General features: G+C 47.0%; 8 protein-coding genes across 19 annotated transcripts; 4 read left to right on the plus strand and 4 right to left on the minus strand.

The window, feature by feature from the left end:
• Positions 1-28,864: 28,864 nt before the first annotated feature.
• CDKN3 (cyclin dependent kinase inhibitor 3) lies at positions 28,865-34,446 on the plus strand. 2 transcript variants are annotated; one of them, XM_032112604.1, is made up of 7 exons: positions 28,865-29,087; positions 29,839-29,894; positions 30,525-30,569; positions 31,440-31,662; positions 32,751-32,782; positions 33,327-33,430; positions 34,152-34,446. In XM_032112604.1, exons 1-7 carry the CDS (start codon positions 28,918-28,920, stop codon positions 34,233-34,235), a joined length of 714 nt encoding a protein of 237 aa, XP_031968495.1. In that variant the 5' UTR covers positions 28,865-28,917; the 3' UTR covers positions 34,236-34,446. The 2 variants fall into 2 exon arrangements, with proteins under 2 accessions (XP_031968495.1, XP_031968494.1); XM_032112603.1 differs by having other exon boundaries at positions 28,867-29,087; positions 34,149-34,446.
• Positions 34,447-36,946: 2,500 nt separating this feature from the next.
• CNIH1 (cornichon family AMPA receptor auxiliary protein 1) lies at positions 36,947-44,514 on the minus strand. 2 transcript variants are annotated; one of them, XM_032112605.1, is made up of 6 exons: positions 44,372-44,500; positions 43,147-43,215; positions 42,834-42,881; positions 39,537-39,649; positions 38,972-39,115; positions 36,947-38,178 (listed from the first exon to the last, which is right to left on the minus strand). In XM_032112605.1, exons 1-6 carry the CDS (start codon positions 44,450-44,452, stop codon positions 38,151-38,153), a joined length of 483 nt encoding a protein of 160 aa, XP_031968496.1. In that variant the 5' UTR covers positions 44,453-44,500; the 3' UTR covers positions 36,947-38,150. The 2 variants fall into 2 exon arrangements, with proteins under 2 accessions (XP_031968496.1, XP_031968497.1); XM_032112606.1 differs by lacking the exon at positions 42,834-42,881 and having other exon boundaries at positions 44,372-44,514.
• A 10,391-nt stretch (positions 44,515-54,905) lies between these two features.
• On the minus strand, positions 54,906-67,630 carry GMFB (glia maturation factor beta). Its single transcript, XM_032112094.1, has 7 exons — positions 67,544-67,630; positions 64,928-65,024; positions 64,479-64,528; positions 63,491-63,540; positions 62,391-62,473; positions 61,072-61,145; positions 54,906-58,731 (listed from the first exon to the last, which is right to left on the minus strand). Exons 1-7 carry the CDS (start codon positions 67,544-67,546, stop codon positions 58,660-58,662), a joined length of 429 nt encoding a protein of 142 aa, XP_031967985.1. The 5' UTR covers positions 67,547-67,630; the 3' UTR covers positions 54,906-58,659.
• Positions 67,631-73,445: 5,815 nt separating this feature from the next.
• CGRRF1 (cell growth regulator with ring finger domain 1) lies at positions 73,446-84,339 on the plus strand. The gene is made up of 6 exons (XM_032112841.1): positions 73,446-73,646; positions 76,984-77,123; positions 78,798-78,975; positions 79,168-79,315; positions 82,020-82,127; positions 83,021-84,339. Exons 1-6 carry the CDS (start codon positions 73,543-73,545, stop codon positions 83,369-83,371), a joined length of 1,029 nt encoding a protein of 342 aa, XP_031968732.1. The 5' UTR covers positions 73,446-73,542; the 3' UTR covers positions 83,372-84,339.
• Positions 84,340-94,579: 10,240 nt separating this feature from the next.
• SAMD4A (sterile alpha motif domain containing 4A) lies at positions 94,580-194,352 on the plus strand. Of its 5 annotated transcripts, none has more exons than XR_004240616.1 (13): positions 94,583-94,725; positions 94,997-95,597; positions 156,676-157,194; positions 173,586-173,849; positions 178,511-178,620; positions 179,280-179,366; positions 181,777-182,071; positions 183,570-183,655; positions 185,102-185,220; positions 186,374-186,575; positions 187,186-187,312; positions 188,851-189,966; positions 190,956-194,352. XR_004240616.1 is itself a non-coding variant. In XM_032110961.1 (13 exons), exons 2-13 carry the CDS (start codon positions 95,402-95,404, stop codon positions 190,982-190,984), a joined length of 2,118 nt encoding a protein of 705 aa, XP_031966852.1. In that variant the 5' UTR covers positions 94,584-94,725; positions 94,997-95,401; the 3' UTR covers positions 190,985-194,352. The 5 variants fall into 5 exon arrangements, 4 of the variants coding, with proteins under 4 accessions (XP_031966853.1, XP_031966854.1, XP_031966852.1 ...); XM_032110961.1 differs by having other exon boundaries at positions 94,584-94,725; positions 188,851-188,934; XM_032110963.1 differs by lacking the exon at positions 173,586-173,849 and having other exon boundaries at positions 94,581-94,725; positions 188,851-188,934.
• Positions 194,353-196,777: 2,425 nt separating this feature from the next.
• On the minus strand, positions 196,778-228,944 carry GCH1 (GTP cyclohydrolase 1). Of its 5 annotated transcripts, XR_004240837.1 has the most exons (7): positions 228,591-228,944; positions 217,748-217,857; positions 215,519-215,574; positions 204,535-204,566; positions 203,516-203,614; positions 203,321-203,437; positions 202,581-203,281 (listed from the first exon to the last, which is right to left on the minus strand). XR_004240837.1 is itself a non-coding variant. In XM_032112446.1 (6 exons), the coding sequence occupies exons 1-6, from the start codon at positions 228,880-228,882 to the stop codon at positions 196,938-196,940; spliced, it is 627 nt and encodes a 208-aa protein (XP_031968337.1). In that variant the 5' UTR covers positions 228,883-228,944; the 3' UTR covers positions 196,778-196,937. The 5 variants fall into 5 exon arrangements, 4 of the variants coding, with proteins under 4 accessions (XP_031968337.1, XP_031968336.1, XP_031968339.1 ...); XM_032112446.1 differs by lacking the exons at positions 202,581-203,281; positions 203,321-203,437 and adding an exon at positions 196,778-196,989 and having other exon boundaries at positions 203,530-203,614; XM_032112445.1 differs by lacking the exons at positions 202,581-203,281; positions 203,321-203,437 and adding an exon at positions 200,225-202,422 and having other exon boundaries at positions 203,530-203,614; positions 228,591-228,943.
• Positions 228,945-237,187: 8,243 nt separating this feature from the next.
• Positions 237,188-264,034, minus strand: WDHD1 (WD repeat and HMG-box DNA binding protein 1). Its single transcript, XM_032112983.1, has 26 exons — positions 263,997-264,034; positions 263,000-263,092; positions 261,938-262,049; positions 259,820-259,971; positions 257,737-257,848; positions 257,147-257,197; positions 255,944-256,039; positions 254,439-254,531; positions 253,418-253,524; positions 252,301-252,436; positions 251,949-252,138; positions 251,583-251,773; positions 250,801-250,985; positions 249,484-249,725; positions 248,838-248,975; positions 247,765-247,921; positions 245,972-246,086; positions 244,504-244,635; positions 243,784-244,010; positions 242,170-242,300; positions 241,451-241,510; positions 240,587-240,630; positions 240,290-240,448; positions 239,775-239,914; positions 238,648-238,783; positions 237,188-238,083 (listed from the first exon to the last, which is right to left on the minus strand). The coding sequence occupies exons 2-26, from the start codon at positions 263,074-263,076 to the stop codon at positions 237,883-237,885; spliced, it is 3,384 nt and encodes a 1,127-aa protein (XP_031968874.1). The 5' UTR covers positions 263,077-263,092; positions 263,997-264,034; the 3' UTR covers positions 237,188-237,882.
• Positions 264,035-264,172: 138 nt separating this feature from the next.
• SOCS4 (suppressor of cytokine signaling 4) lies at positions 264,173-276,785 on the plus strand. Of its 2 annotated transcripts, none has more exons than XM_032112534.1 (2): positions 264,173-264,274; positions 270,638-276,785. In XM_032112534.1, the coding sequence occupies exon 2, from the start codon at positions 270,739-270,741 to the stop codon at positions 272,047-272,049; it is 1,311 nt and encodes a 436-aa protein (XP_031968425.1). In that variant the 5' UTR covers positions 264,173-264,274; positions 270,638-270,738; the 3' UTR covers positions 272,050-276,785. The 2 variants fall into 2 exon arrangements, with proteins under 2 accessions (XP_031968425.1, XP_031968426.1); XM_032112535.1 differs by lacking the exon at positions 264,173-264,274 and adding an exon at positions 268,159-268,283.
• Positions 276,786-283,966: the final 7,181 nt, after the last annotated feature.

Consider the following 283,966-nt stretch of genomic DNA (forward strand, 5'->3'; position numbering starts at 1 on the left):
GAACACACTTTCAGCCTCAGCAACATCTGAACAGGGCTGGGGGATACACCAGAGGACCTACAGGAGGCCCGGGCCTTTTCCAGAGTGACAGCTGGAGCCCAGGTGGGATTCCTCATGTGGAAATGGTGCGAGATGCCTGTGTTTAGGGAAATGACCTGTTCCCACCCAATGGAAGCATACAGGACTATACATCTGAACATAAAAAGAAATACATCTGAGCTGGTAGCAGCAGCAGTTCTGAGTAAGGGGTTAACTAGCAGCCATTACTACAGTGAGGAAATTACCCCAACAGAAGTATAATCCACATGGTAGAAGACAAGTGTTATTCACAAGTTATTAATACAAGAGACCAAACGAAGGCAATGCTATACTGCTCTGTTAATCTCATAAGCCCAGATGTTCGTGAAATGAAAAACAGCCCAAGTACATGACCTTTCATACTGATGTAAAGGAATGCTTAAGATATGATGGGATGTTATATATCACAGGATGTTAAAAACATCACAGAGAAAATTCAGTATGGATAGCAAAAATGTAAAGAATTGAATATTTACAAAAAGATGTATCTGATAAGATGCAAAAAAAAAAAAAAAGAAAAGCAGATTATACATTTTTATAATCACTATTTGACACACTTTTATAGACACCACTGGTCTTACAGTGCCAAAGTACAGTAATGGCAGGAATCACTATGGCATGGAATTGCTACAATTATTGTACACTTTCCCTTAGCGTGAAAGGAACTGTTCATTCTTGGGAAGACATGAAATGTTCTGGTTTTATGCACAATAAAATGTTATGCAGAAAGCACCCTACATGCAAGAAAAATTAAAAATCTATGGACTCAATTGCAGCCTGTTCTTGGAGTCAGTTCTTGAGGTAATCAATTCATTTGGAAGTAGATTAATTTGGGGAATTAGGAAATCTGAAGATTCTAAAATAAAATGTCTCTGGATGCTGGTCACTCTTTTCTGTTCCAGCTGTGGTGAATGAACACAAGTGAAGAGCCACAGGTACTGCGGAGAGAACAGAAGGAAAATCTGTGTGTGCAGACTGCAAAGAATTCAGACATAATCTTTCTGTCTTTCCCCTTGTTTCTTTTCTTTTCAGATGTTTTGGTGTAAAACATGTGGTTTACACTCATCTTTGTGTAAACTTCTCCAGGTTGATGATTTCAGACACAGGGCAGGTCCTCTGTAAACAGGTTGGACAAAGCCAGGCCTCAGAGCGTGTGGAACATGTGTCTATTGTAGCTCTTTATTCCTAACACCACCTGGCTGACAGGGATTCTGGATTCTCCAGCCACACACTGGCACAGACCTATTAGAAATGATGGAGTAAAGGTAAAGAAACCCAGCAAAAACGAAGCTCTTGTCCCCACTCTCCTCTCCCAGCATCCCCATCCTTGCTGACACTGGAACAATGTGGCCTCGGTGAGGGGAGCGTGGGGCAGCTTTGGGAGGTCAGTTTACACCCGGGTCAGCTTAGACGTGGTGTATACAGTATCGGGGTCTGTTTTCTATTTGCTTGTCAAATACCAACACCATAAAGAAAGGAATAGTACTAAATCCACCATTTTAACCTTACACATACCCACAATTACAGCTGAAATAACTCAGCAATTTTTGAGTTATATGAATGCAAAGAAAGCATCTGTAACCAATCACCTATTTCTTGTTGGTGCTTTTTTTTTTTCCTGGCAATTCTATATCTTAAAAATTGTGAATGCAGTTCTATTTTTTTTAAAAAAAAACTTGTTAAAAAAAAAAAACAACACATGTGCTCTCAGGCTGAAAACACACATGCCAAATTCAGCCTGGAGAGAATTTTTACGGCTGAGTTATAAAACCCTGAAAATAGGGATTTATAATGGAAATGCTGACAGACCATTAACTACAATAATAACATAAATGGAGCAATAGAATTTCCAAGTTATCTCCTTTTTGTTTGTGTCAGCATTCCTGCACCAAGAGCCTGTGTAACACACAGACACACACACACAGCATTAGCAGCACATCACTAAGGGTTCTCTCCTATGGCATTCACAGGATGCAGAGGAAGACACAGCAGAGGAAACAGAAAAGGGCAATATATGTGATGTATGTCTTCAGGTGCACCACATCTCCAATCAGCTCCAATTCGGTATAGAATCTAATTAACTCTTGCTGGATATAGGTTTTTGTGAGGAATCCTGCCACCAAGCAAAGGCAAGTAGCAGATACCAGTTCACCTGTTTGCTCCGTGCTGTATCCACAGTGAGAGCAAGGCACTGCATGCTGATCCCACACACTTCCAGTGCCCGGCATGAGGACTGCTTTGAGCTTTCTTTGTGACCCACAAAAGAAAGAGGTAGGTGCTAATTTGGCATTTAAAACAGGGCACACGAGGACTTGTTAAAGTGTACAACTACACTTTGCATGCTCTTGCCTTAAAAAGCTCAAGCTCTGTCTTCTCTGGGAAGATGAATATACTGAAAATATGCAAAGTGTCATGCTGCTCAAGATAATTTGTTCCCTGTTAGAGACAGGATGAGTTTGTTTAAAATAAGTGGCAGCTAAAGCCACAAAATCTGTGCATTCTTCACCCTTCCAAGAAAAAAACTCGTACTGGTGAAGCCGTGTCTAGCCCATCACTGGAAGTTTATAACAAAGTATGTATTCCTTATGAAAACAGAACTTCAGATTCATAGAATCCCAGAATGATTTGCATTGACAGAACCTTAAAGCTCATTACATTCCAACTCCCTGCCATGGGCAGGGTCACCTTTCACTGGACCAGGTTGCATCCAACCTGGCCTTGGACACTTCCACCGATCCAGGGGCAGCCGCAGCTTCTCTGGGCAACCTGTCCCAGGGCCTCACCATCCTCACAGCCCAGAACTTCTTCAAATTATTCTGCATGGGGTTGACACTGGGAGTGAAGGAAAATGACAGATCCATGTGCAGTTAGGATTTGTCAGATTCAGGGCTTTGAAAGATACTCCAATACAATCAGCATCTGGCTTGTTCCCTGGCTCATTTGTCCTCCACTTACTAAGACACCTGACATAACAGAGCCAGTATCACTCCCATTTTACAGATGGTTAAAGAAAGGCACAGCGGTGAAATAAATTCCTCAATATTACATATCAGATTTCTTTCAAAATCCAGGAAAAGACCCAAGTTTTCTCCTTGTTTTAGTAACCTCTGCTGTACAAAACCCAGATTTTAATCTTTCTCATTTTAAGGGTAAAAAGGCTCAATGTGACCCAGGAGTTGATACAATTCATCTGCTTCAGAAAAGCCCTGGCTCAGTCCAGAAGTGGACAGCAAACTCTGAGATCACAGAAATTATTTTTTTCACAAAAATCCTGAGTTTTACACAAAAAGAGCAAGTTTGAACAAAAGAACAGTCTTTTTCTGCTGACATCATCGATGACCCTGACAGCCCTTCCCTGCTATCACCCTTTTCTGGCATCTACCAGCTCCCTCAACAGGGAACCATTCTCCTAAAATTATTCTCTATTCTCTGCATCAAAAGAAGGAAAACTAGTGGCTGTAACAACTCAAGCTGCTTTACTGATCCTTCTGCCACTATTGCTCTGCTTTTGTCCAACACACGTGTCTGAGCCTCGTCTGTGCTTGGGATATTTGGCAGGCCAAGCACCCTTTGTCCCCCTCGCATGCCGAGCACTCCACAAAACTGCTCCCAACAGCGCACAGGCGCTCACGCCACTGTTTGGATTAGAGAGCCTGGAGATGACACGTGGCTCTGCCTGTTGTTTACAGCCCAGGATAACACAACAGACACTCAGTTGTCCCAGTGTCTCGCCAAGATTAGCACGTGGAAGAGCAGGAGCTGGCCAGGGCTAAGGCTCAGCAGGACAGAGGTTAGGCTTGCAGGCAGAGGGAAAGGCTCCAAGGAGTATTGCGGTTCCCTCGGAGTGAGGACACGTGCTCATGGATTATCAGGAGAATCTGGGTCCTGGAAGTTTTCTTTCTCTTTATTGATACTGAGCTCCCTCACAGCAACATCTGTGAGCAGCACTTTCTACCATCTCTGATACGCCAAAAGGCTGTGTTACATCCATGTGATGACCCAGCCTCTGGGATAAATGCTTTCCTCACTTCCCAGCTGGCTATGGCATTGTAGCCCATTTGGACTTGGAGTCTTGGCATCAAGGAAACTCTAGATGGTACCAAAGACTGTAGCACAACTTCTTTCCCACGGCAAATGTGGGCAGGTTGTTTACTTGTTATCACACTGGCTATCCATAAAATACAGTCCTAAACTCATGGAATCACAGACTGGTTTGGGTTGGAAAGGACCTTAAAGATCATCTTGTTCCGAACCCCTGAAATGGGCACAGTCACCTTCCACTATCCCAGGTTGCTCCAAGTGCTGTCTAACCTGGCCTTGGACACTTCCAGGGATCCAGGGGCACCCACAGCTTCTCTGGGCAACCTGTGCCAGGGCCTCACCATCCTCATAGGGAAGAATTTCTTCCCAATATCCCATCTAATCCTGTCCTCTATCAGTGTGAAGCCATTCCCTCTTATCCTGTCACTCCCTGCCCTTGTAAAAAGTCCCTCTCCAGCTCTCTTGTAAGCCTTCTTTATGTTCTGGAAGGGCAAAAATGGAGTTCTGGACTGGAAGGAAGTTCTCATCCTTATTTTCAAGGGACCAAATGGCCTAAAGAAAACTGGTCCAGAAGCCCACGGCCACCTCCAGAGTTCCCATCTCAAGGATACTGCCACAGCTGATATTAAAATGAGGATTATTGCCCTGGAAATAGAGCTGCCAGGCAGTAGAACATTTTCTGCTGTACCCAAGCCAACCACAAGCACTTCTGCCTTCCTATCAAAGCCCATTCTAAACCTTCCTTTCCATAGGAATAATGCATAGCTCAACCCATCCAATAAACAGAAACCAAAGGGAGTCCTCCCTCCATTAACTTTTCTCTCCACATTTACACAATCCATGCGCTGCCATGCTTTGAAACTGGAAAGAAGTGTGGGGTTTTTGCAAATAATCACCAGAACTGAAGCAGTGAAGCAGCCAACAGAGTGTTAACCTGGCAGCTGACTGCACTAGGGAATGGCAAAAGGATGACTATTCCCAGAATGAAAACTTAGCTCAGTAATCCCCAGCCTTGCTGGCACTGCCTGAAGAAGGTTGGCATCTCAGAGCTTGATAATATGGTATTAATCATGTTCTTGTCCTGTATAGTCATCATCAAAATCAAACTGCAAAACCAAGAGGAACAGGAAATGCTGAATTAAGGTAACACTTCCCCCACACAAACCACCACTCCGACCTAATCCTGTTCCTCAGCTATGCCAATCCCAGTAAATTAGACTTCTCAAGCTGTTTGAAGTCCTCAGCAGCCAGCTCCAAAGTGAGGAGTAAGTACATGGCTTCCAGCCACATTCGCAATGCCTCCCTGCCAATTTCATCCTCCCCAGATGCAGGTTCATGAGCCATGACAAAATTTGGGGGTGAAGTGGAACAGATGCAGGGAATTGTTTCTCCTGGTTTGAGGTTTCAACAGGAATGCTCCAGACAGCTTTGGTGAGGGTTGAAGGCAACAGAGAGAGCTCAGCACCTGCCCTCACCCCACTCCACACTCGGTGGTTTCACTGTGTCATGGTGAGAAGGACAAACTTTCACTATGTGCAGCCTTGGCTTTTAAAGTTACAGAACTCCTTCTAAGTGATTTGTAATATTATAAAGTGGTTTGAATTACTGAAAAATAGAGGGGATGGAATTTTTTTTTAGTTTTTATTTAGTACTTCAATTGGTTTGGTTATTTGTTTCATTACAGGAGATCAAAAATAATCTTGGTGTTCACAATGAACACTAAAGGCTATTCAAATATGTTGGAATAAGTTTAAAAGCAGGTGGTTACCTTATTAAGTGTTAAATATTCAGAGATGAAATATGAGTCTGTTTCCACCTAGGGCATGCAGTAAATGGCTTCCACATATGCATAACAGCCCATTAGCACAATAAAAAAAATTAGTTATCCAGCTGAAATTAGAACAAATATGTACTAATTTCAAGAATTTCAAAGGATCCATTTTATTTTAAGAGCCTTTGTTCCAGCTGGATAACCCTGGGTCCCCTAATCTAAAAAAATACAGCACAATAGAAATGTTCTTTTGAATTCTTTTATCCACAAAGTATTTGTGGGAGGGGAGGTGGGTGGACAGAAAGTGATTTGGACTCATCAGGTACATGATAAAGAACCTTCAGATTTTCATTTCCTAAAGAGTTTGGGGATTCCACAGGCAGAAAAGCAGCATTCCAGGACAAAGTACTTCCTTGAGTCTGCAACATCGATAAAATTCACTCCTGAAACTCAGCTTAGTGAAGCAAACTATGATTGCTCTCAACATTTTGACGGCATTTTAGCAGGTCTCATCTCTGCATGAGTTACCCACTGCAAAATTAACTTGTTGAACTTTACCTGACTCTTTTGGAGTGAAATATTCACTGGCAGGTGGGCTCTAAAGGGACAAGTATCCAAGCTTAATAAACATGCAGTCTATCAGCTTGTGTGTGTTTTAATAACAGTAATAATTTTGTAGGTATTCAAAAAACCCAAAATAATTTTATTTTTACAACAACCTGTGGCAAGTCAAATCGGGAATAGGGCAGACTAATGCTAAAGTAAATGCCCATAAACTTTTAGCCATATATGCAAAAAATAAAATTCTACAATAAAAGCAGTTTAGCAGTCCCCATGCCCACGTTTCAGCTGAAGGGAACTGTTTCAGTCACATGTGCTTTTTCTCTGGAGAGTTATGTTTGGTATTTTACACTCAACTCTGGCACTATTTTTCACTTGTTAATTGGAAACCACAATCACTTCTGCTGTGTTTTGCTCTGCTTTCTGTACTTGTGATCTGCACTCAACTGTCAAATATTTAAAGCCCAAAGCTGTCCTGACAAGGGAACAACATCTGTCCCAGCTCTCCTCAGAGCTGACCTTCCACAAAGGGAGTCCTGGCTTCCATCTGTAGCAAATGGGTTGTTACTTGAAAGACAAAACCCAATTCTACAACCTCCATGAGAACAAGACTCCAGCATCGTGTCTGCTCACATCAGGGTGGAGCTTAGCAGTCAGATTCATCAAAACGTGTACATTTTGTACTGAAACAGAGAAATTTTAGAAATAGATGCAAATCTCCTTCAACACTAGCTTTCTGCTTAATTAGGGGCTACTCCCAGCCATGTCACACAATAAAAAATCTGCTGTATGACGTAAAACTTTATTGTTGAGATTGTTATCGTGGACATTGTTAAAACAAACACCAGTCCCAACGATGGCAGGACTGTGAGATCTCTCAGATACATACACATACGCAAACATGCCTGTATATATATGTATGTGTATTGTAGTTATTCTCATGTCTTAGCAATTAAACTCCACTTTTAAATAGCACCTTCATAGTTACAGTAAAAACACTTTGTATTTTTTATCACTGGGGAGGAGATTGAGTCACCAAGGCTGTGCCAAACTAAGCTTGATTGCTTCATCTATTCCAATAAGTAGCTCCTCAAAAGTTTTCATTAACAAATCTGATTTTCATCTTGTATCTCTGGTAAAAGTACATTCCAGCACTACCTCTCCTACCATTTAAGTGCACACAAAGATCAAAAATATCCCTAAACAGGACAACTCCCTACATGGCACCTGGGGACATGAGTTAGTGGTGACCTTGGACGTGCTGGGTTAATAGCTGGACTCGATGATTTTAGAGGGCTTTTCCAGGCTAAATGATCCATGATTGCATGCCCGCAAGGACTCTGCCCAGCCTTGGTTTGAGCTTCACCTGTTGGTTTCCCAGGTACCTCACCCCTGGTTCCTCCCAGCAGGCAGGGACATCTAGCGACTAAAAAAGGGTATTGCAAATAAACAATCGCAACTATTTCCTGCACTGTTTTGTTAGAATCAAACCTATTTTGTTGCTGCGTGTTGAAGTGAAAGCTCCTCTGGACCCAGGCCCAGAGGGAAGCCAAAGCACAGGGGTTGAATTAAAACCTTTGGATAAGCTGAGATACATGAAGTCACACCAAAGTGAAATAGAAATATAGATTTTTAACTTTTAGTAGAAATATATGCTGTGGCTAATGAGATATTTTCTACCCATTAAATTAGCCAATACCATGTCCACTTACCCACCGTCTTTACTTGGTTTAACCCTTATCAGGGAAAATCAGTGTAAATACTTTATATTTAAATTTCACTCTAGAAAAATATTTGATTTTCTTGCAGTAATACCTCAAAAGGAAAAGCTGCCTAACAAAAATAATTTTCTTCTTTGAACTGACCACTAGAATTCTGAACTTCTTAAGAGGACATCCACAAGTTTTTTTTCATTACATGTATCTTATGCTTCACATAAGACAAAAAGCAACATTCTACATCACTATCATCTTTCTTTTTCCTCCACATCTATAAATGCTCTCATGGAAAAGGCCCTGGTAAGTAAACCCATATTTTTGACCTGCTGCATGTCTAACATTTCTTCTTTAATAACTCCATGAGCATGGCAGGCTCTTCCTATTAACTACATTACATCATCATTATCAAAGACGAAAGGAAATTAATTTTGTTTTCCAAAGACTTGGCAATAAGTTGGATCTTTACTTCATCAGACATCTGCTGTTTTTCTACGTATGTCATTTGTGAAGCAGAGTTTTCCTTATGACTTTATTCTCCTCACAGTTTATCATGCCACACTATTTACCAGGGGAAATAAAGTGGAGCAGGATTTTCTCATTTGCCCTCCGAACGTGTAAAGCTAACTTAAAGCCAATATTATAATCTTTATTCAGTTTCACATGCTTTTTCTGGTTTACAATAAAGCTCAGCAAAGACTGTCATGCAGATACAACCTCTCATGGTCTTTGCCTGAAATTTATTACTTGTGCTGCAGGACTTTGTTTTAACAGATGGGACTTTATCAGCAAATTATATGGGCAGGCCACCAACTTCCCTCAGGAATGGAGGAGTGCTGGTATTTACTTGGGCTCTTATCTATGCACTTAAAGCCATACTCTAACCACAAACTTCTATTTTCATTTATTGATAGAAAAGACAAAACACAGAGAATCTTCTGTTCTAATACACTGCATCTCCAACGCTTGTGTTCCCCATGTATGGGATCAGTAGCTGCTGTCAGATATTTCACATGAGGAAAACATCTCCTCTTTTCCTTTTTAAAGCTGAAGGGACTTGACAATGTGTTTTCACCTTCCCCAAGTAACTCCATTAATGCTGCACAAAAGGGGACAATTTAGAACACTTTTCCAAATACTTATTTTGCTAAATAATTTGTTGTGGTTTGCTTGGAGTTTTTCCCCACTTAACTACACTGTAATTTACCCTGCAAATAATACTGTGAAAGAGAATTTTGCTCACAGCAAGTCCTTCTAAACTACAGCCACCAGCACATCGGGAACAGTAAGGTTTAGTGAATGTATCCAGAGAGGAGTGACCCCAAATTTCATCTCTTATCCTATCTCAGCAGCACAGAAGGGCTCAAAAAGATAACCCTGTTCTGAGCAGGCAGGAGAGGAGCAGGACCACCACTGGGAGAGGGAGGGAATCTGAGCCCCCAAGCCAGCCTGGCTCCCACCTGCTCCGTGGTGTAACCTGTGTGGAACATTGTGGGCTGAGTAAGAGGCAGGTGAGGGAGCAAAACTAAATAAATAATAACTCAAGGGAGAGAAAGAAATAGTGATAAGCACTGAGTGTTCACACTAGCTGCCAGCTGCTATGTCCCATTACAGAACCTGATATTTATGCTTACTGCTAATCAAGATCTAAAGATGTAATTTATAATTTATCCCTGAATTGCACACATCATCCTCAAACAAACACTTTTTGAAAGAATGTTGAAAATGTGCATTCTATATCTAACAAAACTTCACTCAGCAGTGCACTCTGAAAGAGATGGAATTCTGAAAAATATGGCGCACTGCTGATTTAAGATTTTCCTACTGAAACACTGTTTCCCAGCAGTTTGAATTAATAGGAAGGACGCCAAGCAACTTCTTTCAAATGGGAAAGAAAATTTTAATAGAAAACCATGTAAAAACTTGCAAAAAACCCCACTGAAACATTTTTAAGTGTTTTTTGTTCCAAATCATTGAAAATATCATTAAAACTAAAACTATGCTTTCCTATTCAATGTAATTCATTCAATATAGTTTCATTTGTATGTGTGTTACAGGATCCACAATGCAGGACCCAATCCTGTAATGACCCCCATGGAATTTTCTCATGAAACTCACCTAGGAATATCTGAGCAATGGCATTTAAGAGTTGACATTTAGCAGATTAGATTCTTTGTTAGCAGAAGATTCCAAGTTAATTGACAACTGTAAAGTTCAGAATTCAGCACAGAAACAACCCTACATCATTGTGAGGCACAGTTAAACAAATGGCTTAACTACAGTTAAATGCAATTTGTCTTAGTTTTTACTCTTTATGACTTGATCATTCTGTTCTTCACCCACATACAAAGCCCTGCTAAGCAATGAGATACCTCCATTGTACTCCATGGGTCTTGAATGAGACTTGATGGCCAAAGTTGTCCTCTTTTATACCCAGAATGAACAGTTCCCAGTCCAAAAATGTGGTGTTACTGCAAGAAAATATATCAGAAACCAGACCTCAGAGGAAAACTTAGTAATACCCTTCTACAGAGAAAGTTTGAAAACTCACTACAAAAGTAAGAGGATTCATAAAGCAACACTGTGAAAATCTGGCCATGGTTCTGGCCCAACAATCCATATCTGGATTTCAAATACTCCAAAGTTTACAGATAAGATATAAACCAAATGGTGTGGTATGAGCCACCACAAGGATAAGGGTTATTGTCTAAACAATCACCAAAATCACACTTAGAGGCAATAAAAAAATTGCCAGAGCTGTAACTCATGTGAGAGCAGTTAAGCAAAGGCAAATTCCAATGTATTTTAGCTGAATATGTGTTCAAATTCTGACATACAAGGATAGGAACTCATGTGAAATGTGGACCTGGATTTCAATTTTAAAACTTCTTGCCATTAAAAGTCCAGGGTATGTTTGGGTCACACAGCTCAATATGGGTTTAGATCTCTACAGGATATCAGGGTTTTTAAAGATACTTTTCATTTTCAGATGTGACAGTTAAAAAATCCTGGGTACAATAAACCATTTGACTTGGGGAAAAAAAAGTTGAGCTATAACTGAAACCAAAAGTAGTTCAACTTGGGAGTGTCCCAGCTGCAGAAAACTCTTAATTTTAAAACATTTTGATTGATCCCCAATCTCTTCAAATTACACTGCAGTAAGGGCTGTGCACCCTTCTGAAATCGGGCTATGCCTCAATTACTTCATCTGCGGATAAATTTCATTGTTATTTGAAACATGTGCAAAAGGCAGATACCAGTATACCCTAAAATTGATTAAATATCTACCTCATTAAAATACAAACCCTACAGTATAAGAGGCCCTGCTATGAGGGTTCATTTTGCATTAAGAATGCTAAACCTTGCCAGGGAAATACCATTCTGGATCTGGATCAATCCAGTTTAGTTGGACAACATCTCTATTTTAGCAGCTGGACACTAACAGCACCACCAACCTCATTAGGATTTTCACCAAGTTTCTACTGACAGTAAACACAAACTGACTCACCTGGTTCTCTCCAGCAATCCAAAGGAGAAAGGTAAACAGGAATCCTCCTCCAATAAAACCTTGGAGTGAAAAGCTTCACCCCATATGAAGCTGACATTTTTGAGCACCAAATTTGGATCAGAGTATTTCAGACCATTTTATGAATTCGAAAGTGACTCAAGGAAGCATGAAACCTGACAGGCTATTAGTCCATTCTAGGGGACTATTACCTTCCAGACAATTATTTTCAACATAAAATTCTGAGGTTTGGAAAACCCTTGCGCCACTTCCTGTGAGGATTCACAGTCTGCTGGCCAAATGTGTCTCTGCCTCGTGATACAATCAACATACAGTAACACAATCCTTGCTACCCTTGAATCAACAGACAGGATAAAAATTTCATACCTTTGTTCTGAGACACTATTAAAAAAAGGGCAATCATTATTTTTAAATGATAGAAAAAACTTACATAAACACAAAACTGTCAGGAAAAATGTAGGTATAGCCAGTCCCATCTTGGCAAGGAAGCAAACTAGGTGAGTAGTATTCAGACATTCAGGCTGGATGGATCATTTTCTCTGACCTTCCCCTACAAGATTCGGGGTGCACAAATAGCAGGAATGGCACTTCCTGGAGTCTCTCAATTTTCCACACACGCAGAAAAGCCTCTAAGGATCCCAGCATACCCTTGGAAAAAACAAAGTCACAAATGTGTGCTGGATCTGTTTGATGAGGCTGTTCCCAGTTGTTGCCTTCTTTCTGGAGGGAGAGCTGGGAAGATGCAGAGTGCAAGCCACAGGAACTTCTCCAGAGGTGGCACCCTACACCTTGCTGATATTCTTCCCAGGAGCTCACATCTGGCAGCTTGCACCTCATGGAATGCAAGTCTGGCAACCCCACAAGGAAAACAGGAGTCACGATTTTTGGTTTCCACTATCCAAACAACTCCGGAAGCCAACACTGCACGCTTTCTGTGCTCCTGAGCTGCTACCTGAAAAGAAGGAGCAGGTTGCAAACTGGTTTAATCCTCTAGGTGAGCACTACTGCAGCTTGTGGATCACAGCTGAGTACCCTCAAGAACCTCTACAGGTGTTTTTCAGCCATATTTTGCTACTACAGCTCTGGGAGAAGCAGCTCAGCTCCACGCTTCTACTGCTCAAAGCCATGTCCACAAGGTGTACACCTGCCCTGTAGATAAGCAAGGAATGGGTACTCGGTGAACAGGATGAGTTACAGAGTTGTATCAGGTTTAAATCAATCCCTTTTCAGCAGAGCACTTATGTTATGTGATTACCTTTAAGGCTGTATGTTCCTCATTAAGTCGGTGGGGTTAAGTACACCCTTAATGATATAACAACGATCAGAATATGCTTAACTCTTTTACAGATGGCAGCCCTGAGCCAGGACCCTCATTAGAGCTCCCGCTACACTGACAAAGGACTGGGCCCTTTTACTACCAGGGAAATGGGATGTGGTTTTTCATAATATTTCAAGCATTAAATACAAATGCAGCTTCCAGAAGAAAGCCACTCAAATCCACACGGACATCCCAGCAACGTTACTGTACATCTCACGTCCTGAGTTCTGCATGGAAATGTCTTCTGAGTGTGGAAGTGACTGTCCCAAGCTCTTGGAGGATCGTTTGTAAACTTGGCATGAGGTTTGTTTTCTAAAATGCTGCTGTGAACAATTTGTCACTGACTGAAAGTCTGACAAACAAGCCCCTCTAGGCTAATTCAGACAAAGATTAGGAATGCTTCTCTGGAACTAAGGACAGAATACAGGCTTTGAAGGCATTGCTTTTATTTGCGACATCCAAACACTGCCTTAAAATAAAAATAACATTGACAATGCTATGCCAAGAATTCAAAAGTTAGGAAATCCCACAAATTTCATTCAGCCCTTTTTTGAGTCAGGTGTCCATTATGTGATCATGCACAATTCTTTTCCACCAACCCACCACCTCATTCATTGTGAGGAGAGAATTAGGGTTGTCCAGGAGAGTGCTCTCTGTAGAGATGCTCACTGATTTCAAAACCAAGCAGTTATTCAACTTCTTTCTATTCTTCCATTCTACATGCAGCCCCAGGCTTTATCCTGTACATGACCTTAAACGCCACATTTAATAAAGAATTATCCATTTCCTCACAGGCATTCCTATGGGCATAGCATCCAAGTATGTCACATGGGGTAAAAAGTTTGTCTTCACACAGATATGTGAGAACAGAATTAATAGCTTCCACTCAGATAATTTGCTATTTCCTGATACCTCTACTTCCTACTTCCCTCCCATTTTGTCCATTGGAATTCCCATCGAGTGCTTCTTCCTATTATTTATCCTGACCATGTATTTCAGAGACAGCACTAAAAGCAAAGAAAAAGAATTATGAGATGAAAACTACAGAGAATTTGGCTGCCAAACCCTAACAAGCCTCTGCTAAACATCTCTGACCTAAAATCTTTTGAGAACCATACAGCTTGGCCAGATTTGGAAAAAATTTTATAGGGATGCCAAAAGATCTCAATTTGATATCAGAACAACTTCCACATCAGATTTCAGGTGTTTGACCAAAGCCTGCTTGGGCTCACAATGAGAATGGACAAACCTTTGGTTTGCTTGTGGGTTATTTGTTTGTTTGATTTACACAGTGTCTCCTTTATTAAAGCATTTCTAGTAGAGTGAGTGTTGCTAATCAAAAACAGTTAAAAAGTTGTAACAGAGATCAGTGCAACACGCACTTAAAGCATCTGGGTTCTTCTGAGGATGCCAACTGAGATTTAAAATAAAAATTTAGGAATAGGGTTCCTTGATTTCAAGGAAAAGTAATATGGATTAGTAGGCAAAGGTTTGTTAGACCTTGCAGTGACTCCTGGTGGCCAGTTGTCCTGGAAAAGAAAGGGAGTATCAGTGTAAAGTCCATAACACAAGGGTGCTGTTCACAGGCTGGCAGGATCCTGTGAGCTGCAGGCACTGCCCATAAATGTTCTTCCCTCTGGGCACCTTCCAGGGCTGCAGTTCCTCTGGAGCACCAATGACATCCACAAACCACTTCCTGGCAGCTGGGATTCAGCTCCAGTCAGCAAGGGAAGCTTCCCAAAGGAAATCTCAATAATGCATCTTTTATTGTTCTCTTCCAGCTATTTGAGTATCTAGTTCTTCCCTCATCCCCCAAATTTTGGGTCGCAATGAAAATATAAAAGCCAAAAAGTACTGAATAGCAGGAAAATATTAGAAGGTTATTAAGGATGACAAAATACTGCTTTTCCCCTTGCTGAAAATATCAAGGAAAGGTAGACATTTCTGACAAACTTCCATTAGAAAATAATGAATTTCAATCAATAAAATCCTAAGAATATTAAAAAAAAAAAAAAAATTCAGCATAAAATGTCTTTCGGGATTTAGCCAAAAATTTCCAAGAAAGTAGATATTTTCAACATAAACCCCAAAAATGTACATGTTTTATCAGAAAAGAGTCAACAGCAAATTATGATCACGAATACTCTTTGATGCATTTTAAGTTTCCTTTTTGTTGTTTTTCTGAGTAAATCCTCGTGGGCCACAAAGAACAGCATTTTTGTGATTTCTTTCACAGAAACACGGAGTGATCCCAGAGGGCAGCCAGTGGGATCTAGGAATGATGTTGTAATTCCTTCAGGGTCTGTGGCTTTATTTGTGGGGATTGCTTTCCACTGGCCTCCAAAGGCTCTTCTTGAGCATAACTCCTCCACCCAGGATGTGAAAGCCTAATACTTTAGGACAGATGTATGCAAAGGAAAATAGGAACTCTGTTTCAAACGCAAAGGAAGACAAAGCAGATAAAGAAGTGATTTTAAGCTAATGAGAAGTGTACAATTCATTTTAAAATTAATATATTTATTTCTTCTAAATAAAATAGGAATGTGCTTTTTAGAAATGAGCATTTCTGCAGAGGACAATGGCTGAGACACACACTGACAGTGAAGGCAGATGCTGCTACCTAAACATGTAAACCACTAAGTTATACAAAGTGCCTTCCCACTTTTAAATGGACTAAAATTAAATCAAATTAATTTCGTTTTAATTTATAAGGTGGCTCAAGTAAGCATAAGATTCCTCAGGTCATTCCTGGCCACATGTGGGGCAGGATTTACAAAGGCCTCAGCAGTGATCTGTGCAAAAGAGTCTTTGAGCAGCAGGAACAGCATCCAGGCTCTTGGCTTGCTCCACACTCAGTTGTGCTGACAGGTCTGGAGCTGTCCTTCACACTGTCACAGTCAGGCTGCTCGTGCCATGTCCCTCCCCCCTTGTCCTCTCCACGTCATTTTACTTCTTTGACTCATATTTAGCGCTAACAAAGCTCCACACATCCATCCCTATAGACTGAGGGCCCCTATTCCCTCTCTACGCTTCACAGCAAGCTCAGCCAAACATCCACGCTGAGGCAGCTTCCCAGGCATTCCCATATGGGATTTCCTTGAGAGGGTTCTGGTGCTCGTCCAAAACCCAACCCAACAGAGCAATGGTTTCCCCCCACACCGTCCTATCAGAGGACTTCAACTCCAGCCCAGTGTCACTGCCACCTCATCAAGCAGACACAGAGGGGCCAAGAAAGTGGTGTCCCCCAACAGAACTCCAACTTGTCACCACCTCAGTGAGAGCCACTGACATTTCCTATTATTTCCACAGATCTCCTGGGTGTGAATCTGGGATATAGGCTGTAAGCATAATTCACAAAGCAAGCTGAGGCTGCACTGATAAATTGTATTTCTTACCCCTTTAAACACTCAACACACCAAATACATAAAACATCTTGTTTATGAACCTTTTCCTGTGTGGACAGACCCACTCCAGAGAATCAGCCCATTTTTTTCATGTCACATGAATGAAAATCAACATTGGATGACAATCTACAGTGGACCCATTTATGGTGATTTACTGAAGCTTAAGACACTACTTTCTAAACATTTTGTGTAACCCACCTGAGAGTTTGACCATCTGGTTAAATAGGATTTTTCTAACAGATTTCAAAATGTTGCTGCACTTGGCCTGTAGATACTAATGTTAAAACCTCAGCAGTAAGGAAAAAAGTCCAATTACACAAAGGCATAAAGAATTCCTGATCAAAACTCTGCAGCAAATCCTCAACTGCTGCAAATTGGCATGAAACAACTTACATGGGGCAGGAATCTGGTGAGCTAGTTAGACATGAATGGCTGTAATTCTGCAGGATCTGAAATTCTTTTTCTAGAAGAACTCAGGCAATCAGAGTTCACCAGATTGAAATGAGTATCTTACAGGCATGATGCTGTGAGATAAAAAGTACGCTGGCTGCTTTCCAGCAAGGAACTTGAGCATGTCCTTACCTTTAAGCTTACAAGCAGTCACACTGAAGTCCCGTGCTTCAGGCCTGAAATTAAACATTAACTCAAGGATTTGGCTGGGCCAGCGCCAACAAAATTTTAGAAGTGCCAACTCCAAAAAAAAAGGATTGTTTTGGGAACAGTTACTCAGGTGTACCTGGTCTGAGCTCAGCTAACAGTATCAGGGAGGGATGAAAGTTGCTGTTACCTTTCTGCTTTCCAATTATTTCAGGTCTGACCGTCTCCCATTTAAACATGGTAAATATTTTCAAGTTAGTAAACAGCTATTAAGATAATCGACAGAATTTAAAATAAACTCATATAATGCCTTGCAAAATGTAGCATACGTATACCTTCATCTCAGTCATCCAAAATACAAATAGAGGAAAATCTAAAAATCTGTCACAAAGCTTTAAATTAACTGTTTTGTCAATAGCTGAGTATTTTGCAGCATTAACCTGCAACTTCAGCTATTAAAGTAAGTCAAGGAGACAGGAAGTGAAGATGGAAATCAGAAAGAATAAAAGCTGCAAAATTAAGCTGTTCTCTTTCACATGTGAAATTCCATATAAAATACTTCCCTATAAATAGTTGTCAATAAACACAACTGCTGCAAATGTATTTGGTAAATGTTGAGGTCAAAGGCCTCAACTGTTTATTGCCTTGTAAACTCAAAGGCAAGTAAATTTATTGCCTGAACGAGTTTCAGAGTATTGGCCATCATAAAAACTCTGCATCCAAGGTACAAACCAGCCCACGGGCTGCACCACAACTATTCCACACACAGCTCAGGGCCACCACGTGTAGCATAATTCCAAGTATCAGAAATATATCAGAAATATATTGCTGCCATGCTGGATGTACACTGCACTTCACAGCTGGAAAAATAGCTCTCACAATTTATGTGATCTAGGTCTTGCAGGCAGAAGATTATTACTTTAAAGTACCTCTTTTCCCTAATTTTAAAAAGGTCAAATCGGTTCTATAGCTTTCTATAAACCCTCACTAGAACCAAGGTTAGTGTTTAGTGCCAAATCCTATCCTTAGATCCATTATTAATGACTATACTTCCAGGATTAATGTTTTGAGAACCTTGTTATCTTCCAGCTCCAAAACATAAAAGGGCCAGTTCAGGAAAGAAAGTGTATAGATATATAGATATATAGATATATAGATATAGATATGGGGGGGTGTGTGTGCAGGTATATGTACACACATATATAATGTATGTCAATATATGTTTTCTTGACCAGGGTTCTATTTAAGGAACATTATGTTTCTGTCCCCCAAAGTTACAGCTCTAGAACTGAAGGTGCTTGGTGCCGTTTTTCACGACTCTTTCTCAAGTACTGTATGATTATTAATTAATGTAAATTAGGAGAGAACAATCTGCACAAATTGGATCAAGAGAAAATTCTAGGCTCAAGCTAATATGGCATTTGCTATAAAATACTACACTTAGCAATCTAGCCTGTAAACTCCTCAGGAATGTTCCCTCTGATGTTTTTCTCTCTGTACCATGGAGCATGCAGCCAGTGCTGGGAACTTTGGGGTAATTCCAATTTTTAATCTCCTTCAGTTGTGTGGTCAAAAGGAAGCTGTCCGGCTGCCCAAACTGTGCTTTCCAATTTAACTGGAACTGCATCCTGCCTCCACTCCGTGAGTCCATTTGTGAGTAGCTGATGATATCTGCAGATAAAGCTTTGCAGGGTGTTATTTGAGAGTGAAACTGCTGCCAGAGGATGGAGCAACTGAGTGCATCTGCCAGTCAGCAGCCCCACCATCCCCACTTCAGCTGAGCACACACACATGTAGACAGGTACATGTCAGTACATTCACATATACAGTGCCCCATATGGACAGGAAACCCATCAAATAACAAACAGCACTTTAAAAATCTACTTCCACAGATCTGCAAGCTCAAGTAAGTCCAAGATCTAAATACAAAACACCCAGGAACAGGCATAGGTACATCTCATTTCCTAGACAACTATGTAGATTTTTGGTTTTACTCCAGACAGATCTAACTGTTTTCCAGTATTGTTCCCATCAAAGAAAACTCTCTCAAGTTCCTGCCAGCCCTTCCTCAGAAACGTTAAATAATAAACATTGCTCCATCTGAGAAATCTACCCCAGTAAATTCCATGCACAAACACCTCATCAGTGTCAACAAACCAACATTGAAACTGAAAGGTACTGTCATGCTGACCCTCCTTCTTCTATTTGCTGCTTTCAAAAAAACACGATTAATCCAAACCACACATAGCATGTGACAAGCATAATACCACAATATGGTTATGTATGAGTGAGCAAATCAGAAAATTTAACACTTTTTCATGTGTTTCCAGAACAGCTTTATCCCAGGACGTTAATATACAAATGCAGAACACTTATGACTGAAGATTTCATTGCAGCAATGGACAATATTTCCATCTCCAGGAAATTCAGCTCCTGCTTTTTTCCACACCAGAACCACTTAACATGCTCACTGATGAGGATTTATCACTTACAGGTACTGACTTCTTGGGGAAAAGGCTAAGAAAGCAGTACCTCCATCCTTAGCCAGTGTTACCTAACAGAGCATTACTCATGGTAGTAATTCCACTGAGGTTAATGGGACTAATCAGTAGAATGGTTAAGGTGAGGGAGAAATAGACTCCAAATTAACACAGGGAAAAAATAAGCCAAAGAACAATAATGCCCAATATTAAACACAAAACTGTTGCAGGTACTTCTGTCCTATAAGTCTGTTTAGCACAGTTAATGGAATAACAAATAAGTGTTATAACATTACCCACCCATTACACTGTCACTCGACAAACAATGCAGCCATGAACTATTCTTGGCATAACATGGGATACAAATGGGGTACTGTTGCTTAATCATTCTCCATGATGTTTATAGGAGGGAAATAAAAACTCAGTATAACTAGAGGCCACAGGAGGGACACTTTAAAGGCTACACTGCCATGTGTGTCAATACTAAGGGCTCAGCAACATCTGGCTTAATTCATTTTTTAGCTGTTCACTAACTGGAGACCAGGTGTTATTTCCTCTTTGAGATGGGAAATGCCTTTAATTGATGCCAGTGTATCACCCTCATGCCAAATGGGCACTCGGCAGATACTGAAAACCAGTCAAGGGGTTGTGAGAGAAGCTGGGCTGGGATTTGCCCATGGTGCCTCTGCAGAGCACAGGCCCTTGGAACAGAAGCTGTGTCTGACTGTGCTCTTAGTTTGACAGAGCTTGAGTTCGTGCAAGGCTTCGCAGTGTTTTTGAAACAGAAATGTAGGAGAAGACGGCTAATTCCAAAACCACTACCCTCCTTTGAACAAAGGAAATGTACCTCTTTAGCATTATGTCTTCCAAAATTTCTTCCAGAACAAGTTACAGCCTTTAAGGAACTCTACCCAGCAATCCTTTTTAGAAAGGCAGTTTTTAAAAACAATCACCTTTTGCTAGAGTCTTTTGGGGAGACCTTTGACCAGTTGGACTCAGCTTGTCTTTCAAAACTCAGTTAAACATTAGCAAAGCTGCTCATGAATAATTTTTCATAAGAAGCTTTTTTTTTCAAATCCATGTTTGGCAGAAAGCAGAAACAATCTGAGGCTGTTAGAGAAAAATCAAACTTGCCTCAGATGATCTGTATCCCCAAACAAGTTTAGAGCACAGCTGCAGATAGGTTATGGAGATATGAGCTTTGTGCACTCACACAAACATCAAAACACATTACTGGCCACAGGAACATGCCAGAAAAGTTCATTTGAAAATCATTATGTATTCATTTCTGTGAGTAACACCTTGTGGTTCCCGCTGTGAGTGTGGTGCTGCAGCTATTTCCTTTTTTGTCAGAAATGTTTTTTGGAAGCTTTGCATGAGAAACACACTAATACTTTTGTTAAGAAAAATTTCAGGTTCTGCAGCAGGTCTTTGAGAACAGCAGTGTAATGCAAGTATTCAGATTTTTATCATTTGTAACCCAACTTCAGCTTTGCCTTACATCAGAATAAAATTCCTTCAAAGCTAATTTCAGTCCTGTCCCAAGAGAGCATTTGTCCATATCATGAAAACTGGGATTTTATTTAACACGATTACATGCACATGCTGGTGCAGTCAGATGCCTGACTGGAATAGCAGAGTTAAGACAGGTCAGGATGAAGGTGCACTGGTGGAGCTTGGCAGGGAACCTGCTTTTAGTGTTTTTGGCTCTAGCTGAGAACATCAGTTTCTCGTTGGTGAGTTCTGAAAACAAAATTCTTTCCAAAGAAAAAAGAAAAGAAATAAATCCCTTCACAAATTCTACTCTGGGCAATTGTGTATTGGTGTCATAACTTAAAATCAACAAACCATACAAAGGAGGTGAATCAAAGTTAAACACATCTGTGGACATGACATTCTTTGATTCTGTTTCTTACACCCACTTTTGAAAACAGGCTTCTGATGCATCAGGCTCAGCTGGCAGAGGTATTTTATTCAAGTTCTCCCAGCCGGTGCTCCTCCACAGGTATTAAACCCCTCTGGGGAATGCAGGCACAGAGGTAATAAACATATTCGTTTCATTACAACATCTTAAAAAATGTAAAAATTCTAAAAAGCCAACTGTAAGCTGACCTGCAGCCAAAGTACACATTAATTATACAGCTTAAGTCAGGCGGATGCTCAAGGAAAAGAGATATAATGTTACACCCAGCTGGATACTTTGTAGTTAGCACAAATGTAATATAAAGCGTACCAGAGTTTGTCAAGTGTCTGTCTGGATTTTCAGTTTTCATTAGTACTATAATTAAAACCACATTTTCAGCTGTATTACCTATAACAAGAAAGGAATGAGAAATGAGGTTGTCAAGGTCAGTCTCTTTCTGCTCTTTATCCTGAGTATCTGCAGGCCACAAGCTGTTGAATTTGGTGTAAACCAGAGTAATAGGATGGAATGCCACGTTACAACCAAACCTTTGTGGTTGAAAAGACAAACTGATGAGGTCACTTCCTTTTAATCACCAACGGAGGGTATTTATCAACAGCCACATAAGTCAGGGGGACAGGGAGGCAGATGACAGACAGACTGACAGATATATGGAAATACAAACACCCCAAACGCAGATACCACAGAGCTGATGCACGGAACGTTCCTTTGCAGAGAGCTGCACTTGATCCTGTGCTGTCACAATCCTTCCCATCTATAACTGGCACAGAAATGCTTTTTATGCCCTTTCTATGGCTTGGCACAGAGGGCACAGCAAAGATTTGGAAAATATGGACAATGGATGACTTGCACGAGAACAAGCTCAGAAGATTTAGACCCAGATTCATATTTTTAAAACTTTCAGAGAATTCACAGTTTTGCTTAAAGCCTCTAAGGCAAAGTGAGCAGGTAGCAGAGAGCAGAATTCCCAGGAGAGCAACGTAGTGTTACAATCATTATAGTGGATGCCTTAATTAGAGATTGGTGGTGAAAAGCAGCACAGCTTCATCAAACTCAGCAGAGCTCAACATTTACTAAGGATCTGACCCATAAAGTCCAGTACCAAAAATGCAATTTTTTTTTCATATTCAAGTGCAAGTAAGTACTTGAGGCAACCAAGGCACCAGCGAATGCAAATAGGATTCCCTAGCTGCAATCTAGAAGGTAAATATGGGTTTAGCTTTCATGAAACTCAGAAAACAACAACAAAAAAAGAATTAGAAAAAGCAAAGCAGCTGATCAGTGAAGTTAAATATAAATGACAGTTTACTTGTGATACTAAAAGGGGATTTTAGCTTCATTAAAAAACAAAAACCAACTACTATGAAGGAGATGAGTGAACTATTACAACACTGAAAGACTTAAAAACGATACCCCAGGAGATAACATTCTGAGAATAAAGTGAAAGAGCTCATATAAAATACAAAAGGTGTGTTGTAAAGAAGGATCAGAAGGGCAGACTTTGAGCTTCATCCAGTCATAAATCAAAAGCTTGTTCTCCATCATTCTTGTCTATGAGGTCAGCTTTGATTCCCAAGCTACAATTCCCAAAGGATGGAGGTATTTCTATTGGCAAGTACGTGTCTTTCTTCCCCCAGGCTGGCTCTGCCAGCCCTGCTGTCACCATGGATTGTCATTATCTCAATCTCTTTACTGCCCAGGATTGTTCCATCCTGGAGCCATGGGGAACTATCACAGGGCTGCGAGAGGAAAACCCATTCAGAAGACTGAGGGCATTTGCAACAGATTAATTGACAAAGAAGTTTATCAAGCCAGGCCATCTGCAATAGTTCAGTCATTCTCCTTCACAAGGACCAAATGCTTTAGCACTCCAGGTGACATGTCAGGGAGACAAACTGTTATACAAAATAAAAGTGTTAAAAAAACAGCTTAAAAATTCTACCACCAAATAATATAATATTAACTCTCTACCTAGTCATGTGCTTCATATCTTTTGTGTCTGAGTAACTGAAGCAATAATATTTGAGCTTTTGCTCAGGCATAAGCACAGTCTGTGTAAATAGGGCTCCCCACCTGAGCACTGGAGACTGGTGTAGCACCTCAATTTGCAGTCAGGCATCTCCGTGTACACAGATGAAGGGCAGACACTTCCCATACTGAAATAAACACAAAATACATTTAGAATGCTGTTTCTTCAATCTTCATGTAACATACTAAACCAAATAATAACTTTTTTCCTAAGTAAAAAAAATTAATTTCTAAAGTCTTCTTGAATATTACTCAAACAAAGCAGACTTTTACAGTGTTCTTGCGCAGTGAGTTCTATTATTTGCTTCATTAAGTATCGTATTGGTTTTACTTCAGTAATTCTCACTTACTGCAGAGCAACGTTGCTGTGTGGTGTAAAACCTGATCGTTACCGCGAGTATCTCTAACAAAGATAACATTTACACAGAATAATACGGACATCTGATCCTATATGTTTCTAGAGATAAAAACCTTCATTCTTTTGACAACAATTCGTAAGGGAAAGGCTTCGATGGGGGTAAAGCCTAAATTTTTAATACAAGATCGCCCTCTACTGTTTAGGAGAGAGGAAAACTAGTGAGGATCGCAGAGACTGGTTTGGGTTGGAAGGGACATTAAAGCCCATCTCTTTTGAACCCCCTGCCATGGGCAGGGACACCTTCCACTGTCCCATTCTGTTCCAAGCCCCAATGTCCAACCTGGCCTGGGACACTTCCAGGGATCCAGGGGCAGCCACAGCTTCTCTGGGCACCCTGTGCCAGGGCCTGCCCACCCTCACAGCTGAGAATTCCTTCCCAATATCCCATCCATCCCTGCCCTCTGGCAGTGGGAAGCCCTTGCCCTTCGCCCTGTCACTCCAGGCTTTTGTGAAAAGCCCATCTTCATATTTCCTACAGGTTCTCTTCAGGTACTGGAATTACTGATTATTACTTGTATTCTGGTAGGGCTCACATAGACAAGTTATAATCAAACCAAACTGTACTAAAAACTAAGGTACAAATATTTTCCGGACTTTTTTTTTCTGACAGACAATTTCAGCCTGAAATACAAAAGGAATCATAGCATAGAGAAAATCTTGTTTTTAAAGAATCATTTTATTAAAACAGATTCTTCAAGGTCACATACAGACCACAGTAGAAGGAACAAGTCATGGAAACAGAACAAAGAGTACCATTACAGAGACTTTCTTAAACACTTGGTTTTTTGTATTTAACACAGACGGGGAAAAAAAATTTAAATATATATATATGTATATATAAAGAGGAAAATTGTGATAAAAAATGAGCAGACAAGAAACAACCATCTCATATCAGCTGCAGAGGATGGTACAATTCTTGACTCCAGAAAGCACAAGAGCTTCTTTTGTAGCTATAAAAAGCTTCATTTTGATTCAAAATAAACAGGGATTTATTGAACGCTACAAGTCAAAATATCCTGATACATCATCAGTCTCAATGCCAGCAGTGCTGCACCCTGCCTAGAAATGTAGAAGTGCATCTCCACTAAAAATTGCCTGCGACCATTATAAACTGGTCAATTAAAAATACTTCATTTACCTACAACACTGTTTTTCAACACCAGCTTTAGGGCCAAAACTCAGCTCTGGTTTTAATTCAAGAGATAAGGAGGATTTATAGGGCTGGACAGAGCTTCCATCCCTCTCTCTGTCTTGCAACTCCAACTGCATGGTGCTCTCCTGGCAAAACAATCCATAAATCCAGTGCCTGTAACTGCCACCGATGTAGTTGGGTAGTGATGGAAAGCAAGAGAAACCCACACGCGCATGAAGAATAAAAAGTTTCCTCAAACAATTCGGAGCGGGCGGGCAATTGCTTGTTATTCTGCAGTAACAAACCTTGCAAAGAACCTGCCTTCAGCAAATATTTTGGCTCAGAGCAATCACTATTCACAATATTTTCTATCAGTGGTTTTTTTTGGCACAGTTTTAAAAACCCCCAACAAACTTCAAGTGTGGGTGAAGAACCAACAATGAGGAAAATCTATAGAAACTCCTAAAAGCATGCTTGCCATTCTAGAAGTTTCTTTTCTGTCTCAAGTTACAACTGTTCCTCAAAACATTACACAATTTTATCTCACATAACAAGAACTTTCCATTCATATCTTCATTGTCAGGTAGTGACAATGTAGGGATTCCATTTTCTACAAAGATACAAGTGAAAGGGAAGGAGAGGAAAAAAAGAGAAGATGCTTGAAAATCTTGAAACTCTGTTCCACCTGTTACTGTTTTTCCTCCATAAACAACAACCTGGAAAAGTAAAATGATTCCTTGTGGGATGTTCTGGTGATAAGAGTGATGGAGTGCTCCCAAAGAGACCTGGGACACCACATGAATTAATTAGTCTTACTAAAAGTTCCAGAAACTGAGATATGAAATGAGAAGTGGCAAGTCTTTGGCATCACAGATGATTGTCTGGAGTTATCAGTTACCAATATTCTTCAAATTATTTTGATGATTGGGACGTTTCAGATCTGATTTGATCTCCTTGCAGGGAAAGAACATATCTATAGAGCTTGTTTGTTCGAGGTTTATCTTCACCTAAGAGGATGCACCATCAAGCTCCTCTACCCCTTGTTTCACACCACTCCCTGGCTGTCTCTGCCACACACATTCACGTTCATGCCGAGCTTTTACCTGACATAAATCAATTATTTATTTAGTCCATGCAACCTGAGTGCAGAATGGCAGATAGAAGATGCTTCATCTCTGCAGCACTCCACTGTCCCCAGGGATGAGGGCTCTTCCCATGACCCAGGGACAGCAAAACCAGGTTAGGCTTAGCTGTACTTGTCTGGCAATTGGAATTTTAATACTTTACTGGTATGAAAAGTTACGAACTTGGAATATAAAGCTCTTCACTTTCATCTTTGGTTGGTGCAGGCAGACAGACACAAGAGCCAGGTGTAGCCAGAGGAACATCTGACAGCAGGTCCTGGCCCAGCCAATGATCTAAAAGCCCAATTAAAATTCTGATTAAATCATGTCTTTCACCAATTAAATCTTCCAGATTACATATTTCACCCTATGCCTGTGACTATTTTTATTCACTTCACACAGGCCCCCAGTTCATAAACTGACAAAGACTTCCAGAATGTAAAGCCTTGATGTTGATGCTCTCCTTTTTATTTGTCAAAAGGAGACTTTTTGGCAGAAAACTAACTGTTGTTAGTCTTTCCTACAAAATGCACCACAGACAAGCTTTAGCACATCCCAATTTGATGTGCTGGGCAACAGCTCAATTCAGGAAATAAACAGAACACCCTGATAGGTAACCAGCCAATAAACATAACATTTGTCATTTAATTCTGGAAAATGCCAAGGATAATAATAAGGAAACTCACAGGACTTCCTCAAGCTCAGATTTGGGGTGCTTTTTCCCAATCTTTTTCCTATATCTAGTTCAAATTTCACACTTATTATCCCTATTTATTTCTGCCACAGCCGTTATCATCATTTTAGATTCCGTGCAATAACATTATGATTTCCACTACATGAAGGCACCCAAATTCCTGAGAATTCCTTTGATCTTTTCAAAGAACAATCAGGAGCATTACCATTGTTGCTCTTTCTATATTTATTTATCAGCCTCATGATGCTGCTTCCATAAAGGTGCAATCCCCAGAGTTCAAGTCTGCAATAACTTTCTCTTGAGTAGGCAAAAATCAATCACGGGGGGAAAAAATACAGCGAATTTCACATTTTTATCAGAGTACAAGTGTTGCACATAATATCTAATGGGAGCACAGCTAAAAACAAAAGGAAAAACAACATACCTGCTCCTTTGTGCCTTTCCTGAGGTATTAAAATCATGTTTGCAGCTACAGCGACTGGCTGTCCTCATGTTGCCTCAATGCTTTGGATGCATTTCTTCCCATAGTTCATCACAGTCTGCAACATCTGGATTGTTTTAATTCCCCATTATGCTCAGTAATGTAATTTTTGTACCTCCGCTATCATATTGTGCATTTTAATAAACTCGTCTTCTCCTTGATCCTCTCATCATCTGTTTCTTCGTTCCCTGAACCCATCCTAAATCCTGCTATTCCAAGCAATTTGCTCCTACAATCCTTCTCAGGCAGGTTTCAATAAAACTTCCAGCTGTAAAACTAAAGTTACTAATGTAGGACTAAAATTTAAAATCTCCACACCTGGAGATCTTGCACTGGTCCTACTGGGACTCCCACCAAACTCAAACCACTCGTGCCCAGCCATTCCTTTGACTTGGAACATCTTTGGAAGTCTCCATGGCATTATCCTCTAGATTGATGCCAAAACTCACTGTTTGTGTCTGGCTCCTTCACAACACAGCTCTATGTCTAAACACGGGCTGTAGAAATGCCTTAATATAACTTTAAAAAACAAAATCCCACACTGTTAATTTACTTATTTCTTCCTCTTAATTAACGGCCAGAGTTACTCACAGAATAGACCAGAAATTCTGCAAAAAGAGATTTATTGGAATGCCCTAAGCATAGACAACAGCTCAGCTCTTAAAAAGAGGGAGCCAAAAATATTTTTTCCTCCCTGGAGCCATCCTTCATGCTAGCTAACTTCAGATAAAAACTCCATGCAAGAGCCTTAAAAAACTATTTTTACAGTACAATTAAAAGCAGTACCATGACAAGAATATTTGACATTAAGTTCATGGTTTAAAAGAGCAGAAACAGCTCATTTTCCACTGTTAGAAAATCCTATGTTCTCTGCACATAGAACTGACCACCCAAAACCTCCACAAGGCACCCACTCAAGATCATCCCTGCTCTTGCGTGCGCTGTGAGTGAAGGCTCACATCCATCTCCCATGTTTTATCATGGAATTGCAGAATGGTTTGGGTTGAAAGGGAATTTAAAGCCCATCTAGTTCCACCCTATGCCATCAGCAGGCACCTTCCACTAAACCAGGTTGCTCCAAGCCCCATCCAAGCTGATCTTGGAGCATTGCCAGGGATGGGGCAGCCGCAGCTTCTCTGGGCAACCTGTGCCAGGGCCTCAGCACCCTCACAAGGAAGAGTTTGCTTGCCAATATCCCATTTAACCCTGCCTTCTATCTTTGCGAATTCATTCCCCCTTGCCCTGTCACTTTTAAGACGCAGCGGGACTATCAGGCACGGGATAGTTATGAACACACCCCCAAAGGGATTTAAAAGGGAATTAGGGGCGGGGGATCCGCCCGCGCCCCTCCCCGGAGCCCTCACGGAGCCCCGCCCCCGGCGCTCGAGACCGCCCCCTCCCGCCTCCCCGCCTCAGCCAATCAGCGCAGAGATCGCCGCAGCCGCCGCGTCGGTTTGCGCTTTAAATCCCGCCCCCTCGTTGTTCACCAATCAGAGCGCTTCTCTCATGAAGCCGTGGGGAAGGCCTGCTTGGCTTTCCGCGCACCCTCTGAGTCGCGGCTTCCCATTGGGCGCCGGGCAGAGGGGCGGGGCTAGTTCGAACGGTCGGCGGCGGAGAGCGGCGCCATGGTGAAACCGCTGAGGGGTCGGGATCCGGGTCCTGGTCCTGCCGAGGCTCCCGGCCCCACGGTGAGCCCCCTGCTCTCCCCGCAGCCCGCCGCGGCGCCAGACGACGGCTTCGCCTCCTCAGATGATGAGGCCGCCGAGGAGGAACCGAGTCCGCTCCACATTTCCTGGTGAGGGGACACTCGCGGGGACCTTTCCCTCAGGAAACTATTAAATTCCCCTCCTGAGCAACAAGAGGGTTTTCTCTTCGCGAGAGAAACCCGAGACGGGCTCTGGTGGCCTTCCAGAGTGGGGGTGGCCCGGTGGTGCCCATGAAAAGGGATTAAAGTTGTGCGGGGGAATCGTTAGTGGATGTGGCTGGGGGTGGAAGGGGCCTCTGGAGACCAGCTGGTCCCACGCCCCTGCCTCAGCAGGCTCACCCGCAGCAGAATGCCGAGGATCACATCCAGGTGGGTTTTGAATGTTTCCGGGGAAAGAAACTCCACGAGCTCGCTGGGCAGCCGGTTCCAGGCCTCGGCTCTGTACTCACAGGGTGGGCAGGCCCTGGCACAGGGTGCCCATGGAAGCTGTGGCTGCCCCTGGATCCCTGGAAGTGCCCAAGGCCAGGTTGGATGGGCCTCCGAGCAGCCTGGGCTAGTGGAAGGTGTCCCTGCCCATGGTAGGGGACTGGAATGAGATGATCTTTGAGGTCCCCTCCAACCCAAACCATTCTGTGATTTTGTCACCCTCAAAGTAACATTTTTCCTCATCTTCACTTCCCATATTTCAGTTTGTGCTTGTTGCTCCTCATCCTCCCACCAGACACTTGTGAAAGGGTCTGGCCCCATCCTTTTGACACCTCCTCTGAAGATATTTATATATTTAAATAATCAAAATCTTCCCTTCTGATTTTTATTTATTTTACTTTTTATTTTCTGATAGGTTGTCTTTGTCTCCTTTCTACTCTTCAGAGTTCCTGGGATTATGTTCCCTTCCAGGTAAGAAGCATTCACTGAAATTTGCAGGCATATTTGAAAGCTGAAGAGGAGGAATACTGTACCCCAAAATTCTGTGTTGTGGGTGACTTCTTTTGTAATCTACCACTGAAATATGTGTTTTGGAAACACCAAAGCTAATCTAGAAAATATCTTAATGCAAGATCACATTTTTTAATGTTATAAAAGTAAACATATCAGCTTTGACTGCATTTCTAACTACCAAAACTGCAGCCATGGTGATTCTCCACTCAACTCTTAAACGATCTTTATCCAACCCTTTTATTTGTAGGATGATTTTTGTGTTTTGTGGGACGATGGTTTATGCTGTATCCTGATTTAAAATATCCAAAACTTTTCATCTGGAAAACACAAAGCATCTTACAACCTTGGGCAGATTCCTTTCTTTAATCCTATTACGTTACAGTATTAAGCAGATAATGGTGTCTAAACTGTCTTCTGCACCAGGGATCTACTTGAAAAAACAAGAACTGTGTTTTATTCAGGGTGTGGCTTTGTTGCTTGCTTTGGTTTTGGGGGGAGGCTGCCTGTACTCTGTTCTTCAGCTGCAGCAGCCATCCCATAATTGTCAACTTACCTGGAGTGGTAATTGTTGTTCATAACTTGTTTCAGGTTGCAGGTTTAAGGATGTTAGAAGAAATCTTCAGAAAGATATAGGTGAGTCTTCTTTGTGTCAAGGGCAAGAACAACATGCAGCTGCAGGAAATATCCTGTCAGAGTCATCATCATGACTGGAGATCCCTTTTAAATGTGCAGTGCCACTTCCTCTGCAGCTTCTCTCTGAATATGGAATAAATAGTCAGGATGCTTCCAGGCTGGAGCTGTACAGTACTCATGAGGCATCTTCAGAGCAGCTGGGATCAAGATGAATTACAAACTCATAGTCTTCCTTCTTCCCAGAGAAAAGTGAAATTGGGATAGAAAAGATGGAATTACGTAAAGATTTGTGCTGAGTATTCGGCTGTAAGCACTAAAGAGCAGAGACTAATAGCAAATCCCCACGGTGTTTGGATAAGTCAAGCTTAGGAAGAAATTCCTGGCTGTGAGGGTGGGGAGTCCCTGGCACAGAGAAGCTGTGGCTGCCCCTGGATCCCTGGAAGTGTCCAAGGTCAGGCTGGACCGGGCTTGGAGCAACCTGGGATAGTGGAAGGTGTCCCTGCCCATGGCAGGGGGTGGAACTGGATGGCCTTTAAGGACCCTTCCAACCCAAACCATCCTGGGATTCTGTGATTTTAACTGGAGATGAGACAGAAACATACTTAGCAGGCTGTCTTGGCTGCTGGTATGTTCTCCAGTGAGACTTCTCTCAGGATTCTCTCTGGACTGAGAAAATTCCTCTCCTGGATTACCTGAATGGAAATGTGGGAGAGACTCAGGGGAAGGAAATAACGCTCAAACGAAAATTGCTCACTCCTGTTGTCTTAGCCCCAAAGATTAAACAAGAGACTCAGTACCAAGGTGCTTATCTGTTTATCCTTAAGCTTGATAGGCTTTTGTTTATTTGCAAGTGTCTTAATCTATTGGCAGGAGAACTACAGAACTGTGGGATCCAGAATATCTTTGTGCTTTGTACCAGAGGAGAACTCTCAAAATACCGAGTACCAAACCTGATCGACACCTACCAACAGCACGGCATCTGCGTGCACCACTATCCCATTCCTGATGGGAATGCTCCTGACATTGCCACCTGCTGCAAGATACTGGAAGAGCTCAGAAGCTGCCTGGAAAATAAGCAGAAAACAATGATACAGTAGGTTCTGGCTGCTTCCCCATCATCACCCCACATTCCTGTAAAGGATGCCAGCTTCTCTCCAGATCTATGAGCAGGGGAAACAGGACAGTGTGAAATGGCAGTTGCATTCTTTAGGGTTAGTTCATGCTGTGAAGTCTGCTTGTTCTTCTTCCTGCACCTGTTTGGAGAGAATTCTTCCTTTGAAATACCAGAATGTCCTGTTTCAAGATTAGAATGTCCCATTTCCCCTTGCTCTGTCCAGCAAGAGTTTTAAAGTGTGTTTTGAGTGGCACCACAGGGCTCCTTGCCCCCAGCCTACCTGGGTATCAGGTGTACAGAATGAGTTGGGAGCCTGTTGTCAGAGGCTGTGGCTGCCCCATCCCTGGAAGTGTTCCAGGCCAGGCTGGATGGGGCTTGGAACAACCTGATCCAGTGGAAGGTGTCCCTGCCCATGGCAGGGGGCGGAGTGAAGCGACTCTAAGGTCCCTTCCAACCCAAACTACTCTATGATTCTGTAATATGCCCCTGGACTATTTATCAGGGACTCAGTGGGTTCCAGCAGTGCAAAATTCTCTCCTAAATTCCATTAACGGGTTTAAAGGAATTTATTTAGCTGAGCTCAGAATAAAGGGGAAGAGCTTTCCAAATTCCACGTTCCCTGAGTGATGCCACTGACAGCTTCCTATACAGACATCTACTGAGTCCTTGGTCTTCCTGCTGACACAGAGCCCTGCTGCTCTCCTCACAACTATCCTCAAACCCTTAATCTGGAGTAGGATGTAAAGAAATCTGAGATTGTCCATCCTCATGCTCTTTCCTGTCCTCCTGTGCCTTTGGGACTATTACCAGGAATGAAGGGGAACTTTCAAATTGAAGTTTTCGTGGAAATACATAGAAGGTCCAAAGAATAAATAGGAGATATCCCTGTAGGTATCGAAATAGAATATAGAAAATATGGAGAAATTCTTGTTCTGAGTTTCTTGTACCACTGCTCCTCTTGATTATATTAAGGCAAGAACTGTGTCCATAAATTTATGTGCTGGGGAGTCCCTGGGTGCTGCAGTTTGCTACAGCTCGTTACAACCAGATGTTTTCTTCTCTCCCAGCTGTTATGGTGGCCTCGGACGCTCATGTGTCGGTAAGCACTTGTCTCCCTGCCTGACTAACCCATCCCACAAACCCATGGAGCCACATTCTGCTGGAAGGTTCACTGTGGATGCAATGCAAGCTGCCACTACCAAGAGCAGCCTGGTTAATAGAAAGGAGATGAACCAATTCCTCTGTATCTCTCTTCATCTCAGTGTTCCCCCTTAAAGCTTTCAGGAGCATTAGTTACTGTGTGTGCCCAGAAGGAAGGGGTGGTGATATTGCCAGAAGACACAAAGGGGAATTAACTGGGTGTACTGGCACTCATTCCTGAAAAGCCTAGGAATTGCATCCCAGATGCTGCTGGGAACACAGGGGGAAAACAGTGGGAGGGTTTTCACCTATTTCCAAAGCCCATAGGCTTAAGCAGGAGCAGCAGGCAGATGGGCCAGTGCTCAGAAATAGGATTCTGCAAGAGATCCAATAGATCTGGGACCCGGATAGTTTTGCCAGGGTGGTTTTCATGGGACAAACCTGGGGCTGTGCACAGTCAGAGGTGCTCAGCAGCATCCAGGTGTAAATACTTTCCCTTACAGTGGCTGCCTGTCTCCTGCTCCAGCTTTCGGACACCCTGGCACCTCAGCAGGTGATAGAGAGCCTCAGGAACCTGAGAGGATCAGGGGCCATACAGACCATCAAGGTAATGGGGCTGCAGCAGGTGATACACAGGTCCAAACACCAGCGAGAGCTTGGCCAATCCCCTCCTTCACTTCCCAGAGAGATCCCTCTGTCTTTCCAACAGCTGCTCTCTGGGGTTTGAGCTGTTTCCTGCTTTCAGGAACAACTCCTCCCAGGGAACTAGTGACAGAACGAGGGGAAAAGGCCTCAAGTTGCACCAGAAAAGGTTTAAGTTGGATAATAGGGAAAGTTTTTTTAATGAAAGTGTTGTCCAGCCCTGGCACAGCTGTCCAGGGCAGTGGTGGAGTCCCCATCCCTGGAGGGATTTAAAAACCATAGGGATGCACTTGGGGACATGGGGTAATGGTGGCCTTGGAGTGCTGGGGGAATGGTTGCACTCAAAGATCTTAAAAAGGATTTTCCAACCTAAATGATTCCATTATTCAAAATAAAGCAGCTTTGAATTCTGACAACTCCCACCTCTAAGGACCATGTTTTGCATTGCCTTGGGGAAATACATCACCCATGGCCGTTACAGGGAACCACAGGATCCAAGTCAAAATCCATGGAATCTGTGTCTGACAGTGAAAAATCCCAAAGGATGTACAGTTAGCACACGAAGAACAAATGCACCAGAGGGTGCAGTTTACATCCTGGGGTGTCAAACGACTTTTTAAGACAGGTGGTGCCTCTTCTGCGAGTACAGAGCACTCACTGCAGACCTGGTTGTGCTTTTCCAGCAGTACAATTTCCTCCATGACTTCCGGGAGAACCTGGCTGCACACCTGGCAACAAAGGACCCGGTGCTGAGATCAGCATCGCGGTAGCTGATCCTGCCACGGGCATCTTTGTGTCTCTGTGGAAAACTGGACAAGACACCTCTCTCCTGACCTTTCCTCAGTGCTACTGCCTGCGTGACACAGCTGCTCCCTTCCAAATCCACGTGTAAAGTATTGGGATGGGGAAGGCAATCCTAGAAGATATGCGGCATCTTCTTCTTTGGTGACTTTAATAATCACTGCCTGAAAAATATGTGTACAAGTGTGTTTATGTCCATTGCTGTTCTGCTGGTGCCCTGCACACCTGATGGGCTGGTTTTCCGTGTAATAACATAGAAGAGTCCTGCTGGGATAACGGAGCTGGATAAAACTTGTATCTCTGGAGCTGTTTAAAAACACCCTCACACCCTCAGAAAGTCAAGTCGAGCTGGAGCTCTCACCCCTGACGAGCTCATAACAACTCATTCTAAAATGTCACGGTTCTGCTCAATGTGTTGAGGGATCTTTAGGAAGGAGTCTCCTCATTCCAAAAGCAGGAGGTGTTGTACCAAGACTCTGTGACAAAGCCAGCAGGGGGGTTGTAGGTGACTGTGGCAGGAAGACACTGCTGCAGCTGCGTGGGTGAGCTGGCACAGCCCTTCTGCCTGCTGCCACCACTGAGAGTAAGCAATCAATCAGCTGTGCACTGGGAGGATCTCACAGGAACAGTCCTCTAACAGTCCCCAGCCCTCCTGTTTCACTGTATCCATTCACAAAAGGACGATGAAACAGCTCGTGGTTTTTTGATAAAGTTCAGGATTTTGATAAATTTTGGGACCTTCTCAAGTCAAAAGCTGGGACATGAGACTCCACACAGCACCAGGGGGGTGGAGTTGAACAAGTCCCTGCTTTGTGAACTTCAGAATTTATCTTTTAACGTGCTTGAACCCAGACACTTGAGCACAAGGTGATTTCTGCAGATTAATTAGTGCTTACTGCCATTCCCTTCCCTGCCCTTTGGCAGACAGCAGGGACTTTTCCAGTTTCCACAGCACAGAATCATTTACAGCAACTACCCTGCTCCAAATGTGCCTCAGTACTTAATCCTTGCAACTAATGGTTTTCAGATATTAAATATTTATCACATGACTCAGCAGGAAGCTTGCTGAGGGCAAGAGAAATGTTCTTTATTTTCTCCATAACTTTTTGCCTCCTGAAACTCCAAAAACAATGCTCCACACTTTGAATTCCAAAGGCCTGGTACTCCAGCAAGGCATCACACAAGGTTTACTCCAACATCAGTGGGCCATGAGGCTGACTCTGCTGGACATGGATGGTGTTATCCACACCACTGGGCAGCTGGGAATACTCATCTGCACCCCACGTTCAGCTAAAGCTCATCAGCAGGACAGTGCAAACACTTTGGTAAATCTTCCTGGGCAAAGCTGGAGGGGCTGCAGGAGCAGCTGTCAGTTGGGCTGCCAGGCCTGCGTTGTTTATTCCAGTGTGAAATTTGGCTCAAACCAGCCCAAATGCCAAGGGAATGAGAGATTTCTTTAGAAGTCAGGAGAGCCAGGGCTACAAGCAGCCAGTCTCGTTTCCGTAATAGATTAATAAATATACAAACATAAGAAAGGTTTAATGAGTTTTACTTCTACAGGCTGAAGTCATCTCTTATATCTCTGGAGGAGCCAAGCAGCAGAAAAATAAAAATGATCCAACAGGAACAATATTTGTGAGTTTCCAAAAAAGCCTTTCAAAATTCTTCTGTGAAAAGCTAAAAATTATGATTGCATGAGGAAAAAAATCATCATGGAATGCTGAAGGCTTGAGCAGTAAGGGCATGGGAAATGCTCAATAAATGCAAGGAAACATGAGAAAAAAAATTTATGTACAAAAGAATAAGCTGTCAGAACTATTACTACTTAGGAAAGAGAATTTTAAGTTATCACAGTCTGAATTCTCTTACCCCCAGTATATTTAAAAAAACTAGAAACTGCCACTCTACATCCCCTGGGAACCCAAACTTTGTGTCATAATAGCCTAGAAAAGGGAAAAGTTGTGGAGGAGAAAGGACAGTCCCAAAGCTAGGGAAGGATTTCCACCCACAGATCAAACAGACATCCACTTTGACAGATGCCATGAGTAAAGTCTCTTCATTCATACCCAGCACAGGTAAGGTGGAAAGGGGGACGTTTTCACCATGTCCTAAAAAATAAGAGTTGAGGATCACTAAGTGAAGTCTGGCAGAACTGTTAAAATAACTATTTTTTACACACAGCAATTCCATTGCAGAACTCATTGTCTCAGGATTGCCCAGAGCAGCTGTGGCTGCCCCTGGATCCCTGGCAGTGCCCAAGGCCAGGCTGGACAGGGCTTGGAGCAGCCTGGGACAGTGGAAGGTGTCCCTGCCATGGCAGGCGGTTCGAAAGAGATGGGCTTTAATGTCCCTTCCAACCCAAACCGTTCTGGGATTCTGTGATCTTTCCGACCAGGCTATAAAAGTGCTCAAAAAGGAACTGATGACAGAAAAGCCATTCAGAACTTTTTAAAATGCCAAAGCCCACTCAGGACATCTGTAACACACGAATTTCCAAATTTCTCACTCTTCAGGCAGATACTCAACACCTGCCCTGCTTCATATTCCTTTCCTCAGCCACTGCCACTTCCCAACACGCCAGTGTTGGAATATCTGAATTTCTGGTGGAACCCAGTGCAGCCATTCACACAACTTTTATTGCTTCTAGCACCCAAGAGACCCAAAGTGAACAAATACACAGTTTATGCAAAAAAAAAGTTTTACTAGAACAGGGAAACTCTGCATTGTTCTCCAGCACAGGTAAATGAAAAAGATTCCTAATTATTACTCGTAAATTAAGCAGCTGTTCACAGTCACAATTTACAATGCAATATTTATCTGAAACATCTTCCCCTGCCCCGTCTGCTATTTAACTTCATGAAAAAAAGCAGGAAATCAGAGCTTCCCTTTTCTAGAGGTAACTCAATTCCATGTTCTATTTTTAAAGGGAATGCAATTATCCACTGTAAAACGACTGATGAACACAGCAAGGATCTACTGAATTTAAAAAAACAAAAGGCACCAGATAAAAAGAAGTGTTGCTGAATTTGAGATTTGTTTTTTATTATCATTTATTGCACTAAGGAACAGCGGGGCAGTTTCACAATCTCACTTTCTGCTTTGAAAAATCTGTAGTATTTACTATTCTTAAACCCAAGAATGTTTTCATCATTGGACTCGATAAACGTTGGAGGTTTGTGCATTTGTTAATCAGACAGCACAGACATTTAAAAAAATCATTTAAAATTCATTCCTTCATGGACAATTCAGCTTCTCCTACCACAATGACACAGGCTCGAGATTAAAGCAGGGGTAATGTCTGGAGAAGATACAGAAGGCTCTGGACCATGCACATACAGGGAAAGATTAACCAGATAGAAAAAAAAAATAAACCAAAATAGAACTATTTTTGCATTTGTTTCCATGAATTAATATCCTAAGACCAACATCACCTACGGGCAAAACACAGAGCATTCCAGTCCTCAAGCTCTTGGAGCTAGGGCTGATGTAAAGAGTGGGATACACAAGTCCAAGTGAGCCACTACAAAGCCCATCCTACAGCAAATCCCTAGAGTACTAAGGCTAGTAGTAACCAACACCTACTCGAAGGTTATGGCTGTTCCTTAAGGAGTGCAAAGTCAAAACTTTTCAAACCCCAGTCATCTTTATATTAATTTACACATAATTCATTAATTTCAGCGTCCCAGTAAAATATAAGAAAACAGTCTTTCCACAAGTATAAAATGTGGAAATATTTTAAAAATAGGGGAGTCATTGTTTTCTAACTCAATTGCAAACATCAGGTTCTGGATTTAATCTTGGTCAGAGGTTCTTGCTGTAAAGAATCTGTGTTTTTTGTGGCTTTTGCATGCACTTAACTGGAACAAAGCTTGCTGAATGTCTTCTTAAGAGCTCACCAGAACATAAATCATGCTGCAAAAGAAAATAAAAATATTAAGATGCATCATTTTGATTAGCGTTACATATTTAACAGTGTATGTTATAAGGAACAAGTCCATTTGAGATATGTGGATTGTGACTGAAGATGTGACACAATGACTTCTACTTTTGACTTCAACAAAATCACATTTACATCAAATACTTTTCTCTGAAAACAATGTTTCAGCTTCTTAATAAAAACAAGAATTTATTTTATTTTATTGTATTATGCTTAACAGAAGAAAAGCTTGGAGCTTTTCTGTCTACAGTCATGGAACAAAGATTCGAAATAGTAATTCTGACCAAATTAGGATTTGTGTTTTAAAGCAGAATCAGTGGCGAATGTGGATTCTTTTTCAGGAAAGTTGGCACTGCAGATGATCATACAGACTCCCAGCACGTTTTGGGTTGGAAGGACCTTGTAGATCATCTCGTTCCAACCCCTGCAGTGGGCGGGGAGACCTTTGCCTAAGCCAGGTTGCTCCAAGCCCCCTCCAACCCAGCCTGGAACACTTCCAGGGATCCAGGGGCAGCCACAGCTTCTCTGGGCTTCCTGTGCCAGGGCCTTACCCCTCTCACAGGGAAGAATTCCTTCCCAATATCCCATCTGACCCTGCCCTCTGGCAGTAGGAAGCCATTCCCACGTGTCCTATCACTATACATTCTCGTCCAAAGTCCCTCTCCAGCTCTCCTAGGCTCCCTTCCAGCACTGGAAGGAACATATTCCTACGGACAGTATTTCTCTGCTGCACTGAGCCAAAAGTTCAGACTGAAGAGGAAAACTTACCCATATAAGTAGTAAAAAAAAGATAGAAGGTAGAATGCTAATTTGCACCATCCTTCTTTCTGGCAATAGGCTAAAATATCTGCATTCATGATGGTCGTAGGATCGTAGAGCCCTGGGCCACTCATCACAGGTCTGCTCATGTACCTGGAACAAGGCACAGGCAGGTGTGAGGTGACAGCCATGGGAAACGTGGGTCCTGCCCCCCACCCACCATGGAATACCAGAACTGAGACAAGGAGTAACACCCTTTACAGAGAAATGTAATGTCTTATACAGGAGAATGGAATCGCCACTTCCACTGGCATTCCACACTGGGAATTGTCTCAGTGCACCTCTGACACGTCAGCGACTTTAACGCACACAACACAACTCAATTCTTGCACAGCACAAGGGAATAAAAAATAGAAACACCCGAGAAAGCCAGGTGATGGTTCTTATTGTACAGCCATGACCTAAACTTTCCCAGAAAGCATCTGTGTTTTCCCAAGACACAGAACACTGGATAGAACACAGCAACAGAGAATGAGTAACAATTCACTGAGCATAACAGACTTGCCAAAATTACCTCCAAATATGATAAGCCAACAAGGGCATATTGAGACCCAGTGTGAGCCACTCAGCTGCACAGAGAAACATGACACAGAAGAATGCATGGATGAGGTACTCTGGAAGTACAAGCTGGAAAAGAAAAAGATGAGTTAGAAGTTTCAATTACACAGAGCAAAACGTGGCATTTCAGCTACTTTGGAGGTGAGCGATTGCTTAAAAATATTATTTAAAACCAACACTAACAAGAACAAGACTGTGGAATGTGAAAGCAGCAGCCAGCACTATGTGCCTTGCTGTTTTCACATGATATTCATGAACCAAGGAGAAAAACTTAAAAGATTAACTGCTCAGATCAGTATTTTTTTATTGCTTCTATTAAATTAACAGATTCCACGCTTTATGCGTGACACTCAGAAGAGATCACTGAGATATTTCTGCTCATGCAACAGAGAAATATCAGTAGAAAACATGCTCTGCAGAACAGTTTATAGGCAAAAAGATGTTTGTGTTTTCCTGTTTTACAGCTTTGTTTTGGTCTTCACAGATCCAGAACTTTTCAAAGTCGAATTATTCCCAAAATGTAACACCCCAGGCAGAGCTTTACCCAACCAAACCAACGGTGACGTGGTCACACACACAGGTCTGCACAGAGGAGCTGCTCTGCACGGACAGTTTGGGGGGAATCGGGCAGTTTTCCCTCACAGGTTCCCACTGTGCATGCTTTACAGCATCATGCTTCCAGCAGAAGCCCACAGAGCTCAGTATCAAGGTACTATGGATCACAGGAAGCATGGAATGCTGCGTGTATTAGTGTTGTTAATAGGAACAACATGGAGAGGTACAGAGAGTAAACACATGCAAAGAGCTGCAAAATCTCACACCCAACACAGGAGTTCAGTTTCTACAAGTCACCCCAAAGCATTGCTATTTGCTGTTTTATCACCAGGTTCAGAAAGCATCAAACAAATCAGACTGGTCTGAGTTGGGAGGGACCTTAAAGCCCATCCAGTTCCACACCTTCCACTACCCCAGGTTGCTCCAAGCCTCCTCCAACCTGGCCTGAACACTTCCAGGGATGGGGCAGCCACAGCTTCTCTGGGCACCCTGGGCCAGGGCCTCACCACCCTCATTATGAAGAATTTCTTCCCAATATCCCATCCATCCCTGCCCTCTGGCAGTGGGAAGCCATTCCCCCTTGTCCTGTCCCTCCATCCCTTGTCCCCAGTCCCTCTCCAGCTCTCCTGGAGCCCCTTCAGGCCCTGCAAGGGGCTCTGAGCTCTCCCTGGAGCCTTCTCCTCTCCAGGCTGAACACCCCCAGCTCTCCCAGCCTGGCTCCAGAGCAGAAGCAGCAGATCTGTAAAGGTTCTGCCTTCTAAACTCAGGCCCAGTAAAACTTCTCCTCATGGAAAACACCCCATTTTTACCCAGAGGTTTAAATTGTCTATGTGTGCGCGCATGTACACACACAACATACTCTGCCCTCTTTTTTTGTGCAATATGATTAACATTGCATTGGATCATTACATCAAAGTTTCAGTGGTTTCTAATTTTTTTCTTCTTAAAACCCCAAAATATCTTTCTAGAAATCTAAAGGCTACCAACAAACACACCACCTACTTTGCTACAATATTCTAATTCTCTAAATGAAGAATATCAAACAAAGCAAACTTGCACCAACACCACCAAAATTCAGCTGTTATACAGAAAATGTTTCAAGTAAATATTTTCATCCAGATCCTTCTTTGCATACTTACCATTTACACATGGCAATCATTTATAGCAGAACAACAACCACCCTGTCCACCATACAGTGCATTTGGCAGCCTGCTCAGACAGTTTCACCAGGCCTGAAAAATCTGTATTTATTTACCTACACATCTCAAAATACATTTTTCTTTTCTCTTGTTTATTATACCCTACTCCCACACCAGAATACCTGCCTCTTTCCAATCTCTCCCACTTGATCCTCCCTGCCTGTCCTAAAGAAAAATGAATTACATCAGACCCTACCATATTTATCACAGAAGTGAGGGAGGATGGATCTGGTTGCTGAGAAAAGACACGACTATAACAGGAGCAGAGAAGAGAAGGAATCAGCAGTGTACTAAGGAGTTACTATTTTAGGCTAATCTTTCCACTAAGGTGCCTCAATTCCTACCAGGATCTTTGGTTCTTTGTACAGGAAAACAGCACACCTGCCTGTTTGTCCAGCATCATGTACCAGATCCCCTCAAGAGCCTGAACTTCACTTGTGGGGACTAATCTGCTTCCACAGGAACAGCAAATATGAAGTTATTTCAGACTTTCAGATCACAAAGCTGCCATGTAAAGGACACTCCATGCACGTGGGCAGCAGGTTAATGTTTGGTTAAACATGCACATTTTTACACTACAAAGGTTGCAGTAAGGTCATAATGCATCGATGTAATGAGAGTTGGCCTCTCCCACACTGCAGCAGAGATGACTGGAACAGACCAAGCAAGGGAAACTGTTAGATGCACAGCTCTCCTAGCAGCAAACCTCCTCTCCTCCTCCCCACCCTCCTCACACTGAAATACTCACTTTCATTTGTGTGCTGTATATCTACACACTCCTTCCCCCCCACCCCCTTGCCAATTACAGTAAATTCTTTTTTTGTTGCATATTTTACTTAAAACACGCTAAAGCTACAGTTCAGGCCACGCCACTGTGCTGCCCCTGCATCCTCCCTCAGCCTGGGCACACACAAAGGAAAAGCCATAAGAAATGCACAAAATGCTGCAGGATCAACCTCTGTGCTCTTTAACAAGCCTCCCTGATGCTGCTGGCCTGAAAGAGATGCAGGCAAATAGTTTGCCTCAAATTCATTTCCTAAGCCAAGGAGTGTCCGAGTTGCATCAGAGAGAGGACACTGGGACACACCCCTGATCCTGGAACACAGAACAGAGAAGTGAGGATATCAGCTATCACCTTCCACTCACCTAAATCCTCAAAAAAGAATCAGAATTGACTTGGTCAATGCTTAAAAAAACCCCAGGTATTCTCCTCTAATCTGAATTCAGTAAATCTGTCCTGAAAAACACAATTTATTTCTGCCTGAAGTTATTTTTTGACACCTAACAGGCATGTAACAGTTTTCCCCATGTTGCTGGGTAAGCAAGCAGAATTGGTTTGGCACAAAATATGGAAATCCATGAGGTTGTCGTAAACCCCAACGAACAAATAACGAGCAGATGAACAGGCAGACTAAACAAAACAGCTAAATAGTATTACAAATGTTCCTAACAAAATGAAAGGGAAGTTCAAAAACATGAAACTGAAAAGCAGTACACACCTTTAATGCAATTTTGACTCTTTTAATCTTTTTGACCTTTTCAACTGTCTTTGTGCCGAAAATGTGGAAAGCAGATTGAAAGAATGTTAGTATGACAGCTGACAAGATCACCATCAGATTAATAACAGTCAGAATATTCAACTTGAAAGTAAAGAATCAGACAAAGAATTTCCCTAGAACCTCTACCAACAGCAAGGGCTTCTCAACCCAGATGCAATTCTATTGCCCAGGCTGATTGCATCAAGATACCACCAAAAATAAGCACTTTACACATATTTATTTAGCAAAACAAAACGTTCAGTGTGCTACTTACAGGATTGAGTGTATTACATTGGTCTATGGGGTTCTTGTAATCAGTCTTCAGTTCATCAAATGCTATAATCTAGAGGAAAAAAAATGAAAGTTTTGATTCCCCAGGAGCAATTGTGTATTTTATTCATGAAAAGTAGCATTTTGGCACAGAACTGCTACCTTTGTTCTCAGTAACATTTCAGCTAACTTCTGCCTTCGTAAACTCACAGGTAAGACAGATGTGAAACAGGTTTTACATATACAAAACAGAAGATTCTTCAGATATTCAAAAACCTCTGACTACTCTCCAATTTTTTATCTCCCCACCCACAATGAATTTCCTACATCCCTTCATCAGTTTTCAACCTCCCTCGCTGTGCAGACCCCAAACCTCACTCAGGACTCTCTTGGTGACCAGCAGGAACCCGGCATGGGGTTCCTTAATCCAGAAAAAGCAATAGCAAGCTTGAAAGCCGACAGATACTTTCCTCATTGTCAAAGTAAATGCTGAGCCCACAGAACTGTTAGGACTGGAAGGGACCTCTGGAGACCCTCCAGTCCAACCTCCCTGCCAAAGCAGGATCACCTAGAGCAGGGTATATCTCCAAAAGATCCATTAAAAAAACCCGAAATATGTACACCGGTCTTTATCTTGACATAAAAATAAAGACAAAGATGCAGCATGAAGTACAAAAGGCACTTGTACACAACAAATGTCCTGCCAAGCATCACATCCTCCCTCAGAGCACCTCGTCTCAGGCAGGGTCCTGTTGGCTGCTCTCCCTGTGCCAGGCTCGAGGAGCAAATCACAGAATCATGGAATGGCTTCGGCTGGAAGGGACCTTAAAGACCATCCAATTCCAACTCCCTGCCATGGGCAGGGATCCCTTCCACTCGACCAGGTTGCTCCAAGCCCCATCCAATCTGACCTGGAACACTTCCAGGGATGGGGCAGCCACAGCTTCTCTGGGCAATCTGTGCCAGGGTTCACCACCCTCACAAGGAAGAATTCCTTCCCAATATCCCATCTAACCCTGTCTTCTGTCAGCGGGAAGCCACTGCCCCTTGTCCTACCACTCCATGCCCGTATATAAAAACCCATTTTATCCGCAGAGAGGCCGATCCCCGCTCCGAGGGCGGTTCCGGATGCGGTTCCCCCGCTCCCTCGGCGGCTGTCCGGGGACGCCCTGGCGGCTCTCCGGGGCCCTTCCCCGGGCGGTCCTCTGCTCCGCGGTGCCCGTACTCACATGCCAGATGGCGAAGAAGATGAGGGCGGCCGTGAGCAGCAGCGCCAACATGTAGCAGAAGGCGGCGAACGTGAAGGCCATGGCGGCGGGGCCGCGCGGGGGCTGCCGGACGCCTCAGCAGCCGCCGCGCAGCCGCCATGGCCGCGCCCGCAGCGCCCCCTGCCGGCCCCGCCCGCCGCCGCCATTTCCTGACGGGGGTGTGAGGGGATGGGACAAAAACCCGGGTTTTTCACGTTGAAGGGTGGGAGGAGGAAGCGCGATCGCGCTAAACGGAGCGCGGTGTGAGAGGGGTTGGCATAGAATCGTGGAAGCACAGAATCACAGGATCATTCAGTTTGGAGAAGACCTCCAAGATCATCGACTCCAACCTGTGTCTGTCACCACGTTGTCAATAGACCAGAGCACTGAGTGTCACGTCCAGGCGTTCCTTGAACACCTCGGGGATGAGGACTCCACCCCCTCCCTGGGCAACCTTTTCCCAATGACTGACCACCATTTCCATGGACAAAATTTCCATAACACCAATCCAAACCTCCCCTGATGCAATCTGAGGCCGTTTCCCCTTGTCCTGTCCCTTGTTCCCTGGGAGCAGAGCCCGAGCCCCCTGGCTGACCCCAGGGAGTTGTGCAGAGCCAGAAGGTTCCCCCGAGCCTCCTTTTCTCCAGGCTGAGCCCCCCCCCCCAGCTCCCTCAGCCGCTCCTGGGGCTCCAGAGCCTTCCCCAGCTCCATTCCCTTCCCTGGACACGCTCCAGCCTCTCAATGTCCTTCCTGAACTGAGGAGCCCAGAACTGGACACAGCACTTGGTGGCCTCACCAGTGCCCAGCTCGGGGGAACAAGCACTACCCTGATCCTGCTGCCACACTATTGCTGACACAGGCCAAGTGCCAGTGGCCTCTTGCCCACCTGGGCACACCCCAGCTCATGTTCAGCTGCTGTCAACCAGCACCCCCTGGTCCTTTCCCACTTTCCAGACCCTCTGCCCCAGCCTGGAGTGCTCCATGGGGCTGTTGAGACCCAAGTGCAGGACCTGACACTTGTTCTTACTCAACTTTGAATAAGACTGTTGGTCTAAGCCCATCCTGTCCAGGTCCTTCTACATGGCCTTCATGCCCTGTAGCAGATCCATACTCCCACACAATGTGGCGTTGTCCACGCATTTGCTAATGGCAGACTCAATCCCCTCATCCAGATCATCAATAAAGACATTAAACACGACTGGGCCCAGCACTGATCCCTGGGGGACACCACCAGTGTGCAGCACCATTCCCCGCCACTGTTTGGGCCCAGCCATGCAGCCAGTTCTTAACCCAACCTAGAGTGAACCTGTCCAAGTCATGGACTGCCAGTTTTTCCAGGAGTTTGTGTTGAAAAGGAACTTAAAAACTATCAATTTTCAACCCAGTGCCATGGGCAGGTACACCTTCCACTAGACCTGTCCAACCTGGCCTTTAATACTTCCAGGGATGGGGCAGCCACAGCTTTTCTCTGCAACTCATGCCAGGGCCTCACCACCCTCAACAGGAAGAATTTCTTCTTAATACCTCATCTAAGTCTTCCCTCTTTTAGTTTACATCCATTCCCCCATGTCCTGTCCCTACCTGACCATGTGAGATTCCCTGGTCAGCGCAAGCTACATCTGTAGAAAAGGGAAATAGCAAATTTAGGAAGAAATGGCTGGAGAGGGCTGTGCTGTGTGTGCCCGGGGGAAGGGAGGGCTGGTCATACAATCCCAAATCGATACAACTTGGAGCCTGCCCAAAGGAAACAGCAAGATGAGAAAAGAGTTTGAGGAGAAGATCACCCCACTCTCCTTCCAAAGGGTCACATAAAAGTTGTTTCAGTTTAAGCAGTGACACCATGCAGTAAAGGCAAGCCAGGGTGACATTGCTGCAATCATTTCCTCTGGAGCAGAGTGAGGGATGATTTCCATAAAACCAACAGCTGCCAAATGAAATAATATTTTCCGGTGTTATCTGCTGGAAAGCTTTATACACAATTAATGGAGTGTCACAATGAGAGATGAACAGAAACTTTATTTCCTTCACCAAAATACAGGAAAAACTGTAGCAAAAGAGCAGTCTTTAGGAAATCAGCTGTTGCAAAGATAAAGTTGATGTTTCGGTGTAAAATCACTCATCTCGTCCACAAACTACTCTCAATAAAACCACAGTGGTGTCATTATACCCCATGAAACTTTGATGTGAAACCCAGAAAACAGATTTTAAAATAAATTTTAGTGAAGATGACCCCTGCACAACCTGTTCTAGTGGAGGCTGTCCCTGCCCATGGCAGGGTGTTGGAACAAGATGGGGTTTGAAGACTCTTCCAACCCAAACCAGTGTCTGATTCTGAGATTAATTAGAAGGTAAGACAACACAAGGCCAGGAGAGTGTGGGGTGGGTACTGCAGCCCAGGCAGCTGCTCTGAGCCATTCCCAACTCTGTCCCAGGAGCCTTCCCATCGCTTTGCAAGAGGGATAGACAAGATGACCACTGGGCAGTGAGAACATCAGTAAAGGCTGAGCCTGTTGTGGTTTCCTTCCAGCTCAGGCTGACAGGATGTGGTTAGGAAGAGAGGCCCTGGCAGTGCATCACAGCCACCTCCCAACCACTCCTTATCCCTCGCTCCTGAGGAGCCAGAAACAACAATTTCTGCAATTCCTCTGCAATAACTTAGCTTTCTTCATATAACTTGGTGCTTCTTTAGCCTTATTTGTTAGCAAATTGTTTATTTCTTACTTGGAGTACCCTTGAGCTGCACAGGCACACTTACTCCCACAGCCATTGGACTGACTGTGCTAGAAAACCTGACATCCAGCATTCAAACTCTCTGGTTCAGGCTTTTCCAAAGCCATCCAGGAGGCCAGTTTGCATTAGAAGAGCTGCGGGAGGTAGAGAAACAGAGGATGGGTGCAGAGATCCTCTTATACCTTGGGGCTGGAGAATGCTGGTTTTCCACTGCAGTTTGATCCATTCAAGGTAGATACTTCTGTATTTGATGATTTCTTGTACATCAAAATGTTGTGCAACAGGGATGTGCAGTATCAGAAGTAAAAGGTGTGTCAGCCACATACTTGCATTTGCAATTAATCCTGGTTCTGCCTCAAGGAATGCAGCATTTTATTCCCTCGGGTGCTGGCATACCATTCAACTGCAATTACCCTGTCAGGAAATGCGGAAGCAGCTGTAATCTTGCACAACAAAGATTTGTGCACTGAAGGATTTCTTGTATCATAGATTGGTTTTTGTAAGATAACACAAAAGGAAGTGAAAAGCAAATGCTGTAGAAAAGGGTCTAATTAATTCTTATTTCACATTCATTTGGGATCTCAAATCAAACAATGACTGGGTATTTTCTCTGATTAAACTTTGTAAACAATGTCAGGAAGGCACAGAGGAGCTCTGGAGATGGCCCACAGCTCTTAATGCACTTTCCCCTTAGTCTGGACACACTGAGTTTAATCCTGATTGGAATCCCCAGGGAAAATGTCAGTGTCTGTTCACTTCATCTTAAATCCCTCTCAAGTACTTGTCCTTATTGGAAAACAGCCATATAATCAGTCATAATTCAGTGTGTTACAGGCTGTTCATGAGGAAGATTTTGGCAGAGAGCTGTGAGGAAAGATTATGGAGCAATTTCTTTGAATTATCACGGTAGAAATGCACAGGTTAACCACATCCTTCGACATTAAAAACTGTCATTTCAGTTATAGATATCAAGGAGAAATCTAATACAGTTGAACTTGGCAATAAAAATCCCGCTGACTTTAATAGACTTGGCTTACTGGGTTTTCAGGAAAGGAAAAACGGAATATTTATCTACAGTTTAAGGGGCTCATAAAAAGGAGGGGGAGGGACTTTTTAGACAGGCAGGGACAGGACAAGGAGGAATGGCTTCAAATTGATAGAGGGCAGGGTTAGATGGGATATTGAGAAGAAATCCTTCCTGTGAGGGTGGTGAAGCCCTGGCACAGAGAAGCTGTGGCTGCTCCTGGATCCCTGGAAGTGTCCAAGGCCAGGCTGGATGGGGCTTGGAGCAACCTGGGATAGTGGGAGGTGTCCCTGCCATGGCAAGGGGTGGAATGAGATGATCTTTAAGGACCCTTCCAAACCAAACCATCCTGTGATTCTGTGAATTTAGCAGAGACTCTCTGAGTATCTGTAACAGAGTCCAGCCAAGGTCACATTCCTGCACACCTGTAAATACACATCAGGAGCAGCAAGAGCACAGAACTCACCCACTTACCTCCTTCATCCACTAACAGACATCGGTTCAGTCTTTGATCAGCAGCATGAACAGATCCCTGCACTTTTAAGTGCCCCAACTTCCCTTCCACACCGGCAAATACCCTTTCCTGTTGCACTAATTAACTCACCTCCAGAATCCTTGCTTAGGCTCTCCCATTTAGTAGTGATCACATAAACAAATTAACATTATAAATTCCATTGCACATGAAAGCCAGTCTCAAGAGAAACAATCACATTTAAAATCCAATTTCAAAACACAGTCTCTGCCAGGCATCTCACCACGACTCGTTACAGAATCCCCCCATGGCCTCAATCCCTCCAACATTCATGGTCAGATGGCAACAGTTTTCATTTAATAGGCTAAATACTGAATACTCACCCTGTCCTCATAATAACAGGGTTTGTTTTTCTCATGCTGGGTAGTGCTCCAGTTAATGGCTGTCCGCACAATTCTGAGTATGATAACAGTGTGTGGACAGAAAAAGGGTTGTATTTTAAAAAAAAAAATTATAATTCATTTCGGGATTTGGCTGCTCATAACAAAGAGGGGTATTTTCCAAAACATTCTGCATTAGCCTAGCTGTAGTACTGGTGACTCCAAAAATGTCACCCTTAGTCCTTAGCTCTTAGAATCCCAGAATCCCAGAATGGCATGGGTTGGAAGGAACCTTGAAATCCTCCAGTTCTACCCCCTGCCATGGGCAGGGACACCTTCCACTAGCCCAGGTTGCTCCAAGCCCCGTCCAGCCTGGCCTGGAACACTTCCAGGGATTAACATCCTTATTGTTTCTGCCCAAAAGGAGGCAAGATACACACAACTTCAGCTTTGTATCAGAAAAAATAAGCTGTGGAGGGCTCTGACCTTGGTCTTCCTGTTCTCCCACAGACATTCCTTGTGGCCCTGAGTAGGGCACCTTCAGGCCCAATGTGTATTTACACACTTGAATCACACTAAATTGGATTTCAAAAGCCTCCATCCACATCTAAATTCCTTCACAAATTTTGCTTTTGATCTCTCCAGCTACATCTGTATTATCAAATCAGCTCAAAGCTGTACCAGTGCTAGAAATCCACCCCACTGGTTGTTCTTGATATTTAAAGCCCAGCTCTGCTCGGTCCCTGTGTCCGCACCAGTTCTCCCACCAGTAACCTCAGGCACGGGGAGCTGGGTGGAGTGGCTGCCTCACACTCCACATCCACAGGCCATGTGGATGAGGGCACAGAGCCAGTAAGTACCTCCAAGATTTTAGGACTAAACCACAGGAATGAGGCAGCAGCACTAAAGATGCAGAAATTTTCTGTAGATGAGAACGGCTTTGTTCACCTCCCAGACAGGGAAGGGGGGCTTATATTAAACTGTACTTACAGACCCTGGAATGGGGCCATCCAAGGAAAGAAGGGCTGTTGAGTGGACGCTTCTATTTTTCTATTCTCTCAGTAATACAGCTATACAATTTGTTTTGTACTCCTGAACCAAACAATTGCACATTCACAGTTGGAGGTAGGGTATAAATATTGTCTCTGGCTGATCCCTTGATCCTGCCGTCCTTGCTGAATTAATCACACTCACAGATCAATCCAGGATTTGTTGCTGGCAGAGCAGATGGCCAGGCAGACTGCAGTTGTGAGCAAGGCGGGCACGTTCTCCTTCCAATTATCAAGCAGCATTTTCCAACAGTATATATTTAAAATTAGACATTATTTTGAAGAAACGCTAGATCTCGCCTGTTCCTTCTTCAGCTCCATGGGGACAATGACCCCTGATTTTTGCTCCAGTTCCATCCTCTAAGGCTCACTGAAAGTACAAGATGGCTGGTGCCCCTTTCAACTGAATGTTTTCTGCCCCATTTTCTTCTGCTGTCTTCCAGTTTTCCCCAGAAACGAGGTGACAACACCAGCTGCTGTTTGGCACAAGGATTTCAAGGGTGCATTATATTAATTGCTGAGCTGAGGGCTGCAGGAAAGGGAAGAGAAGCTCCATTCATGGGGCTCATGGCACAGAACAGCAGGAACGGGGTAACAGTGTGTGCCTTTCAAACAGCCTGTATGGGACTTCCCGTCCCAGGAGTAAATTTGCCGTGAAAGACAGACGTGCTGTTTTCCCAGTGTTTACATCTGTTCTGCATTCAGAGTCCCTCTGGATGATAATTGCTCCTGTCTCCCCTCTGTCCCCTGCTGAGGAGCTGTGAGAGCTGTCAGGGGAGTTTCAGCCGAGCTCCATCACGTTCTGTAGGAGACACCTCACACTGCTCCAGAGGTGAACAGGGCTAACCCAGAGTGTGTCTGCAGTCCTTGAAAGAATGAAACATGACAGCACAGTCCAGAGGAGACGATCCCCCTGCGGTGGGACACAATGGGCCACTCTGATTAACCACATCTGTGCAAATGCATTGAAGTCATCCCTTTCACTTCATGGCTAGAGAAAAGACAGGGAGGGTAGACAGACCACAGCGAGGCTGCCCAGGATGCTGCCCATACACACAGCATCAGACAGTCCATTATCCATGCAGGATCACAGCATCTTAACAGCACCCAAAGGAACAGCAGATACAAAAAAAAGCCTACAAGACCTGGGAGGGGAACAGTGCCCAAGTTTACAATGATGTGAACTTAGAATCATGGAATCCCAGAATGGTTTGGGTTTAAAGGGACCTTAAAGATCATCTGGTTCCAATCCCCCTGCCCTAGGCAGAGACACCTTCCACTATCCCAGGTTGCTCCAAGCCCTGTCTAAGCTGGCCTTAAACACTTCCAGGGATGGGGCAGCCACAGCTTCTCTGGATAATCTGTGCCAGGGCCTCACCACCCTCAGAGTCAAAAATTTCTTTCAGGTATTCAATCTAAACCTACTCTTTCAGTTTGAAGCCATTCCCCCTTGTCCTGGTACTCCAGGCCCCTGTAGACATTCTCTCTCCATCTTTCTTGTAGTCTCCTTTCAGGTGCTGGAAGCCTTCTCTTCTCCAGGCTGAACAATCCCAGTTCTGTCAGTCTTTTGTCAGAGCAGAGGTGCTCTATCTCTCTGATCAACTTGGTGGCCTCCTGTGGACTCACTCCAACAGGCTGATGACATGCCAGCAGTGTCCAAACCACCACTAGAGAATATTCACTGTTTAGTATTTCACCCTTTGCTGCTTCCCACAAAATGAAAATTTGGTGTTAATAAAAAACTTCAAGTATGCAACTGCTCAGCCTTATGCTCAACCTTTCAATATCCAAACCTGCCAGATGCAAATGTGTATTAATTGGAAAAACTAAAAGCTAAAGCCAGGAACTGTATTTAGAACTGCATTTATTTAAAAAATTCTAGAATTGACATTTCCAATGCCTTGGACACAGCACAAACCAAGCCAGTCCACTCCCTTACTCTGCAGCTCGAGAGAGGATGCCAATTCCCCAAGATGTTGATCCCAGATATGTATTTTTAGAACTACAACTCCTTTTCCCTGCTATGCTGTAGGAACCTATACACCTGCATGTCTGGCAGTTCAAGGCTGCTCTTCAAGAACACCAGAGCTGCCTCTCAGATCCCAGAAAAATTCTCTCTTCCCCAGTAGTTATCATTTAAACTGTGTGCTCAGATCAGCCTCAAGGCCAGCTCAGCACCCACGACCAATTCCCTGGGCTCAGTTCCCTTCTGGAGGAGGTGGGAACAAATGACATCATCTCCACAGCTCTTCCTTTGCTGCCAGAGAGAAGCAGTTGCCTGCCCTAAGGGAAGCCCCTGCAGAGAATGTAACCAAACTGGAGTTACATGTGTAGAAGCCAAATCCAAGCTCTCCAGCATTTATAAGCCCCTCTGTGCAGGCTTTCCCACAGGAAGCTGAGCTTAATTTTTTTAGACCTTGTAGTACATCACCAAAACTGCAGCTGACACTGATGCCATGATGATTTTTGCCTTTTCTTTTAAACCCCTGTTATACCTTTTTACAACTTCTGTATTCTTAGTGCTTTTTGCCTACATTCTTGGACTTGTTTGTTCAGCTAGGAGACTAAACATTTTAGAAGCTTCGTAGCCAGGGATCAGTGTGCCCCAGACCCCAAGGTCCTCTCCAGAACACATTTTGTAAACTAAGATAGAACCATCCAAGGGAAGGCTCCTTGGGGAGGGGGGGATCATTCGAGCCTCTCATTGGGGAATTTTTGATAGATGTGATAATTAGTAAGTCCTATAATGTTATACCAGATCTTTTGGGAGTGGGCATTGCAGTGGGCACTGAGGTGCATTCGACCTGGATGTGTGCACCTAAGGATCCTTAAAATAAATACCAAGGTAAAATCCCTTTTTCCCTTCTAACCGTGTTTGACTCTTGATTTTAAGACCAGGAAAAGGCATCAACACAACTGTGCCAACTAACAAGTGCAGGGGATGACCTACCTGCCACATCTTCAGTTTTGTTCCAAGGGGTGAGGACCATCTTAAATCCTCACCCCTGCCATACAGGAGCGCAGCTGAACAGATTCCAACCACTCTTACACCCAAGGAGCACCTCATGTCCTTCCCATAGCCCCACCAGCCCTCCCTCTCAAGGCTGATTAATATGCTTTCTGCCTCTCAATGGCACCATATCAGAATCTCACCTGCCTGTGCTTGGCTTCCCCTCCTCACCTGCACCTAAACAAGCTGCACCAAAAGGAAGTTGCAGGAACTTCACCTGTGAGGAGCTTGGGGGAGCCAGCTTGTATTCCAATCAATCCCATAAGCCATGGAACAGTAGGCACAGGCATACTCACACACTGTCACACACAGACAGCGATTGCCCCAGCTTCCATCCCCAGAAGTGTTCCAAGCCAGGCTGGACAGGGCTTGGAGACACCTGGGATAGTGGAAGGTGTCCCTGCCCATGGCAGGGGTGGAACCGGATAGTATTTAAGGTCCCTTCCAACCCAAACCACCCTATGATTCCCCTTCCAGCTCCTCCAGAACAAACTACAGCTCTCCTCCGTATTACTCCCAGACACCCTGCCAAGCCATGGGATCTCCTTAGCAAACTCCCAGCCCTGTGCAAGCCATCTCTTCACACACCTTGGAAGGGAAAGCACCAGCTGCGAGATACTCAGGCTGCAGGTACACTGCAGGCTTGTCCTGCTGTGCAGAGGTTTCCCATTTTGATTCCTACTCCCTCTCTTGCTTTGATTTTAATTACCACTCAACTGACCTTTCCATCATAACTATTAGAAGCCAATGACCTTTCCTGAATGGAAGCAGCTGCCCTTCACTTCATATCCCTGGATGTCCTGGCAATTTCCTTTATTCTGCTGTTGTTTTTACCGCCTGTGATGGGGCAGTACCAATAAAATATTGCCCATTTCCTAGTGAAGCACACTCAGTGACCAGCAGAGAATGCCAAAGACCCCACAGGTGACCCTCTCCTATGGGAGAGATATTTATTCCTTTTTTTAAATCTCCTTTTCTGGAGAACCATTCTTCTCCCACAGCAGCTTTTACTTCCCCGAGCTTTTGGCAACAGATTTTGCCATCTCAGTGACAGAGATGCCATTGAGGAGCCAGATGTGCTGAAGCAGCTGTGCCTTTTCTCCTTCACAGAGTTCTCTCACCTGGGAGCAAAGGGGTTTATTTCTATCATGTCTAATCTGTGGCCTATTAATGCTGTTCTTCAGTGTTGGCAGAAACAATCTATGTCAGGTGCTGAAGCTGAATTCCTTGCATTATAGTTGGCAGTTTTTTCAACAATAGAAGAATCAAAATCTCCGAAGATCATGACAGCATGAAACAGCAAGAAGGCAGAAAAGGAGTGCTTAGATCAAATTAATGCAGTGGTCTCTTGGGCAGGAGATGAGCCAACAACTGTGGGAAGGTAAAAGTACTAAGTTCTTCTGTCTCCTTGACAGCTACTCTGACACTGTTCAGGGGGCACCTGCTCTCTGTATTGTATTCCACAGCTCCAGGTTCTGCCAGGAGCCTTGGCCTCATGGAAGAGGTGGAATAGGGAATTTTATGTGACACTCCAGACTGACATCGAGCCCCACACTGCCTTGCACCTCACCTGGAGGCAGTGGGAGGTCTGTGACACAAAGGTGCAAAGCAGCAGAGCACAGGAGCTCCCTGCAGTGTTCCAGCAGCTCCTCTCCTCCCCATCATACAGATGGAAACAGGAATTATTTTAGGTAGAACAGCAAATGAGGGAGCACTCAAGACTGATGATAGGGTACAAGTCCAAAGCAAACTTCAGGAAGCTGAGAAAGAGGAAGAAGGTGATACCAAGCAGTACCAGATTTCCCCTATCAGACAGGAACCACTTTGCAATTAAAACAGGGCAACACCACCTCTTAATGAAACATTTTATTTAAACCAATACAAGCACCATGCTTAGCAAAAAAAGATTTGGTTTAAAGTAAACATGCAATGTGAAGTAGCAGAGACTTAACAGCGTATGGAAATTGTACTGGTTACTGGTATTTTCATGGAACTGCCAAATTCTCAAATCTGGCCGTGAACCTCTCAAACCTTTTAAGATGAGTCTGAACCACAGAACAAACACAAGAGTTTCACCGAGCCCCTTCTCATGTCCCACCACGGCTCCATTTCACAGTCACTACATGTATGTATAAAAAAGAAGTTGCATGATATTTATTTTTGGAATGCACTGAAGTAAGGAATTGAATTCTCTTCCTTCTGCCTGTTTGAGTCAGACCTCTGTCACCAGTTTAACATAGTTTCTGGACCAGCTATTTTACAGTTAAAGATACAAAAATGGAATCCTGGTACAAATGCAAAAGATGCTCCTTTGGAGAAGTGAAAAAGGTGTCAACACCTGCATTATTGCCTCCTTTAATAGATCAGAACAGTATTCATGATACTAGAAATACACTTAAACCATCAAATACCAGCATTTACATTTTTTGTTAAAAATATTCAAAACACTACAAGTCTATTTCATGGGCTGACATGCAAACTCATGCTTTAATTCAGCTTACCATCAATGAATAGGATTACAAGAGCTGTATCCCAGCCATCTAGTCAATATTTAAAGCAAACCTGATTAATTGTGGCAGAAGTCTCCCTTGGAGAGACCTCTAACTCCAGACCAGGGATTTTATGGCCAACTTACTAACTCCTGAAAAATAGGAGCTCCCAATGGAAAATGCTGACTCTCAGACCATTAGCTACAAAGGCTCCCCTAGGTTAATTTATGTTGTCCTTTAGATTCTCTCTTTAGAGGTCTGAAAATTCAAGAGAAATGTGTGATTACAGATGGGCAACTCACCAGCAAAGCCCAACTGGAACATACTGGCCTGAATGTGGACTCATCTGCCTCCCACTGAGCCTAAGGGGGCAGCAGCACAGAACACACAGTTCTACAGATAAGGTGGGGAAAGGATGTTATGAAAACAAGGATTATTTGTGCAGGAAAGACCTGGACATAATGATGTCTTTGTTTAATCAAATGTTAGCACTACCTGCATCTCAAGAGCCCAGGACAATTAGCAGCAGCCAGTTGTGTCAAAACACTGCATTAAGACCAAGGAGAACACAAACAAGGCTGGAACAGCAAACACCCTCTGCACACACGTCCTCCCAGTACTGCAGCTGCTTCCACAGCTCAGCCAGGGGAGGGAGGAACAGCTGCCAGGCAGGGCTGGCTGAAGAGTCATACTGGTGGGCTGAGCAGCATCAACAGCACCTTTCAGGAGAAACTGGGCTTTAACACTCTCATGAGGATCTGTTTGCTTCCTGCAAGGCTGGAGGGGCAGCACCCAAGGCAGAAAGTGCTTAAGTGAGGCACGAGAGCATGTGAAGTGGAAGAACTCAGCTGAAGATTCAGCTGTAAGGAGCAATGTTTCCTTGGCAGAAGGTGGAGCAATCCAGAGATGAAAGGTCAAATTCAATCATTTCATGCAGCAGCTCCTCCTTTCCCTCCTGACACAGGCCTCTTGTACAGTTATTTTTGTGCAGACCTGTGCAGGCAGCAGTTGGCTGCTGGCAGCCCACCAGTGTACAAAGTACAACAGACACGATTAATCCAGTTTTTCCCCACTGCAAATCAAGCTGAACATTCCAAGCAGCAGCCTCCCTCTTGCCCACACTGTACTTTGACATGCCTCACCTTTAGTACAATCCCAAAAAAACCTCAAAAGAGATTCTAGCTGTTTCTAGACTGATGCTTGGAATGACACTATCCTTTAAGCCAAAGTCTTATTTATACAATGTGTGTCACAAAAGACATTGTTTTTATTGATCTGCAGTACAGAATGATCAAGCAACAGTTTCATAATCAACATTTTTTCATCCAGGGAAATGAAATTGTTTTTCCAGTTCAGTATGTTAACACAGAAATTTAATTACAAGCACTTCTTTCCCACACCAAAAGATCGATTTAATTGGATCATTCCAACATGTATTTGGAAAAGCTCCTCTCAAGTCAGATTTATATACAAATAAATGAGCAATAACATCAAACTAAGAAGAGATTTGCCAACACTGAGGACCTTTGCAAATAAATTCCTTGTGATCTTGCAGGAATTAGTGTTTTAACACTAACACAGCCTACGTTGACAAATGAAAAATAACCCCACTTTCAGCAAAGGTTTCACAGCATGAAATACTGGCCTCCAAATTTAACACTGCATTCCTTCCCAGCGAGCAGATTGGTTGGGGCAGCCGTATTTTAAGGTATGTTATCAACAGGAAGCTGCTCTTACGCACATACTTGTTCAGTAGCACAACAAACACTCACGAGCAAGATAGGGAGAGACTGTCCCATGAGTGCTCCTCCTGCCACGGCACGGGCTGAACGTGTCCCACATCAGACAACTACTCTATTCAATATAAAACAGACCTGTAAAAAGACTGGTCATTTATAAAAGTTAAATACTATTTTCACATTAGATTTGCTGTTTCGAAGAGATGAACCGTTAAGTAGATGAAAATCAAATGATCACTTATGCAAAAGCTTCATCTGGAATGTAATTTTGACCAAAAAGCCGTTAAGAAAGTTAGAGATTGTAATTAAAGTACTCAAAAGCTATGTGTGGCCAACTCTTGTAACAAAAAGCTTTTATAAATTGTTCATTATCATGAAAAGCTTTAACCTCCTGACTCCTACAAATGGAGCACATGATTGGAATTTCAAAGAAAATGAGGTTGGCTTTTTGTTTTAACAGATGTCAACTGCAGCACGAGGCACTAGGAAAAAATATTACTTGGATTCTTTAACAAAGTTTTTACCAAATTTGTAAGAAGTGGCAGTGTAAAATTCTCAAGTCCTTTTAAAGCTAACAAATGAAAGGCACACAGTATCACCAGGTGTTTAGATAACAGGAAATGAGCAGAGGTAAACTTCTCAACAGTGTCAGAATAGAGATGCAAGAAGAAATCTGGTACAAGAGGAACCAGAGTTGTAGTTCAGCCCTTAGTTATCAGATAGTTCCTGTGAAACTGTATTAGCATGAGAACTGGACAGTCAAAGCTTTGCCCTGAAATTTAGAAAGATTGACTCAGGCAACTGAGGAATTATTGGAATGACAAAAATTAGTTCCAAGAATTTGAGACAGTTCACATGGACTCGATGGAAAGATAAATGGATGGATTTGCTGTACAAGGATTTTGATTTTTAATACTAAACGAATGCTTCCAGGGAGTAGTTTTCAAAATTGAGAAGACATTAAGTCAAAAAATCGGGTAAGTAAGTGACAGTACACAAATTCTGCATAAAAACGGCTAATGTGTGTCATAAGGATGTGTTTGTAGCTCAGAAAAAGTTAGCGTCAGCTTCCAAATGATGTTTGTACACGGTTATAAATCCAGAACTGAACTATTTTAGTTACAGAAATATTAGTCACAGGAGTGCAAAAGGAGTCCCTGCAGAGGAGTATTCCCTTTTAGCAGGTACAAATAAGGAAACACCTGCAAAGATTTGTTACTTCAAGGAGACAGACCTGCTATTCTTTGCACAAACTCTGCACAAGAGAGATACTGCAGGAGACAGCTGTGAATACAGTGCATTGCTTGGGTGTAAGTATTCATGTCTGGTTCCAGTATCACAAGGATGGTACATAAATACTTAGAACAGAGGTTTTCCTTAGTGGAAGAAGCCCAGTTTCTCACGCAGCCATTCTTCAGTTAGGTCTTCTGTATTTCTGATTTCGAATACCTAAACAAAATGGCATTGCATCAGTTCCTGGGGTATGGGACTGGAAAGGGATAAGCACACAATGCAAGCAGCACCTTTCCACACGCGTTGTCTGAGCTGCGATAAACCAACCTACAATTTTCAGGTGCTTTCTTGAAAGCACCAGATCAGTGGAAAATAGACAAGACTAAGTGGCAAAGAACATCACTAACTTAAATAAGAATCTCATAATTTCTATTTCTAGGCTTTACTCTTGTCCCTTAAGAATATGAGAAAAGCACATGTACTACATTTTAAAATAACCCTGAAGTGGCCCCATCTCACATGCATTATGTCAGCAAGATGGTATTTTGAAGAACACAAATTAATTTAATGTCTAGGTTGATTTAAGCCCAAAGTTCAAAAATTTTGCTCAGTCCAACACACAATTATTTTTTCTTTGAACTGAAATAAATTCGTAATATCCAGTAGCATACTGTTTTACCTGTAAAATATCTCAAAATAAGAAACTTGGGAAAAATACCCCAACAAAATCCTGAAAACATAGAATGGGTGGGTTAGAAGGGACCTTAAAGCTCATCTCATTCCAGTTCCCCTGCCATGGGCAGGGACACCTTCCACTTTCTCAGGTTTCTCCAAGCACCATCCAACCTGGCCATGAACATTTCCAGGGATGGGGCAGCCACAACATCTCTGGGCAAAACCCCCAAAACAACCTGAAAACAACCCAAAGCTTTGAGAAATCTTAAATGAACCTGTAATGCAGTTCTGAAGCAGAAAACAAGGTCCAAAACACCAATATACTCTTTACCTTCCACCTGGGCAAGTAACTGGCTGGGGTTTGGGGTTTTTTTAAGTAGCCTGAAGAGAAACAATGTTAATTCTGCATTGCCCACAGGAGTCCATGAGATGCCCACAGACAGAAGTCAGGTAATTTTACAAATTCACAGGCCTTCAAAATGGAGAAACCCCAAAATTCAGTGTTACAAGAACAGAACAGCTTAACAGAAGCCAAGCTAATATGCGAGTCACTGGAGACTGATTAGAGAACTCAGCTGAGTCATGCGCAAAAATCACACCAGGAGGAAGTCACAGCATGAGTTAAAATGAAACACAGCTCAGCGAGTGGCAAGAATAAAGCATATTTGAAGAGCAAGCAGGCAACCCCAACTGGAGACAGCCTGTGTTCTCCTGCTTAAGGAGGATGAATGATCAGGAACCTTTATACCCAGTCATGGACTTGCATTCAAAAGCCATTCAGGCTGAATTTCTCCATTTCAGAGGTGTCAGGAACTCCAACTGAACTACTTCCCAGGCTTTCACCTTCTTCTCACCCTCCTTTCTTCTTGCTTACTGTTTTCCAGTAAGCTTGCTTACAGTTCTCAAGCCTCCAAGACGCAGTTTCAACAGATCTAAAAAAAGATTTCTTGGGGCTGTGCTGATTGTTTTTACCATCTTCTGCTTCCTTCCTATTGACTCTTGTGAACTTGAGGTCTAATTTAAAACAGAGGTGTCTTTTCTTAAAAGGTACAGCTGGAAGAAGCAGAAGTTGGACAGGGCTTGGAGCAACCTGGTCTGGTGGAAGGTGTCTCTGCCCTTGGCAGGGGGTTTGAACGAATGAACATTAAGGTCCTTTCCAACCCAAGCCATTCTATGATTCATAGTTCTCTTACTGGTCCAACAGACATTTTTACTGGGATGTTAAAGGACTCAGCAGGATAGGGAAGACCTAAAGGGAACAGTGCTGTTAGAAGTGCTGAAGTCATTTCACATGGTATGAAAAACCTGAAGCAGCTACTGACTCTATTAAGCTTTACTGCTTGAGGCTAAAAGGAGTCTAGGTGCCAATTAAGCAAAGATTTCCAAGATCTCCAAAATGAAAAACAGGTGACATTTCTTTTCTAAAATATACATGCAGCTAGGCCTGGTGAATGCAGTGATTTCTTCTGGTGCCAGTACTGGAAGAACCCAACAGAGGAAGAAATTGTTCATCACTTGGCACATGTTACTTGCTCTGCAGGCTGTTCTGCAAGCATCCAGCCCCAGGAACCAGCTACACTGATCTGTTCCACACCACACTAAGGCTTCAGTCTATTCTTCCCATCAGTAAATTCCTCCCCCACAACAAAGATGTCCATCCTACTGAGGGATATTTTTGTTTTAGAGAACACTGTTCCTCCTGGTGTTTTAGGGTATAGAAATCTCCACACATACTCCTCGTTTAGTGTTCCTAAACCAGGCTCTGTTCCCTGTAATCACAAAGTCTCACAAAACCCTTCTTGCCATCAGTTCAAGCAAGACACAACACAACAACCTGCAGTGAAGGGGGAGAGAGTTATTTCAAAAGCCAGTTATACATACCTTAGTGAGTTCGGCTGTCTGTACAAGCTTATTCTTGCTTCCAGCATACATCATCTGCTGCTCAGGCTTACATCCTGTAGTTATGGGGGGGAGAGGGGGAAAAAAGAGGGTTTGTTTCATTATTTTGACTACAACACTTCAAAACTAAGGTTTTTTTTAAAAATCCAAACTGAAAGCTAAAGACATTCACAGACAGATTCTCAGGTAACTACAGAAGAATATGCTCAGTAGTTGCTAAACTCTTTTATATACCTAGTTACTCTAGCTCTGAAAAATGAAGGGTAAAACAGCACAATCTTCTTCCAGGAGATAACAAGGATAATCCAGTAATACCAGCAAGCTACACTAATACAGAACACAGATGGAAGCCCAGGAGCAATTCAGCTCTGTAAGCCCAAACCAAGACCCAGGTTATTTGGCTTCTATTAAAATTACACTGTGCCCTGTGCAGGTGAGTTGATGTTGAGGGTTGCTGTGACACAAGCAGAGCATGCTCTATACTGCTCTCGGCAAACTTGGGATGATCCAGGATGAGAGTCTGTTTCTCCTGGAACAGTCTGTTCCCCCAGCACTTTCACATGCTCAGATCTGGGTTAGGAAGCCCTCTTTTCCTCCTTTTCACCCACAGCTCTGATAGTCCCTTAGACTGTCCCCTCACAGCACTGTTTGAGGGGCAGTTGAGTAGAGCATCCTCTACTGCTGCCCACTACATCCAGGCCCCCTGAAAACTCTCATATCTCATCCTAACCCTCTTACAGAGTCCTGTTCCTTTCTTGGGTAGAATGAAAGGAATAGCATTCTAAGACCCTCACAAAGAAATGGGTTCCCATGTTCTTCTGAGATGAGAGGAATTGCTCCCCTCCCAATCACTAATATCTGAATAGCAAGAGTCAAGTGAACAGAATCACTCAGGAACAGAGGTGGTGTCTCTCTCCACTCATTTCCTGAGCCTTACAGGGTCATGTTTTGAGGATTCCCCAAGATTTGAGCAGTAAACAGGTTAAATTAGGTTAAGCCTCCATGAGTAGATGCAGAGTGCTCCAGGGCCTGTCCTTCAGAGGAGGGTGAGCACACTGAGAACAGTCATATTTAGGCAGACACCTTTTGGCCAGCTAAGCAGGAAACCAACACTCCAGTTCAGCCTTCAGAAGTGGAAAAGAGAGAATCTCTTCTATCATACATCTTAAGTGTCCTAAATGTGAACCTCAAAGGCAGGAAAACCTCCTTGAGAGCACTAAGCACTCAGTTTTATCTTCCCTAGAAAATAATATTTCCAAATTTACAACACTCAGTAGCTACCAATCACAATGTTCACTCACCAACTGGACTGGAGAAGATAAAGCACAATGGATAGGAAACTCTTCCATCTTCATGCTGGTACTTGTAACTATACACAATAAATGTTTTTTCTGAGGTTAAAGAAACTAAGAAATCAATTATTTTACTAGGATATAATCCTCAGTTATCAGAGCCTGATGCAGGCACAAATAAGTGTTGCATTTTAGATGATGTTTTAATTCAGTAATAATAAACTCATTGTTCTGTTTTCACTTCCACATCTGACTTTCAGAACTGGCCCCACCTCTGTGTAAGGGCTGTCTCTGTAGTAATGTTTCACATCAGAGCTAAAATCACCCTCTCATCACAAATATTCCTCTCCCAGCTTGGTAAAAATACTTCCACATCCACCAGTGTGGTTTTGGCTTAATGAAAGTCCAATTCTTTCTTTGCTGACCAAGAACTTCATTGTTTCAGGTGTTTTGCTGAATTTGAACCACAGTTTTAGCCACGACTTCTGTTCTACAGCCTCCCACTGCACTGTGGGCATGAAAGAAAAGATTCAGAACGGCACAGGGAATGGTGCCAGCCGGCTTTTGAAGCTAATAGGACAGGTATTTTCTTCACATATAACTTAAGTACCCCTTTTATTTCAATAGTTAAAGAGTAATTTACTTGACCCTCTTTTGTTCCATTTTTTTTTTTTTTCAAAACAGGGATTCCTCCCTGGATCATATCCCAGAATCAATAACTGCAGCAAAACAACAACAGCCACATCCTGAGAAAGTACCAAAACAGATCCAGAGTTACACAGGCAGATTCCTATATTTAGAAGTAGCCACCAACTGGTACGTTTTACTCACTTCTTTACATTAACAGCAGCGTGGCTTTGCTTTACTTCCCCAAACATTATACAGTCTAAAATGAAATAAAATGTCAGGAAAGGCTTAAATGAGTCATTGTTTCAACAAGTGGTACAACAGTTCAGTGCAGCCTGAGAACTGATCCTTGGGTTATTTCACAAATAAAGGATCAGCAAGATCACACTACAGCAATTATTGGCCTAAAAAGGTGAAGTCCAACATTTTGAACAGCTTCCAGGAGTGAGTAAGTCCAAATGGCAGCAGCATAAGAAGGATATCGAGGTTGTCTCTCGGGCAGCTCATCCTTTAGCTCATCGGGAGAAATACCCTGGTGACATTAAACACAAGCAATATTTGAGCAAGTATCTTGCACTGGAAGGTTAAAGCAGAATAATGGGCAGTGAAACACCTGTAAGGCAGATGTTCATCTACAGGTGAACTGATAAGGACCTCCCAAATTACTAGAGCAGTTTAGGAAGACTTGTGTGCCAACAGACTCCTATGACTAAACACAGAATTAATGTTAACATGAATAATCATCCCTATTTTAGGCATAATGAGTTTAGCAAACATTTTTGGCTCTAGTTGGCTATGCTGGCAGCTACCATGCTTTACCAACCCTAGTGCTAAACAGAAATAAGCAAGCACACATCATAAAGTCAGTTAAAATCAGCTACATAGATCAAAAGTTTGAAAAATTCACTCCTTCCTCTTTCAGCAAACAAAAAAGAGTCCCCATTACATCTGAGTGTAACATTAACATCTACATTCTAGGGAACAAGAGCTATGGTTAATGCTCAAATCCCTGGGAAGGATGTAATTTTGCCCTATGGACCATTAAGAAACACCACACACTGGGCTGACCTTATTTTGCCACCCATCAAATTTAGAGTCTGCAGGGGATTAGCAATCCTGCTTCTAATTGATGGCAGACCAGCTCAGAGGCAAATGTGCAGATCTACGCGGAAACACAGCAGAAATCTCTTCAAAAAGCCAGCAGGTGCCAAAGATGCTTTTTACATCGTTAAAACAGCTTTAAAATAACCTTTTTTTTTTGGTGCAAATAATTAGTCAACTCAATTGCTTCTGCATAGTTTCACTATTAATGGTGCTGTGCTTTACATGCAGAGTGACCATGCATTTAAATAAGCTCATGACCCAAATTAGATTAAGAGTTTGATAACAATTTGAAACTAAGGCAGTACCTTAGAGACAACAATACATTGCAGGCTGAAGATACTCTTATTTACAATTCATTTAACAAACCTCATGCTCCTCATCCAGCACCACCAACTGCTTATCCTTGTCGATTTTCACTATAAATCAAAATAAAACACAGATCAATGTTTTTTTCAATTGATTATACAATGGATGCATGAAGCTTTTTAGCACTCAACAATTACAGTTCTTGTGATTCTGTTTTGCTTCTTCAGTGTATCCCATGACTTCCCAAAATCATTTTACAAACAGTGGTAGACTCTGAGCCATAATTAAATATAAATACTCTGGTAAGAGCAGATGGAGACTTGTATCCTAAGAACAGCATTGTTTTAAGATTGTTAAGATTACAGACAAAATTGGAAGTGCTGCAGCTCACAGAACAAACACCCTCCTGACTCATGTTTACCTGTTACAGCAGCAACGTTACACAGGGAAGAAAAGAGGTGAGAGAGAGGATTTTCTGACAATTTCTGTCAGGCATGTTTGGAACTTACTTATAATGGCAGCATTGTTGGTCTCTTTGCGAAACCGGAATTTTCTCAGTTTCTCCACCAGGTCTTCAGCAACATCACAAACCACCAGAGATTCGCTCTGCAAAGAGGAAATGGCAGAGGGAAGGGAGAGATAAATCCTTCTAGAAAGTGAAACAGACAAAAAAATCCCTGTGTCACACACATCTGTGCATAAAGCCTACTGACATTGGCCTGCATGCAGCTTGTCACATAAGCCAGAAAACACATGGGTGAAAGCAAGATTTTAAAAAAATAACAAAACACATTAACAGAACCTTTATCTGTTTTAATTTCCCTCTTCAAAGCCACACAGTTAACTAGGAGTATTTCATTAACTACTCCTGAAGTGGGATCATTCTCAGAGCTCTTAGAAGCAAACTTTACACTTTAGAAGTAGATTTTACACTTCTACACTTAAAAGTAAATTTTACACTTCATTTTCCAGGCCTTGAAATAAGGGAGTCCCTTAGAGTGGCAGCAAATGGGATAAAGTAATTTAAGCATTTAACATAATAGGAGCTACTATTAATATTTAAGAACATCGTCCTTGTTTATTTTTACCCACAAAAATATTAATTGAACTTCTGAGATTTACACACACAGAAAGGGTTTCAGACATTTTAACCAAAAAACATGCAGCATTTTCCCCCTGTGCACACCAAGCTCTCAGCAGAGATGCTCAGATACCATATTAGTCATCACAATGAAGATGAGGAAGGAAGTTACTGTTTCACAAGCAACCATGCAGGTTATCTTCCCTTACACATGCAATTTCTGAACTGCACCAAGCCAAGCACTGCCATTTCCTGAGCAACATTTTATACATACAACCAAGGGGTTCATGCCAGCTTGATAAAGAAGTTACTAAAAATCTGCAGTTTATACTGTATTTGTAAACTCCCATGGCATCGAGACCTTTGTACCGAAGTTAACTGTATTTCAAGGTTTCCTAAAAAAAATTCCTCAGATAAAAAAAATGTGCAAGATTACCTATCAAAAGCTCTAATAAAGAGCTCTTGCATTGAGACAAATCACTGCTTTTTAATAAGAAGAACGTTACTATTTAAGCTCTCAGTTCTGTCTCCTCGTGTTCAACATTGTGAGATTTCCCTCAAAAAGCAGACGGGTGGCTCTGCTTCCCCACTTCCAATATCCCGCGTTTGTTGTTGCTCCTGAAAAGATTTCCACCTTGGCCAAATTCTGGCACACAGTCTCATCACTCTGCTTCCTCTGGACAGCTGGAGAGGAAATCAGGCTCTGCTGTGACAGCACAGCTCAGGTACTGCCTGTGCAGCCTCCCTGATTTTGCTTGTTTACCCTAAACGTCAAAGACTGTTCTTGGCTCCCTCTGATCAACAAGTAGACCCCTCTGACCCAAACAGGTTGAATGCGATGATCTCAGAGGGCTTTTGCAACCTAACTGATTCTGTGAAATATCCCTAATACCCAGTCTCACTCATTCAAGAAAAAAAAACCTAAAAAATATTTAAAAAACTAAACAGAATTCAGGGCTGCATTTCACAGTTGAAGTTGTATTTCATATAAAATGTCACTAATACCCACTCTCACTAGCCCAGGAGGAGGTCTCAATTAAAAAACCCAACAGGATTCATGGCTGCATTTCAAAGCTGAGGTTATATTTTATATGAAATCCTCTTTTGTGAAGGAAGCTTTTCTCCCAATCCTCTGGGCTCGCCAGCTTCTCCCTGCAGACAAGCCATGCTCTTGCTCACACCTGTGCAGCTACACAAACACAAATCCCTGAGGGAATCTGAAGGAAAACACTTGGTAACATCAGATTCAGACTGTTTATCGGAGCTAAGCCAGCTCACCAACGCTTGGCTTAACAAAAACTCAAGAAAGCCGAGGCAGGATTGCTGCACAGACACGGACACACCGGCCGCCACCACCCCTTGGACGCTGCTGCTCCCTGGACCGTCCTGTTCAGATACGCCTCGGGACACCCGCTCCCCTCACCATCAGGCTGACAAGTAAACACCAATTTCCCAAATGCGCCTCAAAGCACGACTCTCCTTTCACTAGACAGGCACACAGCAAAACAGCCTAAGATTTGATCAAATTTGCTTTGCAACTGCTCCGTCCACAGGAGGGTTCACCTCCCCAAACCTTTACTAAAAGCAGCATGCATGACTCTTCCTTTTCCACAACCATTTCTTTACCCATTAGCCAATACTAATGCAAAGTACCCCACAGCATTCATCCACCAGTCCATGTTTCTCTTGGTCTGTTCCAACCAGCAATCACAGCTCAAGTCCAAATTCACCACTCGGGTGAATTAGCTCAATAAGCAACAATCAGACGTTCTTATTTATAACACTCTTCACTGAATTAGCTCGAAACATTACAAGACAAGCAGCAACCACGTACGATCAAGCCATCAATCGTTTCACAGACACATAATCAGTTCCTCAGAGGTCAGATCACGCGTTTTTCTGTTGATTATTCTATCATTTCCCTACCGAATCTTTCTGAATCAGTTAACTATGCATTATCTCAGCGGGATGAGCCCCCTCCCGGCCGGATCCCCCCCATCCCGCCGGATCCCCCCTGAGGGAGCGGCGCGCGCTCCCCCCTCACCATCTTGGCGCGCGCACCAACCGCCGCCGCCGCTCGCGCGCCGCCGCCGCCTCCTCCTCACTGGGCTGCGCCCTCCCTCACCGCGGCTGCGCGGCGCAAGCCCCGCCCCCTCCTTCGCCCCCCGACCAATCAATACCGCTCCCTCGGCGTGGGCGGGGCGCCATCACGCGCCTACGGGCGGCGGGGAGGTCCAAGGCCGCCGTGGGCGGGAAAACGCAGGATCACGTGACCGCGCGGCACCACGCCCCTCTCCTTGCCGTGCCGGCCCGGCCCCGCCCCCTCCCCGTTGCCGTGGCAACTCGCGGGCTCAGCCCCAGGCGCCATTTCGCTCTGAGGGGATCTAAGGGAACGGGGGAGGGATAGGGCGGGTTCAGCTTCACAGCCCTTAATATCTATTAAAAAGGTCAAGGACGGAAGGTTTAAACGCTGAAATTGGAACATGAGGCGAAGCAGAAGCTGTGCTGCTCGCGGTGCTTTTTGCGTGTAAGTGGAGTGTAATTCTGGAAGTCAGGCAGGGCCTGGACAAGTCAAATTGGACCAGCCAGAGATGGGCACACACTGCTTTTCTTTAATGGGGCCTTGGTGTGAGGCTGTCCTAATGCTGGAGTGAATATCTGGTCTTTTCCATGCCATTCACAATTTTAGGTGCTGTTAGAGCAGAGAAAAATGCACTTTCAGTCGTTCCGTAAAGGATTTAAGAATATAATTGCTTTTCTCACTCAGAATGAAAGTACAGATGCAGGCTTCACATCTCAGATACAACTTCTAGTGAATTATACTAATGATTTGAACACCAAACTCGTAAGATAAAACTGCAGATTTTCACCAAGGGCTTCAGCAAACACCACAGAAATGCGAGATTGCTGAGCAGCTACTGAAGCCTCACACAAAATCACAGACTATCCTGAGGTGGAAGGGACCCATGGGGATCATCAAGCCTAACTCTTGGCCCTGCACAGGAAAACCCAAAAAATCCCACACTGTGCCTGAGAGCATTAACCAAACGCTCCTTGAGATCTGTCAGCCTTGGGGCTGTGACTATTCCCTCAGGGGCCTGTTCAGTGCCTGACCATTCTCTGGGGCAAGAACCTCCTCCTGATATCCCACCTAATAACAGAATCACAGTCTGGTTTGGGTTGGAATGCACCCCAAAGATCATCCAGTTCTTACCCCAAGTTCCTACCATGGGCTGGAACACATTCCACTAGACCAGGATGCTCCAAATCCCAACCAACCTGGCCTCCAACACTTGCAGGAGATGGGGCAGCCACAGCTTCTCTGGGCACCCATCAAGGGTGCAGCAGCATCCGGTGCAGCTTTGTTGCAACTTTGCTACGCAGTGCCAGTAGACAAAAGTCCTTCATAAAAATGTTTCAGTCATTAACTATAATACTTCAGTGTCTGACAAGGGCCTGGAGCAGCTGCCTGTGTGGGAGGGCACAGGGCGGGCTCTGAGGCCCTGCCAGCTGGAGCAGGGAGCTCCGGTGTGCGGCCGGCACAGAGCCGTGGGCTCCCGCAGCTCTGCATCCCGCTCGGCTGAGGCCGCTGCCCAGGCACAGCCGGCTGGGGACACGCGGCCACCCCGGGGCCACCCAAAGGGGGACCCTGCTCTGGGGCCAGGCCAGGCCGCAGCAGGGAGCCCCCATGGGGCTGTGCCCGGGGAGGGAACGGCTCTGCCCAGGGACAGGGCTCTGAGAGCAGGGCAGCACAGACAGCAGGGACAGCGGGGCACGGGACTGGAACCACAGCCCGGCTGCCCTGGGACAGGCCCGACACGCTGACAGGACACGGGGCAGGCAGGAGTCCCCATCCTCCCTGTGCCCACCTCAACGCGGGGACTTAAGGGACAGGGGGAATGGGGACACAGCAGGGAAATCCCTTCAGGGAATATCCCACCTCCCCAGGGCCCTGACAGAACGCTGGGGCTGAGACTCTGCACGGGGAACCCAAGGATGAGGAGGGGAATGGTGCTGCACCCCGCCCGGAGGTGTCACTGTGATTATGTCAGGTCCAACTCTGCATCCAAACTGCTCCATGGAGGAGAAAACCACAGGTGTCCTTGCCACAGCAGATCCCTTCTGAGGGAAAGGTGTTCTTTATTCCTGCACACGGGTATCCCATGCCACATGGAGCCCCTCAATGCACTTTGACACCGGCTTCTCACCCCTTGCTCCAGCGTTCCAGTACAACACGAGAGGCCAATCCCTGCTCACACACGGGTGCTACTCTTGTGCAAAGCAGCTCAAGTTCCCTGCCAGAACCACCCGCCTCTGCTGCTTCTTGAGCTTGAGGAGCCTGGAGCTGGTCTGGCTACAGTCCCTTATCTAGGATGTCTGATAATTGGGGAGTTTCACAGAGGTCTCAGAGGGGCTGAATGCGGGAATAGTCAAGCAGCAAGAACTGAGCCAGCCTCACCCAGCCCACTCGTAGAAGAACCAGTGGAATCACAAAAGCACCTCTGGTGCTTTCCTAGTTGATATTATTGAGTCTATTAAACAGTATTGATGATGTTTGTTTCTCTTTGACAAGAGGTCGGGGGCTTCTGCCTGCTTTGTGAAGGGAGCCCCTGGGGGCCCATTCCCTCCCGGAGGGGCTGCACTTGCTGCGTGCCGGGGCTTCCATTGCTGGGCCCACTCGCAGTCGCTGAGCTGGGCTGGGGACGAAGGGCGTGGCTGGCCCGGCTGTGATGCCTCTGGCCCGTGTGACATCGGGGAACGTGTCACAATGGGGCAGCTGTAAAAGGCCCCGCAGGTAACGCTGCCCCAGCACAGCCTCGGCAAGCGGTGAGTGCGCACGTGGCGGGGCTGGGCTGGGCCAGGGCCGGGGCACAAGCGCCGCACCCGGGGCTGGATTGTCCCCCCTGCAGCCAGGGCCAGCCCCTCGTGCGAGCGCCTTGGGCAGGGCACGGGGCTGCTGCTGCTGGGCCACTGGCACAGGCCTTGCTGCCCTCCGGCTGTCTGGGGCCCTCTGCTTCCTGCCCTCACATCCCTGCGCCTCCGCGCCTCACTGCACCCACCGCAAGCTGCCTCGGTAGCCCCACTGAAGCCCTTGTCTCTCTCCTCCTGCAGACCATGGCGGACCAGTCAGTCCTCGCCCTGGTGGTGCTGCTCCTCTTCCAGTTCCCACAGCCTGTGGTGAACGGCTTTGACGAGGATGTGCAGCGCCGTGCGGCTGAGCTGGAGCAGGCCACCCCGCAGCCGCCTGACCCTGGCTGGGGAGCCCTGCTCGAGGCTGCCTTGCAGCACTGGCCCTTCTTGGCCGCTGCTGAAGGGCTGCTCCTGCCTTTGGGCCTGTGGTTCAGGCGCAGAAGAGCAGCTATGAGGCAGAGAGAGGCAGCCAGGAGAGCGCGAGAAGAGGCGAGAAGGGTCAGGATGGAAATCGAGCAGAGAAGGCTTCTGTTCAAGAGGAGGTACAAGGACATGAAGGAAATGTGGAGGACCATGAAAGTAATGAAGAAGAAAATTACCAGGTTCTTTAAATGAATAAGAAGATGAGCAGGACGTCCAAGGTGAGCCCGGCAGGCTTTTAGAGGAGCACAGACAGCGGCCTGTGGGAAGAAAAAGCTTCCTGCTGGAGATGCTCTTTGGGCTGGCCAAGGCGAGCCGCGCATCTTTGTGAGCAGCCAGCGCACAGAGCTCCCCTTGCTGCCGAGCTCAGAGCTGCGCCGTGGCAGAGGCTCAGGGCTCCCGCCAGAGCCTGCAGCTCTTCGCTGTATCTCTGAATTGTATCTATATTAATGTATCTGTTAGCACTTTTCCCTGCAGAAGCCTTAGAGCTGCTCGATGATGGAGGCCTTTGATGGAGGATTGGGCCGGATGGATGCGCATGGATTTCAATAGGGGAAAAGTTTAGAAACAATTCTAAATTTATTGTTATATTTAAATCACTTTATTATAGAGTAATACTATTGTACAATATATTAACTGTTATTATTAGTAGTAATAATTAATTATTATAAGTACAAGCTAGAAAAATGCAATACTGGAATTTTTCTTGAGGCGAATATAAAAATATTAGTAAGGAATTTAGAATTTTTAATATTACTATTACAAAAATGTATTATGTAGCAGTGTATTGTATGTAATATATGGTATGTGTTTTATGTATGATATATAGTGCGGTATAATTACTAATAATACATGAGAGTATATTTTAATCTGTATCTTATGAGTTGTAAATGGCAAATTTCATGTAATAGATATCATAGAGTATATAACACCTATAAATCTAGGAATTGCTAGAAACTATTGCTATTATTTCAGTATATGGAGACCAATGATGATACTTTGCTTTTTATCATGTATTTCAATAAAGTTGTCATTTACATAATATTTCATCTGTGACATGTCATGTGTCTATGCCAACCCTGGAACCCGGGGGCCGCCATGGCTCCTCCCCGTCCCTGCCCGGCTGAGGGCAGCGGCTTCAGTCGGTGCCGCCATGGCTCCTCCCCGTCCCTGCCAGGCTGAGGGCAGCGGCTTCAGTCGGTGCCGCCATGGCTCCTCCCCGTCCCTGCCCGGCTGAGGGCAGCGGCTTCAGTCGGTGCCGCCATGGCTCCTCCCCCTCCCTGCCAGGCTGAGGGCAGCGGCTTCAGTCGGTGCCGCCATGGCTCCTCCCCGTCCCTGCCCGGCTGAGGGCAGCGGCTTCAGTCGGTGCCGCCATGGCTCCTCCCCGTCCCTGCCCGGCTGAGGGCAGCGGCTTCAGTCGGTGCCGCCATGGCTCCGCTCCGTCCCTGCCCGGCTGAGGGCAGCGGCTTCAGTCGGAGCCGCCATGGCTCCGCTCCGTCCCTGCCCGGCTGAGGGCAGCGGCTTCAGTCGGTGCCGCCATGGCTCCTCCCCGTCCCTGCCAGGCTGAGGGCAGCGGCTTCAGTCGGTGCCGCCATGGCTCCGCCCCGTCCCTGCCAGGCTGAGGGCAGCGGCTTCAGTCGGTGCCGCCATGGCTCCTCCCCCTCCCTGCCAGGCTGAGGGCAGCGGCTTCAGTCGGTGCCGCCATGGCTCCTCCCCGTCCCTGCCCGGCTGAGGGCAGCGGCTTCAGTCGGTGCCGCCATGGCTCCTCCCCCTCCCTGCCAGGCTGAGGGCAGCGGCTTCAGTCGGTGCCGCCATGGCTCCTCCCCGTCCCTGCCCGGCTGAGGGCAGCGGCTTCAGTCGGTGCCGCCATGGCTCCTCCCCGTCCCTGCCCGGCTGAGGGCAGCGGCTTCAGTCGGTGCCGCCATGGCTCCGCTCCGTCCCTGCCCGGCTGAGGGCAGCGGCTTCAGTCGGAGCCGCCATGGCTCCGCTCCGTCCCTGCCCGGCTGAGGGCAGCGGCTTCAGTCGGTGCCGCCATGGCTCCTCCCCCTCCCTGCCAGGCTGAGGGCAGCGGCTTCAGTCGGTGCCGCCATGGCTCCGCCCCGTCCCTGCCAGGCTGAGGGCAGCGGCTTCAGTCGGTGCCGCCATGGCTCCTCCCCCTCCCTGCCAGGCTGAGGGCAGCGGCTTCAGTCGGTGCCGCCATGGCTCCTCCCCGTCCCTGCCAGGCTGAGGGCAGCGGCTTCAGTCGGTGCCGCCATGGCTCCTCCCCGTCCCTGCCCGGCTGAGGGCAGCGGCTTCAGTCGGTGCCGCCATGGCTCCGCTCCGTCCCTGCCCGGCTGAGGGCAGCGGCTTCAGTCGGAGCCGCCATGGCTCCGCTCCGTCCCTGCCCGGCTGAGGGCAGCGGCTTCAGTCGGTGCCGCCATGGCTCCTCCCCGTCCCTGCCAGGCTGAGGGCAGCGGCTTCAGTCGGTGCCGCCATGGCTCCTCCCCGTCCCTGCCCGGCTGAGGGCAGCGGCTTCAGTCGGTGCCGCCATGGCTCCTCCCCCTCCCTGCCAGGCTGAGGGCAGCGGCTTCAGTCGGTGCCGCCATGGCTCCTCCCCCTCCCTGCCCGGCTGAGGGCAGCGGCTTCAGTCGGTGCCGCCATGGCTCCTCCCCCTCCCTGCCAGGCTGAGGGCAGCGGCTTCAGTCGCAGGCTGAGGGCGGAGCGGTCGGCCTGATGGCAGCCGTGTTTCTGGTTACGCTGTACGAGTATTCGCCGCTGTTTTACATCGCCCTGGTGTCCGTCTGCTTCCTCGTCACCAGCGCGCTCGTCCTCGGCTGGTCAGTGCTCTGGGGCTGGTGGGGCTCGGCCGAGGGGGCCTGGGCTGTGCTGGGCGTGGGGGGCAAGGCCAGGCCCATGGCAGGGGCTTGGAACGGTCCCTTCCAACCCAAACCCTCCTCGGCTTCTAAACGAGCAATAAAAATAATTTTTAAAAGAAATTATATGTATTTCTGTTAAGCTCGTTCCTCTTTTAGTAATACCGAAGTGTTTTCTTATGTTTTTCGTAATATCATTCATAATATTGGCAGACAATGCGTTTTTATGTACTGAGCTATGTGTTTGTGTCGATGGAAGGGAACGGAGCTGGGGAAGGGTCTGGAGCACCAGGAGCGACTGAGGGATCTGGGAAAGGGGCTCAGCCTCGGGAAGAGGAGGCTCAGGGGGGCCCCTGTGGCTCTGCACAACTCCCTGGGTGCAGCCACGGTCTTTTCCAACTTAAATGTTTCTGTGAATCTGTGAGCTGGTGTCCTGAAGTGTCTCGAGGGGTGGTGAGTGAAAGAGCTTCTGGTTGTGTTTGAGAGGAAGCAGCAAAGATAGCCACTGTTGCCTTTTCCAGAAACAGCTCCTGGAATGTTCATACGTCTCAGGAGTGTCTGTCAGTTTAAATACTGGTGCTTGCCAAGTGCAGAGCATTGATTGGCAATCAAAATCTTTCATGTAGGAGTTGGGGCTACACCAGACTCGTGGTTTCTGATGGAAATAAAACTCGAGTTGTTGAACTTCCTCTCATGGATTTCGCCTTAATATCTGCAAAGTGCTGTGCTTTGTGTTTTCCAGCCTGTGAATTGCAAGTGTTTGAGCTGTAGCTGTTTCTTCTCAGCAGCATCTAAATTCCCTTCTTGGCTTCTCCTTTCATGCAAAGGCTTTTGCTTGTTTCTGGTGCTTTGTTGGCCGCTGCTGGCTCACACACGGTTCCTGTGTTGCTGTTGATTTTTCAGAGGTGCTTTGTGAGGAGTTTATGTTCTTGTCTTGCAGCTCCTCCTCTGGACACCCCCTTGCAGTGACACCCCCTGGTGCTGGGTGTCAGTGGAGGCAACTGGGGTTTTTTGTGTCTGGATGGAGCTCCACCTCATTATTTACTTGGAAGCAGAAGTAGTTGAATTCCCTTTTATAAGTTTCTGTGTCCCACTGCACTGATTGTATTAAATTACTATCCACACCTCTGCGCTTCATCTTTAAAAAAAGTTCTTTAAAAAAAAATCTTTCCAAGTCGATGGTACTGGTGATAAAGGTATTTTTAAAAAAAGGATGATACCGAGTCATGATTTAGCTAAATCTTCATCATGTCTATCCCTAACCACCGATCCTTTTGCCAATTTAATCATTATTTATCTACTTGTAATAAATGCTGGCAATCCCCTGCTCAAAAAGGCATGAAATAGATGTCTGCTACAAGATCCTACATGTATGCACCTGTCCACTGGTGTCTTTTGGGTACAGGGTGTGCAGAGGACTGTCCAGAGGCATTTCTTTTTCAGGATCAGAGATTCCAGTTGCACCTGCACTAGGTGTTATTGCAGTTTATGGAAAGAGATGCATTTTTTTTCTCCAAACTGGAGTGTTAAGGGCCTGTTAATCAAGGAGGAGCCATAGCCAGAAGCTCAGCACATAGAAGCAGGTGATTGTGTGGGCAGCTGCTCAGAGATATTTGCTGCTCCCTTGGAATTCTCCTGTACCATGGTCATGAGCGGGAGCCTCCAAGTGATTTCCATGTGCCTGCAGCTGCAGTTACAGCTCAAGTGCTCCTGAACTTGCTCAGGAAAACAACTCAAATCCTTCATTTGCCACACAGAGCATTGTAAATGCAAATAGTGTCACAGGAGCACAGAACACCTGATCTATTGCTGCAGTGGCATTTGGGCTGCCCCATAATTTTCGGCATTATTTGTTTAATGATGTGTTTGTGGTGGTGTCAGTCAGCTTGGAAAACACCAACTGCTCAGGAATGCTCGTATTCTCATTTGTCAAGCCTTGCAGTTATGGGGAGGAGTGTCTCTTCCTAGGCACAGCCCTGGATACCTGTGACTCTTCTCACAGTCCAAGTAGGTTAATGCACAGGCAGCTTCCAGAGCCAGCCCCACAGGTGCCCTGGGCACAGGGGTGAAGTGGAATTTAGATCACCTGATCACCTGGGCATTGTATTTTTAGCTGGAGGGGAATGCTCCTGCTAGGAAGAGCTGAAGGCTCAGCACCTGTTGGAAGTCTGGCTCTGCGGAAACATTAATTCATTAACTAAACCCTTGGAAATTCCTGCCTTTTCTAAGCTAGCACTGCTATAAAGAAATTAATGTTCTCCTCTACCAGCTAATGATCTGAACTGTTAGATAACAAAATAAGAACTGTATCTTTATTTATCCTTCCTACACTGAATACTACCATAAAATTTACAGAAAACCACACCTTACTGTGGAACAGAAAGGCCTCTGTGCCTTCAGCTGCTGCTAAAACTGTACCAGAGGCTCTTTTATCTTGCTGCTTTTCAGGAGGATTATCCTGTTGCTTTCAACCAGCAAAGAAAGTTTCCAAGGAAAGAGTTTTTCCTTCACAATCAGGCAGATTTGGTATAAAACAGGAGGCACCTTTATGCACAGCAGCAGAGATCAGCTCTGTTGAGGTTTGGATATTGAAGAAGGGAAACAGCTGCTGCATCTGGTTTCTTTGTGAGTTGTTTAACTGGAATATTCCCCTACAGACCCAGGAAAGTCACTGTGGATGTTTTCAATTGTAGCCGAGAGATTTGACCCTCTGTGCACAAATCAAGGATGGCCAAGAGCCTTTGATGATGCCACTGAACAAAAGCAAATGTTTCCATGAAAGGAATGGCTTTAAACAGACAGAGAGCAGGTTGAGGTGGGGTATTAGGAAGAAATTCTTGGCTGTGACGGAGCTGAGGCCATGGCACAGATTGCCCACAGAAGCTGTGGCTGCCCCATTCCTCGAAGAGTTCCGGGCCACGTTGGATGTGGCTTGGAGCAGCCTGTCCCTGCTCTGGAATCCTCCTGGGAGGAGGCTGGAATGGTACTCAGTTCTGCAGGACTCGGGAGGAAATTCTGGCCTAACCCTTCACCACTAGAGGGCACTGACCGCTCTCGTTAATTTTATTCTCTTACTGGAAACCTCCTTTAAAGATTCCCTGTATCACTGAGAAGACTCCTGCCTTCTGACAAAAAGGTGAAGTAGGATTGGCAGGTTATGTTATCCGTGCATCCTGGCAGATATTGTGGAAAGCCAAGCTACCTCTGTTTGTTGTGCTGCTTGCTATTTAGAGCTGACAAAAGAAATCAAATGTGTCAACACTAACACTGAACCCACTTGTTCTTGTTTCATGTCTCCTAGGTTTGGTTTGGGTGTTCCTGTTATTCTGAGGAACTCAGAAGAGGCAGAATCCAGCACAAGGGTATTGAAAAAGCGGATGAGACAAGTGAAGAATCCTTTTGGGTTGGAGATCCCTAATCCTGCTGCAGCTTCAGTATCAAGTCGGTGGATTTCTGATGTGATTTTTGTCAATTTGGGTTCCTGAACTTGGTGCTTTCCATTTTCTGCCTAGAATCATAGGATGGCTTGGGTTGGAGGGGACCTTAAAGATCATCATTCTTGCTCTCATCCTTTTCCTTTATCATAATTCCTCAGAAATACACTTGTATTCCAACAGAAATAAGCTTTTACACAGTTTATAAACGTGGTGTTTTTAAAAGTGAAATGTTTGAATATGTAGGTACAGTTTAATTCTCATTAATGAAACACTTCCTGCTATTACAGATCTTTAAGTAACTAAAACATTTGCAAATTACCAACCACTGTGGGCGTTTCTATAAATTTCATGGAATTGTAGAATTGTACAGAATTCATTATGGAGTATGTGCCACCCACTTAAATAAATCTAAGCCCAGATTTTCAGCAGTGTTTGGAAATGCACTATTTTTAATAAACAGATAAATAAATCATCGCCCTCTTTTTCTATCTGTGCTTCAATGGAAACTGAATTTAAATATCTGTTTGGATCAGAGTTCACGCTGTCTCTTACATCCCTGAAATCACCCACACAGGAAGTGGAATTCGTGGCTTTCTGCATCACTGGGGAGCAGTGAGCAAGACTGAGCATCTTCCACCCACACAGATGTGGGGCTTTCCAATGCATGAGGAAGGGCTGCAGCAGATTTCCCCCCTCCCTCAACACAACCCCCCCCCAGCACAACAAATCCAAGAATTCAGTCTTCAGGTAACTGAGATTTTTCAGGAGCTTTGAGCACTCCTGCTCCTGTTTGTGCAGGAAGTATTTAGAAGTTGACAGGTTTTTGGAAAAAGAATGGAAAGCATAGATCCCATTTTGCTCCTCCCTCTGCATGATCAAGAGCCGTATTCTTTGAGACCACAGAGAGTTTTGTAGATGAGTGATCCAATTAATACCATTATCTCACAAGGGAATGGACTTTGAGCTAAAGTTTGTGCTCTTGGATCTGCCAGCGAGTGTGTAAAGTGTTACTAGAAGTTAAAATTTACCCTTCTTAAAATGCACATGGTATTTTTGTGAGCTTAATCAGCCATTTTATCTCCTCACACCCACTTCCTCACCCCACTGACTTCCATAAACACTAAACTGAATCTAAATTGATAGAAGATTTGTTTATAATGATAAATAATTTTTGTTCTTTTATAATGTTTATCATTTTAGGGGTGGCCTTATTGCAGCCTTTCAGTACCTGAAGGAAGCCTAAAAGAAAGATGAAGAGAGACTTTTACAAGGGATGGGATGACAGGACATGGGGTGATGGATTCACACTGCCAGAGGGCAGGGTTAGATGGGATATTGGGAAGGAATTCCTGGCTGTGAGGGTGGGCAGGCCCTGGCACAGGGTGCCCAGAGAAGCTGTGGCTGCCCCTGGATCCCTGGAAGTGTCCCAGGCCAGGTCGGATGGGGCTTGGAGCAACCTGGGCTAGTGGGAGGTGTCCCTGCCCATGGCAGAGGGTGGAGCTGGATGATTTTTAAGGTCCCTTCCAACCCAAACCATTCTACAATTTCATGGTTCTACGATAAAAATCTGTGACACTGAAGTTGTTTTCTGCCTGATGCTCTTTAAGCAGCTACACTTAGCAATTCCAGGATTCCTGCACACAGCAAATTAATGGAATCCTCCTCCTCTTTCTCCAAGGGGGTGTAACACTGACACCTGACTGTCTGGAGGACTGTGTCCTTACCTGCTACTGGGGTTGCAATGTCCAGAAACTCCACGAAGCACTGCAGAAACATGTGTACTGCTTCAGAATAAAGACTCCTCAGGCATTAGAGGATGCTCTCTACAATGAATACCTCTACAAACAACAGCACTTGTATCCTTTTTCTGAATTGTTTTGACAAAATATGTTAATTTTTTTGGCACGGGGAGTGTTGATGCTGGTGAACACACCACAGGTTTTGGCACAACTCATTTATGAACAAACACGATGACAAATATTCTTCATGCAAACGTCACATTTGTCTGCAATTGAAGCCACTGATTGTTTTCCTTCACACAGACAAAGCATTAAAAAAAATGACAAGGCAGAGAAATATTGTCAGTTACCAGAAGATGCTCAAGTTGTGGATTTTGGCCCTGTGCCTAGAGCTCGGTATCCCTTGGTAGCATTGCTGACGTTAGCAGATGAAGAAGACAGAGAAATATATGATATTGTAAGTAATATCAGAGTATATTTCAGGGTCACTGTGTTTAAGGTCTGAATGTTTCAGGAGAGAGGCTTGAACAAAGCAGCTTCACTTCCCTGTTCCTTAGAACTTGGTCCTTCACTTTCTTATTTTCTAAAATAAAGCAGTTCAAAGCTTTAACTTCCAAACCTCAATCTTTGAAGAGGCAGTGGATAAACATTGCTTACTCTTTACTCATTCACTAAAGCATTTAAAAAGATGCTTGTGATTTTCCCAAAGCTCCTGCCTCCAGGGTCTCTGTGGTCAGAGGAAGGAGGGTTGGGGCAGTTTAGCAACCTGTTATTCTGATTTCTGGGATCACGCAGCGCTGTGGTGGAGCTCTCACGCTGATATGGACTCTTGGATTCTGTTGGCAAGGCAGGAGGGTTTTTTTGTAAGTGTCTGGCACAGATATGGAGCTGATTGCTGACTTGGCTGTTACAAACATAGAAATTACCTTTCTGCCCCAGGTCTGTGCCATGGTTATGTCTCACAGGAGCCAACTCCAGCGCACTTACAGGAAGGAGTGAAGGTCTGGCTTGAGGCTGATAGGAGATACTCAGCTCGCCAAAAAAGGTCTCCTCCTAATCTCTTACTGTTAAAGCAGCTTCAACCTCACCACATTGCTGTTTAATATCCTTTATAGACTCTAAATTGATGATCTCTGAATGATTGGAGACACACTTTTATCTCCCATCTGTTCATTGGATTGATAATCTACTTGCACCAACTCCTTGAAGAGGAGCACAACTGAACTCGGAAGCAAATTGCCTAAATCCACTGAACACTTTTCCATGCATTCATCTGGAAATTGTAATCACACCAGCACCTAAGAAATCTGTCCCCTTTCCAGGTGATGCCTGTCCTTGGCTTCTTGTCACCTGACCGTAGGACTGCCCTCCTCCCTTCTGTTCCCACTTGAGATGTTTTAATGTTTTAATACATTTTTATATGTTCAGATGTCAGACTAGTTTAACATAAGGAGACTGTAAATTTAATATTTGAATGTATGTCACATTAGCATGGGCATGAATTTGTAACACTTCTCTTTTGAGCCTTAACATAGAAGAAAGGGGTGGAAGGAGAATGGGGGAGGTATTTTTCCTTTGGTTTTGGAGGAAAGGAGCACATTTAGAATCTGTAAATCCAGTCAAGGGGTAACTCCATCTGAATTCATTGCCAGACAAATGTCAGAATTGCATCTGGTTTGTTGAAACAAACCTGTAAAACAGAAATGGAGTGTGGAAATGGATCTTTGCCAGTGTGATATTACCATTTTGAATTATTTAAGAGGTCTCTGTGGGTGTGTGTCCATCACTGTGGATGGTGTGCCAGTGCCTCTTTCCTGGGAGCAGGGTCTGATTTTCATCCTAACTGGTTTTGTGGCAAGATCATCCCTATTTGATTTTGTGCCATAATTTTCTTCTAGATCCAGAAAATTAGCATGACCATATATAAGGGTTACAGAAATTACTGGAAGACTGGCAGGGCTAAGGTGGAAGCTTAGCTCTCAGGCACTATGATTTAGAAAAAAAAGACCCTTTTGCCAAGGAATAGTGAATTCAGTTCTTATAAACCCATATGTGTAGGTATGTACACATTTGAACTCTATTTAATTAGCCATGTGTGGATTTTGAAGTGCAAGTCTAATTTGCCTTTAAATTTCTTTTTAAAGCAAAACAGCTTCTAAATTTCATTTCTCTTTTGACAGCTTCTGGGAACTACAATAATATTGAATTTCACTTTCTTTTTTCCCAGCTTTTCAGAGGCTATTACGTAATTTGGGCAGAGTGGGGGTTGTTAGGCACAGCATACAAGCTTAGAGTGCTTGTATTTCCAGAGGAATTATCTAAAGTCAGCCCGTGGGGGTTCAGAATCCTTTCCAGTGAAATCTGTCTTTTGCCTGCTCAGATTACAAGCCAATCAGTGACACTTCTTAGTGATTTTTGGAGTCCAAAAACTGCAGTCTGTGTGTTTGTGAGGGAAGGGGGAGAAAGTGGAGAAGACTGCTCAGGTGTCTTTCCAGTTTCCATGAGGTGGGACCTGCCAGAGCAGGTCTCTGCTATAAACTGGCCACAGAAGGGCTCCATGGGAAGCCGGGTGGGAAGCTGAAGGAGCACCAAGTGCTCTTTTGTGCCATATCCTGTTTATACCTTGTCCAGAGTATTTTTTTTTGATCAGTACTTGAAGTCAACATTGTTGAACTCCTGATTGTCTAAGGAATTAAGCAGGTCAGAAGCTGTACCAAAGCAAATCAGAGAATCACAGAATAGTTTGGGTTGGAAGGGACCTTAACAATCACCTTATTTCCATCCCCTGCCACAGGCAGGGACACCTCCCACTAGCCCAGGTTGCTCCAAGCCCTGTCCAGCCTGGCCTTGGACACTTCCAGGGATCCAGGGGCAGCCACAGCTTCTCTGGGCACCCTGTCCCCGGGCCTCACCACCCCCATAGCCAAGAATTTCTTCCCAATATCCCATCTAACCCTGCCCTCTGGCAGTGGGAAGCCATTCCCTGTGTCCTGTCGCTCCATCCCTTGTCCCCAGTCACTCCCCAAGCTCTCCTGGAGCTCATTTAGGCCCTGGAAGGGGCTCTGAGCTCTCCCTGGAGCCTTCTCTTCTCCAGGTGAACATTCCCAGCTCTCTCAGCCTGAGTGATAAGTTACTAAACATAGGATTTTTTCTGTTTGCAGATTGCAATGGTGGCTGTAATTCACATTCCTGATGAAAGCTACAGACTTTCCTGCCGAATATTGTATCAGTATCTCCTCCTAGCTCAAGGTCAATACCATGATCTGAAGGTAAGCCATGCACGGAGTCTGGTTTCATGTGTATGACAGTGTTAACTTTAGCTTGTGTAGGCTTTCAGGAGCCTAAATTAGTACAAGACTTCTATTGTCATGCAAAGAATTGGATGGTAGTTAAAATTATTTTATCAGTTAAGTAGTTCCACAGGAACTTACAGTACAGAAATATTTTCCATGAAAATATTCAAGATTTCCTGGAAAAATTACTTGCTTCTAGTCTAGGAGTTCTGGTGTCCACTTAGTAAAGCAGTAGGAAGAAATTGACTGTTGAATGCTTCTTCTTTCCAGAATATTTATTTCCTTTCTAGTCATTCAAACCTCTTTCTTCAAAATTCCCTTTCAGTCAGGAAAGCCTCAGAAGAAACTTACATTTTTAAAATTCCTTTTTCCTGCACTATTGTTAGGAATCGTGCCCAGAAGAATTTGTGCTTCACGTAAAATAAGATAAAAAAAGGAGTAGGGGATTGGAATATGAGCAAGAGCAGAATGGGTTGAGCAAAGCAGATTTGACAGAGTGATGGATGTAATTCTGGTAGGAAGGGATAGAAGATCCCTCTAGGCACAGAGGCTGATGGACCAGAAACAAGCCTGAGCTGCTCAAAACCTGAGTACTTCTGTTAAAGTTCATACATGATGTTGATTTGATGCAGTCCAAGATCTGATAACTTATCTTTAATAATTTCCCACTGTTTTAAGTAATTTCATGTTTCTGAAATGCCTTTAGCTGGAGGCCAGGCAGCTGCCAGGACCCACACAGAGTCTGGCACTGTTTGACCCAGTGGACACCAGTGAATGGACTCAGTGGAACTTCCATTGCCCTTGTGTGTGTGCAGAGATCGGGGGGGGGTTTGTTCACTTCTAAATATTTGTGTTTATGTGTATTTTAGCAACTCTTCATGTCTGCAAATAGTCCTGCACCCTCCTCCAGCGATGCCTTCCCTGGTGAGAGCAGCACTGACACAGGGTTGCTGGAAAAGGCCGGGCTGGCTGGAGATGAACTGGAATTGCAGGAAGAAAACACCAAAGACTGTGTTGTTTGCCAGAACGGCCCCGTGAACTGGGTCCTCCTGCCCTGCAGACACACGTGCCTGTGCGATGGCTGCATCAAGTATTTCCAGCAGTGCCCAATGTGCAGGCAGTTCGTGCAGGAGTCTTTTCCACTTTGCAGCAAAAAGGAGCAAGATGAGGATGAATCGACCCATGTCTTGCAACATGTTCTTCCTGGAAGAGTTTTTTAACAGGAGTTAAAAATAAAAGACCTGGGTTGTGTGCACTAAGATTAAATGTGGAAGCCAGACTATTTATGGGAGGATATGTAGCATTAACTTGTAGGATTTTGCTTTTTATTGTTGGGTGATTTTCAGCTTCCTTATTTTTCCTCGCTCCATATGCTCGCAGGAGCGCTGCTTCCCCGTGCAATGTGGACAGAAGTGCGTAGGATATCTCTGAAGGATGTGATTTTATTTATAACTCCTTCCTAGTTTTTCTTGGAGCACTATTGGAGGCTATTTTGACTACTAAATTTAGGCTGTCTACTAAAAAAAGAATAAAACTTGCAAGTGCAGTTGCACGAGGCTCATTCTATATTTATTGTGTTTAAAATACTAGAGCTGTATATGTTTTAACTCAGTATAATTTAGGAACTCAGCACTTTACAGAATGTACCGTATGAAGGAAAGTAAATATTCTTCATTGTTAACCCCCTGTGTGTTTATTTTGTAGCTGAAGGTTGGACTGCAGCAGGAGCTGGGGGTTGAAGGTGTGGCTCAGGACACTGTTTCTGGCTGGTTTGAAGGATTCGTGTGTTGAGGGACTTCAGCCAAAGCCCTCTGGAAAGATTTTTGTTGATTATTCTTGAACTACATGTTGCTGACACTTTCAAGCCCGAGCTCCTGCAATGACATCTTGAGACAGATTTTCAGTCTTGTTGGCAGTGCCTGTAAGAACTTGTTCTCCATGCAAATGTTGGTTAATCACTCCCCAGAGTGGTGGCAGTTTTGTGGTGCTTTGAGGGATTTCCAACTCTTTTCGCTTGCATGGTCAACTTAGATGACCAGTAACAAGTTAACCAGTTACTTTTATCAATAGTCCCAGGAAATGTACTTGCTCTAACAAAGGAAGAAGCTAAAGAATAGCAGAAATTATTTCCTTTCACTCCAGTGGTGTGTTGTCAAAAGCAATAAAAACGGCTGTTGAGAAGAGAAAATGGTTCGTGTCTTTAAAGAGAGACAAATTCTCCTAAGGACAAACGGGCTGAGTCTCACATCTGCTCATATAGGGGAGAGTGATCCTTAGAACCTGTAGAAATGGGAGTAGCTGCTTTCTGCCCTCCTTCTTGTTCCCTTGCAGCTTTTCCTCACATCCAATTCCAGGACAGCTGCTCAGGCAGGGAAAGCCGTGCTTCACGATCCTCAGCTCCACTCTCCTGCAGCTCCAGGGTACACACAAGATGCTGCACACCTCCAAACCAGGGAAGGAAGCTTCTCCTACTCAAAGGTATTCCATCTTCACCTTTCCATCCTTCTTTTTTTGATTGTTTGCTGTGACCCTGCTTCCAAACTCCTGGCAGTTACCTCTGAGGAAAATATTTAGGTGGTACTGTTGGGAAGAGTAATGGTTAGTTGTAAGGACAGGTGGAAGTGGGGAATTGATGCCTGTAGCCACAGATTTCCAGCCAGTGATCAGCAGGCTGGTTGTAATATAATTTATCTGCTCTGCCTAAAGTGCCCATCCTGGCCAGGGACAACTTGGGAATAAACTGCTGGACAAACCAGGCTGTTGTTTGCACTGTGTATCAACCAGGAATGACACCCCGAGGCGTCTGTGGGGATGGAGCAGTGCCTGATCCATGGCAGCAGCTGCTTCCACACCAACAGCTCACAGAGCATGTGGGACAGTGGCTGGGCAGCTTGTTATTTCAGAGGAGCAGGTTAATGCTGTGCTGGTTCCAGCCTGGAGCTGGGCACTGATGATTAGCAGGGACTTGTTTGCCCACGGAGATGATGAAGGAGGTGTTGTTTACTACTTGACCACAGTAGTCACCGATATTTAATCAATTAATTAAAATCTCCCATCCAATATTGTAATCCAAACCTGTGGGTTTATTTAATCTCACAGTGAAATGGTATTCAAGTAACCCCACAGAGAGTTGCCTGGTCTGTCTCATCCTTCAATCGATGCCAATATTAAATAATAATGGCAAGCAGGATGTAGCTGTGCTGAACTGCCAGGCCATGTATTTACCATTAAGTCTGTCCCAGCTTTTCATTTGTTACTTGTTCTTTTAATAGCATTTTCCAGAGATGCTTAGTTGCTTTCTCTGCTCTAACAAGCTTCCTTGCTGGCCCAAATGAAAGACCTGATGGAGAGTAGCTGGCTCATTACATTTGCCCTTCTTCTAAGAAGCCATCCCAAAATACAGATCAGGAGAGAAGGAAAAGGAGCAGCTCTAAAGCTGCTCAGTGTGTCCCATGGTTGTCTTAAAGCAGGGATTCAAGGCTCTTAGAGATAAAACCGTCCTGTGACCCACAAAAACGCAGTGTATTGGCAGAGGCTGTTCTGCTGTCACCCTGTTGTAATAGAGGTGATATAACATTCCTTTTCTGCTCCTTATAGATGATGTTTAGGATTTGGTGACATCAAGGAACATAGGAATACTTCTGGCAACAAGACTTAGTTCTTTTAAGCAGCATTGAAGTGTTTCAGATTTGTAATATTTTTTGCAAGAGAGGTTGGTTTGATTTGATTCATCAAGTCTAATCAGAGCTGAGGCTTCCAAATGGGTTGATCAGACTAAGTGGTGCTATTTAGGGATATCCCAAGGTGTCTTTCCGAGTGCTGATGGACTGTGACACGGACATCTTCCTTCTGTAGGGAAGGTTGCTGTGTTAGGATCTTCCTTCCTCCTTGTCTGCTTCCTCCCAAGTAGAGGGGAAAATGGTTGTAGGGAAAATCCAGGTCAGCTCAGGTGGCTGCTGTACAACTCCCTGACAGGTGGGTGCAGCCAGGTGAGTGTTGGTCTCTTCTCCCAAGAAACAAGGAATAGTACAAGAGGAAGCGGCATCAAGTTGCACCAGGGGAGGTTTAGATTGGACATCAGGGAAAATTTCTTCACTGAAAGTGTGGTGAGGCTGTCCACAGGCTGCCCAGGTACATGTTTTGTTCAGCTTTAAGATGAAATTCTGTGTGAATCTGATTTCAATGCCTCATTTACATGCTAACATCAAACTTTGGGTATGGTAAAAGCAGACAGGAATCAGGGGCTGAGTTTCTCCTGCTCATTTGCACGTTTGCTGGGGCTCCCCGTGCCCTGAGGAAGCTCTGCCAGGTCTGCAGGTGACGTCTGCCAGGTGCGGGAGGTGTGGGGCTGACGTCTGTAACTGGAAGTCTCTGCAGCAGCTGGCCACCAGTCACCACTTGCTCAGCTGTCCTCGCATCCAGAGTAAACAAGGACTGGCCTCTGTCACTGCAGCAGACGTGCAGCCCCTGCAAAGGCTGTCCCTGGTGTCCTGTGTGTGTGTAGCTGATGTAATTAATGCCAGGGATAGCTGAATTTCATCTGCAACAGCAGAAGTCCTCTGAACTGAGCTGTTAGAAAAGCTTGGTGTTGCCTTGCTGGAATATGCTGGGCAGGAAAAAAAGAGAAAACCAGGATTAGGGGTTTATTTCTGGATAACTTTGGTATTAGTACCATTTATGATGGTACATGATGATGCAGGTGCAAACCTGAGCACAGCTATGAGGCCACAAATGAGCACTGGAGAGTCCCATGCTTTGCAGGATCTGCCAAAACAGCCCCCAAAACCACAGAGAGGGCCAGAAAGTGACTGCTGAATGCTTCAGAGTCACTTGGGCAGCTTTGCTAATTGTTTGCTTTTACTCCCTCGTGTCCATGAGCAATATGGGTAGAGAGACAAGAACTTGTAGTGCAGTGTGGATATACTTGTAAAAAGGGACTGCTACTGGTTGGCTTCCATAAATTTGCAGGAATGTGCAACACCTCCATAAAAGCACCTTTGTATGGATGCTGCTGCAGCTGAGCTAGAAGAGGTCCTGCCTTAATTACCCCATCTCATAATGGGAATGATTTAAAAAATTAGAAATACTGTATGTAGACACAGTCTTAAGACTAAATGAATCCATCAGCAGAGTCTGATGTCCAAAGTGAGGGGTCTTTGTGTTTCTCCCACAGAATTTTGGAAATCAATGACATTATAAATTCATGCTGAGGTTACTGAACCTTCATCAGGCTTGGGAAACCCAAAAAACTCCTTTTGTTCCTTCTCCCTGCACATGCAGTCCTCAGGCATAGAAAGGACAACACTGGGATGTTTGTCACAGTTGTGACATGAGGATTTGCATTTCTGTCACACTTCTGGAGGTGTTCAAGGCCAGGCTGGATGGAACTTGGAGCAGCCTGGTCTAGTGGAAGGTGTCCCTGCCCAGGGCAGGAGGTCAGCGTGAGTTGATCTTTAAGGTCCCTCCCATCCCAAACCATTCTGGGATTCTCTGATTTCCATTCTTTAGAAAACACCTGTGCTACCTGTGCAGTTCCTGGATCCTCCTGAGATTTGAGTGAATCCCAGAACTGCTTCTGTGGGACCTGCAATAATTATCAGGGCAATTAGTTGCTACCTGTGTTTTCTATCCTCAGTCTGCAGCGACCTTTTATCAGCAGAAGATTTGCACTTAATAAGCTTTTCTAGGTTTTAAATGCCTCCTCCAGCTTTTTGTCTTCATCAGCTGACAGGTTCTAGCAGTTCCTAATAATTTTTCCTCTCCTATTGCATAGCCACTTCACATCTAATATTTCCTGGCAGATTTCTCAGTAGTAGCTGCAGTCAGGGGACTGGTGAGAGGTCTAATGCATCACTTCTCTCTCTCCTCGTGCTATTTATTCCAGTGTCTATCAGCTCCTCATGAGCAATACTTTAACAAACAGGCTGGAGGGGAGGATTGCTAACTTGTGAATTATTTTGATAGTTATCCTCTTCTTTCTTCCCTGTAATTCTGCAGATGCCGTTGAGTTTGGAGACAGAACAGAGCTGTACCGGGGGTTATCATGCATCAGTCTCCTGCCAGCAGAACTGTGAGATACAGATGTTGTGCCTTCCCTGGTCACGTGCAGCACAGACATTGTGTTTGGTTTTTCACTCCAGTTCCTGAGGGTCCTCAATTTCAAGGATTTTCCCTGTAGGGAAAGACCATGAACTGCAAGCTCAAAAAGCACCAGCTTGGAGGGAGCCTGGGGTGGGATATTGCTGGCAGCAAGGTTGAGGATGATGACAGCAAGCAATGAGCCCCGAGGGAGTCAAACATGGCATTGTCTCTGCTTGCCAGGGTGAGCAGAGCCCTGTGGGGCAGCACATTCCATTGATTAAAGTAAGACCAGGGCAGCGATTTATGGCACAGCACAGCTTGAAAAGCAATGATTTTCATTCACCAGATGCTGCCATACACGAGACAAGGTTGGTGACCCAGCTGCTGCCTTTCCTTTGAAAGCCAGTCTCCTCCCAGGTGGTCAGTACCAAACCCTGGCTGGAGTGGCTGCAACATCATCCAAACCATCGTCTGCTGGTTCAGCTGGAGTGACACAAGAACTTAGCTTTATATTTTGCCATAGGACCAAAAAAAGCGTGTTTGCAAAGAGCTGGTGGATTCCCATTAAAGAATGACTACAACTTTCCCAGTCTTTCAATCTCTAAGTGTCTTCCCAGGGAGACAAAAATGCATGAATGAGTGTGCCAGCTCCAGTTTTCCCTTTCAGCACTCACTTCTTAATGAAAAGGTCTCCATCAAATTTCACAGCATTCAATGCTCTGTCATTAGGAGGGCTTGGGCAAGATGCAGAACAGCCCTTGGAGGTCTCAGTGGACCATCTCCATTTACATCTATTGCAGCTGTGCCCACACATGCTTGTTAGTCCATGCAGCCCTAGATGTCCCTTCCCTGGGTTTTGCTGAAGTTGTTTGGAGCCAGGAGCAGGAAGATCAATGAGGGCTGTTTTCTTCCACGTTTATCTTCCACATTTGGATCCCCTTCCATTTCAGCGAGTGGGAGCATTGAGGTTTTCCTCCACCCCAGCATCCTGGCTACATCTAAACCCTCACCCAGCCTAGAAACTCCTCCTCTCTCCTTTAAGGATATTCTTAAATTACCCTAATTTTGCCAGCTGCTCCATTATTAATAACTAACTAGGAAAACTGCCACAGTGTCAGTGGAGCTGACATGCGTCTTGAGCTGGAACCAGGCTTCTAAGCAGAAGCACTTGAGAGGGGTGGTTAGGGAAGCAATTTCCTCGATGGTTCGTGCTAATGCACATACCCAAGCCTGCCTTGGAGCTGCTGGAGCCGGGGAGTCGAGCAGCTCCGTTGCATGGTGCCTCCTTGGGGATCAGTGTCTTGTTTCATCAGGGCCATCTGCTTGCAACACAGCCTCAGTCAGCTCCAAGTCCTACAACAAGCTGCTCTGAGTGCCGGCTGGAAACGGTTGGAAAAATCGGAGTGTTGTAGGTAAACATGAGGCTGGCTATGGAATACGGCCATGCAGGGAGTTGTCTGGCTGGCAAGCATTTATGGGGTGTTGATGTGCATGAAGAGGGGCCCAGAGCTACTCGGGGGTGCAGACCCATGCCAGGTGTGAGTAGAGCTGTTCTCTGTGCCCATGCCAATGGCTGGAAAGGATGGAATGGGACGTGTTTCGTGTACCCCACAATCCAGCACCAATAACCAGGCTGCCCTGAAGGCCAACACACAGAAGGATCTCAGTCCTGCAAAGGCACATTCTGCAAATGCTCACTTGCTGTTGATGGGATGATGAGGTTTTGCAATATTTATATTCAAGGGGTTGTTTGAAACTGGCAGAGCCTAGTGAAACTCACTGGAAATCCTTCACATCTACTTTTGCATCCCCTTCTTCCTGGGCTCCTCTTCATCACCGATTCTGTTGGCATCTCCAGGCGTGAGAGCAGCCTGTGATCCATTTGCCAGGGGTGGTTTTTTGAGGACCATTAGTTAAGCTGATTTATTTTGTTGGCTCTGTGTCCCTGGGGTCCCTGTGAGCCAACTCATCAAGCGTGCAGGGCAGAGCTGACACTGCTGGAGAGGCAATGTCTGGGCTCTCCCAGCATTTCAGAGAGGACATGGGATCTTCTCACAGCAACCCCTTGGCAATGGCTAACTGTCATAATGGCTAATACAATGTGAGCAGCCCTTCCATGCTGACCAGTATTTCCCAGTGCTCCTTTCCCCAGGTGTTTGCACCCAGGTGCTGCCACTTCTTCTCTTTCCCTTTCAGATCTGCGGTTGCAGCTCAAGCCAGAGGGTTAAATGTGCTTTTCCTACCAGCCCTCATCCCCCATCACCCAGTGATCGCTGAGTCCAGCATCAGAGGAGTCAGCCCCTGCTGCTTTCACCAGGATTTGGGCTGTGCAACACTTAGTTTTCTACTAACAGGGCTTAAGAAACAGTGGTTGTACATCCACACTGAGAGCTGATACATGTGGAGGGTCATATTAAGGCTGGAAGATGATCTTTAAGGTCCCTTCCAATCCAAACCCTTCAAGGATTCTGTGATTTTTTTTTTATGTCTACCTCATCCAGTTTGGAAATACAGACCCACATAGGTTTTATTGTTTACTTAAGAAAAAAAAAACCCTTATATTTCTTTTTAGTGTGCATTTGCTTTTGGAAGGGCGTTTTTTTTGTCTGAATTTTACAGCTCCACTTCAGAACCCAAGGTAACGGAAATGCTGCCATCCCAGTGGCCAATTCCCACACTGTGTTTAGGAACAAATGAAAGAGATGTTGTGTTTAATTATCTCAGCCTGCCTACCACGGTATTTTCACTAATATTTGGGTTTAATGAGCTAGGAAATCTGGGCCATTGTGTGCTGGTGGATACACTCATCCTTTCTTCAGCTAAATATGTTATCAGATAGCTTCCACGGAGATGAGCAACTGCTTCCTTTGAACTCGGGAATCTTCAGGATTCACTAATTTGCTTAGACCACCTGCTTGGCTAATATTACCACTGGCCTCTTTTTTTCCCTCTGAAATGGTAAACAGAAATCTAAATGTTGCTGTACTGACCCTGGAGAAGAGGACGCTGAGGGGAGACCGCACAGAGGGTGCAGGTTCCTCATGAGGGGCATTGGATGGGCAGCTCTGATCTCTGCTCTCAGTGACAGCACCCAAGGGAACAGCTGGAGCTGTGCCAGGGGAGGTTTAGGTTTGACATCAGGAAAAGGTTCTTCCCCCACAGGATGCTAGGCACTGAACAGGCTCCCCAGGGAATGGCCACAGCCTCAAGGCTGCCAGAGCTCCAGGAGCATTTGGACAACGTTCCCAGGGATGCACAGGGTGGGATTGTTGGGGTGTCTGTGCAGGGCCAGGAATTGAACTCGATGATCCCTGTGGGTTCCTTTCAGCTCAGGAAGGGACCTTTCTATGACCCACCCCAAGCCAACACCTGATCTGCCCCAGCCCACAGCACAGACAATGCACAGCCCCTATAACAGCCTCTGCTTCCCACCCAGGGACTTGCAGCCCTGCAGAAATGCTCCAGCTGGATCTGCAAAGATCCCAAGGTCCCACAGGAATTACCATATAAAACAGAATTATCCTGCTTCTCCACGCACTCTGCCTTGTGTTTTGCATGGGGTGTCTTTGCTTCCAGGACACGTGGGCTGCACTTTGGATTCCCCATGGGCAGGGAAGAGAGTTGGCCACAGGGGTGTTAGTGAGTCCCCCCACTGCAGTCAGGGAAGGAGATTTGCTCCCAGCCGGCTTGAGGATCCTTCCATCACAATGATCTGCACCCGCCCTGCAGAGCACGGAATGCAGCAAGGAATTTCTTCCACGGGTCACAGATCTATTTTTTAATTACCATAGAAACCTCCAAACATCAGGCGTGTGCTGTTACGTCAGGGTCTCACTCCTCCACAGCTGCCTCCTTGGGACACTCTGGGGAACAGGAACTGTGGGGTCCTAAATGGCAGGTGATTATTTTTGGATTAATTAGTAAGCACGGTCTTGGTGTCTTCTGGAGCACAGGATAGAAACTGTGGCTTTGGTCCTTTTACTCTTTTCATCCACGACTTGCTGGTGTGGGGGGACACCATTTCCCACCGCCCTACCCAGCCTCACAGGGGGATGGATTTGCTGCTTCAGCCCTAAATATATATCCTTCCCATCACTGCCGTTCCCACTTTAGACATGCAAAATGCAAAACCTGGGAGGCGTTCTTGGCACAGCCAGCTTGGCAACCCTTAAATTAGCGGGGTGTGAGCGCATGGTGTTCCCACCCGGAGCTCCTCGTGCTGCCGGAGCCTCGCTCCGCGTTCCCGCGCGAGACGCGCACCCGGCGCGGCAGATGGTGCATCCTCACGGCTCCACGGGCCATCCCAAAGCACACCCCGGCAGCAGGAGGGCTGTCAGCACTTAGGGGAGGGGAATGGGGCTCCTTGGTAGAGCATTTATTGGGATGGAGCTGGAGGACGAGGCAGATGGCCGGGGTTTGTTGGCAGGGAGCTCCTGTTTGTTTAATTAGTCACCAGACAGACTGAGAGCTAAAGGCAAACTCCAAGTGTGGTGAGATGGACCATTTGCCCTTGATGTCTACCTGGTGATCCTCATCTCATCATCCTGCTGTGGGATTGATGCTCCAGCACACAGGACCAGGTGTTCCAGGTGATTTCAGGTGGCCTTTGTTTCCCCCCCTACTACTTTTCCCACAAAAGGGGCAGATTCAGACACGTGTGTTGCTTCAAAAAGCAACCAAAGGATGCACAAACACAGAGTTTTCCTTTCTCCAGCCCCCACCAGAGCACACAGCCACTTTTTGCTTTTTCTAAAGCAGCTCCAAGAGAGCTGCAGAGGGACTTTGGACAAGGGCCTGGAGTGACAGGACAAGGGGGAATGGCTTCCCACTGCAGAGGGTTAGATGGGATATTGGGAAGAAATTGCTGGCTGTGAGGGTGGGGAGGCCCTGGCACAGGGTGCCCAGAGAAGCTGGGGCTGCCCCTGGATCCCTGTAAGTGTCCAAGGCCAGGTTGGATGGGACTTGGAGCAACCTGGGACAGTGGAAGATGTCCCTGCCCATGGCAGGGGATGGAATGGGATGAGCTTTAAGATCTGTGATTCTGTGACTCAGTGGTGGAGGGGTTCAGCCCCCCTTTGCCATGATCCCATCATGTCTCCCTCCCAGACCATCTCCTGACACCTGGACATGTCTCCCACCTCTGAGCTTCCCTGTCCTCAAAGTAATGAGGACTGGGAGATGCGGCAATGGTGGAATTATGGAATCATAGAATTGTTAGGGTTGGAAAAGCCCTGTAAGATAATTGATTCCAACCATTCCCCCAGCACTACCAAGCCCAACACTAACCCATGTCCCCAAATGCCACATCCACACAGCTTTTAAATCCCTCCAGGAACAGGGACTTCACCACTGCCCTGAGCAGTGGTACCAGCGTCACTTGTTCCTGAGCATGGATCAGATATTTTGAGGAAGGGATTCCTAAAGGGGCTCTGAGAGAGCTGGAGAGACACTTTGGACAATGACCTGGAGTGACAAGACGAGGAAATGGCTTAAAAATGGCAGATATTCCCACAAATAAAAAGCCCACAGATAAAAGCACTTTACACCTTTATTTTTACTTTATAAAATGTTTGATTATGTTCAGTGTTTGATACTTTCTTGCAAACACTTGTGCTTAGGGTTTTTTCTCCCCCATTTCCCTTGTTGTGTATACCTGTATCACTCACCCCTTGCAATGGGATGGAAATAAATTTTAAAAAATATATAAAAGAAAGGAAAAAAGAAGGGGAATAAATGAGAAATGATAAAGGAAAATAAAATCTGTACAGGAAATTATAACCCAAACACAAATCCTGCCCCTCTCTGGGGAAATGAATAACCACAAACTCAAATCCTGTCCTTCTCTGCACACTTGGTGCTTGACAGGGTTAAACCCATGTATATTTAACACGTATATCTAACACGCAAAACTCCGCAAAAAAAAAACCAAAAAACCCAAAGTTTTAAAAATCACCATTTGGGGACGATGCCCCATTTACCAGAACCCAAAGCGGCGTTTCTTCCCCCCACCAAAACATCGCCCCCTGCCATTACCCCGCAGCCCACTAGAGGGTGGTTTCCTCCAGCGGGAGATCCGCAGGCGGCTGCGGCGCGGGGAGGGGACCCGGAGCGCGTTTTCCAGCGCTGCCGCTGCAGGAGGAGCGCCCAAAATTCCCGCGGGAAGGGCGGGGGGGGCAGAGGGGACACAGGGGGGACGCGCGTCCCCCTCGGGCTCCCCCCTCCGGCTGCGCGGCTCGGCCCCGCCCACCCTCCGATGACGTCACTCGTATGCAAATGAGCGACATGGGGGAGCGGGGGCCCGGCGCGCGGCCGGGCTCAGTCTCGCGCCGCGGAGCGCGCGCGCGCCCCCCCCCCCCCCCTCCCCTTTCCCTTTTCCCTTTTCCCGCCTCCTTCCCTCGTTTCCCCCCCCTTCATCCCATGGACATGGCACGGCCACCTTAAAACGCCGCGCCGCCCCCCTCCTCCCCCGATCGCCGGGGCCGGTATGAGTCAGGTGAGTGTGTTGTTATACGGTGTGTGTGCGCGGGGGAGAACTTTTGGGGGGGGGAACTGTGCTGCAGTCGGGGGGGGGGGGGGGGTGTGCTGGGTGCTTCCCCCCCCCCCAAATGGCGGTGCTGGATGTGGGGGGATCGCGGTGACGGTGTGGGAATGCGCGTTGGATGAGGAGTGGGAGGAAGGCAGCGGGCTGAGTGCGAGCCTTCCTCTCCATCCTCCTCCTCGTCCTCCTGCAGCCCCCCTGACGCCCCCTCCTCTCTCTGTTCCAGGTGTGAAGCCCCCGCCGGGAGGAGGTCGTTCCCCTCGCTGGCTGCAGCCCTGACGCTGGGATTTTCCTTTTTTTGGCTTTTTTTTTTTTTTTTTTTTTTTTCGGCCCCACCACCTCCCTCCTTCCCTCCCTCGCTCCCTCCCTCCAGGAATCCAGCGCTGCACCGAAGCCAGAAGAGAGGGAGCAAAAACCCAGCCCAGGCCGAGAGCTGCGTCCAGAAACCAAACCCGCCCTTCGCGTCGCAAAGGAGATTTTTTTTTTTAAATCATTATTATTTTTATTATTATTATTTTTATTTTTATTTTTAATACCCCTGACCCGAGCACGGTGGCGGCAGCGGCGCCGGGGCAGGGAGGCTGTCCCGGTTATTTATTCTCTCCCCGCAGAGCTGTCCCTCCGGCTCACCATGATGTTCCGAGACCAGGTTGGCGTGTTGGCCGGGTGGTTCAAGGGCTGGAACGAGTGCGAGCAGACTGTTGCGCTGCTCTCCCTGCTCAAACGCGTCAGCCGGACCCAGGCTCGCTTCCTCCAGCTCTGCCTCGAGCATTCCCTGGCAGACTGCACCGAGCTCCACATCCTCGAAGGGGAGGCCAACAACCCCGGTGAGTGGTGGCGTTTGCTGCGAGCCTTCTCGGGCGATGCTCTAATGCCGTCGAAATTTTCAAAAATACACCCAAGAAACGGGTGCGGTTTGGGAGCCGGGGGCTCCCCCAGCTCGATTGCGGGAACGGCTTCTCTGCTCACGTTTTATTTTCCGAACGGGGTTTGGCTTATTTCAGTTTGGTTTTTCACAGCAAACTACTCCGCTCCATGGCGTGGTGTAACTACGGTAGCATGAATGATTGGTGGCTTTTTTTTTTCCTCTCTCCCCCGTGCCCCCCCTTTCTCCTTCCATGCAGTTTCCTGTGAAATAAGTAAGTCAGGTCACGTAGAGTCTGGATTTTCTAGGCTTCTTTTGGGCAACGTGGCTTGCTTTGCTCTCTGCAACATGCAGAAGGAGCCCATCGCTACCTCAGACGAACTGTTATTGTATAAAGGTCTGGGCAACTGGGTTATCCTTTTTTTTTTTTTTTTTTTTTTCTGTTAAATGTGGCAATTCCTATTTCATCATTCAGATCCTGTTTGGACGCATTTTTTTCCTGCGGCTCTGAATACCCCCTTGTGTTTCAGCAGAGCTCTAAGAAAATATGAGTGGACTGTTTCATGTTACTGAGCGTGCAGGGTGCAGGACAGAAAATGTGCGTGGCTACCAAAAGTGTATTTTTCTTTTATTTATTCGCCATTACAAGTTGCTCAACTCCTCCAAAGTAAACGGGAGTTGGAGCAGGATGGGAATGGCACAAGCGCCGTGCGAATTGCACCGTGTGTTCCCGTATTTATTTATGGGGGGTGTGTTACAGATGTGTGTGTTCCTGAGTGTGGATGTACACAGGGATGCAAGTTGCTCAAAGTAGAGTTTTTGTACTACAGAGGGTCGGTAGGGAAGGCAAAATGTCATTTAGTTGCGTAGTTCTGTTTCTCCAACGCCTCCCAAAAAAATATCCGCCCCCCCAAAAAAAAATCCTGCAACCCATAAAAAGCAAAGCAACCCTCCCGTTCCTAAGCACCCCTTTGATTTAAAATCCCAGGGGACTGGAAGCTCTTGGGTTTTGGGCTGTGCTTGGCAGAGCAGTGCCGGGGAGCGGCCGGCTGCGTTCCGTGATGGGTGGAAATCTTGCGGCCGGATCCCGAACAGAGCCCCCGGTGTGGACGGGGCGGGAGGAATGCAGGGTCCTTCTCCAGCTGTTCCCTATTAGAGCACCGAGCCGGCAGGATTTGGCAGCTGCCTGCGCTGCCATTTGATGACGAGGTCCAGCGCAGCGCCGTGTTCCACCGAGGACGGATTCCTTCTGCAGGAAACCAAGCCTGGAGCTGCTCCGGCGCAAAGGGATCGGGGCTGGCTACAGGGGAGCGAGGCTGGAATTGGCCGTTCCCTTATATAGCTCGCAGGAATGAGAGGGAGGAATGCTGCCGAGTGCGTCTGGGCGCAATACTGCTGCTTTTATAAACAGCTGAAGGGATGAACCTCATCCATCCCTTTGGGTGGGGAGGCCCCGGGGGGGGCCGGGAGGGAACACGTTCTCCAAACTCGGCTGCTCCAGGATAAATCTGCAGCTTCCTGTGCCAGCCTCAGCACGGGATTTGCTGCGATTCCCTCTGCGAGTTGGTGTGAGCAATATATTTTTAATTTTATATTTTTATTGGCATCGCAGCTTTTCATTCCAGCTGTGGGCTTGGCGGTAGCCATGTCCCCTCAGCTGGCCAGGGAATTGGAAGGGGGTGATTGGTCTCCTGCCATCAGGAAAGGCAAATTGTGAAGGAAAACAGGGCTCTGAAGCGGTCCTGGACACAGAGTCACGTAGGGCTGCCTGTGTGGTGGCGTTTGCTCCGTGTAAGCCAGGGTGCAGACCAGGGCTTGGGCCCTTCCCATCTCCTCTCGTGCGAGCAATCCCTGCTTGCCCCTGTAATCCCGTTGACCTTGCTGGGCGTGAGGATTTCTCCTGCATGCAGAGCTTGGTATCCAGCCTCCTGCCTGGCCCTTGCTGCGTTGGTGGAGCTGCCTGAGCTCTCCCTGGCTTGCCTTCCAAAAATGATCTCTTCCTCCAGGGCATTTGTAACTGATGCCAAAACCTGGATCCGTTGAGTTCCTCTTTCTCACCAAACTCCCCTCTGTATGGCTTTCCCATGGGATGGACATATCCATGCATGCTGCAGAGCAAGACACGCGCTTTTCCAGGCAATCCTGTTGCAGTGGAGGGAAGGTCAGCTGAGATTTGTAACCAGGCTCAGTTAGGAAATAGCATTTAGTCTCCTGTGTTAGTGCTGCCTTCCTAAAACCACCTGAATTCCTTAAATCGTTCCTGTTCCATGCCTGTTTGGCAGCCTGGCACTTGTCACTTGCCTGGCAATGGAATCACACCAAGTCCTGAACAGCAGCGTCATCATCGAACCTTGTGTTACTCATTACTTTTTGAATCCTGGCGTTTGCATAACTAATTTGGGCTCGATTCCCTCCTGGGCTGGGGCCTGAGGTGTCTCCTGGTACATTTTCCAGGTGTTTGCTGCCTTGGAAATGCTGGCTCCCTGCTTGTAGGTGCCCCACTGGTACCCCTGGTGGGGGCTGGCTGTAAGGCAGGGGATGTTCCCTTTCTGTGAAATCCACTGTCTGGGAAGGGGTGTCACCAGCTGAATGTAACATGCTGGGCTAACGTACTGGAGCAGGTGTTGGAATTACACTGGGTCCTCGTGAGAATTGAGTTGTTTCAGACGTGCAGGACCTGTTGCATGTCCCAACCCTGTGGGGAGGTGGAAAAACTGGAATGTCACCCGTAGGTGATGGTCCTTAGGAGGAGGTGGCAGCCTTGCTGTGGTCCGTGGTGGATGAGCACCATCCTTGGAAATATCACCAACAACAGGCATCAGGAGGGATCCCAAAGGGAGATCAGAGCTTTGAGATCCTCTCTGACTGGTGGTGCTGGGCTCAGAGCCTTCGGGTGTGTGGACCAGGCACAGAGGAAAATCCATTTCAGTAAAGGTGTCCAGGTTGTTTCTTGCCTGGTAGACTCCAGATGAGAGGTCTGATGAATGGCAGATGTAGTGGGAAAACTCAAGGAAGAAAAATAACTCTTTTTAACTAGTTAATTGCCACAGAGAAACAAGTCTATTTCATTTGAAGGAGTTCTTTTTTTTTTTTTTCCCAAGTGTGAGAGTATTTTCATAACGACAGCCAAGCCCTGCTCATTAGTACTGCAAACCCAGCGTGGTTCTGCTGTGTACAGCTGTGTATGACCCTCAGAAAGCCCTGAGGAGCCTCCTGATTCCATGGTTCTCTGGATCCCTGCCTAAGGCTGGAGGGATGGATGAAACCTTGTTGCCAGCCTCAGATCAGGGATGTCTTGCAGGAAGTTGCTCTGGTGTCTGGGGGAACACGGAGATGTGGGGGCTGCTCAGGGGGCTGCGAGACCGCCCTCAATCCATCACTTGGTTATAAAGGGAAAATAGGAGTGGGAAGCAAACATGGAAGGACATCTATATGTTCTTCATTAGGTGAAGTGTACAGCTTGGGGTTGTCCTACGCAGTGGCTTCACTGGTTCAAACTGGTGAAGAGTGTGGGTTGTTGTTAATTCAATTTGAGCGTGAATGGCTTGGTCTGCAGAGAAGGAGGAGAATATGGAAACCGTATTATCTGTGCCCAGAAATAGAAGTTTCAGGTATTGCATAGTACTATTTAAAAGCCTGCTATAACTTCCTTCCTTCCTTCCAGCCTGGCCTTGCTGGGCAGCTTCAGTCCCAGCTGCTCGGAGCCGTCAGGACGCAGTGACCTCCTCTAGGTTACCAGTAAAGGTCAGGCAGGAGTGGGGTGTGCCTTATGGTGGGAATGGGACCTGTGCTCCTCCTGAGGCACCCAGGGGTGCTGGGAATGGCTGCTCTGTGAGCTACAGACCCAGTAAGGAGATGTGCGGGCTGTATCCATGAAATGTGGTCCGTAGGCTTTGGACATTGAGTGCAGAATGTGCTTCTCCTTTCATCTCCTCAAGTGTCCCTGTGGGGTTTTTTTCCAAAGCAGTTAGTCCCACATCCCACCCCACCAGCCGTGGCTTCCTCGCTCCTGCAAGGTTGACAGAATTGCCCAAAGACTCCTGTAGGTCCTCCAGATGTCCAAACACCCACATGCACTGATGGAAGCAGTGACAGCTTTAAGCTCTTGGCCTTAAAGGACAACAGGCTTTCTCTGGCCTGTGCACAGGACATTAACCGCTCCACATGTGAGGGCCAAAATCTTTATTTCATTTCAGCAGGCTGTCAGGTATCACAAGGGGAGCATCAGGATGACCTACATTGCTCATCCTGGGAAGGACTGGCCAAAGGAAGGGACAAGGGTTGCAGGGAGCTGTAATGTCTTTTAATAGACCAAGTGATGCAGCTGGAAAAAATGGCCAGGCACGAAGGTCCACCAGCTCAAAGGAGGGCTTGTGTGGTTGTGAGGGTTTTTTCCCCGACACTACCGGCTGGTCTATTAAAAGGTATTACATATTCCTGCAGACCTTGCTGCTTATATCCTTAGCTCCCTGTGGCTCCAGCCCTGCATCTATTGCTGCCACCCCAGCCACAGACAGTCTCCCAGCCCATCAGGAAGCTGCTACCCCTGCACTGTGCAAATTTTGTAGTTCATCCCCAGTGACCCCCCCGATGGAAAATCGTCCCAGTGCCCAGTGTGAAGGTGTTTCCCTTTTTTTTTTTTCTTGGCTTACAGTTGCATTGCAATGCTGAGCTCTAGTTTAAATGTCCTTGGGCTGTGTGAGGGCATTGCTGGGCTGTCACACAGTGGGACTGGAGGAGCCCAGGAGGCATCCCAGGAGGAGGATGGGGTAAGGAGCTTAGCCTGTGCTTAGTGGAAGTGATAGGGAGTTCTAAGTGCAGGGCTGGACTTTGGTGTTGTGTGGTCATTCCACACACTCGTCTCTGCTTGGAGAGTGATGTGAGCAGCCCTGCTAGCTCTGCTCATTAAAAATTAGGAGCTGGGACTCATAAATGGAGAGATCATAGAATCACAGAAGAGATTCACAGAAGGGTTGGAAGGGACCTGAAAGATATCTCTTTCAAACCCCTCAGACAGGGACACCTTCCACCAGACCAGGCTGCTCAGAGTTCCATCCAACCTGGCCTTGAACACTTCCAGGGATGGGACAGCCCAAGCTTCTCTGGGTGACCTGGGCAAACCTCAGATCTCCTGAGCTGTTGGACACTTGCTTTTAACCTGCCTGCTGGTGCTTGACCTGCTGCCACACATCTTTCCCAGGCTTTGTTTGCAAACTTGAGGGCTAAATGCTATCAGTGCTGGGATTTTTGGAAAATACCGAGGGGAGGGGTACAGAAGTACAGAGTGGTGTTAGCCAGGGGCGTTAAGCCAGGCTGCACACCCAGTGTTCTCTTGTGATTCAAAGCTATTTTTATTTTTAGGGATGCTTTCCAGAGTGGCTGTGGGAAGCACTGCTGGCTGGAGGAAGGTCTGTGGTGTGGCATTACAAAGGCTCCCCTTTGCTGTCCCCCTCAGCCCAGTGCTGGGACCTAGGGGAGACTCTACTGGGCTTGCACTTTGTTCTTCTGTATTTTCTCCTATTTGCTTAAAAATTCCTTCCCTTGTCATTCCTGGCACATGTCCCTTGCAGTTAGAGGAATAAGGAGATACTCCCTTTTCTTGCTCCCAAAATTTTGGCAGCATGAATGACAAGGTGTCCTCCATAGGCAGAGCTAATGAATGAGGGCCAGGTCATTTGGATGGGGGTGGCAGAGCTTGCCAGGGTAGTAGTTTTTAGGTAGTAATGCCTAAAGTGGGGAGGAAAAAGTTAACTAATGGTAAGAGCATGGTTTGCTGCCTGGAGCATGGTGTGGTGCAAGAGGGTTGCCCGTGGGTGGGCTGCTTTCTCCCAGAGACCTTTCCATACTTTACAGTGTCCTTGTAACCATTTTCTCAGGTAGTTCATGGCTCAGTGAGGGGCCTGGTGCCAGGGTTCATTTCCCCACTGACTTCAGTTGGGAAAAATCCCACTGTTGAAGTGCTTGTGAAAGATGCAGAGAACCATTTCATGTATCACCACAGACCTGAGCTGGAATTCTCTGCCTGGACCAGCTTGTTCCTTGATTCCTTCTGTGTAGGTATCTCACGTTTGTGCTTGGAAAAGCAGCAGTGCTGAAGTTCTGTCCCACCAGAGTGGGTGCGGGGAGGATGTTGGTGAAGGAGAGGAAGCACACAGAGCATCACTGTCAAGATATGGATTGATGAGAGAGGTTGAGGACAGCTTTAGATCGAGAGCTGAATAGGAATCAGCTGTAGAGCCATCAATTAAAATAATCTAGTTTGTGAATACACTTACCTGCAAACGAAATGAAATGGATGAGTGGGGAAAGCGCTCTGCTCATAGCTTGGGCCGTGGCCGGTGGATGATCCTCTGCACAGTTGCATCCTTTGGTGTGTTAGACCTCAAAATCTGAGCAAAGCTGCATGCCCATTTCACCGTTTATATTTTATATTTGCAATTGGACCAGTTGCTTTTAAAGTAGTTGATGTTCTGGTCAGCCAAATTTTCCTGCAGAGTTTCCCTGAACCAGTTGATGAAGGTTGTGGATCACGGTGCAAATTCCCCTCTCCCTACAATTTCTCAAGCTTTGCCCTTTCTTCTTCTCATGTTCCATCAAAAAAAACCCCACCTTTATTTCATTTGTAGCCCATGAAAGCCACTTTTTACCAAGCTGGAGTTACGTTTGCAATCAGCGTAACTGAAATAGTAATTAGCGTGAACGCCGGCTTTATTTTAGGATGCATCCGTCAGTGCTTTAGCACTCCAGCGTCGAGCTCGTGTTTAATGTTACCACAGATAACTGCTGGGAGAAAGGGCACCCCTTGCACTGCCTCTGCACCCCAACCCTGGGGATGGATTCATCAGAGAGAGAAGAAGCTGCTGTACTGCAGTGCCCTGTCTTGGGGTTCCAATCGCCCCAGTCTCCTCCCCACTTCTTGCACGGAGCTGGCTAAGTGCAGGAGCCCACACAAAGCACAGGTTGTTGTGTTTGAAGCCCTTTTTGTCTGCAGAAAAGCCCCAAGGGTGGTGGGATGAGCCCTCACATGAATTGTGTGTTTGTGCAAATCTACCTCTGGGTGTGCGTGTGCCCTTTGTATTTTCTACTTTCACTGAATAAACAAGACCATTACTATTTTACTAACTCTTGGTTACGCAAGAGCTGCTGAGGGATCTACAAGAGGCTGCAGGTCTGATGCAAGGGATCCCCAGGCTTGCATGTTCATCCCTTTTCCCTTAAAAAAAAAATGGTGTGTTTATCTTTGCAGTGCTCTGGTCCCGAGAAGAGACCTAGAGATTTGCAGAGGTCATTGCTGAGTGCAGGTTTGACAATGACAAACAGCCAAACCAGTGGCTTTCCATCTTGGCCCAGTAATTACAAATAAAGTTGAGGTTGGAGTGAGCAGATCCGTTCCCGACTTCCTCTTCCGCAGGAGATGCTTTAAGTGGAAGGGCAGGATCTCATCAAAACAGGGTTGGGGATCTCTGTTGGAGAAGGTGTTGCTGGCTGTTCTTTGGAAGGGGTTTTGTGGGCAGAGGGAGTTGTGTTTCTGACACAGAGGGGGATTGCAAGATGGATTTTCTCTCATGGGGCAGACCATGGGATGGTCTCATCCCCAGTGTGACAGCCCTGCAACTCCGTTTGCTCTGCTTCTGGGAACTGAGCAGAAAATGAGCCTGGTCAGGGTGTGGGCTAGCTCCAGAGGCAGAAACCCAGTTTGTTTTGTACCTGGCAGGAGTTGGCTGTGTGAGGCAGGTGCATGGGCTTCTCCTGGCCTCTCTGTGAAGGACACAAACACATCTGGCTACAAAAGAGGAGCTCTAAGTGAAGGATTTACCAGCACAGGGTCACCTGTCATATGCCCTGTTCAGAGTGTGGGGTTTTATTGATGTATTTATATGCAGTGACTCCATGGCATGGATGTATCAAGGGTTTTGGTAAAGGTGTCTGAATTTTAGCCTGGTTTCTCTGATGGATTCTGTGCAGGTGTATGGTGCAGCACCTCAGCTGAGGCTTCCTGGGCTCAGCACTCCTGTCTGGAGCTTGCTGATGATGCCTGTAGATTTCTGCTCTCTGTGCTGAACCTGGGGTGTAAACCATGTATTTCTCTACCATTGATCCTGGCTGCTGCCCTTGGCAGACTCTCAGGGCATTTGCAGTGCTTGAGCTGCAGGGCAAAAACTTTCTTGTATTCTATCAGAATAATCCATGGGGCAGAGAAAGGGGCTGCCACAAACTCAGGGTCATTTTGTGTTGCGGACAAGGGGCTGTCTGTGATGGAAAACGTGGATGGATGATACTGAGACGGCCCTGTTGCACCAAGGGCTGAGCCAGCTCCTGCCACAACCCCTGCAAGCCTTCCCTGTTACTTGCAGGAGCTGGACGTGGCCCAGCTTGTTGAGCTATCATGCCTGGAGATGTTATTTTACTTAAAATAATGTTAATATTGTGACTGTTGTCTGCAGGATTCAGCAGCTCTGCTTTACTCTTTGCTCTCAAGCAAGGCTGCCCTGCTTTAGAAGCACAGGGTGCTTCAGAAAGCTTCTCTTCTGTTACTGATCTTCACAAATAATTAATTCCAGATTGCTTTTTTTTTTTTTTTTTTTTTTTGGATAAAACTTGTTTCAGACAAGCCACAAACCTGCCTGTCTTTTAACCAGTTAGTTCTCCTGCTCCTTGGCTATGCTGTTGCCTCATGGGGAATGGGCATGTGTTGTGTTTGGAGTTTTAATTGTTATAAGAAGAAATTGAGTGGGTGGATAAAACAGGGTTTAACCAGGTTTAGCTGGAAGCATCTTACAACCTACTTTCCCTGCCACTGCATTTTTTTTTTCTTTTTTTTTTTGGTGTTTTTAACCCTGAACATCACACATCAGTTCTTCTTGTCATTGGGTTTTTTCTTGTTGTCCCCTTTTCTCTGTCCCCCATCAGTAATGGGAATTGAAGAAGGAAGAAACTGGGGAGAAAAATGCAGTGGGAAAAACCCACAACTTTTGTTGTGGCAAAACTTGGCTGATCTGACATTTACAAATAGAACATGGTGTTTCTGCAGCAGCTGCAGTCTATGTCCATGCATTCTCCTGCTTTTCAGTTTTCCTGTTGGGATATTCCTCGTTTTTCATGCAGCAAACATCAGTGTGATTTTTCTTCCTTTTTTCTGTCTGTTCCCCAGTGTGCTCAAATTGCCACGGGGTCAGCTTGGTTCTGGATAGGTTTTTTTTTTTTAAATCTTATAGTTCCAAAGAAGTGGATTATTAAAGAAAAAAAACAAAGTCCCTCCAGATTCCCTCCAGATAATGCAAACATAGATGAAATGTTGAGTTATAACTACCTGACTGACCTTCTACGATAAGAATTGTTATTAACTGGTGGTATTATGTTAAACTGATAAGAATTCTTTTTAGAAGAGGGGGGGAAAAAAAGCCCAACAAACCCTCCAGTAACCATAACAACTTACTCTGCAGCACAGGGACAGCACACAGCTCCTGACACTGCTGCTAGGGGCTCAAGGGTGGCACTCTGGGGATCCCATCCAGCAGCCCCTCGGGGGACCTGGGAAACTTCCCCAGAGTTCCAGGTTGTGCTGTGAAGGATGCCCGAGGTCACTTGGCTCTCCTGCTGCTGCCAGCCCTCTAATTTCCATCACCTGAAAGGAATTTTAGCTGAAGAGTTGTGCTCAAGCTCAGTCTGGTGCTGGGGGTTTGGCTGCAGTGGGAGGGAGGGATGAATGCAATGGTGCTGCAAGCAGGAAGAATCACAGACTTCCAGAATGATTTGGGCTGGAAGGGACCTTAAAGCTCACCTTGTTCCAACCCCTGTGGTGGGCAGGGACACCTTCCACTATCCTAGGTTGCTCCAAGCCCTGTCCAGCCTGGCCTTGGACACTTCCAGGGATCCAGAGGCACCCACAGCTTCTCTGGGCACCCTGTGCCGGGGCCTCACCACCCTCATGGGGAAGAATTTCTTCCCAATATCCTGTCTACCCCTTCCCTCTGGCAGTGAGAAGCCATTCCCCTTGTCCTGTCACTCCGTTCCTTGTCCAAAGTCCCTGTGCAGCTCTCTCATAAGTCCTGTAGGCACTGGAAGGGGCTGTAAGGTCTCCCTGGAGCCTCCTTTCTCCAGGCTGAACAGGGATGCTTTTGGAGGTCAAAGGAGGATGCTTTCAGTGGTCCTTGCTTAAGAAATGAGGAACGAGGCAAGGAAATCCCTTCCTTACAGTGACTGTGCTGGCAGGCTCAGGACAGCCCTTGGAGCCCTGTGGGGGGCTGGATCCAATCTCTGTGTCCTGGCAGAGGTGCCAGCTCCTGTTTCAGGTTATTACAGTAGATCAGGAGTGTGATGGGAACATACGAGTACGTAGAGCCTTCCTTGGCCCAGCTGAGCCCCGTGGGCTGTGCTTGCATGTGCTGCTCATGGGAATTCTGTCAATTTAAAGCAGAATTCACACTTTGGTCACCGTCTGTTATCAGGGGTTGTCACTGAGGCAGTCAGAGCTAAAGAAAATGTGCTGCAAGCGACTGGTTTTTTTTAATCACCTTCTCCCTTCCCATCCCCTTGCACTTGCATTACCTGTGTGCTGTGGGTTCCCAATTTTCATGGAAAATGAGCTCACAGGTAGGAATGAGTCTAAAGGTGAACAAGCAACAAGCAGCAGCTTGGAAAGTGCAGAGACCCTAAAAAGAGAGAGGATAGGCCTGATAAAATACTCTGAATATTTCAGAATTAGGGATGAATGCATTTGAATCCATAGCCGAAGAGGCAAAGGTGTGCAACTTTGTGTATCTGCTCAAGAAATCAATTACTTAAACCTGCTGAGTTAGGAGTCATGGCAGCAGCAGGGAAGCTGTGTAAAGGTGTCTGCTCAGCCCGTGCTCGCCAACCTCTCCTCACATTCTTCTGGAGCAGCCAGTTGGATGCTGAGTGCTTTTTGTAGCCGATGTCAAATCTCGGTCAGCCGGAGAGCCTTTATAAATAAAGGTGTCTGCTGGTATTCAGGCATACGTGGATAATAGCTGCTGTAATTCAGCTGTCCAGCCTGGCTTCCTGGCTTTTATAAATGACTGATCGGAGATTCCACTGAGAATGAGGATTTAAAGGGAAGGAGCTGCTGGAAGTGGTCTCTGTGCTGATAAGCATAGCGAGTCCCTATCCCCAGGACAGGTGGCCGGTGTTGCCCTCCCTCCACTGATGTCCTGGGTTTGTATTTCACACAAGGCAAATGTTGCATTAATATAACTCGTGTTGTGGTTAGATGGCAGGGCTCTGCAGTCATTTTTTGCAAGCTGCACTCGAATCTTTGAGTTTGTCATCTTTTTTTTTTTTTTTTTCTTTCCCCTTTTATTTATGGGAGCGGGTAAACACTCGGAGATCTCTCTGGACAAGCCACAGCAGCTGGAGGATACTGGTTTCTCTATGGAGTGGAGGAATTTCATCAGAGGAGCTATTGTTCCACTGTGTTCTCAGCATTTTGGCAACTGTTCTTTAGATTAACCCTACAGAAAGGGGAGGGTGCTCTCTGCCGGGTCTGAAAAAATTGCAAAAATGTGGGCAGATGCTTTTGCATTGTTAGAAATCGATCCTGGTTGGTAGTGGGGAAGCATGGTGTGGGATTAGGGAATGAAGAAGCCCAAGTTCTTTAAATCCCTCCTGAAGCCAAACTGGATGTCAGCATTGATTTTCAGTTGGTTCCTGTTTTTAAGGAGGAAATAGTTGGTGTCTTCTCCCACTGCCCTGAGCAGTCAATAATCAATGTGTGATGGCTGGGGGTCCAGCCCACAGCCCTAGTGAACTACTGCAGAATCCTTGCTGGCTGGGCAATCCCTTTTCCTGGGCTGTATTGGGTTTGCTTGGAAAGGTTTTGGTAGCAGGGTGGCTTCTGTGCGAAGACGCGTGATGGGGCAGCCACAGCTTTTCTGGGCAATATGTGGCAGGGCCTCACCACCCTCACAGCCCAGAATTTATTCCCAGTATCTCATCTAACCTGCTGATAGCAAAGAACCCACGCAATGAGTTAAGGGAGTGGCTTGGGACAGCCAGACTGGTGTAAATTTGGAGGGATGAGCAACTTGAATGGGGCCTGGAGCAACCTGGGATAGTGGAAGGTGCCCTTGCCCATGGCAGGGGTGGAATGAGATGGTCTTTAAGGTCCCTTCCAACCCAAACCATGCTGTGATTGCTCATCCAAGAGCTGGTGTGGTCCCTTGCAGGGGACCCAGAGGAGAAACGAATCCCTGACTTGTGGCCAAGGGCTGATGAAGCTCCTCACTCACCCTACAGCAGCTTCTCTTTCTGCCAGTGCCTGCAAAGCTGAATTCAGCCACCAGCTCTGTTAGTTGCCAGATCTGCAAAACATAACCAAATTCAGGGGTTTTTTTAATCTTGTGTGCCTATTTTGATTCAGTTTACCCATACAATTACACTAATTTGCTTTATTACACGCAAAAAGATTAAAAATACATCTGGCAGAGAGGATTAAAAGCTGGTAATCTGGCTGCTAAGAAGCACACGATGCTTTAGGATTTCCTTTCGAGGTGTATGGAGCTCTGGAACATGAGCAAATGTCATCCTTTGTAGTTGGCGTTTTCATAGGGAGAGCTCATTAAAGCTGGTGTGATTGTTTGAGTGAACGAGAAATGAATGAATTTAAAATATAAGACTAAATCCTACCACATTAAAGCAGTAGTTGTGATTTAAGAGCTCGTTTTTGGTTTGGGTTTGTGTTTTTTGTGTGTGTAAACCTGGAGCAATAGGGTTGTTTTACCTTTTAAGGGATTTAACAAGTCTCCCTAATTTTCTTTTAATGTTGCAGAGCTTAAAAATAATGCAAGGTCGGGCTGAGCGTAATTAATTCCAGTGTGAAAGCAGAGGAAAGCCTGTTTCTCTGTAGACTTAAAATTAGTGCAGCAATCCTCAGTACAACCTTTGAGAGGGATGTAGCAGGAAAAGAGCCTGCTGGAATCTTGATAAATAAAAATATGTGCTGGGGATTTTTTTTTTTCCCTTTTTTTGTCCAAGGAGAAAGGGGAGCCCTATAAAAGCCAAGGTTTAATTTAGTTTTGCTTGCTTTCCCGCATGCCCCAAGAGGGCTTGTGGCAGGTCAAGGTGTGGTGAAGGTGTCCTTGGACCCTTCAGGGGCTGGCAAACCCCTCTGGGGGTGCTGGGTTTTGAGTCCTTATCACTTCACTTATCTGGGTTTACCCATGTCAGGGTCCCAGGGGTGCTGAGAGCTTTTCTCCCAGGATCTGAGTTGGTCTGTGTGAGCTCTGCTGCTCTGTCCCAGTTTGTTGCTGGCATTTTGGGAGGGGGATCCCCTTACTGTTTCACAAAACCTTTTTGTTTCACTATTAAGGCTTAGAGTGGTGAGTGTTATCTTTATCAAAAACCCACAAACTTAGCTGTTTTCACACAGCTCTGGCTGTGCTGCCCGTTGTGGCCTCCTGCGTAACAAGAAGCCTAAAGCTCTTCCTGCTTTTCCTGCAGCAAGCCCACAGCATTCGTGTGACAAAAACACACCTTGCTTTGGTCAGGCCACCCTTGGGGATCCCACAGCGTGTCCTGGCCGCTGTGCTGCTGTGACAGTAGCAGAGAGGTGTCACCGTGTCACCTCAGTGCTGCAGGGGATGCCCAGGGCCCTCCACCGCCATCATTACAGAGCTGTTTCCCTGCTTGTCCCTCACCACATGTGTTAACTTTGCTTTCCAAGTCTGGACTGCTGCCACAACCCGTGTGTGTCTCTTCTTTCCGTACATTGTGCTCTCCTGCTGCTGGAGGTGGCCCGGAGCCTGGTGACACTGTGAGGACGCGTGGGGGAAGGGGAGTTCCCACGTCCTTGCTCCTGTTTCCCTTCCCTTTCCTTGGCCACAGAGACTGTTTTCATGATGTCGAGGTTGCTGGTGGTGACAGCGAGTGTTTTGTGCTGTGTGCCCCAGGGGAGACACTGAGGACAGCTCCCATTTCCCGCCAGCCTTTCGGCTCTCAGGGAGCCCCGGGGTTGCCCCATGGCTGCCAGGATGCAGGTGCTGGTCCCTGGACTGCTCCGACTCTTCCCTGCGTGGGATGCAGCCAGCAGCCTCCCATCCCCTCCGTGCCAGCTGGAGCCCTGCCCGAAGCACCAGCCCTCCCTGGGCATCACCTTCCCGCTGGCAGAGCTGCAGCCAAATAAAAAGCATTTTACTCTCTCCATCTCCTATCTGCTGCGTGACTGCCTGGCCCTGGGGAGGGAGATGGGGCTGTGGATATCTCTCCAGAGCCAGGATTTGGGCTGTTTTCCTCTCCCTCAAAATGTCTACACCCCCTGGTTTGCAAACACATTCACCTCTGCCTCCATCCGTTGAGGTTTGTGGTTTTTTGTTAACTCCTTACATGCCCGCGGCTGATAAAATTTGGCCTGTTATAGTAGAAACTCCAGCATGTGCTACTTTGTTTTTTTTCCCAGCAGAATCCGTATGTTGCAGCTTTCAGAAGAGAGGAAAGCCGCGTAAACTTTTCGTGTCTAGCATTGCTAATTTAAGGGGTGAGAAATTGGCCTGGGTCTCTTTTTTAAAGAACTGAGCATATACTGATAGTAGCAGTGTTGGTACTGAATAACTTGATAAGCTGAAGAATGCAGCAATATCTAAAATTAAATCTGTTCTTAATTGCTGGGTTATAAATGGCAGCGTTTTCTCCAAATGGAATTAATTTATTATTTTTCATTTGCCGACACGAGTCTCGGCAGCACAAACCCCACATTTTGCATTAATACAATAATAAGGCACTTCCAAAAGGTGTGTTTGGCATTTGTAACACACAGCACAATCTAACAAACCATAAACTATGTCAAAATACTCCTAAAGTGGTAATTAAAACTTTTTTTTAAATGTAGAATAGATGAATACATTCCAAATTGTGACTTTTCAATGAAGCTCTTTCATAAAAAACATTGTTTCTTGCCAAAACAAATTCAAAGGCATTTTTGTAATTTCTGCTGGAGAAAGGAGGAGTGTTTATCCAGCCTTTCATGTTGGCTGGGCTTTTTGACTTTTATTTAAAATTAAAAAAAAAAAAAGGCAGTGCAGAAAAAGGGGTATTTTTTGTCTGAATGTGCATTAAAAAGTCTCACTCCTGTCCTTTCCGGAGCAATGTGCAATGAAAGCTGGGGCAGGATGCTTCTTGGGGTGCAAGGCTGTCTTTAGCATCCTATCTGAAGTCCAGTGGTGATGGGATCCCATGGCACGTTGTATTTGGGGCAGACATGGATCCCAAAGTGGTTCCTGGGGTTGGGGATCCAGCTGCCATTGGTGGCTCCTGCCTTCAGAGGAGGGTACCACCTGTGAGTGCTCGGGATGGGAATGGGGTTCCCCTGCTTGCTTTGCAGAGCGTCATCTGCAGCCTCAGGCATCCAACCAGCACACAAAGCAAAACTGCTCGAGGTGTTTATAGCTTTTCCTCCTGTTGGTTTTTTTTTTATCATTTCCATTTTGGACATGTTTTTGACAGCTTTTACCTGCTGAGTCACCATTTGTCCTCGTGCACGGGAGCTGCTGCTGACGTACCGAATCCCTGAGCAGGCTTGAGCAACCATCATTTAAAAATAAATCCTGTCAGAGAAGTGGGCTTTTTTCCCCTCTTTATTTTCTTCATACCACCAACTGCTTTTCCCACTGTGTGTTTGCTCTGTTACACGAGGTGGGTGTTTTATAGATGCGATGCCTTCACATTGCTAAGGATGGCTTTACTGTTTATCATATCCCATGGAGGAACTGTGTGTTGCAATGAGATAATGGTGCAGCATCTGGAGATAACTGTGTCTGATTCTGCACCGAGCACTCTGCTTCTCCTGATGGATCTTTCTGGTGGTGAACCACAACTTGAGCACAAACTGATTCTCGTAGCTCGTCTTAATTAGATACAAATCCTTGCTTGCTGTTACTTCTGGTGGATGGGAAGGGACAGTTGGTCTTTCAAGGGTAATCCCAATATCCAGGTTAGTTTTCTTTCCCACTTACCAGGTTCAGATGGCAGGTGTGTTTATAGCTGGTTTTGCAGTGTTGCTGAGTGCTTGGTCTGCATCACAGACCATCACAGACAACCAGACTGCAGCAGCCACCTCTCCAGAAACCATTTGGAAAGGCTTTGGATATGTGCAGTGACACTCATTTAGGGGATTGAAACACCTGCCCTGGTCCCCTTCTGCCCCAAAAATGCATCTCAGATTTGCTTTGATTTACTATCTGTAATTTTGTGCATGGGTGGTAAATGACAGGAATACTGTTAGCTCCTTCCTTTTTCTGCATCCTCACGCTCCTCCAGCGTTGATGCTGCAGATGGAGGCTTACAGGATGGTTGGGTTGGAAGGCACCTGAAAAACCATCTCATCCCCACCCCCTGCCATGGGCTGGGACACCTTTGGCTGGCCAAGTTGCTCCAAGCCCCATCCAGCCTGGACTGGAACACTTCTAGGGATGGGGCAGCCACAGCTTCTCTGGGTAGTCTGTGCCAGGGCCTCACCACCCTCACAGGGAACAATTTCTTCCTGATTCTTCATGGTGTGCACAGCTGTTCTGCCTGGGTGGCGTATTCCTTATTTTATGGGTGCTCCCGCCTTCCTCCTTTCTGGGGAATTCACTGCAGAAATTAAATGTTCAGTCTAGTTATAAGTTTCTGTCTCTGTATTAATACATCCATATATTTATTATCCCTCTGGGTGGGTGCATTTCACTGTAATACAGCTGCTAGTGGGATGTTAATCTTAGTGAAAGTCTATTTTAGCTTTCTTCCGATAGTGCAGCCTGCTGTCATCCTGTGGGGCAAATCCTCCCCTAGGAAGGAGGAAGGGAGACTATTTAAGGAGGAGCAATTTGTGAGGGAGCAACTGGAGCTGAAACCAAAGCCAGGTTTGGGAAGAGGAGGCTGGGAAGGAAGATATTTCAGGGGATGGTTTGTCTGGCCACATTGGTCTTGGGTATGGAGGTGTCCACCCACTCCTTTGTGTGTGATCAGCACTAGTTTTTGCACAAGCTGTTTAATGTGTGGCTCATTTTTTCCATAATTAAACTTCTCATGCCCTGGGGATAAGCTGTATTGATCAGCCAGTAAATCCTTGACCTCAGATTCAGCAAGGCAGCCCAGGTTCCTGTGGAACCCATCCCTGGAGGTTTTCAGCATCCCTGGAGGTGTTCACCAACCTTGGAAGTGTTCAAGTGTTCACATCGTGACTGGTTGTGGCACTCAGTGCTCTAGTCTAGTTGAGAAGGTGGTGACAGTCAAAGGTGGGGTTCAGTGATCTGAGAGGTCTTCTCCAACCATTCTGTGATTATGGGGGTGGGGTTTACGTGTGAAACCCATGGGATATATTTGCCTCTTGTCCTTCCTTCTGTAGTTTGTCAAGAGGACACAGAAGATGAGAAGCTTTGTACTTGTGCTGCTGTTAAATCTGAATAAGTAATTCAATAATGAATAGCTATCAGTTCATTACTTTCATATTAAGGAGAAATCCTGTGCTTTTAAAGCCTTTTTATAAGGATTGGATTGTGAGCTAATTTCTAATCTTGCACAACTAACGGGTACTTGAACATAAGGCTTCCTTTTATCATTGCAGTCTCTTTTGTTAGAGCAATCACCAGCATATGGTTTTGGAGGATTTAACATCTCAGACACATGGTGACACTCTCTTAGTCCTCTCTGTGCATGCAAGTCTAAAAGTCTGGGGTTTTTTTAAGTCTCCAGGATGCCTGTGAGTACTTGGAGCTAGAAAAGAAAACAGAAGGCCCACCAACACCAACAGGTTTTGCAAAAGAAGGTTTCTAAAAATGTGACTTATTGAGGAGAGCACGTGTGTCTGGGCTGTAACATAGAACTTGTTGACATGTTTTGCTAAATTTGCTCTGGGTTTTTTTATTTTAGCAGTTGGAAAAAGCTTGTAAAACTGGGGAATGTGTGCAGTGGTTTTCCCTCCTTTCTTAGCCCTGCTGGTTCTTGTTGTGTTCTCCTGAGGCTGACTTGTGGGTGGGTCCCAAATCATCTTCTTGGCATCTTGGGGGGTTCTTGTGCACCCAGCCTGGGCACAGCTTCCTTCTTCCATCCTACATCTCTCTGCTTGTTTAGGATTTTGTAACTATGGATTTTCCTTTCCTCCCTATCAGCCTACACAGGGACTAGAGGGCAAGTGGCTTGCTGTGTCCTGCATGCCAGGAAGGGAGCAGGGATGCTGCAGCCCCTCTTCTTTCAGGCATTAAGTGCTTTTGGCAGGGTGGAAACCCTAAATCACATTTGGGATGTGTTTAGGGAAATGAGGGCTCTGGTGGCATGGGACGTGTATCCTCACTCCTGAGCAAAAAGGGTTTGTGGTTGTAGGAAAAACCTTCAGGACTGTGGGATAGAGCTCCAGATGGGGCTGGAGCTGCTGCAATTCTCCTCCCTCTGTCCAAACGATTTTGGTTTCCCTTTATCTATCAACGAGAGGGTGAATTGGGCTGTGCAATATTCCAGTTGTTTTTGAAAAATCACCTTTTTTTATCCTTCCTCTCAGATGTCCCTTTGGCTGGTGATGTGTGGTAACGAGGAGGAAAAAAGAAGGGAAATCATCCTTAGGGATAAAGGACAGTGTTGTGTCCCTAGTGCCAGAGCCAGGCAGTGGAGCATGGGAAGGGCTCACTCGGGATTCATTGTGGCCTCACGTTTCTCAGCTCTGGCCATTTTCCTGTCAAAGTAGAAGCCACAGAAATATCTCATTTTATTGTGTTGCCATGAGAGAGGAAGCGTTTTCTGTCTGAAATAAGAGCTGGGACTTGGAGCAACCTCATGTGGAGGAAGGTGTCCCTGCCCAAGGCAGGGAAATTGGAACTAGATGGTCTTTACGGTTCCTTCCAACTGAAACCATTCTCGGATTCTTGGGTTCATTTTTCCTTTTTTCCAGTGTACCCCCTGTTCTGTGCATTTATTTCTTTCTTCTAGCATACATTGGTCCATGTGCAAGCCAAGATTCCTGTGGAAGGTTCCCCATTGACATCCCGAGAGGACCAGGATGCATCAGCCTAAGTCAAGGGATTCCCACGTGGACCCCACTTCTCCCTCCTTTGGCTCAGCAGAGGGGTCCCCTGTGGCTCTGCCCTGGAGTCTTTGGGAGACCCTTCAGGAGAGCATCAGCTCGGGAGAGCTTGTGCAGCCAGGGGGGATGGTTGAATTCCAGCTTCCATCTCTGGAAGTATTCTAGAGATGTGTAGATGTGGATATGGTTTAGTGGTGGCTGTGCCAGTGTTAGGTCTTAAGTCTTTCCCAACCTAAACTGTTGTATAATTCCAGTCTGGAAGCAGTGTGGATGGGAATTCCGGGTGTGTTAGGGTGAGAAGGTGCCTGCCCACCCAGGCTGGCTGCGAGATGGCCCCAAGGGGACCCTTCTCTCGCCGTGGGATCCCTCACATCCCGTGACTGGGAAGTGATGCCCCTAATCCAGACCTCTTAGAGCTGCTGCCATGCTGTTTTCGGCAGGCAAATGGGAATGAAGGCACTGTTTGGTGGGTGCCAGAGCTGCTCCCCACGTCCCAGACTGCAAGAGAAGCGTGGGGATGTATTCCCTTCCTCGTCTGGCACACACATATCCCCGAGGCTTGGCTGTTGTTTCAAAGCTGCTCTCTGGCTGTTTTAAATTTAGGAGCTGGCTCCTGCAGGCACAGGATAAGTGGCTGTGCCATGGGGCAGGAATGGGATAGGGCATCTGCAGTGACCAGAGCTGCTCCTCTTGCTCCTCCTCCCATTGGAGCTGCTGCCCTGTGTATTTCCACCTCACCTGTGGCAGCCCTGCTCCTGCTTCCGAGTCAGGTCATCAGGAACTGCAGGGTTTTGGGGGAAGAGAAGCAGCAGTGAGAGCAGCTCTTGCAGGGTCTCAAGATCTGTCACCCACATCCCTGCATCCCAGATAGCCAACCTTGTCCTGTACTTGCATTCAGGTAGTAAAACCTGCTCTTCTGGGCTCAAAAAGTCACATTGGCATGAACTTGCAGAGCACACAAGCACACAGCTCCTGCCTGGGCAAGCACAGGTTGAAGTCAGAGAATCAGCATCTGGCTTGATACTTGACCTTTTGTGTGCTCCCTATTGCAAGCACACTTCTTTGCAGGTCCGGGGGAAAGAAATTAAAAAATGCATAGGTTCTGTGCTGAAGGCAATCCCAGTGGGATGGTTTCATCTTTAGCCCAGGTTTGTTTTTTTGGTCCTCTCCTCCCTCTGTAAGAGGAACTGGGAAGATGAATGGATTCACGCTGAGGTCTTCTGACAGAAAATGCTGCAGTAAGCACAAAGTGTGGTGTGGGCACGGTGCTGTGCAGCACTCGGATGGTGCCTGTTAACCTGCACGTAGAAGTGTGCTGATGTCTTTCAGTGTGGCTTTAAAAGGCACCTGTACAGCTGGAAATGTAAATGTAGGAAGAATATTCAGTCCCAGCTTTCAAAGCAAAGCCTTGTCTTTCCCATCCTTCTGTATCAGAGTCCTCATCATGGACTAAACCATCCAGTTGTTTTAAACTGACAGGGCAGGTTTAGATTAGATGTTAAGAAGAAATTTGCTCGTAGGGTGGTGAGACTCTGGCACAGGGCGCCCAGAGAAGCTGTGGCTGCCCCTGGATCCCTGGAAGTGTCCAAGGCCAGGTTGGACGGGGCTTGGAGCAACCCGGGATAGTGGAAGGTGTCCCTGCCCACGGCAGGGTGTGGAACTGGATGTTCTTTGATGTCCCTTCCTACCCAAACCAGTCTGGGATTCTGTAGTCATGCATTACAGGTCCCAGCTCAGGTATTGGGAAGACTCTTTATTTTTCCCTGTCTCACAGTCACAGAGGATTGCAGCTCTTCATCAGGAGCCCTGACTCCCCTCCAGTCATCAGGCAGGTTTAAATAGAAGAAAAATTTCTTTGGGTAGGAAAAAATAAATAAAGCTCCACCTGAATTTTCTGAATTATTTTCTTTTTGGTTGAGAACAGCCTGGAAACAAGAGCTGAGGTGTCTGAGCTGAGTACAGTAATTTATTTGGACTGAGTATAATAATTTATTTTGAGCTGGCTGTGGAAACAGAAGGCTGCAGTGGCTTTGCCACCTTCATGTGGGTAAAGGAGGGAGAGATGAGAGTGGAGGTTTCTGCTTTGTCGGGGGGGCCTGGACCTGGCCATCTTGGCCAAAACATCTGAGTCCCCCGTTCGTCCTGCATGCAAGGAACATTTGCCTCACCCATGCAGATGTGGGTAAAGGGGGAAATGCTCTGCAACCCCTCTGCCCTGAGGCTTCCTTGCAGAAGGCTTGGAACAGCTTTTCAGCAGAGGTGGGAATTTGTCCCTGTAGGAACAGGGCTCTCCCTAACAGGAGGTCTTTGAAAATAAATGCGTATGTTTTTGGTCTGGAAAATACTTCGGTATCCTTAGATCCTCCAGCCAGAAGGGAGCATGCTGATCCTCTGGTCTGGCCAGACAATTGCACTCCCTCGTTCCCGTAGCTGAGCTCCTGCTTTCTGGGTGAGCTGGATTTGATTTTGGCATTTTCCATCAACTCCCTGAAATGGGGTCAGCTCTTGCCTGCTGTTCTTCCCAGTAGGTGATGTGCTCCTGTGGCTGGAAATCCTCTCTCCCATGCCTAACCTGCTACATGGGAGCAGCATGCAGGGATTTTATCCAGAGGTGAAGGCAGATGCTCAGCGCTGAGGGGGAAGGTGTTACCTACATGTTTTGCTCTCACCATCCCTCCTCCTGCCCCGTGAAGGGACAGTGATGGGTAGCAGCATCCCTTCTCCTTGCCCATGTCCAGTGGGTCCCATCTACATCATGAGGAGGAAAAATCGATGGATGCAGCCGGGGATATCCCCGGTCAGAGCCCGTGGAACACACCAATTGCAGGGACTCCCTCCGGGGCCAGCGGGCTTCCCTGTGCCAGGTTGAGTGATAAAGGCCCCCTTGTTAATGCACATTGCCTTAAGCTGTGTTTCCACAGCTTTCTGTCTGTGTACCGAGAGTGTTCAGACATGTAATTCCACCAGATCTGGCTGCTTATGGAGAAGGCTGGATTATTTGTGTTTCACAAATAAGGCCAGAAAACACAAGGGCTGGAGCACTGAAAGGCAGCTCTGCATCACTCCTGGTGGGGTTTCTTTTTCAGTCCCACTCTCCTGCCTTTTCCTTTATTTAATTTATTTTTAACCATAGACCCCTTTTTTTCTGGCCTTCATGTTCCCTATTATCCATATTCTCTCCTGTTCCCTTAGACTTTGTGGCTCTGTAGCTGGATTGTTTCCCTCTGGAGGAGAGTCTTACCTGGGCTCCCTGCTCCCCTTTCACCTGGAGGGTCCTTTTTCCAGTGGTTGTTTTTTTCTTTCATATGGTAAAACCTTGTTTTGAAAAGAGCTGGGATTATGTATAATGAGACCTGGATGCCCTTGAGGAAAGAAGAAGTGATCGTGGTGAGCCCGGGATGCAGCAGCATCCCTTGGCAAACTCTTTTCCTGGTGTGGTTGTGGGGATTGGTAAAACTGCTCTTGTCTCAGTGAACTTTTGCATTCCCAAATCTCCTTTTTGTCCTCCTGGCCATAAAACCACTGGAGAAGCTGGTTTACGCTGGCACCTGTGTGAGCTGACAGCTCTGCATCCGTCTGTCCTCACAGGGCACAGCATCTCTCCCTCATCTCCAGTGCAGCCCTTGGGAAAAGCAGCTCTGTAAAGGTAAACGAGCAGTTTGGTTAATTAGCGCTCTCTGGACCTTTTCCAGCTGGATACCCAGGGAAGCGGGGGACAGCTTGTGTCCTCAAGCCAGGCACCTGCACCACAGCTCCAAGGCTCATACCCAGACACTGCAGGGATGGTCAGGCTCTGCAGGGGGGAAAAATAAACCCTAGAGCCAATTTTTTCGTAGAAAGGTCTGTAATGATCCTTTTGTGGTCCAGCCTGTCCTTAAAGCACCTTGCAGGAACAATTAAAGCAGTGCTGGTGCAAACGCAGCCATATGTTCATCTGATGACGGAGGTGTCGTTTCAATCAGCAGAAGTGTTTGGAGGAACATCTGTGAAGGGGTGGGAGGGATTTCCCAGCCCATCAGCACAGCAAGTTCTGTTCCTGTCAGACCCGTGCGTGGTCTCCAGAGCTGAGCCAGACTCCTCCCGTGGGACCATCTCAGTGAGATGCTGCTCAAAAGGATTAAAAAAAAAGAGCATTTTTGCCATCTGCACAGCTGCTCAGGGCAGTCTGCAGGACAGCCGACGTGCACAGGAACAGCAGGGCCTGTCCCTCAGCCAGGGAGCCTCGGTTTTCCTAAGCTGGAAAGAATTGCTTTGGATAAACTCTGTAAAGTCTGGGTTTGTGTCGTGTTGGACTCGGTGAACAGATGCCCGTTGTTTTATGGAGCTGTGGATGAAAACCCAGCAGCTTTCCTTTGGTTGGAATGGACGGGGCTGATGGCTGGGCATGCCCCAGGGGTGTGAGCAGCACGGAGCCGGCGTTATTTTAGGGCCACCAAGATGATAAAAGGTCTGGAGCACATCTCCTATTAGGAAAGACAGACAATTAGTGTTGGGGAAGATGGAACAGGAAAACCTTGGAAATATGATTGCCTGACAAAAGATTTTGGGAATATGAAAACTACAGGCAACATCGAAATGAAAGCCACTTTTGAAATACCAGATCTTAGTTACTGAACAACTAGAAAACAAGGGTATGGCCACTGAAGTAATCCCCTCTTGATGGAACAATACCCTCTGCTTGCAAACAGGTCCAAGGGTCAGAGCAGACCCTACTAGCTCAGCAGAAGGGGTCCAAAGAGTAGTTTTTAGAAGTTAAGATGTAACACTCTATGGTAATATAAGAACTCTTATAGGCTGTATGTAAATGCTATAGGATTTGTATCTTGTATTAGATTGGTTAGTGACAATTAGAATATTCAGTACAGAAGATGATTTATTGTATTGTAACCAGGACTTCAGACACTTCTCTATTCCTCTCTTCCACTTCTACTCTTACTTCCACTCTTGCTCTTACACCCTCTCTCTCTCTCTCACCTGCTTACTCTCTTGGGCCTGCTCAGAGCTGAGTCTAGCAGCTCTGAGCAGTGCCCCAATACCCACGCCCTTTACAATAAACCGACTGTGTCCCAAGACCTGCCTATAGAGATCTCTCCATCCGTCTCCGTCCTGACCGAACCCGCCCGTAACCTACAAATTAGGACTGTAAAGCCTGGAGAAGACTCTAGGGAGACCTTAGAGTCCATTCCAGTGCCTAAAGGGGCTCGAGGAGAGCTGGAGAGGGAGTGGGGACAAGGGCCTGGAGTGACTGGACAAGAGAGAATGGCTTCCCATTGCCAGAGGGCAGGGCTGGATGGGATATTGGGAAGAAATTCTTCTTAATGAGGGTGGGCAGGCGCTGGCACAGGGCCAGAGAAGCTGTGGCTGCCCCTGGATCCCTGGAAGTGTCCAAGGCCAGGCTGGACAGTGCTTGGAGCAGCCTGGGCTAGTGGGAGGTGTCCCTGCCCGTGGCAAGGGCTGGAATGAGAAAGCATCAGGTCCCTTCCAACCCGAGCCATTCTGGGATTCTCTGATTTTGTTTACCTGCTCTGTCTTCTGAGTCTCTGGGACACTGGGTGCTGAAATTGGGGAGCTAAAGTTCGTCTGTATGTGCCTTGTCAGACTCCTGCCATTCCCATGTGGTTGCTGTATCCATTAACCTATGACCTACAGAATGCCGCATCCTCAGCCTGATAGGGAATTTGTGCTGGGGTCATTGCAAGGGGGCGTGTGGGAAATCCTCTCAGTTGCAAGGCCTGTAAAGTGATGCTTTCCAAGTATAAACTCTCATTTTCCAAAAGCCCAGCATTTTTGGGGACTTCCTTGGGTTCCATCCAGACCCAGTGTGCTGAGATGTAAGTTTGGGAAACCGACCCCAGAAGCAGGAGAACAATGGGAATCTCTTTGGGCTACTTCTTTTCTAATGGAAAACAGACTTAAGGACTTTGTGTCTTGTTCTGGGGGAATTTAATGAATCTTTGAAGCTGTGCTTGCTCTCTGTCTGACTTTTCAGCAGAGCAATTAATATCATCCCCCATTTTAAATATATCCTTGGAGAAGAGCATCCACAGTGCTGAGCCGTGGATTTAGGAATGATGGATGATCACAGCCATGGTGGTTTGGGTTGATGCACTTGGCAATTCTGCCTTTGCTGGTCAGGGCTGAGGCAGGGTGTGGCTGGGACTGAGCTCACAAAATAACGAGTTCTGAGCTTTGTATTGTCAAACCATCACACAGCTGTGAACTGGTCAACGCCAAGCTTTTATCTGCTCAGTCACAAAATTGTGGGCCAAATTGTGAACCGTGAGGGAGCAACCCAGACCTCAAGTCTTGCCCTGGCTTGCTCTTACCCTGGCTGGATGCGCAGCTGGATGTCAGGTCACATCCCAAGTGCAAGGAAATGTTCAAGTTCATAAAATGTTTGACACCAGAGATGTGTTTAGGAAGATGTGAACCCCCAGGTGAAGGTTTGGTGCTGGTTTAAATTGTGTAGAGCAGCACATGAGCTGTGTAACCAGCACTATCTTCAAGCTGGTTACATCCAAGAGAATTCAGATGCTGATAATTAAGCAAATTAAACTCTTAGAGTGTTTTTTTTTTTTTAATGCCCCATGTGATGTTTCCAATGGCATTTTATGTTTCAGACTTCCTTGGTAGGACGGTGGTAGGATCTAGAAATATCCAAGGTATCAACACTATCTCTGTCTCCCTTTTCCCATCCAAAGATAATAAGAGCTGCAGGGCTGGCCCTTCCCCCAAAGCTGCAGGGCTTGTGTTGCTTTTCCTTGCATATTTTGGCAGGGAAAAAATAGCCTTGAAGTGTGGTAAAAGAGAGAAATATGCTGGAGCATCAGGAATCCAACCAGCCTCTTTGAGGATGGAGTAAGAGAACAGAAAGATTTTTTTTTTTCTTCCTTTCTAAAGGCGTTACGAGCAAAGCTGTTGGGTTTGGGGATGGAGGATCATAAAGCACTTTCCTGATCTGGAGAAATGATTCAAACTGACAGATTTCAAAAGGAAAACACAACTGGAGAAAAGCTGAGTTTTTTTAGAACTTCTGCTTGCACAGCTTAAAAACAAAAACCTGCATTTGCTTTGCAGTTTTGCTGACATTATTTCTCAGGCTGCGCATTAATGATTTGAAAGGAGTGGTAACTTCTTGACTATTCCATTGGTTTTTAGACCCGTTTTTGCTGTATGGGGTGGTTGTTTTTTCTTCCCTTTTGTGGCCATGTACAGCAGAGTGGTCGCTGTGCTGGTGGGGGGAACTGGCCGTGCCCTAAGGGAGGGGGACCAGGAGCTTGGTTTTGGCTGCCACAAGGCTGTCAAGGTGTCCTAGGGATTGAAAAGCCCTTGGGGGCAAGAAATACAGGATTTCAGTCCTTTGTGGCATGTGCTGATGCCAGGAATCTTTCATCTTCTTGCACCGAAGGTACAAGCAATTCTAAACTATGCGTAAGTGATTTTAGAGCTGATAGTGTCACTCAGAGGGTGTGGAGACACCATTCCCCGAGGTCTGGGCTCCTGGTGTGCCTGTTTTGGGCTCAGCGTGGGTGTTTTATTGGCTGTCAGCAGCCACCAGTCCCCCTGCGTGCTCCTGGGTAAGCCACTGATGATGTGCCAGGGCTCCTGCTGCTCCCTGCGAGCCTGGCTCAGCTCCGTGGGGAGCAGATCCCACCGCCCGGGGCTCCAGCCCGCTGCAGCAGCACGGAGCTTAGCCCGGGGGGAATGTGGAACGGGCTCGCACGAAGGAGTCGCTTTGCTGCCTTGTTTATTGGATGTTCTGGTGTTTTTTCTACAACTGCACCTGTCACCGTGACCCCGGAGTGGCTCCGCTCAAGCAGCGAGTGCAGGGATGAGCGCCAGATCTCGAAGTGACCAGGAACTCCCTGCTCTCAACCGAAGCAGCTCTGATGTAAACCCTCTGTTGGGGTTTTTGGGGGGAAAAACAGAGGCAAAGAAGACATACGTGATGTATCAGTGATGTTTTACTGGAAAAAAAAATTATTTCCAGTTGCAAAGTGGAAGGACTCTGCAGAGTGTTCTGGGGCACTTCTTGCCCCCTCTCTGCTCTCTGTTTTAGTTTCCCTGCAAATACCCCCAGTCCAGGTTTTCTCCCAGGCAGCACTGAATCGTGCCTGTCTGCAATTTGTCTCTCTGCAGAAGGATGTTTTTGCCAATTTTATACCAGATCCTTCAGTCTCTCAAAGCTGAGGTGGCTTCAGACGCCCACAGGTTTTGTTGGATTCTTTTTTTTCCCCCCCGGCATGCATGCTTCCAAAAATGAGTGGGAATCCTTCCAGAGATGAGCACTGTAACTCCAACTTTTGGAGAGCTTTTTTTTCCTACTTCTGTACATATTTTCTCTCATTAGTGGTGGCAGAGAGCCTACAGGTATTTATCAGAGCGTCAGCCATCCGGTTTCTGTGCAGCAGCTCCCAGCCTTTGAATAATGCTGGGAAACTCAGGCGAAGTGTAGGATATAAATACAGAACAGGGCAGATGAAATAAATAAAAATTAAGGAATGGTTATTGCTTAAAGCTTTTTATTGTTTTGTAAGAAAAGAATGAAAATGAGACTTCACATGATGACAACCTGTGTTAGTATAAAAACATACCACGATGAGTTGCTGTGCTCATATTAAATATTCAAGTGCTGCTTGTTTGCTGCCAGAGTGTGCAAGTCACGCTCTTGGGGGTGGGAAGTTTATAGCAAAGTATCTGTAAAGAGGTTATTGAAATGCTGGATTTTCCTCCTTTTGGGTTGAATTGACCAGTCCTGTTCCATGGCTGGTCCCTTAAAAGCAGAGAAAGTCATCAGAGCTGAGCCACGGACGGGGACCCCGACGCTGAGGAAAGATCTGTTGTTTCTGAGCTCTTGAGACTGACCAGGAAAAAAACCAGAAAATAATAATAATAAATAATTTAAAAATTTAAAAGCACAATACAAGCAAAATAAGTTTTGATCCCATTGTTTTCTTCATAAATATTCTGCAGTGCTGAAGCCACCTTGTCATTCCGTTCTTCGGTTTCCACTTGAGCAAAGTTTAACACGTTGCTGCAGAGAATGAGCCTGTAGTAAATAAAATGAATCATCATTCCTACCGTAGTGAAAAAGGGAAGTGGGGAATGTCTGTCAAGTTCTCCCGAAGTCCTTGAATCAAATGTGTAGGGATTTTTGAATAACCTCAGAGTTACCAAATAAAAGCATTAATTTGAGTGTCAAGATGATATTTAATTGGAAAGCAACCAAAGGGACAGATTCATTTTTAGGCAACTAGCAAAAAAAAAAAAAAGTATAAATACAAAACAAGTTTAAACTAAAGTAATTGGAAATTAATTGAAATTTAATTTTAATTAGGTGCCTGAAATTGGATCGTCCGGATCCCTGGGGTTCCTATCTCTGTCTCTTCCCTTTTTTTTCCCCTCTGTAAGGCAAATGTCAATTAATATTTTAAAAGTGCTTTAAATAACTTCATATCTGCAACTTACTGCAAGTCAGTGGGACTCGAGTGTTGAAAGGTTTGGGAACCAGCGGGCAGTTGTAGTTACAGCTGCACAGGGGAAGAAGCACTCAGGCCTTTGTGTGTCTGAGATGCCTGGTTTTCCTTAAAAGCAGAAGGAAAAAGAACCCAATTTTGCCGTTCTGCTCTGAAATATCACCTGGACTGGTTTTCTCCTGGCTGCAGAGAAGAGGGTGCAGGTCAGACCTCTTCGAGAAAATCTTGTGTGTTTTGCTCTGAAGCTCTGGATGTCTGGAGATGCCATGTCTCACTCACTTTTCCTGACATCTCCAGCTGCCATAGCACCTTAAGGCTGGGCAGTGGCACAGGATCCATCCTTTGCTTGGGGGCTTGGTTTCATGGAATCACAGACTGGTTTGGGTTGGAAGGGGCCTTAAAGACCATCTCCTTCCGCCCCCTGCCATGGGCAGGGACACCTTCCACTCGACAGGTCACTCAATCCCCATCCAGCCTAGCCTTGAGCACTTCGGGGGTGTTTCCACCCTAGGTCCATTTGGCCATCTAGACAGGCTTTGGCTCTCCCAGGTGTCCAAGATGTCTTGCCAGGTGCTGCTTCTCCGTGAAGAGCTCCTGAGGCTGGAGGAGATGCCTGAGCATTCTACTGAATCCTTCTTGGTCCAGGGAATTCAGGTGCCAAAACACCTCTTGAGGCATTGTTGACTTTCCTGGGAGGATTAGGATTCTGCCCTGGGGAATTTCACCATGATTCCTGCCCTTGTCAAGTGAGGACACAGCTCATACCAGGCACTGGGCAGGTGGAGGAGTGAGGAATGTCCTCCATCTAGACAGATGGCTCTGGCTCAGGAAGCAGGAGGTTTTTGGGAACAGCCTCACCAGCTCCCTTGGGGCAGGGCTCAGGTGTACCCAGCCACTGCTGTTTTCATACCCACAGCAGTGGGAGGCTCGTGGCTCCTTCAGGCAGCCCAGCAGCAAGATGGACCGAGATGCTCCAAAGACAAGAGGACCCAGGGAAAGGACCTGCACCTTTCCCATCTCTGTTGCGTGCCTGGCCTGAGCCCCTGTTGCATCCTTCCTGCTTGGGAATGCTGGCAACATGTTCTGGCTGCTCGCCGAGGATGTGTCGTGATGCTTTTTGACTCCAAGGTGCCTTTGCCGTGCTTGGCCAGAGAAGTGGTGCCTGAAAGATGCATCGTTAATGTATGTGAGGAACTGTCACTTCATGGCTTGAACTGCAAACCTCGTTGTTGTGGCATAAAAAGAAAAAAAGGCTCAGGAAAGAAGGAAACCCAAGTTTTTTTGTCTGTGTGGTGCTCTGCGTGGCAGCTGGTGTGTGTCACACGTGCCCGAGCCGGCACATGTGTGCCGGGGGCACGGGAACAGCGTGTGGAGGAGCCGCTCCGTGCTCCCCTCACACGAGTTTGGTGGAGTTCCGCCTCCTGCCGTGAGCTCCCAAGCCGACGCCATTTCCTTCCACCTCCGGGAGCTCCAGAGGAGAAGGGTTTCGCTCAGGAAGTCAGAGCGGCCGCGTTATTTATAGAAGAATTATTTGTTTGGACGTGAATAACCTCGGCGTTCGTTGGCAGCGAGTTGGAGGTCAGCTTCCCTGTCTGCTGCATTCCTGCACCTTTGCTGCCTGGGGAGACCCTCTTGGAGCCCAGGGTGTTTTCCTGGGCTGGATCCCTTGGTCCCCATACCTCTGCCCATCCTGGGGCACCCCTGCACCCTCCTGGGGTGTCTGCTCCACGCTGGCTGTCCCACACCATCCCTGGTGATCCCTGGGGGTGGTGCATTAGTTGGCACACAGCTGAGAAATCCTCTTTAAAAGCATCTCTCGCTTGTGTTTTGAGTATTTTGTCCCCCCAAAAAGTGGATAAACCCCCATTTTTCAGCACAGGCTTATGACACAGACCCCGGCGTATGTTCAGCTGCATCTTACTCATTTTGCTGGTTTCCCCATTTCAGCTCTGAAGTGAAATCATCCCTCAGCCTTTCACTAATGGAAATTTGGTTTTGGTGCCAAGATAGAGGCAGCAGAACCTGAAACTATTTTTCCAACGCGCTGGAAACGTTGTGCAGCTCCAGCAACCACAGGGGAGGCAGGATGGAAACAGTCACCTCAGGTTGGTTACCTCTGATCCCAGTTTTCCAGAGATAAGGTTTGAGTCCCCTGCATCATTCTTCAACAAAACAGGCTTGGTTGTGTCTTTGCTATAAGGATTTTTGTGTTTAAACTGAAACATCTTATTTTGGCTGAGTGAAGGACCCTCAAAAGATGAATGGGTTTCTCCTGCACACTCGCCCACACTTTTTCATTGTCAGAGCAATGTAAAGGCTCCTTGGAGTAACCTTCATTTTCCTTTTTTTCCTTTTAAAATCAGGAGAGAGGGCTCATTCCTCCTATTCAGCTGAGAGTCCACGTGAAATAAAATCTCCCAGAGTGTAGTGGTAGGGTTGGGTAATGTCATGTGTAACACTGATTTAAGCATCGCCTAACAGGCAAATCGAGAACAAAACATTTCTTTTTTTTCTTTTTTTTCCTTGAAGAGATGTGTGGTTTGTTTGTGGAGGGTTTGGAAAACCCTCTGGTGCTCCTTTGCATGTATATGCAATCCTCAGGCATGCTTGTCTAACTGTCCTAGCTGCTCAGTTAAAGGTCAGACTCTTGGAGGTTTCCCAGTGTATATCGTCTACTGCGATTATTTTTTCCGTATTAAAAAAAAAAAAAACCCTAAATTTCTCAGTAACGTTTAATTATTTTCCAGTTTGTTTAAGCTCTTGTGGAGAGCTCTATGTTTGCACTGGTGAGCCAGAGCAGTGTGTCCCACTGGAGCTGCCTCCAGCACTGGGGAAGGGCTTTTTTTTTTTTTTTTTTGAAATTCCTTAAACACGATTTGAATCTCGAGTGCGACGGTCTGACGAGGGGAAATACTGCACCAGAACATTGGCTTGTGGTTTTTGCTCTGCTCTCCCTCCCTTTCCCTGTGCGTGCCTGCGAGAGAGGGAGAGCGAGGGTTTGTGTGGAGGGAGGGGGAGGCACCAGCCAAAATTTTCCAGCGGGGAGCTGCTGAGGCTTGGCACACCCGATGCGCAGGCTCCTTGCTGGGATATTTAGAAGGAGGTGGAATAGCTCAATCTGGGGTAATTGGGGTTTCTCAACAGGAGCAGCTCTCTCTGCCTCTCTTTTTGTGTCTTTTCCGCTGACCCTCTCTCTCCCCCCCATCACCTCCAGCCCTTGTGGAGCTTTCCTTGATCCCGAGTGGTTTTGTGTTCGGGACAAATGAAGAGGAAAAGGTTGCCACTGTGGGATGGGGAAGGAGGGCACCAGTTCTGGGTGACCACCCCAAGGTGGATGGTACCACATGCAATTTAGCTTGGGCAAGAATAAAGGAAGGGCTGCTTATCTCATTACCCCAAAGATTAATTAGAGCAAGGAGCAGAAGTCAAAGGAATGAACTTTCTAGGACTGACTCATCCACTTTGCTCCTCTCTGGCAGAGCAGAGTGGGTGGGGATGTCCCCAGAGATGCTCCCAAAGTGTGATGGTGTCCTTGGACATGGAGCAGTGGCTTCACCCCAGCTGTTTGCCCGGTTTCCAGAGCTACGGGATCTGAAGTCAAGCTCATGGCCCTTTGGCTCCAGCAAACTTTGAGGGGTACAGCACCTAAGCTGGGCCATGTTTGTGGTTGGAATCGATGAGCTTAACCGTCTTTTCCAATCTAAATAATTCTATGACTATTGTACAGCCCTGGGAGAATCCAGGAAAGTCCCGTTCTGCTTTGAGGCATCGGTTTGGGTTTGGTGTCCAAAGGGAAGCAGAGTTTGCTAGCATGACCCTCTGGGTAGTTCAGGGCTGCAGATCTCCCCTTGGCAGTTCCATGCCTGCTGCCCGTTCAGATTGGGCCATCTACACCTAATTATGGCAGGGTTTTCTTCCAAGAAGCTCGTTCTTGAGTGAATGCTGTTGAAAGATGTGTTCCTTATAGAAGTACTCCTTGTAGGTCCTCCTGGGCCATCCCCAGGAAGAGCCTCCAATGAGAAATACCCCATCACCCATCCAGTTATTTAATCTTTATTTCATCCACTTACCCACTGGGCTACCCCAGCTCTCCCAGCCCCCCTCCTTAAATACCAAAAGAATTAAAACGTCAGCTATCCCCGCCGCCCCCAGCCCGATTTCCGTTGCAGTGCTTTATGACTGGATAGCAGTGATGTACCCACGAAGGAATGCCGGGAACCGCTGCCATTCGGGATCTTCTCCCGGCCCACGGAAACTCCGCATTCTTGGGCCAGCTTGCGGCACGCCAGCGCATTCCTGCTCCATGAGGTGGAAGCAATACTGGTAGTGTGAGCTGTGATTTCTGCGGCTGGGGTGGGGAAGCGCCGCTTTAAAAAGCCTCTTAATTATATTCTTTCTCGGCAACGCATCAGCGCTGTTTTTAGCCCATTACGAACACTGCGATTTCTCTCTTAAATCAGCCCATTTGCTGATTGACCCAGTTCTGCTTCTTTTACTTTTTTTGCCATTACAAAATGTTCTATTTTCAGGCACTTCACAGCCCTTGAAGAAGGAGGGGGGGTAAGGAGCCCAGCCCTGTTTCACCCCCGTCTCCTCGCTCGCCTGTGGATGGCGGCGTTCAGTTCTTCACCTGAAGCGCAGATACAAAGCAAGTCCCTGCACAGCCTGGTTGTAGCTGCTTTGGAGTTCTCCCTAATTCCCTGATTTCCTGTGCCGGCAGGATGTGCCCTGAACCGTTCTCTTGCTGTCCTGCATCCATCCCTCGCTGGCTCCCAGGGTCAGAACTGTGCCCTTGGCTCACTAGGAGCCAGGAGCAGAAGGGTGCAGCTCCCTCACCCACTGTGCAGGAAAAAACAGGGAGCCTGGGATGGGGAGGAGACGTGGGGGTGCTCATGGAGGCCATGAGGGGCTATGCAAAACACTCCATCAAGTGAGAAGAGGTAAATTGAATTTTCCACGTGGGCGTGGAGGTGGGAGTGAGGTTTTCACCTCTCTTCGTGAATTTCTCTGCAAGCATCTTTTTTTGGCAAGGATTTGAATGGACAGTCCAGGGCAGTGGTGGAGTCCCCATGTCTGGAGGGATTTAAAAGCCATGTGGATGTGGCCCTTGGGGACATGGGTTAGTGGTGGACTTGGCAATGCTGGGGGAATGGTTTCATTCAATCTTACAGGGCTTTTCCAACCTAAATGATTCTGTTAATCATCATGCCCCCACCAGGGAAGAATGGGAGTGCTCTTCCCTCCACATCTTTTAATAAATTCCTTTGCAGCAAACCCAGGCTTAGGAAAGATGTGGCTGGAGGTTAGGAGGGGACCGGCTGCTGGAGACACTAATCTGTTGAGTGACAGACCTGCTGGGTTTGTGATCAATACGATAGGTGGTGTTTATCGGAATTCCTCCCCTTATCTTTAGACCTGTGAGTCTGGGCCCTGCTGTGCACAGCAGTGACTCACCCTCATTTAAATGCTGATGAACTTGAATGGAAAGTTGATTGGTCTGGTTTGCACATTAGCCAGCAGTTCCTTGGAGGAAGATGTCAGATGTGACTCTTACCAAAGATATGGGAAGTCTGGGTCTCTTCAGACGGGGATAACACAGTAAATAAAAGATGTGCTGCCTGGGGGATAAATCTGTGTTAGTCCCTGTCAGCAGGTAGTGCACTGGGAGAAGTACTTGTGGCAGCCTGTGTTTGGGGGAATGATTAAGGAAACTCAGTGATTTAGTTTATCCAGGAGGACACAAGGAATTGATCCATCCATATATAAATACCGACGTGGGCGCTCTCAGCGGAGGGCGGTAGCCAGTTTTAGAAACTCAAAGGGCTGGAAATGGATGCTGGAGACATTCAGGCTGGAGATGGGGTTTGGGTTTTTAGCTTGTGGTGTGATTAACCTTTGCAGCAGCCTGTGAGGGACTCAGGTGGACTCTGCGTGGGGTTCAATTTGGGAATGTCAGCTTCCTGCAGGGTCCCTGGTGGAGATGCTGCAGGCCAGGGTGCAAGGCTCCCCAAATGTAAAATTCTCTTTCCTCTCCTAATTCAGTCAGTCAGAGTAAATGACCACAGTCCAGCCCTTCCTGACCCTTGCAGTGATGGATCTCTGAATAGTCTCATAGTGGGGGTTTTTGGTGGGTTTATTTTTTGTATCTCTGTCTCTCCCCAGACCTGCCGTGTTTCTTCCCTGTGCTCCAGCCTTGTCCCAGAATGCACATTCTGAAAATACCGATCACTTTTCAGGGAGAAGACGGGATGTTCCAACCTTGTGGCAGGCCCTTAGGTTACCTGGCAGTGGCTGTGATCTCTCTTTACTTCTTCCCTATGAAGTTCCCTTTATGCAGCTCCTGGAGGGACCTTTCCTGGCGCTCTGAACTCAGCTGTGCGTGTTCCAGACAGGTCATACTCTTTTCCCTCCCTGTGCTGCAACAAGTAGATCAATAACTGGGCTTTCAGCAGGGGCTTTGATCCTTTCAGCCAGGGAAGACACTCAGAGTAAAAGGTGTCACAGGAATCATCAAATCACAGAATTGTTTAGGTTGGAAAAGCCCTCCAAGATCATTGAGTCCAACTGTTCCCTCAGCACTGCCAAGGCCACCACTAAACCTTGTCCCCAAGTGCCACATCCACATGGCAGCGATGCCCAAGGAGCCTGTCCCAGTGCTGGTCCTGGAAGCAGCAGGCTCACCTGGGGTTGCCATTCCCTAGGGATTGCCCCGTGTGGATGATGGTTGGAGCCAAGCACGTAGACTCATCTCACAGGGTTAATCTTTCGCAGCTGCAGCCTTTGGGAGGTGTGAAAAGATAAAACAATGAAAATCCTGTCAGAACGGCTCCATCCATCCCCCCTTCCTGGGCTATTCCTGGCCTGCCATGATACCAGAGTGTATTTTTAGAGCTGTGGTCATGTGTTTGCTGTATCTGATGTGCTGCTGTGCCTCCTGCCCACCTGGTCACAGGGGTGTGGGCTTCAGCAACAGGTTCCTGTCCCTGGTCATGGATGGCTGGTTTAAAAAAAGTGAAAAAATAAAACCTTAAAGGGCTCTTAGCAACCTGTTGGGTTTTTAAATGGCCTGTGAAGACAGAAAAATCCCATTTGTAATAATGCATCCTAAAGTAATGTAGTGTAAGCATACAGAGCAATACATATGCTCTGTCTTCTAGATTTTCAGAACAATCTTTTCTTGCTAAACCAATGTGTCTATCCAAATACATACCTACAGAATCAGAGCTTAGCTTGGAAAAGACCTTTAAGATCATCAAGTCCAACTGCTGCCTTAGGCAACCAACACACTGTAAAACACTCACCTTTAGGTCACAAGTTGTCAACTATTTCCTGTGCATATGTGGATTTAGAAAACTGGAAAACAGGTCCTTCAGCTATTGAGAGGAATGTAAACTGTGCAACTTTCCCAGTTCAGAAAGATTCTCGGGACCCAAATTTGAATAGGCCAATTATCAAAATGGGTAACATTCTAAAATACTATATGTGTGTACATATATATATATATATATATATATATATATATATATACACCCTGATTCCTCTCCTGTTGAATACATCAAGTCACTGGGATGGACACCCTGTTTTCTCCATGTGGAGTCTTACCTGCAGCTGCTCTCTTACCTGTGCACACATGGAGGTCTTCAGGGCCAGGGCAGTGGGATAACAATGAGCATGTCAATACGGTGGCTATAAACCAGAATAAGTCTGCTCATAGTGATGGAAAATCATTCACAAATCACTGGTCACACACTGCTGCCCTAGACAGGCTTCCCACATGCCAGACAGATAGACAGGAGTAGGACATTTGCTCAGGAATAAGAAAAGGAAAGACAGCACCCCAACCTTTGAGTTCTAACTCCTCTAAATCACATTCATATTGACTTGTTTAAAATACGACACAGGCAAAATCTGTTTCTCAAGAGTGACTGAGGCTGGAGTTAAAAAACAGAAAGCAAATTTTGTCTGCCAGCCAAGGAAAACTTGGATTGGCTATTAAACGCAGGATTTTGTTGGCTAGCATTGTATCTGATTACATGAAAGTGTGGGAGCTAATGCTTTCTAAAGCTACTTTTCCAGCCTTTCAGATGCTCGGTCCTATCACCTACTGTACTGTTCAGCAAGACTCCCCTCCCCACCAGCCTTGCACCTTCCAGTCAAACCCTTGTGCCTTGGGAAGCTCAGGAAAAGCACTTTTTGTCCTGCTTCTTTGTTTTTAAGTAAACACTGTTGTCTGTGTTGTTCTAGACAAAGGATCTTTAAAACAATTTCGCTGAACTGCAAAGGAGGGGGAGAAACTTGTTGACTGTAAACTTCCAACTGGTTTCAGCTGCCAGAGGTGAGAAAGTGTCCCAGCAGGTGTGAATTATCCTGTTTTTGTTGAACAATAGGGAGCTGGAGCCGGAGCTGGAGCCACAGTCCAGCTCAGCTGAGGAGGTTCTCTGCACCTCTCTGTGGAGTGGAGCTTGACTTCACCTTTGCAGAAGATCTGTGGGAAGATGTATAGGGATTGTTTAGCTTGAAGAAGAGAAGATACCAGGGAAACCTTGGAGCCCCTTCCAGTGCCTAAAGAGGCTCCAAGAAAGCTGGAGAGGGACTTTGAATAAAGGCCTGGGGTGACAGGACAAGGGGGAATGGCTTCCCGCTGCCAGAGGACGGGGTTAGATGGGATATTGGGAAGGAATTCCTGGCTGTGAAGGTGGTGAGGCCCTGGCACAGGTTGCCCAGAGAAGCTGTGGCTGCCCCTGGATCCCTGGAAGTGTTCAAGGCCAGGCTGGACAGGGCTTGGAGCAACCTGGGACAGTGGAAGGTGTCCCTGCCCATGGCAGGGGGTGGAATGGGATGGGCTTTAAGGTCCCTTCAATCCAAATCCTTCTGTGATTCTGTGATACAGCCCTGCCTTGTTTTGTAGGGCAGCATCAGTTGATGTGTGCAGGACCCTCAAGAAGAACAAGCGATGCAGATCGCTTGAACTGGTTAACTCTGGATTTTCTGAAGGAGTGTTTTTGTATTTATGTTGTTTATAGAATTACTGAAAATATTTCCTGTACAGATCCCTGGAAAGAACATGGAGGTGACTTCTCTGTCTTTCTCCACTGGTGGTGTTGGGCCTGTTTGGACACATTTGTCTGCTCTTAAACTTCCTGTGAAAAATATTGTCCTGCCTCCTTGGCCCCATCTTTAGTGCCCTTATTGCAAACAAATTTTCCCTGATGTATAAACCTTGTGCTCCTTCCACCACTTTGCCCTGAGCCCTCCTTATTTTCTGGAAGGCAGCCTGCCATTGCAAGAGAAGGGAAAGTCCCTGGGAGCCGTGGTTTCTGCAGGACACCTGGGGCTGTGGGTGGGAGAGTGCGGGGGCTGCACTTCTCTGCCTGAACTGGAAATAATTCTGTGGAAGCTCTGAATTTCACTCCCATAGTGAAATAATTGCCTTTCTGTCCAAGTGTGTGTGACAACACACTTGGCAACAGGGAGTTCTGGGCCAAAGCAAAGGTTTTGTTTTGCTGCAGTTTTGCAGTGAGGATGATGAAGATCCGTGACACACACTTTGCTGGAGGTCACCAGTGTTCAGATGGCTGACTTGGTGATAGCTGGGGAGGATTAACAAAGTTTGGGTTGATACTGTGAACATGCTGTTTATTTGGGGAAATTCAACAACAAACAGAGATGTTTGATTATCCAGTTTATCCCCCAGGCTAGGATTTGTTGATGGAATACAGGTTTCATCAAGGAGATGCTACAGGCAAAACCTGAGATCAAAAGCAAGTTCCTGAATGCTGATTGCTGAGGATCTGTGTTTTCATACAGTGACAGAGGTATTTGCTGCCTTCTTCCCTGCCTGTCCTCTGCCAGCACTGAGGGTTTTCTTGAGCTCTGAATGTGCAGGTGATGTGATTCTCTGAGATGGAGTGGGGTTGATGGTGGGTTTCTCTTGGTGTGATGTGTGTGGCCAGTGTTGCGCCAGAGTCTGGTTTTGGGCAATGCAAGGCAGCATTCCCTAGCTCCAGATCTCCAGAGCTCTGTGATCAGGTCTGTGTGTTCTGCACTGAGAGGGGAACACTGACCTGGTGGGCTTGCTTTGGACATTCCTAAAAAAGTGATCAATCAGATGGGTCCCATCTCCCCACGTCAGTTCAAAGGGCACAGCACTATAATAAAATAATGATTTTTAGGGTGTACAGAATTGAGGCTCTGATTCAAACGTGCAGCAAGGTTGACTTTCCTGTTGATGGCTCTTGGGTGAGGTCTTGGTGCCTGTCGGTGTTAAAGTTTCATGGGATTTGTTGCCCACAGCTTTGACTCCCTGTAGCCAGCTGCAGTCATCTCCCCAGAGCTTGGGATTTTTGCTTTCCCTTTAAGGCCTCACCCCATGAAGGTGCCCAGGGCAGGACAGTAGCCACAAAGCTTGTGAAACAGGCCAATAAGAAATGACAAACACGTCCTTACTCAGCATCACACGTTGGCTGATCAAATGCAACTGCTCGTGTCAGCAGCCTCAGCTTCTCACAGAACTTCGGGAAAATTTGCCTGGCAAGATACCCAGAGAGTCCCCAGCATCAGAGTGTAGCAAAGGTCAGACACTGGATTCAGCTGCCCAGGGCAGTGGTGGAGCCCCCATCACTGGAGGGATTTAAAAGATGTGTGGATGTGGCACTTGAGGACAGAGTTTAATGGTGGCCTTGTCAGTGCTGGGTTAATGGCTGGACTGAATCTTAAAGGATCTTTTCAAACCTAAATGATCCTTTAGGAGGGGGCTGGAAGATAAACCCCAGTGTGAAGGGCTGGGAGACTTCTGGGGAGAAACAGCGTAGAGAAGTCACAGCCCCATTCACCTGGGAAATCCCAGAGGAGTTAAACTGCCCTGTTCAGGAGAAGGAGGTGGGTCTGGGTCTCCTCATCCCACCTGGAGCAGCCCACTTTGGAGGATGCTGCTATGGGGAAGGCACTGCAAAAGTGCTCTGTCGTTACCAATGAATAATGCAGGAATGCTGAGCAAGCAGTACATGTATGGGAAGGATTTGGAAAGATGTTTTATCTTTAGAAGCAAGAACGCTTCATTAATTTCCCTGAATAATGCCAAGCCATAAATTGTATTGCTAATAGACATATCTACGTAATGAAAAGTAGCTTCACTTGGTCTTCACATGAAAAGAGGTTGGAAGCAGCTGTGGTTTCAGGCAGTCCCATCATGTTAGAAATTGTGTGCTGAGAGTCAGGGATGGAAGGTCCCAGCTGTGTCCAGAGCCACCTTTGTGTCCTGTCACATCATGGCTTGTGTCTCTTCCACAGCATCATGGAAAATGAAAATCAAACAAAAAAAAAGGTTAAGAAAATGGCTGGGACTTGCAGGGAACTTGCCTTGCTTCCAGCATCCGAAAATATTAAAACCAGCAGCCCGTGAAGTCCAGACCACAACAGAATTTAGAGGCTGTGGTGCAAGTATCCAGGAAACTGGGTTTGTATGGTAAGGCCACAGATCTGTAACCCAGTAATCCCCAGCACTGGGAGAGCTGGGAGTGGGTTTGCACTGCAGTGTGGTGAGGTTGTTTGGCCAGCCTGGGGAAACCAACTTTTTATTTTAAGAGCTGGGGGGAGGAAAAATCTCCTTGAATGCAAACTTTGCACAGGAGCAAAGCAGCTGCTGGGGCTTTGGGTACTTGTGATTCAATGGATTTACCCAGAAAGTTCCTCAAACAAAATAAAAGTAGAAGTGTTTTCAGAGGTTGTTTTGTTTTCATCCAACATTTGAATGTTGTTTTCCTCTCTCAAATCCCTAACCACCCAAGTCCCTTTGCTACTTTTGCGTTCCTCTCTTTGGGTAGGTGGTTTTTGGTCCATGGCTGGAAGGGATGAGTTGCTGCATGGGGCTGATGAGCACCCATGTTAACCAGGGCAGGGAGGCTGCTTCCCAATCCCATCAGCAGTGAAGCACCAGTGGTGGGTGATATCATGACCAGCAATCCATGGGACCTTCTGGATGTCACCTGGAGGCAGATCCAAGTCACAGGGAGATGATTCTGCACTGCCTCGTTCCTTGCACTAGTGATAGTTGGCTTGGTTGGGGATGGGGGGATGGTTTTTTAAACCCAATTCTGATTTGTTTGGTGTAGTAGAAAATCATTGGGATAGGGAGCAATGGGAGATGCTAACCTTGGTGTCGAGGAGGACAGCAGGGCTGGAAAAGCTCTGACTTTGCCACTCATCTTCCACTGACAGAGTGTCCTGCCACACCCCCTAAAGGTGCAGGAAGCTTTAAACTCCTGTCAAAATTACTCGAAAGAGAGGAAAGGGCAGGCTGAGGATAAAGGGAATGCTGGCAATCTCCAGCCTTGCAGCTCCAAGGCTTTTGTAGCAGGATCTGTCCATCCCTGTCAGCCCTGCAAGGAGGAATCCTCCCTGCTTGTGCTGTGAACTCTTCTTATTGTGGAGGAGAAAAGACACTTGGAAGTCATGCAGGGAGTCTGGGATCATGGGAGAAAATAAATTCTGTTCTGTTCTATTCTATTCTATTCTACTCCACTCCATCTTGCGTTCAGCATGCTGATCCCGTCCAGGTTGGTGTCAGCGACACAGGCAGGCACCGTGTGACACGGAGGTGCAGGAGAGGGACAGCAGGTAGTGCCAGCACTGAGGTTCAGGCAGCTCCCTGGCAGCTGCATCCCAGGGAGAGCAGCGAGACGCTTCTCCCGGCCTTTGTGCCGCTGCCCCAGGAGCTGATCAGGTTTCACCCCGAAATAACTTCCTTCTGCAAACAGTGGTGGCCGTTATAAGGTCTGAAAGCTGAGCACGGCCTCACATTGGTTGCTTTATCAAGCCAGGAATTTACTGCATCTCTGATCTCTCCCCAAAAACTGTTTTCCAGTTTTTCCCAGGGGTATGGGGTATGAGTGGGAAGCCAGGGCTTCTCACCACCTTCCCCAGCTCCTCCCTGTGCTGCTGTGAGCTGGTCCTGCTGAAGCTGGGGCGCTTTTGTGGTCTGAACCAATTGTCAGCATCTGATGGAGAAGCATCTCTGCGAATAACACTCCCTCCTGCTGCGTTTCCATATAAAACCCTCAGTGTTTGCTTTACAGCTCTCCTTGTCACACTGCTTCACACTGAGAGTTGCAGTTTGTTGTCCGATGTCCGTGTGTGCATATTCCACAGCGGCAAAGGGGCTGTGGAAAGTGGCAGGGCAGGGAATTTGTTCCTGGTGCCCAATTTTCTGCCTTTAACAAGTCCCTTGCTGTGTTGCTGCTTGTAAAGTGGCCCAGAGGAGGAGCAGAGGCTTTGCAGGCATTACCTGTGTGAGTGCCTGTCTTTAACGGATTGCCAGAGAGCTGCAGCCTCTGATTCCCCTCTGCTTAAGACATTTCCCTTCCTAATACCAGGTGGAGACACAGTGGGAAGGTGGAGAAGGCAGAGGGTAACTCAGAGTTGTGTAAAACCAAAAATCCTGAATTTCCCTTCACACCACACAAAGAGAGTTGGAAACCTGGAATGCCTGAGCAGTTGCTGGAATCCTTTTGAGCTGCAAGCTTCACTTTTCCTGTGGGGAGCTGGGATGTAAACCTCCCTCTGCCATGGAGGTTGCAGATGTAGTGCTGAGTGGGATGATGCTGTTGCTGTATCATGACATAGTAAAGCCTTTCCCAGGCCCTTCTATGCTGGGTGGGTGCAGTTTGCACCTCTCCAGACAGGATCTGAATTGCTGCAGGTATTCAGCAATCAGGCCTTTCTGCTGGGTTTGCCTACAGCAGAGCCCAGCTGCATGGAATTGCAGGAGGATGGAATGGAATGAAATAGAACAGAGTAGAACAGGACAGATTATTTCAGTTGGAAGGACAAGGAGTAATGGCTTTAAAGTAAAAGGGGTTTGGATTAGATATTAGGAATAATTTCTTCATAATGAGGGTGGGGAGGCCCTGGCACAGGGTGCCCAGAGAAGCTGTGGCTGCCCCTGGATCCCTGGAAGTGTCCAAGGCCAGGTTGGACAGGGCTTGGAACAACCGGGATAGTGGAAGGTGTCCCTGTCCAAGGCAGGGGCTTGGAACTAGATGGACTTTAATGTCCCTTCCAACCCAAACCAGTCTGTGAATCTGTGGTTTCTTTACCAAGTTGGTGGTCCAAATCTGGGACAGGCTTCCCAGGGAGGTGACTGATGCCCCAAACCTGTCAGTGTTGAAAAGGCATTTGGACCTTTAACAATATTCTTTAAATTTTGGTCATGCCTGAATGGATCAGGCTGTTGGACCACAACCAGTGTTGTGTATCTCTCTGAATTTACTGGATTTCTGCACATTTATTGCTGTGTTGCTGTTGACTGGCTTGCAGCCACTTGAGACTCCAATTAGCTGGAATCAGTAGCCTAGAGGGTAGGAGAGGGGTCGTCAGCTGCCAGAAATCATGTCACTCCTCCTGTTCATCTCTTTTAAGTGGTGGAGGTTGAATCCTTCCGTGTGAGTAACTGCAATGTGTTCCTGCTCTTCAGAGGAAAACAAGATGCAGAGGAGGGAATTTTCTTCTGCAGGGAGGTCTGTTCCTCCTGCTCCCCCCACAAAAATACAAGGTTTTCATTTTGTTGGTAGTTTCTTCCCAAATATTATGGAACTTGGTCAAGAGAACAAAATCTCAAATTCTCCTTGTGGCTTTTTTTGATAGCTGAGAATGGACATTTTAGCCAGGCAAGAGGAGGATTGTGGTTTGAGTGAAAACTTGAATTAGTGGGGAAAGCACTAAAAAGTGTCAAACTCATCATTGCTCAGAGCTGGGACAGGAGTTAGGCTCCTCAATGTAATTTTGGTGCCTTTGATGGGCATCAGCAATTACGGGAGAGGAACCAGGCATGGCCAAACCACCCAGCCAGGCAGTGGGTGCATGGAATTTCCAGGACTGGTGTTCTTTGTCCTTTGTGTCCACGTTGACCCATGTCATGTGCTCTCGGTGGAAAAGGATCATGGAAACGTTCCCAGTGAAAAAGCTGTGACTGGGACACATCATTTCAGCCTCCCCCCCAAACGAATCCTTGCAGCTCCTGGGATGTTTTTGTGAAATATCAGTAAAAACTGGGTGAACAGTGGTTTTCTTCTGAAGGAACAACGTCGCTCTTTGTTTTGAGGTCCTGCAGTGCTTCGTGGGTATATGAGAAACAAAATGTGAGTCTGGCTACAAAGGAACGACAAGCCAACTGCTGCAGGCAGCACTGCAACACAGTGAATTCCACAGGGAAAGGTGAATTACCCAGGGAAGGGTGTGTTTTTAACCCGGTGTTTCTGCCTTACAAGTGCTTGTACAGCTGGGAAAGACACAGGGAGTCAGCTGAGTGTTGCTGCTCTGGTACAACCTGGGGAGAGTCAGTTCTTTGTGTCACTTTTTTGTGGGGGTTTCCTAAAAAAGAGGAGTTTCACTTTGCTTTGAATGTCTCTGTTGTAGATGCACAGATTTCCCGTCCTCCCTGACTCAGCCCCAGCTCTCCCCTCCCTTCTCTTTGACGTTGGCACTTCAGGGCAGGATCAAAGCGGGTGAAATTAGAAGGTCTCCTCCTCGCAGTGACTCATCACTGGCTTTGGTCTAGTGCTTTGCTCTGGGTGATGTGAGCAGCAGAAAGGGGAGGGGAGGGATGTCTGCATCCCCTAATTCCTCCTAGGAATTCACCCCAGCATGGGGGTGAAGCTGCTTATCCTCACTTCACAGCCTAGCTAGTGTAGTTTTCTGTTCATCCTACCTTAAAGCCAAAGCAAAATGGGTCAGTTTTTACCCAGGCAGGAAATCTTGTCAAATCTGAGATCTGATCAGATCCATTAAGTTACTTTTTCTTTCATTTACTGCAGAGAATTTGAAGCAATGAGCAACCAGGTGTTTCCCCGGGCTCCCGCAGGGCAGGGAGCTGTGGCCAGCCAAAGCCAGGGCTTGCTTTTAACACCTCAAGCATTGCACAGAAATTTTCTCCTTTGAAGTCCTGGGTATGTTTTCCCTGTGAGGGGCCTGGCAGCATAACAGGCTCGTGCTCTTCAGCCTGTGAGGTGCATGCAGCAAGGGAGGCTACCCTGTACGGATGTTCTCTGGTGTCTGATTTCCAGCAATGGGCTCCATGTCCTGTAGCTCCTGGAGGTCCATAACAGAGCTGAGAACTGGCTGAAACTTCAGACTGAACCTTCCTCATCTTTAAAAAAAAAACCAACCAATTTTGGTAAAGTTGCACAAGCTTTGCACAACCTGGATTTGTACAAAGAAGCCAATTGGTCCTGGAAGGGGTTACCTGGAACCATTGTTCCCACCTGTCTCAGATGCTTGTGAAAATCTTGAAAGGAAAGAAAATCAGTGATTTTGTGGCTGGTAGATGCACAGATTCAGCCTGTTAGCTCACCCTGCCTGTGTCCTCCCAAGCAGTCTGGGATGCCTTTGGCTGGGACATGGAGGAGGACATTCATTTATCCCAAGAGATGGCTCCAACATCTGTCCCAAAAGGTGGGCTGAGCCCCTGGCATGGTAGGGTTGCCCATGGACTTGCTGTGATCTCAGGGCTTACCCATGTGCAGCTTTGGCTGGGAGTACCCATATGGTCACCCCAGCCAGGAGCATTTTTTGCAGCATTTTTATGCAGTATTTTGCTAATTACTGTTTTGCGTAATTGTGACAGTGACTTTCATTCATAGCACTTAGATGTATATAAAAGCAAAACTTTCCTCAGAACTGCCTTTTTCTCCAGGCATCACTTAATATGTGGAAATTACACTATTGGCCGATGTGGTTCCAGCATTTAGTTTTATTTTTACCATTTCCATGTCTTCTGTGGGAAAGGAAGCAACGGTAGCAGTCCTCAGCATCCAAAGATAGGGACCACTTTGTTTCAGCTTTACTTTGGCCACGCTGGATTTTGCTGAGCACGTCTTGGCCGAGCTCCAGGACGTTGGACCAAGCCCACCATATTGAGAGAGAAGTGAATAATTACTACTTTGTGGTGGCAACACGGGCAGGAAGGAAAAAAAGTGTTTGCAAAGTGCTTTGAAGATAATGACACCCCCAATTTGACGAGTGACAGCGGCGTAGAACGTCCTCTAGATAGCTCATTAATGCACGGTGATTAGAGGACCAGACAAGGAACACTGTTCCCAACAGTGCCTGGTTTGGACTTCCTTTAAGGAGGGAGTGGTGAAAGGGAGGGCTCAGCCAAAAATAAACTAGCATCTCAAAGGCAGATGGTCCTATTCACAGACCTAAAATTACACCAGCCGAGGGCCAGGCAGGATGAAAGGAATTAGCATCTGGTGGCGAAGGGAGGGCAGTGTCACTGAGGGTGGGTGACCAGATGGCCTGGGTGCAGTCGGATGTCCTCCTGCAGGCAGTTGCAGCCTTTCCCCACTTGTAGACCTCAATATATTATTTTTATAGTTTTTTTTTTTTTCCCCAGAGAGGTGCAGATTCCTCTGGAGCAAATGTAGGCTCACTGGCAGGAGGCTCAAGTCTCCCAGTTCCCTTTTATGGACCTGTTCACACCCTGCTCCTGCAGCCACTGCGAGTGCTGAGAAGCCTTCAGCTCAGGCTGGAATCTTCCAAAAGCACAGCACTGGGGATAATCCCTGGGACAGGCCCATCCACCCCAAAGGGGAGGAAGTCCAGTAAGGTTCAAGCACCCAATTTCCTAATAAAAGTGAAGCTGGTCACCTAATTTCTCCTTGTGAGATAGGATTCGGTTCCTAGCTGAAGTGAGCTGCAATGAGCCACTGGTTGTGGCCACTTCAGATGCTTGGGGTATTGTCCTGCATCCTGGGCGGATCATGGAATCATGGAATGGTTTGGGTGGGAAGAGCACCCAGTTCCAGCCCTGCCATGGCAGGGACACCTTCCACTATCCCAGGCTGCTCCAAGCCCCATCCGAAGTGGCCTTGGACACTTCCAGAGATGAGGCAGCCACAGCTTCTCTGGGCACCCTGTGCCAGGGCCTGCCCACCCTCCCAGGGAACAATTCCTTCCCAATATCCCATCTATCCCTGCCCTCTGGCACTGAGAAGCCATTGTTCCTTGTCCTGTCCCTCCATCCCTTGTCCCCAGTCCCTCTCCAGCTCTCCTGGAGCCCCTTTAGGCCCTGCAAGGGGCTCTGAGCTCTCCCTGGAGCCTTCTCCAGGTGAACACCCCCAGCTGTCCCAGCCTGGCTCCAGAGCAGAAGGGCTCCAGCCCTCAGAGCATCTCTTTGGCCTCCTCTGGACTCATTTCAGCAGCTTCATGTCCTTTCTATGTTGGGGGTCTCAGAGCTGGATGCCAGACTCCACGTGGGATCTCACCGGAGCAGATCAGAGGGATGATGCTCACCTGGTGATCCCCAGAGCAGCACTTTGGAGGGTGCAGAGGTACCAACTCTTTTTTTCAGGTTTGTTTTCCCTTCTTAGGTGGAGCACTAAAAGCCTTTTGAGAACCGTGCTGTGACTCCCAATCCAGGTTAAAATGACCTTTTTTAGTTTATTCTTCCCCCTCACATTGTTATTTTTGGCTTGAAGGAGGGCAGTGACCTGGTTCATGGCACAGCCCCACAAAAGGGTTGTGTTGAAGGGGTAGGATGCAGAGCCTGGTGCTCATGCTGGCATAAGGGGAGCCCCTGGTACCCCATTCCCTGGGGGTCGCTCCAAGTGCATTCCTGTAGCATGACTTCAGACAGTATTTGAAAACTCATAAGGTTTAAAGCACTGTTGCAATGCAAGAGCAAATCTGAGAACTGAGACTTAAATCCCTCCCCGCGTATACAGGGGATTTGGAGAGGGACTGGATTTGATCCAGGGTTTCTCAGTGTTAATTCTCCAGTATCTCCGACCATTCTGCAAAGACCAGGACAGAAATCTCTGGAAGAAGCCGCTGGCTGGTGGGGGGTTTGCCTTGCTACGTAGCCACATTTATTTTTATTTTACTTTTGAGCTGGTATTCCAGGAAAGCCCATTAAAAGCTGGCAGCCGGCTGCTGAGGAGCAGCTTGCCGGAGCCGAGCGCCGACGTGTGATGCCGGAGGAGCCACGCCGAGGGTTGGGGATGACTGATGGTGTGAGGTGTCGGTGGAAAGGAGGGGAAAAGGGGGATGTTCTCACTCCGCTGAACTTCCTTCCTTTGTGTTTCCTATTAAGCCGAGGGAGCCGCGCTGATGCGGCTGCTTTTGCAGCCTTCCAAGCTCCCATTTAATTGTGGATGATTTCATCCCGGCCTTTTTTATGCTGAAGCCAGTGGCCTGCATCATGCAGCAGTGAATTTAGGCAGATTTTATTTGCATGTGAGTCATTGAGCTTTTCCAGCTGAATGTCACCAACTTGGAATTTTTGTCTGATTTTGTTGTTGTTTTTGTCTCTTGGTGTTTTTCCACCGGTCTTTTTTCCCTGCCCTTTGCTGCCTGCGCCCCCTCGTCCCTCCACAACCTCCCCCCAGAAAAAATAGGAAAAGACTAAATGGGAGTTTGAGTTGGCAGTGGGAAAGGACGGGATTAGGAATGTTCAGGGGAGAGGGGGGGAAAAAGGATGCTTTATGTCACTGGGAGGGAAGGAGCAGAGCCAAGTCAAATTGAGGGCTCTAATTTGGGAGCGGTGTTATTACAGGTCAGAGGGAGTCAGTTACTGGCTAAATTGGGAGGGCTGTCACATGCCCGGGCTGGAAATGCTGCTCACATGGCTGGGGCACACAGGCTCCTGGGCAACTCGGTTTGATTTTGTTGACAACGCTTTAAAAAAATAAAAAGAAAAACTTGTTTATTTTCCCTCAAATATAGGCTCTGTAGCAGCGTCCCTCTGCCTCCACTGCCGCCTCATCCCGGCCCTTGCTGCCCTTTGCACAGAGAAGTTTATAAATAGAGCAACTCCTCCATTATGTGCAGCTTCAGTCTCTTTATTTTTATACTGGAATCTGTTCAATGATTAACAGTTTAAACCATGTGCTGTATATCAATACCTTGCATACCCTTCATAACTTATTTTTAGTATTATTTTTCCCCCTTCTCATCCTTTATCCATTTTAGGCAGCACCATTATGACATTCAGATAATTTTTTATGTATTTATTTTAGCCTTTGAAGGAACTTATCTGCATTTCAATTAAGCTTTTGGTAAAAGGCTTTTTGCAATTGAAATTAAGAAGTCAGAGGAGTATTTCCTCCGTGCCTGTGGTTGTGCCTGTAGTCTCCTCACTGAAAGTCAGGAAGATTCGGGCATTTTTATGGATTAGGCTCAAAGAGATACAAAAAATTGCATGTTTTATTTCTTTGGCTCCCTACATCCTAGGAAATTCCACTGAAAATCTGGATTTGAGGGCGTGTTGAGGCATGTGAGCAATATAACCCTGGTGTAAGTGAAAGCAGGCAGTGAACTCATTTCCCACCTGTACCCCAGGTCCCAGAAGCAGCAAAACCAGCAGCGTTTTCCCAGCAGCTGAGCTCACGGGCTCCAGGGGGTGATGGGACTTCTGGAAGCAATCTGCAGCCCCTGTTTAATTATGCTTTTAATCCTTGCTGACCCATCCCGTTGCCGTGGGCCAGGCTCTGCGGGCTGAGCTCAGCTGGCTTTGCACAGCAACCAACAAAAGCCACTTGACCCAGGATCTCATCAGGATGTCTCTTGTACCAGCAGACCTGGCACAGCTGCTCTCATATTCCTGTCTCCTCGTTGCATGCACAAGGGCTGATGGATTCCCCTCTGCTGTCCACGAGGGATGTCATTTTGGTGTCATTTCTGCCATGAGAGCCTTCTCTACCCACCTGTGGATAGTGCTCCTGCTTTCTCCTGCTGTCCTGCCCCGGTGGGCAGAGGTGGAGCAACACCCCACTTGACAGTGTCCACAGCGTTGATGGGGCTTTTGCACCTTTGCACGCTCTCTGTGCTCAGGTGGGAGGGACCCTGGCACTATTTCCCTGCACTTCCCAAAGTCCATCCTCCCCATCTGAGGTTTGGGAGCAGGATGCCCGTGATGCCCAGGAGCTTGGGTGCTCCAGTGAGTAAAGGGAAACTGGCACTGAGCGTCCTTGTCCAGTGTCAGGTTGGCTTCACTCTTCAGGACAACTCTCACAGGAGGTTGGTTGTTTTGTCTGCCAAGCATCTGTCTTCATCCTGACCTTGGGGTGAGAAGCAGGAGGTGGCACCTCATCCTTGTTGATGTCCTGCCGGCTCTGAGCTCTCATTTCTGACACTGAACCATTTCCCACATTCCTCTGTCCAAGCGCTGGGCACTTGTTGAATTTTCACTCTTGTTTCCCACCTGTTGGGACTGCTATCATCAATGTAGACATCAATCCATGCTGGCTGGACTGTGGCTTGTGAAATCAGTGAAGCCAACTCCTCTTTCCCAAGGTGTTCTCTGTGCCAGTGCTGGCCACGTTGTGTTGAGAAGCTTGGATACCATCATTCATGTGGTGTAGATTCCCTTGGCACCCGTGGGGCTTTTGATAAGGCTTCCCAGCGTGTCATCTTTGCTCTGAGTCAGTGAAATGCTCTCAGCATTGGAAATCTCTGCACTAAATTAAAGTCCTGTTGCTAGGGAGTGTTGTGATAATACAGGGTATTATGCTCCATAGCAAAAGTGTGCAACGGTGCAGCCTAGAAAACAAATCCATAAAACCTCCTGTCGGATGCACAGTGTGAAAATCTAGAGTACTTCAGCTCAGCATTAAATATGTCATGGAAAAAGGCTCCTGCTCCTCCTGAATTTCCTGAAAGTCTGCTTTGGGCTGAAAACTGTAGTGGCTGGAGCCAATTTAGAGAAGGAAAAATCCCTGCTCTTGTTGCTGTCTGCAGAAGCTCCTTAATGATCATGCCATGCAATTCTCCAGTGCTAAAAATACATCACTTCTGGGTTTGTACAAACAGCCTCCTAATGACTGGAGCTCTGGCAAGCTCAGGAGGTAGAGGGGGAAAATAGTGGCAAAAATATGAAAATCTTACTCATTTCTACTCACAGTGGAGCTGGGCTCTTCTGTCCTTGTGGATCTCAATGGGAGTTAAGGGATGTTTTGGTGAGAGAGATTCCAGTTTGTTCTGCATCTGACCCAAATAATGGGCATTCTGCTCCCAGTTTGAGTTTACAAGTTAGGTGGAGGGTGCTGAGCTCCCTGCCCTGCTGCTCTGTCTGCTGGTGGGGTTTCATCAGCCTGTTTGGGGTGACAGGATGGGAAGATCTGATCAAGGGTTGTCCTTGAGCCTGGCTTCAGTGCCGAAATTCCCACCTCCTGCTAACGCTTGATGAGGCTGCTGCTGCTTTGGAGAGCGTAATGGAGAGGGGAGCTGCCAGCGATAAACAGCTGAACTCGCTGCCCAAGGAGAGCTGCCTTTAAAAGGGCAACAGGTCGAGTAGGGCTCGTGTCTTATCTCACACTGGGGTTTTGGAGAGGGGAGCAGGGGGTCGTTTGCTTTTTATTTCCCCAGAACTTACATGTCATACAGTCACCTGCTCCTTGCCTGGCATCCCAAGAAGAAAAGCAATAAATTGTTGAAAGAGTCGCCCAGAGAAGCTGTGGCTGCCTCATCCCTGAAGTATCCAAGGCAAGGTTGGATGAGTCTTGGAGCAATCTGGTCTCGTGGAAGGTGTCCCTGCCTATGGCAGGGGGGTTGGAACTGGCTGGTCTTGAAGGTCCCTTCCAACCCAAACCATTCCAAAATTCTATGAAACTGGCTGTTCTTCCAAAGTGAAGTGCAGCAGCCTCTTGCCACCCAGAGGTGCTGACAAACCCATCCCTCCTGCCTCAGCCCTGGGTGGTGAAGGACTCTCCTGTTGCACACAGGGGAATGCTGGGAGCTGTTGCAGGAAGGTTGTATCTTTGGAACAGAATTGGTTTTGGTGGTTAAATATTCACTGCTGCATTTAACAAGGAATATTGTGCCGTTAATTTACATGGAGCTTCTTAATCTCGGTAATTAGGAATGGAGGAGATGCTCCTTCCTGAATTCTTCTGTGCTCTTGTCAGTGCTGAACCACAGAATCACAGATTGGTTTGGGTTGGAGGGCACCTTAATGATCAGCCCATTCTAACCCCTTGGTGTGGACAGGAACACCTTCCACTAGACCAGGTTGCTCCAAGTCCTATCCAGCCTGGCCTTAAATCCTGCTGTGTAGTCAGAAACGCTTTGCTTTTCATCGTTACATGGCTCTTGCCTTTGTTTCTCCAAGGATCCAGTGTTTCTTGCAGCGGGGATTTCCCCAGCCACCACCTTTTGTGGGACGTGCTGTGCTTATTGCTCCTTTTTTTTTGCCTCTCTTCCCTGCATCCACTCTGGTCTGTTCACCTCCCCTCCCACTTGGAGCTTCTCTGCAGCAGCCACTCCGGTGGAAAAGAAACACTAAGTACTTTCCTAATGTATTTTTAGCCTCTTAGAGTGTGACGTAGCTGCTGGAAACACGGAGGGGAGCCAGCACCACGTGAACCAGAGGCTGCTGCGCATCACTGGCAGATTTTCCATCGAGCACGGTGCTCCCTGGCACCGTGAGGGAGCCAGGGCGTGAGGTGGGATGTGGGTGCTGGAGAAGGGAGATGGTGCATGTGCCTAGTGTGATGTCTGTCTGTCCTCTCCTCGTGGGTGCTGGTGGACAAAAGGTCCATCTGTGCTTCAGAGAGGTTGTCCACCCTTGAATCTGTGCATGAAAGTGACCAGTCAGGGAAAGGGGAATTCTGTGGTTGCCTTTTTATATCTCGTTATACACCAAAGATGCTGGGGTAGCACTGCTGAGCGTGTTGGACCTGGAGGTTCAAAGCTGTGGGGTTGGGTGCTCCAGGAGGGGAAATGCAGAGCTCTTAATCCCACACAAAGCAGTCCCCAATCCCTCCTGGTGCCCAGTTGTTTGCTGGCTGTTCCCAGCTCCTAGCAGAGGCTTGTTCCAGGGCAAGAGCTTCACCACTGCTTCCCAATTCCTCCCCAAGTTGGCCTGTTAGACCTGAATGGGTGGGAGTGACAGCAAAAAGCCAGCCACGAGGGTTTATTGGCTTTTCCTCTGTCAAATCCCGCATTATCCGCTGGGGTGAGTGGTTTTGGTGACCTGTGAGGAAGCTGTTCCCAGGATGCAGAGTGGCCTCCCCCAGCCGCTGCAGCGCCGGGAGCCACAGGAGGTGCCAGCCAGCCGTGGATCCAGCCGGCACGGTGCTGCCTGGCACGGCTCCCGCTGCCTTCAGACGTGTGGGATTAGGGCCTCCCGCCCCGCTGAGGTCAGCGCCAGCGCAGGCACAAATTCGGGCCTGTAGCAGGGGGAGGTTGGTGGGATTGATACTCCACGCCACAGCCTCACAGGCGTGGAGGTGCTTGGAAACACCACCGGTGTCTTCTCCCCTGTGTTGGCTGTGATTTTGCATCGGTCTTGGAGCAGGATTCAGGTTCAGCGGCGTTTCAATGTCAGCCTGCCTCTCTGCCTGGTGCAGCTGGCAGGTCTGCAAGAACCTTTATCGTTGAGATGTTTTTCCTTTTAATTAGAGTTGGTTGCAATAACGAGGAGGCACATGCTGAAATTCTGATTATTTGGCCTCTGGTGGAGGGAGAAGGCTGCCAGGTTTAACAGCGAGGGTATTGGTGTGCTCTGGATGGGGTACAGAGTGCTTCCAACGGGGTTCTCACTTTGTTTTCCTTAATGTTGGGCTTTTGAATGAGGCTGATTTACGAAGGGAATGATGTCAATTCGCCCAAACAAAGTATTGCGACTGGGCCGACCTGCAGGTGCTAATTACTGCAAGTAATAATTTAAATCCCTTCAGCTGGAAACACTTTGTGCTTCACCCTCAATCGAGCTGCTGCAGCAGGAGCCAGGGCAGAGGTTTGTATCTGCAGTACTGTTGGAGAGTGGATTTTTGTGATAGGTGGTGGGGAGCTGGCCCATCTCACAGACCAGTAAATGCAGTTGTGGGAAGGCTGGGGCTGGCAGCAACCTGCCCTTGGTCGATACACTCGGTACAAATTCAGACTCGTGGGTGAAATCTCTTGATTTTTTTGCTCTTCTGTCGTATCTTTGCAGCACTGTCCTGTGTGAGGTGGGGTGTGGTTTCTCCACCCTGCTCATAGAATCACTGAATGATTTGGGTTGGGAGGAACCTTAAAGGTCATCTAGTTCGGAATCTGCAGTCAGATGAATTCAAGCATAAAACCAGATAAATTCAACTGGAATTGAAGGCAAACTGAAGTGCTTGGGAGAAACTGGAATGAGTAGATGTAGAATTCAGGTTTGTCTGATGATGGTCGCTCACTGGGAGATGATGCTGTGGCCATGCAGAGGTTGTTGGGCTGTGTTCATATGCAGGGTCAGGGTTCTTGACCCCTTTTGCCCTGGTGAAGGCATCCAGGCATCTGGAATAGGTCTGAGATCCCGGGGCTGACTGGAGATGACCTTGTTTACCACAGGTTTGGAGGATTTAGATGGAAGTGCAGCACCTCCTGTGGATGTGAGGAGAAGCTGGTGGGTAGTGATGTGCTGCTGGGTCTTTGCACAGCAGGAGGAGTCCAGGTGCTGATTTTTCTGCCTTTGGCAAAAAAAAAGTGGGTGCCCTCCACATAGCTCTGCCCATCACCCAGATTCAGTGTTGCATTCATAATCCAGGAAACGGCAAACAATGGGAACCTCTTCTGGGAGCTGCTGAGGAAGCCTCTTGAAAAACCTTCCTGCAAACCCAGAAATAGCCATCTCTTGCTCTGTGGCCACTGATTCCAGGCTCACTGGAAGCAGTTGCCAGCTGCCTAAGCATGGATTGGATTTCTCTTTTGCTGTTGGCCATCCAAGACATGAAAACCTCAGTGTTGTCCATCCCTAGAAACGCTTGATTGCCATCCAGGGGCACCCAGTACCTCCCTCCAATCCCTAATGCTGCAGTATGTTACTTTACAAGATCAAGGATCCCAGCCTAAACTTTTAGTACAAATTCCTGTTTTTTCTCCCCAAATACATCTGAGAGTGCAGTTCATTTCAGCCCTGCTGGGAAGGTGCTTGGAGGGTGCCCTTAAGATTTGAGCATCTGGTTGATGGTTGGATTCAATGATCTTAGAGGTCTTTTCCAACCTTAATGATCCGATGATTCCCTCTCTTAGTCATTTCTTGCTTGGGCAAATTATCTGAATGGGCTTTTGAGAACTTTTTATGGAAAACAGAAAACAGGGCACAATAAAACTGTAATTTAAGAGCAATTTACTGACAACTGGAGCCCTTAAGTGCACTGACTTGGCATTGAGGGGCAATGATACCAAGCCTCCTGTGTGAATGTCCTCTTTGTCAGTGTGCAGTTTTACAAACACTTCTAGTCTTTAAATTGTTGTCCTTGTTGCTCAGGATAAGCTGTTGTCTATTTCATAAGTTACACGTCACTCATCTCACTCGCTTCATCAAAATCACAATCAGCAAATACATGGAATCCTGGAATAGTTTGGATTGGAAGGGACCTTGAAGACCACCTTGTTCCAACCCCCTGCCTCAGGCAGGGACACCTTCCACTATCCCACATTGTTCCAAGTCCCTCCAACCTGGCCTTGGACACTTCCAGGGATCCAGGGGCAGCCACAGCTTCTCTGGGAAAACCTGTGCCAGGGCCTCACCATCCTCAAAGGGAAGACTTCCTTCCCAATCTCCCATCCATCCCTGCCCTCTGGCAGTGGGAAGCCATTCCCTGTGTCCTGTCCCTCCATCCCTTGTCCCCAGTCCCTCTCCAGCTCTCCTGGAGCTCCTTCAGGCCCTGGCAGGGACTCTGAGGTCTCCCTGGAGCCTTCTCTTCTCCAGGTGAGCACCCCAGCTCTCCCAGCCTGGCTCCAGAGCAGAAGGGCTCCAGCCCTTGGAGCATCTCTTTGGCCTGCAGAACACTTCACTTGTGTTCTGCTTCACTGTGAAATGTGATAAGTTGTATATATGACAACAGGAGAGAGAGATGAGGAGAACCCAGTTTCTGCTTTCAAAATGAAATGCTTTACCTTGGGTGTTGGTTGTTTTTTGGGTTCTTTCAAGGGCTTGAGAGTACTTGGCGTTACCGGTGTTCCTTGAAGACGTGTCACCTGGTGAGCCCCACACGTTCTTTTCCTGTGCTGACAGCTGCTCTTGGCCATCCCTCTCAGCAGGGGTGGTGCTTCTAAACTGGAATTCTCTGGTCCAGAAGTCTGTTTGCAAAAATCAAAACTAGAATTAAAACCCTGCAGTTTGGTGCTTCAGGGTTTGTGAATGCAGGCACCAGTGTGCTATTCATGTTGTTTTTTGCAGGGACTTTGTCTATCCCTGCCTTTGTCCATCTGGCCTGGCTCTGTGTTTGAAAAACTGTGACTGTTTGCAGGACATCATAACTATGTGCCTCGCTGGTGGCTGAAATAACCCCATCCATCACTCAAGGAGGCAGGTTCAGAGGAAAGGCAGCAAGGTCCCTCATGCAGTGCAGTGTTAGAGGTGGATCCATCACCACTGGACATGGAGGCAATTAACAGTTTGCAGGGATCCAGCAGTGAGTAAGCAGATTTGTGACAGAGAAGTCCCTTAACAGCTTAATATAATTGATAAACTTCACCTCTTTTTCCAGCCAGAAAGCCCTGGTTTTGGGGATGGTGTTGGTCCTATTCATAGCACAAGCACAGGTTTCAGCCTTGGAAGCAGGATCCAGCTATATTTGGAGCTGGATTTATCCACAGGCATGCTGCACATGCATCAGCTGGGCTGTCTAGCGGCAAAATCCTGTCAGTTAAGTAATCCTACAGTAGAAGGTAGTTTCACATCCCACCTTCATTCAGCTTCTCATCCAAGAAAATGTCCCGTAACAAAAATTGGGATTTTCTGCTTTGGGGGTACCAGCAGCTCCCATCCCTTCCCAGTACAGGGCTGGTCAGTTGTTTTCTTAGCTCATCTCCAAAAGGAGATAGCAGTGCAATGGCAGCAGAGGGCAGAAAAGGGATTTTTGGGGAGTTTCAAGGCAGCAAGGGGGGTGGGATTTAACTTTGGGGCTCTTTCGATGCTCAGATTTGCTGATATTTGTGACATTCCACAAAGCAGCGAATGGGAAGCATCAGGCATCCCTGAAGCAGCATCCAGGGGAACTAATGAGGGGGTCATGTGATTAGTGCCTGCAGCCCACCCCAGGTATCGTGTCAGGACCCTGGGATGTGGGATCCCAAAACACATCCTCATCTCAGCTGACCCGGAGTGCTTTTTCTGGCAATCAAGGATGAGATATCCCAGACGTCCAGGAGCACGTGGAAGCAGGTGGGGGGCTGAAGTGGGGGCTCCTGCGTTCAGGGAGAGGGTGGAGAGGGGCTTTGGGGTGTTGCCAGCCCCTCTCCCCTGCCCACAGGCAGCTCCAGCTTTCCCTCTCCTGCGCTGCCCTCTCCAGATCCTTCTATTTTCTGGCAGATAGGATTAAGCCTGACCTTCTGCCCCATCTCAGAGAGAGCCAAACCTCTTTCGGATCTAATTATTTTCCATTTTTGTTTAATTGTGCACATCCTGCTGCTGGCTGAGAAGGAGAGCAGCTCCTGCCTGGGCTGGGGCAGGGAAGGGCACCCAGCCCTTCATCAGCCACAGGCTTTTGGGGCAGTGCTCCATCTTTCAGGGTTGTGGTTTAAACCCCCAAATCTTTTGGAGGTCCAAGGCAAAGTTCCCAAGAAGCAGCTCTGGCACCATCCTGTGTTTCTCCAGTGGGGTCCTTCATGCTCAGCTCTCCCCCATGTGAGGAGGAAGAGTCCAGCCCCGGCCACTGCCTCCCTCATCATTATCCTCTCCTGCACCCAGTTTACACCAGGCTCTGCTTTCTCTGTGTGTATTTTGCTCCAATGTTTAAGTGGCACCAACTTCTTTGAGCAGTGCATTGCAGGCCTTTTTTTAATGATCTTTGATTTCTCAGTTTATCTGAGCTGCTACAGAATCCCAGCTGGTGCCAGGCTGGGGTTTGGCTGTGCCAGCCTGAAAGTGCTGCTGAACCACCACGAGAGCGATGATGAAATATCGGGGTGTGATATCCCTCTCTGCAGGAGGATGGGAGAAAATAAGACGTGTTTTCCACTCACCAGGCAGCTGACTAAGAGAGGGGATAGATAAATCAGATTCATCCCAACAGGAAGCCTTGCCTGGAGCAGGGACATCTGCATATGGAAAACATGGATATGCTCTGGTGGGCCTTGAGTCCTGCTACACTCATGTGTCCTTTACAACATCACTTAGGCTGAGTGTTGCTTTCCGAAATCCCATTTTTTAGCACCAAAACAACCCCTCAGCATTCCCCTGGGCACGGGAGCACACCCAGAGTACCAAAAGTCACCTCTGCTGCAGTACAGCAGCTCCTTCTCCACCAAAGCTGTGCCACGTCGTGTCCCTTGCTCCTGTCGGCACAGGACGGCTCGGGCACGCCGTCGGCTGGCTCAGGAAGTGGCTCTGGAGGAGGGGGAGGTCTGTGGAGAAGTAAATACCAGTGCAGAAAGTTCCAGGGAGAGTTGCCAGCATTTCCAGCAAGCCATCTAGCGGCTTCCTATTAAAACAGTTGCATGCCTTGGAACTGGGAAGGTGAAGCTGGAGGGGTGAGTGCTGCTCACTACTGCAGTTGTGTCAGGAAACTGATGTCCAGGGTTTGGTCTTAATTGGGTAAAGGTGCTGCTTTAACAGCCCTCTTCTGGGTCAGGGGTGGTGGGAGGGTTGGGTTAGCTGCTGGCTGGCAGTATGGGTCTTACAAAATCATGGAATCATGGAATATCCTGAGGTTGAGGGGACCCTCAAGGATCGTAGAGTCCAGTTCCTGGGTTACAGAATATCCTTAGTTGGATATTGATTTGTTCTTACGCCTTCCCAAGAGCAAACCTGATGAATGATCCTGCAGATGGAGATCTGGATCTGCATTTCAGTGGTGTGGGTTCAGCTACCCTAGCTCAAAAACATGTGGAGGATAGAGGGATAATCAATGATTTAGAGGAGCTCCCTGTACAGAACAGATTGGAGACCACAGACAGGGAGGAAGAACCTGAAGCTTTGGGGGTTTTTTTTCAGCATTTTAATTGATGAAGTTTTGGGGAGTGTGTTTAAAGCAGGCAGGAGGAAGTGCTTCTCCACCACGTGGCTCAGTCGTGGCTCCTGTAGCACAGCCTAAGACAGGGGCTGAAAGGTTGAAGGCTTTACAGAGGGGTTTGGTCAGCCCTGGAGGAGAGATTGCCGTGGAGCTGGGAAGTGTCAGTTGGCTGGTCAGGGTAGATCCTGAGCTGTCCTTGTTTGGAGTTTGTATAAGCTCTTCAGAAAAACATCTGGTGGTGGAGATCTCACCATGTCCTAGGCCATCCTGGGACAGTTTCATCATGTCCAGCTTCGTTCATCTTTGCTGCAGTTCCAGCCACAGAATCATAGAATTGTTTAGGTTGGAAAAGCCCTCCAAGATCGAGTTCAACCATTCCCCCAGCACTGCCAAGGCCACCACTGACCCATGTCCCCAAGTGCCACATCCACACAGTTTTTAAATCCCTCCAGGCATGGTGACTCCACCATTTCCCTGGGCACCAGCAGATGTGGAGAGGAGCTTGTCCATGCCAGTGTTCACCTCTCAGCAGGGTGTGAGGCTGGCTGGTGCAGCTTTTGTGTGCAGCATGGTATCTGACTGATGTGGTGCTTCCCAAGCCAGGCTCTTGCCCGCCTCGTGCTGCGGAGCCGTTTGTTCTCACCTGCATGCACCTATTTAATGTTTGCTCCTATTCATGCAGGTGTTCTTTCATATCTTCTCTCCACATCTCATAGAAGCATAGAATATCCTGATTTGAGAAGGATCCATCGGGATCATTGAGTCCAACTCCTGGCCTTGCACAAGACATCCCAACAATCCCACCGTGTGCCTGAGAGCATCGCCCAAACGCTCCTGAAGCTCTGGCAAGCTGGTGCTGTGACCATTCCCTGGGAGCCTGTTCAGTGCCCCTCTGGGGGAAGAACCTTTTCCTGATCTCCAGCCTAACTTCCTGGAGTTAGCTCTCTGACACAGCTTCATGCCACCCTTTCAAGTCCTCAACATTGACTTCTAATCCAGTTTCCTGGAGTGTTTTCCTTTCTCTTAGCGTGATACCTGCACGCTGATCACATTGATCACATCACCCTTATCACCAGTGACGTGCTGGGTGGTGTCAGGGCCAGGACAGGTCTCCTTGCCCAGTCTGACGGTGAATCAGCACCACCAGCTCCCTCCATATGGTTTTCGGATGAGTTGTGTGCCCACATTAGAGCAGTTTCTCTCTGCTGTGCTGCTGAGGGAGCCATGTGCAGCAGCACCTAATGAGTATCAAGATATACAGCACTGCCTGTTCTTCCAGCTATTCAGAGGCCAGTTGCTCTGTCACAGAAGGAAATTAAATTGCTCTTGACAAATGGGTGTCGGCAGTCACTTATCATCTTGTTATCTTCTAAGTGCTTACAAATAGGTTGTTTCATTATTTGTTCCATCAGTTTTCCAGGAGTTCGAGTTAAGTGACCAGTTTGTAATTCCCTGACTTTTCCTTCTGCATATTTAAATCTAACCCCTAGGTTTGCTTTTTTTCCCCCTGGTCTTCTAAAAACTCTCCTATTTGCTGTGATCTGACAGAGGAATAGGAGCTCTGGGGCTGCTTCAGCTGAGCCCTTCCCTCCTTATCTTTGGGGCTGGTGGATGCACCAACACTCTGGTTGGATGATTGTGTTCCTGCTGGAAAGCTTCTTCCCTCTGTGGCTCTCACCTGTGTTACCTCCTTTGAATCTTGACCTTTTCGATTTTCCAACCAAGTTCTCTTGAAAGGTTAGCTTTATCCACTGAGTGCTTTTGTGTAGTGTTTTCTGTAATCTGCAACAATATGGAAAATTTGGGCCAAATCGTGATCAAACCAAGACAGATCTTGGCACCCAATGTGGGGCCTGAGGGCATCAAGAGAAAGGAGTGAAAAAGGAATAACAGTTCCTGGGTAACTTAATTTTGTGTGCTGGATATAGGAAGCTTGTTAGGCAGCACGATGTGGTCTAGTTTCCCCTGGTTTGGGTGGCAGGTGGTCATGGCTATATTCTTCCCTGTTGTAGCTACTTACCTGAACATGGGTCCTGTGATTAAGACTACCATTGCTGTTATCCAGTTTGCACTATGTGTCGAAGGTTAGGGTTAGTGGGGGTTAGTGGGGGTTAGGGTCAGGGTTAGGGTTTGGGGTTAGGGCAACCATTAGGGTTAGGGTTAGTGGGGGTTAGTGGGGGTTGGGGTTCGGGTTAGGGGTTAGGGTTAGGGTGGGTTAGTGGGGGTTGGGGTTAGGGGTTAGGGTTAGGGTGGGTTAATGGGGGTTGGGGTTCGGGTTAGGGGTTAGGTTTAGGGTGGGTTAGTGGGGGTTGGGGTTAGGGTTCGGGTTAGGGTAGGCTTCAGGTTAGGGTTAGGAACAACAACAGTGGAATACATTTGGGTGTAGTTTGGCTTTTTCGGTGATTTTCGGGAGCATCTGGTAACTTCTGGCATCCAGTTTGCCGTGACCATGGTTTTTGGAGGGTGTTGACCCCCTTGCCAGGGAGGTGCTCAGGCTGTGGCGACACGCATGTGGAAATCTTTTTGGCGTGTTGTATTTACCCCGCCAGGGCCTGTTTATTTCTTTATTAGCTCTGTTTTTCAATTTCTCAATTATCTTCTTTCCCGCCCCCCCCCCCCCCCATTTTCCTTCAACAGGAATCATTAACCAGTGGCAACAGGAATCCAAGGATAAAGTGATCTCCCTCTTGTTAACCCACCTGCCTTTACTGAAGCCCGGCAACATCGAGGCAAAAGTCGAGTACATGAAACTCTTGCCCAAAATCCTGGCGCACTCGATCGAGCACAACCAGCACATCGAGGAGAGCAGGCAGCTGCTGTCCTACGCCTTGATACACCCTGCCACCTCCCTGGAGGACCGGAGCGCCCTGGCCATGTGGCTCAACCACCTGGAGGACCGCACGTCGGGGGGCTTCGGCGGGCAGGGCCGGGGCCGCTCGGACTCGGTGGACTACGGGCAGGCGCACTACTATCACCAAAGACAGAACTCCGACGACAAACTCAACGGGTGGCAGAACTCTCGGGACTCCGGCATCAGCGTCAGCGCCTCCAGCTGGCAGGACAAAAACCTGGCCTGCGAGAACGGCCACCTGCCCCTCTACTCCTCCTCCTCCGTCCCCACCACCATCAACACCATCGGCACTAGCACAAGCACCAGTAAGTACCCACGGGAGGCTCTGGGGACAGGCCCCTCATCCCACTAGGAATTATTGCTTTGCTGTGGTTAGCAGAGGGGCTAAATTCATCTGGGCCATAGAAAACTCCTTTTTTTTTTTTTTTTCTTCTTCCTTTCCTCACCTGCTTTTTTTATTTCCTGCTTGCCTTGTTGGGTTTTTTTTCCTCTAGTCCTGTGGGGTTTTAAAGACCTGGGACTTGGAGAGGAGGAGGGAAAACCAGCAAAGCATAAGAAAAAGGTAGAGCAAAAAATACGCGTTATCGAAAGGAACCCCTTGTATTTCATGTAGCTCCGTGTAGATCTACAGTTCATGTTTCAAGAATGCCTAAAGCAAGTGGAAAGCTGATGATTCATGCCCAAAAGTGAGCTGGAGGACTTGAGTCAAGTCCAAAAGTGTGCTGAGGACTTACTGGGAGGAAATGGGATTGGGACCCCAAGTGCAGGCATAAGTTTTGGAAGCAGGACTGGAATCCACCAGCTTCAGGGTATCTGAAAACATCCCCTTGTATTTGCAGTGCAGAGGTGTGAAGCTGGCGGTGATTGACAAGTTTAGATGGACAGTCCTCAGTGTTTCCCAGGAGAGTTGGGTGGTTCTTTCCCCATGGAGACATTGCCAGGCTTTGATGGATGGTGCAGAGCCCAGCCCAAGGCTTGGACACACAGAGATGCTGCAGAGCACTGTGACTGGAGCTTTATCACGGGTTTTGTGTGACGCTGTAGTGCAGCTATAACTGGTGTTTAAAGCAGCCATTGATGCCTGTGAGCCTTCCTTGGGAGAGCAGGAACAAGGCATCTTCTCAGTAGGATTCAGAAGCTCCCCTGCCCACCCTCTTGCTCTGTGGAGGACTGTCACGCCTTTGGGTGACTGCCACCATGTCACCTGCGGGGCTGCATGTCCTCCTTCACTTTGGGATATTCAGAAAGGCTCTCTCCAAGGTGCTTTTTCAGCATCTTCTAGAAACCAGGGATGCAGAGAGCACTTTGGGGAGGAGAGGCTTCTTGTGGTAGCAGCCCTGGTTTCTCTATCAGTGTGTGGAAAGCCACAATTAAATAGCTAAGAGCTTTAAAATGGTCACTTAAGGCTTCTGGGCTTTTCCCTCTCCTGTAAGAATTGCATTTTTTTAAAGTGGTGTTTCAAATCAGCAGCAATACAAAACACAGCTCTGGGTTTATTGCTGTAGCACCCTGGTCCCTGCCTCTCCCGTGTTCATCCTTGCAGGCACGTGGGGATTTAGCAGAAGGGTCTCAGCTTCTCCACTCTCAACCATTGTGCCCATCCCATCCCCTGCCTGTGAAGCCCCCAGCTCATGTTGCTGTGGGATTGTGTGATGTTCAGCTTCTCTGAGAGCCAGTCCCTGTCCTGTGGAGCTGTTCCTGGGTGACCAAGCTACATGGGAAAGGTTTAACAAGGAGGCAGGGTGAGAAAAACCCCGTGAATTTACTTGCAGTCGGTCTGTTAAACCTCTTCAAGGATTATTTGGGGGGGATTTTCCATGTGGTTTTTGCAGGCCTGGTGGTTCAGAGGCTTTGCACATCAGGGAGGCAGTGGGAAGAGAGGCTTCAGAAGGGGTCTGGTGCCTCATGTCAGGATCTGGAAGCAGGGAGGTGTGGTGGGTGCAGCAGGTTTAATCACTGACGGTGGCTGAAGCTCTGCAAGATGTGTTAGGTCTTGAAGGACTCTTTCCACAAACCCCACAGTGTTTCTTTGAGCCTTTCTGTGCTCAGACTTAGCTCTCAGAAGAAGCTTTGACCCACCCCTTGCCCATCATGGTCCCCAAGTATTGGCACAAGATCCCAAAACTGAGCAAACAGCCAAACTATTCAGCAGTGCCTGAGCTGCTGCACTGCTGTGGTTTTTCCTAAATTCTCCCAGAATTAGGTGTGTGCAGCAGCACTGGGACAGGAACACCTGTGGCTCTGCCAACAGCCCTACTCTTTACCCAGTCTTTTGCTTGAATCCCTCCTCGGTCTCTGCCACTTGCTTGGCTGCATCATGCCCTGCTAGTGATAGTTTAGTCCCACATGTTAAGCTGTTGTAACTCCTGCAGACATATTTTGGTGGCACCATGCTCAGACAACCACGGACTGAGCTGGAGGTGACCCAAGCACACTTCATATGTTAGTCCATAAACTTCCTTAACACAATATTTGGCTTGGGCACAAGCCTGGTAAGTCCACAGATAGATGCTAAAAAATAAACACGGCTGTCAGCCTTTGTCCCAGCCCCTTGACTCAATCGATACATTTATTAATCTTTTATTCCAAAGCAAAGCCCTCAACCCCGTAGTGTTTGTTTAGGTTTTAGTGTTGTTATTAGTTTTAAGTTATCCCTCTTACTCAGAAGTGTTTGTCTGTGCAGAGGCTTTAATCCAGCAACACCCTGCAGGGCACAGCCTTCCCTGACCCATCCCTGCAAAGGCACTGCCTGTTGCTGACACTGGAATGGGGCAGAGTCTTTCCCAGAGCAGTGATGTGGTGATCTTGCCTGAGCTACGTTCTTCTGGTGCTGTGGCACAATTAGGTTTAATGCCATCATGGCACAGGGCTTAAATATGGGTGGCTGAAGCTCATGTGATGTTTTGCTTTGCGCTGTCCTTGACTTTGACTCAACCTAGACCTCGGCTCTGAGATTTGGTTCAGGATTAGTTCATCTCCAGCTCTCCCATAACAGCACTGATAGGGGTTAGCCAAGGTTAGCCAAGACTTGAGGAGATCTTGTGGGAAGCAAGTCTGGGGTGCTCTGAAGGAGAATCACTCTGATTTACCACAGTAATGGTACTCCAGGAGTGGGACCAGTGTCCTAAGTGATGAATTTGGATCTGGAGTGATCAGAGGATATGGACTCACCCCAAACAATGGAAGTCTGCCCAGAGAAGCTGTGGCTGTCTCATCTTTGGAAGTGTTCAAGGCCAGGCTGGATGGGTCTTCAGCCTGGTCTAATGGAAGGTGTCCCTGCCCATGGCAGGGGAGTGGAACCAGATGGTCTTGAAGGTCCCTTCCAACCCAAACCATTCTGGGATTCTGTGGCGTTCATGTGCTTCTTCCCATCCACTGCATCACTGCTTTCTCAGCCATTCCTGCAAAGCTTGAGATGCAACTTTAAACCAAGCTTTAGTGTGCTGGGGGTACAGGCAGCCTTGGCATGGGCTGAGGAGCACAGGCAGGGAGTAGGCTGGAGCTGCTCCGGCGTGGGGGACGGGGTGAAGCCCGGAGTCCTGGCTCTGTGGCTGGGTCAGGCAGCAGTTGCAAAATGTTGGGGTTGCACAATGCCTTTGTGACAGAGACACGGCCTGGGAACTGTGAAAGGACAGAGGAAAGCAGCTTGTTTTCAAAGCTGCCAACAGCTTCTTGCATGGGGGCTCCAGCTCCTTCCCTACCCCTGTAACCAGCTCCACCTGAGTACAGTCTGATGGCATGACAGGATTTGTTGTCAAATGGAAGAAGCACAGCTTAGCCCTGTGTTTGCCACCCTCTTGGAAGGGAATCTGTGTAGAGGCAAAGGAGGGTCTCCTGTAAGATGTGCTGAGGAGGAGGAGGAATGCAGGTACATTGGTCTCATTTGGACCATAAAGTCACAGGTCAGTGATGGATAGGTACAGAGACCTTGCTAGGGAATATCCTGCAGAGCAGGAATCTGGCACTGTGTTCATACTGGGGGGATGTTGCACTCTGGTGTTTCAGTGTCACTGCACTGCCTGGGTTCCCTCTGTGAGGGAACAGAGAGGTCCTTGGACCAGCAAAGCTTTTGCCATTCTGGAGCCACCCTTGTGCTCCTGCACAAATGGGAAAGATGCCAGGTGCTCAGGCCTGCTACACCCTTCCCATGGGAATCTCTGCCAGAAAACTGGTGGTGTTTGTCTGCAAGGAGAAGGAGAGCAAGCAGAGCAAGGAAGAAGAAATACTCACCTGTACAAACTTTTTGTCCTGAAAAAGAAAAATCTCCAGGTTGTCCTAGAGCTGAAGTAAATCAAGGTTCTTCCTTCCATGCACCCCGGCCCAGGTTCAAACTGACAGAGGGCAGGGTTGAATTGGATATTGGGAAGAAATTCTTCCCTGTGAGGGTGATGAGGCAGAGATTGCCCAGAGAACCTGTGACTGCTCCATCCCTGGAAGTGTCCAACACCAAGTTGGATGGGGCTTGGAGCAACCTGGGATAGTGGAAGGTGTCCCTGCCCGTGGCAGAGGGTTGGACTAGATGATCTCTAAGGTCCCTTCCAACCCAAACAATTCTGTGTTTCTGTGATCCTGCCCTACAGGCAGATCTGCAGCTGCTGGACTGTGTGTCAGAACGTGTGTGTGTGACATGGCTTGCAGGATTTTGCCAGCATTTGCTCTATTGATGGAATCCCCAGTGAGAGGGCAGATGAACATGCTGGAGCTCTCCCCGAGTCATCAGGGAACTGAGGTGGAACAAACAACACTTGCCATGAACGGAGTGTGGGTTTCCTGACTCTTCCTCCCTTACACTGCTGTGCAACAGCTCACAGCTTAGCACTGGAGACAACCCTGTCACCATACCTGGTAGCCAGACTGAGCTGGGTGATGGGAGAACTGCATGTTTTAACTCACAGGACCACCCTGTTCTGTGTTGGGTTGATGAGCAGCTTGCAAGTTGTTGTCCTCTGTGTAGATTTCAACAACACCTGAAGGGAACACACTGTGTGTCCTCAGCCTCTGTTTGCCTTACACAAGGCGACACATTTCCTCCCATGCAAACTTAGCAAAACATGCCATGAGAAAATGAAAAAGTCTTAATGAGGTTACAGCAGTGAAGCAAACAAATGCCCTGTTCTTGCTGCAGGGGGATTAGCTTCGGGAATTGCCTTCAGAAAATTGTTTCTCAGTTGGCCTTGCTGAGACTTGGCACTCTGGCACTCGTCCTGCCAGCCGGGGACACCTCTCACGTCTGCTTTTCTTCTCTTTTACTGATAGACTGAGAAAAGCTCGTTGACCTTTATTACACTTGAGCTTCTCAGTGGTGGCAGACAAGGGCATTTGTTGTCTTGCTCATGCCCTCTAGTGTCACACACAATGGGCAGAGAAGACTTTCAGAAGTCTCCCGCTTTGTCGGGTTCCCAGTGCTACAAAATCTTGCTAATCCTGTAGCTTGAAATCAGAATTGTTGTACAAGAAAATCAGGGGTGAGCAGAGTTATTTTCTGAAATCCATGTACATAAATACAGCAGCAAACAGGACTGTGAGTGAGAACAACACAGAATCATGGGATCACTTAGGCTGGGAAAGACCTTTAAAATCATCAAGTCCATCTGTAATCTTCTACTGCGGCGCTGAACAGCAGATTTTCTGTCCCCTCTGTAAATTCAAAGCACTTTGCTCTTGGGAGACACAGTCCAGGGCCTGGGGACCATTGCTCAGCCAGTGAGATGAATGGTCACCCACCCTCAGCCTGGAGGCCATCAAGCATTGGAGATGGAAGAGGTGGTGGAGAACAAGAGTGATGTCCTTTTGGGGTGTCAGCAATGCTGGGGAAGATCTGCTACTGCTTGAGTGTGTTTTATAGCCAGCATCCCTTCCTTTTCTAACCCTGCAACTTCAGTTTAGCTGCCCCAGCCCGTTTGGATCCTCCTTTGAGCCTGTTCTGGCACATTCCCTTCGCTTCTTTGCTCCTAAAGGGTCTCTACTCTCTGTCTTTGGTTGACTGACAAAGGTCAACGTGATGCTGAGGTCCCACCTTCAGTCATCTCCACAGGCTTTCTAGACTGACACCCAAGCTCTTCAGCCTACCTTTCATCTTCCAAACATCATAACCTGCACTGGAAGGGAAGAAAAGACAGATTCACAGGGTGACTTAGAGTAACCCATCAACCATTGAAGAACACTCGGCTCAGGACATCTGGGAGGGTCACTCTCCTGTTTTGTTCGTTCAAGACTTGCAGACCACAGGTAGCTTTGCTCGTAGGGATGCCCATCAGTGCAGCCATGGGGCAGAAGTTTCTTACCAGCAGCTGTTGGCTCTCTGGGCATGCAGATGGCTCTGGGAGATATGGATGGCTCAGGGGGTATTCCAATGCCTCTGGCAGGTTGTGGATGGTTCTGGGAGGATAAGGGTGGCTCGGGGAGCATGTGGATAGCTCTAGGGGGATGTGGATAGCTCTGTGGGGAGGAGGTTAGCAAGGCAGAGCAGATGTTACCTGAGGCATCAGACAGCATAGAGACAGAGCAGGGTCCTCCCTGCCACGCCTGCTCTGCTCTCACGTGGGAATGAGTGACAACACGGGGCATATGTGCAGCCTACAGCTTTTGGGATGTGCTGATCCTGCTCTAGCAGGGTGTGGAGTGAGTGAGGGATCCCTGCTTGCCAAGCAGAGTGAGTAGGCAGCAAAGGGAATGTGTTTGCCATGGGTGTGCTCTGGCAAGTGGATTTTCCCAGCAGTGGCATGGATCTTGTGGTTGTACCTCTGCTTGACCCCTCATCAGCCATGATGCTTGGAGGCAGAGATGTCACCAAAGGGCAGAAGAGTCTCCAAAAGGAAAGAGGAGAGCAGACCTCAAGGCTGGGCTCAGCAGTGACTTGCACCAGGTGATACCATGGGTGGCTCATAACCATGGATGGATGGCACTGGTCAGTACCATGTGAGTGCTCCTAATCCAGCCCTCATGACACCAAATGATGGCTCCAGGCACTTAAATATTCCCTGTGCTCTGGGCTGACTTAGCCTTGCAAACAGCCCTGTGTTGGGTAAGCCATGGAGCAGGTGGTGGTTGGTCTGCATGGATGGGGAGGAGGAGAGGGAGCGCTGGGTGCCAGCCAGAGACATGTGGCTGTCCCCAAAGTGGGCATGTCACACATGTGTCCTTTGGGATCACACCATTCCTTCTTCCAGACCTTCTTTATGCAAGGTTTGGTCTGTACCCACACACGGAAACAGCATGAAGCTGAGTCAGGGAAGGTTTAGGTTGGATATCAGGTTGTTCCCCCAGAGGGTGGCTGGTGAGCAGGCTTCCCAGGGAATGGTCACGGCCCCAAGCCTGACAGAGGTCAAGGAGTGTTTGAACAACAGTCTCAGGCACAGGATGGGATTCTTGGAGTGTCCTGTGCAGGGCCAGGAGTTGGACTTGATGAACCTGATGGATGCCTTCCAACTCTGCATCTTCTGTGAATCTGTGATCTTATGGAGCACTGCTCCCAAGCTTACATACCCTACTCACAAAGCGATGGCTCTGCAGCTTCCTGGCTGGAATGAGGCCACCTAATGTGGGAATCTCTATTCCAGCAGCACCCGGGAATGTTCCCACCCTCTCAGCTTGTGAAATCCCGGTGCAGTCACCGACTGTAGGTGCTCAGGGCAGGGAATGCCTGCCCCGGTTTTGCTGTTGATGGGTTGCTTGTCCCTTGATGGGAGGATAGGAAACTATCCTTGATGTGCAGGTTGGAATGGAGGGAGATTGAAGCTTGTGGCTCTGATGCCACCTCCACTTCCCTTAGAGCAGTCTGGGTGTCTCGGGGTGGATGTCAGGAAGCAGCAGCAATGCTTTAGTCTTTGGGATTCCTGTCGCCAATGAATGTGCGCCCAGAAGCGACGCAGAAGCTGCCAGGGCAGATGATTGATGCTCTCCGGGTTGTGGAGCAAAGTCAGACAGCCCCAGTAATTCTCTCAGACCCCTGAGAAGTCTCCTCTCTCTGGGAGGTTTTGTTGATGGATGTACCCTCCTAGACCCAGGTGTATTTTTCCAGCTGTCGGACACAGGCACAGACCACACCAAGCCGTGGTTACTCAGTGCATGGGAGCTTGGTGCTCTCCCAAAGGAAGCTTTGCTTTTCCCATCACCCCATGAGCACCTGTGGGTTCCTGTCTGCACTTTGCATCACCCTTGGAGCCATCAGCAGGGGACCAAGGGCTCCATCTGGGAGCCAGGGCTGTTCCTCAGCACCTCCACTATTAACTTACATCTGTTAAGGGCCTTATGAGTAATTCCCTCCTTGAACCTTTCTTGTTCCTCCATGACCTCGTCCCAACACCACCATTCCACAGCCTTCCCTCAAAGCATCGCTAGAATCACATCTGTGATGTTTTCCTGAGCATCTTCATGGGGCAAGAAACCCTTGGAGAGAATCCCCTTCCCGTTGCTCATCCTTAGAATCCATGCAACTCTGGCCTTTGGCAAGTAAAGGAATGGAAAGAGATGAGCTCTCCTTCCCCCCACCGTCACACAGCATCTGCAGTGAAATGGCAGGAGGGCACAGAGGAGGGGTGGGAATGCTGTGGTTTGGATTCATCCGGAGTGATTCCAGTCTCCTTCCCCACTGCACTGGGACTTGCTGTGTTCTCCTGACTCAGTAACACACTGCTATTTAATTAACTTTTGACTTCTGGTTTAAAGGAGCAGTGCACAAAATAGTTATTTACTTCATTTGGAAATTCTTTTATTCGTTACCATAATTATAGCTTCCTCCCCCTTTTTTTTCTTTTTTTTTTTTTTACTCTTTTTTTTTTTTATATTTTAATTAGCAAGGGAAGGGAGGGAGGGAGGGGGAATATTTGCTGCTCTCCTTGTGGTTATCACATCCTTCAAATTACTAAAAGAGGCTGGGATAATAGGTCTGGTGATTATATATAGGCACCATCTGCTCTGTGGCTGCTTCCTATCAAAGTGCAGTTAGGAGAGTGCAAGGAGGATATTTTCTCTCCAGCTATATTAAGACTGTTTCCATCTCGGCTCCAAAGCAAAGCTCTCTGCATGCAAATGGATCAAATGTGCTGTAATCAATGGCTCCGTTTTGGCAGCCTTGAAGCTGTTTTTTTTTTAATTTTGTTTTATTTTCCCCTCAAGTTTTGCTATTCCCATCCGTTATGCAATTTTATTTGAGGCTGGTTGTTCTGCATTTGATGTTTTCTTGTAACCATAGTCCCCCTGTTTGCTGAGCAATGCGGTCTCGTGTTAGCTGGTGCAGGGATCTGTGTCATAACTTGAATGCGAGGCAATATCTGAGCAATCAGGAATGTTTTGGAGGATGATGAAGGCAGATTTTTAGGATGCATCTGCTGTCGGTATGTAGAGGAGGTGGAAAGCTGAGCTGAGTTAATTTGGAGCAGTAATGGGAAAGAATTAATACTTGGTTTATGATAGCAGCCGTGGCTGTCCTGTTGCTGCTGGGGATTGTTGGGGAGCATTTCTGGGCTCAGGGTTTGGGAGTCATAGAATTTTAGAATTCCAGACTGATTTGTGTTGGAAGGGACCTTAAAGAACATCCAGTTCTACCCCCTGCCATGGCCAGGGCCACCTTCCACTATCCCAGGTTGCTCCGTGCCCTCTCCACCCTGGCCTGGAACACTTCTAGGGATGGGGCAGCCACAGCTTCTCTGGGCACCCTGTGCCAGGGCCCCCCCACCCTCACAGGGAAGAATTTCTTCCCAATATCCAATTTGACCCTGCCCTCTGTCAGTGAGAAGCCATTCCCCCTTGTCCTGGGGTGTCCCATAGGGTGTCCCTGATGGGCACCATCTTTTGCATCTTCCCATGTGGGAAACTGGATACTGCATTTGCCCCTTGATGGCCTTGGGGACCCAGCAGGCTTCTCTTTTCTCCTGGAGCTGGTAAAATCTTATGCTTTTGAAAGATAAGGAGGAGAAGGAATAAGACATGGCCAGCCCAGATGGAAAGGGAAGCTGCTCAGGATGGGGGTGTGTGAGTTCCCAAGAGGTGGAGGCCAGAGGAAGGCTGAAACACTGAGGAATTTGTCTTGCAAGATCTGTGCCATGGTGGCTTTTTCGAATGAGTGAAAGTGGCTAAAAAGAGACAAGGGAGGAGAAAATCCAAACTAAGTCAGCCAGGATGGAAAAGGCTACAGGCTGTTTCAGTCTGGGTGATGACTGTGGGATGTACATCACGTAAGACACTCGTTGTCCTCAGGTGTTTTGTCACTGCTAAAGACACACTGCCTCCCTGCTCTCACTCCACAGGTTGTTAATGACTCTAGGGATTATTGGATCCCAGTATATTGTGTCAATTCCAGAGGTTTCACATTCACCTCTTCCACCTGACTGGTTTAAGGCCCTTTGTTTCTCACTCCCAGTTTCCCACAGGTTGCATATTGCTGTATAAAGGATGCACATCTTCCAGGTTGGCCTCCTGAAATGGTTGCAAGTGGTGGAGGGGTTTCTCCATCTGGAGTGTAACGTGTGGTGGAAGCTGATGCTGTTGGAAGTCTCAGCAGGGAGATGCTCCTCAGACCAGGGATTGAGGCAGTGAGGAGCCCTGGCTGCTGCTGGAGCAAGGAAAATGTTCCGGGACATCCCTTTTGGGTGGAAAAGGACTTTGGGAAGGAGAGTTTCTGCATCCCAATGCTGTTTATCTGGCTTCATTCGTGAGCAGGGGAGGAATTTCTCCCAGGAGCCCATAGCAAAAGCTATTTTCTGGGATAATTAGGGAGGCTCGGTTCAGCACAGCAGCATTTGATATTAATGGACCGGGATTCCCCAGGGACAAACACTGATTTTCTGTGCTTTGTGTATAGATTTAGGAGGAAAAATGCATTTATTGGCCTGGACATTGGGGCATTGTGTTTACCCCAAGAGACTCGTGGTTTAGGGCAGCACTTCCTTGCAACATATCCCTAATCCTCCATCCCCACCCATTCCCACCTCCCTGAGCCATCATTCCATGCATCCTTTTGTCTGTGAGTTAAATCCTGGTTGGATTCACATCTGTTCTGTCTTGCTCCCAGCTTGCTGGATGCTCTAGTGGGAAGCAAGGACATTTCAGTACTTAGAAGGGGCTCATAAAGAAGAGGGAAAGGGACTTTTTACATGGGCTGAGGGAAAGGTTTTAAATTAAAAGAGGGGAGATTTAGATTAATTTTAACAACAGATTCTTGCCTGTGAGGGTGGTGAGACCCTGGTACAGGTTGCCCAGAGAAGCTGTGGCTGCCCCATCCCTGGCAGTATCCAAGGCCAGGCTGGATGGGGCTTGGAGCAACCTGGGCTAGTAGAAGGTGTCCCTGCCCACGGCAGGGGCTGGAACTGGATGTTCTTTAAGGTCCCTCCCAACCCAAACCATCCCAGGATTCTATGAAGGAGCTTGAAAGCAGCTCCTGAGCTCCTACTGCTTGGTGAGACAAGCTGGGCTTCCTTCCAGAAACGCATCCCGTCGGATTGCTGGAACCACCAAGGTCTGAATTTACACATCTTTAGATGCAGCCCCACTCCTGCTGCCACACAAATGAGTAAATAACAGTCACAGCAATTCCTGCTGGAGCCACACAGCGGGTCCACGTGTGTTTGTGCCATGCAGGGAATTTCAAAACCCCCTGCGAGGGTTCCTTCCCCGCTGAGCCTGGATGGGGTCTCGCATGAGCTGCTCAGAGAGAGCAGCAACAAACAGGTTATTGTTTCTCTGTCCAGTTTCTTGAGCAGGAGACTGTGTTTAGAAACATCATTTCTTTAAAAAAGTTTGCTTGACAGTCTTTTTGGCAGTCTGTGCTTCTTCCTATTTCTCTGCTCAGGGCAGCTCTCTGCTTGTAGGGGGTTTTTTCTCTAATGCAGGAGTTAATACCACTAATTTCCTAATACCACTATTTTCCATAAAACCCAGTGGCTTCTTGCATTTAGGACCCTCATTTTCACCCCTTCTTGGGTTATATCAGCCCGTGGTTCAGAGGCCAGGACATGGATTATCCGGCTCCTGCAAACACAGTTAAAGTCACAGCCACAGAACGCAGGGAGATTAAAGAAAAAAAGGCACAAAGAAAAGGCTCCAAGGGTTAGGGGATGTTGAGCTGAAAAATGTTCCATCAGGTTCTGCTCTGGCCATGCTGGAGCTGCCTGGGGCACGTGGGGAGCGGGTGAATGAGGTGCCCAGGAAGGAGGCTGGGTGCCAGCTGGGCAGTGTGACCCACTGGCAGCTCTTTCCAAGGGTTCTCGGCAAAGAAGCGCTGGAAAAGCCCTGGGCATTGATCTGCCAGCATGGGGAAGCCTTCCTGGAGGAGAGGATGTGTCGTGACTGGGATAGCAAGGAGGAGGCAGAGGGGAGGACTGAGTTGAACTTGGGGTTTGCTTTGTGAGGCGATTGCTCAGTGTTCCCTCTCCGTGGGGGAGCTTCCAGGCTGCACAAAACATTGTGTGGATTCAAAACATCCCTGCATTTTGGGGTCAGGCTGCTGTTCCTGGTACCAAAAGACCAGGAAAGGAGCTGTATGTGATCAGATGCTGCCTGAGGATGCACCATAAACAGCTTTGCAGCCAAGAAGTGCCATTTTTGGACTAAAACAACAAAAAAAAGAGTTCAGTAGGCACCTTGCAGTGCTTTTTCCTTTCTCCAGGCATGGGGAAGATGTTATTTGGAACTGTCACCTGATGTATGGACCCTGTGCTGGTCCTTTGGGTGTCAGGGACCTAGTGGGGACTGGAGACATTCTGAACACTCTCGATGGTGGGTGTGACTCTTGCTGGAAGCTGTCACATTTGTGTCCTGTCATGGACTATTGCAACACTTTAGGCCAGATTTCATGAAGGGCAGAGGGAGAGCGAGCGCCTCGACAGCTGTCCCACGCTGTGTGGAGGAAGGTCTGCCTGCAAAGCCCAATTCCTCAGCTCTAATTACAGGAATGGGTGGCTTTTCCCTTCTCAGGCTGAAAAAAATTGGCCCAAAACCCTGAGAAACCACAACACAAATGTCTGACGCTATTCCACATGGTCCTCAGCGAACAAAAACCCTCTTGAAATCAGCCCTTGCCTCCCAAAATAGGCAGCACCACTTCAAAAGGGAAGAGGAGGGGGGAAAAAAAATTCCAAACCCAAGGCTTCACGGGGTGAGAGCACTTGCAGCCTCAGAGTTTCTATAAGTGTGTTGTCGTGCCTGCCAGCCCAGCCAGGGTTTAGTCTGGGATGAAGCTGGATTTGCCTGGGGAGGGGGTGGTCCCACAGGGATGCTCCCAGCGTGGTCAGCAGCCGCCTCCTGTGATGGGGAACTTTGTGCTGCATTGTTGCCATCACTCTTTCTCCATCCTCTACATTTTTTTTACCTGGGAATATTATCCTGAGCTTGGTCCCAGTCTGGAGGTCATGGAGAGGTTTCTTACAAGGAAACCTGGTGTGGGTTGAGCACAACCCTGGCTGCGCAGAGCCGTGGTGGCCGAGCAAAGAGGCAACACCAACCTGCTTATCCCGGGGACAGCCGTGATCTGCTCCAACCCCTGTCCTGCCTGACACGTTTGGAAGGAGCTGGACCAGGCAGTGCCTGTGTAGAGTCTTGCAGTGCCTAAAGGGCAGGGAAACACTTCTAAAGCAGAAGTGGGGCACGCTTACAAGCCATAGGGAATCCGTGTGCCAGCGTGGGATGCCTTTTGGAGTGGTGGTTTCCCCTCTTTGTTTGCCCAGCTCGCAGCACTCAGAAAGGCAGCCGTGCCCACCCACCTCCTGGGAGCTTATCTTGCCCCAGAATAACATTTTAGATTGCCTTTTTAAATTAAAGCTTAATATTTTTGTAGTAAAAGAAAAGGAGGCTTGAGTGTAAGGTGATAAGCTCACACTTGGTTTTCTTCTGCTGAAGTTAAAGCCCACGTGGACCATTTCTTTTAGCAGGAGCGGCCCTGGGTTCACTTTGGACCATCCAAAAAGCACACAGGATGGTCAAATTCAGGTCAGGACCTACAATAAACTGATGCTTTGAAAATAATTAGCTACATCCTCTTATTTCAAGAAAGTGAGGGTGTGATCACAAGCAGCATCATTAATAAATATTATTAATACGTATAATAAATATGGACATTTATTAATCCCCTGGGGGATTACAGAGTGAAAGAGGGAGAGGGGTGTGCACACCTGTCAGGTGCCATCCCAGGACTCACACTGGTTTTAGGGCTGATGGAAACAGGTAAAAGGGCTTGCAAGAAACCACATTATCATCAGTGTCTGTTACAGCCAGAAAGCAGACCCTAAAGTTAGGCCAGTGCTGAGAGCCCTTAAATCATCTCAGTCTGATCCCCAGAGTAGCTGGGGTGGTTTCAAAGAGCTGGTGACTTGCAGCACCCTTTGCAGAGGGATTGTCCCTGCTGCATCTTGGGGGGTTGTGTGAACTGAGTCACAGTTCAGTAAAAATTTGGCTTAGTAAAACATGTTCTCTTGGATCCAGCATTGCGTTATCTCGGGGAAAGAAGTGGAACTGATTTTTATCTGTTGCACTGGATGGTTTCTAATTGTCCCTGGCCATCCTTTGGAGTTCATTATTTCTCCTTCAGCCGACACCGGCTTCTAATTAGGGGACATAAAATTAAGATGGAAGAGCAGCAGTTTGCAAGGGTATTGCTGCTCGTGAAGGAATCTGGGCTGGATTTATGCCAAAAATACCCTCTTGTGTGCAGGATTTTGGTGGGGAGAGGGTGGTGTAAGCGCTGCTGGGTACCAGTGTCTGCACACACCCTGTAAGAACTGGATTAGCAGAGCAGCTCTTCGCCTCCTGAAAGGGGACAATTAGCTCCAGTCCTCCTTGCCCCTTCTCCTGCATCTCTCCTTCATCTAAGGGAGACAAATATTTCCTAAACCAGAGTTTTTCCTACAACGAATTCTGGGTGGATTCTCTCCCTGTGGTGGTGTGACCGTGGCTGGAGGCAGCAGCTGCAGAAGGGCTCTGGGTGGTGCCAAGGTGATGCTCAGCTCTGATGATGCATTTAAACCAGTTTATCCATTTTTTTCCCTATAATTCCCCCTATATTTTGGGGGTTTTAAATCCTAAATATATTTTTCTCCTGGGAGGGTAATGTGGCATCTACAGAGCCCTGTTGCAGTGCTGGTTTTGGGGTACAATTGTAAAGCCAAGAGCTGAAAATCTTGGCCAAGACCTTCTGAAATCCATCTATTTCCCCATCCGGATGCATCATATCGCAACTTTAGGAGGCATAACACTGCTCTGGAAGCAATCTCAGGATCTCATTGACATCCTTTTCTGCCAAGAGACTTCTGGAAGATGTTTGTATAGTTTTTAAATGGGAAGGGAACAGTTTCTTCCCCATAAGCCAACCCCGGTGCTTCCCTGAAGAGCGTGGTGTCAGTGTTACATGTTGGCACAAGAAAACCCTTTCAGAAATAGGAATTATTTAAGCATTACAGAAATCCACAGGTTTTTGGCTTCATCCATCAGCTGCCTGTGGTACCAGCTGCTTTTTGCAGGTGGTTAATAAATGCAAATGTGCTCTGGTGTTTCTCTCTCCCCTCCTTTTACAACCCTGCTATTGCCTCGTTTTCATCCCGCTCCTGGTCCGCAGAGATGGCTTTGATGGTGGGTTTTCCCCCAGGCTTGAGCCAGGAGTTAAGCCTGGTGTAACTTTTGCAGCACAGTGCACCTGGCTGGGGGTTTTCCACCAAGACTCATTTTATATTAAATAATAACACGTAGAGGAGTCTGAGTGGTTTTGGTGAACTGCTGTAAATGCAAAAAAAGGGGATTAAGGAGCTTTAGGGCTTTGGTGCTTTAGGTGGAAAAGCCATGAGAACAATGAATTTCCCCCAGGTTTTGTACAGTTTAAAAATTGGTTTTGGAAAGAAAAATTGAAAAGTTTCTGCTTCTGTTTCTTATAGGCTGAAAGGTCATTCTAACCCCTCTGCCCTCAGATTTTCCTGCAATAGGGAAATTTTCCCTGGTTTGTATCCTAAATCTGTACGCTAAATGACATACACTGTGTTTATGGTTAAACCAGTAGTTTAGTGACTGTGATTGATGGAATTTGAATTTTGTTAACCAAACAGAAGAATCTTTAAATATTTTTTTCAGTACTTGACACAGAGAGAGTCCTTGGAAGTGTTTAAGGCCAGGTTGGACAAGGCTTGGAGCAACCTGGTCTAGTGGAAGGTATCCCTGCCCATGGCAGGGGATTGGAATGAGATCTGTAAGGTCCCTTCCAACACAAACTATCCCATGATCCTGTGATTTTAGTAGGACTCAGCAAGGCTGAGACGTTCCTATGGATGAGAAGTACCCTTGCAATGGCTTTGGCAGATGTGTAAGTGCTCCTGCTTCGGGGCACAAGCCAGGTCCTACCCCAAAGGGAGAGACAGAGATGCTTCCCTTGGATCTCTGTGAGGACATCCCCATCCTGGGGATTTTTACGCTCTGGAACTGCTCGATTGATGTTTTTTCCCTAGAGATGGAATCCATGCAACGCCTTCCCTTGAGCAGCCCAGCACAGCTCATGTGACCCCATCTCCTTGCAGGTACTCCCGTCCTTTTTGCTTCACAGGAGGCAAAGCAGAGAGCTCAGGGTAGGGCTCAGGGGCCCTGCAAAGCCATCAGCGAGGCACCATGGCCAACCACCACCACACATTTTGTAATTTCATTTGATTTTTTTTTTTTCGGGGGACTCTGCTGCATCCCGGGCCGCGAGGGGGGAATAACCTCTTTGATTTTATTTTTTTTTCAGTTCTCTCAGGCCAGACACACCACAGCCCTTTGAAACGCTCTGTGTCCCTTACCCCACCCATGAATGTGCCAAACCAACCTCTAGGACATGGATGGATGTCTCATGAGGACTTACGAGCTAGAGGACCCCAGTGCATCCCTTCCGATCATGCCCCCCTGTCTCCACAAAGCAGTGTAGCCTCTTCGGGAAGTGGTGGGAGTGAACATTTAGAAGATCAGCCTTCCGCTCGTAACACATTCCAGGAGGAAGGGAGTGGGATGAAAGGTGAGTGACAAACCAGACCCCGACCCCCCAGCACCCAGAGGCAGGAGGGGCAGAGCCGTTTTCCCGGCAGCGCGGGGCTCTCGGTTGGCGGTTTTGGGCGAGGATCCTCGTAAGCAAACGAGGCCTCCCAGCGTTTCTTCCCGGCTTAGGAATTTAGGTTTAGGGGAATGCGTTGGGTTTTCTTTTAAGTAGCAGCTGGTCCTGATCTGACGTCTTACGCTTGGGTGCCAGTGGGCTGGTTTTGCCCCAAAATCCTGTGAGCTGCCAGCTTTCCAAAAAGCTGGATTTTTTCCATAGCCTGTGGCTTTTGGCTGCGAGTGGTGCTCTTTTTTCTCTTTCTTTTTTTATGACGGTGAAAAATAGCTTAGAGCAAGCTTAGCAAGCCATGTGTGATTTACCATTGCAGTGTTTGGTACCCACCAAGTATTTGGGGAAGCTTTGGCTTGGAATACTTGTTTGCAGTGAATTTAACCTGTGTGTTTTGGTTGGTTTTCCTGTTATACCTGCATTTCACAGAGATTTTGGCAATAAATGTATGTGGTTCTGGTGGTAAACAAGGCAGAAATGAATCCCACTTGCTGCAGTCAAAGATGGAGAGCAAACTTCAGGCTGAGGAGGAATAAATAGATAAAAACTGGGCAAACACTGACTGTGTGTTCCTGGAACAGACTGAAAATGACCCTGCAGCTCTCAGACTGATTTAAACAACTCCAATTTGCATTAATGCAAAGCTGCTTGATTGTGTACAGACCAGTGGTGTATCAGAATAGGGAAATAATTGTATTTTTTAACAGTCACAAGGTCTGATTTTAGTCTAATTACAGACAAATTGAGATATGGATAAATCTGTGTGATGTGGGACTGCATTTGGCTTGGCTCTAGATGGCTTTGATGTGCATGAAATAAATGCATGAAAAACCCCTCGTGGTTCCAAGGAATGTAACCAGAGGCAGGTCGGGTCCTGCAGTCTGTCTGGCCAGGGAGAACTTTTTGGGAGCAAGTGTTTCGGGGGGGCTGTTTAACACTACATTTCTCCAGGTTTCTGCAGAAGGAGCTGGGGAGGAAGACCATGGGGAGCTTGGCTCCCTGTGATCCACAGCTGCAGCTCCGAGATCTGCGTGGATAGACACTTCCCAGTGCTGTGCAATCAACCTGTGTGGCCAGATCCACAAAACCCAGAGGCTGTCCACAAGCAATAATCCATTAAATAACCCCCACATATTAACACATCCCCTTGCTGCTGTGTGCAGCTGGGATATGGGCACCCTTCCTCGGGCCATCCCTTCCCAGACTTCCAAACATGATTCCCTCATTGCTGACTCAGCCAAATGGCTTTTGTCCCCCTGTCCAGGGACGTGCAGAACTGATGTTCACAACCTCTGGTGTCTATGCCTGCCATGTCCTACCCCCTCTGCTGGGTTTTCTTCAGGCTGAACCATTCCAGTGCCTTCCCAGATGATGTTTTCTAAACTTGGGGTTGTTCCTGCTTCTCTCCGCCAGGTTTTTTTCCAAAAAGTCCGCGTTTTATTGAAGGTGCGTTGCCCAAAACTGGACTTGGAAGCAGAGCAGAGGCTTGTTTGCCTCCAGACAGCATTCCTGTGGCTGTGTAGCTCATCGTCCTCAAATAACAAAGCACCGTGGGCTGCATATGACCCATTGTATCCCCACAGCTTTCCTGAGGAAAAAAAAGGACTGCCCGTTCCCTGCCCTCGGATCGTGCCGTTTCTTGTTCCTACAGAAGCGCACAGCTCGGTGCATTTTTACTGGGTTGCCTCGTATTCCATCCAGACCGGCTGCTCCAGCTGCCAAGTCCCTTCTCTGAATTGCAGCCACGTCTCCCCCGAGCGCCTGCAGGCTCCTGTGGCTGGGAGTCACCCCTGCTTCTGGTCAGCTGGTTCCTTCTTTAACACCCTCCGGGGCATCGGGGAGGATCCAGACCCACGGGATCTGGAATGTGAGGGGCCCAGGACAGATCCCCATCTGGTTTAGCAGTTGATCCCCCCCCCAGTGTCAGCTATTTCTTTCCTTTCTGTTTATCTTTATGCTCTCCTGTCACCCATTTCTTTTTTTTCTATCTATCTTCATGCTGAAGGGAAAATCCCCTTTGGCTTTTTCCTAGCTCCTGGTTTCTCCAGGGGAAGATATGGACACTTGGTTCCCCGTGGAGCCCGTCTGTGTGTCTGTCTGTCCCTTCCCGTGTTCCTGCCATGGCAGGGGGTTGGAATTAGGTGATCTTTAAGGTCCCTTCCAACCCAAATGATTTCAGGATGCTGTGATTCCTGGGGCACAGCTTGGGGAGCACCGGGGGGAGGGTCGGGATAGAGCCGGGGGGTTCTGCTGGGAGTATATCCAAGGTGTCCTGTGTGTAAATATTGCAGGGTGAGCTGTTTTCCTTCTAAATTTCCTGACAGCAGTGCCATGACTTTGCAATTAGCTGCTGGTAATTGCTGATTAAAGAGTAGCTCTGCAGGCAGGTGGTTCACCCATCCATGGAGAGCATTGGGAAGTTTGACTTTCCAAGGACCATGAAATCACCCTGGATGTCCTTGCACCTCCTGGTTGCCTCTTCCTTGTGGGAAGGCCCCACCACACACAACACACCCTCTGTATGCTGGGGTGGCTCCTTCTCCCCAGCCTGCTTCCAGGATTGCCATGTCTGCTGGCAGGGGGCTCTGGGACCATCACTCAGCCCAAATTAGGGCATGATCCAGACAGGCTGATGCAAAGGTGAAGAGCTGCTGTGCCCCAAGCCCCTGCAGAGGTTGGAGACTGGTTTCCTGCAGGGTTCAATGTCTACATGAAGTTGCATCTCTCTTCTGGAAGTATCCCTGTGGGCTTTGCCATCGGCAGGGACATGTGCCAAAGGCAGGTGTCCCCAGGGGACTGTCACTAGAATGGTGCTGTCACTAGAATTGGTGTGGTTTTGTGTTAAAATGATGTTGAGATTGGAGCCTGTGCTGGAAATGGAGCTTTTTGCTAAGTGGTTTTTATTTATTTTAAACAGAAATAGTTTATGAGGGTGCTGGTAGCAGACTTTGGGGCTGTTGCATGTTGGAACTTTTGGAAAACGATGAATTTCAGCCCATTTGTGCTCACTAATTGCTTTTCCCTGTGCTTGGTGTGGGGTTATCTCCTGTGCAGCACTTGAGGAATTTCACTGACACGTGAATCCCAATGTGTGTCTGGGGTTTTGGAGAGTGTGAGCAAAACACAGCGTGTTGGGATTGTTTGCATCCTCTGCTTGGATGCAAGGTGGGTTTGGGATCAGCCAGCAGGAGACTTCTGGCAGATGTGTGGATTGCCTTAGGGAACCAAACCAATGGTCCCTCCTGCCCTGTCCCTTCCAGTGACGAGGCCTTGGTTCAGGAAGAGGTCATGGCCAGTCCTTGACTTGCATCTGGTACTCAACAGTGTGGGACTTTCTGGACTCACACCATGGGATGGATGTCCCAGCAGTGGGAGTGAGCTCCTGGGTGTCTCACTGGTGGGGAAGGGGACAAGGATTATGAACAAGGTGTTGCTGGGAGGGGAGCACGTCAGCTGGGTACGCTGTGGCAGAGCTGCTGTCAGGTTGTAGGTGCTAAATAAAGCAGGTCTCGATTTGGCAAAGCATTTGAAGCCTTTACAAAGGAAAAGCATCGCCACAGGCCCAGTGCTGTGCTGCAGCACAGACACCTGCAGGGCCCCCCTCCCTTGTGGGGTATCACCACAGACCCCAAACCTGCAAAACCCTGAGTGCTGCTTGATGTCGCATTGCCTTCTCTGTGGAGGGCACGCCATCATGGAGCCTGGTGGGGTTTTGAATGTCACAGAGGAAGGATTCTCCTCCCAGGTTCCTTACTGTGAAACCACCTTGATGTTAGGAGGATAAATTTATTTTGGGGTATCCATCCAGCCAGACATAGAGGTGCTACACTACAGGTAATGACTGGGAAGGAAGAAGTCATTTCAGTCGGTGCATTTTTAGGTCCCAAGCAGGTTGTGTGGCCATCTTTGATGGCACACCATTTTTCCGTCCCAAACCCATATCTTTATTTCTGTTTAAGCAGCCAGTTCCATTTTCAGCACATGCCACCATCCCTCATACCATAAATCAGTGTCTGCCATCTACAAAACAGCCCTTGCTCATCCCAAGCTCAACCACTGCATGAGCTTCAGCAGTTCCCATGTTCCTGGGAAAACAGCAGTGAGGAGCTTGGTGTGCAGTGGCAAAATTCCAGCTCCCCGTGGGCTAATGCCCAGTGGCTTTCCCAGAGAAACCCAAGTTCTGAGGATGTGTCCTCATCCAGGGACTGGTTCCTTGACCCATCCACATCCACAGCACTGTGTCCTCATCCAGGGGCTGGTTCCTTGTCCCATCCACATGCACAGCACTGTGTCCTCATCCAGGGACTGGTTCCTTGTCCCATCCACATCCACGGCACTGTGTCCTCATCCAGGGGCTGGTTCCTTGTCCCATCCACATGCACAGCACTGTGTCCTCATCCAGGGGCTGGTTCCTTGTCCCATCCACATCCACAGCACTGTGTCCTCCCAAAGGTCTGTGAAGTTCAGTGAGGTGTCCAGTGGGATGCCCCTCGTGTTGGTGTTGATGCTGTTGCTCATGGTTGTGCTGTTCCATGAATTCAACAGAGCTCTCCTCTCCTTCCTTTGTGTTCCAGATGTCCCAGCCTGGCTGAAGAGCCTCCGGCTCCACAAGTATGCCGCCCTCTTCTCCCAGATGACGTACGAGGAGATGATGGCCCTCACCGAATGCCAGCTCGAGGCACAAGTATGGCCCATGTCACCTGGGGGGTGACACACCTCCAACGCCCCTTTGTGTGTCTTGCCGTGGTTGGGAAGCAGAGAAAGGGAAACTGGGTCTTGGGGAGCGAAAAAATCCCACACTGTACCCGAAAAAAGCCTTGTCCCCATGTTCTTGTTGGAGTCCCAGCATGGAAGTCCCATCACTGGGAGCTGCACTTGGGGTTTTTTTTCCAGTTGGGATTAAGTTCAGGAGTTTCAGGGGTACAACCTGCAGTAGCCAATTCCTTTAAAGTCAGTGGGGCTTTGATGGCTGATTGCCTTTGAAAATGTTGTAGAATCATAGGATATTGTTGGTTTGGGTTGGAAGTGACCTTACAGATTATCTTTAATCTTTAAGGTTCCAACCCCTGCTGCTTTCAGGTTCACTTCTGGATTATCCTTGGGATGAAGAGGAGTGGGCAACACCTTTGCTTTCCGTGTGAGGTGCAACAGGGAGGGACAGACTAGCTGGAAATCTCTGTCTTCAGCAAGTCTCTGAGTGATTTTCTATGTCCGCCAGGAATCCCTGCACTCAGAAATTTCATTAATTTCTAGCAGCCCTTTTTTGTTTAGGAGGGGAAGGGTTTGGGTTGACCCAGCTGCCCCGTGGAAGTGTTAATGCCAAGTTTTGTGCTGTTTTTGCAGAACGTTACCAAAGGCGCAAGACACAAAATAGTCATCAGTATCCAAAAGCTAAAAGAAAGACAAAACCTGCTCAAATCTCTAGAAGGGGTAAGTAATCACAGCCATTTTTGTATTTCTTGTGTTTTTAAAAAGCCAGGAGTTAATTCTGGGGTGAAGCACTCTTTGCTTACACATGTTGTGGGGATCTTCTGCAGGGAAGGCTGTTACTGGCTTAGCTGCATGTGAACGATGCCCTTTACCAGATGCTGGTTTTATTTCACAGAATTCCAAAATGGTTTGGGCTGGCAGGGACCTTAAAGACCATCCAGTTCCAACCCTCTGCCATGGCAGGGGACACCTTCCACTAGACCAGATTGATCAAAGCTGTGTTTTGCAGAGCGGGTCCTAATCCATCTCCCACGCCTCACACAGCAGGGATGGATGTACCCTGTAGCCCTGGCCAGCTCCAGGGTGCTCAGAAAGACTTGAGCTTTCCTGGAACAACATATGGGCACCCTGTCCCCTGATAAAACACCACACACCCGCATCAGTGCCTGAACAACATCTTGAATTTCCAAGGAGAATAAATAAAAGCTTCTTTATCACTTCAACAAAAGCTTAGATCCTGCAGAAAGGGCTGTTGGGGAAGCAGCAGCACCACAGCCTTGCTGGGAGCAGCTCACCCAACCTCTCCCTATTTATTATCGCTGTATTATATTATATTTAATTGCACCATCTTCAGACAGCAACTTGCAGAGCCTCCCACTAGGGGCTTTTAAATACTTCTGTGGTGTGTTGCTATTTATTGGTGTTTTCCTTAACTCACTGCTTCACTATTTATTTATAATACAGGCTTGTGCTCAGAGTATGGCAGGAGCTACTAAAGCCATATTTACCTCTGTTATTAATAATAACTATTAAATCCAAGAGCTGGATGGAGCTGGCTGCAGCTCTGTGTTTTCCAGGCGATTGCACAGCCTCTTCCCCCGCTTCTGCGCCAAGATTTGGAAATCTGGTATTGATTGAGTGGCGCTGTGCGGGAGCTGGAGTCCAGCTCAGCTGGCACAGCCAGCCACGCACACTGTAAAATACAGGAGAAAAGTGGCAGGGACTGGTTTGGAGCCCTCCCGGGTTGGGTTTGGGCTGTGGCACTGTGACCCTGTCCTGCTTTGCTGGGGCTCAGAGCTGCCTGTGAGCTGCTTGCCCTGGGAGGAGATGTCTCTGGTTTTCCAGGCTTCCCATCCAATTTTTGCTAAACAAGAGCATGTGTGGGACTTGATGTTTTTGGGCAGTGTCTCACTGCTAAAGATTGCTGCTTTCTTGGAAAGAGCTGTTCCACCCCTCTCTGTTAGTTAGCAGGGCAGGATTTTTTCCCAGAAACATAGTGCCCAGCAGACTGACACCAGATCTTTGAGATAAGTGGAGTTGAGACGTCCAAGAGTGAGCAGGGAGTGCAGCAGGAATTAGAATCAACAACTGTTTCAGGACTTGCACACATCTCATGTGCCCACGTAGTGTCCCTTCCTTCAGTGCATCAGGATTCACTCCAAAAGCTGCCTCTTTCCAAGCAGTGACCCGTGAGCCAGACCGTGCAGGAGCCTGCAGTGAGCTGTTCTGGTCCAGGCTACATTAAAAATAAAATGCAGTTATTTCCCATCAGTGGGACAAGGAACTGACTATAGAAATGGAGTTCTTGATCCACACCAGGAGCAAGGCTGGAGTGCACCTAAATTCTCTCCCTCCTGGGTGGATCTGTCCCAGGATCTCCAAGCTGAATGGTTTTGCTGTGGGAGTATCAGTTCACCTCGTAGTGTCCCCTTCTGTGTCTGACCAAAAACCACCTGCTCCCCTTGAAACCCTCCCAGTCCCCTCTGCATCCACTCCCCCATCCCAGAGTGGACAGGGATGGGCTGCTGCCACAGTACAGGCTTCTGCATCCCAGCATGGTCCTGGGCTCTGAGATGATCTCAGAGCATGAGGATGCCATGGCAAGCAGTTTTGGGGCAGAGCAGTTAATGGGGAGCCAGGCTTGAAGGTGGTGCTGGAAATGGGAAGCAAGCCCACATTAGTGTAATTCCAATGAAACACAGCTGAAATGTTGTGATTGTAGGATTGGTGGGGAATGAACAAGATATTCACTGCTCTGGGCATTGAAATCTCTCAGGCTCAGTCCCTCTCATGGAGTTGCCATCTTCCTGGAGGAAATCTGGAAACACTGAAGCTGGATTGTTGTTGGGCTTGGGTCCCAGTGGTTGACGGGGCACATTTATCTCTGGGGACTCAGGTCTGAACACATCCATGGATAATCAGCCACAGTCTCTGCAGCACTCCCCTGATACAAGGAAAACACTTGGTGAATGAAACGTTCCTGTTGATTGTGGAATGCAGCAGGATCCTGAAGCAGGAGCAAAGCCATTGGCTTTGCTGGGAATTCTCAGGGGGTCACAGGAGGGGTCTGGTTTACAGCTGATGTCCCATTGTCCCTGCAAAGACAAACCCTCTTCTCTCCAATCCGCAGGACATCCTGGAAGGTGGCAACTTGCGTGTGCCGCTGCAGGAACTACACCAAATGATCCTCACCCCCATCAAAGCCTACTCTTCCCAAAACTCAAGCACGGAGGACCACAGCCGGGACGTGGACTCGCACCACCCCTCCTCCCTGATGGGCTCGGACAGCCAAGGCTCCGACTGCAAGGACTCCGCGGCGGCCGGGATGCAGCAGCACCATCTGCCGGGATGCGAGGGCGAGTCGGGGGGGGCCCCTCTGCCCGAGGGTGACCTGCCCGGCCAGTTCACCCGAGTGATGGGGAAAGGTGAGCGGCTGTCACTTGTCCTCGGGGACATTGGGACTTGTCACTAGGGAGGGCTGCTTTGGGGCAGGGGGTGTGTGGTGGCAGCGCGGGCAGCTGCTTTTCCTCGAGCTCCTGCGGGTCCCGGTCTGAGGGGTGATGGTTTTTTGAGGTCCTGTCATGCTGGGGTTAGAGGTAAGAAGGGAGGGCAGGTGGGTTGTGCTTTTGGGGAGGGGCAGCAGTGGCCCAAGCTGCCTGCCCGAGGTCCAAGGTGGGTAGCATGCATTCTGAGCCCCAGGTCCAAGGTGGATAGCGTTCTCTCCCTGCCCCAGGTCAGAGGCAGAAATAGCAACTTTTCCTGAGGTCAGGAGTGGTGGGCATCTTCTCTCTTCCCATCCAGAGCCGTGGGGTCATCCCACTGATCCAGAAGAGTTTTCAGCAGCATCTCTTGGACTTACTCTGCTTGGAGCAGGGCAGCAGTGGTGCATGGGCTGGACTTGAGCCATCTTGACTGCAAATCAGTGGGTCCAACCCCTTTTTATGGCCCAGTTTGGATGCAGGACATCTAGAATATTCCCGTGCCTTTCCACGTCTGGTGTGCAGGGTGCACGGCTTTGCATCAGGGATGACACACTGGGAGGTGACAGGAGCAATCTGAGGTGGGGATCGACCTCCTGTGCCATATTCAGGGCTCTTGGAGCAAATCTGTGTGAGCTTGGATGTGCCCTGGCCCTTGCTGGTGTCACCTGAGGTGTCAGTGCTGGCTGTGTGGAGGGAGATCTCCCTGGGGAAGAGGAAGGGGAGTCTTATCCACAGGAGACTGGGAACAGAAAGAGCCTCACTGGGATGCTACAAAAAAATATCAGCCTTGTCCTCATTTCCAGCCTTTTTTGCAAAAAAAGAAGCTGAGATGTTTTCTATACAGAAACCTGGTGCAGAGTTTGTCCCCAGCTGGTTGCCTGCAAAAACAGCCACATGTGGGCCTCTGGCCCCATTTTATTCCTGTGACAAGTGCCAAAGCATAGCCAAAGCCCTGCCAACATGTGGTGTCCTCCTGGACCTCAAGGCATCCCTACCCGGGGGTTTACAACAGGAGAAACTCACTCCTCTGTGAGCTCATTCCCACTTCCTTCAATGGCATTCATTCCAAAAGAGGTTAAAATTCATCAGGAAAGGTGGGAATCTACCACTCTGCAGTGGTGGCAGATTTTGGCCACGGGAGCAGGAGTTCTCTTGCCTATGAATAGGGATTAATCCTGTGCCCCTGAGTTGCTTAGGTCTAATTTTGGGGACTCCAGCGGTGTTAGTCTGGATTTACACCATCATAACAGGGAACAAAATCTGGCCCTAAATATAGGAAGGTACGGCAGGAATCAGGGAAGGGCATTTTTTCTCACTGATGAAAAACTGCTCATGGTTACAAGGGAAACAGGATGTCCAAGGTGTTTGTGGGACCCCTCCTGGGTCCCATCTTGGTGTCCCCATCCCCATTTCCCTTCTCTTCTTTTTTTTTTTTTTCCAGTCTGCACACAGCTTTTAGTTTCCCGACCCGATGAAGAGAATATAAGTTCCTATTTACAGCTCATAGACAAATGTCTAATCCACGAGGTGAGTCGTGTTGGATCATCTAAAACTGTTGTTCCCATCACTTGGAAACTGTTTCCAAAGTGTCTGTTTATGTAAACCTTTCGGTTTCTAACACAAATATTTGGGGGGGGTATTAATAGTAATTCTGACAGAGCAGGCTTGGAGCGGGCGGTAGCTCCAACGTGGTGCACGGAAATGTTGCTTCCCCCATGCTGGTTTAATTGCCAAGGCCTGGAGCTGGGAAATTCATCTGGCTCGTGACAGTCCCTTCAGCAGCTGGATGAAAGGAAGAATCTCAGGATGAACGTGCAGGCGGTTTCCATCAGACAGAGCCGGCGATCCCTTGGCGTTGCCTCCTCCCGTTTCGCAGCACGTGGTCTTGGGATTTTGCAACAGGGATTTTACATCTGTTTCTGCTCCCAGCGGATCTGCCTTGGCTGGGTGATGGCTTGGGATGGCCCAGACTGTGCCACAGGGCTCTGGCACGCTCCTGCCTAGTGGCAGGGAGGGATGGCCGGTGTCCCTGGTGTCCTGCAGTGTCTCCTACCCACGCTGGCTGTACCTGGAAGAACAAGCTGCTTCCATCACTTGTCCATACAGCAGGGAGCAGGGAGCAGAAGTGGTGGAAGCTGAGGCCTGGGGCCAGAGGGCAAAGCCAGGAGGACATGGAACTTTTCCCAAAGTGCCTGCACTTTTCCCACCAGAGCCAGCCCATGTCCCAGGACCACCCTCTGCGTTGGCTCCGGCATAATCAGCGTCAGGAGAGAGCATCTCCTCCAGAGTGGTTCGGAGCAATCGAGTCAGGCACTAATTAGCCTCCAGATTGTCCTCTGGAGACTTGTGCTCCTCTCCAACAGAGACCTTGGGAGTCTAAAGTTAGCAGTGGTGGCACGTGGGTGTCCCTGTCACCCACACCTCCTGGCTGGAGCTCTGGGAGCAGGTTTGTCTCTGCCAGGGTGACCTTTGCAGGGAGCCTGGGTGGGTGACAGGCTCACCCTGGGTGACCTCCCTCAGAGCCAGTCAGTGCCAGGATCACTGCCAAGCTCTGCCCAGACCCGAAAAGGAGGATTGGATGCAGGATGCCATGGGGCAGCTCAGCTTTCCAAATCCCAGCTTTGCCCACCCTGGCAGCGTTTCTAGAGCCACATGCAGGTGACAAGTGTCACCACCCGTCGGGACCCACCGTCAAACCCCTGCTCTGCCAAAAGGAGTTGGCAGCCTTGAGGCAGAGCTGGGCTGTCAGGCTGGGACACAGGGAATGCCGCCGGAGCATTTTCTCCACCTGACATGAGTAAATCCTGAAGAAAGACCAGTGTTTCCCCCTGGACGTGCTGATGGGGCTCAACTCACCCCATCACCTGCTCCAGCTGCTTTTCTTTACCTGCACACCCACATGCACATCCCTGCTGACTTTGTCCATAAGAATATTCACACATTTCCTATTTCCCTCTCTTTTTTTTTGGACAGGCGTTTACAGAGATCCAGAAGAAGCGGCTGCTGTCATGGAAACAGCAGGTGCAGAAACTCTTTCGGTCTTTCCCTCGGAAATCCCTCCTGGAGCTGTCAGGCTATCGGCAGCAGAGGAGGTAGGCGAGATTTCGGGAGGGGAGGGATGGATGCAGTGGCCAGAGCAAGAGCACTCCCAAGTGGGAGCAATGTCTCCCAGAGGGAGGGGTGGGTTCTGCTGAGTTCAGAGCCAAGTTTAGGGAGGGAGGAGGGTTGGAAAAGCTTCAGCAGTGAAATCCCAGGTGCTGGCTGGGAAGGGAACACAGCAGTCAGTGTCCTTGTGCATGTGGTCACTGCCTTCCCTTCCAATCCCACCCTGTCTCTGTGGCTCCAAACCTAGCACTTCCCAGCTGTGCAGCGTGTCCTCAGCACTGGGCTCTTTCCCTGCTGCCCTTTGATGATGGCATCAGCACTGGAGTTTCCTCAGAAAGCTGTCAAGTGGCAGAAAAAAAGGCTGGAAGCTTTCAGAGGGTGCAGAGCCGGAGGTGCGGTAGAGAGCCAGGCAGGGCTGTGTTGGGAACACTGTGTTTGCTCACTTCCAAGGTGATGCTGGATTTTGGGTGATCCTAGAAAGAATAGAGGTTGTGCCAAGAAGAGATATTTTTAAATCACTTTTAACAACAACATCAGCCCTTTGTTTCACTCTGCAAAGCCTGGTTTGTTGCAAGTTCTTTATTCCCCGAAAAGGAAGTGTTTTGGAGGTAACTGGGCGTATAGGAGCTTCCAGGATGAGATTTCAGGAAAGCAGCTTTAGCTCAGCCCTCCCTAATAAAACTTGGATTCATTAGGTCGTTCTAACCAAATTTTACAGAACTTGAGAAGTCTCAGAGCAGGGGGGGGACTATATTTGTGAAAATGAACCTCCTGGAAGGGGAGAAAGAAAACCCAACAGCATAAGCTGAACTTTAATGAGACACTGGAGAACCCCACTCATGAGAGATCTCAAAGAAGTCAGGTTCCCAGGGCATTACCTGAGTTGCTTTAAATTGTATTTAACAACAAGCCCATTTTTCAGGAGTAAGATAAACTTTAAAGAAAACAAATGTGGATCTGAGAACTGCAGAAGTGCGGGAGGGTGACTGGCAGACGGGAGGAAGACAGGATGCTGCACATCCAGACGACCTCCTTCCTGCTGTCTGTGCAGGATGGAGGGAGCACCCTCGGTGGGATGGGAGGGTCAGGACCCCCTCGCAGGGGTCAGTGTCTCACCCTGGGCGCTCTCTCTCTCCGCAGCCGAGGCTTTGGCCAGTCGAACTCCCTCCCGACAGCCGGATCTGCAGGGGCAGGACTGGGCCGGAGGAACCCCCGCCAGTTCCAGATCCCCTCCCGCAACCTCCCCACGGCCCGGCTGGGGCTGCTGGGCCCCACTGGGCTGCTGGGCACCCCCCAGCGCAGCCCTGCTGCCAGCCCTGCCATCCTCAAGCAAGGCAGACAGGTTGGTTGGCGTTCGTGGTATTCTCCAGCTCTTCCATTCCTTTCCCACACACTTCCTTTGCTTTTCTTTCTCTACCTTGTCCAGATCCCCACTTTTTTCCCCACTCTTCAAGCAGTTTGCAGGCTTTGGGTTATACTCCCCTCTGTGCAGTAGGATAGTGGAAGTGGGACCAGTGGGAGGGGGACAAACCAAGCAGCAGAGGGGGAAAAGCTGAGTCCTTAAAGTGGCTTATAAAATAGGGAGAGGGGATTTTGACAAGAGCAGATAGTGGTAGGAGAGGGCAGAAGGGTTTTAAATTGACAGAGGGGAGATTTAGATGAGATACTGGGAAGACTCTGCAAGGGGTCCAAGGCCCTGGCACAGGTTGCCCAGAGAAGCTGTGGTTCCCCCTGGATCCCTGGAAGTGTCCAAGGCCAGGTTGGATGGGGCTTGGAGCAACTTGGTCCAGTGAAAGGTGTCCCTGCCCATGGCAGAGAGTTGTAACTAGATAATCTGTAAGGTCCCTTCCAACCCAAACCATCCTGTGATTCTACAAGCCCAAAGTGGTTGTAAACCCATGGCACAGAGGGCTTTGCTCTGTATCCCACACTTTTGTGTTTGTTCCCCACAGAACCTGTGGTTTGCCAACCCCGGGGGCAGTAACAGCATGCCCAGCCGGAGCCACAGCTCGGTGCAGAGGACGCGCTCGCTGCCGGTCCACACGTCCCCGCAGACCATGCTGATGTTCCAGCAGCCAGGTAAGCAGCAGAGGTGCTTTTCCACTGACCTTACAGCTCGGTGAGACAAGAGGAGGTGAGAAGAGCTGTGCTGGTGAGCCTCCCCACAGACACACGGCCCATGCTGGCACAGTGTGCTGCCACCGGGGAATCTCTGCATTTCTGGGTTAACCAGAGACATGGCTGGAGGGATTTCTGACCCTATATATGCCATCCTGACCCTATGTATCATGGTGCCAGTGCCTTACCTAGCTTGCTTCTGAGGGGCTCATGTCGGGCAGGAAGGTGCTAGCTCATCCATCACTTTTTCCTCATGGATGGACACGGAGCCCTGGTGCGGAAGGACTGCCTTCATGCACTCAAGGGAAATTCTTTCCACAGTGCGTGTGAAGGGAAATGGTGCTGTGTCAGTGCTTCCTTCCCAAACACTGCCAAAGTGCTCCTGTATATAGGAGCATCCTCTGATTCAGGGAGGATCCCGCTGACCTTGGACCCTGGACCTGGAGCATCCTGGCCCTGAGGAAGCCTGTTTGTGTATCCCTTCCTTAGCCTTTGAGCGTGCCTTTTCCTACCAGCACACATAACAATTTACACCTCGGGACAGGGAATCCATCCCCCAATAAACTCAGCCTCATCCCTGCACTCCTGCTGGTTTGGGCTGGCAGCTCCCTGGCCTCACACGCCGGCGGTGTTTAACTGCAGCGTTTGGGCAGCAAATGTTCCGTACAGCAGGAGCAGCAGCTGTTCCTGGGTATTGATTAAACACCGGGACAAGGGCACATTTCTCAGGCGTTGGAGGAGAATAAATGGGTTTCTCTTCGCACGTCAGCCTGCGGTGGATGAGGACGTAGGAGGATTGGGGAGCCAAAGACGAGGATTAAGTCGCAAGGAAAATAAGCAATAATGTGATGTTGGGCTCACAAACCACTGTTTGCCGGGCTGTGGGGGGACCTCAACCCGCCTGGATCTCATCCCATGTTCCTGTGAGCCAGTGGAAAGCAGGAGATGCCGTCCAGCACAGTAGCACAAGCTGTATTTGCAGGTTTTGCTGCGGGCTGGGGAAAGTTTGCTGCTGTTTAGATTAGGACAGGGGTGTTGGAACCTCCCAAACTTCATGTGTGTGTCCCCTTTTTTGTGCTCAACCCCCAGGGATGTGGCAGCCATGACGTGGATGACTGAGTGGGAGCCAAGCTGGTGCCAGAGAAGCCAGACAGTGTCTCTGCTAGTCTGTGCTGCCATCCCATGTCCGAGCATTAACCCTGCCTGCACGGACAGCACCCATCCCCAGGAGATGACCAGGGCTACCCTCTCCCTGGGTGGGGTTTCTACTCTCACTCCAGCTGCCCCTCACATCTCTTACCAGCACCTGAACCCCCTCAGATTCATCCCTTATGGATAACAGGGGGGTGATGGCTGCTTTTGTGAGTGAAGCTGATTTTACTGGGAGTCCTGTCTGACCCTCCTGGGGCATTTTTCAGATGTTTTCCCCACACAGACCAGGGAGGCAGGGTCTCTGCCAGGTCCCTGACGGGGGTCTCCTATTCCCTTTCTCCCTGCAGAGTTCCAGGTGCCGGTGACTGAACCTGACATCAACAACAGGCTGGAGTCCCTGTGCCTGAGCATGACGGAGCACGCACTCAGCGGTGAGCATTCCCTCCTCCTGGGGCTCTTCCAGCACGTCCACACCGCCTCTGCTGAGCCCCCCAGCACCTGCCCCTGCCCTGCGCCCCCCAAAAGCTGGGACAGGCTGTGGCTGTGAGAGCGGGACGGCGGCGGGGCTGGATGCAGGGATGCTCCCAGGGCTGCTCCCGGGAGTGTTCGGATGGGAATATTGGCTTCTCTCGGCGAGGTGGCCGGGGCAGGGGGTAAAGCCGAACGCAGGGATCACGCCAGCACTAGTGGAGTCTGTGCTAATTAGCCACTCGTCAGCTTGCTAATGATAATTAGTGTTAGCTCGCTACTCTCATTAGCTCTTGATAAAGCCCCTGCCGCCGGCACGCTCGGATGGGTCACAGGCTTTGGAGTGTTGTACCCTTCCGCCACCGGATCCCTCGTTTGGCCGGGGGTGCCCCACAGCTGGGGGCTAAATCCCTGCCAGACGCTGTGCCAGGGGCTGTGCCGGGCGCTGTGCCCTGGGGCCGGCAGTCCCCACAGCCGGGGGTGCCAGCAGATAACGGGCACGGGGAGGGAGGAGAACCGGGGCAAAAACAAGTGGGGAAGATGGAAAAGGCAGCAGCAGCAGCACGATGGAGAGCCTGGTGCAGCACAAAGCACCGGCACCAGAAGCTCCCGGTGTCCCTTGCCGACACACTGGACCCCCAAGCACAAGGGATGACCCCCAGCGATGGGATGAGCACGGCCGCTGGCATCGCCCGGATTCCCAAATGACCAGCTCGGGTCTCGCTGCGGAAATCCTGGACTGTGACGGATGGTTGAGGACAGGAGCCCTCGGAGAGGACGAGTGCCACCAGGAGCCCTCAGGGAGGACAAGTGCCACCAGGCTTCCTGCGGATGCAACAGCCCTTCCCGGGGAGAGGAACACGAGAACAAGGACTGTGGGAAGCAGCAGGGCCCTGGCAGCATCCCTGGCTGGGAAAACAAGGACACTTCTGTCACCCGAAGCGTTTCTCCAGCGTGTGCCCAGCCGAGGCTTAGCTGTCTTGTTCCTCTGCAGGGTACTGTTCCTCCAAGTTATTTTTTCCAGGTCGCATTCCCCGAGCCTCTCCAAACCGGTCGTGCTATAAATAGCTCTTAAAAAAATAAACCTTTCGGGGGAGAAAAAAAAAAAAAAAAGGCGTAACAAACCTGTTTGTTTTTAGTGTCGAGGAGGGAGGTGGCTGTGGTGCCCCAGGTGGTAACAGAGAATTCTCTGTTCCAGAGCCACTCTGGGAGCTGCCTCCCACCACTCTCCATCCCGGGGATGGGGTTTGGGATGGGGAATGGGGGGTGGGATCAGGGCTGGAGGGTTGGAAGTGCTGCCCCCGGGGGGTGGGGACAGGGGGCTGCTGGTACCAGGGTCAATTGTGAGGCTTTGGGGTGAGTCATGGACCCCTCACTCCTGGGATTGGGCTGTGGCTGGATACATCCCTGCTGTCATGGGATGCTGGGAACGGGCTCTGGGGAGACAGAAAGGACTCCTGGGGCTTTTTCTCTTTCCATGATCCTCAGATGGAGGAAAATTTTGCATCCTCTGCGGTGCAGGTGTTGCAGAGCTGGGTGAACTGTGGGCAAGGCAGCCCCTGGGACCAGCTCTGTCCCTGTCCCCTGAGTCCTGGTCAGGGGTACGTGAACTTGTCCCGCTGTAGGGGAGTCCCAGATTGTCATCTACCTTGTGACAAGTCCAGGCTGCCCAGAACCCCACACTGCTCCTGGAAAAGCGGTTGTGGGGTTGTGGCAGAGGGCCTGGACTGGTGTTGGGACAGTGACTCGGGAGCTGCTGTGGGGTGGGGACAGTCGGTGGCACAGAGGGACCAGCAGAGCACTGACACCCCAAAACCTTCTGCACCCCTTGGGGAGATGGGAGGCCGTGGGGGTGGCCCCAACACCACCTCGCCGTGGGGGCTGTGGGTTGGGGGTGCTCTGGGGGGTCCATCCCCCAAATCCCCAGCTTGGGGGGTACCAGTGCTCACTGCGGCTGCTCCTAATTCTCCCTTCCCGCTTGCAGATGGTGTCGACAGAACCTCCACGATCTAGAAGGCGTCGCCACGGGGACGCTGGCCGGGACAACAACTGCTGCGGGTCCAGCGGCGAGGTCGGGGCTTGAGGGAGCCTCAGCGATAGCTTGCATCCTTTCTCCTCTCTCCTCTCCTCTCTCTCTCTCTCTCTCTCTCTCCTGTTTTAATTTTGTGAATGTGTAGATTGTCCTTGTGAACATACCATTAGACTTGGATTTGTGTTGTCATTTATTACATCCATGCTAGGGGGGGAAAAAGACGGCAAAAAAATCTCAGCGACGATGATGAAGCAGCATGGGGAGGTTGGGGGGGACGCGGAGGAGGAGGAGAGTGCTGACAACAGAGGGTTCACTGGAGCACCGTGGGCAAACCCTGTTCCTGGAGGAGGATACCAAGGAGCACGGAACAGCACACGGGGCTGTGTGACCAAAAACCCTTTGGGGAGGATTTGCCTGCCCTGCCCGGGGCCTCGGGGTCTCTCGAGTTTCGCCGCATTTGGGCGTGGACTGACCCGGCGAGCCCAGATTGAAATAGAAATAATAAAATAACCCCAAAATTTCCTTTCAGTTTAGCCAAGAGAGCCGCAGTGTGGAGGCAGCGTTGTGCTCAGGGCAGCGGAGGGTCAGCGGGTGCCCATTCCTGCGCCCCGGTTGGATCGGGATGTGGGATGGAGTTGGGGGCATCTCGCCCAGAGGAGGGTCCTGGGGGGAGTCTGGGAATTGGGGGATGCTGGGAGAGGTTCCGTGTCTCTTGCCTTGCCTGTGCAGGTACCGGGAAGCTGCTGCATCCTGGCTCCACACATCTGGCCCAGCCTGCCCAAATCCACCCATAAGGGGCTTTTCCAGCGTGGCCAACGAGGGATGAAGGAGCCCCCAAAAAAACCCCAAGCCACATAGGGCACCAAAATGCAGCTGCACAGCCCTGTTTTCTTTGATTAACCGTGTGCCAGGCAGGAGATGGGGATGGCAGTGGCTGGGCTGCCCCTCACCCACTGCTGCTTTTTATAACGGGAGCTGAATTTGGTGTTAAATTGGTGACTCTGACCTGGCAGTGCTCAGAGCTGCAGCGATGCTCCCACCGGTCCCCGTGCTGCTCCAAGTCCTCTGATGGAATAATAACAAATGTAAGATCAATTAATTGAGGTGATGGGTTGCAGCAGTATTCCCAAAATGGGCTGTGAGGACATAGGCAGCAGTGTCTGCCAGGGTTGGAGGGAGCAGGGCTGGGGGCTGAGGGGGAGCTGGATCATGGGCAGGGCTGGGAGATGTGTGAATCCTTTTGTCATGCAGCGTTTTTAAGTTGTTTTTCTAAAAAAAAAAAAAAAATACATATATATATACAAAAACCCAAGTGCCAAATGCAATGTTCAGTGTTTGCTGTTCCTTGGTGTCCTGCTTCCCGGCAGACAGGAGGTTGGGGGGGGTGATGGGGAGGGTGGAGAAGGGAAAACCTGAAGGCGAGGGAGGTTGGGAAGAGGTGTGAGGAGGTGAAGGCGAAGCGGGGTCGACTCTGGGGAGCTGGGTCAGGCCCGAGCACCCCCAGCTTGTGAGGTGTGAGCGGAACCGCCGTAGCAGGAGCCTCCCTCAGGGAGACTCCAGTGTATTTACAGAGCTGAAATTCTATTTATTCCTTTGCTGACTATGGACACAGAGGTTTTCTGATTGTTCAGAGAGATTATTTTGGATATTTTACCTATTAACTTGCTATGGCTGGGAACCATGATAATGTCTGTTATTAACAACCACCAAATAATTCAATTGTTTTTTCCTTTTGTTGTTTAAAAAAAAAAAAAGCTTATTTTCCATTGACAGTGTAGAGGTTAATAACGACTTAGTTGTGTTTGCTGTTTCTTGTTTTGTTTCTTGAGTAAAAACAACAAAAAAGTGGCTTCAGTTGCGTTCGGGAAGTGCTGCCTGGCTCTGGCTGCCGGTGCTGAGTGCGGGCGGCAGAGCTCCAGGGAAAGAAGCTTAAAAGGGAAAAAAAACAAAAAAACAAAAAAAAACAAAGCTTGAATCCTAAAAGAAATAAAAGTTATTTATAGAAAGAAAAAAAAAAAACAACAACAAAAAAACCAAACCCAACAGTTGCATGAGTGAGGCTGTGAAGTCAAATATTCAGTAATAAAGCGGCAGTGCCTTTCTTTTTGTATCCCCGCTCGCCCCACTGCAGCTGTCCCCTCCCTGTCCTCTCGGAGATGTCGCCGCCGCGGGGTCCTGGGCGTGGGGCGGGCAAGTCCCCCCCTCCCGCTGCTCGCCCAGCTCCAGCCCCGGCCCCCCCCAGCGCCGCCGGGGACCTTTTCCTGGTGCTGTTCCCCTGAGCCGTCCCTGGCCGCCGGGAGCCCGGCCAGCCCAGCACCCAAGTGGCCTTGGGCCCGGCGGATGCTCCCGCGGCCGCGACACCCTCGGGGACACAGCCCCTGTCCCTTCAGTGTCGTCCCCATCCCCAGGGACGAGCCCCGAGCTCGGCTGGGCTGGAGCTGGGCTCTGCCTCTGCTCAGCTCTGCAAAACCCTCGGAGGGGTTCGGGGGGTCGAGCCCGGGCAGCGTCCAGCAGGAGAATCCCAAACTGTGGTCGAGCGGTGCCGAGTTGGGTCAGCACTTAGGGAAGCGATTTCTGTTGTCACCTTTCTCCATGTCGGGGGCGCGGCCGTGCCCCAGGTTTGGCTTTCGGAATGTGCCTGATGGAAAGTGGGTCCCGCAGACGTCTATAATTTGCACACAGCGACGATAACACTAAAGTTGATTTTATACGAGTCATCAGAGTTTGCAAAGTGAGTTTTATTTTTTGTATTCCTTTATCTTTACTTAAAGGTGAATGTGTATTCCTCTGGGAGGAATAGGAAGAAAAAAAAAAAAAAAGATACATAAAAAAACAGGAATGTTAATAATGTTAAACAGAATACTTCCTCCCTTATTAATATATATAACCCTGATGTATTTATGCCTATTGTAAGCTGACTTTAAAGAGCTTTGACCTCTCTTCTGTTGCATGCCGTTCCCGGGCAGCCTCTCCTTGTCCATGCATGCCTTTTGTCCTGGTTTTTTCTGTACAAAGTTAGTGCACAAAAGAACTATTTTTGCCTAGTTAATGTTGCCGAGCAATGCCTATTTTTTAAATTTTAATTTCTTTTTTTGGTCATATATGGCAATAGCATGTTTGTTACATGTAAAAGCTTCCCGATATAAAGAAATACTAATGTTTGGAGATGCTGGTCTTTGCAAGTGTACAGTTTTCCAATGTTGTTCCCAGTGAAACACCCTCGTGATTTCCACTTGCTCCGATGTATTTATTACTCATTTCCTCCCGTGTAACTAGGAACCATGGCTATATTTCATATCCGCGCTATATTGAAAGTGAAGGGAGATGATTAATACAAGGTTTTGTAACACTGGGGTGTGGCGCCTCCTTATTTATCCCCTTTTTGGCAGGCGGCTTCGGACTCCTTAACGCAAAAAAAAATTGGAATTCAATAGATGTTCATCCCGTGGGTGAGAGGGGAGGAGCAGCACAGTTCCACAGGGGGTTGGGGATCTTTATTTAAAGACCATGGCAGAGCTTCCAAAATCCCTGGCATTCCCCACACAGCTGCTTCACTGTCCCTTTGGGATGCCCACGCCCCAGGAGCTGTTTAGATACAGGATATTCCTTGGAAATCGGCAGGAATTGTGGCTGGAGCAGCTCGGAGGCAGCGGAGGCAAACGGAGGAGCTGGCTTGGCACAGAGCCTCAGCGTGTGTGTGGAGACTTTTGGGGTGGAATTTTAAGGTTGGGTTCTTTCTGGGCTTAAAACCTGCACATTTGAGACCCTCCTCGGGCTGGAGGAAGCAGGGAAGGATACTCAGAGTTGGCACTGCCACTTCCCGTGGATACTCTGCTGCGGGAAGTGCCAAGGGCAGCACCTTCTGCCCCTGGTTTTTCCATATTTTCTCAGACTGAGCCTCCACATCTCCAGGCTGATCAAGCCCAGCTCTGCAGGCTCTTCTCAGCCAGTCCAAGCTCTGCCTCATCCTGCATTCAGGTCTAGGGATGCTCTCCAGAGACCTGCGTGTCCTGGACCCTGCTCTCTGTCCCTCCACAGGCATTGGGGTGGCTCAGGTCCCCCATGAGGAGCAGAACTTGCAAACACGGGGTTCTTCAGGTTGTTTGAACACCATCTACTGCTTCTCCTGGGATGAGGTTCCTGGTGAGCTCCCCAAATGCCCATAGGGCCAAGACCCCAAAATAGTGTCCTCAAGCTCTATTTAGGATGCTCCTGAGTATCCCGGGCAGGGCTACCTCAGGAGGGAAATACTTGCCATGATGTTCAGTCCCACCTGAATTTCCCTGTCCATGAGAGCATCCACATCCATGGCCCACTGGCCACGGCTCCCTGCACTCATCAGGAGTTGGCCTCCTGGCACAGCTCAGACAAACCTGAATCCCAAAAAACCCCATTTCCTTCCATAAACAGTTTGCCTTTCCAGGTCCCTGTGCTGCTGTCTGGGTCTCACAGCGCGGGGTTGTTGCACTAACAGAGAGTGGAAAGAAAAAGGCAAAAAAAACTGGGATGGAAAACTGGAGGAGGGGCTGAAAAGGCTCCAAGGAAAGTCCGTGGCAGCCACGTGTTAGGGAGAGTCTGTGGGTCCTACTGGCTGGCAAAAGGAAAGAGGCTTTGAAAAGGAAAAGCAGGAGGAAAAGAAATAATTTCCATGCTGCTGGGAGCCATTGGATGAATCCATTCCGGACGCTAAAGGCTTTACCAAGCAGTGCACCCGGGTTACACCACGCCTGAGCCCTGTTCAGCCCAGGGAAATCAGGTCCCCTTCTCCTGCCCAGCAGAGGCTGCAGCCCATGTCCAGCCAGGAGCAAAGCCAGGAGCTGGTGGCCACTGTTTCAGCAGCTGCTGGGCTGTCGTGATCCCAGCAGGAGCTGGATAACCCCAGATTTGTTAACATGATCTTTTCCGTGTCTACCTATTCCAAAAGGTGATGGAAAAGCAGCCCCAGCCCTGGAGCCAGGCAAGTGCCCCCTCCAAGGGGATGATCCAGTCCCTTCTACCTGACCCTGGCTCCCGGTGTGGGTACAAATTCCTTGTATTTAACAGCGAGGGGAATGTCCTAGGGAAAAACCTATCAGCAGCAGCAGGCAGGGATTTCCCACTGCGGGGAAGTCTTTATGCAAGATGGAGAGGGATTTTCCAGCAGAGCTCCTCGGGATCAAGGAATAATTAATTCCCCACGTCTGCTGGCTGCGGCTGCGCGGGAGAGGCCGGGTGATGCCGCTGGCCTGGCTGCCAGCCAGGAACACGCTCCCAGGATGTACAAACAACCAGCTGCTCCTGGCAGCCCTGCACTGGCAGCCCAGGCCAGCAGCGTGACCACTTCACTCAGCATGGCCTCTGTCACCACCAGGGAGCTGCTTTTAGCTGGGATCAGCAAAGGGCTCGGGAATGTGCACCTGGAATGGGCACCTTGGGGCCGCAGCATCGCTTGTGTGGGGCGCTGGAAGTGGCAGGGCTGGGTGGTCCCTCTGGACAAAGGGTCCTGGCATGGGATCAGCCTGTGTACCTGACATCCCTGGAGCTCCCCATGGCTTCATCCAAAGCCCAGCACAGGCAGAGCTGGTGCCTGCAGGAGCAGAACAGCAGGGGAACCGTTTCAAACTGAAAGAGGAGAGATTTAAGTGGAAGGAAGAAATTCTTTACTCAGAAGGTGGTGAGGCCCTGGCACAGGTTGCCCAGAGAAGCTGTGGCTGCCCCATCTCTGGAAGTGTCCAAGGCCAGGTTGGATGGGGCTTGGGGCAACCTGGTCTAGTGGAGGGGGTTGGAACAAGATCTTTAAGGTCCCTTGCAACCAAAACCATTCTGTGTTTCTATGATTTTCCCTCTTTTCTCTATGAACAACCTGGTCAGAGGAGATGTGGTCCAGCTCAGCTAAAATCCCCACTTTCCTAAAGAAAAGTAGCAAATTTAAAACAATAATTATTTTTAAATACCTCATCCTGGCAGGTAGTCTCTGCTTTTGGACAAACCAGCTCCATCCCCATCCCTGTGAAGAAGCAGTACAGGTGGGTGCTTGCAGCATCACCCGGCAGTGGGATGCAGTGGAAGGTCTGGGTGCCCCTCTCCCACCCCCACGCCCCCCGCCTGGCATCGGGGTGATCCCTGGGCCTCCCGAGAAAGCATTTCCAGCCCCCGCTCCTCCTGCGGCGAGCAGAGCTCGGGGCCGGGCTCAGCAGAGGGAGCCACAGACTGCGCGTCCCCGGGCCGGCGCTGCGGAGCCGGGACCAGCCGAGCCTCCGGCCCCTCTGGGCATCCCCAGCTGGAGCAGAGCCTTTGCAAACCTCCTGCCAGCTCTTCCTCCCTCCCACTGCTGCTTCCCTACAAAACCTTTTCCGTCCGTCTCTTTCTCTCCTCCAGCACCAAGACCCTTTTCCCTCCCAGTTGCTCTCCCCCGGTGAAGAGCAATGGAAAAGAGGCTGGAGAAGGTGAGCACAAACCTGGGGTGCAGCACCCCGGAGCCCAGGGCTGGCACCCGGGGCTGTGCCAGTTCGGCTCCCCATAGCCAAGGGCTGGCACCCTACACAGATCACAGAATGTCCTGAGCTGCAAGGGACCCACAAGGATCACTGAGTCCCACTCCTGGCCCTGCACAGACACCCCAACAACCCCACCCTGTGCGTCCCTGAGAGCCTTGTCCAAATGCTTCTTCAGCCCTGGCAGGATTGGTGCTGTGACCACTTCCTTGCGGAGCCTGTTCCAGTGACTGCATCCTGAAATTTTGCCTTTTTCCTGCACACTGAAGCACTGCAGCATGTCCTGGCTGGAGCAGTGACTGTTACCTTCTCCAGGCATTCCCGCAGCTCTCCAGCAGGTCCATGCCTTGTTCCAGGACAAGGGAGAGAAAGAAATGCCAGCTGCAGGATGAGCTATGGCTTCCCTGGTGGAAGGCAGCCACAGCTGGGGCAGGAGGGAGCAGAAGCACGGACACCTTCCCACAGCCCCTGGTCAGGGGGTCCCAGGAATGACTCCCTCCGTGGCATCCACACACGCCAGGCCAAAGCAGCACCACTGTGTTTTGCCTTGGCACTTTTAAAATCATTTTCAGGCCTGTGCAGTGGGGTTGATCCCTCTTACAGCAGGTTTGTCACCTTTGCTTCGCTGTTGCAATCCTGGTGTGGAGAAGCAGAGCAAACAGAGGGAACATGGTACAGTTCACCTGCCAAAACCAGCCCTGCAGTGCCCCGACACCAAAACACAACATAAAGTTGTTAAAAACTACAAATAAATTCCTTGTGATTCTATTCTTTGTGTATTTTAGCAAAATTTCTTTTCTTCTGTGATTTATTTTCTGTCCCTCCCAGGCCAAGACTTATTAACAACAGCTTTAATGTTTTATGTCCCCATAACTCCTAAATCATGAGTGTAACTTTAAAAACAACTGGAAGGCAAAGCTTTTCCTAGAAGTTGTTTCCAGGAGCTGCACATAAGGGCTTGGCCAAGACTCAAAGGGCACAGCTGATTAAGGCTCTTTCCCAACTCCGTGCAGGAACCAGGGGCAGGTGAGGAGCTGTTAGAGCTCATTAAGCAACTCTCCAAGGTGTGAAAGGTTGTGAAGGCTGCAGGAAACCTCTGAGATGATCCCAGCCCTTGCACGCAGCCACTCAGTCACTGGAAGGCAGATTATTGTCTAGAAAGAGCCTAATTTGGGGTCCACAGCTAGAGGAAGTTGCCTGAACCAAAGCATCCTGGTGGGCTTGGCAGTGCTGGGATAACTGTTGGACTCAGTGGTCAGGGAGAGCTTTTCCAACCTTAATGATTCCATGATAAACCTGAACACAGGGAGGGAGGACCAAAGAGCCCAGGATCTGGCTGGATATGGCACAGGGGTTTATGGACTGGTCACTCCACAGCAAAGGGGCAGGAGGTGATGGGAGACACCCAAAGCAACCACAGGGATAGAAAAAGCCTCGAAGAAGCTGCTCATATGGGGGACCCTTGAGAAAATAAAATTGATAAGCAACACATACCACTGGAGAGCACCAGGAAAGGAATGGAGCACATGATAAATCAGGTGGAATCCTGGGAAATGGGGCAGGTCAGGGGTGGGAGGATGTCCCCTTATTGAACAGGGATTGGTCCTTCTGTTTTAGTTTTTTGTTTCAGGTTTTTGGGGGTTTTTTTTAAGCTATAAACACTTTGAAGCGGAATATTTTTTCACCCCAATGAAAACAGATTTTCCCATGATCACAAAACCAGTGAGGCTCCTTCCAAATCCCACACCTAAAAAAAAAAGGCAGGGAATAGATAATTTCTTGCAGAAGTGCCTGTTTTCCCAAACAGACCATTTCCCACCACAAGCACCAGCTTGAATACACAGCTGTGAGAAAGACAGAACTCAGCCTCATCACAAGGACAGGTCTTGCCAATGCTCCTGGGGCTTCCCAGGAGGGTTATTTCCAAATAGTTTGGACCATTTGGATAAAAAAAGACACCAAGGGCTGGAGGGGCCTTCATTCATCATCCCTTCTCCCTTCCTGACACAGCCACAGGCAGCCCCTGCAGTCCCCCTGCCCTCTGACTTGGGCTGTGCTGCTCCTCAGGAGACTGAGATCCATGCATTTTATATTTTTCCCCCCCTGAATCTCAGCAATATCTGCTTCCTGAGAGGCTGGAGGACAGCAGGAATGTCTTTAAGCCAGCCTGCCCACCCTGCACCCAAAGGGGTGACCGAACCCTGACTTCACCTTCGAAGTCTCTTGTCACAGCTGCTCCTGGGATTTATTTGTTCAAGTTAATTGGAGCATCTGGCCAGGAACCAGGTGTCCCCTCAGGCCAATTCAAGGTCTCCAGGACAGCTCAAGAAGGGCACAAGAGGACTGTGGAACCCTCCAAGCTCAATGCCAGGAGAAGCCACTGCCACCCACCATCCCTGCTCCAATGTGTTTGCTCTTGATGCCTCTGGCTCCAAGGAGCAGCAAGAAGAAGGTGACACGAAATCCTGGAGGTTTTTTCCTTCCCAGTCACCAGCTGGGGACTCCCCTGTGGATAACAGCAACACCCAGCCCAGAGGAGCAACCCAACCCCTCATCCACAAGGACAGAAACCATCTCCACCTGAGGAGAGGGAGCTGGTGCCCTCTCCTTGTGCAGTGCCATCACCTGGGAGTGCCCCAAGGATGCTCCCACTCCCAAGGATAACACTGTGCTTTAATGTTTCAGAGACAATGGACTGGTGTGCAATACAACAGGGGCTGTACATCCTATACATATTTACACACGGGGTGTAGTTAAAGCTCGTGTATTTGAACAAGACTGACGTTCCAAAAAACACGCCGAGACTTACAACAACAAAAATGGGAACAAAATCCAAGGCCACGAGTAGAGAGAGGTATGTTTTAAGGACTACAGGTCACAGGGAAATAAAAAACAGTGGTGATGCAAGGTGAACTTTATCCTGAAGAGATAAGTGGTTAAAACACAACTTTTTTGGTACCTCAGGAGCAAGAGAGCGTTTTACAGAGACTTAATTTCCAAACTAAAGCAAGGAAAGAGAAATAAGTGTACTGGCATGAGCCCCTTTGGTCCTCAAAATCTCCTTCCAGTTGAGCTAAAAAGAGAGGTTTACTGCCAATTTCAGGCAAGAAAGGTTTAAGGCTTTTCAGCTGGGCATTTGTAACACACTGAAGTGAAAAGTGGCGATTTCAGGAAAACAAATGCCGTGGAGTAGGTCTGGTTTAGCAATGTGCAGCACAGCTTGTTTACACCAGTGACAAGCACTGTTACAGCACCTAACCCTACAGAATCCAGGACAGAGGATGGTATAAAAGATTTTTCCAATAATGCTGTGAAGGTCATCAAAGTAAAATTAGTGTAATTAAACCCATGAGCTTGTTCTCCTTGAAAAAGTTCCTTAGGCCCAATCTGAACAGACATGATTTTCATTTTGTTTCCAACATGGGCTGGAGCAAGAGGGAGGAATGTTGGTGAGATGGAGCTGGCCAGACCAGGAACTGCCCTTGAGATTCGTGTACAGGACATCTTGGATTGATATCCAGCAAAGCAGAGAGAGCCCTGGGAACCTGTGGGCATCCAACCCCCTGGTTGACATTTGTTTTGCAAGCTCGGTGTGAGGAGGGTGGTTTTCATTTGTGCCTCATCTTTTCCCAATTAAGAGTTACAAAACACCCATTAAAATGGTAACAAAGCAGAAGTTCAGCCAAGTCCAGCTGGACTGAAACTTCTTGTACCAATTCTGCCACTTACAGAGGTTGCCACATACGAAGAGAAAAATGTGGTTTGATTCATTCTGGTGGCCCTGGAAATGCTTTTGTCAGCTGCTCTTACGAAACAAGCTGTTGTCATTCCAGGTTACTCTGCCCTGAAATGACCCAACCTGTCGGCAGGGAGGGGAGGTACCATGTGCTGTGCTCAGCATTTCATGCTCACCTTTGGTCCAACATTGGAAATGGAAACCTTAGAATGCTTGGAAGGCTTCACTTTCACATTATCAGACTAATTTCAGCTTTTCAGTCTAACCCACGGAAATCCAAGAAGGAAAGCTCAAGATATAAATATCATTCAAAACCTCTTTGGATACCTCAGTACTCTGCAGACTCTGCAGGGTTTTTTCCTCTCCTCTGTTAAAGTTTCCTTAAAAACAGTAAGAAACTGATAGTTCAAGTGGTCAGACATTCTGAGGCACAGAGAAAAAGGGGCATAAACCCCTTTGTACTGAGACAGGGCTGTGCCCCAAATAATTCAGAAGTTAATTCCCTGCCTGTTAAGAGGATAGGAAAAATGGAGTTTACACATTTCTCAAACAAAAAAATACACAAAAAAGGAAGTTAATGCTAGCAAGAATATGAAACACACCAGAGGTAACAACTCAGAGGTATAACACACATATCCAGGTACTGAAATAGCCACTGCAGGACTTGCAATAAAACATAGTCAAATAATTCGGGACAATCCCAGTCCTACAAAGATCCACATCCTTTCAGGTGTTTCCTGTGCTGTTCCACATTTATTCTAATAAACACAACTATTTCATAAATATCCATTTCGCTCCCAAGCCCCTCTTCTCTCCTGACAATTGGATATTCTGCACTATGGATGGAAAAGCATTTCCAAACCCCTATTTTTAGCTTGGAACTCCGTGACATCAGCATCAGTGGAAATCCAGGAGGAGCCTCCCTCATCCCTACCTTTTCCATTTGCCACCAGAAGCCTTTCACTGCACACAGACTATGACAACACTTCACAACGATTTAGTTCAGAATTGGGATGTGGGAACAAGGACAGACAGTGACACGGGACAGAACAATCCAGAGTGCATCCAGAGGGTAACACACTTTCAGCTCCTGATGAGCGTCAGGAATTCTTCACGGGTCTTTGGATCTTCCCGGAATACCCCCAACATTGTGCTGGTTACTGTTTTACTGTTCATTTTCTGTACCCCACGCATTACCATACACATATGCCTAGGAGAAACGAGAGGGGAGTCAGTGCGTCAGGAACACTCCTGGGAAAGGAGCAATCCCTCGGGGAGAGATGTTTCTTGCACGGTCACATTCAATTCTGGGAGGGTAACAAAACCTCCACATCCAGAAAGGGCATCTGCAGCACCTCAGCTGTGGAAGAGAGTCACATTCTCAGCCATTGAGTGCTGCCTTCTCTGCTCTGATCCCAGGAAAATCCCACCTTCCCAAGGTGCATCCTGATCACAGAGACATGCCTGTTGCTAGTCCCAAGCTCTGCACTTCTCAAGGAGGCAGAAGGAGCACAGGGGGAGGGCATGGATCCAGTGCAGCTGGGACAGCTCCTCACTGCCACTTCTCCACAGAGGATCAGGCAGCACCATTTTAAATGTCTTCAGCACATCAGGATTATTAATTTTTTATTACTACTAGAAATATTTTTATTAATAGGTTTGTTGTTGTTATTACTACTCTCTCTGCCTGATAACCAAGCATAGCACACAGCTACCACAGCCAAAGGGGCAACATGCACCAGCTCTGCAGCACAGAGCCGGGATCCCACGGAGCCAGGATCCCACTCATGGAACACCTGGGATCACACAGAGCCAGGATCCCACCCATGGAACACCTGGGATCACACAGAGCCGGGATCCCACCCATGGAACACCTGGGATCACACAGAGCCGGGATCCCACCCATGGAACACCTGGGATCACACAGAGTTGGGCTCCCACTCATGGAACACCTGGGATCACACAGAGTTGGGATCCCACTCATGGAACACCTGGGATCACACAGAGCTGGGATCCCACTCATGGAACACCTGGGATCACACAGAGCCAGGATCCCACCCATGGAACACCTGGGATCACACAGAGCCAGGATCCCACCCATGGAACACCTGGGATCACACAGAGTTGGGCTCCCACTCATGGAACACCTGGGATCACACAGAGCTGGGATCCCACCCATGGAACACCTGGGATCACACAGAGTTGGGATCCCACCCATGGAACACCTGGGATCACACAGAGCTGGGATCCCACCCATGGAACACTTGGGATCACACGGAGCCAGGATCCCACCCATGGAACACCTGGGATCACTTACGTCGCTTCCACGACGACGCCAACCCCGGCGGGCTGTAAGGCTTCTGTGATGGCGACTGCAATTTGTTTGGTAAGGCGTTCCTGGACTGAGGGAACAACAGCGAATTCAGACTCCCAGAATCCCAGAATGATTTGGGTTGGAAGGGACATTAAAGCTCATCTTGTTCCGACCCCCCCACCGTGGGCAGGGACACCTTCCACTAGACCAGGTTGTGCCCAGCCCCCTCCATCCTATCTTCCATTTGTATCCCGGAACAGACCTTTTATTTTCCTGTTTATATTTGCAGCCATTTTGCATTCCATCTCTCCAAACACAGTTTGTTCTAGCAGCTCCTCCATTTCCTATTTTGCAGTTAGATTTTCTTGCCTCTCTGTCCTGTTTCAGTTTTTAATGTGTTTGTTCCCAGCATTACTGCTGCACCATTTATTCCACACGCCCAATTTCTCTTCTTAAGGAAAGGAAATAGAGATAAAAAGTGAGCTTTGTCCTGCAAAGCTTTACTTCCTGCTCTAGCACCCTCTATTCACCAGCCTGGTGGTCACTGAGACTTCTCTTGCCAAGAACAGGCCAAATTTAACCACAGGACAAAGGCAGCAGGCTCAGCCCAACCCAAGGCTTTGGACCCTGCAGCTTCCTCCCCTTCTCAGGGAAAGGAGGCAGCTGTTGCTTCATTGCCTCAGACAAGAATTCCTGAAGGCATCTCTCTGAATCTCTGTAGGAGAGTTCATCCCCAGCAGCATCCAATTAGTTTAGTTATTCCTGGCAGCTCTACCTGGTAGCACTTTTATCCTTGGAATCAGTTCCAGCCTCCATCTACATTCCTAGGTAGATATCACCCTTCACTGGGAATGCAAGGGCCAAGTGAAATAGACCTCTTCAAAAAGTGTTTTTCTCACCTGTTTTTCTCAACTCAAACTCCACATCTCTAGTCCACCCCCAATTTCCAGCCCCCTGCACTGACCAGGAGAGGAGTGCACACAACAAACCCCAAAATTTCATGTTTACCTTGTAATCTTCTACTGTATATTTCCACAATCCTAAAGGAGAAAGGAAAAAGACAATATTAGAGTTATTTCCAGCTGGCCACTGACTGATCTTCGCAATTAATTTGATGCTACCAGAAGAGCCCACTGTTCTGCCCCATGTCCTTCCTGGAAATCCATGGCCACGCCCCAGGCTGGCATTCCTCCCTTGGAACATCACTGTGTTGAGTGACAGGTTCCCCCCACCTGTAGCCCCAAGGACTATTTTAGGGCAAACCAATCACTTCTCCTCTGGGGTTTGGAATTCCTTGTGTGCCCTCCCACCTGCATCACACAGTTTTGGGAGAATTCACGTCCCTGAACCCTAATTCCTGAACATCTCCCTGTGCTTCAGACTAGACCAAATGCTGCCTTAATGACAATTCAGATAATGGATTCCCAGGAGGCTGCTGAAATTGAGCAAGAAATGTTTTGGATTCTTGCATTTAGCCACAAATTTAGCTAAGAACAATGAGACAGGATTGGTTTTATTTAAAACAGAATCTCCCCACCCATATCTGTCTTGGGGTTGCTTTATGATGTGTATCCCATATCACTGCCCTATGCCCAGAAATTTTTTTTTGTGCCTTTTTATGCCTTTAAACTGAGCCTGAGAGGGGGAAGGAAAAACTGAGCAAAACTTTTTCAAAGCAGTTTGCAGCTTGTTCAAGGCCACACAGAGATAGAGACTTTTTTCCAGCTGCAGCAGGGGAGGGAGGAAGCACCCGGCTTGCGGTTGCCCAGTCAGCTTTTGGCCAGTTGTTCAGCTTCTTCTTCTCCAGAGAGAGACTGAGAGTTGAACTTTTTTCCTTCCCTGGAATTTCGGATTTTCTCCCTTTTCTGCTGGACTGCTTCAATATCAGAGCACATCGGGAGGACTTTCCACAGGGCACAGAGGGCCTGGCCCTGGGCCAAGCCCCAGCTCTGAGGAGACCAAAGGGAGGACTCTGACACTTTCCCAGGTTTTTCCTCCACAGTGAGAGATTTTATTATTTAGCATTATTGTCCTTTTCCCATGTGCTTGTTAGATAAATAGTTTTTATCTCTTTCACTTTCCTTCAAGGAAAATTTAATTTTTCCTGAGGCTGGTGGGGGAACAGTGGTTTGTAACCTGCCTTCTCTCAGAGGATATATTTCTGAATTTGGCCAAACTGGCACAATATCTCACCCCATCCTTCACACTTCAGTGCAGGGATCACCTTAATGGTCCCCTCCAACACGACTTCAAATTTAAGCCATTGGTGGGCAGTGCAAGTGACACTTACTGACAGTTCTAGAATCCACACGTTTAAGAAAATCCATATAACTGCTCTGTAACGCCAGGGGTTGTTCATGCTGACCTCAAATGCTGTTGGGGTTTTAGTTTAGTCTGTTTTTTTCTCTGTTAAAGGAATTTTCTCCCACATGCATGTTGCTAGGGGACAAATAGCTGTACTTAAGAAAGACAAAAGGGGAGTGGGGCGGACCTGGCTACTCCTTTGTCTACACCTGGGTGTGAGTTCAGTTCGCTCTGAACGTCCGGAGAGAGAAGCTGCAGAGAAAGGAGCTGCTGCTTCTTTCTTTTTGGCCGTTCTTTCTTCCTGCTGGAAACAACGCCGGGACCCCAAAAGCCGCTTTCCCTGCCCTGCTGGAGACCGAGCTGTGGCTGCCCTGCTCCGCTGCTGCTTCGAGCTTTCGCTACGCTGTAGCCCTGCTCGCCCTGCCTGCCTGGGCCTCCGTGGGTTTTTCCCATCTGGATACATCTCGTCTGCCACCCGGGATTTGCGTTCGTCCCTGCCATTCCAGCCTGCTGTTCCTGAGAGCCCGGGATCAACTGCCCAGCGGTTTGTGAAGCCTTTGTTCCATCCCTTCCCGGGATCCCAGGGCACCGGTGCCGCGTGTGTCCCGAGCTCGCTCCGGAGCGCCCCCTGCAGCCGCGGGGGAACCATCGCACCTGCCCTGCTCACCGGGAGCCGCCAGCGCCCCTGCCGGCTGCGAGCGGAACTGCACCTGAGGGGAAATAGCCTGACAGCCGAGAAGGCTGGCACTGGGTTTGTGATTGCTGTTACTGCCATAGTTGTTGTTGTTTTGTTTGACTGGTTATATACATATATATATATATAGTAAAGAACTGTTATTCCTATTTCCCACATCTTCGCCTAAAGGCTCTTGATTTCAAAATATAATAACTTGGAGGGAAAAGGGGTTATATCTGCCACTTCAAGGGGGGCCTCTGCCTTCCTTAGCAGACACCTGTCTTTCAAAACCGAGACAGATCTTGGCGCCCAACGTGGGGCATAAGGGCATTAAGAGATAGAGGTGAAAAAGGAATAACAGTTCCTGGATAACTTTATTTTGTGTGCTGGATATTGGAACCTTGTTAGGCAGCACTATGTGGTCTAGTTTACCCTGGTTCGGGTGGCATGTGGCCGTGGCTATATTCTTCCCCTTTGCAGCTCCTTACTTGAATATGGGTCCTCTGACTAAGGCTACCATTGCTGTTATCCAGCTTGCGTTATGGGTCGAGAAGGTGAGGAATTCATGGGTTTTTAACTTCCTCCGGAATGTGGGCACATGGATAAACAGCTATCACACACTGAGCACATGTTTTTGGGGTTATGTTAACAATGGTACCTTCTGTGAGGAAATGACACCAGGGGAAGTTTTCCCCCAACCCCTCAACCAGTTCTTTGGGCCCACCCCATCAATTTTCGAAGGGTTTAAATTCCCTCTGAATACTAACCATCTGCTGCTGATAGGCCTACTCTATTTAGCATTCAAGGATAAGTTGAGATTGGCTTGGATATCTACCCGGACACCAGCCCCAGAGACTAGAGATCCTACCCCAGAGCCTGATCCTGCCCCAGAACCTGACATGGCCCCAGAGAGTAGAGTTCCTACCCCAGAGCCTGATCCTGCCCCAGAGCCTGACACGGCCCCAGACACTAGAGATCCTACCCCAGAGCCAGAGCCTGCCACAGCCCCAGACACTAGAGATCCCGCCCCACAGACTGATACTGCCCAACAGTCCACCTCAGAAATGGACTACCCAAACTGGGTGGGGGTACTGGCAAAAGGGATGCAGGAGATGTGCCAAGAGATGGGTCAGGTGCGCCAGGGGATATGCCAGGAGATGGGTCAGGTGCGCCAGGAGATATGCCAGGAGATGGGCCAGGTGCGCAAGGAGATGTGCCAGGAGATGGGCCAGGTGCGCAAGGAGATGTGCCAGGAGATGGGCCAGGTGCGCCAGGAGATATGCCAATTGCTAAGGGAATACACCTCCTCAGCTAGTGAAAAACCCTCTCCCTGCCCCAAAGAGGGTGAGTCCGATGGTGCAGCAGTGGAACCCACGGATGTTACAACCATCCAGGCTTCAGCTGAACCACAAGGACAACCACAGCCAGCAGCAGTCGCCCCTGTGCAAAGGAGGAAGTATAAGACCAAATCAGTACGACCAGTCAATGATGATGGGCAACCAGGGCCCTCACAACCAGCAGGAGAGCCAGAGCCAGAAGTCATCACTGAGTCCCTGTCGCACGACAGTCTCCGTGCTATGCGAAACGACATTGTGCGAAGGGGGCGTGAGCCTTATACCACCTGGCTGCTTCGGGTTTGGGACCTTATGGGCACAAGTGTGCAACTGGATAGTGGTGAGGCAAGGTATCTGGGATCGTTGACCCAGGACCCAGGTGTGGACCAGATATTTGTGAGGGAGCCAGGGCCTCTCTCTCTTTGGGAGCGGCTCTTAATGAGTGTGAGAGAAAGGTTCATTCACAAAGAAAGAATGCAGGAGTATCATCATAGAATGCAGTGGAAGACACTCGAGCAAGGGATCCAACAGCTAAGAGAGGTGGCAATATTAGAGGTACTCTTTGGGAAGGATGGACAGCATGATAATGACCCCGATAAGGTCAGGTGCACAGGACAGATGATGTGGAACCTGGCAAGGCTAGGGCCATCACAATACACCACCTTCATTGCAACGATTGATGCTGACAATACCCGAGAAACAGTGGGCTCTGTTGCCAACAGGCTCAGGCATTATGACAGCATGATCAATGGCCCGCTAAAAGCTCATGTCTCTGCTGTGGTCCAGGACCTCAAAGAGGAGATGAAGGAGATGAGGGAGGAGATGAGGGAGGAGATGAGGGAGGAGATGAGGGAGGAGATGAGGAGGGTCAGCGTGGCACCAGTGCGAGTCACAGGCCCCCAAGTCAGAGCCCGTCGTCCCCCTGCGAGAGAGAGAGGGTACACCCCACGAGCTGAGCTGTGGTTTTTCCTGTGTGAGCATGGGGAAGACATGAGAAGGTGGGATGGGAAACCCACCTCTGCCCTGGCAGCGCGGGTGCGTGAACTCAAGGAGGGAGGCACTAACCGAGGGGGTTCCGCTAAGGTGAAGGTAGCCTCAGCCTCCCGTGACCGAGCTGCCAGGCACTACAGAAGGGAGGATGATATGTCGGATCCCCTTGAAGGTACCTCGAGCATGTACGCCCAGGGAAAGAATGATAACCAGGGCTAGAGGGGCCCTGCCTCTAGCCAGGAAGAGGCACGGGAGAACCGAGTTTTCTGGACGGTGTGGATCCGATGGCCTGGCACATCAGAGCCACAAAAATATGATGCATTGGTTGATACTGGAGCACAGTGTACTTTAATGCCATCGGGACATGTGGGGGCAGAACCTGTATCCATTGCTGGGGTGACCGGGGGATCACAGCAGTTGACCCTTTTGGAAGCTGAGGTGAGCCTGACTGGGAAGGAGTGGCAAAAGCATCCGATTGTGACCGGCCCAGAGGCCCCGTGTATTCTGGGCATAGACTTCCTCCGGAATGGCTACTACAAAGACCCAAAAGGACTCAGGTGGGCATTTGGGATTGCTGCTGTGGAGGCAGAGGGCATTAGGCAATTGAACACCCTGCCTGGACTATCTGAGAATCCTTCTGCAGTTGGGCTCCTGAAAGTGGAAGAGCAACGAGTGCCAATTGCCACCTCGACAGTGCACCGCCGGCAGTATCGGACAAATCGAGATGCTGTGATCCCCATCCACAAGATGATCCGTGAGCTGGAGAGTCAAGGGGTGGTCAGCAAGACCCACTCACCCTTCAACAGCCCCATCTGGCCTGTGCGCAAGTCTGACGGGGAATGGAGATTGACTGTGGACTATCATGCCCTGAATGAAGTGACTCCACCGTTGAGCGCTGCCGTGCCAGACATGTTGGAGCTCCAGTACGAGCTGGAGTCCAAAGCAGCAAAGTGGTACGCCACTATTGACATTGCCAATGCATTTTTCTCCATTCCTCTGGCAGCAGAGTGCAGGCCTCAGTTTGCCTTCACCTGGAGGGGCGTGCAGTACACCTGGAATCGACTGCCCCAGGGGTGGAAGCACAGTCCCACCATCTGTCATGGACTGATCCAGACTGCACTAGAAAAGGGTGAGGCTCCAGAACATCTGCAGTACATTGATGACATCATTGTGTGGGGGAACACCGCAACCGAAGTGTTTGAGAAAGGAGAGAGAATAATTCAAATTCTCCTGCAAGCTGGTTTTGCCATCAAGAAGAGCAAGGTCAAGGGACCTGCCCGAGAGATCCAGTTCCTGGGAGTAAAGTGGCAAGATGGACGACGTCAGATTCCCATTGAGGTCATCAATAAGATCACAGCAATGTCTCCGCCGACCAACAAGAAGGAAACACAAGCTTTCCTAGGTGCTATAGGTTTCTGGAGGATGCACATTCCCGAGTACAGCCAGATCGTGAGTCCTCTCTACCTGGTTACCCGCAAGAAGAATGATTTCCACTGGGGCCCTGAACAGCAGCAGGCCTTCGCCCAGATCAAACAGGAAATTGCTCACGCCGTAGCCCTTGGCCCAGTCAGGACAGGACCAGAGGTGAAGAACGTGCTCTACTCTGCAGCCGGGAACAAGGGTCTGTCCTGGAGCCTCTGGCAGAAGGTGCCTGGTGAGACTCGGGGCCGACCACTGGGATTCTGGAGCCGAAGCTACAGAGGATCTGAAGCCAACTACACTCCCACAGAGAAGGAAATCCTGGCAGCTTATGAAGGAGTCCAGGCTGCCTCAGAAGTAATCGGCACAGAGGCACAACTCCTCCTGGCACCTCGACTACCGGTGCTGGGGTGGATGTTCAAAGGAAAGATTCCCTCCACGCATCACGCCACCGACGCTACTTGGAGCAAATGGATTGCCCTCATCACGCAGCGCGCCCGAATTGGAAACCCAAGTCGCCCTGGGATCTTGGAAATAATTACGAACTGGCCGGAAGGTGAGACTTTTGGGTTATCTTCTGAAGAAGAAGAGGAGCAGGTGACACGTGCCGAAGAAGCCCCACCATATAACGAGCTACCAGAGAGTGAAAGACAATACGCCCTCTTCACTGATGGTTCCTGCCGAATTGTAGGCGCTAGCCGGAAATGGAAAGCCGCTGTATGGAGCCCCACACGACAAGTTGCACAGGCTACTGAAGGAGAAGGTGGATCGAGCCAATTTGCTGAGCTCAAAGCTGTCCAATTAGCTCTGGACATAGCTGAAAGAGAGAAGTGGCCAAAGCTCTACCTCTACACTGATTCATGGATGGTAGCCAATGCTCTGTGGGGTTGGCTGGAAAGGTGGAATAAGGCAAACTGGCAGCGCAGAGGAAAACCAATCTGGGCTGCTGAAGAGTGGAAAGACATTGCCACTCGGGTAGAGAAGCTATCCGTGAAGGTCCGTCATGTAGATGCTCACATCCCCAAGAGCCGGGCTAATGAAGAACATCGTAACAACAAACAGGTAGATCAGGCTGCGAAAATAGAGGTGTCCCAGATAGACTTGGATTGGCAACATAAAGGAGAACTGTTCCTAGCTCGATGGGCCCATGATGCCTCAGGTCATCAGGGCAGAGATGCCACCTATAAGTGGGCACGAGACCGAGGGGTGGATCTAACCATGGACAGTATCTCCCAGGTTATCCATGATTGTGAGACATGCGCTGCGATCAAGCAGGCCAAGCGGGTGAAGCCTCTGTGGTATGGCGGGCGATGGTCCAAATACAAGTATGGGGAGGCCTGGCAGATTGATTACATCACACTGCCTCAAACCCGCCAAGGCAAGCGCTATGTGCTCACAATGGTAGAAGCCACCACTGGGTGGCTGGAGACCTACCCTGTGCCTCACGCTACTGCCCGGAACACCATCCTGGGCCTGGAAAAGCAAGTCCTTTGGAGGCATGGCACCCCTGAGAGAATCGAGTCTGACAATGGGACTCATTTCAAGAACAGCCTTATAAACACCTGGGCTAGAGAACATGGCATAGAGTGGGTGTACCACATCCCTTACCATGCACCAGCAGCTGGGAAGGTTGAGCGGTGTAATGGACTGCTTAAAACCACCTTGAAGGCACTGGGTGGGGGGACTTTCAAAAACTGGGAGATGCATTTAGCAAGAGCCACCTGGTTAGTTAACACTCGAGGTTCCACCAGCCGAGCAGGCCCTGCCCAATCTGAACCCCTACAAACAACAGACGGGGATAAGGTTCCAGTGGTGCACATGAGAGGTATGCTTGGAAAAACTGTTTGGGTAAAGTCTGCCTTGAGCAAAGACAAACCCATCCGTGGGGTTGTCTTTGCTCAGGGACCAGGTTGCACCTGGTGGGTGATGCAAAAGGATGGAGAGACCCGATGCTTACCTCAAGGGGACCTTGTTTTAGGGTGAACTACCCATGGCTCTGTACTTGTATCAGTATCAGCATGTATATTTGTATATAATTTGGGTAATGCATAGATTTATATGGTTAAAAAAGTTAAGTTTCATGTAACATGTTAGTATGGGAAAAAATTCGGGGTGGATAATGTTGGGGTTTTAGTTTAGTCTGTTTTTTTCTCTGTTAAAGGAATTTTCTCCCACATGCATGTTGCTAGGGGACAAATAGCTGTACTTAAGAAAGACAAAAGGGGAGTGGGGCGGACCTGGCTACTCCTTTGTCTACACCTGGGTGTGAGTTCAGTTCGCTCTGAACGTCCGGAGAGAGAAGCTGCAGAGAAAGGAGCTGCTGCTTCTTTCTTTTTGGCCGTTCTTTCTTCCTGCTGGAAACAACGCCGGGACCCCAAAAGCCGCTTTCCCTGCCCTGCTGGAGACCGAGCTGTGGCTGCCCTGCTCCGCTGCTGCTTCGAGCTTTCGCTACGCTGTAGCCCTGCTCGCCCTGCCTGCCTGGGCCTCCGTGGGTTTTTCCCATCTGGATACATCTCGTCTGCCACCCGGGATTTGCGTTCGTCCCTGCCATTCCAGCCTGCTGTTCCTGAGAGCCCGGGATCAACTGCCCAGCGGTTTGTGAAGCCTTTGTTCCATCCCTTCCCGGGATCCCAGGGCACCGGTGCCGCGTGTGTCCCGAGCTCGCTCCGGAGCGCCCCCTGCAGCCGCGGGGGAACCATCGCACCTGCCCTGCTCACCGGGAGCCGCCAGCGCCCCTGCCGGCTGCGAGCGGAACTGCACCCGAGGGGAAATAGCCTGACAGCCGAGAAGGCTGGCACTGGGTTTGTGATTGCTGTTACTGCCATAGTTGTTGTTGTTTTGTTTGACTGGTTATATACATATATATATATATAGTAAAGAACTGTTATTCCTATTTCCCACATCTTCGCCTAAAGGCTCTTGATTTCAAAATATAATAACTTGGAGGGAAAAGGGGTTATATCTGCCACTTCAAGGGGGGCCTCTGCCTTCCTTAGCAGACACCTGTCTTTCAAAACCGAGACAAATGCTTAATTACACTTCAAGTGGCCACAAAAAGGAGCTGCTATTGCAAGCTTTGATACCTGTCTGGTGACATCAGACAAAAGCCAGACACTGGCTGGCAGCCTGAGGCATCACTTACAAGAATCATCCCTGACAATGAGACTCTCCTGCTGTTTTGGAGAGAGAATTAAATGCACAAACTCCCCTCCAGCAATGAAATGGTTGTGTTATAGCATAAAACAAAGCAGCCCAATATTTAGATTAACTGTATGGACAGGAAACATGCTGATGCTCAGATACTGCATAGAAGAAGTCCTAACAAGGTGTTTATGTAAAAACAGTTATTTGAAAGAGCATTTTCAAGCCTGAGCTTAAAATCCAGAGAAAGATGTTTGTTTACTGAATGCAGGTCATCCACAACTACAGAAACTTACCACATTGGACTAATCCTATTATGAAGGATTAGGCCTAGAGCACCAACAGCCTCACAAACCTTTGCTGGAACACTGGCTGCATTATATAGGGCACGACAGGGAGGCACGATTCAGCCCACCAGCCTCTTCATGGCAAGCACTCAAAAGTGAGAACATTTTGTTATACAAGAATCTAATCTTTTCATTATTGCAGTATACGGGAGTTTTAGCCTCACTTTAAAGAGAGGCAAGATTTAACCTTTGAGCACAGTGCAGGAAGCCTTGCACATACTGATGCAGGTTTCCATACTGAGGATAAATAGCAGGAAAATTGTACATTTCCAGCACCACGTTGCTACTTGCATAAAAAAAAAAAAACCATATATCACTGAAAACCATTTTGATCTCCTTTTTACAACTGCAGTCAAGAGATAAATAGAGACCAGAGCAAGCACAAACCAGTGGACGCATATTTCAGATGGGATCCTTAGTCCTGCATGGCAGCCCTGCAGAAATGAAACCACGTGCTGCTAAGGACAGTCTCTTCAGGAAGGATGGATCCTCTTCACAACTCCAACAAACAACAATAAAACAACACCCCCAGCCCTGCACCACTTAAAGACCCACCCAACACTCAGCTCAAGCCATGGGATGCCAACACACATCGCCAAGCATGAGCAACTACCGAAGGCGAAGCCTCTTGCTCAGTAACAGCAGTTCTGACAGCTCAGAACCCCAGCCTACAATTCCAGCAGCTCTGTACAGCCGCAAAAAAACACGCAGAAAAAATTTTACACGTTGAACAGCCTCTTTCAGCCTTTTAATCAGAGCAAAGTCCACTCCTATGAGCCCTGCTGGGGACAGGGAGATGCCTCCCTGCAGTACGAGGTCACACAGCAAAGATCCAACCTCCAAGTATCCTTCCACTTCCAAACCCAACTCCCTGTTGTGCAAGCAGAGCACAGAACAGATCTGGCTCCCTTTGGAACATTTTGCTGTCATATCCTACACGTTTCTTACCTGCTAAGGAAACCCAGCAGGCAGGCAGATTTGCAGGGTTAATTCTCTTTAGTGTTAGTGGAACTGCAGCAGGATTAACAGACCTTTCAGGGAAAGCATAAGCAAAACCTATGTGGGTCTTTCTAAACTGCAGCCAAATCTTTAGATTTGTTTCTCAAAAAGGAACCCTTCCACTCTGATCCCAAATAATCTGCTTATTGAAGGGATCTACCATCCTCTTCCTCACCAGCACTAGAAAGTGTCACTTACTAAGGAGTCAGTGCAGCAACTGACCCAAGGGCACTTGCTGAGGAAAAAAGCTATTTTACATAACAAATGGATTTCTCAAGTGTTTCACAATTACTTTATTTCTTAGGCTGAACTTTATCTATAAAATCTACCCTACAGCATTCTCAGCATGTCTTCAGTGAAAGAAAGAAATGCCAAATTTATCCTAAGAGTCAGCTAAGATATGAAAGCTTTAGATTCAATTTATATCCATAAATTGTGTTCATTTACAGTTTGGAAGTTTCAGATTTTTGTTCTTATGAGTCAGTCTAGACCCAAGTAGTAAACAGCTGGAAATTCTCACTGGTTTCTGTGGCCTGCCTTAGAACATGAACCTACAAAACCCTTAGGGCTCTACTGCAGCCACTGGTGTGAATTAACAAATAGCTCCAAGACTTATCTGTCCTCTCCACAAAAAAAACCAATGCTGAGGTTTGGTCTAAATCCAAATCCAGGACACAAAGTGGGCTGAGCTTTAGAGGGAGAGGAGCTTAAAAAGATTAGCACAGTTAGCACAGCCTGGAATCCTTTCTACAAATTAGCATCACTTTCATTAGAACACTTACCTAGCAAGCTTGCTGAGGCCAAGCACTTGTTTGTTGGGGAGATAACCAATGTGTACCTAGACAGGGGAAAACAACCATTAGCAGCAGCAAAACCACACTTCCAAGGGTGTATGAAACTCATGCACCAACAATGAGATGTACATTTGCCCCAGAACCGACTCTGGGACAGCCCAGAAGTCTCAGCATGTGGGAGGAACATGGCACCATGCAAGCCTGGGGAATTGTGGAGCTGAGACTGTGAATGCCTCATGAGGTCCTGGTGAAGAGTAGGTGAGTATTTCTGAGGGGGAGAAAAGTCACAGCTCTTCAGGAGTCAAGGCTTATGTTCCAAGTCTCAGGAATGCTACAGAACACTGCTGCATTTGGGTACAAAGGCAGTCTATTACTCAGCACAGCACTATTTGTCTAAATAAACATGCTTTTCTCTCAAGACCTCACATGGATTTAGGGAGCGGAAGGAAGAGGGCCTGTGCTTTACTTCTAGTGAAAGTTCTGATGGCAAGAAGTACTTTGCCACCAAAAATCAGGCTGCACTTCCTGATTTGATTTTTTTTCTTGTTCTAGTACCACAGATCACTGATGATTAACTCAGCTTCCATCCTGCTCAAATATGGATTTGCTGAACATGTACTTGAACTAAATTGGAAGAAGTTTAGCAGAGAAGTGCTCAGATATGAAGGGAAGGACATTTAGCTCCTTGTTTTTAGAAAGCCATGCAGGCTACTGAATTCCAGTGGGTTTACATTTATAACAGATTATAAACCAGTACTTGTGCCACTGTACCAGAGACTTGAAAAATTAGCCAAGATACAGCAGGGGAGTGTCAGTGGGGGATTCTGGCTTTGCCTGGAGGCCCCATCTCAGAATCCTGTGCTGCTGTACCTGCAGTAGAGGTACCACAGTGCACCTGATTACCTGGCTAACTTGCTCATTCCTACCCCTTCTGTCGGGTAATCAACCCACTGACACCTGAAAAGACATGAAACATTTCAGACAAAGTGAGAGACACGACTTAGAAATAAGCTTTGAATCCTGTTCCCCATATTTTTTTTCAGATTTCTTGATTTCCTTTAAGATAGAACTGCAAATGCAAGACCTACAGGTCAGTGTTTACAGCCTGTTTCGTGCACCCAGCAGGGCAATGGTTACTCTGAATATTTAGAGACATACCAACTCATTTAGCAGGACTGAGTCAGTGTTTGTGAGGAGATTTCTCCATACCACACAAAAAGAGCTGGATGTAGAAAAAAATGCACACATTGCCACAGGAGTAACGGGGAGAATAAACACAGTACACACAACCAAGAATAACAGGCACAACAGAAAGTTTGCACAGAAAACGAGGTTATCCTGTTTTCCAGTATAAAACACTAACAGCAAGAAGAGAAAACTGACAAAACTGAACTGATTCAACTAAATAAACAGCTGGTTTCTGTTCGTGTGTTTTATTTTTGGGAGACAATTTGCTTGGAACATATGTGGCACTGACTGGATTTTATAGACAACAGAAACGCGTGCTGCTCTTGGACCTGTGAGCACTCTGTGGTAACAGATGGATCAGGCTAAGCTCCATCCTTCTGTGCTGATAAGGGAGTGAAGAGGCTGAAACGTGCAGCTCCCACCCAGAACTCTTCATCACCTCTACAGTGGTTAACTGGAGAAATTTTATTTTCTTAAAGTTGTTGGCATTACAATTCCAACACTCTCTGGAACACCAGCCCTTTTCACAGGACTCCCCTATTAAGCATAGCCAGTTTTGGCCACTCTCTCCTCGACTCGGCAGGGATAATTAAGGCAGGGCTGCTAATGAGTTTGTTCCACTCACAGGGGGTTTCAGAGATGAACGTGCACTGGATAGCTCTGAGCCAGGAGCTAAATCCATGACAGAGCCAGTGTGCAAAGTGAGCTGGTTTAATATCGAGATGTCTGCCCTCAAGGCTCACTGCTGCTTCGTGAAGAAGAGCTTTGATATGAAATGTCAGAAACCATTAGATTGCTTAGACTAGGAAAGGTTGAGCATTATATTTCAGGAGCTCAAATTCAAATAAAACCTCACATTAAGGAGGCCTTCCTTATTTGTATTCTGAAGATTAAACTTCGAGAACCATAGCTGTAAGCACCAAGTACTTACAGCCTTAAAAGCTTTATAGCTACAGCTACAAAGTCTTCTACATGTACTTAAGGTCTTTTATTGTGCATTCCCGCATTTGTTCTGTGAGGGAGAGTTACCTTTCCAACAAATGGAACGAGGTGATGCTCACACAATGAGAACATGTCTATGTCCTTCACAATTACCATCTCATCATGGTCTTCGTCAAAGATGGCGTCGTTCAGGACATCTGAAATTAAACAATTGCAGTGAAAATGAACACAAAAAGCACGGCAGGCTCTCACAGCCTGAGAAAGCTTGTAGCAAGGGCACATCTCTCTCAGGGCTATGGATTTTAGGGTTAAGGTCTGGGAGGGAAGTAAGGAGTAACATCACAAGCACGTTTTGGTTTGCATACGATTTGCCACAGTGTCAGACTCCCTACGTGCTGTGCCAGAAGTCAGCCTGGAGTGTTTTATTTAATTAATAGCTTGAGCACAGGTTAGAACAGGTCTGGTCTTTGCAGAATTACTGACATCTTAAGAGCAATTAAGCCTACAGCTGACAGAGAGAGCACGTCTCAAAAGTGGGCTTCCACTGGTGCTTCCACAAGCAAAGCCGAGCCCGAGGTCAGAGCAAAGCTAAGCCATCACAGTGGGTCCTCCAAAACTTCAACACCAGCATCACTATCTCCAAGAAGGCTTTGCATGCAAATAAAATATTCTTATTTCACCCTGTAGCATGCCAGGCAGCAGCTGGTACACACAGAAGTCAGAGACACATCTGGGGAGAGATTTGCTGTCCTGATCTGAAACAGGCAGGCATATCCACACTCCAGCCTAATTCTGCACCTCAGAGTTAGCAGAAAATTGAGGTAGAGAAACCCCACAGAGACAGAACAGAGAAGAAGCAGCTCAGTAAGAAAAGGAACATACAATATGACACTTGGGTAATCTCAGAGCTCAGCAGAACGGATCCTCAGTTGATTTTCCACTTTTAGCAGTCCCTTGACAAGTTCCCAGACAATCCTGGCACAGGTTACAGCCCATCAGTCTCCACAAAGGTTTCAGGCACCAGGACCATGCTGAAAGAGCTTAAAAGTAGAATGGTCCCAAGCTGAGAAACCAGGTCTTTTACAGAACAAGCGAGAAAGTTGTATATGAGGGAGAAACTTGCAGGAGAGAACCAGCTGTACAGATGGGCTGATAACGAGGACAAGGAGCTCTGCAAACAAGTTCTGCTGGAAGCCACGCTGACTCCTTGGAGTAACTTCCAGGAAAGCAGAGCCCCACACACCACAGCCAGACCAGGGCACTCAGGAACTGCCCTCCATGCGCCACGGGGCACCTGCAGGGGTGGTGACACAAGTCCAACAGCTGTGTCTGCTCTGCTTGCCTTGGTGCCTTCCCCTGACACGTACGTCCAGCTAATGGCCACCATCTGCTGTCGATAAGGGATCATCATCACAGAGCATTTTAATTTCCTGCTTGCTATCAGCACTACACAGGTAACCCTGGAAACTGTGCACAAGACGTTCTGCCTGCGACGTGCGTTCTCTCCTGAGAAGGGCTGGCAACCTGCAAGGCAGCCAGGATGAATCCCAGAAGGCTTTGGATTGGGTCAGAGAGCAGGAGTAGGGGGCATGAAAAAGGCCAGGGAACAACTCTGTAAAGGCACAAGATTGTGTTCTTCAAATTTCAGGGTCTGGTTTACACCAAGCACTGCTGGAGAGGGTTTTGGTTACATGGGCAGCATCATGCAGTTGTGTAATTATGAATTCAGCCAGGAAAAGGGAGAATCCGAAACAGAGGATGTGACCAGGATCACAGGAGAGGGAAGGGGAGGCAGAGCAGCTGTCTGGGTTCTGAGCTCCCTCCTGCAGCACTCTGCAGCCGGGCCATGTCCACAGCAGAAAGGCAAATGGTGGTTGCACAAAACCTGCTGCTGTGGCCAGAGTTATTAAAACAAAATCCAAACAGATCCACAAAGCATCTCCAGAGTGCTGCTGCTGTTATTAGACCCCCAGCTCAGCTCACACCAGCCTTGCCAGGAGCATATCAGAGCCTGATGTCAGATATGGATTTACGTCAGTGCACTTGTAAAGCAGATTGTTCAGAACAGCCAGAAATGGCCAAATTCTCATTAAGAGTCGTGGCAATGTGTGACACAGAGCAGGGCCAGAGCTACAGCAGAAGGTACTTCACTCATGAAGCCTCATATCCATGTGCATGTAGATGCATACACACACTAATTAACCTATAAAATATATATTAGTAGATCCTTACAAACTTTCTCTCGCAGCTCTGTTGTATCATGGAGACAGCTCAGCCAAAGAGAAGTTTAAGTGACCTCAGCAGTACCACACAGGCAACTCCAGGAGCAAAAGGCATCCTGCATCCTTCTCTTGGCCAAAGCAGTCAAACAGGAACACAAAGGTCACCCACCCTTCTTGCACATCTCCTCTTACGCCACAGCCCAGTCTCAGCAGTGTGGGCAATGCCACCTCACGGCCAAAGGAGTTTTAGAGGGAAGAAAACAGATCTGCACATAAAGAATGCAGCCACAGAGCTGTGGGGTGCTTCACACTTCTTATTTATAGTGGTCTTGCCATTTTCGCACCTTGCATTTATTTAATATTAGCAGCAAGTTGCAGCTGGGTCACAGACAACACCTGCAGTTGTGGCTGCAGCAAGATGTGCTGGTTTTGTCAGCACCAGTCACTCCTTGAGAAGAAAGGTCCACAAAGGAAGAAACCAGGTCAGTGTTAGGCCCCTCCAAAAACTCCTCCAGAAGTGCCAGGTCATGCAAGGACACACAGGGAAAAAGTGTGAGGCTGGAGGCCACCACCTCAGTAAATGGCCATGGAGCTGAGTGGCCATTCACTCCTACTCTGCTCCAGTCCCTCCTGCTCACACTTCACAAGCCTCTCTCCCTGAGAATCAGCATAGCTTGAAGCCTGCCCATCCCTATTCCTCCCCCTTTGGAACCCCAGCCCCGTGCTGACAAAAGCAGAGTGAGCAGAGCATCTTTGCACAGCTGCTCCTGCCTGTGTCCCACTGCAGCAGTTGTTTGCAGTAATTACACAGGAGACTCTTCTCTGGCAGAGGCTCAAACACCTTGTGCAGGGGGGCAACACCATTTTATCTAAACTTGTCAGGGGTGGGTTTTTGACATTTTTTTCCCCAGTTTTTCCACTTGCAATAGCATCAACAGCTGACAAGCTCACCCTGTATCCTGCAGCACGTGTTATGGAGAATTTAACAGAGCTGAAAGGACAGAAGGGGAAACAGCCTCAGACTAACCAGGCCAGAAGCAAAGCTGGGGACAAATTTTTGCCCCTTTTCCCATTCTTTCACTCTTCCTACTAGGCCACACTGCCTTCTTCACCAGTTTGATTTCATGTTTTGTACAGTCAGGGTGCTCTCTAGATTATTGCAGCTGATTTCTCCTTCAGCTCAAAGTTCAGTTCCTGGTGTAAAAACTTCAGTGGGCTCTTGAAACTGAACAGTCACCTGTGCTGCAAGTTAACTCCTGAAACAGAGCAGAATTAATTTGCCCTTTATCTTCAAAAAGAGTTGATAAAATGAAAAATCAGAACTGGATGAAGACAGAATGAGAAAGACCTTTCAGGATTTTGCGTCAGAGCTAAGCAAAGATACCTGTTGCTATAGAAACTATTTGCATGGCTTTAATGTGACACAGGAAAGCAAAAGCACCTCTGGCAACCAGAGAAGGCAGAGCCCACCCAGAATGGGCTCAGGAGGTGAAGGGGATAGAGGATGGCAGCACTGCAGCAGCTTCACAGCACTTCAGAGCGGCCCTTTTTACTCTGCCTGGGAGTGAAGCGATGCAGGTTGTTCTCACCAGGAGTTAAAGCACTTCCCTGTGGTATTAAGTTGCCTCACAGCTGCAGTTTAAGTGCAGGTTGCTCAGTGCCAGCAAGATCAAGGCAGCTTCAGGAACTCTCTGACACTGCTGCTTGAGCTCATCCATCCTGGCAGAGACAAAAGGCACAAGGTTCTGCTGGACACCCATTTCACAGGTCCGGGCTGTCCCCACTGTCCTCTGCTCTCCACAGTGACCCTCATATACCACAAGTTGCCACAGGCAGGGCAGGAATGGGCTCAGGCCAAGGCAGGATGACATCCTGTGGGACGAGTCCCACCACACCAACACCCACCAGCTGGTTGAGCACTGGCTGAGCTCAGGTACCTCCAGGAACACAGAGTTACACCCAAAGCAATGGCAGGGACCTCACATAAACCAGGTCATGGTTTGGAGGATGCTCCAGAAGAGCAGGGCCATGATCCAGGGACCAAAGGCTGACTGGTCTTTAAGGCAAAACCACCTGGGGAATGCTGGCAGATACTTCTGATCACCTTTCTCAAGGAGTTCCTCCCCAGCTGAGGACAGATGTAACTGGGAGCAGGAGACACGAGTTAACAGCTGAATGTGTGACAAGGAAAGCAGCAGACTGCAGGGTCAGGATGGAATCCGGAAGGAAAGTGCTGTAAAAACCTCTCAGCTGCTGCTAGGTAAGCAGCAAAACATAGAGTCAAACCTGACTTTGTTTTTTGTTTATTCATGTGATGACACTACAGGTTAGGAAAAATATTCCAGACAAGCAACAAGAAAATGACTGCAGCCTTTGAGTATTAAAAAGGCACCAGGAATTGATTACACATACAGAGAACCAGGCTATAAAAACATTAATGTGAAGGGCTTGTACTGCTGCAGAAAATTAATGACTTCAGGTTGCTAAGAAAGGGAAGGCTCCGGGTATGTCATTTGCTTCAAGAAGTCTTGAAGAGCTCTAGAAAGAGGCACAGCCTGAGATGCCACATGACTATTTAAATAGGCAAGAGAGTTCAAATGTTGCCAATAAATGAGCACTTCTCATAACACACCTTCCTAGCAGGAACCAGGAGAAACCTTAGACACAAAAGAATTTACAAGTTTCTGGTTATTATTTCAGATTTCATCACCAAAAGACTAGAAACAGACACTCAGCTTCACACAGGGACATTTGCTTCAGAAGCAAAGTTTAATCCCTCAGTTACCAGAAGGGAGGTGAACCAGACATGTGATTTGATTTAAGGGGCATTTCATAGAGGCAAAGATAAAGGAAAAGCATTATTACTGTTCAACTAATTCTGGCCGTGATTTGCACAGGTTTGTTTATTTCCCTGTAAGACACCCTCCATGTTGCAGTGAGACTGGAATCTATTCATAACAGATCAGCTACTGCAGACAGATGAAGCCAAGATTAGGTTCTAGAAGTTGTCCTCTGCCAGGACGTTTATTAATATGAGGAAAGCAGCATTATGGAGATGCTCATTAAAATGTATCAGGATTTCAATAACCATTTCAATGTCCCATGTCACAGAAGGTGCTCATCCACCTTCTTTCTGAAACTGAAACAAAGGAAAAATCAAAGACAAAACACTTTGGAAGAGCAACATGAAGAATCAGAACAGTTCAGATCTGAGAGGTTACAACATTTAACAAATTCCTGACAAAACCCCAGCCAAGCTTAGTGTTCCTTGAGCATTAACAGGCAGGAGAGATGATCCAGGAAAGCCCCAGTTCCCAGAAGTTTCACTGCATTTAGGGTGTGTTCCAGCATGGTAGGTTTCCCTTACATGGGGGCAGAGGTTGAAGAAACCCCAAAAACCCTCACTCTGAACAAGTCTGTATCTCCCACCCTCTGGTTTACAAGAAACAAGCCATGGCTGGAGCACAACAATGCTGAGGTTTCAGCTAGAAATAGGTTTCAGCTGTTAATAGATTACGGTCCTGCATCCATGTCCTCACGGATGAGCCAGCAGTACCTCGATTCCAAGAAAGTACAGCACCTCCCCAGCTCCTAGCAAAGGGCAGTGCTGCTGATCAAACAGCCTTGTTTGCTTAAGGCACTGTGTGCTTTGACACAGCAATGCTTAGCACCTCAGCACAGCAAACTGAGCAGGCTGGAAAAATTTATGAGCTTACACCATTGTTGTCCTCTATAAAAATACCAAATCCACATGGACTAGAAGAAAAGAATATTAAAGTTTTTTTTTTTTTTACCCTTCAGTGTAGGAAAAGCATATGAACTAATGAGTGAGGAAGTGACCTAAGTAGTTACTTGCTTTGAAATAAAAGCTGCCCAGCAGAGTCACTTGGCTTCCAGGCAAATAACATGCAGCCTTTCAAACCACAGAGGTTTGGGAAGCAAAGTTATCCCTCCCTGTACTTCTGATTTTCGTTTCCCTGTTAAACACGCTGAAAGGACAGCTGAAGCTGCCAACATGCCTGAGAGCTGCCATGCTTATGTGAATAAAGGTTGGGAGACTTCCCTGGTAGCAGCTCCCACCACCACCAGTAAGGCCAGTTTGGTGAACCTGTGGTTTTGCTTTGAGCATTCGTGGCTGACGAGAACAACTTCACTTCCCCCTGCAGAAGCTCGTCCAACCCTGTGCCTAATGTTTCCTGCAGGATTACACAACCCAAACTGACTCATTTATGATTCACCTTTCGAAGGCAGAATCATTGATATCGTTTCTGTAATTTACCAGTTGCTTGGGTCTGATACCTTCAGCTTCAGTTACAAGTTAGTGCTGTCTGCACCTTTTACTTCCATTTATTCACTCATTTACTGCCTTTGCACCCACTTGTGCTTTGTGATATTTATTATTAGATCCTCAGACAGCACCTCTGATCATGACATGAAGCTTTTAGTAGAAGGAGGGACAAGGTTTAACCTTTGTGTGGCAGGTAGTTGCCTGAACCAGCTATCAAGAAGCTAAAGCCACCTGTCTCTCACAGCCCTGCTGTTAACCCTCACCAGCCAAGGGGGCTATTCTGAAATATAATTTACACCCAGAAGTAAGAAGCTGATAGGTCTGACCCTGGGAAAGAGAATGTGTTCTTGGATGCTGGCACAGAAGCACTGCACAAAATTGGAAGTTGGTTTTTGGTGACTTTTTCTGCTCTGCCATCCTCACCAGCATATTGAGAGGTTTCTGTTGCAACAGCTGTGAGTCTACACCGGTGCTCAAGTGTCTGCATTGAGCTGTCAGGATTTTTAATGTGGTCCCCAGGTGGATTTTATTTGAAATCACTAGAGGCATTCTTGCTACTCCAATCCAAGTGTGATGACTGGTACTACAGAAGTGAGAACAGCAGTTTGAATACACCCTGTCAATGAAAGAGGTCGAGGCCTTTAGTAAAGCCAGGATTAATAAATTACAATCTGGAATTAACAGAAAGAGCCAGATACAGATATTTAACCAGTAAACTCTACTAATGGCTCTGACACACAACACTGAGCAGCTGCAGAACAGAGATAGCAGAGATGAATAGGGGGTAAGGCAGGAACACTGTCACTCTGCACTGCTGAGAGCAAGCGAGGAAATACACACACAGGGGAAGCTGGAAAGCAGAATCAGCTTCTCTGCTACTCACAAATCTGAATGGAGACAAAGAATTTAGGTGTTATCTTCCCTACAATACTACAAAGTTTTGCTATGGGAAGTATAAACATACAAATACAATCAGGTGTCATGGCAGCAAAGTGACAACACCCAGGACAGGAGATCAAATGACCAGCACATTCAACCATGCTCCAGGTGTATTCTGTTCTCTGACACAAGATCATGGAATGGCTTGGGCTGGAAGGGATCCTTAAAGGCCATGTAGTCCAATCCCTTGCAATAATACAGCAAGGCAGGCTTAAGTCAAGCACACCAAACACAGACCTCTGGCAGTGCACTGGCAGCTTTACACTCTCCAGAAGAGAACAGAGCTGGGGAAGGGTCTGGAGCCCCGGGAGAAACTGAGGGAGTTCGAGGGGCTCAGCCTGGAGAAAAGGAGGCTCAGGGGGAACCTTCTGGCTCTCCACAAGTCCCTGACAGGAGGGGGCAGCTGGGGGGGGAGAGGGGGGTCAGGCTCTGCTCCCAGGGAACAAGGGACAGGACAAGAAGAAATGGCCTCAAGTTGTGCCATGGGAGGTTTAGTTTGGATATCAGGGAAAGTTTCTTCTCTGAAAGGGTGGTCAGTCACTGGCACAGGCTGCCCAGGGCAGTGGTGGAGTCCCCATCCCTGGAGGGATTTCAAAGCCATGTGGGTGTGACACTTGGGGACATGGGTTAGTGGTGACTTTGGCAGTGCTGAGGGAACGGGTGGACTCGATCTTAGAGGCCTTCTCCAACCTAAAAGATTCAATAATTTGGCTGTATATCTATCACATCTTTCTTTGTGTTCTTTTATGGAAAATGAAATCTCTATCAGAAATTAATTTTTTCCTGCCTCCCCAGGGCAGACCTGCAGCAAACAAGGTCACAGGGCTGATTTTAAAGGCTGCCCCTGTTCTGACATTCACTACCCCGGTTCACTTGTGTCACTCCTTCCTGGCTGTACCCTCTGGCAGCAGCTCCACACCCTGGCAGGGTCTGTGAGCTCAGCAGGGACCCGTTGCAACACACTTTGCCTCTGGCCATGTGGTTGTACACCATGCCCACCACCGAGCTTTCACCTGAGAAGCCTCTCCTGGAAAGATGGAACTTGCAGCTACTGTAACAGCATCTTATCTTCTGCCTGATGCAGAGATAAAATGGAAATACTCCTCAAAACACACCCTGCAAATCACTGCTTTAACCTCTGCCTACCCAGGCAGCTCCACATGAGGAGCTGAATAAGCTGCAAAAAAAAAAAAAAAGCCTTAGAAAACAAGAGGTCAGGGCTGCTTTCTGTTGGGTTTTTGGGGAGGGTTTGGGGTTGTTTTGGTTCATTTTCTCTTTCACAAGCCATCTGCTGGTCCAGTTCACAGCCTGGCCAGGCAGAGAGCTGGATTAGTATAACCAAGGGAACAGCACACCAGGATGCCACAGCAGAGACAGCAGCAGTCCCAAGGCTACTCTTGTGCCCAAATATCCTGTAGTTGTTGGCTCTTGGGTTCATGAGGTATTTAAAACTCTCCAAGAAGAATTTACTCATATTGACTCTCCGAACAAACTCCTCATCCTCTACTCGTTCTGCTGTCTGCTCTGGGCTTGTCCTTTGGCTACAGCTCTTCCTTCTGTTTGGCTGGGAAGAATAAGAAAAGTGGAAGCTGAGCATCCTGCAAGAAGAGGTGAGTAGCTGGAGAGTAAAAGGATTCCCCACCTGACACAGGAAGGAATGTTAATATCACAGCTTCACATGACTTCCTAAAAAGAAAAAAGCAGTCCAGGAGTAGAGCACCCAGCAGTGAGATTTTCTACCCTTGGACATAATACAGCTCTCTCCCAGGTATGAATAATCAGAGAAGGGGAGTATCCAGAACTACTCTGCTTAATTAAATGAATGTGAGGGATTAGAAGACCATTGAGATCTCAGAGAACACACCTTGGAGCAGAAAAAAGTTTTTAAAATTACTTCAGGTAACGTGCACACAAAACTGGCAGCAAGATAAGAGAGGCACAGAAGGGCAGTAATTTTATCCAGGTTCAGCACAGAAATTCATGCTCAAGCTATCACTAAAAAAATTCCTTTTACTACAGCCTGGCAAGATGACTGAGAGACCTCCTGTGTTTCACAGCAGTAAAATGAGGAAAGTTAATCCCAGTAAACAAAGGACGATACCGTGAAACCCTGATGAAACCTCACCTCAAACACACCCTGCAGCAGGACTAAAAGAGGAACAAGGATGGCCACTGCAGCCCAGAGCCTGTCTCCAGATGTGAACCCGAAAACCTGGGTTGATCTGAAAGGCAAAACACCTTCCAAGGCAGAAATACTGTTCCTGGGGGAAGATGGGACACAATATTGGCACAAGAGTTAGAGCTGGCCATGAGTAAGTTGATGCTGGAAGTTGTAGTAATCTGATTTCAAAAGAGCCAACAGTCAAGAAATAAAAAAGAAACTATACACAAAAGCCAGCCTTCAAGCTGAAGCACAGTGCACTTAGAAAAGGACTCTGATGTGCCAGCAGGAGCTCCCTGATGCCATCAATCAGCACAGTTCAGCCTTTGCATTCATCTGCAACACCCTGATGCAGCTCTGGGGCAGGCTCAACACACCAGTGCTGTGTTCCAGAGAGCAGAGCAGGAGCAGCTCCTTCCTCAGCCACACTCAAAGATCCTTGCTGACACTATTTGCATCCCTTACTAACAGGAACTTGCCGTTTACTGTAAGAAGGCGTAGAAAGGGGAAATCCCAAGCTCTCCAGGTTCTTTTTTTACTGTTTGTTCTGGGTACAGTCCTTAGTCAAGAAGCTGAGAAGAGGAAAAGTGACATAAAAAATAAATTTTCAAGCATTATTTACCCTGCATTGGAGCCACGAGTTGCTGGTGAGAACATATCCCACCCCATTCCTCTCCTCACATCCTCATCCAGCAAGCAGAGACACTCAGCTGGGGCAGGGATGTGAACCTGGGGTTCCTCTCCACACCTGCATTTGCTGCTGGGACCCTGAGGTGGGGAAGGGATCTCCCTGTCCTCTCCTTCCTCCTTACCTCTTTTCCTTAAGTTTCCTTCCCACCTTTGAAAAACCTCACTTGATTAAAGCAGCAGCAGAACAGGAGTTTTCCTGAGAAAATTCAAACCCCTTCTGTCTGCTAATCGAAACAAATGTTCCCGCCCTGTCTGAACACAGCCTCGCTCGGCCGGGGAGGGAGGAAGGAAGGAGGGAACCCACAAGTTCCTACGCCAGGGCTTGGAAAGTTTCCATCAGAAGAGAGAAAGCAAAAGCACTTGCTCTGCTCACCCAAACGGGAGGTTTACGATGGAATGAAAACTTTACCTGCACAGAGCTTAATAAAAACCCCCGAGATATTTGGGGAGGGAAAGGGGCAGCGAGACGCACAAGTGATGACAAGGGAGCACCAGATGGGTGACGCGGTGACAGGGCAACGATGTTTTAAGAGATTCATTTAAGGAATAAAGCAACCCTCCGCTGGTACCCGAGCAGGACGCTCCATCCCCGCAGCCCTCCCGCCGCGCCGCCCCGGGAGCGCTCCCTACCCGCGATGGTCTCCTGGTAGCCCTTGGTGAAGAACTGCATGGCAGTGGCCGCCCTCCAGGGCGTCTTGAGCAGCCCCTGCCGCTGCGGGTCCTCGCCCAGCGCCCGCAGGATGGAGGTGTAGGCGGCGGCCAGGCTGGGCAGGTTCAGATCGTTGTCCTCCTCGCTGCGGGGCCGCTCTCCCCGCCACCCGTCCCCGCCGGTGCCCGGGGGAACGCGCGGCTTCTCCGCGGCCGGGGAGGGCGGCGGCCGCTCCTGCCTGGCGTACCCGTTCCAGCCCCGCGCCGCCTCCATGGGCAGCGCTGCGCCCGAGCCGCCGCAGCCCCCGGGCCGTCCCCGCCCGGCCCGAGCGCTCCCGGCCGCCGCCGCCGCCGCCGCCGCTTTTATCCCGCCCGCGCCGCCCCCATTGGCCGCGGCCGCGGTGTCACCGCCGCTGCCTGAGCCGCTCAGCGGGAGGGGGACCGGGGCAGCCCGGGATGGGGGTGCGGGGGCATCCCTCGGGCTGACACCCGGGATGGGGATAGCGGGTGATCCGAGGGGCTGAGGGGGTAGAGGGGGTACCCCGGGCTCGGGACACGGGGGGATGCAAGGGTTGAGATCCCCCGGGTTGAGACCCTGGCTGGGGGTACAGGGGGGGTCCCTGGGCTGAGGCGTGGGCCAGAGGTACGGGGTACCCGAGGGGATCCCCGGGGCTGAGGATACAGGGTATTCCCGGTCTGGGAATACAGGGGGATGCTCGGGGTACTGAGGGATCCGAAGGGATCCCCCGGGCTGAGATCCGGGCTGGGGGTACAGGGGGATCCGAGGCGGTCCCTGGATTGAGGGTACGGGGCGGTTCCCTGGGCTGAGGTGTGCGCTGGAGGTAGGGCCATCCTACCATCATGGGGATACGGGAGGATCAGAGGGGATCCCCCGAGCTGAGATGGGGGCTGGAGGTGCAGGGGAGTCCCCAGGCTGAGACTCAGACGGGGGGATGCTCGGGTCCCCGGGTCCAGGGGGATCTCTGGGCTGAGGCATGGGCAGGGGCTATGGGAGTATCCCAAGAGATCTCCAACTCTGAGGATACGGGATCCTCTAGGATGAGGTGTGCGAGCATGGGGGGATGCCCCAGGCTGGGGCTATGGGAGGATCCAGAGTGATCCCCTGGCTGAGACCCGGACTGGGGGTCTGGAGGGTCCAGGAGGAAATCCCACAGACTGAGGGGTGCTGGGGGTATGGAGGGATCACTGGGGCTGAGGACATGGGGCACCCCCTGGGCTGAGAGTGTGGGGGGGATCCCTGGGCTGAGATGTGTGAAGGAGGTACGGGGGGACCCCCCAGGCTGGAGGTGCAGTGGGAATCCCTGGGCTGAGGCATGGGAGGAGGGTACAGGGAGGTCCCTCCAGCTGGCGTTATTGGGGTTCTCTGGGCTGAGGTGTGGGCTGGGGTTATGGGAGAGGATTCCCTGGGCTGAGGCACCAGCTGGGGATTCAGCCCCACGCTGCTGTAGGGTGCCCCCTTCCATCACCCCAGTGTGGGGGAGGGCTGTGGGGAGCCCAGAGTGAGCGGCAGGGGGATGGGGATGGATGGGCCAGGTCCTGCTGGGATGCAGGTTCATGCCCTGCACAGCAGCTCCCAGCATCATTCTCCATTTTCTCCCCATCCCCTCAAACTCCTAGAGCTGGTCCCTTTCCCACCAGGGTGATGTTGGCACACCCCCCACCCCCACCCTGTTGCTCCCTGGCACTGCTGGAATGCCACCATCACCATTCTGAGGTGCTGTAGGCCACTGGGCTTGGGATGCAGTCACCAGAATGATCCCAGCAGTGGCCTGACCGTCCTTGGTGACCATTCCCACCACCTCATCCCAGCTGGGCTTCCATTCCCTCAGACCCCTGGTCTCTGCAGACACCTTCCTGCTGCAGGGCTGATGTGTCCCAATGCTTTCATATTCCCACCCATGATTCTGGAAATGTGCTAACTCTGATGACCAAGACCAAATATTTTGGGAATCTGTGGGGATCTTGTTGACATGCCACCCCAAAAAGTGGCAAACGCAGCAGACAGAGCACAGTGTGGGCTCAAGTGTTGGTGAACAAATAAATGCTGGGGCAGATTTTGGAACACAGGTCCCCTCCAGCTGGAGTTATTCTGGGATTTTGTGAGCTGGAAACTGAGTCTAAAGGCTCAGCTGAGCATAGGGTGAATGCTCCATCACCCAAGCACGAGCAGGGGGACTCATATTTTCTGGATTGCCATCAAATAAATGGCCAAAATCTAAAGGAGCCACAAACCCTTCTTTTCACACCATCGGCCCTTAAGGCAGCAGGGACAAATTGTTCCCCTCTTGTGCCTAGGAAATGGTAAATTGCTGGAGAGATAAGGAGGGGAAGGACCTGTCAGAGGGTGGGGTGTGGAGTGTGACTCACTGGCTTTCCTCCATCTCCTCCTGACACAAGAGCTGCATTGAGCTAAGACAAGCAGGAGGGGAAAAAAAAGAAAAGAAAAAAATACCCCAGCAGCTGTAACACACTCCACATTTCCACATTTATAATTTGGTTTCTGATCGCAGGTTTTACCAGAAGAGTCAGGATGACTCAGGTGAAATCCAGCAGCCGGCCAGGCTTTACTCCATCTCATTGCCCCGGGCTCCGATTGGAAACAGGAACTGCTGTACCAGAGGATTTGGAGCTCTGAACTGCATCCCTGCTGCTCCCCAGACACCCAGCTCATTTCCCAATCCTCTGAGGATGTCCAAATCCTCTGTTTGAACCAGACAAGTTCCCTCACTAAAAACATCCGTGGGCCTCGGCAGAAGGATTGCACTTCCCTTTGGATCCCGGCAGAGCAGACATGGTTCAGAGGGCTGGGAAAACTTCCTGAGGAGCTTCAAACCACTGAGACCTAATCATCCATACAGAAGAGGGGTTAGCAAAGGGCATCTAAGCATCTTGGCACTCCCAAGTCTTTGCTTTCTTTGTTTTCTTGGAAAAGAAGATAAGCTCCCTTCGGAGTCAACCCCGGCTTTGTAACAGCCTGAGCTCAGCTGCTGTGGGAGCTGGTTGTAGTTTTTCTCCTATTTATGGGGTGAGAAGGGCAGTTTCCAGCTTATTTGCCAGTGTGATCACTGCCTGGCTGTGCAGAAAACCACTTTTTTCCGGGGATGTTTGAGCAGAGATTGCACACACAGGAGCTGATGCCAACAGTTCTGTTGCCAACACGGAATTAGTAGGTTCAGGTAACTGGGATTTGTGCCAGGATCTAGAAGGACACAGTCCAATTTCCAGCCACAGTGGTGTCCTCTCCCTCTGAAACACAACCCTACATAAGCTGGCTAAGAAGAAGCACTAAGACTTGGCCTTTTGGGTTTTTGGAGTATCTTACGATGAGATTTTATTGATAGTTCCCTGTTATTTACGCCTCATGTTCTCATTAAGCCTTCTCAAATAAATTTTTCTTTGCTATTTCTGAATATATACCAAAAAAAGAGTGAAATGCAGCTATAAACCAGAAGAATTAATGAATATTTAGGGTTGGAAATTACCTCTAAGACCACCAAGTCCAGCCATTAACTCAGCACTGGCAAGGCCACCACTAACTCATGTCCCCAGATACCACATCCACAGGACTTTTTAACACTTCCAAGAGTGGTGATCCCACCACTTCCATGGGCAGCCTGTTCCAACGCCTGACCACCCTTTCAGTGATGAAATTTTCCCTAATACCTGATTTAAACCTTCCATGGTGCAACTTGAGGCCATTTCCCCTTGTCCTGTCCCTGTTCCCTGGGAGCAGAGCCCAACCCCCCCAGCTGCTCCCTCCTGTCAGGGACTTGTGCAGAGCCACAAGGTCCCCCCTGAGCCTCCTTTGCTCCAGCCTGAGCCCCTTTCCCAGCTCCCTCAGCTGCTCCTCATCAGACTTGTCCTCCAGACCCTTCCCTGGACGTAATGTGCCCTGTCTTTCTCCTCTCAGCTTGCTCAGAGCTTCGAGGTTATTTTCACTGTTTAAAGAGAAGAAGTTCTTGAAGAGCAACAAAACAGGGAGTGCAAAAAGTCCTGAGACTGTAACTTGAATTACTTTGAAATGTAGAATAAGGTCTAGAGGAGTGAAAGTCCTGTGCACCCACTGAAGGGTACTGGGGGCCCCTGAGAGAGCCTGGGTGGATGCTGAGGGCCAATGTCCATGGGAAAGCCCTTCATAGGCCTCTCTTGACTTTGAAAGTGGGGAAAATATCAAACAGGGACAGGATGGAGCAGGTCTGTGTTCAGGCTCCAGCTCCCTGACCTGCTTCAGTCTGTTGAGCTTCCTCATGGCTTGGGTGGCATCGAGTGGGACCCAGCTGGGAAGGGCTGGAGCATCACTCCCTGTGTGCCAAAGGTGCTTCTCAGGGTTGGAAGAAACTTCTCCATGCCAAGGCTAAGGGTGAAATACCCCGGGCAGTCTTTACCGGGGCAGATGAAGCCGTTTAAAAGGTGTTTCAGAGGGAATTTCTGCACCAACAGCTGCTGAAAAGCTGTCAACATAAATCAAAACCATGCACAGGAGACACCTGTTTTTCCTCTGTTGGCTACAAAATGGGATCATTTAGGGCTGGGCTCAGAGCTTAAAGTTAAGTCATGATGAATTCCACGTTCTCAAACCACCTGCGCCGACCCAGCGCATCATTAACAGCTCAAGCAGCAAAAGAGCAAAGCAGATCAATCCTGCTGTTCACAGCAAGCCAGGACGTGGACCCAACGTGCTCCTGGAGTAATAGCTGAGCCCACAGAGGCAATGGATGGCAACATCCCAGCCTACAGACATGCTTCCTATGCTCTGGAAACACAGCCTGAGATTTATCAGCCCCTGGAATCACAGTGCGTCAGTTGAAAGAGTGAATCACGAGCAGTTTAATTCTATTACCCAGACTAACGAGCAAAATTGATTACAGGCTCCTAAAATACTAATCTCTTACAGGAGGATTTGTTGCTCCGTGAGGACAGAGGATCCCCAGGGTCTGAGGGGTTTTCTGAAGATGGGATCTGCACTTTAACTTCCTCGGTGGGGTCTTACATTTTAGGGATGAGACGGGAGGTGGGGGCAGCAGTTTTGCCCTGCCCCAGCTTTCCTTTCCTGCCTTCGCAGAGCAAGTACACAGGATCTCATACCAATGGGCCTTTCCCCCAAAAAATTTGGAAAACTTCAGAGGGACTAGCCCAGGTAGGCAGTAGCAGGTGAATTCATATTTATGAATGTGAAACCAGACATATAACACAAGTCTCCAGGCCCACATGGACCTGTTCCCAACAGAAGCTACCTGACTTCAGCCAGGACGATCTTTAGGTCCCTCCATGCCATGCCATGCCATTCCATTCCATCCCATTCCATAACCAAGGGTGGCTTTGGACTCACACCCCAGGTAGATGGGAACAGCAGCCGTGTCCCTGCATCGCTGCCCTCAATTGCTCCTCACTGTTATTACCCCGAGATATCGATAATGTGATTTGGAGACCAGACTGTTCCCTGGCAACACATGGCTTGAAACTATTCCTGCAAATTTTCCCTGCCATTCGTGTCCAATTGTGTCAGGATCAAGTGGCTCTTTTCACAGCCTGGATCGGTATTTGTGTTTTGCCTGCCTTTAAGTAAATTATTTACTATCAAATTTGTTCAGCAGCATTCAGCTGAGCACGTTCAGTGCATCAGCCAGGCAGAGGGAGAAGCCAGATCTGCTGTTCTCTGTTAAAGAACTCCATGAGACACCTGGCTGCCTCACAGGCAGCTCTCACAACTCATCTTCTCCCTGGATTATCCAGCCAGGACCACCAGAGTTATGTTCTCTGGAAGGAAGCTGAGGTGCATCTCCCAGCCAGAAGACCTTTAAGAGGGGAAATCTTGTCCAAATACAGGTTCTCCCTTGCCCTGAGAATCCAAGAGTGATGGATCCATCCTGACTCTCCCATTCCACAGAATCATTTGGCCTGGAAAAGACCTCTAAGATCACCAAGTCCAAACATCAAACCAAATCGCTGGGATTTGTAGCACAGCCAAAGAAAAAAAAATCACGCAGGTTCCTTGGCACAGTTTCCAAGTTCCTGGTTTTCCAGCAGAAAGGTGCCAAATTCAGGACAAACAAGCGTTTCTGAAGACTTCAGTGAAATTCTATTGAGTTATTCAGCAACATTCTTTTAAAAAAAGAGACTGAAAACAAACAAACAAAAGAAAATCAAAACCAGATAGTAGAGATTTAACTGTTTTCACTTGAAAATCCATTTCACATTTTCTCTTTCTTGGTCTGGCATTTCATTTCCACTTGAATTAGGATTTATACTTATCCCTGTCCTGCCAGTGCTGTTGCTGGATGAGTGCGCCCGTTCCTGACTGTCTCAGCACAGCTCCCTGGAAGGCTCCAGGTGATGGAGGATGTATTTGTAGCTCTGCCTGGAGCTGTGTAATAGAGCAAAACCCATCTTTGATGATAGAAATGTAACAGCAGCCTCGTGGGAGATGATCCTCCCAGCACTAAAGCAGCTGGAATATTCACTGCCGTGGTCTCAAGAGCCCATTTGCTGTTTATTTTACGGCCGTGGACAGCAATCACCAGGGAACAAGTCCTGGGAGGAACAGCTGAGGGAGCTGGGGGGGCTCATCCTGGAGAAAAGGAGGCTCAGGGGGAACCTTGTGGCTCTGCACAAGTCCCTGACAGGAGGGGGCAGCCAGGGGGGAGGGGGGCATGTCTGGCTCTGCTCCCAGGGGACAAGGGACAGGATGAGAGGAACAGCCTTAAGTTGTACCATGGGAGGTTTAGATTGGATATTAGGAAAAAGTTATTCATGGGAAGGGTTTTCAGGCACTGGAACAACTGCTCGGGGCAGTGGTGGAGTTCCCATCCCTGAAGGGATTTTAAAACCGTGTGGACTTGGGGACCCTGGGGACACAGGTCAGTGGTGGCCTTGGCAGTGCTGGGGAATGGTTGGACTCCATGGCCTTGGAGGTCTTTTCCAACCTTAAAAACTCCATGATTCTACCCACAGTCGCGCAGTTCTGATGCAAATGTTCAAATCTGGTGTTGGAGAGAGCTTTGCCAGCTCTAACCTGCTGTGAGATCCAGACTGTGAGCCCAAGGCTGTGGACATCAGGTCTGATGAAACCCACAAATGTTACACTGCAAAAACTGCTATGATGGCAGAAAAACCAGATGGAAATCAGGGACTTGCAGGATGGTGCCCAATATCCGCAGTGATATCCATGAAACCACCCCCTCATTCCAGGAGCCTCCTTTTAAACCAACCTTTGGCGTGTTTGTTCACAAGAGCTACACGATTGCAAACATCCAGCTCCCAGAAAACTCCCCTGGAAATTTACTTTGGCTGTTTCCTCCCTCCACTGGGAGCCAAAGGGACTTTGGATGCTCTGTAGGACCAGTTGCTTGCAGCAGTGGATGCCTCCCCAGCTCCAGTGGAAGGTTTCCCTTCCCACTTCCAACATCAGGCCTGTAGAAAGGGCTCTGGACAGGCAGCTCCAACATGGATTTTGGATGTGGATGACAAGAATTACCTGGAACATCTCCCAGCACCACACGTGAGATGCTCAAGTCACCCTCAGAACAACCTAGTCTGGGAGAAAGAAAACATTTCCATTCACCAAGCCCAGTAATTTTTCATCAGGATGTTTTCCCTATCACTGCAATCCCATTTTTCCCCAACACAGCCAAATAGGCTTTACTGCCTAAAAATAAATCTCAGTCTCTGATACAATAATTTCTTCCCAAAGAATGCAGAAAAATCACTATAATGTGCTGCTTCTCTCCTGAGCTTCCTGCATTATGTCAGTGCAAAAAATCATTTATGTTAAATATTACTTGTTGTCCACCACCAGCTCAAACAAATGAAAGTAACAGATAAGAACTGTGGATAACAGAAGTATTGAAATTGTCAGGCCTTCAGGACTTTCTCTGTATTTCCCATCCCTGGTTGACATCACGACCCTCTTTGTTTTCTCCAAAATGACCTACAGCCATTGCTAAAATAGTCTAATAAAACTATTCTTATGCTAAAATGTAATGGCTTTTACTGAAATCTCAATCTTCAGTCTACACTTTAAACATTGAAATCTGTATTTTTAATGGAAAGTCATTTGCCTTTTATAGAACCAAAGAATTATTGAAGTCGTAAAAGATCTTTAAGATCATCGAGTCCAACTGATGTATTTGCAGTAATAATCACAGTGGTTTGGGTGGGAAGGAACCTTAAAGTCCATCCAGTTGCCACGGGCAGGGACACCTTCCACTAGCCCAGGTTGCTCCAAGCCCTGTCCAACCTGGCCTTGGACACTTTCAGGGATGGGACAGCCACGGCTTCTCTGTGCCAGTATGAAGAGGAATTAAAAAAGAAAACAATGAAAGGATGTGCAAACACAGGAAAAAAAAAAGAATTTGAGAACTCTTCAGTCTCAGCTGTCATGCTAAAATGTTACATTATTTTAACTGATCTTAGAAAACCTTTCAAAATTTGAGTTTGCTTCAAATACATTTATTAGACATGATGCCCTGTCTCCAGAGCAGGGTAAAAACAACTGACTGCCTTAGGGCTGGTAGGTAGAAATCTGTTTCCCTTAATTACAACTGCAAAGGGGACTCCAGCACCTTAAACAAAGAAACAGCCACATTTTATTTAAAGAAACAAACATTACAGAAACAAACATTAGAAACGTTACAAGTTCTGAGCACTTTCTGGACCCTGCTGAGACACGGATTGGGAAAGCACCTCTGCACAGTCTGGAGTGGCTTGGCTTTGCACACCTGACCTTCCTAACTCAGCCTCTGCTCTGGTTTTCTATCCCTGCCCACATCACTGCCACAGATGTTGAAAATGCAGCTTCACATGTTGCTGGTGTTCACCTTTCTCCCCCTCTCACCCATTTCCTTGAGTGTCCTACTCTCACAGGCAGTAGGAATGGTAGTGAAGCCATTATTTTGCCTCTCTCAAATCACAGGGCAGATTTTGAACATAGTTCACCCTCCCCAGAAGGATTAATGTGCATTTAGCACTCAGTATCACCAGTACCAAGGCACACAGCGTGTACCACAGCTACACAGCACTGCTCAGGACTGTGCTGCCAGGGAACAGGCCCATGAGCAGTAACTTGTAAAAGACTGTGAGAGGGGATTCAACATTTCTCTCAAAACTTGCTAAGAAAACACTTTCTAACAGACTGTTTGGAGCCAGGCACTCTTTTTGCCAGTGCTCTTCGAGCATGGCAGCCAATTCCTCAACACAGAGGAACTCCTTCCATGAATGCTCTCAGAACACAGACACTGAGAAGGCACCACTTCATTCAGCTCTGCTTGAAGGCAAAAGCTGACAATCTGTTGTTTGTGGATTGATCTAAAGGCTTGGATTTTTTGGATACGTTTGTGTCCTCGGATTTCTGCTCCTGGCTCTTTTTCACTTCATCTTCCTCAGCTGCAGGACGCTTTCGCTTTTTGTCTTCTGTTGAGTCACTGACTCTTCCTCCTCTTGCTTTCTCAGTCCACACCTTTGAAGGAGAACAGAAAACTACAAATTAGGCCACAAAACTCACCACTTTGTTTTATACACCCTATTACTCTGATTTTAAGGTACTGAAATAATTCCTGTGAAGAACTAATAAGGATTAAGTAAGGAACTATTTCCTCACTTTCTTGTCTTCTAACAACATTGTCCTTCTTTTGAAACTGTATATGAAATTGAAGATCTTAATTGTCTTTCTGGAGAAAAGAGAAACCCCAAAAGGCCCAACAAGTTAAATTAGAACAAATTTAAGCCCCAGTGAATTAAGCCTGGCTATGTGACCTTAAACTCGTTCCTTTCTCTTTTGTTATTTGTTCATTGATTCCTCTCAAAAGCCTCACTTCGGAAAAGCTGCTTTCTGATATTGCTTATAATTCAGTTTATATTTTAATAAATTATATGTCATAGATCAAAGCACAATTCTAAACTGAAATCCATGAAGATGGACAAGAGTGGAATTTAAAGAAAAAATTCCTAACTGAAAATAACCCAGGGATTCACTGGAGGGAAAGAATTATCAAACCCCCACAATTAGAGAATCTTTTTTTACCATCCTTTCCTCTGATGTCAGCATTCTAAATCGACTCATGCCTTCTTTTATTACTTCTGCTTCGTTCAGATCAGGATTATCTGTCAAAATGTTTGCTCTGTTCTCTTCTAGCCACATCTGGAAACCTGTCTTTGGTCTAAAGCAAACACACAAAAATTGTCTGGTTAAGAAGATTACAGGAAAACCATATCTTCCCAAAGCAACATTTCTGAACAGCACCTAACTGGGCTTTTTTGTTCTCAGAAGACAAGACCTCTCAAGTCAGCAGCCTCCTGTCTCCCACTGCAGGATGCTCAGGGAACATGCTGACAAGGCCAGGCTAAGTCAAGCATTTTTATTAAAACTGTGAGATACATATATGGAGATGAACATTCCAGTTTTAGAATGACAAAGCATAATGGTTCTCTTCCTTTCTGAAAGGGTCCCTTCAACCTAAAAATAGAGCACATTCATTAGCACATCTCAGCTCATTCTTCTCACAGCTCTCTTTGCCACTTGTTGTAGAATATTATCTGTAAAGGTTAATGAAAAGAATGCCAGTCCAAATGAGCAATAATTACCTTCATCTTCCTCAGGCTAAATGAAGCCTAAATGAAACATGATTGTAATAATGCAGGTTTCATGAGGATTGGGATTGTTGGGAAATACATCTGCTTCCCAGGAACAAGACAGATTAGACCCTTAGCTAGGAAGAGATGAGCTCCTCAGGTGATTGAAGTTTTTGTTGACCTTCTCTTTTAAAAAGCCCACCAAAATAAAGCTTTTACTCTTTCACATAAGACCCTTAGTTTTGAGACTCTGAGATTTTCTAGAGATGTTTAAACTTTCAGTATTTCCTATACTTGGAACTGACACAGCAGCATGGTTTCATTTATCAAAGGTCATTACAAGTAGTATCAAGGCAAAAACCATTGCTTAGAGCCCCAGAATTATATTTTGAATTGCTCATTTAGTACTCACTCCCACATTTCTGAAGTGGGTTCACAAATATGACAACTTGTGAGCTAAACTTCAATCTTCATGTTGTATTTCTTTGGCCAGTCCAACATCTTCAGAAATAAAATAAGTTCTGGACTTGCATGTCTATCAAAATTGGAGTATGGCATTGAGATGCAAGTGTCTCTCACCTTCTGTTTTCAGTGTTTTCCTGTGCAGTGACTTTGGCTTCTTGGGACTCATTTTCTGCTTTTTCTTCTCTTTCTTCCACTGTTTTTTCAGCAGGATTAGTTATAGGTGTGCGAGGCTGGAAGAAGGAGGCTGCTAAAGCCTACAGAAATGGAGAAGAAGAAAGAAAAAGGTAGAAACACCTCACTCTCAGACAATATGTACCACGTAGACTAACAAACCCCAAGCCTTTCCTAAAGACATAATAATCACTTGCATTAATAGAGCATCTAATCCAGCCAATTTCAGCACAGCAGTGTTTACACTATTTAAAATAAAAGCACAAGGCTCAGTACAGAAAGTAATTTCTACAATTGATTTTTTTTTCTGCTGTTTCATGTGCTCTCATAGGTTTTGCACTGTGCTTAAATGAATTCTGCCGTCTAAGCTGCTTTACTCATACTTGATAAAATCTGGTAAAATTCAATTTTTTGTTCTTTCCTCACTGAAATGATGCAAGAAAGACTACAAACATTACCTGCTTGGTCTTGGGTTTGGGTGTCAGAGGCTTTATAACTGGAGGGTTCTGCTTGTTTCCAGCTCTGCTGCCAGACAAAGATGTTTTCTTTGAGTATTTGGTCATATTGTCTAAAACATTTCCTGAGGGGACCACTGGGTCCTTTTTGCTTGATGTCACCTAGCAAAACAAATAAATAGGTGTTTTATTTATTTTCTGTCATGTTCTCCTCCAAGGTAGCTGTTATATTGGAAACTTCAGACAGAATCTGTTGTGATTTTCAGAGCATCACAATCGACCCAGCTGCAAAATTCTTACCTTAAATGGATTCACTCGTCCTCGGCTGCTGGATGCAACCAGAGCTATTTCAGAGGAGAGAAAAAAGAAGGTAAAAATGTGTGCTCTCACATATATTTAAATCTTTGAAGCAATGTGCACATTTTAGATGAGTAGAAAGACACTTTAATAATCCCATGAAGGTTATGCTGTATGTGCTCAGCTATTCTTAGTTATCAGAAATGCCACACAGGACCAACAGTTTAAAATACAAATCCAGAGGAAGACCCAGTACTTCCTCCACTCCCAAATCCGTTTCCACTCCTATTATTCTTGCTCAAGGGTTGGCAGGTTGCTGGAGGTCACATTCTGCCCCTGCCTGCCCACACTCACAGTTCTGCATCAGGATTACTCACTCTGCCATGCAAGTAATAAACGTGCCTGTGATTAGTGAAACAAAATCCACTGATCACTGTTCTCATTTTTCCCTTGTCCCAAAGAATGTCTTCATGGCATAGCCAGGCAGGCACTGATTCAGCATTTGGCACAGCTAAGGCAATCAGAGTAGTGTTATGGAATATCATTGGGTAATGAAGACAGGAATAGGGAACCTCTTAAAAATGTGAGAACAACAATCAGTGTGACCAGGCCAGGCTGGACAGGGCTTGGAGCAACCTGGGCTAGTGGAAGGTGTCCCTGCCCATGGCAGGGGGTTGGAATGAGATGAGCTTTAAGGTCTCTTCCAATCCAAGCCATCCCATGAATCTGTGAATTTACCATTTGACAACACTGTTATGCACTAAATTTAAGAAGTAATGGGAGGACAGAGGATAAAAACCAGGAGCAGATATTGTGAAGAATGACAAAGGTGTCATCCTTTTATCCTGGAATAAACAATTTACTCACCAGACTTTGGAGCAGTCACCTCTGGTGAAATGACACCTTTGGAGGAAGGATTTGGCTCTTCTGAAAAAAGGAGTACATATTTAAGTGCAATAAAATATTGAAGCATAATTTCTTTTAAAAAAACGCAAACCAAACAGAGGAGTAAGGAAGGATGGGGCTTGGAGCAACCTGGTCTAGTAGAAGGTGTCTGTGCCCTTGGCAGCAGGGCTGCAACTGGATGATCTTTAAGGTCCCTTCCAACCCAAATCATTCTGTGATTCCACAATTACAGTAAAATTATCTCTATTTTAAAGCATGACTTTTCATTTTCAGACAGTACAAACACTTCTCCAAAACTATCTGTCACCTCTACCTAGATTTAGAGTTGCAAATTTATTCCTTAAACCTTAAGTTTATTTCTTAAAGTACGCCCAGCAAACTACACATCTGTCAATCCAACTCCTGCAAGATTGGAGCTGAAACCAAAGTAACTGATTAGAAGGTGAGCCAGTCCTTTAAGAATATAATCAGGCAACAGGAAAAAGTCCCCCAGGGCCCCTCTAATGGCTACTGAGTACAATGCACACACAGCTGTGACACAGCAGATGACACACAGCAAACTTGTTTCTCTGCAGCAACTGCAGGCACAGGCTGGAATATGGAGCCACTTAATTCCTTATTAAGTCTGCAAAAGTTATCTGGATAACTTCCAGTCTATTCACAGAATATATTTTTCTTACTCTCTTGATGCACTTCTGGGGTTTCTTCTGCTTCCTCATAGGCATCAGTTTCTTCAGCATCTTCCACTTCTTGGTCCTGCTGAACATTCCTGCCTGGCAGCCGACTCCGCTCCGTGGCAGAGCTGCTGTAGCTAAAAGGAAGGAATTCAGCAGAAAGGAAGTGGTCACCAAGTTCAGAAAGAAAACTGAAACAACAGAGAGCAAGCTTACTTACCTAATTTAGGCAATAAGAACAGTAACACTGGCATTTATGTGCATTATACCTTGATTAAACTGTGATGATTAAAGATTCATTAACCACTCCGTAACTTTATTACCAGAACACTTTGCAACAAATACAAATGCAAATATTAAAGATCTTCTGTAATCTCCATGTAAACACATATACCTCCAGTATCATCAGATTAATTTTCTGCATCCATGAATATACACACAGGTGGTAACACGGATATATAATTTCATACTGAAGGTATCAAGTTTTAACACTTAATCTGATTATTCTCTAAATTCCCAGTATAGTAGGATGTACAATTCTTGCACTTTTCTCCTAAAATTTATCAGTTACCAAAATCTGTATAATATACATAAACAAAAGGCTCATTTCTTTCAAGCAAAACAGTCAGTATTAGATTACTCTGGCACTAAGAACAACATAGTGTTTGTGATGGATTTTAACCCCCAGAGTGGTTGAAGTTGCAGGCATGGGATTACAGCTTCCACACCTGAGCCAGAAGAACAAGCCAGAGCATTTAGAAATGAGCTTTGACTGTGCAATTTCACACAGAAGAACAAGGGAAAAGACTACAGAAAAGTTCAGGGACTTATCACTTCCTCTTGCTTAAATAAGTCCCAAATTTCATACATAAAATTTCTATAGGAAGACATTGCTTCCAACAATATGACATAAATGAATATAAATATATATTATTATTATAAATTTAAATATGTTAAAAACCCCATGACAATTTTTAAAAAAATCACCAAAACACACACACACACACACACACACCTTTTGCCTCATCATGTTTTACAAACCAGATGCAGGTAGGAGAGGAAAGGTTGATAGCACAGATACAGAGAGAAAAAGAATGCAGAGCCAGCCTGTAGAATGTTCCATAGCTTTGAAGAGCTGGGATTAGTGAGGAAGGAATAAGACTAAGTAAAATAGACTGAGATGGGATATTGAAGAAAAGGGATGGGTGAAGAAAAATAGAATTTTAAGACAGGTGGAATGAATCAAGATTGAGAGACTGAGACAAAGAGGGAAAAAAAAAATAGGTGGGAAGGAACCAAAGGCAGGGAAAGGTGGGAAGAAAAAATTCCAGTCACAGCAACTTGGTATTGAGCCTGCTTTGGCTCTGAGGCTGTTGGACACAGGCACACAGAAAGCAAGGAGTGGAGATATTTCCCTCTGTGTTGGTATTCTGGGACTAATGAGTCCTCACAAAACACCAACAAGGATGTACCATTTTACAAGTACCATTTACAAGCAGAGCAGCACAAACCATCACTTCACCACAAATACCCTGCAAACTGTGGGCCAGAGAAGTGCATCAAACATTAACAGAGCAGTAAAAACCATCCCAGTTTTTTAGCCACAGAAATTTGCGTTACCCAGCGTTCGAGTGTTTTCGGAAATCCTCTTCTTCCTCCTCCTCCTCCTCATCTTCCTGTGCTGCTGCCAGCTCAGAGGCTTTTTCCACAGCCATCTCACTGAGGCGCTGGGCTAAGTTCAGCCTGCGGGAGCGGGAGGCGTATTTGATGGCCAAATTCACCACGTTGTGGGTCATGAGGTCAGCCAGCTCCACACAGCGGAACTCACGCTCCAGCTTACAGGAAAGCTGCAAGAGAAGAAGCCTGGGGAGTCACACACCTCAATTCCACAGCTCCCTCAAGACTCCAGGAGTAGAATATCAAGGTCTTGGTGGAGTGAATGAATAAAGACAAGCCACCAAAAGTCATGAGCTACAGAGCAAAGGAAAAGCTTTTTTGTTTCCTTCTTCCCCCCACCCTTCACACTGATAAAAAGATTAACTGCAGCCCACTTTTTATCAGAGTCTGAACTGGCTGGATTGCCAATCACTAGCCAGACTCCTAATAAGAGGAATCACATCAGCATTTACATCAGATGACATCTACAAATAAATTAGAGAATCACAGGATGGTTTGGGTTGAAAGGGACCTTAAAGTTCACCTCATTCCAGCCCCCTGCCATGGGCAGGGACACCTTCCACTATCCCAGGTTGCTCCAAGCCCCGTCCATTCCGGCCTTTAGGAACTCCAGTCTCAGGGATAAAGTCTCAGGGATTCTTTCTATTATGTGTTTGTACTTACAGCAAACAGCTTCATTAGAAGTTCCTGCTGTTCTTTCACTGCCTGATTTTTAGCATTTTCATCAAATTCATAGCCATTTTTTGACAAGTAATCCATGTGGTTGTGAAATACAACAGAACGCCAGTACTGTTCCTGAAAAAAAGGGAGAAGGATGCATGCAGGAATTCAGAGGGGAAAAACCAGTGCATAACACAATGCCTAACAATTTACAGTGTATTTTATCAACTTATTCTTAAATGTTCCTTTCCTCTGATAATGAGGGTGAGGGGTAGACAATTCTTCCTAAAGTCAATGCCTACCAAGGGAAAGATGGATAACAACCACACTTATACAAACTGATCCAAACAGCTGCCATAAATGTTGAATTCCATTTATATTACAGGCTTGCAGCAGGATGAGACCTACATGTTCAGCATTATACTATCAGGACAGAGAATTGTAGAACAAGTTGATTATTTTATCTGCTGTCCCACAGCAAACTGGAGGTATTCCAGAATAATTCAGTAAACTTAGGAGTTTACCTGTGAGACACATAAACAGAAAATATAATGCAAGTATGGCTATTAGACCAGGCTAGCCTTGTTCAAAATAATTATAAACTTATTTAGAACCAGTATGTTTTCATCAGATGCATTAGAATAACTTTTCTTTACCTACACATATTCCCTCAAGGCAAATTAACAGTTCCTGGCATTCTCATCCCATTATTTTGGGTGGAGGGAGGAATGGAAAACATACTCTATCAGATAAAGAACAAAAGACTTAAACAAATGAAGGAGAATTCATTAAAAACGACAGTGTGTTTACTATTGAAAATTTTAATCTATACTTCTATCAAAGAGAATAAATTTCAAATAGCACTAAACTGTTCAAAGGCTGAGGTTAGAATTTTATGTTCATTTCTCTTTTGTGCATTACAGCTGAGGAGCACAAGTTTGAAATACTTAAACCAATAAAAACTGAAGAATAAATACAGTTATTTTTCTAGAAGTTGTCCACAGGCACATCTTGCTTCTACCAGCCTCTAAATAAGCCAAGCCAGAAGACCTGTGTTTTCAGTGATTATGAATTTGAATACTTAGTATATCTTCCAAAAATTTTGTTATGCCTAAAATAGTAAAAACCAGACATTTTCAAGGGCGGCTTGACTGGGATCCCAAAATCTGGTATCACAACCCACTAAAAAAATGAGAGTGAGAAAGACTTCACTGGTCAGAAACGGATCATGTGTAAATACAACTTTGCATCAGCTCTGCCAGTTTCATTTTGTGTTCTTCTAGAAACAGTTGTGAACCAAACCAGAAAAGCTACACAAAACACTGAACCCGAACAACCCCCTTGGCCACCTGTTTTACTCAGGGTTTGCACTATCCTCTTTCACAGCAGAGGTGATTAATAGGAGTCTTGTATAATCCCCACTACAGGGACACCTGAGACTCTCAGCTGTGGACTCCACACCATTCCATACCTCCATCTGTCCCTTCTCTGTTGCAACTTGACAATAAGGAAGTTTAAAAGACAGAATGGCTACAGCAGGTCGTGGCAGGGTGGGAGGGAACCGGGCTCCTTTACAAGGAATACACCTGTGCACAGGAAACAAAACACACCTCCAGTCACCAGATGTTCCCCATCTAAACCACGTGTCCTAAGCAGCAAGATACTTTAAGAGGATTTGTCCTTTGGAAAGCAGTAATTAAATGACTGGCTTAAATACAGCAATGTGTAAGATTGCATGACAAAGGGTTATCTGTACATGGCAAGCAAGAAAAGATTTCAAAACCAGCAAGGCACACGCTGCTCTTGTTCACACTTTAAACTCCAAATGCAGCACGTAACACACTCTGATCTCGATCTCACATAATGTTTGATTTAAGAGCTGTTACAAAACGTAAATGCAGTATGTTAAAATCAGAAACCACTGAGCAACAGAAGGAGCACACTTATTGTTTCATTATATTTAAAGGAGTAGTTTCTGGTAACAATCACTTAAGCAAACCATTGACTGGGGAAGAGCTGTATTTCCTGCAGCACCAATGCAGCACTGACAAAAACATCTGGGTTTCTAAGCTGCTGTTTCAGAGACTTGGGAAAAAAAGAACAGGAAGCATTAGTGTTCTGGCTATCTCTTAATTAAGGCATGTGGTGTTTCTACAACAACCCTCCCCCCTCCTTATCTTCATTCTACTGCTGGTTTGAGGAAAATGTTCTTTGCAATTCAGAGAGCAGCACTGTCTTTCTCAAAGTAGAAGAAAAACTCAGGATGAGAGACCCACAGTTGACCAGCTTATCAATGTGATGTGTCCTGCACATTTTTGGTGAATTTTCTGGAGGCCAACATAATGATTTGGAGGAAGAAACAAGGCAGGGAAGCGACATTTAAGAGAGACATCGAATTATTTCCCTTATTCCAAACAAGCAGAGAATTATGAAGAATGTCACATAAGTTTAAATAAAATGCAGTCTCCCACCAAACTCTACAATTGTCCACGATTACTGAAGTAAGAGAGTCTAAATTTCAGTAAAATACGTAAGCTGATGATTCTGCCCTGGTAGGAAAATGACCACTGAACAAAAAGGGCTACAAATAAAGCTTAGCAACAAAATGTCCAGCATGCATGTCACACTAAAGAGAAACAGTTATTTAGACACACTAGTACCACTTTTTATAAAGAAATTGTTAACTTTCAGCTACATATTTGAGCAATTTTACATCCAAAATGGTTCTTCAAGACCACAGTTTAAATATTAATATAATAACAGACAGCTCTGATTTATCTAATGATGCAGATTAGTTATAGGATTTGATTCTTTTCAGAGACACAAAAGGGGAAAACACAGTGGGGGAAGAATCTACCAAGAACCGCAAAAACTTGGAAAAAAAAAAAAAAGAAAAGAACCCCAAATCATCAAAAGCAGAAGCAGATTTCTAACAGCCACCATAACTTTAGGAAGTTTCTCTAGCAAAATACAGTTTTATGAAGGTGTCAATAAAGAGCACACACCCCCGAGACAAGGCAAAGAGCCACAATTAATCAGCTACAAATTATAAAACTCTAATGAGTCACTCAAAACCAGTTCAGTAATGAATCCTCCATGCAGAATTATATTTAGGGAGTTACCATTTGCTGTGCATATTTACCAGCCACCTGTTTCAGCACAAACTGAAGTTTGCAGTTTCTCACTGTAAAAAATGGATTGGAAAGGGATTTTCTGGGATTGGAAACGAAGACAAACAAAGCATTTCCTTGAGAATTATCTGACCTGAGCTGCTGGGGGTTTTCATGGATGCCAACGACCCAATAATGGTCATATTTCCCTTTGCAATGCTCTCTGGTGTTGCACACTGGGATCCAAGTGTTCCCAAGTCCTCGGTTCAGCATGCGCACGATTCCCTCGGAATCCACGTAACAAGGGGTACCTGTTTGTTATAAATGAGAACATTTCCTCTGACAGGCAGCAAATTACAACCCAGCAAGATGGAAGTACTGGATACAGCTGGGAAACGATGGTTTACATATTTCAGATACAACATCCTCTCTCCCAAACACTGCACAAATTAGGTGGGAAAAGACAGTTTCCTTGGAAAGATGCGCCACCTTCTGTCAGCCAACACCACTGGTGGTTAACTGACAAGTTCAAAGTTAAAGCGTTTTATGGAGAAATCGAATTTATACTGCTTGGGCAGATTCCCAAAGGAAATCAGCTATTATACAATTACTTTTTATGTTTATGATAAAAGGTCCTCCCAAGGTACCAACTCTGGGAGTCAGGGAGCTCTTATGGTGTACTAACAGTTTATTTCTTTTGGCTGAGCAGGAAAACCAATCAGGAGAGAACAAGTTCTGATAACATTTGAGTGAGAAAATATTAAAGATTTCTGACAAATACATTGAAAGAATTGAAAAATAGAATTTTTTTTAATGTAGAGGAGATTGGAAGAAAAAGTGCAAGTCCCAAGATCAACATTATTCAAAGGGCATTAAATTACCCAAACTCCTCCACAGAATAACAGGATGGTTTGGGTTGGAAGGACCTTAAAGATCATCTCATTCCAACCCCTGCCATGGGCAGGGACACCTTCCACTATCCCAGGCTGCTCCAAGCCCCATCCAACCTTCCAGGGATCCAGGGGCAGCCACAGCTTCTCTGGGCACCCTGTGCCAGGGCCTACCCACCCTCACAGGCAAGAATTTCTTCCCAACATCCCATCTAACCCTGACTTCTGGCAGTGTGAAGCCATTCCCCCTTGCCTTGTCCAAAGTCCCTCTCCAGCTTTCCTGTAATCCTCCCAACAGTGTCAGTACTTCTCAACCTCTCATGCAGGTATTTCATACCTTCTGCAGAGAATCCAACCCACACCAAATAGGATTTCCTTGTAAGAGAAAGAGGGTCTCCATGCAAAATTTGTTTTTTCTTCGTTCCTAGCTCCATCAGCTGGACCCCGAGGCACTGGTCCCCATCAAACCCAGTACCTAGGAAGAAGTTGTTCAATGCCTTCATTAGAAAACAGAATTGCCTTGGCTCTTGGCTAAATTAGTTTTGAATCAAAAATTAATTCTAATGCAGCGTTATCCATGGATACCACTGTCAGACACACAACTATTTGATATTTTGGACACACAAGGTGTGCATAACGAGAGCTTCCTTAATTTTCTGTAGTAATTCCTTCTGGCCCATGTGAAACACAAGTTTAATCTATTAATTTCACTGTTGCAAAATTCTTCCCTTCCCCACAGTTTAATCTCAGCATCCCAATATCAAACATAGGCTCTGCTGTCAGAAGTCACAGGTCCGTGGATCATGATGGATGTGCTTGTAAAAGCATCACCCAGAAAATAAAAAGGAGAAAAACACCACGAAGAAAAGAAGAAGAAAACACACTCTGGTGATTACAAACAAATTAACCAGTGTGCAAAGCCAGTGAGAGATGAGGATTGAAAACAACCTCAGTTCACAAAAAGACAAAAGGGAGAAAACTACCTCTGTGATAAACAATCATCAGCTGCTCTCCGTGTCCTGCCATGGACACCACTGGGCCTGGGAGACTGAAGATCTCTTTCTGAACTCCTCCAACTGTGAACACACGGACCAGCAGGGCAGTGGTAGCACAGGCAGCCCAGCCCTGACCTAGACAGATGGCTTCAATCTCTTCATCCTTTGGCATATCCACAGTCCACTCCTTGTTGGCATCCCAGGAGCCAAAATGGATGCAGTGGAGCTTGCTAAGGCAGAGACAAAGAGCCATCAGACATCTCAACATGAAGTAAATACAATACCTGAAAATACACTGGTATATTACATTTTTATCAGACATCTCTGACGGAACTACAGATGGGACTACAAATTTCAAGCAGTCATTTGCAAAGGTGTTGCTCTTATTACTCAGGAACTGAAGAGCCAGCTTGACTTCCAGCACTGCATATCTAAAGACTAAAGCCTGAAGCAGACACAACTGTAGGTCTGATTTTTTAGATGGAAGCAGGTAAACGTCCTTCTTGGCACCCTGAATATCAGTCCTCATTAGAAGTCTGCCATATTATGCTATCTTTCAAAGGGAAAAAATATTAAAAGCTTCAGTTCTTAATAATTGAAAACTGCCTATAACCAGTCCACAGACATCATGCCTTTTGACAGATTATCAATTTCCATTGAGAAAAACATTGACACTTCCAAAGTCAGACAACCAATATATAACAAATAATACTTTAAAGGGTGCTTTTCAACTTACCACAAGGCTGTATGTGTGAAAATAAGAAGAAAGCTTTCTTCAAGATATTTCCACAGAAACCAACAATAAAATATTGTTGAAATTGTTCTTAAATGCAAGAACAGAGTTTAGCTGGCCCAGCTGCTTAAATCTTTCTGTGGTTTTCATAAACTTGTGTTCTTCACACTTGAAATTCTTCTGGGTATCTCCAAATGTCTCCTTAGCAACAGTGTGAAAAGAAATAGCTGACCCCTTATGATTGATCTTTGATCTGAACAGACTGAAAAACTATTTTTCATGTTTACAATTCCCTTTGAGCCTGCAATGTGTGAAGTTTCCATTATATATACATTTGAAAAAGGAATTTAAAAGAAATTCTCAGGAAACAAATTACATTTTTTTAATACTCCTGAAGTCTTCAAGTAGGTGGAAGCTAAAATCCTCCTCGAAAGTGGTCCCATAAATAAAAAGCACGATCAAAACCCAAAAAGCTCAAAATTGATAGAAGCTGAAAATAAAAGTCGAAATATTTGAAACAAGTTAAAAGCAGCTCCCTATTATGGGTTTTGCAGAGCAAGGCCATGACTTACCTTGCAAGTTCCTCTGTAGTCTCACAGGCCAGCAAAATGGCTTCAGTGGAGAGGTCAGCCATGGTGTGGCCCAGGGAGTTGGGGAGGTGTGTGGCGTGATGCACAGAGGTGTCATGGAATTCAATGTCTATGGCATTGTCCTGCTCATCGTTGTAGCAGCGAATGATTCCAACTGAATTCCACACCTGGCAAAAGGAACCACACACACCCAAAAAAACCATCAAATCAAATGCCATAAATCCATCAGATATACTGCCCTAAAGCAGCCTGCTGTAATTATTTTATCTGAAACAAGACTGGGTGGGAGGCTGCAGGAAGACTGAAGACCTGTGTAATCAGGACTCGTGATTCCTAAAACAGTGATTTCCTAAAACAGAAAGTTTCACCCTCATTGCTCACCCATCTTTCTCCTTACCAAATCAAATGTGAAGAACTTGCAGACAGAAAGAAATAGTGAATTATTAACATACAAGCCTTAACAGCACAAAAATACCCACAGTTCTGACTAAAAAAGAATTTTTAAATGAATTTGCAAGAATTCAGTAGCACAGGTACAAACTGCATAGCTTGATTTTGTCTTAAAGGCAAGTATTTATTTCTAAAGCAACTGAAATGTAAACCAAAACATTATGGAGTCCTTGCATGGAAACAAAGCTACTTTCCATTATTTAGCTGTAACACACTAAAAAAAAATAGTATTGGATGAGATTAAAACATAACACGAACTGGACAATACTAAATATAAAAGAAGCATCTAAATCTAAATAACCACACAGATTTACCATGAATCGATGCATGAGATGCACAGGAGTGGAGCCAGACTGGAAGGGCTTTTGCCTGGGGGTTGGCATTGGCCCATCATAGAAAGGCTGTTGTGTAGATGATGGTGGCAAAGCTGAAAAGCCCCCAGTCTGATCATCACCATCATCCTCCTTTTCAAGAAGACCAGAACTAGCTTTTATCAACCTAATATCTAGAAGTGAAAAAAAAATTTACATCTTACACACAGTATTATGGCAGAATATAGGTTAAAAAACATTTAAAACAGTCAAGATTTCTCTGGAAAAACAAAGCAAAATATATCTGAGTAGAGGGTGCTAAAAGATCATCCCAGTAAAAGAGCTCTGGAAAATAAGTTCATAGTGTACCTAGTGAGTTATCATCATCATCATCAATTAGTGCCCGCCTTATATGGCCTGGGGGTTGCATAAGGTCATCAGCATCATCCTCATTATCTCCAGTTTTTGGGGAAGAAGGTGGTTCAATCATATCCCCATTTAAATCATCATCATCTCCATCAAACAGATCGTTGTAGTCTTTGGCCACTGCACTGGCAGCCTAAAAACAGATTAGCCATCAGCACAAAACTTCTTTTGGACATGGAATTCAAGAAATAAATTAACACACAAGAGGGAACCTGCAAAGCACGAAACAGAATGTTCCATATAACTTATAACCTAAAGAATGTTATTAATTCAGGAAATCACTGGTACTGAGCACCTTGTCATTTGGCTTCTCTACATCACCGATATTTTCCAACAGCCCCAGGTTTCCTTCAGTGTCTGTGTAAGCAATTTGCTTATATTTAGGGTGCCATGCCAGTCCACAAATTGAGTATTTTTTCTCATGCTTCATCCTAAAATGAATATGAAAATAATGGATTTTTAGTAAGCCAGTCAGGGCAGAACCCTCCCCTCCAGAGTTATTGCAAAAAGTGGGCATATCCACTAGTGTAAGAAAGTGAAATTACACATAGTAAGACAATTAATAGGTCACCTTCAGAGTAAACAGTGCTACAAAAAATAGAGCAAGTCTTCCTTTTCTATGAAGAAAACCATTTAAGGTTTAAAAATCAATCAGAATCATATTCTTAAAACAGCATCCTGATACACGTAGAAAAGACAGGAATTCTTCAGCGCTCATTTATTCCGGAACCATCCAGTTACAGAAAGAAAGTTATTTGTTTCTCTTGTACTAAACTGATATATTAATCCTCTATCTTTTCTACCCTTTATCCTCACAAAAAAATCATCCCATTAATTATTTACATAATCTGTCCATAATTCTTAACATAGACAGTACAGTTACAATCAAGTTTCTTACCCAAAATATTTAGATAATTCTCTTCTTCTCTACCTCACTTAATAACATCTTTGATTTTAACTGGGGGGATATTTAGGGTCTTTTAAGAGCTTTAATTAACCAAAGTGCAATTTGCCAGTCTGTCCTTTTTGGCTTACAGCTGAGGATGGATGGCTGACTGACTGACCTGTATTTTCCTCTCCCTCTAGAAAACATGTTACTGCCAATGATCTTGGGGTCTGGGATGTGAGGAAAATTTGTTGCCATCAAAGCTATCCTTTAATCAATGATCAGATTCAAAAGTAATAACAGATATACACAGAAAGACAGATTCTGGGATTTGAACAAAATCCACATTCAAGTCCCTTCCCTAAGCTACCTGACAGGTTAAACCACAAAACCCTGTAAATCTTATTAGGGTTTTTCAGGAGGCAGAGTTCTACATTTGGACAAAAAAGTTTTACAGGAAAGAACATCAAATTCTATTTCAAGTAAAAGAGATGAACTTGGGGATTTATGGAACAGCACTGAATACCTCTCTATGCACTGCTGGGTTTCCACATTCCACACCACTATATTCCCATCCACACTTCCAGCTGCCAGGAACTGCCCACAAGGAGACCAGACCACAACATTCAAGGGCTTAGGAAAAAAAATAAAACAAATAATAATAAAAGTGACCAATGCATGCACAGCACTCCTGTTCTGGATTTTAAAACAGACTGATATTCTGGAATAAAAAAATTAATAATCATCATCTTTAACAAACCATATCCAGCTTCCTGTATATGGGCTGGGGATAGGTAGCTCCTTTTCTTTAAAAACTATTACAAAAATGGTTGCTTTAAAAAAACACTCTTTAAAGATAGCACGCCTATTTTTGTTTCAGAATATCCATCTTCTGTCATTAAACACTGCCATGAGGCCAAACAAAACCCAATTCTAGAGATGCAAAAAGAAGCAGTGTATTTTGCAAACTCAGCACTAAACGTAGATTTATTTATTTTGAACTTAATACAGTCCCATAAATTAAAATCCAAGGCTGTGTGTTCTGCATCTTAATAACACTAGAAGGTGGTTCTCTTCAACCCAAAGATTTGCAAGCACATAGTGAGGCCAAAAGAAAGAAGGTGGCACAGTCATGTCTACTAAATTTCAGCTCAATAAAATATAAAGTGAACAACTGACATCTCTGCTCCGTACAGAAATAATACTCCTGACATTTTCTCTAAAAAGCTCTGTATTTAGAGCAATTTGTGAAAACAGATGTTCTTCAGCTGCAGTGGGTGAGTCACCAGGAGACTTTAGAGACCTGGTGGGTTACTATAAATTAAAGAGGGGAATCAGAGCCACATGAAGGTGTTTGACATCACTCAGCATCTCTGCCCTGTTTTCCAACAGAAAGTAACAGGATCAGAAATTAAACAGAAAATGTGAACAATCATTACCAAGAGAAGAGGGTCAGGGAAGGGAGAGGTACTGTGCAGAAGACAATTTCTAGCAGAATAACATTTAAATTACAGAGTATTTAACAAGCCACTCGCTCCTGCCCCTACCTGTGTGATGGAGGCATCAGACAGATCGAATTGACTATCCCAGGTTTCTCTTCTGAACAGTTCTACAACTTTATCTACAGGAACTGCCAGCAGCTGCTCAAAGGAAAAATATTACACAATTTAGAGCAAGTTACCTGTCAAACAGAACATTCAAACAGCACAGCTCCTTCATTCAGAAGCCTCACAGATGTTACTGCCTCAGTACTTAACAGCTCTCTAACATCCCAGCCATGCCAACTGAGAGAGGAAGCTGAAGTAATTTAAATTACAAGGTCCTTTAATGCTTCCCACATGCAACAGAGCAAAACATGCCTGTTTTTACTGTAATCTTCATTTCCTTCTGGCAGAAAACTGCACCCTAAGGTTAGAAGTTCTTAGTTATCAAACATCTGACACACACACACACACATATCGTTTTCAATGCTCTGAGCACAAGGCTTAGGTGATTCTTTACCCTCCCTCCCCAAACTCCTTTTGATCAGGCTACAATTTCTCAATAAATCTGATTTGAAAAGCTGATTCCTAAACCAGCTCATTTTATCTTCATAAAACTACAGAAATGTTACTGGCTGTTTATTTCTTTAGGATTTTTTTTTTTAGGAGTCTAACAATTTGTTTTGTAAGAGAAGCAAGACAACTGCTCACACTTCAAATGCATGTGTGTGTGAAGAATTAGCCTAAAAATGGGAAGTATTTGTTTTTATGCAATATGGATATTGAAACAATTTGTACTGAGGGTGACATTCACTGTTCCATGGAAAATTGATACATAACACTGTCATAGCAGCCAGGGATTTTGGAGAATCATGGAACCACTTAGGTTGGAAAAGACCTCTAAGGGCATCAAGACCAACCATTAACCTGACAGTGTCATCTTCACCACTAACCCATGTCCCCAGGTGCCACATCCACAGGACTTTTAAATCCCTCCAGGGATGGGGACTCCTCCACTGCCCTGGGCAGCTGTGCCAGGTCTGACAACCCTTTTGCTGAAGAAATTTTTCCTAATATCCAATCTAAACCTCCTCTGATGCAACTTGAGGCCATTTCCTCTTGTCCTGACGTTTGTGACCTGGGAGAAGACACCGACCCCCACCTGGCTACACCCTCCTGCAACTTTGATCTTCAGGTGAAAAGAAAGGCAGCAACTTACTGAGGAAATATTTACCAAGTAGGGCAATATTTACTTAAAGCAGAGAAGGACAGGACTCCTTTGATGCTCTGTTGTGAGCAATTTGATTACTTCCCTCGTGTACAATGTTCCTTCCTATTCAGCACATCAAGACTGTTTAATGCTGGTTTGGGCTGACAGCTGGACTCCTGCCAAACACAGTCTGGAGTTTAAACAAGGAACCATTTCCAGCTTTTTATGTTTCCTAAAAGGGAACTTCACCCCAAATATTTTCCTTACTGCTAGGAGGTGCAATTCGGGCTTGCCCAGATTGAATTCTACTGTTGGACTCAGAGGCAAAAGGATTAAGATGTGATAAAACAAAGTCATTTACCTTCCCAGTGCCAGGTTGCCAGGCAAGCCTGCAGATTGATTTAGCATTTATCACATCATTACATTTCTGCAGCAGCAGCCAGCTTGTCGTGCATGTCTGAAAACAAATTTTAAAAAATAAGCTTTCTAGCTCAGCAAAAATCTGCTGTTTAGTACAAATTCTTAGAGGAAAAGGGTGGGGAAAAAAAAACCAAAAGGAAGAAATATATCTGAACTGAAATAATCTCTTTCATCAAAATACAGTAGTACATACTGCCTTAAAAATACTTTGTCAATGTAGCCCTGAAACTATTTTAATGACAATAAAAGTACTTGTAACAGAAATAAGATCACAGAACATGTATTTTTAATCAAGTACAGAACAAATGAGCTCATCTATTTTTAGGTTATAGAGAAATGCGGCCAAAAAGCATTTGTCAAACCCAGATCAACTGCACCAAGGTGACACACAGAAGCCTGAATATGGTCCCAGCAGTATAAAGAATGAATGGCTGTAATCTCAAATCACAGCACAGATTCATGCATCAAACTGCCCCAATCCTGGAACATTCTCAGTATAATTTCCCCAGAAGGCACCCACCGTCAGTCTGGAACATGAGATTTCACACAACTAGGCTTGTGTCTTGAAAAAGTAGCAATCCACAAGTGTGGAGGGTGTATTTTCAACTGTACTTACAGGAATAATTCCACAGGGATTCTTATTTCAGTCAATGGCATTTAGCAAAATTAATGCCATATCCATATGCAGAACTGCCTTATTAAAGCCTTCACCTGAAAATCTCAAGTTCTTTACAGTTCTAAGAGCAGAAGCTAAATGTGTTTACTACAGTTAATAAATTGTTTCTTATAATCAAAATTCCTCAGTCCTGAAAGCAATGAGCTGAAATTCTGAAATGAGGAATCTGATGTCAGTTGCTATCCTTATTTTGTCCTTGGCACTTACAGTGTTGGCCAATTAGGAAAGATGAACGGAAGGAATCAGGGATTTCACAGACAAGAAGAACAAAACACAGCTACCCAGGCAACATTTCATAATAAGGTTTTGGAATTTCTCCCAGAAGTAGATAGAATTATTCTGTGAAGTGTAGCTAGATTTCATTCCCAAAAGGAAAATCCTTCTCCAGGAGGGTTATTTCAGTCCAGCCTTCTCTGTGAAATCCTGGATTTCTTAAGAAAGATTTCACATGGAAAGGGCAGCCTTTACCTGATCTGCAATGTTCCAGACTCTGACGGAACCGTCACAGCTTGCCGAGGCCTCGGTAAGAGAATGGAGTAAACAAATTAATAATTAAAGACATAGAGAAATTAATGCCACAAAATGGAAAAAATCCCTATAACCAATGCTACAGACATGTGATACATAGGCAGCTTTAAAAAGAAAGCCTCCCTGTTTAAATCACTTTAAGACTTAAAACTTTCCAATACTGTCATCTTGATAATGGTCCTCAGCTCCAAGCTGCTGTAATTACAAACTCTCATCCTTCAAGTGAGCTATTTATTTGCCAAAGAGGCTCAAAATTAATATTAAATTTCTTTAGTGAGGCACCTTTTCTCCTCTAAATTACATTCCAGAAGAACACAGACAGTAACTGAGTAGTAAAGCAAAGACTGAATCCTCCTGGGAGGCAACAACTTGTGACACACTCCATCATCAGCAAGGTCAGCTGAAATGAAGTCTTCTCATCTGCCCAGTCACTGGTTGGTTTTTTTGGTAAAAAACTACATTTTTGATTTTTTTCCCCCAGGGAAAATGAGATTCAAAGCAGAAAGTAAACAAGAAAGGGGTTTTTTTACCAGGTAAACATCCTTGGGGTCAAAAGACAGGCTTAAAACAGGAGCATCGTGTCCTCGGAATGTTTTCTGCTTGCTGCTATCAGTCACCTCCACAACTTTGATCATAAAGTCACTGCAGATCACAATGGCATAAAATTATTGACATTGCTAGTAACAATGACAAACTGTGTTTTTATGGCAATAAGAATTGGGCATTAAATATCTTTTGGGAAAGTTACAGCTCTCAACACTATATGATGTAATGAAAGATGAGAATCTTGAGGCTTGTTACAATAGAAGTAAGGCCAGACTATTTTTATCAGAAAATTACTTTTGTTCATGTCAAAATTAATAAAATATGGTTGTTTTTTGAAGAAGATACTATGCACACACAGACCACATACCCATTTAACACAATATTCTACATGATCTAATAAAAATCTCTGCTCAGATACCAGAGAGCTGATGACTTAACAGGAACTATCTGCTGAGTGGGACCAATATTCATTACTATAATTACTTGGTCATGTGGCTTTAAAAAAAAAGATGGTGCAAGTAGTTTATTTTGTGACTTTTTAACTGGATTTTGAAGACCATTTAGTGTATCAGATACAAGAAGAGAATTTTTGCAACTTTATTCCTCCTTCCAAAATTGCAGCCATTGCTGCAGTTTAACTCAAAATATCAATCGTAATTCCTAAGACACAGAACTCCTGTGACAAACTTCCAGTACCACTCCCTCTCAAACCTCAATGCAACACCCCCAGAGAGAAATTTCATTTTATGATCTAATTCTATAGAGTTAACCATTATTTTTAATTCTTTTCATATAGTTCATGTGCAATTCGGCAGCCAGTTGGATGTTAAATTTATATACAACTGAAGTTTGCAGACTCCATGTAAAAACAGAGAAATCTGGGACAAGTAAAAGCAGTTTTTCTCAGATGCACTCCTTCACTTCATGGCTTTCACCATTCTCCTTCAGTATGACACACAAGACCTCACTGAGGGGTGGCTTGACAGTCTTGTGAGCTCTTTTTCCTAAAAACGTGGGAGCCCCAGCCAGGCTGCAGGAGTACTGGGGGGTTATATAAGTTTTAGAAACAGCAAAGAGTTTGTTGTCTGCCTAATCTCTCTAATCAAAGTCAGATCCTGGGGCAGAGCTGTTCCCTCAGAAACAAGCACTGGCAGAGGGCCCAAAGCCATGATCCCTGTCAGATTTGGTGATTACAGTGGTTACTGCCCAGCCTCCCAGTTTTGGTGGAGCTGCTGCCAGAGTTCACAGTCCAGCATGTTCATCCAAAATGCTTTTCTGGTTCAATTCACACTGAGAGGAGTCAGGAAGCACATCTCTGCCATCTCCCCTGTGGAGCAAAATTCCAGAAGAGAAGCAAGCAGACAGCCTGAATTAGCTATGGCTGCCCAAAGAGTTCACCAGATCCAATTAAGAATCACCTGAGCCTTAAATACATGAAAAAACCCCACAAAAAACCCATTGCCTGCTGGCTCTTTTACCTTCTCTGTTAAAGGACTAGAGTATATTCTGTAAAAGCACACGTGCTGCCCTAAGAAAAGAACTAAACTACGTATTAAATTCCCCTCAGGCAAGTCTTGAAAGTGTCATCTGTCGTCGTTTGGCAGATCGGTGATGCTCATGCCAGAGAATGACTCAAAGCTCTCACACAAATCAGAACCAATCTAACTTTTAGATGTGCACATTCATCTGCAGCTCCATGATCCTGAGCAGTCAGGACATCATCCCCAGTGACAAAACCCTCAATGAGAGGAGACATCCAGAAGGGTGAACACTTGTGCATCAGACTGAGAGCTGAAAACACTCAAGTCTCCCAAAGAAAAGAAATTATTTCGCAACACCAGACTTCTATATAAAACTACTTGGTGGATCAAGTATCTCCCAGAGCATTGTTTCCCAAACTCCTTTTCATTCCTTTCTTCCCCTCCACCCCCTCGAAGGCATTTTCCAATCCTTTAAAAAGCCCTCAGAGGTTTGTGGGCTCATGATCTCATTGGTAACAACCAGCCTGTGAGGAAGTTTCCAGATTCTGAAGGGCAGCAGTGCCTTTCCTCGTGGTGCCCACATTACCTGGATCCAGCAGCAACTTTGGTGCCATCACGACTAAAGGTGACGTGGTTCGCGTGCATGGTGAAACGAGTGAGGATCCCATCCGGAGCTCCCTCAGGAAATGTGTGGATCTGGACAGTGTTGTTGGAGACTGCTGTGATCAGTCTTCCATTCTGACAACAAAATCAGTCATAAAATCTGTTAGTTAAAACACATTTATGCCATAGGGACAAAAATACTGCTCTGATGTCCCAAATATTTGGGCAGATTAACTTTATTCATTCCATAAAGGTCTGACAATAAGAGTAGTAAGGGAAATACTCTTTCACTTATATTTTTCCCACAAAAAATACAGACAAGAATAGTAACTTTTATAATCTATCACTTTAACCAAACTAACTTGCATGCTATTTAGATTCATCTGCTGCAGCATCAGGAGAGGGCACCCTTGGACTAGAATTCTCAGTTAAATGCCACCAGGGAAAGATGAGAAGTTCATGAGCTATAGCTCAGTTCTTTGCAGAAAACAGAAAGCAGAAGTTTACTAAAAATTAATCCAGATTTTTAAAAGTGCAAAACAAAAGAAATAATTATCCCATGCTTGGAAAATAATACCTCTTGGAGTGACTACAGTACTTCTCAGTTGTACACAGCAGTAAAACTTTAAAATAAATATAAAGAAATGCCTTATTTTGGTTTTTATTGTGTGTATTTTGGGGGGGGAAGGTAGTATTGTGGCTGGAGTTTTTTGTTAAGGTGTCTAAAATTATAGTAAAAATCCTGAAGGTAAAGAAAGCAGCAGTCAGTAGTGAACAACATAAAAAAAAAAAAAAGAGATCAGATTTATTACTCAGATTACATCAACATCTCAGAACAGTCCCTCATGACATTTCATTAATGAAGAGTAATTTTTGAAAAATGATTTCCTGACATTTAAGTCTCCCACTGTTTAAAAATTTAAAAAAATCCCTCAAAACTAGAAGCACCTTTTTCAACTTTTCCCAGGATTTTTCCTCATCTATTCTTTAATAGTTTTCGCAATTTCTGCCTCTGCCACGGATTTGCTAAGAAAACCCATTCAAGTCACCTCACTCAGTTTGCAAAAGGATAAGTAATGTGATGAAAATCAACAGCAAAATACTCTAAAAATCAATGATGAAAATAGATTATACAGGTATTGAGGAAGAGATACATGAGGTATGTTAAAAGGGACATAAGAAAGAGGATTCACTTAAGGCAGTAGCTCTGAATAGGATTTCAAATGATAATTCTTATAATGCAATACAAATATGTTAATACTCATTAATTTCCTCCTTCAGACTCCTCTCCAAAACCACAAGTAGTTGAAAAACAACTTAAAAATCTCCCTTTATCACTGCCATGTTAAATACACAACATTTGTAGAACGGATGTAGGCTTCTGGAAGTCTTCTCTTCTAAAAATGCCACAAAGACAGTATTTTAGGCCCACTATTATTAATGCAATATAACAAAAACTGGACATGAAGGAAATAATGTGACAATTCTCAAGCTAAATACATGAACATGCATAGTAAAAATAATTATTTTCTATTACATAAATCCTCTTCTCACTTTGGGGACACTGGGTCAGAGGCATCTTTTAGGCCAAGTAACGATTCTGAGAGTGAAACATCAACCAGTTTAAAAAAAAAAGTGTTATCAATCCATTACTCACTTTGTGAAAACAAGTTTTGATTAATACAGATTATAATTCCTTGGACCTTAACACAAGCCCACATAAAAGAACCTCCTGGCTTTCTTCCTAATACTTGATGATCACATCCTATACTGGGAAACTTCTTGCAACTCACATGGTGAGAAAACACTGGAACAACCAAAAAAGTTCACTGCATAATTAGCTTAATCTGCTGGGTTTGTTTCTCAGAAAGGAGATCAAAGTCAGAAATTAATACAACTGAACGTGAAGGAGGAGGAGGGAAAAAAACATTACAAAAGTTTAGTATACAGAGTAATTCCTCTACAATTGTGTATGGGGTACAATGAATTGTCAGAGGTAATTCTTGTTTAATGTTACCCACAGAACCAGCATCCCTGAGCTGGCAAATCCACAATCTGTAGGAAAATCCACAGCTGAGAGGAGCTGTGTTAACAACCATACCTTCAGAGCACACGAGTAGGCCTTTTCTCCCACATTAATGGATTTTGGATCATCGTCATCCAAGTTTTCCCAAATCCTAACATCGCCATCACTGCCACAAGTTACAATGCAGCTGTGGAAAGACACAGGATTTCTTAACATCCAGGAATCTGCATCCTTTTTTAAACATTTGGTTGTAATGCCAAACAAGGCTTTTTGTGCTTTCAAGGGATTGTTACCAGACCATCTCTTATGAACAGTCTTTGCAATGATAATGAACTAAAGAAAGGAATAAAATAATACGGACTTTAACCATACCCAGTATATAAGGTGTATCCTTTGAGTTTATTTTGAGAGGGCTTGGGGTTTTTTTTGTTTACCTTTTAATCTATAAAAAGGTAATACTAAATACATCATTTATATTTCAACATTCAAGAACTAGCACAAGGAAAAGATGAAAAGATAGCAAGCCCAATACTGCATTCCTTTAACTATATTTTTAATTTCTTAGTGCATAAACATATTTACTCCCACACTACACTGATTTCTGCTAAAATCTATGAAGTCACTCTCATAAAATGTGCATATAGAGTTCTTATATATATAAAACTTACTATATATATATACATGGGGATATATATATGCTTACATTTAAGTTATAAATCAATCACTTCTAAATGCAGAGCACCTAAATATGTCACACAGCCAGTTCTCAGCACAAGCAAAACCCAAAGAATTTCTTGGGCCATGCCAGGCCATAAATCCATCCCAGTATCCCACATAGCAATGGCTGATATAGAAACTTAGAGAATCATTAAGATTGGAAAAGCCCTCTAAGATCATCGACTCCACCCATTCCCCCAGCACCGCCAAGATCACCACCGACCCATGTCCCCAAGTGCCACATCCACACAGCTTTGAAATCCCTCCAGGGATGGGGACTCCACCACTGCCCTGGGTAGCCTGTGCCAGTGACTGACCACTCTTTCAGTGACGAAATTTTTCCTAATACCAGACTCCTGGGAGGGCATCAGACAGGAACAAGCCCATCCCTCTCTCGGTCTCTAGGAATGGGGCTGTTACCTGCCGGTGTCATCGAAGCAGACATCGGTGTGTCCGTCGGTGTGGCCGTACCGCATTGGCTTCTGCGTTGATGGCATCTTCACTCCCACCTGTCTGTTTATGGAGGGGAAAAAGAGGAGAAATAACATTGATTAAAAGGAAACACTTCAGGAAGAACATCAGATGGGGGTATAAGTTGAGAGCTGCTGGGACATTCACCTGTTCAACCACCTGCAGGGATGGGGACATGGGGATGGGAGATAGGGACACTGTGGGGATGAGGACATGGGAACGGGGACATTGCTGGGAGGGGAGCACGGAGATGGGAGAGGGGGACACTGTGGGGATGGGGACACAGTGATGAGGTCACGGGGACAGGAGATGGGGACACTGTAGGGATGGTGACATTGCGGGGATGGGGACATGGGGACTGGGGGGGACACGGGGATGGGGACACCGGGAAAAAGACACGGGGATAGAAGATGGGGAAATCACGGGGTCGGGGACACTGGATATGGTAGGGATGAGGGACATGGCGATGAAGTCACGGGGAAAGGAAACGGGGACATTGTAGGGACGGTGATATTGCGGGACGGGGATATCGCGGGGATGGGGACACGGGGACAGGAGATGGGGACACTGTGGTGATGGGGACACAGTGATGAGGTCACGGGGATAGGAGATGGGGACATTGTAGGGATGGTGACATTTCCGGATGGGGATATCGTGGGGATGGGAGATGGGGACACCGTAGCGATGGGGACACGGGGATAGGGGACATAGGGATGGGAACACCGCAGGGATGAGGGCCCGGGTTACCGAGGCCCGGAGGGGCCTGGCGTGCCAGGGCCTGTCCCTCGGCCATCCCAGGGCAGGCCACACGAGCCGCCCGCCGCACCCCGGCAGGGACCCCCATTCCCCCCGGCTGCCCCCGCTCCGGGAAGGTCCCGCACCGCCCGCGGGGTCTCGCTGGGGCCGTAGCCACCGTCCCTCCCTCTCCCTGCCTCCCGCCGCTCACCGCCGGCCCCGCCACCCGTTCGAGCCTTCCCGCGCCCGCCGCCGCCGCTCCGCCCTCGGCGGGGCCGGGCCCGAGCCGTCAGCGCCGGGGCGGGGCCGGGGCGGGCGAGGGGCGGCCCCGGCAGCGGGGATGGCGGCGGCGGCGGCCGGGTGAGGGGCCGCGGCTGCCAGCGCCGAGCCCGCTGAGCCGCCGGCACCGCCGGCACCCGGCTGCGGACAGAGCCGGCGGAGAGCGCCGGTCCCGCGGGCAGCGCCGGCGGCAGCGCCCGCCGCACCATCGTGAGTTTGGGTCGGGGGACGAGGGGCTGAGGGGCGGCAGGCGGGGGTGAGCACCGGTACCGGGGAAATCGGGGTCTTCTGTCACCGGGGGGGCTCGGGGTCTGCGCCTCTGTCAGTCACCGGGGGGCTCGGGCCGGGCTCTCCTGTCACCGGGGGGGTTGGCCTGGGGTCCGCCCTCTGTCACCGCGGTGCTCGGACCGGGGTCAGCGCTCTGTCCTCCGCGGGGACTCGGTCCAGGATCTCCTGTCACTGGGGGAACTCGACCCGGGCTCTGAGCCTTGTCACCGGGGGAGACTCGGTCCAGGGTCTGCTGTCACGGGGGGGCTCGGCCCGCGGTCTGAGCCGCTGTCGGTGACCGGGGGTCTCAGGGTCCCTGGTCAACGAGGGCTTTCAGTCCGTGCTCTCCTGTCACTTCGGTCCAGGGTCTTTGCTGTGTCACCAGGGGGTTCGCTCCGTTTGCTTCTCCTCTGAAAAACCCCGTGCCCGATGCATCTACCCTAACACATATAGGGCACATATATTCCCTGTTTATCCTTCTGTATATGGATTTAATGGCAGCTCCTCAGGAGGCACAGGGACGGCAGGGAAAGCCTAAATGAGGGGCTGTGTCCTTCACCCCCCTTGGGCAGCACCCCTGTAACAGCGCGGGGCTGCGCTCACCCAGCCGCAGGATCAAACCCCTTTGGAGATCGTTATGGTCATTATGGAATTACTCTGGAATTCCAGCCGTCCTGATGCGTGTGCGAGGTGGAGTTGACAGCAGTTGTAGTCAGGCAGGTAGCGATTGCACTGCAAAAATCACTAAGATTTTTTTTTTTTTTTTTTTTTTTGGCTGAATAATAGGAAGAAAGCATTGTGGCCGATTTCTTGAAGGATTTTAAAAATTCCTGGAGTTGAACATATCTGAAATAAGGAGTTAAAAACCAGAATTATCTGTTTTCCCTTTATGTCGCCTTAATGATCTGGCCCAGTTTATTCCTGCTTCTAAGAAAAAATTGCTTCCAGGCAAAACCCTTTTATCTTCAGTTTTGCTCTGCAGTGGGGTTATTGGTGGTTGGGGTGAGCAGAGTGATTTATTTATATTGGAAATGTGGTTCTCTCTAACACTCACATTGCTGGTAGTTTCATGAATGAATAAGTGACAGAATTACAAAGCAGGCACACTTCTTTAAAAAAAAAATAGAAATATGGCCAGATTTCGTTATTAAACCTCGTGGAAGCTGTGTAGAGACATGTTTTCCATGGGTGTATCCTACATATTTCAGTAAATCATGATTTCTGGCAAGGATAATGTGTTCTAGAGAAATGATTTGGAGCTGGACTGCTTATCAGATGAGTGGGAAGACCAAGCTATTCCTGCTGCAAGCCGCTGCCTGGGATGGAGACAAATGCTTGTCAAATGTGTTTATTTTTCTTAATCACTTTAATTTTCGGAGGCTCTGATACAAACTGCACCTAAAGTATTTTGCAGTATAAAAGCCATTTTACATTCGTTTCCATGTTAACAACTAATTTCCTTGTCTGGAGGTGCTGCGTGCTGGGATAACTCTTTGAACAGCATAGGAAAACTGGGGGGAGGGTTTCCAGGGGGGTGTCAGGATCCCGTGGTCACTTGTCCAAGGGACTGCAGGCCCTGTGGCTTTGTCACGTCCGAAGTGACACGGCACCAAATGCAAAGTTATACTTTAAATCCGGTTGGGAACTCAGCCTGCTGCCGGCCTGATTAATAGGTGTGAGTGGCTGCGAGCAGGGCGGGAGCTGGGAATCGCTGCTCTCCTGCTCGGTTTCTGGGTGGAGCACGGAGTGTTGGTCATGGACCATAAAGCTTTCACTGATTTAGTGCTGGAGAGGCTGCTGCGGTTTGCCGAGCGCTGCCTGCATCTTTCCTTCCACACACGAGCAGAGCTTCATTAAGGCAGGAGATACGAGCAGCCCTCACCTTTGGCACCTGCTGCCTGCTCAGTTCCACCTCCTGGGAGTGAATAAAATATCCCCCGTGTTGGGGTTAGCTGGGCATGGCCCCCCTCCTCCTACAGTTCTGGGGATAAATCAAGGGTATTTCCAGGGAAGAAATATTTAGGTTGCCAGTGGTACCTTTAGAAAGTCTTTTTGTTTTGTGTGTATGTGTGATAATTGCTTTCATTTGCTGGAAAGGCCTCTGGAGTCAAGCTTAGGTATTTTTGGATGGTATCATAAATCAGAGTAAAGCCAAAACTGAAGAAAAATAATTTAAGACAGAGGAACTGAGATTTATTGTTACCCTTAATAGGTTGGGAAGGTCAGGTTTTAAAATGTGGTCTTGTGGCCAAAATCTCATCGGGTGAAATTAATGAAAGCAGCTTGTGACCACTGAGATTTTGTTTTAAAATAACTTTTATGTAAGTTATGAAAGCAAAAGTACTCCAGTTTATTGCAGCTTGCTCTTCTCTCTCAGGATTTTATCAGCTCTACAAAATCAACTTCCATAACAATTCCAAAATTGATTCATTCATTGTTCTTTGTGAGCCTTCTTTTGTTGTTTAATTAGAGACACAATACAGCAATGCTTTGTGTGGTTGGACAGAAAACTTTCCAAGTACTTCCTGCCCTAGAAGGGTTGTGCAGCATGGGAGCACCAGAGAGGTGGTGGGACCTTCATCCTGGGAGGTTTTCAGGACATGGCCAGGCTGTGCCATGGCTCCCCTGAGCCCACGCTGGCAGCAATCCCACTCCAAGTGGGAGGTTGGGCTGGAGACCCCCCACCATCTGCTCCTTCTTTATACAGAAAGGGAAGCAGCTTGATGAAGAGGACTGTTGGGCTAGAGGCAAGAATCCAGCAGCTCAGGACATAAGTATCTGGTTAAAGCAGTTCAGTAATCAAGTATTTATTGAATAAATTTTAAAAAAAGGGCTATCTACATTTATGGTTTTGATTCTCCTGTTGGCGTTACTGATTAGACATATGGTGAGGCTGTCACTGTCTTATCACAGCTGTGGGTTGCAGCCTACCCCTGGCTAGGAGGGAATATTGTTATCCCTCCAAACAGTGACTGGATATTGCTTTTAGGCTGGGCTTGAAGTCTCAGGATTGAGGCATCAGCTCGTGAAAGAAAAAGCACCTTGTCTGCAGACAAGAGAGAGGAACCTCTGAAGGAGGGAGCTGGGCACAGCACGAAACCGACAGCAAAAGCCACCCAGCTCCCTGCCTGTCCTCAGGGACTGTAGCTGTGACAGTGTTGGGTAACCTTGGACTACCAGCTGGGTCCCGTGGCCCGAAGTGAACTCTGCTCATCCCCGCATGTGTCTTTATCTTTGCTGTTTCCTATGGGGAAAGGGTTTCCAGCATAAGGGTTTTGTCAAACCTGCCATCATCGGAGATGCCTGGGGTGTCCCCATGCAGGACAAGGCTTTTGCAGGCAGGACACTCGTTATTTCTCCCAAAAGGAGCTCAGAACTGATGTGTGTGAGCTGCAAAGCGCTGGACTCCTCCATTTAACCTTCCCCTCTAGGGAAAAGTACACTCTGTGTTCCCTCTCTTTTATCCTTGCCCTCCTGTTCTGCTCTTCCAGCAGCGCTCCAGCCGTTAATGGATGTACGTGGCATTTCCCTTGGACGCTGGAGTGAAAGGAAGAGCTGGTTTAGATGGATGGCCTGAAGTGGTAATAGAGCACTGAATGCCTCCCCTGCCCTTTATGCCTTTTTCTTTCTGACACTCTAATTATTTTTGGTCCCCATTTTATTGGTGGGGCTGTGAATCACTGATCCAGAAGGGAATGAAAGTGTGATCCCTTGCTGTAATGCCGAGCAGTGGGATTCGGGAGGCAGCTCTCCCGCAGCACACATTTGTAACACACGGTCAAGTTCAAACCTGGCTTTAGTAGGATGACATCCCTTTTTTTCTTCATTTATTCCCTGCTCTTTTCACAGCTCTACTGTTCTGTCTGATTAGCAATTCCTGCTCTGATGTGGCAGAACTGGCGCCTGGGTTCCAGCAGCCCTTCAAACCCCAGGGAAGCAGCTCTGGCTAATGGTGCGTGGCTTTGCAGCATCGCGTGCTGCTTCCCCAGCTTCTGTTTCAGGGTTCAGGTACCACTAATGATACACGACAGGAGAAAGGTACAAAGGAGAAGGTGGCTTTACAGTTCAATACAACAGCAACCCAGAAATTCCATAAAACCCCAAGCTTCTTTCAGTTGCAAGGCTGAAGTTAGGAGATAACAGGCACTTCTGGGTTTTGTATGTTTTGCAGTTTTTAATTAAAAGCCCATATTCTGCATGTTCTTATTCCTTATATGGGCTGGATGAGCAGAATGAGATAATTGAAGGTTTCAAAAGCAATTACAAACTGTCGTATCCTAATTTTTAAGTACTTGACTTTGCAACCTCAGTGATATCTCTCTGTCCAATTAAAAATCCCATATATAGACAGTTAATGTCTTTTACTACAGGATGCATCTAAAAACTTTTTGTCTTCAGTAACTTCAGATTATCACTAGAGTAAATGAGATTGCCTTTTTTCCTCTTTTTTTTTTAATTGTGGAGAAAATTCAGTGCTCCACTGTAGGTATTTCTGGATGAAAAATACCAACGTTCCAAAAACAATCAATGAATCCTGGTCTAAATAAAGATGTTTTGAGTCTCATATACAAATGTTGCCTTTTTCCTGTCTTCATTGTGTCTTGCCATGCTTTCACTGAAAAGCAATTTGCAAAACCCTGAGAGAAGAAAAATAAATCTTTAGTTTAATCTTTGATTTGTAACTGCTGGAATATGGACCCTTCCTGTGATTCCTCTCGGTATCAGTGAGGTGATATTCATCTCCATTGCTCTAATGCCATTTTTTTTCCCAACATATTTCCAATATTGAACCAATCTTACCTTCATTCTGCATTTCTGCATCTCCTCCCTTCCCCTGCCTTTTCCTTTCCCCCACAGCTCTCAGGTCTGTGGGTTTTAAATAAGGAATGCAATGTGAAAAATTCCTGGGTGAAAGTTCCATCTGGGATGCATTTGGCCCACAGATTGCATGTGAGCCTTTTGGCAAGGCTGTCTTGTTCTTTTACTGAAAGCAGAGGCTTGAACTCAGCCTGCGCAGCCCCGGGGGACTGCAGAGAGGTTGTGTCATGCTGGCTAATCCTGATGATGAGAATGGATTGAATGGAGAGAGGAAGTGGATGCCCTTTTCTTTTCCTGCTTAGTATTTGCCATGTCAATTAGTTGTAAAAAAATCCAAACCCCCAAAACAACACAACAGAAAAACCCACAGCCAAAAAAACCCCAGTGCAACAGAGAAGCCGTGCACGGTTTTGGAGCAGAAGCATCACAGAACCATAGAATATCCTGATCATGATAAGTGATGGGAAATATTTCTACATCCTGCCATGCCTCGGGGGGGGTATAGCATCCATACCATACTGCCATCTATGTATCTTGAAAAAATCCTGCTCCACTTTCAAATGAGTAATCAAAAGAAGATTTTTTTCATCTTTTTTTCAAAGTGCAGCAGTCAAAAGGAAACCTCTTATCTATTTGAGAATTCAATATACCTTTGGAAACAAAAGAAAATGAAATCAGCAACTGTAGGTCTCAAAGCAACACTGATTTTAATAATGTAAACTTCCTTCTCTAATGAGCAATAAGCAGTTTCATCTTTCATGGCCTTTTAAAATTGCTTTTAGTAAGGGACTGGATTGTTTTAATCCTTTTCAGTATGTAAAGCCCCAGATATTTCAATCCCTTAGGGCTTCAGTATTTCCTAGCTCCCTTCCTTTGAAAAGGCAGAGGAAAACAGCTTTCAGAAACTGACGGAATCTGTGACTGATAAAATTTAGGTTTGTTTTTTTTTTTTATCCCGAAAGTGACCCAAAAGTGTCAGTTAAGAAAAGATCTCTGGCATCCCACCCTGTGGATTAGTAGCAAACAGGCATATCATCTAGGTACAGTAGCTCTTTGTACTCTGACCTACTTGTTTCTGTTCTGGTTTGTTCCCTCTTGAAAGGTTATTTGGAAGAGATGCAGAATTTGCTCCATAAACAGCTAAAGCAGTATCACCTGCCCCGGGAAGGGTTTCCTTTTGAAATGGGCCCTGGCACAATGGGGTTGCCAACACCTAGAACATTCTGCTCTGCTGCGTAGTCAGAATGGAAACTCAACAAATACATTAAGATAGTTTTTTTTGCAGGATGCTTTTCCCAAGGAAGGGTTAAGAGAGCTTTGTCTGGGATCAAGCTGGTATTTGTGGGGTGTGCTACTGAATTCACCTCAATCATGTGATTTTTACATGGTCAGCAATTAATTGTCACTGTTGTCCTGTATCCACCAGCACTGATGTTGCATTGTGCATGTGCATAGCCGTTAACTGAGCTGTGTTCTCTTTTTCCTTAGATATTTCCAGAAAGTGCCTCGAGGAAGCTTCCTTATGTAGAAAAACCCCACAAGAAACACAGTGTGCGCTTCCTGGCAACTTGTGAAGCAAAGCTGTCACAATGGCAGAAAACAAGGACAGCAGCGCGAAAAACGCAGATGTGAGGCCCAAAAGCAGCCGGAGCAGAAGCGCAGACAGAAAGGATGGGTATGTCTGGAGTGGAAAGAAGCTCTCCTGGTCCAAGAAAAGTGAGCATTGTCCTGATGCCGAAACAGCAAGTGCTGCAGGGAAGTCGGCGACTAATTTAAGGAGCCAAGAGAGGAAATACAGCTGCTCGTCCATCGAGCTGGATCTAGACCGGTCCTGTGGCCACAGGTTTTTAGGCCGGTCTCTCAAACAGAAGCTACAGGATGCTGTGGGTCAGTGCTTTCCCATTAAGAACTGCAGCAGCCGGCATGCCTCAGGACTTCCATCCAAAAGGAAAATCCATATCAGTGAGCTGATGCTGGATAAGTGTCCTTTCCCTCCGCGCTCAGAGCTGGCTTTTCGGTGGCACTTGATCAAAAGGCACACGGCCCCTATAAGTCCAAAGGCAGAAGAATGGATAATTGCTGATTTATCCCAGCACGAGGAAAGGGAGGATCAGCTGCGAGACGAGGAGATTGCCAGTGGGGCAACAGACTCTCCCTCCCAGTCCTGTGACTTCACTGACAGCAGTTCCTCTCGGGGTGACCCGAGGCCTGAGCTGGTGACAGGTAAGGTGGCGAGGAGCAGTAGAGATGAGAGCGACATGGACTCCGATGATGAAGTCATAACTCTGTGCACAAGTTCTCGAAAACGAAACAAGCCCAAGTGGGAAACGGACGACGAGCTGCTACGGATGGAAACGCCTCCGAAATACCATACCCAGATTGATTATGTCCACTGCCTAGTGCCAGACCTCCTCCAGATCAATAACAATCCCTGCTACTGGGGCGTCATGGATAAATACGCAGCTGAGGCGCTGCTGGAAGGAAAGCCAGAGGGAACGTTTCTGTTGAGAGACTCTGCCCAGGAAGACTATTTGTTTTCCGTGAGCTTCAGGCGCTACAGTCGCTCCCTCCACGCCCGGATAGAGCAGTGGAATCACAACTTCAGCTTTGATGCCCATGATCCCTGTGTCTTCCATTCTCCTGACATCACGGGACTCCTAGAACACTACAAAGATCCAAGTTCCTGTATGTTCTTTGAACCACTTTTATCCACTCCCCTGAACAGGACCTTTCCCTTCTCTCTCCAGCATATATGTAGAACGGTTATTTGCAACTGTACAACTTACGATGGTATCGATGCACTTCCCATTCCTCCCTCGGTGAAGCTGTATCTGAAGGAATATCATTATAAGTCAAAAGTTAGAGTGCTCAGGATTGATGTACCAGAGCAGCAAAACTAGAAAATATTTTTGTGAAAGAAATTGTCTCCAAACAGACAACAGTATGTTCAATCTCTTTTCCTTCTAGGTTTTTTTTTAATAGCGACTTGATTCTTTTTTCTTTTTCTGCATATTATTTACCACCCAAACTAGTCTCTGTTTAAATGTACTTTTGAGTCTTCACAGCTCTCTTTTTTAGAGATGATATTCATTGTGGGCTTTTGGTACTGTCCTCAGGCTAGAGTTTTATGGAATTCCAGGTAGGCTTTCTGGTATTTCAATAGATGGATAGTCATTAGATCTAAAACCCCCTGAAAATCAGTTTTGAACTTGATCTGTCTTTTCTACTGTAGTTGACGTGTTGCTGATATGATTGAAATAACGCACTGTTAACTAAAGATTAACTCATCTGTATTTTCTGCATTTCTTTAAAAATGAGTGCTCTAGCCTCTGTGTGTGTGTGTCTGTCCGTCCCCATCCACTGCAGTAAATTTGTCAGTCTATTTCTAACATTACTATTCCAAGCAAAATGAAGTTTGAAAGAGGATATGATCTTTCTATAAATACATCAGGGGACTAAATACCAGGCAGAGGAAAAACAATTCAAGTTAAGGACAACACTCAGTGCAGGAACAAACATGTATAAACTGGTCCTGAAAAGATTTTGGTTGGAGAGGAAGAAGACTTCGTTGTCGTCAGAGCAGCGGGGCTCTGGAAGAGCTTTTCATTTTGTATAACAGCAGTAAAAAGCAAACTGCTCATAAACTGGGATTTGATCAGTCTCTGGAAGAGATAATCATGTAGTTACTTATGATAGATGGGGCTTGGACTTGGGAACTCTGTTTCTGTGTTACTGTTGCGTTATATGAAATACCCAGTTTTGGACTGCAGGAGCTGCCACTGCTTAAATGATAAAGCACAGGGTGGGAGGGTGGGAAGGAAGATATTTCCTTAAAAATCTGTGTATTTAACTATCTGATTCTGCATGGTTGAGCCCGAGGTGATGGTGGATAACTTTCCTACTTTGTTAGTAGGGGGGTTGTTTTTTTTAATAAGTATAGTTAAAGAAGAAAAAAAGTCTGCTGATTTTTCTTGCGATGTGAAGCATTCGCTCGAATGGCTTCCTGCCAAATTCCATGTACGGGAAAACCATGCATGGATAATGCTCCTAAAAGCATTACTTACATTACATGGACAGGCAGATCTGCTGCTGAGTTGTTGGTGGAATCCCACTGAGACTCAGTGGATGTGAGTTCAGGCAGGAAACTCCAGGCTGGCCTTGGGGTGCAGATCCGGGAGGTGCGGCAGTGACCTGCAGTTCAGTTCCCTGTATGTGCTTTATCTCCTCTCCCAAACTGGGCCAGGAACTCCTCTGCCAAAAGAATGTGAGATGGTGTAATTGTAACTCCAACAACCACATTGTTTCCTCTCCTTTGATCACAGGGAGCCTTTGTGTCTTCTCAAAATGCTTTTGAAACTGAGCCCCAAGCCCGCCGAATTACAAATGTGTTTAATTTCATGCATGTGAAGGATCCTATCAAAAAATCAGCAATGACCTGTGGGTGAGGTTATCACAGCATGGTTGGGGTTGGAAGGGAGCTCTGGAGATAATCTAGTCCAACTCCCCTGCTCAGGCATAGGATCACATCCAGGTGGGTTTTGAACATCTCCAGAGAAGGAGATTATTCCACAACCTGTCTGGGCAGTCTGTTCTAGGCCTCCATCACCCACACAGTAAAGAGGTTTTTCCTCATGTTCAGGTGGAACTTCCCGTGTTTCAGTTTGTGCCTGTTGCTCCTTGTCCTGTCTCAGGGCACCGCTAGAAAGAGTCTGTTCCCATCCCCTGACACCTGCCCTTAAGGTATTTATATGGATTGATTGGTTCCCCTCTCAGCTGTCTTTTCTCCAGAGCTGAGGCCCAGCTCTCTCAGCCTTTCCTCATAGGAGAGATGCTTCAGTCCCCTCACCACCTTCGCAGCCTCTCCACTGCGTCCACTCCAATAATTCCTTGTATTTCTCGTACTAAGCAGCCCAGAACTGGACACAGCAGTCCCAGCTGAGCCCTCAGCAAGGCTGAGGAGAGGAGCAGGATCACCTCCCTCGACCTGCTGGCCACACTTTCCCTCATGCAGCCAAGGAAACCATCGGCCTTCTTGGCCTCAAGGACACAGTGCTGGCTCACCCCAGCTCCTTCTCAGCAGCTCTGCTTTCCAGTAGGTCAGTCCCAGCCTGGACTGCTGCATGGGGTTATTCTCCTCCAGGGTAGGGGGGCCCTGCTTGAACTTCCTTAGGTTCCTCCCTGCCCATCTCTCCAGCCTGTCTGGGCCTGGCTGAGTGTCAGCACAGCCTGTTGGTGTGTCAGCCACTCCTCCCAGTTTTGTATCACCAGCAAACCTGCTGAGGGTACACTCTGTCCTTTCATCCAGCGTGGTGGATAAGCTGAACAAGACTGGACCCATCACTGATCCCTTGGGAATCTGTGTGCAGGCAAGGGGCAGTAGAGCACAGTGCTGTGGAGTCTTGCTCCAAGATTGTAGACTAAGACTAAGCAATACTCCTGTTTGAATCTTTTAATTTTACCTCGTACACAATCCTATGGATTTGTGGACATCAAATCTGTCCTGCAGGGTGGCTGCTCAGGAGTTACTAAGGAAGTTTTGCCATGCAGCTCCACCAAGGACCTGCCACCCTGCCCTTACCCCCAACCTGAGCAGATAAAACCCTTTCCACTGAGCTCCTGCCACTGTGATGATGTAAACAGATTTCCAGGGACATCTGTCTAGAGACCAGCCCATTTGTTTTCACTGGGTTTTAAATAGGTTTGGAACCAAAGTCTCCAGGGAGAAAATGCTAACACATCAATCCATGGCATCGCACATGGATGAACGCGCTCCGGGACGAATTCTCAGCTGCTATAAATCAGCGTGGCTTTATTGATACACTTAGAGTGGCTTATCCCAGCTGAGATCCTCCCTCCTCCATATCCAAATGGAATTGTGGGACTGATGTCAGAAAAGTGACCCTGGTTTTTTCTGTAATTTTTATCTTGTGCTGCTTCCATTCATTGCCTTTTGCATCAACTGTATTTTATCAAGGACAGCTTTGTATTGCTAAGTCTATTTTTCACCCCATCACTGCCATTTTCCAGATGCGACAGGGATCATCATTTCTCTGCTCTTGTCCACTGTGCCCATCATGGTGGGATGGTGGGATTTGAGTGGCTGCAGTATGAAGGAATAGCATCTGCTTCAAGATCTGGAGTGACGTCAGAGATACTTGCAATCTGCTTGATTAAAATTCTCTTTCAGAAACTCCTAATTAGGGCAAAAAGCTCATCATTTTAGATAGGGATTAGCATTATTTTTATGGCAGGGCCATAAAAATTAGAGTTTGACCAAAGGTTGTACTTCAGAAGTTAGTGAAGGCCACTGTAATTTTCAAAACCAGCAAAGATTTTGTCCCTTCAAAATGAAAGGCCAGGAGAGAACATTTTTTGGGGTGTCATTCCCCAAAACACTGTGTTTCAGTGTCATTCTGGATGCAGCCTACATTGTTTTGACATGAGCTGATGCATCACTTACCCCAAAAACATCTTGAGCACTCCAAATTTAGGAGACCTATATAATACGGCAGCTGGGGGAAGAAGGTGTGGCACGTAAAAATAGTGCCTTTGGACTGTGGGGCAGTTAATTGCATTAGTTTAGAGAAATCATATGTGGAAAGTATTGATAAATGGGATTTGTGAGAGTTCCTGCTATTTTTTCCTGATTTGTTTGTCCGCCTGTGTGACATTTGTCTCTAACTACACTGAGTTGTGTCATACGTGCAGTCTGTGGAAGATCCATGGCATGAGCTGTAATTGTTTTATGAAACGGAAGAACTCAGAAGGTCTATTTTGTTTAAATCCATTTACCTTTTTTTTTCTCTTCTTTCCCTCTCTATTTTAAATAAAACTGGTGGAACTGGTTTTACAATATGCCAAGAACTGTCATCCTAAAGTTTTCCTCTCACTGCTGTCATTAGCAGTCCTACCAGTGCTGCTCATTCCAACACCACTTTAGAACACCTTGACCCGAACGTAACTTAGCCTTGAATTCAGTTTTGAAAGCCTCTTAAAAATTAGCCTCAAAAACAGGGTAAGAGCTTCTATTTTCTAGAATCCCAGAATGGTTTGGATTAGAAGAGACCTTAAAGCTCATCCAGTTCCACCCCCTGCCATGGGCAGGGACACCTTCCACTAGACCAGGTTGCTCCAAGTCCCATCCAACCTGGCCTTGAACGCTTCCCAGGATGGGGAGTCCACGCCTCTCTTCTCAGCCCAAATTCTGCCAAGACAGAAATCCCACATTCTTCAGGATGAAGCTTTAAAGTGGAACAAGGAAAGGTGCAGAGATGTGCCAAAACCCATGTGTTCAAGACTATGCAGCAGGCCAGTGGTTGAGCAAGGTCATAACCCAGAGATGACCCTGGCCACAGCTCCCCTGTTTTGGGGCACCCAACCAGCTTTGCATCAGGAGTTGTGTCTGCAAGATGTGCTTTGAATTGTTTTGAAGGTTGTCCCATAGCAGGACAGTGGAAACAGGGTGTATTGAATTGGTGTGAACAGCTTCTGGTACAAAAAAGATCTGATTTTCATAAATTATTTTGATATAAGGGCGGAAAAAATGGTCAGGCTCTTGATGCACACCGGGCAAACTACATATACATGTTATTTTTACAGGATGGTTTAGAAAAAAATTAAACACTCTTTCCATTAATTGTGTCCTCTGCCGTTTGCTTTTGCCTGGAATGACTTTTTGCAGCTCTATAACAATGTCACTCATTGGCCCGGGGCCGTCGATACGGAGCGACTTCAGCTCCAGCAGAATCATTGATGGGCTTGGGGTAGTTTGTGTGTCTGATAATTGGGAATACACATTTCTTCTCGATTTTCCTGTTCTCAGCATTTGTCTCAATGAAATCCAGGGTGTATTGGATATGTGTATCTATAGCAGCACATCCAACTTAAAAAAAAAACCCAACCAACAAATTATCATGATTTAAATGCTTTCCTTTTAAAGATGCTGGTGGGCTTCCAATATAAAGAAGAAATCCTTGTATGATGCAGTCATACAGGGCCTTACTATAAAATTGACGTGCTCTTAAATAATTAAAAACGGGGATACTTTAATTTTGAAAAAGGATGCTGGAGGAAGGAGGTTAAAGGAAGCTTTTAGTCAGATCCAAGGTTAGATTTATTGATCTAGTGATCAATCCCTTTCTCTTTCCTGAATTTAAAGCTAATGGGAGACTGTGGTCAGAGATGAGTGGCTTTTAGTTAAGGTTTTTGACTCTTATAAATAATACAACAAATGTCCTAGTAAGTAATAAGAAATAAGATACACACTCATTCTTTTTAAATAGAACAAATGTGGCAAACAAGACTCAGCTGTAATTTTTGAAGTCATTTATTAGACAAATTGCTCTTCTCTACTTCTTTTACAAGAGAGACATAAACCATTATATTATTTATTCATGAATCATAGCCATTAAGATGATAAATCAAATTATCAGCTTCCTGTCTCTCTTCAGTTTTAATCATTTTTTATAGTTCATGCAGTATAAAGACAGCTTCCTTCCTATGAAACAAGAGACCTTCAGAGACCTTTTTATTGTAAACGTACATTTCCTTCCCATTTTTAAGTATATCCTAGTGATTTTCCCTGTCAATTTTATCTGCAATAAAAATCCAATAAGAAACTTGTTCATTGATTCAATATAGCAAAGTTAGCTATGAAGTAAGTGATTTTGGTTAACCTCTGAAACAACAGAGCACTGGAAAATGCAGTTAAGAGGACTTTTTTCTGCCACCCTTAAATGTGCACGGTGGCATCATATATTTAATAGAGAGAAACATTTAATAGAGAGAAATCTTGACACAAGCTCACCTACTGAGAGTCAGACCCTTCACAAGGGGTTTAATGTGATCTCTGCAGTAGTATCACTTTTAAAAGGCATCTAAGCTGCTTTTTTCTGCTCTATTCATACAGGCAGCACGTCTTTGCCTCTGCCCATGAGGTGGGAGAGCTGAGGCTGCTGTGTGTGTGAGCTGAGATGGTTTCACACATCCTCTCTTCGCTCGCCTTCCGCCTGCGTCTGTCTGGCCCGGCATCTCCGCGAGCCGCACATGACGCGGTGTGGGCAGAGAAGTGTCCATTCAGAAGGAAATGCACATTGATTTCCATCCCCAACAGCGGCAGCCAGCTGGTTTTAAACTTGATCCTCCTTGTTAAAGGATATTCCTTGCTCAGGAAGCACCGATGAGGTCAGAGGTACCGAGGGTGGAAGAGGAGCCTCTGCATCACTAGAAATACTCATCCATGCTACAATGTAAAAATCAATACTTGTTTACTCAACTCTATGAATAATAAAGTTTTGAACGTAAATATATAATTGATGCATGTAAAATCTATAGCGTGGGGCTGACGGGAGGTGCAATAACTTCCCTATATCCCTTTTAAAAATCCCCTGGGTGTCTGGGTGATGCGTTATCTGGACAAAACATATGCTCAGCCCAGCCTCCCCACAGGCAGGTCATTGCAAACATCTTCCTGTGGGAATCCTGTAGGAATGACTGTCAAGTGCCCCATGGATGGACTTGTGTGGGTATTCCAGATATTTTATTGCTGGGGAGAATCCCTTGAACAGTGTGGGTTTGGGACCAGTCTGAGGGATGCCTGCATCAAGCACAGCTCCTGTGGTTGCCACAAGATCAGAGGGCTGGAGCAGCTCTCCTATGAGGAAAGGCTGAGAGAAATTGAATTGTTCAGCTTGGAAAAGAGAAGGCTTCAGGGTGACCTAATTGTGGCCTTCCAGTACCTGGAGGGAGCCTACAAGAAACATGGAGAGGGCCTTTTTACAGGAGCATGGACTGACAGGACAAGGGGGAGTGGGTTCAAACTGACAGAGAGTAGGTTTAGATGAGGTATTAGAATAAAACTCTTCCCTGTGAGGGTGGGGAGGCCCTGGCACAAGTTGCCCAGAGAAGCTGTGGCTGCCCCATCCCTGGAAGAGTTCCAGGCCACGTTGGATGGGGCTTGGAGCAACCTGGGATAGTGGAAGGTGTCCCTGCCCATGGCAGGGGGTGGAATGTTATGGTCTTTAAGGTCCCTTCCAGCCTCAACCATTCCATGATTCTGTGAGGAACATTCCCACAACATAATTACCATCATTTCCCAGGAAGGATGTCTGGCCTGTGTAGAAGGCCAAAGCCAGAGTCCCTCTGCTAAAGCTGGGCCTTGGGAATATGGATCCCTCTTCCCTGTCCTCTTGTTATTCCTGTGATTTTGCTTATCAAAATGATGCAGCAGAAAAAACACTGGGCCCATGTAATGTCCTATAATCCAACATTGCTGGGAAGTGCCAACTTAAAGAACTGAATCCAGATTCAAGGTAGGGGACCCTTTGGCTATCTAGGAGCTCTTCCATCTTATTTTCCTTATTTTTATTTTTAATTCTTTGGGGGAAAAAAGTCTTAGTTATCTCTTAAGTCTGATGTTGAGCCACTAGCTCAGAGCATCTCTAGAGTTCGTCTCAGCTGAACAGGTTCATTGCCAGACCTTTTATTTTTAATGTGTGTCAATTGGACTAGACCACAGTCCATGGTTTGTGCTAACATGGGATTTTTTTGTTCAGGAAAAGGCTGGGTTTGTCCTTCCTAGCAGTTACATGATTGTATTTCTAGGTCAGGTCTTTATGCGTAGCCAAATGAAGTTTCAAATTGGACAAAACACCTAGTAAGGGTCTTGATGCTTGATGCTGTTATGATTAGAAAGTTGTCTGATCAAATTTTGTTTCCAATTAAAAAAAAATTGAATTAGCTTTCAGACTGAGACCTTCGCTGTTATTTTTAGTCTACAACTAATGAACCCCTGAAAATAGAGGGTATAATGAAAATATGGTGATTGGTTCTGCTGGGATGGTTGAGAAAATACATTAGCAGATCAGAAAGGGTAATAAATCTTCTGTCACAACCTTCCTCATTAAACTAGATAATTTGAAATTGCCTCTGGTGTATTAAACAGTTCATTATTTTGAGGGGAGCAACACACAAGACAAAAGAGTTGTGTTCTTTTAATTGATATTCAAAGCCTGGAAAAGAAAAAAAATCAAGCAAATTTAGTCAAGAATAATCAATCTGAGCACTGGCTGTGTTGTTTGGAACCATCCAAAACTTCTCATCCTCTGACTCATGGGAAGGAGGAACACCGGGACAGTGAAAATGGAATAGCTCTATCAAATACGACATTTGCATAGCTGCAAAATTAGGTAATTTCTAGTTTGTGGATATTTTTTGGATGGTTTTAGCATATTAGAAATTAACACCCCCACACCCCCAAACTTAATTTCTTTATCAGCATTGCAGTATTATTCCAGAAGCTTCTCATGCAACAAACATACAAAGGGTGCTGTCAGCCTGAGGGAAGGGTGTCTGCAGGAGCAGGAAGGATAACCAGACTGGGACAAAGAGGAGCAAGAGAGGGGAACTGGGGTAACAGCTGAAGCAAGGAAAGAAGTGCTGGGATGCAAGAGAGCCTGTTCTCTGTGGGGCTGGCTATGACCTCGCAGCTGTGGGAAAGGGAATCTCCACCCTGGTGCTTTTGGCAAGGCATGTCTCTGTGTGGTCTTCAACCTCCCCCGAAATTCCTCATTCCTCAGGACATCTTTGACCTGGCAAGCTGGAAGCTGAGGGCAAGCTGAAGGCTGTTCTTGTCCGTCTCTTTACAGCAGAACCTCTGACATCAGACTGGGAGCTGCCTGAGATGTCGCCGCCGCCAAGGTACCACAGGGTTGGCCACGGGGACATCCTGTCATTTTTACACTCCTGTCATTTTTATACTCTCCGAGACAAATTATATCCCAGTGTGATGCTGCTGGCTCTGGTATCCTTGTAGACCAGGAATCTTGGTCCTGTGCCCAAGGAGAGGGCACACGTAAAGGGGAAATAGGAGAATATTTTATTGGGGAAGATATAGCTGAGGTGGACACTGAGTGGGTGGGTGTGAGCTGGAGCACTCAGCCAGATGAGGCACTTTGTTGTCTCAATAAGAATACACACATTTATTAAGGTAAGATTTATAAAAGTTCCCTGTTTGAGCAAAACCCTCTTCCCAAGTTTTCCCCCCCTCCAAAGGAGTTAAAAAAAAATTCAGCTCTCCTCCCCTTCCCAGCCAGCCTTCCTCACACATGAGCAATGCCTGGTTTCTGCTGGATATTCCCTCCTGACAGGATCTTCTATGATCTGTTGGTACAAATTACCTGAGTGGGCGGCAGATTCTTGGCTACACAAAAGGCCAGCCAAGGAATAAAAGGATCCTTTCTTTCACAAGGAGCTGGGAGGATGCACGGAATACCTTGATATTGTGCTTCGTACAATAGCACAGGCATAAGGAAATAATCCCTTGCCTTATCTGATGTGCTCCTTTTATTGGTTCCAGACCGGCAGGGTTATTGAGGGGGAAAGGAAGGGGAGGAAGGAGAAGATGGAAGGAGGAGGCAGGGAAATTGAGGAACTGGAGTCACCTCTTTCCAAGGGCTTCCCAAGCTATGAGTTGTGTCCCTGCTCTGTAATCTTCTGTCTTCCTTCCCCTGGCCTGTAGTCCTAATTATTTTGATACCCACGCACTGTCATCAAATACAACTCCCAAAAGCACACTTTGGAACTTTGTTTGCCAAATGTTTGGCCATGTTAGGGTGGAAATTATTCCAGATAAATTCATTCAGCACTTTATGAGCTAAAAATGGCACATTTGTTAGCACAGAAATAACATACGGCATTAGCAAATGAAATTTAATACTGTAACAGCTGAAATCACAAGTGGGGCTCATCCACCTTAACCTGAAATGCTCAGTGGGAGGGAGTAAAGCAAAAAAACCTAGGTACACTTCCCTCCATCCCCCACTGGCTGGAGCACTGTCACGAGCATCCAAAATTCCTTCTTGTACTCTAATACAAAACTTACTTGGTTTTCTCTAAAAGCAGAACACGTGCATGGCCACGCCAGGCTGGGCCAAAATTCCATATGGACGAGTCCTCTGTATCCCACAGTGGCCACAAATGAAGGCTCAAGGAAGAGGAGCTCAGGCAGTGGCCAGCCCAATTTATCGATGCTCGCTTTACTCATCTCAAAATAAAAATAAGCATTATTGTTTGAAGTTTTTTTGAATGAAACACTGAATTCTTGCACTGGACAACACTCTCAGGCACGTGGTGGGATTCTTGGGGCTATCCTGTGCAGGGCCAGGAGGTGGACTCGATGATCCTTGTGTGCCCCTTCCAGCTCAGGATATTCTGTGATTCTGGATTTATGGGCTAAATGTTATAATGTGTCTGAATTTCTGTCAGTAGGGAGAGTCATTGCAAACAACTGACTGCAAATCAGTGATTGAATGAGAGTGGATCTCCACAAAAGTGCACTTAATTCATTTGCTAATTACAACTCGTTTTCAATTATGAAAATACTTTTCAGCATGCATGTAATACATACATTGCATAAAAGAAAAGTAATTTCTAGCACTAGCAGACCTAGCCTCAGTGAATTCTTTGCTGAGGGAAAGAGTCCTCTCATTTTTTACTGCACTTCAGCCTAATGGTTTTGCTGGAGTCTGATCCTTCAATCCTTGCTCCTACCTATGTGTTCCTCAGAACCAATGTGTGTGATTAGGTGATATTCAGAAGTTTAAAGAGCACTGCACTGGTTGTTTTTACCTCCTGTTACTCCATTAAACCCGCGGTTCAATCTGGAGAAGGCCTCCTGTTTGGGGAGTTGGTCCTCTCTGCTATTTTGGCAGCATAACTTGTGGTTTTCCCAGAATGTGTTTAGCTAAAGTAGCGCCGAGGGAAGGAGTGTGACACGGTCCCAAACAAGACTGGTTTTCTCAGGTCACCAGCCGGCCTGGGCGCTGTGACACCGGGCCGGAATATCACCGAGAGGTGTTATTCATGTTATTTGTGTTGCAATAGGCGTTCGGTGCAGCCAACCCTGAAACCAAACCAAGGAGATGCTCCACGTCCCGAAGAAATTCAGAACGGGAAACAATAGATGGCTCCAGGAGCGGTGGTGGAAGCGGGCGGGCTCTGCAGCAGCGCAGTAACCAAGGCCGGGGCTGCAGTCATGGGATGGGGAATCAAAGGACGGGAATTTCCCAGAGGAGGAGGAGGAGGAGGAAAACGAGCTTCTGCCAAGCGGAGCAAAGGCAACGAGGGATCTGGGAAAGCAGGCAGCGGGGAGCGGAGTTTGCTGGAGGCACTTTTTAAGTGCCCGTTCTGCTAAACTGCCTCCAGCACAGCCCTGGGGAGCACGAAAATAACAAGGCAATTATGTCCTGAGATCTCTGCGATGCTGTTAGAGCTGAGCCCGGGATGTTTTGCCGTGCACTTTATCACAACAGTCAGCCCCTTTGCTTTCTAAACGGCTGAGAGAGGAGTATTCCTGCTAATTAATTAGGATGCCGTCGCCCCTGAGGGTGGGCAAAGATCTTACGGTGGGGATTTGGAATCTCTTTCTTCAGACAATATTGCAAACATTCACCCGAGGAGTGCTGGCCCCCAGGCAGGGAGAGCTGAGGTAAGGAATGATGCTCACTCACAGCCTGGAGCTGTAAGGCTCTGCTCAGGAGGGGGAAGAGCAGCCTGGCTGCTGGGAGGACTCGGGATGAATTCTAGATGTAGGATTTCCATGCAAAAAAATCCAGTGCTGGGTTGACATTATTTTGCTCTGCTTCAACAAGAACTCCCCAGGGTAAACCAGCACAAAGACAAACCTGCCACTCAAACTCAGCAGGGTTGAGACTTTCTCATCTCAAACCTTATCCAAAAAGCCCTGAAATCAGCGAGGAGGCTTGGAAATGAAGTTTGGATCAGGCTCATTCCAAACCTTCCGTTATCTCACTTGCAATT

This window comes from Corvus moneduloides, chromosome 6 (genome assembly GCF_009650955.1).
Source record: "Corvus moneduloides isolate bCorMon1 chromosome 6, bCorMon1.pri, whole genome shotgun sequence".
Lineage (NCBI taxonomy): Eukaryota > Metazoa > Chordata > Aves > Passeriformes > Corvidae > Corvus > Corvus moneduloides.

Excerpts from the sequence above, each read along its gene's own strand:
- CDKN3 (XM_032112603.1), top strand. The coding sequence starts at position 28,918 with ATGGTGAAACCGCTGAGGGGTCGGGATCCGGGTCCTGGTCCTGCCGAG. Across the intron at positions 31,663-32,750 it reads AAGCAGAAAACAATGATACA|CTGTTATGGTGGCCTCGGAC; the intron begins GTAGGTTCTGGC and ends CTTCTCTCCCAG. Across the intron at positions 33,431-34,148 it reads GGGCCATACAGACCATCAAG|CAGTACAATTTCCTCCATGA; the intron begins GTAATGGGGCTG and ends GTGCTTTTCCAG.
- CNIH1 (XM_032112605.1), bottom strand. The coding sequence starts at position 44,452 with ATGGCCTTCACGTTCGCCGCCTTCTGCTACATGTTGGCGCTGCTGCTC. Across the intron at positions 43,216-44,371 it reads TCTTCTTCGCCATCTGGCAT|ATTATAGCATTTGATGAACT; the intron begins GTGAGTACGGGC and ends TTTTTCCTCTAG. Across the intron at positions 38,179-38,971 it reads TTTTTTTACTACTTATATGG|CATGATTTATGTTCTGGTGA; the intron begins GTAAGTTTTCCT and ends TTTCTTTTGCAG.
- GMFB (XM_032112094.1), bottom strand. Across the intron at positions 63,541-64,478 it reads TGCTGGATGAGGAGCATGAG|GGTATTTCTCCCGATGAGCT; the intron begins GTTTGTTAAATG and ends TAATGTCACCAG. Across the intron at positions 61,146-62,390 it reads TATCTTCTCCAGTCCAGTTG|GATGTAAGCCTGAGCAGCAG; the intron begins GTGAGTGAACAT and ends CCATAACTACAG.
- CGRRF1 (XM_032112841.1), top strand. The coding sequence starts at position 73,543 with ATGGCAGCCGTGTTTCTGGTTACGCTGTACGAGTATTCGCCGCTGTTT. Across the intron at positions 79,316-82,019 it reads ACAGAGAAATATATGATATT|ATTGCAATGGTGGCTGTAAT; the intron begins GTAAGTAATATC and ends TTCTGTTTGCAG. Across the intron at positions 82,128-83,020 it reads GTCAATACCATGATCTGAAG|CAACTCTTCATGTCTGCAAA; the intron begins GTAAGCCATGCA and ends TGTGTATTTTAG.
- SAMD4A (XM_032110961.1), top strand. The coding sequence starts at position 95,402 with ATGATGTTCCGAGACCAGGTTGGCGTGTTGGCCGGGTGGTTCAAGGGC. Across the intron at positions 95,598-156,675 it reads AGGGGAGGCCAACAACCCCG|GAATCATTAACCAGTGGCAA; the intron begins GTGAGTGGTGGC and ends TTCCTTCAACAG. Across the intron at positions 183,656-185,101 it reads ACAAATGTCTAATCCACGAG|GCGTTTACAGAGATCCAGAA; the intron begins GTGAGTCGTGTT and ends TTTTTTGGACAG.
- GCH1 (XM_032112445.1), bottom strand. The coding sequence starts at position 228,882 with ATGGAGGCGGCGCGGGGCTGGAACGGGTACGCCAGGCAGGAGCGGCCG. Across the intron at positions 215,575-217,747 it reads TCGTTCCATTTGTTGGAAAG|GTACACATTGGTTATCTCCC; the intron begins GTAACTCTCCCT and ends TCCCCTGTCTAG. Across the intron at positions 203,615-204,534 it reads ATACAGTAGAAGATTACAAG|TCCAGGAACGCCTTACCAAA; the intron begins GTAAACATGAAA and ends TTGTTCCCTCAG.
- WDHD1 (XM_032112983.1), bottom strand. The coding sequence starts at position 263,076 with ATGCCATCAACGCAGAAGCCAATGCGGTACGGCCACACCGACGGACAC. Across the intron at positions 256,040-257,146 it reads TCTGGAACATTGCAGATCAG|ACATGCACGACAAGCTGGCT; the intron begins GTAAAGGCTGCC and ends ATTTGTTTTCAG. Across the intron at positions 246,087-247,764 it reads GAAAACCCCCAGCAGCTCAG|GTGTATTCCTTGTAAAGGAG; the intron begins GTCAGATAATTC and ends TCCTGTGCACAG.
- SOCS4 (XM_032112534.1), top strand. The coding sequence starts at position 270,739 with ATGGCAGAAAACAAGGACAGCAGCGCGAAAAACGCAGATGTGAGGCCC.